The sequence below is a fragment of the Mastigoproctus giganteus genome, chromosome 10 (genome assembly GCF_048544385.1).
Source record: "Mastigoproctus giganteus isolate SK-2022 chromosome 10, ASM4854438v1, whole genome shotgun sequence".
Taxonomy (NCBI): Eukaryota; Metazoa; Arthropoda; class Arachnida; order Uropygi; family Thelyphonidae; genus Mastigoproctus; species Mastigoproctus giganteus.
Genome location: NC_143584.1, coordinates 169,595,492 through 169,839,284, shown reverse-complemented (window position 1 = coordinate 169,839,284; position 243,793 = coordinate 169,595,492). Strand labels below are relative to the sequence as shown.

Here is a 243,793-nt window from a genome sequence, read left to right as displayed (position 1 = left end):
GTATAATCAATCGGGCCCCCACCAAAAAAAGATGTAAACTACTAAATATCCGCCTCCGCTCTGGAGCGGTGTTTGGTGCATATACATTCATCAGTCTTATTGTGTGCGACCCTATTCTCCAGTCAATGCAGACTATTCTCCCTTCTATGTCCCTTTGAAGATTGCAAAATTTTCCTATGACCGGTGGTAAGACTATGATGCCTACCCCCTTGGAATTGCTTGAGCCAAAACTCCAGAAGCTTAGACATTTGTATCTGTTCTGGAATTTTCGCACTTGGACACTGTTAAAAAAATGACTTTCTTGGATGAATAAAATTTTTACCCCTAGTAACAACATGCTTCTCCATACATGATGCTGAGCATGCCCTTGAGCAAAACCCCTTATGTTCCAAGTACCTATGATTACCATGTAGAAATCTGATCTATTGTGTCAGAGATACGCTTAGAGCATACAAGGTTCTGCCTAACTCTTGCTCATGTCCTAATAACCATGAGATTCGGGAATTGTTTAGCTGCTGCACTACTCCCAGTACCGTCTGTCCTGCTAAGTTTCCAAAAAATATGTCTCTCCACATGAATTGGATGTTGTTTACTTTACCTCCTTGAGCATGCTCTACCACTATTCTCGGCTTTCCTAGCCGCTGTTCCCATTCTTCTAATTTAACAGTTAATGTTTCCGATCCTACTGGCACGTATTTTTTTAAATGCTCCACCCCCAGTAATTTGTCACTACCCTCGCCTAATGTCCCTTCTGTTTCGGAGTCATCTGAACTTAGTTCATTCAGATCTTGTATTGTGTCCTTCCCTTTTTCCTCTTTCCTCTTTCTTTTTCCTTCTACCTCTAGACTTTCTTCGTCTTTGTTGTCCCCCCTCTTCATACCTCTTGCTATTTCCACTATTTCCATTGAAGTGGGGGTATCTTGACTTATGTCTATAATCCCTTTTTCTTCCCCTGTTCCTGTAATTGGATTCACTGGTTCAGCTGACAGTATCTTTTTTATGACTCCCTGTGGCCTTAAAATGACCATATTTCCCTTTTCCGAATTTTCTTCGCCTACTTTTTCTTCCCCTCCTCTGATGGCATCTGCATATGATCTAATTGAGCAGCTTCCCGCTTTGTGGCTTGTCTCCCCACATTTGTTGCATGCTTTGGGGCAGTCACTGCTGATATGCCCCAGTTCTTTGCAATTGAAACAACGCCCATTTATACAATTCGCGCCTAAATGATCCAGGCTGCCACATTTTAAGCACCTCTTCTCTACCCCTCTGTAATTCAGAAGTAGTCGATTTCCCATTACATAGATGATGTTTGGAACTGGTTTTCTCATTTCCATTTGCACTGTTACTTTTCCCGTATACAGCTCTGGAAAGCCCTCCCATGCGTGCATTTCTATTCTCGAGACTCTTCCATATGCTTCTAATGAAGTTTTTAGATATGTGTTCGGCATTTCAATTGGGTAACGCTCTATGGTGATATATTTCCTGATACTACCCACCAAATGGGGGTGTATCACTTGGTTTTCAAAAGGGAAGCCCCTCAGCAATGTGTCTCTTGTCACGCAGTCTTTACAAACTACCTGGTATTTCCTCAAGGGTAGGAGGGTGAACCCCTGTAATCTAGATAAATTTACGCTTTTCGCTAAACCCTCAATTACTTGTCTCGGTTCATGCTCTGCATCCAGAGTGAATTCCAAGGTCCTCTCACGTATATAGAAACTCATTTTGTAGAGAAAAAAAAAAAAAAAAAAAAGTAACAATTGTCGTGCCCGCAGGCACTAATCCCACCCTGGAAACTTTCGCAGGGTCAGCAAAAAAAAACAACTTAATCTAAGAACTTACGATCTAGAAGGACCTTGAAGCAGCACAACCTCGTCAGGCGATTATACGAAAGAAGAACGTTATATCCGGCCTATCGTCAGTGGGTGGGCAGGTACCCTGGTAATGCAGACATGACGACCCAGTTGTGAAGTTAATCACACAATATGAGAGATGCCAAGAGGTGTAGATGTCAATATTTAAAATAAATAAATGCACAAGGCATAATACTTTAAGAGTTTGGTATCTATATAATATCGGTGTTTAAATACACCATAGATAACTCTAAGTACTCAACTGAGAATAAGTAACAATAGCCTTCTCTATTAGTGAAGAGTTACTTATTCGAAGTAGTGCAATATCATGGCAACTCGTCGTGAAGGCAGAGCACAATATGAGAAAGAGCAAATGATGCCTACCACAACTACTTTGTAGTTTATTAAGAGTTATCTATGGTTATTTAAACACCGATATTATATAGATACCAAACTCTTAAAGTATTATGCCTTGTGCATTTATTTATTTTAAATGTTAATATTTATATACAAACTCAGAAAATGATGTTCCTGGGGAAAAAAAAAAAATACTGATTAATTTGGTATTGGCCAACGGACTGTCAGATATTAAAAAAGAAAAAGAATCTATAAACACATTTCCTTTAAAATTCGATGTGGGGAGCGATAAACGCAGTGTATCAAATAGACAGACATTTAAAAAGTCACAATAAGTGTTGCTGGAAGAAGCTGCATTTAAGTGGTATTCACAGGAACCAGTGGTTTTCAACCGAGGTGCCGCGGCACCTTAGGGTGCTGCAACAACATTCCAGGGGTGCCACGTAATTTGGGCTTAAGTTACTTAAACTTATTATTTTTTAATTTGTATGTTTATTTCATTATAGAAAGGTCTACAATATCTTTTTAATTTTGTGGTGATCTATAATTGATGTTTACTTAGTACCTCTATATAAAGAATAAAATTATATATTGTATATATATAATTTGTATTATGAAATGTAATTTTTATATTTATATATACAGGGTGTCTCAAAAATATTGGTACAAACGTTTAGGGGAGGTAGGTAACATCTAAAGGAATGTGAATCGCATAGGAACCCATAAACGGAAACTTCACGGGAAAGTAGTAGTAGAGGCACAAGAAGCAGAAATGACACAAGACAGTAATTAGCGGCAAACATTTATTTGACATAATATTAACAATGGAGTACGAGATGGATGCATTTCATGATGTGACAACAGATGTTCGACGGTTCCACCATGACACGCGTGCATGCGTGACAACGACGCAGCATGGCTGACACGGTCGAACACACCTGGAGTTTCTTTGACAGTAGCAGCAGCGCAGCGAGTCTCGCCACGAGATCCATTTCCGTCTCCACAGGCGATTCACACACGATAGAAGAGATTGAGAGACCCCCCCCCCCACAGAAAGAAATCAAGGCTCGATAAATCAGGTGAGCGTGGGGGACAGGCAACAGGTCCACCACGGCCAATACGTCGACGCCCAAAACGCCTGTTCAAATGGTCACGAACACACCTTCCATAATGGGCAGGCGCCCTGTCATGTTGAAACCAAATGTTGCGTCTCACATTTGCTGGAACATCGTCAAGTAACCCTGGTAGAACTTGTTCAAGAAAGATCCGATATTTAGCGGAGTTCATGTGGGATGGTAACAGGTATAGGCCGACTAAGCAGTCGTCTACCTACTTATGGTGACGTTTCCGGTTATGGGTTCCTATGCGATTCACATTCCTTTAGATGCTACCTCCCCTAAACCTTTCTACCAATATTTTTGAGACACCCTGTATACACGGATATATGCAGAGACAGAATCGGATTTAACAGGCAGAAACTTGAGTAGGGGTGCCGAAAAATAAAATAAATTACTTAGGGGTGCCGTTATTAAAAAAATGTTGAAAACCACTGACAGGAACGATCAAGTGGCGTGGTGTGCGACGCCAGCGCCACCTGATATAAAAAGACAAAAGCCAATACATAATGTATTGTCTTTTTATAGTTTTTTTATAAAGCCGCTAGAGTGATATATTTTTTTATTTATTTTCATCAGCACTAAATTTTCCATTTATTTGTGTTCTCGGTTTTTTAGGGCTATCTTTTGCTTCGCTAATTCGGATTATCGCTTAATCAGGATGACCTCTCCCCCAATTACTCTGGATTAGCGAAGGTTTTTAGTGTATTAATACTAAATATTTAATATTATTATTATTATTATTATCTTATATATATGTTAATAAACAAAGTGGTGTACGCCGCTAGAGGGTATTATTATTGTTGTATACATGGTGCGTTTTTGACATGTGTATTTGTTGGCCTGAATGATTTTCTATATTTTATTTCAGAAGTTATTTAAAACAATCGACAAGACATTTTGTAATTATTTAAATCATGTAAGATATCTGTATCTCTTTAAAGTAAGCATGCAACTTCAAAATATTTCTGTCTGTGTCATCCATGATAGATACTTATGAACTGATGTGTTTATATTGAAGCTTATGGTTTCGTATTTTTTCAAATCGTTATGGATTGGGAAATCGAATGGCAAGTACACTGAATTTCTTTTTTACTTTTATTTAGGGATGCATGTTAAATTGTGCTTATAGATAATTTGAACAATGGAGAGTAATAACTATATAATTTAAATATTTTCTGCTTAGATGCCAACCTCCAATATGTGTTGGAAGACACTCTATAAAAATAACATTGGATTTGGGGGGGAAAATTATGTGGAATATGAAGCGCATGGATTTTAATGAGATCAGTAATCCTCTTTGGTACTCTTCAAGTTTTTGATATGTGGAGGCTAATCTTGCCTCATTCCTTGTAAGGCTGCAACTAGTTTCTGCATGAAATAGGTCTTGTTTGAGCTTTCAATTGTTCCAAAACAATAAAGATCTAGGCCAGGGGTGGCGAACCTTTTTAAGGGTGCGTGCAAAATTGGATAAATATTTTAAAAAACTACCCTTGCATTTCAGAACACAAAATGCATAATGCTTTATTATCCTTCCTAATCATACCAAATCTTTCACTCCAAGATTCTTGAAATTCTCTGCTACTCCCCTCTTCATTTGAACTTTTTTTTTTTTTTTTCTTTGCTCATTGAGCTGACATTCTAAACAATCCGTAAAGAGCAAATAGCAGTTAAAATATTTATGAGAATTAATGAAGAATATCTCCATGCTACGTACAAACCATAATTGACAATGAAGGCTACACTAAATACTTAATATGGATATTATATCTCACGCATAACTATACCAATAACTTATGTTCTGAATAAATGTGTGAAATATTACAATTTTTTTTTTTCTTAATTTCATTTCACAATTTCGTCAGTACGTCTCACCACTTGGACTTCAAATAAATCTCTGCATGAAGTTTGAAATTTTTTTTTCTCTCTCTCTGAAAAATTTCCACAATGCAGGTAAGGCACAATTATGTAGAATGTCACAACATACAGCCACAGTCATAGTTTCATTGATAACAACAAGTGGATCAGTTCAAAACAGATAAAACAGGCCCATAGAATCATATTTACTGCCACATCATTATTGGTGCAATACATCGTGGACAAAACTGTTCTTTTGGCATATGCCACAATGAGATATAGCTATCCAGTGTCAAGACTGTAGCATGATTCATTGCTCCACAATCCACACGTTCTGCCACTCCGTTAATATCCAGTGCTGTTCTCTGCATCAAGATGTGTCATAACATGTATTGCTTTGCCGACCATTGTGACTGCATTAACTCCAGTCATCTGTGAAGTGTTTTTGCAATGGTTATTTATCCTACACTTATCCCATTTCTGTTAACTGTCAGCTGACTGTTTGAGCTGGTAGCATGCTCTGCAGATTATTACTAATGATCTGCCTGGCTTAGATTGAACATGCTACTCAATCTTGGAATGGTCATGTTACTCCCTGTCTTTCATTGGCATGTGGTGTTTCAAACAGTTGATTTTTGGTGTTCCACCTTTTTAGGGAATGGACATGCCCAATCTGCAACATTATTGTTACACCTCTAGTGATCGGATCTAGGTCTTTTTCTAGTCTTGTTCGTTCCATCTACATGTGATTATGTATACATACATTTTATACGTTACTTTTAAATAATACTACCATCTACGTGTCATGTGACTTCTAGAATTAAACTTATTTTCTGAGAGGGTAAGACATTTCAGTAGATATGGAATGCTTCACCCTCTTGTTCTGTGGCAGATAACTTTTTATTGCCCATATTAAAAGTTTCAATGTGTCCCCCATATTATATACTCATGGAAAATGCAGGTCTTTAATAAATTGCAGTTAGTTGGTGAAATATAATTAGTTAGCTAAAGCATTATGGAATATACTCTACTTTTGATGTTAATATGAACTACATCAATGTGTGGTTCAGTGCAGTGCACATGCATGCATATACATACACAACACAAGATGTGAAACAATTTTTATGGAAAAATAGATCCATGAACTAGTTTTATGGATCTATTTTTAATTTATTTTTTTATATTTTTAAACAGTTTTGTTTTATTTTTATGTGTGTTTACACATGCTATATACATACATAATAACACAGATATAAGATTAAAATTATTTAAGTTGATATAGGGTTAACACTGAATGAAATATATAAATAATCTATAGTATGATAATGACACTGCTTTACTGGCTGAAAATAAAAAAGACCTGCACTTAATTGTAGATGTTTTAAATAAAAAGAGAAATGAACATGTGAAGAAAATGAAAGCAGTAGGCATCAAAAAAGGTGTCCTAAAAATAAATAAGGATAAATGGAAAAAGAATAGAACAAATGAATAAATGTATGTATTGTGATATACAGCAATCAGTGGCAGAAGAATTTAGTTGAAATGAAAAGAATTGCTATGGTGAAATGCACAATACCAACATGAAAAAATTGGTAACATCTTGAGATCTTAAAAAAAAAACCAAGCATTAGAATGTATAAATGCACCAATTATGCCATTGTGTTTTATGAAGCTGAAATGTGGACATTAAACAAAAATATTTAAAGTAAAATAAATGCTTCTGAAATGGGGAAAGATGATAAAAATATCACAGAAAATAAAATTAAGAAACAAAAACATACTGCAAATGGTAAATACTAAATGTATCTGCTGAACATGTTAAAGAGAAGGAAAAATAACATACACGGGGTACTTAATGAGAAAGGATGACATACCAAAACTATTAATGAAAGGAAATTAGAAGTTCAAAAGAAGAATAGGGTTGCCCAGATGATCATGGATAGTAAAGTGCCATATTACAACCACACAGAAACTAATTCATCTGCCCTGCGTATTATGGGGAGAATGGTGATTATAACTACTGTGCTGCCCGTACAGGTAGATGATCATGGATGAGTAATGTGGAGAATAGACTGGTTTAGAATATAAAGAATTTGCAAGATTGATTGAGAAAAGGGAAGACTGGACAGCTTTGGCAGCCAGCCTCCTGGAAGGAGATGGCACATGATGGATGGGGATACGATTTGATGCCACTGAATTTGTATTTTTGTGATAAAATTACTGTAATAGAAAGTGTCTTATACAGATAATTTAGAATAAATTTTAATAAACGAACAAACCTTTGTATCTTTAGTCGTCCCAGTTCATTTCTTTTAAAAAGAATCACAAATTTTCAACTATTGCACTAGTATAAGCCTCTTAAAAAATAAAAATTTGACATTTTATGATAAATGTCTGAAGATAAGTATGATGATTGTTAAATTGATACAGCAAACTTTATATAAAATCTAGTTTAACAAGTCACTCTCACATAACAGAACCAGGACTTGAGTATGGCAACCAAGGCACTTACCTCTGATACAAGGCTGGTTGAAGGGGGCATAAGAATTCAGGGATTCAGTGCTGTAAATGTATATAGTGTAGTTAGTGGTGGAGGCACATTTCTGAATAATTACCTTAGATGAAGAAATACTCCATCCCAGGCTGCATAATAGCAGCTTATTTCGGCCAAAGTAAATGCCTAATGCAAAGATATGTATTAGACCAAGCATTGGCTTCTTCCCTGGGATAACATATTGCAAGTAGAGAATATAAGAGAATAATCAAGCTAATATTGAAATTTGTCATTATTAAATTATACATTATTTATATAATACAATGAAGACAGAAATATAAAAGTAGTAGATACGAAAACATAAGTGTATGAATGGTAGGATGACTATAATGCAAAATTATATGTAGAGAAGGTAGGTGCTAAAAAAAAACAGGCATGGTGGAGACTATTGTATTAGTGTAGATGTGGAAGCTTATAGGACAGGTGGTTTCAACCCTTTTTGGGTAATGGAACACATTGAAATGGGTAAAAAATTGGTGGAACACCATATCTATGTAAACTATTTTGTTTTTAATCAGTACAAAAAAAAATTGTATTCATGAGAATAGAAATAAGAATAGCAATTAATAAAAAAAAGTTTTTGGTTTTTGATAAGTGAAGAAGAATATTATGTGGTAAATGATGGGAATTAGTTTAAGCAAAAGATTGATATGTCTAGTATTGAGTGTGATATGTTATGGCTCGCACAGATATGAACATTGAAAATGGAAGATATTAGATGATTGATAAGTTTTGATATGTGGATATAGAGGAGGATGGAAAAGATAAGATGGGTTGATAAAGTGAGAAATTGAAGAGGTTTCAACCTATCCTTCCTAAGCCTTCCACCCATTACTGTAAATTATTGAGATTTAACTGTGTTACTGATATTTCTTATTAGTTATATACTTTCAAGTGGATTAAAAAGAGGACATAAACTGAATCGAAAGAGGGATGGCTGCAGTATAGATGTGTGAAAATTTGCTTTCAGCCAAAGAGTTGTTGGAATAAACTATCATCTCTTGTCATGGAAGTGCATAGTTTGAATAAATTTAAGGAAGAATTAGACAAATTATAATTCTGCATATATATTAAGATGTGCATGTTGACTCCATAACCTTAATTCCCCCACCAATCACAACAATATATTTATGTATTTTTCCTGTAAAAATCGTATTAACAGTGATACAAGTATAAAGTAATATTAGTTTAATGCCATATCTTGTTTATTAGTTCAGTATTTTTTATTATCCTGGAAAGAGTAAAGAATACTGGACTAATGATGAAAAATATTAAGTTTTCATGACTTAAAAGCACAATAATAATTATTAAATTTACTATTTTAAATTAAAAACATTTTCATGAAGAAGATTATTGATACAGATGTACAGTATTTTAAAAAATACAGATGTATAATATTTAAAAAAAAAGAGTAAAGTTAAAAAAAGAGTAATGTAAATTTTTTAGATTACTCTTTGACAGGCACTGAGGAAAATTTTGATTTTCCCCTTTTCTTTTTCAGACCCTTTACACTGAAACTGTGCCATTTGAGCAGCAATTACTCATTTTAAGTAGCATATTTTCCTTGATTTCCTTGCTGTTACTAATTTTAAGAGTTGGTTTTCTTGGTTTCTCTGTTAAAAATTCAAAAACTTATTGAAAAGAGTAAAAATGATCTATATTTAACAAAGTGATTAAATATATATTAAAAATATATATTTGACCACTTGGTTAAATATATATTTTTGCAATGTTAAATATGCCAAATATTATTATTCTTACCCAGTTTATATATTTAACATTTCAGGAGAGATGTACCACAGAATGAGTCCCATCGTGCTTGTCCTAGATTTTTTTCTGAGGAAGAGTTCATTAGGTTTTCAGGTGTCTACAGGGAAAGACTGAAATTATTGGTGGAATGTTGTCAACGTCTGAGGGAAAAAAATGTAGATATAAAAGGTGATATAAACAAAAAAGAAACAGTAGAACCAGAAAAAGAATTACAAAATGGCAACGATGAGAAAGAGAAAACAGCTGTAGAACCAGGAAATGATATAAAGTATTTTTCACCACAAAGTCCAGATATGTATGTTTTAATTGACTATTTGTGGAAATTGATATTTAAGCATATAATCAGATTATGTATATATTGTAGGAAATGTGAAAAGTATTTTGTTACTTCTCCAATGCTGATATAAACAGTTAGATGTTTTCAATTAAATATCTCACATACTACTTTGTACATTTGCATTTAATTACCTTTTAGATAAGTACATCTGATTGAATTGGCTCAGACCTTGTGTATGGCACAGATTTAAACATGTGGTTTTACAAATATGCAGTCTGTGCTTTTAGTCAGCTATTACAGAGAATAGTATGTTTTTTAGGTGCCACTGCTGAGTTATCTTTCTTGTCATTGTCTTCAAATTAAAGATGATAAAACTTGAATTTTTAAAATTTCTGACCTAGTTACTCAATCAGTTGAACAGTGTAAAGTGTTGTTCAATTATAAACAACCAGATGTATTTTGAAATTCATAATGTAGACAAAACGTATTTCTTGAAAATGAATCATGTACTCATGGTGTGATTTTTTTTTTTTTTTTTTTTTGTCTGATGCTGCATAAGCTCATACACTTGCTTTCTTGCATCACATGCCAATACTACTACTACTACTCACAACATAGGTTTAAACTTAGGATTATTACTGCATTAACACACAAAGTTACATAGATATTTGTTAACTCTTTCACTCACTACGTTATCCATTGTTATCAGAGAAGCTATGCTTTTCTGATAATAATGGGGACTATGTAATGAATTATTCATGGAATTTTAAAATTTTGTAAAATGAAAACTTTATGTGTAAATGCTTTTACCATGTTAGTCAATACAATATATATAAAAACCAGATTCCTAGGGGCCTCCAGTTTTTTTTTTTTTTTTTTTAATTATAATTATATCATTGACAAACATGACCTGTTCAAAAGAAATTGAAGCTGAAATCATATTTGGATCTACCAGCCCATCTAAAATCATTTTGAATTAAAGAATATCCTGTCAAAAATGCTGTAGTAGAATCATTGTGCTCCAATGGTAATAGGAACTTCGATATAAATGTAAGCATTAGTAGAGGCATATGATATAAAAAAGCAAGCATATACAGCATCAGCCAAAAAAAAAAAAAAAAAAACCACCACTTCCCATTTCATACCCATCCATCCATTAGCTTCAAACGTTTGTCCAGTTCTTCCTTGAATTTATTTAAGCAATCAACCACCTGCTGACTAAAGGCAAATTTCTGCACATCTATTCTACAACTGTCTTTCCTCAATTTGAATTTATGCTCCCTCAGGTTCGAAATCTGAGCGAGAGGAAGAATCCCATCAGCATTAAGCTTGTTCAAACCATTCAAGGACTCCTTATACACCTCGATCAGGTACACACGTACCTAGTATCCAGACACTGCAGCTTGCAGAACTTAAGCCTTTCTTGGTAAGAGCAACTTTTGCAGGACTTTAGCCTTTCTTAGTAAGAGCAACCCTTTGTTATCCTTGCCAATCTTGTTGCCCTTCTCTGTACTCATTCTAGCAGCTCTACATCCTTCCTGAAATGAGGCCTCCAGATCTGTAGCTCAAGGTGTGGCCTGACCACTGCCAAGGAAATGATCACCTCCTTATCCCTCCTGGCAAAATTCCTGCATATCATTGACAAAATCCCTATGAGCTGCTCTGGCAGCCTGTCTGCACTGCTCAGAAAACTTCATATCTGACTGCACAATTATCCCCATTCTTTTTCGTTCTCCATTACCTTGCGTGTAGTACCACTCAGTTGGTATGTTACTCGGGGGTTGCTGCTATGCATATGCAGTACTTTACATTTGCCACCTCTCAGCCCATCTGCCCAACTTTTCTAGATCCTGTTGCAGTAGCGTGCTGTCATTACTGTCATTAACAATCCTTCCAACCTTTGTATCGTCTGCAAACTTTGACATTAAGCCTGATATGCCTTCTTAATATCTTTGATAAATATAGAAAACAACAATGGGCCCAACACCTAGCCCTGGGGGACACCACTAATAACATTAGTCTATGAAGAGCAATGTCTATTGATTACCACTCTTTCTTCTCCCACTCAATCATCCCTTTATTCATAGCAGCAACTTTCCCTTAATGCCATACTGCTCCAATTTGTACAGCAGTTTCCATGTGCAGCATTTTAGCTTTCCTAAAATCCAAGTATATGATATCAGAATTATTTTTTGCATCCAGTTCCTTTGTGACTGCATCGTAGTATCCAATCAAATTGTTCAGACAAGACTTCCCCCTAACAAACTCATGCTGTGTCTGAACTATAACTACAGTCTTGTCTAGATGATCTTGCAATGCTTCTTTAACAAGTGACTCCATTATTTTTCCTGGAATAAGTTAAACTGACAGGTCTAATTACTCGTGTCATCCTTAGATCCCCCCCCCCACTTTGTGAATTGGGAATGCATTTGTATATCTCCAGTCTGTGGGACCTCCCCTGGATCCAAAGATGCTCTCATAATTATGGCTAAGGGGATTGCTTCCTTTGCTGCCTCCTTTAATATAACTGGATAGATCCCATCACCCTCCCCCCCCAACCAGGTGCCTTTCTTATGTTTAACTTCAACAATTTCTTCTCCACTTTACTCTCAGTTATTACAAAATAATTTAGCTCCTGTTAAGAGTTTGATAAACGTCTGGTCTCTACTTCAACACAGATTTCCTCATGTGTGAACGTAGATGCAAAATACTCATTCAGCTTGTTCACTACCTGAGCAGGATCAAAAGTCGGGCGTCGATATCAATTAGACCAATCTGATTCATCCCTGCCCTTCTAGAGTTTACATAAGTAAAGAAGTCTTTGTTGTTTTTCTTTGTATCCTTTTCCAAGGATTTCTCATAATCTGCCTTCGTTTACCTAACTGCCTTTGTGACTTAATTACAAACTAACTTATATCTACCATAGGCTTCTGTGTTGCCCAATAATTTATATGCATCCCATGTATTTTTCTTTTCTGCCACAAGTTCCATTAGTTCATCTGACATCCATTTAGGCCTAAACCTTGAACAGCATTTCTTAGTTGGTCTTTGTGGAAGTTTTCTTTTAGCCAGCGAGTTGTTGATTACTGGAACATGTTGCTTCCACAGGTAGTTGAGTTTGAAGAAATATAAAGATTAACTAGACAGTTAACCTATGTGATGAGGGACATGTTTTTTTTTTTTTTTTTTTTGGTCAGTGGCTTCCTTGCACTGTTTGGCTAATACTAATAGCCTTCAGCATATACACTACTACTAATGTATATTGGAGCTCCTTATGCCTGGAAATAAATAGTTAAGTCCAGAGCCAACATGTGAGTTAAATGGTAGTACCAATTAAAAGTAGGGTATAAAGTCATACATAGTCAATGACAGAAGTTGGAAGAGAATGCAACAAGAAAGGGGCCTGAATCCCTTCACAAGAAGTGGGATAGTAAATTGTCACACAGTATGCAATCTACTATCACACTTCTGGTGAAGGGATCACAAAGGCATCCTTAATGAGCTGATTCGAGAGATTGATGACAGAACTGGGATAAATGTAGGGCTAACGGCCATCAGAAAATCACTTCATAGAATGGTTATTGTGATTGTGCCACTGCTTGCACACCAAAACTGTCTCCCAGCAACAGTTGTATCCTTGTGCAGCAAATGGAAGCATTGGGAATTACAGCAGTGGCAGAACCTGACATGGAGGGATGAGTTGTGCTGCACAATCTATGCATCAGATGGACAAACCTGGATGTGGTGGTGTGTTCTCAAAGAACGGTTTCACCTAGATTGTATTTGCATGAAGTTTAGTGGTGGCAGTATATTGTACAGTCCTGTTTACCATGGCTTTGCCTTGGCCCACTGGTTGTCATCACTAAAACCATGAACACTGCTGTTTTTTATGACATTTTGAACAGTTCTACCATGCATGCATTATTTCACTTCTTTGGAAACTGGTCGTATTTGTATCAGTATTACAATACCGATACAAATACTCTGTGTCATAAAACTTGGTCAGTACAACAGTGGTTTGAAGAGAATGTAGTAAACATGCCATTTGCAGCCCAAGTCTAAATGCAGTTGAATACCTTTAAATGTTTTGTAAACAACAATTGAAAGCTGGAACAAGCATCCTACTTCAAGTAGAGAACTGGTTGCAGCCTGATGGAAGGAGTGGATGAAGATTTCAGTCTTCGCATATCAGAAGTTGTAGAAAGTGTGTCCCAGAGAGGTTTGATGTTTGTTGAAACCCATGGTGGTTATACTTCATATTAAAAATTTCTTTTTTTCTGAGCAGACATTTTTGCATATAATGTTTCAATATGTTGAAGGTTAGTGTATATTAAAGTACACGATTTTATTGATACAGTGTTTTTTGTTTGTCTAATCAGTAACACAATATCCAAAAAAGATCACTCAGAAAATTATCCTTATGCTTTTACACAGACTTTCAGATGAAGATTATCATCATTGTAGCACGCACGCACGCACGCACACACACACACACGCGCGCGCACACACACACACACGTGCGCACACACACACACACATGCACAATATCCATGCTTTTCCTAGAAATCACCTGAGACCTTCAGTATTGCACTGAATCTGCCTATAATTTGTAATGTAATAGATTTAAATCTAGGTCCCCCAGATGGCTGGTCTAAGGCCTTTGATAAACTCAGAAATGTGGTGTATTATTGAATGGTTTTTGCCTTATGAGGAAGAAAATCTTTATTGAATGTTCAGCACTATCCATTGAAGATGTTTTTTCAATGCCTATTGCCCATTTTTTTCATTATAGACCTCCAGTGTCCCTCAGAGAGATATCTTTAGTATATGGCTTTATATCTCTGTGCTAATTTTGATCCTTATGTCTGATTTAATTAGCTGAGGTATGATGCTGTCAAATTACTCTCTTCAGCATCTACTTTCAGTGACAGATACTGGCTGGAGAGAAGGGTATATACTTCATAACTCGACAAAATTAGATTTTGTTGAGTTCTGCTACTCACCACTTTAATAGCCTGTGGCAAGTGGTGAATGTTTTCCAGCCTGGATGTTGTCAAAAATAGCTGAAACAGAAACATAGCAAATTTGTATGCCACAGAAATATGACCAACTAGTAGCAAACAGTCTTTATTGATATCATGAAAAGGTAATAACAATACTTGAAAGTTTTTAATGAGAATTTTATTGTATAATTTTGTGCACAGTTACACTTACTGTTTTCACTGCTAGTTGTGGCTGATAGATAAAAAATAAATAAATAAAATTGCATTCAAATAAAAGTTTCTTTTTTATAATATGAACTATTTATGTGCTATTTGCAAATTGATAAGTGCTGCTACCAAACAGATGAGCACATTATTAAAATATCTTCAAATGCCATACTGACTTTATACACTGAAGTGACAGGCATATGGTTCTCTTTGTTCCCTTCTCCCTCTTACCCTTCACTGCATGAAACATGACTGGCTGTGCATGCGAGCGCGCACACACACAGATTATAAGAAGGAGCTGGAACATTTGGGAAAAATGCTGTTTTGTCACTTTTTGCCTGAAAAGGTTTAAGAAATGTTATCACCAGTAGCTACCATGTGCCATTATATTTTGTACCTCTAGTGGCATATATACTATTTGCAAATTTATAAGTGCTACCAAATAGATGACTACATTAAAAAAATACAGTCGGGCCTCTATATAATGAAATCGATCGTTCCCTTGAAAAAATTCGTTATACAGAAATTTCGTTACAAAGAAATATGACCTTTTCAACAATGAAAAATACTGTAAATTCAGAAATATAGAAATATATTTCTATAGAAATATAGTAAATTCAGAAATATATAGTAAAATATAAATGGCAAAGAAGTGGTAATGAATAAATTTTTTAACGTTTTAAAACAATTTATTAATACATACATATTAAGAAATGACTACTTACATGATGCGCACAATATATTAGTACACAATTAAGAATTACAGCAGACTCTCGATTTATCGGGATCGGATTAATCGGGACACTTAAAGACTCCAAATAAAAAAAAAGATAAAAAATCAACCAGAAATCATAAAATTCAAGTAATAACTAGAATAGGTATAAACAGATGTTTTGCAAGTCGTAAATAAGCGACAAGAAGCGGCGTTATAAGTCGTCATTGGAAGATTAGTGTGCCTATTATGTTGCAACCCCCGCTGTCTTCACATCTGCCGCTCAAAAAAGAAAGACAGATGTTTAGTTTGTTTTAGTGCATGGTGTCGATTGTTGTGTTCTGTCGCACCGCAAAAGGACAAATTTTGTTTCGTTATTTATGTCAGGGATGTTGGATTTCTTTTTTTTTTTTTTTTTTTTTTGTTTAGAAATCACGAAAATGATGGGCAAATGCAAGAGTTGTGCTTTCAATTAAACAAAAACATGAAATTATTCAAAAGTTGCATCCGTTAAATCTCTAAAGTACCATTATAATGTTGGTGACCAAACAATACGCGACATTGTAAAAAATAAAGGGAAGTATCGTATTGGACACACGAGTAGTGCATGGTAAGTTTTTTTTTATCTATTGCCATACTTTTTACGTAGTTGCTGAACATTTTTCGATTATTCGATTTTTTTTTGGTAAGTCCAAAGCTACGTAAGTCCCTGACTTACGTTACATTATTTATATTTATTTTTTTATATGACTGAAGATTTCAGTGAAGGGGACACACATTTCACCATAATAATGTAAAAACCCACAGAATTCCAGCTATCGGTATTATCGCAAATGCAATGGGATCAAGTTTACTACCCATTTATAATTAGATGCACTAACTGAAAAGCCCAGTAACCTGGAAAGTGCAAATTGTTTTTGTTGTTTTATGGCAGTGACCTCCAGAAATGAGCTTTAGTAAAATGTGAGCTCACTCGTATGGGGCGATAATAATGAGTTTTTGCTTTAACCCTGTGAAGTTCTTTTCAGAAAATGTAATTTTGACTGTTACCATGGTGCCGACTAAGAGAATAAGAGCTGTTCAGAAATACATTAATCCTACATTTCCCCACTTTTTATTTGCCAGCACAATACACAAGTATTGTGCCATATAATTTATGACACAATACTTGTGTTTCACTTGTATTTATGGCACAACTAGGTATATTATACAGTCGATTTCAGTTATTTGGGACACATCGGGACTAGTTCATTTTGGCCCGATTAAGCGGCTGCCCCAGTTATCTGAAGTTTCACATAAATAGTTAAAAATACAACGGATCCCCGCTTTACAATTGGTTCACTGTACAATCAAATCACGTTACGATGGGCTCACCATAGTAAAGTACCATTCACTATACAATGTGAATGGTACTTTATTATGGTGATACAATGGATCCCCGCTATAAGCAGCTATAAAAACCATTAAAAATTGATTTTTATCTTTATTTTAACTATTTCTGTATGTTTAAATGCAGGGTCTATCAAAGTAGTAAGCGCTGGTCATTATGATCACGTTTGTGAATTGAATTTTAATTCTATAAAACAGTGATTCTAATTAGCGAAAATAGGAGGAATTACCCAGAGGCTATAAAAGTAAAGATATATTAAGCACAAATTTACACTTTATTAACTTATTAAAAAATTAAATGATACCTGAAAATCGGAAGAATATACGTGATAATCGGAATAATTAATACGTACTGTAATATGTACATACTAACTAGTTGACATTTCTGTTCACTGACATTTGTGGGCGGGGGTTGAAATTTAAAACAGCAAAAAGAGAAGCAATCAATAACAAAGAACACGGCACACAAAAATTGCAAGTAACATGATATGTGCAAGTGAGAACGGAGTAACAAGTTACGAAGCTTTAAAAATAGGAATGAAGAGAAGATTCTGAAAATTAATTTTTTTATATGATTGGAGATTCCATGGAAGTGTAAACATATTTCACCATATCATAAACGGATAGTAAGATCAAGTTTACTATCCATTTATGATAGATTGCACTAACAGAAAAGCCCAATAAACAGGTGACTGCTAATTGTTTTTATTGTTTTATGGTTGTGACCTCCAGAAATCCGAGCGAACCACGTAATATGGTTGGAGACAATCGTAGGGTAATCTCCATTGCTGCAGTCTCCTGCTCCGATTAAACGGCATGTTGTCCCAATTAAGCAAAGTAAATCCTGGCTATTTTCTTGATTGGGTTCTGTTTTTTAAGATTTGCCCCAATTAAATGGCTGCCGCGATTAACCGGTGGCCCAAATAACCAGAATCCACTGTATTTATATCCTTTCATTTATATCATAATGCTGTATTATTAAAATATTAATCTGTTTTTTCTTTTGATGGTCCTAATCATTTATTACTGTTTAGATCTGAACAGGGTGTTAAAGTTGTGACGCATGCTGAAGGAAAACCTGCTGAAAAATTTCCTAAATTTTCTACTCTTACTCCTGCAGAACATAACCAGTATATGTACCTGCTACGTAAATATTCTGTACAAGTCATATATCCTAATGAGAGGGAAAAACAGGAAATTAAACAATTGGGAGTAAGTTTTTATTACATACTAAATAATTACATAAGCAGCTATAAAAACCATTAAAAAATTGATTTATATCTTTATTTTAACTATTTCTGTTTTTCTGTATGTTTAAATGCAGGGTCTATCAAAGTAGAAAAACCATGAAATTGTTAATATCCCCAAATGCTTATAAATAGTGTTCAGAGTTATCTTTAAACTTTAAAAAATAATAAAATGGAATGAGAGGAAGAGAGAGTTTATTCATATAAGCAAAAAAAAACTTTAAAAAGTCTTTTTAATATAATTTTTGCTATCCATTTATGATAGAATTGGCATTTGGATCTCGTTATATAGAATGGACAGAATAGAATGACAGTGGAGAAATGAAGCCCAATGTGTGTCCTGATTAATTGAAGTGAAATGTATTACACAGGTTCAACCAAATTTCCAAAGGATGTATGGATGTGAGCTTTTATCATGACATATAGTTTATGAATAGCATCACAAATTTATGAAGATAGGCATATATATGAGGAAGACCTATAACATGTTGATGTGTTACACCAACATGTTGGTGTAACACATCAACACGTGATAGGTCTTCTGAGTACAAGTGCTTCTAATGCTCCTAAAAACCAAAAAAAAAAAACAAACAACAAACAAACAAGTGCTTTAACATTTCGCTGTAACTCAGAAATCTGCTTGAACAGCAGCCCTAGCATGATATACCATGGGCAATATGATTATTTAAAAAAAAAATAATAATAATAATTATTATTAGTGCCGCACTACTTTCAGTGATGCAATGTTGGATTGGACCTAGAATGAGATTTTATATTGTTTTAATGCACTACATCAGAAAATTGAAGCTCATGAAGAATTAAAGAAACTTTGAGACTTTTCAAACATATTAAATTTAATATAAACATATTAAATTGTGTTTATATTCCATTCTGTTTTCATTTTTATCCATTTTAAAGTTGTAAAGGTAATTTATGGTACTGCCTGTTTGAAGAAAACATGTTGAATATATCTCTGACTGTATGAAATAAACATAATTTATAAAAGATACTGAAAGTGTATGCTGCCAATATCTAGACACTGCTGGGCATGACGTTTCAAATTCTGGAGAACTCTGTGCTGACCAGTAAACCATTTTGGTTAACTCCAGGATTTAACTTCAAAAATAAGACCTTATATATGGCTCTGAAGCATAATTTCATGGAATATTGTTGCAGTCAATATGGCCATGTTGTTTTCAGATTGTTCCTAGCTATGAAAATCGTAATGTTGATTTCCTACTTTTGTGCCTGTCTCTAAAATATTGGCTTGAAATATATAAAAAATTATTTATTTGAAAAAGGATTAATTATTATTATACTTAGTACATTCAAAGGTTCCTAGAATCATACTGGTATTTAAATGGTTTGCACTATGGCCGTAAGGTTTTGTGCAGCGTTGATGTTGATCTTAGTGTGCACGCATACCAGGTGGGTACTGTCTCACCACTTTACTCATTTGTCACAGCTGATTGATTGCAGAATGTCACAATTTGAACACCATGCTAACATCAAGTTCTTCTTTAAACTTGGGCTACAAAGGTGCTGCAAACATTACAGAAAGTTTATGAAGATGATGCTTTAAGAAAACAGCAGTTTATGAGTGGTTTAATCAGTTTAAAAATGAACAGGAAACACTGGAAGATGAACCTTGTGGTGGATGCCCTTCAATGTCACAAAACAACAAAATATTTCAAAAAGAATGCATGTGAAATAATAAGCAAATGACTGTTGTTGAGATTGCTCATGAAGTTGGACTGTCTGTAGGCTCAGTATATGCAATCCTGATGCAAGATTTAGGGATGTGTCACATGTATGTACAAAGTTTGTTCCCAACTTACTGTTGGACAATCAAATGGACTGCAGGAAAGCCACCACAGGTGCTTTGTTCGAAAAATCTATGTAGGACTAAGCTTCCTTCCTAAGAAAAGTTATCACTGGGGGTGAGAGTCTGGTGTTTGCCTGTGACCTCGAGACCAAGGTGAAATCATCTGATTGGCACACAGCAATGCCCCCATGGCCCAAGAAGTTTGTGCAACAAAATCCAATATCAAAGTCGTGCTGGTCCTTTTTTTTTTTTTTTTTTTTGAAAATAAGGGCATAGTGTACCATGAATTTCTGATAGGGGAAGAAGTATTACTGCTGCTTACTCTGTTGAGGTTTGACACATTTAAGTGAGAATGTGAGATAAAGATGACTCAAAAATGGAAGTATGGCTGGATCCTGCACTGTGGCAATGCACCCAGTCACATGGCGAGGGCAGTTCAGCAGTTCTTGGCTGCAAAAAAATCAGTCATGCAGTAGCTTCCTTACTCCCCCCCCCCAACCTTGCACCGTCTGACTCCTGGCTGTTCCCTAAACTGAAAATGGGGCTTCGGGGTCATTGCTACAGTGGTGACATCAAAGTAATCACTGAAGCATCCTTCTGTTTGCTAAAAGAAATATGATTTTAAAGAATATTTCAAAGCTTGGGAAGACTGCTAGAGCAAGTGTATGTGTGTGCACAGAAGGAAAGTGCTCTGAAGTTGATTAGGTTAATAAGCCCAATTGTTCACCCAATAAATTTTTATAGTAAAATTCCAGGAAGTTTTTGAATGTACCATGTATGACTAGCACTCACTCTGTGCCACAATGATGCATAAGTGGAAGTCTATATAATAAAATTTTGTTTAATCTCATCCAAGTCATATATTTTGAATAGGATTCGTTATTTGATCATATCAAAATTTGTACCAGTGCAAAGGGTGTTAACTCTAACAACTATTTTTTGGAGTTTATACACAATACATTTATATGTATTCCTTAAATCTTGATTGTATTATATTATGTATAATTTTGAGTTTATATACCATTAGTGTAATTTTTACATTAATGTTTCTCTGGTTGTTACCTTTGTACATTACTAAATGTACAAAGCTGCGAGCTGAGCTGAGCTGTATAGAAGCATAAATTCACCGTAAGCCTCTTTTACCATTTCATATGCATCAGCTGATGTTTTATTGAGATGGTAACAGAATTTGAGAGCAGTATACTGTTCCTTGCATGACATGTCCATTGTTACGTAGGAGAAACTGAACAGGCATGAACTTCATTTCCATATCACTGCCGACTGCCATCACACCATGCACAGGAATCAACTGTGCAGTTGCTATATGATGCAGCTTGGTTTGGTCTTGAATTCCACAGCTCAGCTAGAAATCGCAAGCAGTATGGTTGTTTGTGAAAAATTATAATCATTCTTTATTGAACACCCCTTGTATACTATAAACGACTCGTATCTGTCTCTCTTCTGTTACTACAAGGGCTAGTGCTGACTGTTTTAACATAAGAAAGATACAGCAAAGTAATACTTAATTCATACTATAAACAGAGTATATATGAAAATTGACACTGGACCTTTTAGAACCAAACTACAGATTTATAAAAATATTTTAAGTAGAAAATTTAATAAGATTTTGTTTCAATTTTAAATTATAAAGAAAAGATACTTGCTTCAGAATTACATTGACAGTGATCTGTGAATTTTTGGAATAGTGTTATTTAAGTACATTTTGCACTCATTGTTGGGATTTTTCTTAGAAACACAATTCTTTTAGTGTTTGAATTGGTTTCCTTAGTTTAAACATGCGACTGTTTCATTAAGACCTCTGCGATAATGCTATACTACTACTACCCCTTGTTTGAGAAAACTTTTTTCACAATTTTTTACTCATTACTGCATGTCTCAGTCTTGGGCAGAGGTAATCAAGTTTTTTCTGTTAAGAAATTTAAGAGTCCTCCACCCTTCCATAAAACATATTTATTAACCTTATAGAACATACATTTTGCAACCATGATACCCAAAGCTATATAACAAATGTTATGTGAAATTCACATAATTACTTATTCCTGTTTATTTAACATAATTGCATTTTTTTCTTAAATAGATCTTGCATGGAAAAGTGGTATTAGAACAACAGGACTTTATGCGTTATGCAAAGAACATGGCCAGAACAAAGAGAAAAGACTACTTGTATATTCATCCTGAAGCCAAAAGATATGTACAGGTAAACTGATATAATCATTTTAAGCTTCCTATTAATAAATGTTTTGATCAAAAATTTTTTATAAACATTTGCAATTCATGTTAGTAATGCATAAATAAGAGACAAATAAGATGGAAATTTACTGCAACTGCTGTAGCCAGTGTCACTTACAAGTGTCATCAATTTCTTGATTGTATTAAAAAGCATGAAGTTGTTACCTTTTTTATATTGCTCTTTATGTTGTTAACACCTGAAAAGTTTTTAAGCTTTGAAATATCAAAAAGCCTACATAGAGAGTGATTTAAAAAGTTAGCATTTAGCACAGAATGCCATCTTGTTTTTGCATCATGAATTGAATCTGTGGATAGGCCATAATTTCTTTATTTATTTATTATACTAGGCACCAAGCAGTGGTATCTGCACAAGGTAGGCCATAGTTGTAGACAGTTCCTTTAAGACTACCACAGGTATCTTTAATATGTCTGTATTACAAATTACAGTAGTAGTCTTAAAGGAACTTAATAGCCATACTAATTTTCAAAATTTAAATTCTCTTTCCTACATCAGACATATTACTGACCTTCTGGCTGTTGTTTACTTGACATGATATCCTACTGCCCTGTGTGTGTGCGCGCCCAACATATTTCTGTTTGATATTTTAAGAAAGTTCTCCTATTTGCTATTTAAACTATTTCTATGCTGTCCTATTTTGTGCCAATTAAAATATTTAATTGTGTTTTGTCTCCATTTGCAATCCTTTTAAAATCCATCTCTTTAAAAATTGTCAGGCTTATTTAATGAAATATAATAAATTAAACTTTTGCTTTTAATCTTTACTCATCTTAGTTCTAGCTCCTCACTGAGCCTGTAACACTAACATTCAAGATAATACATCACCCTAACGGCGCCTCCATAGCCAGGTGGGAAGGAGCAGCAGTGCGTAGCACACGCTTCTTGATTAGACCGGGGTTCGAGCCCGACACCACCAAATACGGAGGATGCGGAAAGGTCAGGGAATGACCACCGCAATATCTTGGAGCAATATGGCCTTAGTTGCTGATGCTCCTAAAAACCAAATAACAAACAAACATCACCCTAAAATTTTGTTTGGCTTCTTCGTTCATCACTGCAAAACAATTGAAATGGCTGATAGTTTATTTTATCTGTAAATTATTGACTGAATTCCTATTTCTTTTACTTCAGGATACACACCCATTCTTTTTTATTTTATTTCCTCCATAATCAATCTATGTCCATAAAAATAAGCTCTTTCTCAGCATTAAATAAATACTAGCCATTAGCTTTAGCAGTGGCAAATGATGAAAGAAGCAAGCTTATAAAGCATCAGCCAAAAAATAAAAAGAAAAACAACACAACACCTCCTATTTCACTTATTCATTCCCTCCATTAGTTTTTCTAATTCTTCCTTGAATTTATTTAAGCTATATTTCCCTAACAACATGGAAGTTTGTTCCAGCAATCAACCACCTGCCGACTAAAGGCAAACCTCCACACATCTGTTCTGCAATCGTCCACCCTCAATTCCCTCGTGTGCAGTCTGAGCAAGACACCTTGCAGGTGCCTAGTTTCCAGATGCTGCAATTTGCAGAACTTAAGCCTTTCTTCTTAAGAGCACCCCTTTGTTCCCCTCACCAATCTCATTGCCCTTCTCTGTACTTGTTTCAGCAGCTCCACATCCTTCCGAAAATGAGACTTCCAGACCTGTGTGTAGTACTCAAGGTGTGTCCTGACCATTGCCTTATACAATAGGATAATCGCCTCGTTATCCCTGCTAGCAAAGTTCCTGTATATCATTGACAGAATCCCATGAGCTGTCCTGGCAGCCTGTCTGCACTGCTTAGAAATCTTCATATATGACCGCACAATTGCCCCCCCCAGTCTTTTTCATTTTCCACCACCCTGAGTGTAGTGGAAAATGAAATGAGCGTTACGCTGAAGTTACTGCTACTTTTATGTAGTACTTTGCATTTGTCAATGTTAAACTTCAATTGCCAGTTCTCATCCCATCTGCCTAACTTTTCTAGATCCTGTTGCAGTAGCATGCCATCATTCCTGTCATTAACCACCCTGCCAATCTTTGTATCATCTACAAACTTGGACATTAAGTGTGATATGTCTTTGTCAATATCATTGATAAATATACAAAACAACAATGGGCCCAACACCAAACCCTGGGTGCCTCTGCCAATAACATCAGTACACAAAGAGCAATGTCCATTGATTAGCACTCTCTGTCTTCTCCCACTCAACCATCCCTTTTTTCCATGACAGCAACTTTCCCTTAATGCCACACTATTTAATGCACTGCGATCTACAAGATACAAATAACGTTAAAAACTGAATAAATATAACATAAATTTAGAAGTACTACAAGAAGTAGTATTTATTAAGTTTTAATAATAGAACAAGCAATAAGGGAAATAAAAGGACTTAAATCAGCAGTCATGAGCAATAATACAGAAAGACAAATGATACTGAATCTGAAGAATAGTGATGTCGTACTTATAAATAGCAGAGAAGGCATAATTCAAATAGCAGAACACTACTATAAAGTATTATATAAGGAGCAAGGGAATGATGCCAGCAGTGGGGAAGATGGATCACAAATTTGCAACACATGCAACATACCCAATATCCTTCCTAATGACAAAAAATGCATTAAAGAAAATGAAGAATCAAAAAAAACCCCGGTGAAGGTGAAGTTACTGTAGAGTTGTTAAAATTGGGAGGAAGAGATGTGAAGTAGAGACTAGCAAGACTATTTGCAAAATACATTAGGAAAAGCGTGACCCCTAAGGGGTGGAATAATGCAATTATAATTTTGCTGCACAAGAAAGGAGAAACATCAGAAATTGGAAATTATAGATCAATTAGCTTGTTGTCCCACATCTACAAGGGTCATCACTAATAGATTAGAAATAATACTTGATGAGAATCAACCAAAAGAGCAAGCTGTCTTTAGGACAGGATTCTCAACTATGGATCACCTTCACATAATATCACAGTAATGGAGAAAGCAAATGAATATAAAACACCATTATGCCTGGTATTTGTGAATTATGAAAAGGCATTTGACTCCATACAGCATAAGGCAATGTTTCAGGCACTGGAAAGACAAAGCATATACACCACATACATTATGATTTTGAAGAAAATATATGAGAATGCTACCTCCTTTATTAGGCTAGACAAAGACAGTAGCAAATTTAAAATTGAGAAAGAAGTTCGACAAGGAGACATAATGTCTCTGAAGTTGTTTACTGCTGCCCTTGAGGAAGCTTTCAGAAGATTGGACTGGTCACAGAAAGGAGTCAATATGAATGGAGAGAGTACCTAAACCATTTACTATTTGCAGATGACATTGCAATCGTAAGCCATGATCCCAAAGAATTAGAGGAAAATCTTAATCAGTTATGCATAATTAGTAAGGATTTCGGATTAAAGATGAATATGGAAAAAACAAAAGTAATGATGAACAAGTATGCCACAAAAAGGAATATAATCATTGAAGGAGCAGTAATTGAAAAGTGGACTCATATATTTATCTGGGACAAGTCATTAGCTGAAATAATGATAAATGGCTGGAAGAAAAGAATAAATTTTGGATGGATAGCATTCAGGAAATATAGTCACATACTGAAGATCGATATCCCAATTTGTCTGAAACATAAAGTAATGAACCAATATATACTCCCCCCCATGACTTATGGAAGTGAAACTTGGGCACTCACAAAAAGAATGGAAGAGAAGCTGAAACTACACAGCGGAGAATGGAACGAATTATATTAGGAATCAGACTGTTGGATAAGAAGAGAAACACATGAATTAGGCAGCAAACTCAAGTAAAAGACATTCTTATCAAAACTAAAGAACTGAAGTGGACTTGGGCAGGAGTCCTAAGCTCAAAGACATGATGACAGATGTACTAAGAAAATAACAGAATGGTACTCAAGAGGAGCTAAAATAAAATGTGGAAGACAACAATGAAGATGGACAGATGAAATTCAAGAGTTTGTGAGTAGTAAATGGATGGCCATTGCATAAAATAGAAGGAACTGGGAAGTTGCTAGAAATGCCTTTGTCCTGCAATGGATTGAAAATGGCTGATGATGATGATGAAGTTTTAATAGGCTTAAGAGGATACAAGTGACATAAAAACTGAATAAATACTTATGAAATAAATACAATTCAGAAGTACCACATGTATTAGTATTGAGTTTTAATGTCATGTGTATCTTCAAGAAAGTTCATTAAATAATTAGTTTTTATTTTATGCGATGTGTGCTAATTCTTATAAATAATGTGATCCTGCTTTAGGATCATTTCTAATTTCCATAATCAAATTACAGTGAATCCTTGCTTTAATGGACTTCAGAAATAACAGACCACATCCAGTGGACCAACTGTTTTGTCCCTGTAGGAGCTAGTGACATAACTGCTTCCATCTGATAGTATTTGCCATCAGTTAAGATGTTTTCATGAAAAAAGTAGAGTACCAGAGAGCCAATATTTTCCTTACCATCACTAGTTATCAGCCTCTGAATGTGTCAGACATCAGTAGGAATTCGTTTGAACCTGCAGTGAGAATACTGAAAGCTCTTCAAACCCAAATAAACTTTAGTAAGAGTTTCCACTGCCACTGTACGACACTACACTGCAAAATTTCAAGCACCTCTATTCCACACAATAAGTGCTATAAAATATAATATTATAATGTGTAATGCGTTTTTATTTCCATAGTAAAACACTTTTTCCTAACGTTCTCTCAACTTCATTGATTGTATGTATTTTTTTTTATTTCGAGTCTAATGGGCATTCTGACAAGCCTTTCCCATACAGTCCATTAAATCAAGGTTTTATTGTATTTTGAAGTGTCTTTATGTAGCTCTTTTTCAGCATTCTGTAAATACAGCCACTCCCCAGCTTATGTAATACTTGACTTTCGGAAATTCGACTTTATGTAAGTTTTTTGCCGGCCGGTGTAAACATAAAAAAATCGTGGGAATGTATTTCGCATCCCATAGGAATAAATGGAGGTATCATGAAAATATTATAGTGTGAACCCAATAACAAACATTGTGGTTTTTTTTTTTTTTTTTTTTGGTAATTGGTTTTAAGACCTCGGAAGTTGAAATTTTCGCTATATAACTAAGCTGTTTATCTCTCTAAAAGGTCATTTTTATAATGGAAATTGCACTACACTCTCATCGTTATCATATGTTCCGTTATTAAGAATCAATTTTGAATGCCTTTGTGATATTTTTCTAAAACACGTTTCTGGAGGTCACTACCATAAAACAGTAAAAACAATTTGCACTTTCCAGTTTATTGGGCTTTTCTGTTAGCACAATTTATTATAAACGGGTAGTAAACTCAATCTTATTGCATTTGAGATAATACTAATAACTGAAATTCTGTGGGTTTTTACGTTACGGTATTATGATGAAATGAGTTCCCCCTTCACTGAAATCTTCAATCATATAAAAAACATAAATAAATTTTCAGAATCTTCTCTTCATTCCTATTTACTTATTACAGTGGTGAAGGGAAAGGTATCAACAGAAAGTGCAAGTGCTGGTAAACTAAGCAAAATTGATTTAGAAATGAATATGATTAATTAAGTACAAAGAAGGCCAATTTTTTCATCTATTGCACTGAATTAGGTCTCGCTGCTTCAACAGTGAATACTATTTTAAGGGACACTGCACGTATAAAAGAACATGTAAAAGGATCAATGCATTTAAGATCAACAGTGATCACAAAACAGCATTCAGGTGCTATATCGAAGATGGAAAAGCTATTAATAATATGGATGGAAAATCAGATTCAGAAGCGAGTGCTCCTGAGTCCAATGGCCATTCAAGCAAAAGCAAGAAGTATTTATGAAGATATTAAGGACAAGTACAGTGAACCCCAAGCCAGGTTCATGTCAAGGAACTGGTGGTTTAATAGGTTCAAGCGTTGCGCTGGTTTCCAAAACATAAAGTAAGCGGTGAAGTCTCCAGTGCCGATTCTGCAGTTGCAGAGAAATTTTGTGATGTGTTGGAAAAAACCACTTCTAAATCTCCACAGCTCTCAACTTCTGCAGCGGCATGCTTATCAGCTGGAGAGTTAATTCTGGCAATGATGCTCAAAAGGTAAAACTTGCTGATGTTATGCCTGTCTCCTCTCTTTTTGTAATTTTATAATTTTGAATTTTTGCAATTTTGTACACTTTTGTAATTTTTCCTGTGCAGGAGATAAAAAAATTGAATAAATAATTCTATTTACATGTTCATCGAACATTTCTTTTTTGCTTCAATCAAATTTGTGAGTGCTGAATAAGCATTTAAGTAAATTCCGACTTACGTAGATATCTGCGGAACACAACCCTTACGTAGGTCAGGGAGTGGCTGTGCCATTGCCTTTAACCTGTAATTGATGTTGATATACAGAACCTTTTCTTTCATTTCTTCATCACTAAGCTAATGCAATGTTAATGAAATTACCTTTATTTTGATATTTGATTAGTGATTATGAATTGATTTATTCCATCTTGTCAGTGGGCTCATGATAATAGTATATTTCATTTATTACTATTTATTACCCGAAAACGGAGTTGCGAATCATATGCTGATAGATTTTCATTACCTTTCAAGGATGGTATGGTGTTTTTTGGTGTGGTAATTTAAAATTATGTTTATAAATAAGATTATCAAGTAAATAAGTGACAAAGCATTTCGGGTGTCTTGTTATCCGGCATGTACTTTAATGTAACTTATATATATTTTTTCTGTTACGTTGATTTTTTCCTTCTAATTGATTTAACTTGAAGACTATTATGAGGGCCGCTCCAAAACTAATGCCTCAATTTTTTTTTGACTGCTCATATGATGTTGCATACAGAATGTAATGGTATCAGGTGAAAACTTAAATGCTTCTGCCAATATCCTGCAAGTTTCAACACTGAATGCAGGGCTTCAGTAATCTGCAAAAATGGAGGATGACTTTAGAGCATCAGTATGTTATTGAGTCCCCAAATGCAGTGAATATTGCATCCATTGAGATTCACCAACATTTGAAGAACATTTATATAATCATGAGAGTTGAAGTGATAGTGGTTTGAAGAACATGCCAAGGTCAGGTCATCCTTGCACTGCAGCAACTGTGGAGAATGGGGAGAAAGTGGATAAACTGGTGCATTAAACCTGGTAAATATGTGCAATAATGGGAATAGGCTTTAATGAATTGAAAACAATTCTGAACAATCTGGGATACTAGAAATTGTGTGCCAGGCATTCTACGAATGCTAATGCCAGATCACAAGGAGCAGAGAATGCAGATCTTCTTGGGTGGCACGAGAGACCACAGGTGATAATTTTCTTGACAACATCATCACTGGAGATGGAACCTGGGTACATCACTATGAACTGGAGTCAAAGGGGGTAGTCTGTGAAGTGACAACACAAGGATTCATTGATGAAGAAAGGCTCAGCTCAGCCATCTTCTGGAAAAAAATTTTCTTTTTTTTTTTTTTGAGACAAGAGAGGAGTTATTCTTCTTGATGTCCTGAACGCAGACACATGATCAATTCTATTTACTATATGGAGACACTGAAAAAGCTGAAGACATGAACAGCAAGAGTGACCAAAGAAGAAAGGAAAATTTTTTTACTTCAGCACAACTGCTAAATCCCATACCAGCATCCTGACAAGAGAGACTATTGTGGAATTTTGGTGGAATGTTTTGTCACATACTCCTTATATTTCCAATTTTGCACCATCAGACTTTCACTTGTTTTGTTCTATGAAGGATCCTTTGTGAGGACCACTTTGCAGATGATGATGCCATCATTTTGTCCATCAAGAAATGTCCCACTTTGGAGGCTTACAGCAACTTTTGTGTGAGTGAAATGTAGGCTCTGGTTCAACAGTGGAGAAATTAATAGCTGAGTGGTGTTTTTCCAGCAATATAGGACAAGTAGAATTTCACTCCCACAGCTATTATCTTATGTGAAGTATTCAATAACAACTGTCAAAAATTGCTACTTTTAGGTTGTAATTTTTTTATTATTTATTATTATTATTATTATTTTTTTTTTAATACAAATATTTGTAAACATCATTATTTTGGCATCTTTCATCCATGTGTATTTGATGAAAAGAGATAATTTCAGTATGAAATATTTATGTGCCCATATTATAAGCTTTTACAGGTTGGGGTACAAAAAACACATTATGAAAGTGTATTTAGGAATTGTTTGGTTTTATAGTACTTAATATATTTAGCTAAAAAAAAATCTCATTTTCAGAAATAAATTCTTAGCACATCATAGTTTATGTTAAGATATGCATCTATGATGTTGACATAAACATGTTACTTCTGAACAATTCTTTCTGCAAATGCAGTTATGAAATTTTAAAATTTATTTTAACATCATCCAGTATTCTTTCATAATGCTGGATCATAATATGACTTTCTGTTTCACACTTCAAAGAAGGCTAGTGGGAGATTTTTTGGATCCAGGTTTAAAAGCACTTGATTCAGATTTAAAAGCACTTGTGGCTCATCTAATTTTCAAAGAATCTTTCTCTAAATTTCACTATATATAGTTCATTTATAAGAAAGAGTTTGAAAGGGTAAATCATGTTTTAATGTTATGAACTGTGTGATTTTTCAAGTTTGTTTGTTTTTATGGCTCCTTTACAGGATTGTAATTTTTTTTTTTTTTTTTCAGTATCACTACATTATGTGTTGGGGATTTAAAAATAATGTATTTGGAAAACATTGTTGATATTTTGTTTTATTATAATGATAAACCTATGTCTTAACAACAGCTAATAAGTATGTAACTGTAAAATGATTTACATTTTGCCCTTATTCATAAAAGAAAAGTTATGATTTTGTTATAGGAGCTGTTGATAGAGCAACTCCAGTATGCTCTTTCTTATCCCAGGCATTTCTCCTTGCACTCTACTATAAACTACTTGGCCTCAGAGTTATCAGCAAAGAATATATTGAGTCTTAAACATGAATCAGTTGTACTGGAAATGGTAAATATATGTTCTGTATTTTAAATTTTGTAGGGCTGTTACTTTTCTAATGTACTATTTTATTTTTTTAATATTATATTGCAGTATTTTTATAATGTACTAATATCTCCTAATATTAAGTATATACTGTAAATCTCTCATATAGCAAAATTAAAGCATCATAACTTTGTTAATGTGGAATTTCCTTATAAATCTGCTTACTACTCAAGAAGATATTTATAATTAATACAAGGTGATTCTAAAAATCTCTTTTTTTTTTTTTTTTACTGTCATGCTTGTTTACCTTTGTTAAATATAGTAGCTAAATGCCCTTGGGTATATTCATGATTTTCTAAAATTTTGGCTTAGAGATTTTGGAACACTTGTCTTTTTTATTGTTTATATCATCTGATATGGCTCACATCTACCATGCAGTTTGTTTAATTTGTTAGAACGTCATGTGCATAGTACCATCATTACTCTCAGAACATTAGCTTAGCATTAGTAAAGGCATATGATGCAAGAAAGCAAGCTTATATAGCATCAGCCAAAAAAAAAAAAAAAAACCCTTCCCATTTCACTCATCCATTCACTCCAAAAGTTTGTCTAGTTCAGCCTTGAATTTATTTAATCTGGAAACTTCCACAATGACAGATGTAAATTTGTTCCAGAAATCAACCACCTCTTTCCTCAATATCAGTTTCAACCACTGTCTTTCCTCAATTTCAATTTATGCCCTCTCAGGTGTGGAATCTGAGCAGAAAGAAGAATCCCATCAGCATTAAGTTTGCTCAAACCATTCAAGGATTTTCTAAAATTTTGGCTTAAAGATTTTGGAACACCTGTCTTTTTTGTTGTTCATATCATCTTATGTGACTCACATCTACTATGCAGTTTGTTTAATTTCTCAGTACATCATGTGTGTAGTACCATCATTACTCTTCTCAAAACATCATTTGCATTGTTCAGTGTCATAATTCATGGCTTTTCCAAAACAAACTTCAACTTTCACCCACACTCCCCCCCAATTTTATTCTGTCACTTGTATTGCAGTCACCATTTAATGTGTAGGTTTCTTGTACATAAACTGCACTTATATCTTTAACAATGCTTAGAATAAAAAAAAAGTGGAATGAAATGGTAAAGGAAAAAGATAGTTAGCAGAGGAGGAAGTAGAAAGTTACCACAGGCCTGGGTGTTGAGGTATAAGGTTGACACAGAGTCAGAATATTCAGCAGAATTGTGGAACAAGCGTCGTGATCAGTACCTTCATTCATGGAATATCTTGGTTTGAGAAGCTGTTTCTTACATCGTGTGTTAGTTTATTTATGTGGAATCTGTGTCACAGCATTGTTGATTAATTGTCTGAGCTGGATAGCATGTTGCTTAATTTACAGGAAGTATTGAAGAAGCTGGGAATTCAGCAAGAATATTCATCTCATGTATATTTGTAAATATGTGCTTAGGATTGGGACTCATGTTGGCTGTGAAGAGAAGCATTGTTGCCTTTATCCTATTAAGTGCATGTTAGATTTTTTTTTGGAAATTACTTATATATGTCACTCAAGGATTTGTTCACATGAAAAGCTGATGCCAATGCATAAACTTACATTAAACAAATGAGTCATGAAGCATAGTGGATGATTTAGTATCTGTGAAATTGTACCCAGGTTATCATTGAAATAACTTAGCAGAGTGCTTGCATGTACTGACTACTGTGAACTGCTTAGGGAAGATTCCCTCCTCCAAGTTATACATCATTATGCTCCATATATTTTGAAATCATGCTTTTCTTGGGATATCAGGAAGAATTTATCACATATCCTTTCGTTGAGTTTAATATTTTATATTGTTTCTCAACTTTTTACATGTGAACAGTTTTGAATTTGATTTACTATGTTTTCTTTCTTTTTCAGTAGAATTTTACTGTGTGGAATTAAGTTTTCACATTACCATTATTCATGCAGACTTTCCAGTTAACTTAGAAGGTTTATTTTGTTCTTCAAGCCAGAAGAGGATTGAAATGTTTCACAGTTTTCAAAATATTACTTACCTACCATTTAATATGCTTTTAACCACTGATGCCTGTAACTAGAATATCTATTTCATCATTAAGGTAAGAAAACATCTGCTGCCTCTCTTTTTCCATTTATCAGCTTGCTCCACTAATTTTTAATTTTTTTGTGTTTTTTTTTTTTTTTTTTTTTTTTTTTTGCCTGCATTGCTTTCTGCTTCCAGGGAAGTTTTTTGCAACTGTACTCAAACACAATGGCACATAACATGTGACTGGACACCTTTTTTGCACAGTCATCTCCGTCAGTAGTGTGATGTGGGAATGGCAAACTGTGATAAATGTCATTTGTGAAATGAATTAATGAAAGTGATTAATGAAACATTATGCTGCCAAGTGAGTGTATTATACCAAAACTTTTATTAACTTATCCCCATTTTTTTTAAACTGATCAGAAGTAGCAGTTTCATTAAGATAGGTTAAGGAAGATAAGAAATGAGAGAAAACAGGTAACCATCAACATCATCAGTTACTCCAGCATATAGAATGAAAAAACTTTGTCAGAAATGTGATTAGTTGTGTGATATAACTGGTGTTAGCAGCCATTGACTTTCACTAATTGTGATTGACAGCTGGGCATTTCCTGTTTTAGTTAACACGAGGTCATTACTTTTTGCCTAGAATTGTAAGGGTGAAAATAAAGTTGATTGAGTAACAATTATAAATCAAAAAGAACTTGTATGAGGTTAAAATAACAATAAAAATGCCAAGCTCCATATGAAAATAAAAGTCTGGGCCAAGTTTACCAATAGCAATAGACGGCTTACTGTTACTCCCACTATAAGCAGTTAGAACAGGAGCAATAGCAAAACCCTTTGCCAAGAATAAGTATGCTTGTTGATACATTTTAATAACACACAAAAATAACTATAAAAATGCTGTTCTGTATTTCAGTAATGATCTGGGATTACCAAAAGACCTGGCTCCTAGCACATTCCATGTACGGTTACTACCAATGAATTTCCTATTTTCCCTTGTTTCTTACTTTCCCAAACCTAAAAAATATTATTGAAACTTACATCTGATTGGGTTAGAAAAACAAGGATAAGTTAATAAAATTTTCACTAGTTTAATACTTAATCAGTTACTTAGCAGTTTAATACTTATTATGAAGTGTCTGATTGCAGTTTGCTGTACTTGCATCACACTATCAATGGAGCTAACCACATGAAAATGCCACTAACTGACATACCATATGTAATGGTATCCTCACAAAACCTCCCTATATTTTTTGCAGTAAGATTTAGCACAAATGCTTACATTTTTTGAGTGCATTAATAGTTTTTCTTCAGAATATTCTGTTTGTTATTTAATTGCCTTACAAGTCATAATCCAGCTTCTTGTTTGCAAGGTTTTGTTATTGAAATTCTCTCTCTTATGTCTGTTTCCATTACTGGCAATATCACTGAATGTCATTTTTTGAGAAAACTGAGTTTGTCCTATACAAGCACTGACTGTTTTCCATGTGTTACTTCAGTCTCTTGCCCATAGGCCTCAGTCACATATAGCTATAGCATTGTCTGAAGAACCGAAGCTGACTAACTAGGAGACCTCCCCCACACCACATATCCTGAATTTGACTTGTGGAGAGCTGACTAGGATCCAGACCCAATTTCCATACCTCACCTTCTCGTAGTATAATCTGTTAGTGATGAGCCATCTATACAGCTACTGAATGAACAAGCCTAGGCTGCTACTATTAGTCTTAGCAATAGAGATAAAAATACTAATTCTACCTCGGTTTCAAAATCCTTAAAAAAATTATTTTGAAGACTAAATGCACACGGCATATAATATGTTATGGTTGAAATTAACTATATAATATTGGTGTAAATACACCATAGTTTACCTATAAATTTAACTATATAAGTAGTGTAATGGCATCGTTTGATCATCGAAACTATGGTGTATTTACACCGATATTATATAGCTCATTTCAATCCATAACATATTATGCTTTGTGCGTTTAGCCTTCAAAATATTATTATTATCTTCATCATTTGGCATCTCTCATATTGTGGAATTAACTTCACAACCATGATGGCATGTCTGCATTATCAGAGTACCTGCCTGCCCACCGATGAGTGAGCCAACAATCTCCGAAACACCTCTGTGTGGTGGTGCCCACTGAGAATAAATAACAATAGTCTCCTCTACTAGAAAAGCGTTATTTATTCGAAGTAGTGCAATACAGCTGTGAATTACAGGCTCCGAAAAAGTGATAAGTGTTTGCCTTTTTATTTACCTAATTGTTATTTTATATTGTACTTTATACGTAGTCTTATAGTTATAGTTATGCTGGTTATTTTTATTTTTAATTTAGATAAAGAGTTTTTGTAGATTACTACTTAATATACGTAAAACCGTTATTTCTTTCGAATCTTATAGCCATTGTTTTTGTATAGAGTAGTAGGGAATTCAAATTTTTAATTGTGGTAACTAGGTAGCTCTAATGTATAATTATATAGCATAATACGCATCACTGCATTTAGGATTCTATTAGATAGTGTAGTATTGACAATTAATTAATTAAATTTATTGATCTTATTAATTTAAAATATCATGCCCCAGACTAGAGCAGCAAAGCAACTGGCAAAAAGTGGCAGGAGTGCTGTGACTCGGGGGAGAACTGAGGGGGGTGATTCTCCAACACATTACAGCCTAAAAAAATGTGCAACTTGTGAAATGTTTGCCAAACTTTCTGGAACAAAACATGATCTAGCAAAGGAGGATGTATTTGTGTGTGTGCCAGGTGCAGAGTGTCTAGAAATTAGGCATCAACTCAGCGTTCTACTGGTCGTCTATGAGAGCTTGAAGTGTAGGGTAGATTCCCTTGAAGAAATTAATATGAGGGACCCGTCAAGCTCTCAGCTGCCCAACTGAACACCAGAGCTCACTCCTGGGCATCAGGCAACACAGCAGCAATCTCCAATGCAGAATGCGCTGGTACTAAAGGAACTAGTTATTGTTGGTTACTCTATTGTCAAGGAGACAGAGAATATATTGTGTAAAAAGGATAGATGGAACAGGACCAGGGTATGTCTGCCAGGGGCAAAAGTTGATGACGTTATAAAGACTATATCATCTTTTAAGGGCACAAAAGGTGATATTGTTGTACACGTTGGCACCAATGACATTAAGAGTAGGAGATCTGCAGATTTACTTAACAAGTACAGGTCAATGTTGCAAAAAAGTCGTGAGTCAGTGTTAAATTTGAAAGTGTCTGCAATTCTGCCCAGACACGATAGGAGGGAGTACATGATGAAAGCCTTGTCAATCAATTCGGCCCTGGAAGGAATGTGCAAGGCTCAAGGGGTAGAATTTTTTTCAGCATGGTCTGTGCTTGTTAACAGGAGAGACTGCTTCTACAGGGATGGAATACACTTAAATAGAAAGGGTGCAAGAATATTTGCTGATGCTATCGAGGCAGTGTTAGGTGGGTCGGAAAACTGCTAGCTTTGGGGGATTCACAGACTAAAAGGTTAAAAGTAGCCGCAGGCAGAGGTGAAGGTGATTCTTGCACAACTTCTATTAGAATAAGTAGCGACCTGGAGCGAGGGGTGTTGGGGGTTTCAGAGACTGATGGCAGTCATCGTGAAGCAGGTGGGTATATGGGATGTGTTAGGGTAACTAATAATAAGGATAGGTACATGTATACTTGCATGTATACCAATGCTAGAAGTATAGTAAATAAATTTGATGAATACGAAGTGTTGGTCAAGACCTCAAAGTCGGATATTGTTGGGATAGCAGAGATGTGTTGTCACACAGATATAAGAAATGCAGAACTGGAATTTGGGGAGTACAATGTGTACAGAAAGGATATGCAGGATAGGAAGGGAGGAGGTGTTATGCTGTTAATTAAGAAAAACATAAAATCAAAAGAAGTGCATCCAGTTGATACAGATGAACAGTGCACTGTTGAGTCAGTTTGGTGTGACATAAGCACTGCAAAAGCAAAAATAAGAGTAGGAGTGAGTTTATAGGCCTAATGACTCAAATGAGTACAATGAATTAATTGTACAGAGAAATAGAGTGGGCTAGTAAACCAGAATGTCTTATAATGGGGGATTTTAACTTCCCAGATATTGACTGGAACATGTGGGTTGGTCACTCACACACTAGTAAGACTTTTGTGGATTTATTGGATGATTGTTTTCTGCAGCAGCATGTTCAAGAGGCAACCGGAGAGGGTAATACTCTTGATCTGGTTATCAGCAGTGATCATTTGTGATATTAAGAATTTGCAGATAAAGGAACCACTAGGTGGCAGTGATCACAGTATACTGATGTGGGATTTACTTAAAGATATAATTACCATCAGGGGTAAAGGAAAGGGTTTTTGCTTTCATAAAGGCGAGTACAGTGGTCTCAGATAGTTTTTAAATTCTGTACAGTGGGATCAACTGATGATGTTACCAACAGTAAATTGTAAGTGGGAAGCATTCAAGGAATTAATCGTGGATGCTACTAAAAGCGGCGTCTCCGTAGCCAGGTGGGAAGGAGGAGCAGTGCGTAGCACGCGCTTCTTGATAAGACCAGTGTTCGAGCCCGTCACCACCAAATACGGAGGATGCGGTAAGGTCAGGGAATGACTACCACATATCTCGGAGCAATATGGCCTTAGTTGCTAATGCTCCTAAAAACCAAACAACAACAACAACAGCTACTAAAAGTTTCATACCTATTAAGAAATATTGTTCAAGGTTTAGGCCTAAATGGTTATCAAATGAACTAATGAGACTCGTGACAGAGAAGAAAAATGCATGGGATGCATATAAATTATCAAGCGACTCAGAAGCCTACGGCAGATATAAGCTAGTCTGTAATCAGGTCACAAAGAAGGTTAGGCAGGCGAAAGCAGATTACGAGAAATCTTTAGCAAAAGATGCTAAGAAAAACAGCAAGGATTTCTTTATTTATATAAACTCTAAAAGGAAGGGGATGAATCTGATTGGTCCACTTGATATCGATGGTTCGACTGTTGATGATCCTGCTCAGATAGCAAACAAACAAACTGAATGAGTATTTTGCATCTACATTTACACATGAGGAGTTAGTAAGGTTTTAAAATGGCAGAAGGTTATCAAATTGTCGCAGGGTGCTTAATGATTTTGTAATAACTGAGAGCAAAGTAGAGGATAAATTGTTGAAGTTAAACATAAGAAAGGCACCTGGGTAGATGGGATCTATCCAGTTATATTAAAGGAGGCAGCAAAGCAACTAAGCAAACCCTTAGCCATAATTATGAGGGCATCCTTGGACTCGAGAGGTCCCCACGGACTGGAGATGTGCAAATGTATCCCCAATTCAAAAAGGGGGATCGAAGGGTGACACGAGTAATTATAGACCAGTTAGTTTAACTTCTGTTCCGGGTAAAATAATGTAGTCACTGGTTAAAGATGCATTGCAGGATCATCTAGACAAGACTGCAGCAATAATTCAGACACAGCATTGGTTTGTTAAGGGAAAGTCTTGTTTGACAAATTTGATAGGATATTATGATGTGGTTACAAAGGAACTGGATGCAAAAAATAATTTTGATATCATATATTTGGATTTCAGGAAGGCTTTTGACACAGTTGCACATGGAAGACTGTTGTACAAATTGGAGCAGAATGGTATTAGGTGGTAGATGACTCTCATCGACCGGTGAAATACCACCATTTTGCTTATTGGAGGCTTGAAGTGGTGGAACCCATGTTTAGTCTCTAGAGTTAAGTTCCGGTTGACCCTTCCCTATCTCTTCCATCATGCAGTATGATTGATGAGTTTCGAGGTTATGATGAACGTCATGGCGAGATCCAATATTCCTTACATTTCGAGGGTACAGCTCTAAAACGGTGTTCGCAGGCAGGCCGCTAGTTAGTACACCGGACCGAACCTATTGGTAACTCTCTAGGAGGCTTCCGGATCAGCTAGTGTATAATCTTGCTACCTCTACTCTGCCAGATAGTGACTGGAGGGTGTCCGAGTAGTGTGTATGCGGGGAGCATTGTCGACGCCACGTTATGTCAAGGATCTGGGTATATTCTTACCACGTGTACGCCATATCCAAAAATTTCATTACTTCATATAGCATGTCCCACCCACTTTTCTTACTATTGAATACACCATGAATTGTCAAACTAATAGAGCAAGTTTATCTGTGAAAAGACCTAAACCTCCCAAGCACTTCCTAATACATTTCACAAATATACGTGGTCTCAATTCTAATCTCAACGATGTCCATTTCCACTTGCAGTCTGCCAAACCCCATGTACTTTTTCTGACAGAATCTCCGTTATCGGTTGATTCAACTAGTGCTCATCTCAGATGCCCAAAAAGAATCATATAACGAATAATTTGGGCATCTCAGATGCCCAAATTATTCGTTATATGATTCTTTTTTCCTCAAAGGTGGTACTTGTGCATATGTCCATTCTGATATTCCCTGTCAGAGACTTGGAAATTTGGAATGTCCTCTCTTTGATCTTCTCTGGCTTAAAATCTCTCTACCTCATTGTGTCAAATTCATCTGTTGTCTCTACCGTTCTCCCAACTCCACTAATCACTTGGAGCTCTTTGGCTTCCTCTCTTTGCAACTTGACTTTCTCCAGTCCAACTTTCCTAACAGTGAGGTAAATTTCCTTGGTGATTTTAATGTTCACAACTCCAGTTGGCTTCCGTTTTCTAGTCACACCGACCCAGCAGGTCGAGATGCTGAGGCGTTTGCAATTACTAATGACCTAGCACAGATTGTTCATTTACCTACAAGAATACCGGACAATCCTAATCGTACAGCCGATACGCTTGATCCTTTTCTCACAAACAACCCTTCTAAGTACACGGTCGAAGTGAGAGGTCCTTTAAGCACTTCAGATCACAACTTGGTGATTGTCTCTTCTCCAATGGAACCTTTATCTCACGGCTATTACCAACCTCGTGTTGTTTGGCATTACAAGAATGCAAAATGGGATGACCTGCGAGACTTTTTTCTTCTTTTCCTTCGTTGGATTACTGTTTCAAAACTTCTGATGTCAACGTTTGCTCAGATCGTGTCAGTGAAATTATTCTTGCAGGAATGGAATCCTTTATCCCACACTCCACTTTAAAATCTCGTCCTTTATCTAAACCTTGGTTTTCCAATAAATGTGCTAAGGCTGTTCAAGAGAAGAATGTTGCATATCGTAATTGGCTTGTTTCTTATTCTTCAGTTTCATTTTCTGCCTACACCAAAGCTTGCAACAATTGTAAAGCAGTTATTAATCAGTCCAAACTAGAGTTTGAACAGGCTAAGAGTAGAAAACTTGCTTCTTGCCCTAATGGTAGCCAAGCATTCTGGTCTCTTGCCAAAGCTATTGGCCGCAACTTTTGCCCATCTCTGCTCCCACCTCTGTCCAAACCAGATGGTTGTGTTGTCACTTCAGCCAAGGATAAAGCTGACCTGCTAGCATCCCATTTTTCTTCCAACTCATGTATTAATGATCTTGGTAAAACACCTCCCACCATTCCCAACATGCTCCATTCAATGCCTCCTGTGGTCTTCCGTCAAAAGGATATCAGAAGGATTTTGATGAATCTTGATGCTAAACAAGCTCCAGGTCCTGATGGTATTTCTCCACTTGTTCTCAAAACCTGTGCTCCTGAACTTACTCCTATTCTTTGCCGCCTTTTTTCACTTTCTTATTCCGAAGGTGCTTTTCCTTCTGCTTGGAAATTTGCTCTTATCCAGCCAGTTCCTAAAAAGGGTGACAAATTGCTCCCATCCAGTTATCGTCCCATTGCAATTACTTCACTCTTTCTAAAGTAAAGGAGAAATCAATTAACCGCCAACTCTTAAACTACCTAGAAACCTTCCGTCTGATCAACGATTGCCAGTATGGATTCCGTCAGTGTCGATCCACTGGTGATATTCTGGCTTATGTTACCCATTTATGGACTAATTCAGTGGAAAGGTTCAGCGAAACACAAGTAGTTGCTCTTGACATCTGAAAGGCTTTTGATTGTGTTTGGCATAAAGGTCTTCTAAACAAGCTTCCATCTTATGGTTTGCCAACTGTTTTTATTAATTGGTTATCCAGTTTTCTCTCTGATCACTCCCTGAGGGTGATGGTAGATGGCTCTCTGTCTTCTGACTTCTCCACTAATGCCAGTGTCCCCCAAGGTTTAGTTCTTTCCCCCACTCTTTTCCTCTTGTATATTAATGACCTTCTTCCATTGACTGGAAATCCTATCCATAGTTTTGCCGATGATAGCACATTGCATTCCACTTTCCATTTTGAGAAACCTTGTCCTACTCAATCGGCTTCAACTTCTCGAAAATCTGCTACCAATTCCTTAAATGCCGATCTTCAGGTAATTCTCCAGTGGGGCAAAGACAACTTAGTTGATTTCAACCCTTCTAAAACTCAGTCTTGTCTTATATCTCGCAAAAAGGATTCTTCTGCTCCTATGCTTATCTTTAGTGACATTCCGATTTCTAGGCAAAATGATATATCTCTATTGGGGTTTACCCTGACTTCTAATCTCTCTTGGCACAAGCACATTACAAATATTGCTTCCTCTGCATCAAAAAACTTGGTTTTCTCTTTTGCTCTCGGCGTTACTTTTCTTCCAAACAGCTGCTCACTCTGTATAAATTGCAAATCCGCCCTGCCATGGAATATTGTTCCCACATCTGGGGTGGTGCCCCCAAAACCTCCCTCAGGCTTCTTGATTCCATTCAGAAGAGGGCAGTTAGGTTAATTAATGATTCATTTCTAACAGAGTCTCTCCACTCGCTTTCTCATAGACATACTGTTTCTGCTGCATGCCTCTTCTGCAGATACATCCATGGACACTGTTCTTCTGAATTGGCTTCTATAATTCCCTCTCTCTCTTTCAAAACAGTCTGAACACATGCCGCCACCAGCCAACATCCATTTACTGTCCAACTTCAAACCCACAGAACCAACTTTTCATCTTTCTCATTTATTCATTCAACTACTGTTTTCTGGAACAACCTTCCTTCATATGTATTTCCTGAAAATTACAATCTACAGAAGTTCAAGTCCAATGTCAACAAATATCTTCTTTCATCGTCTCAACCTCCAATCCAAGCACGGTACTAAGTTTTTTTTTTTTTTTTTTTTTGATTTGGTAGTTGTTGGCGCATCGGCTTCTGTGGCCATATTGCACCTCCCAAGGTTTTTGCAGTACTTTGATCCAAGCCTGAGGCGGGAATCGAACCCGCGACCTTTGGGTTGCCGGGCAGGTACTTTACCCACTCGGCTAGCCCGGTCCGCTACGGTACTAAGTACTATAGGTTCTAACACCTCTTGTGTTTGGGATTTACATAAAAAAAAAAAATTAAAATTAAAAGTAAGTTGCTACAATGGATAAAAGGATGGTTGAGTGGGAGAAGACAGAGGGTGGTAATCAATGGGTGCTGCTCTTCGTGGACTAATGTTATTAGTGGAGTCCCACAGGGTTCGATATTGGATCCTCTGTTGTTTTTTATATTTATCAATGATATTGATGAAGGTATATCAGGCTTAGTGTCGAAGTTTGCGGATGATACCAAGGTTGGCAGGGTTGTTAATGACAGTAATGGCAGTGTGCTACTGGAACAGGATCTAGATAATTTGGGCAGATGGGCTGAGAAGTGGCAACTGAAGTTTAACTTTGACAAATGCAAAGTACTGGATATGGGTAGAAGTAACCCCAGAGAAACATACCAACTGTGTGGTACTACACTTAAGGTGGTAGAAAATGAAAAAGACCTGGGAGTAATTATACAGTCAGATATGAAGTTTTCTGAGCAGTGCAGACAGGCTGCTAGGGCGGGTCATGGGGTTTTGTCAATGAAATATAGGAATTTTGCCAGCAAAGAAAAGGAGGTGATTGTCCCTCTGTATAAGGCAATGGTCAGACCACGCCTTGAGTACTGCGTACAGTCCTGGAGGCCTCATTTTAGGAAGGATGTAGATGTAGAGTGTGTACAGAGAAGGGCAACAAGATTAACAAGAGGAATGAAGGGATCCTCTTACCAAGAGAGGCCTAAGTTCTGCAAATTGCATTGGCTGGAGACTAGGCACCTGCACGGTGATCTGATTGAAGTGTATAAGGCCTTGAATGGGTTGAGCACGCTGAATACTGTTGGGATCCTTCCACTTGTTCAGATTACGAACCTAAGGGGACATAAATTCAAATTAAGAAAAAAACAGATGTAGAATAGATGTGCGGAAATTTGCCCTTAGCCAGCGGGTGGTTAATTGCCGGAACAAACTTCCATCTGTCGTTGTGGAAGTTGATAGGTTAAATAAATTTAAGGAGGAACTGGACAGGCATTTGGAGGGAATGGTGTGATTTTTTTTTTTTTTTTTTTTGGCTGATGCTGCATTGAACTCATATACTTTCTTTCTTGCATCACATGCCTCTACTATTACTACCACTGCTACTACCTGGTATCTTGTTGTGAAGGTAGCCACATTTTTTTTTTTTTTTTTTTTTTTGGCTGATGCTGCATTGAACTCATATACTTTCTTTCTTGCATCACATGCCTCTACTATTACTACCACTGCTACTACCTGGTATCTTGTTGTGAAGGTAGCCACAATATGAGATAAAATCAAACTATACCATTACACTACTTATGTAGTTAAATTTATGGGTAAACTGTGGTATATTTACACCGATATTATATAGTTAAAAAATTATATAACATTATAGTACAGGTTAGGGCAAAAGACTCGGGTTTACTTGGCTGTGAGCAAACTTGGTTTGCTACAAATGCATCAATCTCGTATTGTGGAGGCACCTTCACCAAGTTACTCCCATATTGCACTATGCATTTTAAATAAAAAAAGCACTGCACCAGTGAAGAAGTATATAGCTATTTATTTAAAATGCATGCCATTACCCAGACTGCACTTTCGATCCTAGTTGGGGCCTTGTCAGTGGGCAAGTAGATCCATGTACTTATCCATGGATTGAAACCATGGTCTGTCATGCATTTTAAAAATAGCAATATGCTTCTTCACTGGAGCAGTGTTTTTTTTTTTTTTTTTTTTTTTTTTAAGTGTATAGTGCACTGTTGGGGCAACTCTTGGCAAAGGTGCTTCCACAATATGAAATTGATGCATTAGTATCAAGCCTGGTTTGTTTGCCTCAATGTACAATTGTGAGACTTTTGTCCTAAGCATTTATTTGATTTTAAAAAATTATATTTTAACATTAGTACCACTGTAGAACACCATTTTTTATTTGAATATAGAAGTCAGTTGTCTTCATATAAATGAGTTTATATACTGAACAGAAAATAATGCTTTGTGACTGGCTAACTATCATTAACAGGGAGCATATTTAAACATGGAGAATTTTGTTTATGATTTTTGTTCAACTCACTTCTTTCTTTATATTGTTATTTATCATATCTATAATTTTTTTTTATCACATATTCTTCAGCAAATTTTAGATATTATGTATGAATTGATAACAGTCCTTATTTATTCAGGGCAGAGTTCCGCGTTTGGTTAAACCATCTCTTGATTTACCATGTACAATGCCCTTAGATCATCAGAAAATGTGTAAAAGGTTTCCACCTGCTAGAGGAGCAAACAAAAGGGGACCACATCTTCATCCAGCAAAATTGGTAAGTTTTAACTTAAAATCAAATTGTTGGGTCGCTATACCGCTCTCCATTTCCATCATCACCACCACTGTGATATAAAAACTATTTACTGTTCATGAACAAAGTGGCCCAGTCTTTCCTTGCTGTTTCAAAATCCTTAAAATAAATCATATTATCGCTTTTTATTTACATATAATTAATTATTTTAATTATATGCAAAAAAAGCAAGATGTCCAGCTCCTCTAACAGTTTGTATAGTTCTTCTTTGAATTTATTCTAACTATCCACTTCCACAACACCAGATGTAAGTTTGTTCCAACAATCAACCACCTGCTGGCTGAAGGCAAATTTTCACACATCTGTCCTGCAACCATCTTTCTTTTATTTGACTTTATACTTCCTCATGTGTGTAATGTGCAATCTGCACAAGAGACAGGATGCCATCAGCATTGAGCTTACTCAATTCATCCAAATCCTTAAACCTCACTGAAGCCTTTGCCAGTAAGAGCACACTTTTTGTTCCACTCACTAATCTCATTGTTCTTCTCTGCACCCATTTCAATAGATCCACATTCTTCCTAAAATGAAGTCTCCAGACCTTTATGCAACACCCAAAATTTGGCAAGGCCACATTTTGGATATTCTTGGAATGCATATATTAAGAAAATGCTGCAGTTTGTTATTTATCAACTGATGCCAATCTAGAATGTCCAAGAAAGTTGCTTAATTACATAAAAGTTATATTTAGAAATGGGAACTACAATCCTGCATGAAAAATACAAAGATAAATTAATGACAATTGAGCAAATGACTATGGATATCTGTAAGGAAGAGAAAATTACATAACAGTGTGAGAAAATGAACAAATAGCCTTAGGGAGTAGTATAGTTGAAAAGGGAGTTCGACAAGGAGACACAATATCTCTGAAGTTGCATACTGCTGCCCTTGAAGAAGCTTTCAGAAGATTGGACTGGTCGCAGAAAGAGTCAGTGTGAATGGAGAGTGCCTAAACCATTTACAATTTGCAGTTGGCATTGTAATCATAAGCCACGATCCCAAAGAATTAGAGGAAAATCTTAATCAGTTATGCAGAGTTATAAGGATTTCGGATTAAAGATGAATATGGCAAAAACAAAAGTAATGATGAACAAGTATGCCACAAAAAGGAATATAATCATTTAAGGAGTGGTAATTGAAAAGTGGACTCATATACTTATCTGGGACAAGTCATTAGCTGTAATAATGATAAATGGTTGGAAGAGATGAATAAATTTTGGATGGATAGCATTCAGGAAATATAGTCACATACTGAGGAGCAATATCCCAATTTGTCTGAAACTTAAAATAATGAACCAATGTATACTCCCCACCATGAATTATGGAAGTGAAACTTGGGCACTCACCAAAAGAATGGAAGAGAAGCTGAAAACCACCCGGCGAAAAATGGAACAAATTATATTAGGAATCAGACTGTTAGATAAGAAGAGAAACATGTGGATTAGGCAGCAAATACAAGTAAAGGACATTCTTATAAAAACTAAAGAACTAAAGTGGACTTGGGCAGGACACATAAGCTCAAAGACATGATGATAGATGTACTAAGAAAATAACAGAATGGTACTCAAGAGCAGCTAAAAGAAAACCTGGAAGACAACAACGGAGATGGGCAGATGAAATTCAAGAGTTTGTGAGTAGTAAATGGATGGCCATTGCACAAAACAGAAGGAACTGGAAAGTTTCTGGAGAGGCCTTCATCTTGCAGTGGATTGAAAATGGCTGTGATGATGATGGTAGTTGAAAAGAACTGTTTTTTGGAATTGAATACTTTGGTAATACAAAAAGCATTTTTTGTATTGGAGATTGTAGATTATCCAAAGAGCTGTATCAGGAAGGAATTTGTATCACTGAAAAAGAACAACTAATGCAGAAATTAAATTTGGATAATAGATTTTCCATACATTTGTGTTAGAATTTCCATTACCTTTTTTTTGATTGGAGTATTATGAAAGCCAAAGGTACAGACAATTTTATCACATACAACAGAGTTAACAGATACAAACCCATCTGAGAGGAAGATGACAACTTTTCCCTTGACCATTCCTGCATATTCTCCAGAGACAGCCATGGCAGAAATTTGAAAATTTCTGGTGACATTTATCATGAAGAGGACTAAGGACAGTACGTATTTATTCGGTAATGATAAGCTGGTGATTTAATGTATTAATTTTTTATGTTAGTTTTTCATTGCATTGCATTGCATGTTGTCAAAATAGAAAAAAAAAAAAAATTTGAAGGACAAAACTTAAATTGAATATTATATAATTTTCTGACCATTTTTGCTATACGAATCATTCAAGGTTTATTTTTGTAGCAACACATATTAAGAAGAGGACTGGGATCTTTTGCCTGCAATATAATAAAGGAGAGGGATACTGTAGCCTCTATTATCAACTTTGTGTTTGAAGAGTGAACAGATGTGCACTCTGGTGAATCAGCACAGCAGTACCTTTTGAGTTTTTAATAGATAATGGATTTGTAGGTTGACTGTATGGACAAATGTAGTCATTTCTAAAGAGCATAAGGCCTAGTGCTGTCTCTGGAGGGATAATCACATCCCCAAGTGGTTGAAGGAAAAACCTAATGCAAAGTAGCTTTAGTTTATAAAACTGTGTCAACTTTTGTTTGTTAAATTCATGCCTTATAAAGTATTATTTTGAAAAATTATGCAGTTATTATTCTTTCATGAAATGACCTGTTATAAATATTCTCTTAAAAAAGTTGATTATAACAGGTTGTCAGTGTGCGAGTTGTGTAGCTTATCACATTAATATACTGCTTAATGAATGATTTATTTATTTACCTTAAATAAAGTATTTGTCAGTTTCAGAATGTCTTAATTCTGAATTGTTTTATTTGGATATTGTGTTTATCAGTTTTGCACAGTCTTCGATAGCAGTGTCGAATTTTTTATATATTCAGTATTTATATCTGATTACCACGATGTAATTTTGAGTAGGTTGCATCTCTTAACTTTTTATGTGCACTATCCTATCTTCATTCCTTAAAGGGATTGCACTTTCGAAACAGTGAGAAGGAATGCAATCTTTGCATTTGCATAACTTTTAAAAGATGAAAGAAATATTAAAGGTTTCCATTACTTGCTATTTAAATTACTTTATTATCTATTTCCTTTAGCCTCCTAGTAAAGATTCAATTGCTAAGCAACTTGCAGAAAAACATAATGCTGATATTATTCTGTCTCTAAGCGGCTTTAAAACTTTGCTGGACTACCAACAAGAAAAATCTTGGGAGCTTCCTGTATTTGTGGCAGTTATCACCAAGCACGATGGTAATAAACTACTTTGATTTTTTTGCTGTCATTGTTTATAATTTAGAATCTTTGGTACTAAACATGTTAAAAAAATAGCTTAAATCACTTTAAATCAATTTTCTTTGTATCTTCAAAAATTCTTCAGAAGTGGTAATGCTGTTTTCTCTCTCATAGTACCTTATAATATTATTATGATAATTCTAATTATGATATAATTAGAACTATTCAGAATATATTGTTGTGAATATTGTTATGATACCGGATTAAGATGAGGGACAAGATGAACTTGATTTAGTCTATCAGCTTGAGACATATTTAAATATGCAGCATTTAGAAAACAACCTTGACCAATTGACAACAACTTATTTCAGTAAATTTGTTCCATTGTTAATTTGGCTTTTTAGAGAACCAAATGTCCTGAGGGCATAAAGCACTTTATATTTGAATAATGCATCCTTAATTTTTAAGCTTAGCCATGTAATTAACACTAATTAACACTTCGTTTTAATATTAGAATTATTGTCTATTTTCAAGAAGGAAAAAACTTTATTCTGAAAGGATTTTTTAAAATTATTTTCTTTTAATTATTATAGCATTAGACTCATTTCTGTTTCTGCAACCATTTTATAAAATAAGAAAACAAACTGAACAGAATCCATATAAAAAGTTTATTTCTCCTTATACAGGAGAATTTTGTTAATTTTTATATACTGTAAACAGTTTTTGGAAGAAAACAAAAAACAGTTTTCACTTGAAAAGATTTTACTGCAAGCTTAACCATCCCATACCTTATAGGCAGCATAAGATACCATAAAGTTCCCTGCAAGACATTTGTCTTATATTCTGTGATTCTGTGATTACTAGAAGTGAAAATACACATTACCACAGAAATGTGTATTTTCACTTCTGTAACAAAGCTGCTTAATGGAAAACAATATCATGAAGAAAGATCATTAAGCAACCATGAGTGTTGTTACAAGATCCTAGTTGTCTGAATCATCAGTGAAAAATGCTGTTAATTATCCAAAACAGTATCAGTAATGTGCCCATCGAAGTTATTGATTTACGTAATAATAAAATGTAACAGACAGTTCGGAATCCATCAACTTGCAGAACTTGACACTTGTATGGTCCTGTTTTTTTTTTCTTTTTTCTTTTTATGAAAACCCCAAGCACGATAGGTATTAGAGCCTGTAGTACTTAGTACCATGCACTGGTTGAAGGTTGAAAGAAGATACTTGTTGACATTAGAACACTGTTCATGAGCATTTGTGGTACAGGAGAGTGTCAGTAAGATGCATCCAAAAAAACTTGACAGTTGAAAACAATTTCAACTTTATACACAAAAAAACAATGTGCATTCATTTTTGCTGCAAGAAACCTTCGTGCAAATCCAGCACTCCAACTTAACAGCTAACAATGCCAGTATATACTATATGGATCTTAGAAATCATAATGATATTATGGATTACAGATATTACTGGATATTATTATTATTATTATTATTATTAGCCATATGGTACAAGGAAGCCTGAGGCTTATGCTGCACCAGCCAAAAAAAAAAGAAAAAAAATTTCCCCGAGTTACCCTGAGAGAGAGAGAGAAGTAGAAAGGAATCACCAAGAAAGAGAAGAATGATGATATCTAGCTCAGGACCCTGGGTTTGCCAAGCCCATACTCACCAGATGTGAACCCCCTGGTTAAGCATATGAATCTTTGAAATCTACATTCTAATATGATTTCTATATTTAGAAGCCAACTAAACATCACAACTTCTTTCAACTAAAACTAAACTGGATTCTTCCAAGCATCTAGAGCAGATCAACCTACTTTGCATCAGTTATTTAGACCCTTATAAAAAATCCTTTGAATCTTACAAGGCTGCTGGCTCGATCACATTCATTATAGAGCAGTATGCATTGCCCTAGAGGTACACTGTGCATCCTCATTAGTTTATTTGCTGAAGCATGTCAATAACTGTTCTTTATCAGAAGACAACTAATATCATGTTACTCATAAAATTAGGCGCCTCCGTAGCCAGGTGGGAAGGAGCAGCAGTGCATAGCACACGCTTCTTGATTAGACCAGGGTTCGAGCCCATCACCACCAAATATGGAGGATGCGGAAAGGTCAGAGAATGACCACCGCATATCCCGGAGCAATATGGCCTTAATTGCTAATGCTCCTAAAAACCAAACAAACAAACAAACTCATAAAATTAGATCCATATCTGATCACTTAAGCTGGCTGATAGTTATCTCTTGTCATTGAAATTTTCACCTAAAAAATAAAACCCAGTTGCATTACCCAAAGAAAAGATCCTGCATCTGTACTATATCTTAGAGTGGTGGTTGGCAACCTAGTGGGTTTGATTTCCACCTTCATAATGCTAGACAACATCGCTAGCAGATTAAAAAAAAAGTGGAAAATTGCATTTGAGTACATTTATTATATAGTCATAATTTTTATATTTTGTTTGAGCATAGAATATTAATGGCATAACATTTTTAAAAGGCAATATAGAAAAACAAAGAAAATATTATCTGCTATATAATACTATTAAGAAACATGTAAAAGTAATAAAAATAAAATCCATTTTGATTTTCAGTTTATTTTTTTAAGAAAAACATTGCTCATCTTGCTGCTTTGTTTTTCTGTGTTTTTGCATTTTTGGTTTATCAAAATTCACAGACAATTAGCCTTTTAATCTCATCAGTCAGACTCTGTGGGCCAGACAAAAAGGACCTGTAGGCCACCAATTGCCAACCCCTACCCTAGAGGATCAGTTTCACAACCTGTATTTCAGTAAATGCACAGGGTAGAGAGCAAAATGTACGTTAGAATGGCTATGGTTTTTCCTTGACTAAACAAACACATTCACAGTTGAACAGCAATTCAAAAAGCCTTAAAGTTATTGAAACCTATCTAACTAGTGAAATTTTCTCACACTTTTAAGTGTGTTCAAATTCTGAAATATCCCATGAACATCCCTCACTCAGTAATAAGGTAGCTAATCACCTCCTTGGCTTTAACTGAGCTTGAGAGAAGCATACATTTTTGCACTGCCTGAAAACTGGAAAGTTCATATAACAAGCCCTCCAGTAATATATTAAAAATGCCATTAAGCCAGAAAAACCCACAGAATTTCAGCTATCAGTATCATCGCGAATGCAATAAGATTGAGTTTACTACACGTTTATAATAGATGCACTAGTAACGAATGGGCCTGGTGTACTGGGGTTCATGGTTTTTTAATAACATACACGTATAAGTTATAAATCCAGTTTATAAGTTATAAACTGGATTTATAACTTATACGTGTATGTTATTAATAGATGCACTAATAGAAAAGCCCAATAAACCAGAAACTGTAAATTTTTTTTATTGTTTTATGGTAGTGACCTCCGAAAATGTGCTTTAAAAAAATATCACAAAGGTGTTCAAAATTGATTCTTATAACTGAACATGTGATAACGATGAAAGTGTACTGCATTTTAATGATTTGAATTGGTTTTCTGAAATTTGATTCTATAAAGTGGCTGATTCTACTAACTAGTGATCAGTGGCAGACTGGTTCTAAAAATATTGGTTGCCAGGAGACAAAGGGGTCCACCCACAACTATAAGGCAATCATTTAATTTTTATAAGAAATAAATAAAATTTTCAAAAAATACATAACTGGAAAAAAGGTACAATTAAAATTTTTACGAAATAAATGTATATTTTTTAGTAATTACAGTGTACATATATTGTACATATTACTGGCAGTATACAGTAGATACTAAATGTAAATACAGATTGTTATAATTTATAACAATCTGTATTTGTTATTGAATTATAACATTCTTGCTGTGAATGTTATCAAATGTTCTTATCTGTTCCTTCAACTTTGTTGTAGCTGAATCTACTAAACTCCATGCAGTAAACATACCTAAAAATTCAATTATAACATTGAATTAAAAAAATTTTTTTTTTTTTTAAATTTTAGATAAATGGTGGATATTTTTAAATAGTTTGCTTGTACTGAACATTTTACACATTAACAGGTAATTCAAAAGCATATTTCATGCAGTCCACTATATTAAGAGCAATCGTTTGAATTCACTAGATGATTGTGCGAATCTGTCAATAATTGCTTCTGCATCCAATTCATCTAACAGTTCCTTTGCAATGGATAGCAACATGTATGATTCCAAGTTCTCCTCAGACAATGAATTTCTTAGCCTTGTCTTTATGATCTTTAGCTTTGAAAATGTCCTCTCACATTGGACTTGAGTAACTGATGGTGTGACTTTATAAAGTTCATAAAGGTTATCATATGCCTTTTCATGAAGTCTGTTGGATGCCAGAATTTTTAGTACACATGATGGGCAAGTGCTACAATTTTTGCAACTGGAATCCATATTCTCACCATCGTTAAACAATAGCTTTAATACATCAAAGTTCGAAGCAAAAGAAAACAATTACAATATTACTTGATCTTTGTTGATTTGTGAAGACAGCTTAATAATACCTTCCAATGCTTCATCTTCAAGGCCCTTCTCTGCAATAGTTTTAAACTTTGCTGGGTCCAAGCAGGATAAATCTTTATACGACTTTTTGTGTTGTACAAAGTGTGAATCTAGAGACTGGACAATGCAGTCCATTATTAGGTTAAACACATTTACTTGAAAATCAGCTAGAGAATCTGAGGAATCTCTAGCTGAATCTCCTCCATCATTGATAAGCTCATCTGCCATTCTTTTCTTCTTCCTCTGCCTCTTAACTGGCAATGCTATTTCCAAAGAGTCAATTTCCAATGTTTGATTTTCATCCATATTCAATTGTGAAATCTTGTCATTACATTTATTTACAAATTCCATTGCCTTGCTGTGAACGTTATCAAATGTTCTTGTCTGTTCCTTCAACTTTGTTGTAGCTGAATCTACTAAACTCCATGCAGTAAACATACCTAAACCACTTGTCTGTAAATAACTTGATAACGGGGCTGTAGTTTCAAATATATATGAGTAAGTAAATGCTGTCAATATTGTTTCAAACTTTACAAGACTTTGAAGTAAAACATTTGCTTCTTGTTTTGTTTTTGCATCAAACTTGCCTGACTCTTGTATCATTGATAAGCATGTCAATAGATTTACAAAAGTACTGACAGCGGCGTCATCAAAACATCCAAATATAGTTGTTGCTGCATTGGATTTTCCTGACCATCTTGTCTCACCAATTAGCTTTAATCATTTCATTTTTTCTTGTCCTAGATGTTTTCCAACAACTTCTATCCATACAGCCATTCTCTTGTATGATGTTTTCACAAAAGTTGCTAAATTCTGGAGCAAACTGAAAAAAGAAACTGCAAGCACGCAACATTTTGTTGTTTCAATTATCACCAAATTCAAGACATGGGCATAGCACCATATATGAACATGTTGATCAGCCACATCAGTAATTTTACTTTGTAAACCATTATACTGGCCATGGTAGCTTGCAGCTCCATCTGTACTATCAGATAAACATTTTTTGGGGTCAATTTTAAAATGCTGTAATGTTTCAGTCAATAGATCACAGATAACACCTTTAAGCACATTCCGAATAATAATGCTAAACTGATTGGTGGATGAATTATCTTGTGTTGAATTAACTTGAATAGAATAATATTTTTCTTGAGAAACTTCATGACTAATTCTTTCTTGTATCATATTCTTCATAATTTGGATTAACATGTTAATAGTTGTTTTACTCAGGTATGTAACAAGTCCACCACGGCCTTTACTTTGAGCCTTTCCTTGTTGTTCTAATCGTTTGATTCTTTGTGTAGACTTGTTTTATACTGCAGAAATGTGAGCTGCCATAATGGGGGTCATATTTTGCCATCAACTGCACTGTAGCTAAAAAATTGCCATGATCCAGAACTTTATTATCCAGATTGTAGGCCGATTCATTTCTGTGACCTCAAAAAGGAAGTGCTTGCTTGTCTAACATCCTTATGATGTCTATAATCCTCATGACAATACTCCTCTGCTTCAACACTTTTCTTTTTAATTAGTGAAGATGCAAAAAAATTATCTAAGGTGCCATCATTAACCACACTGATAAATTGCTGAACATTTCTGACATGTGTTGTCGATTCGTGCAAAGCCAAGCTCTGGCTAATATGCCTGTAGTCACTAAAGCCACATACAAAGGGTGATGGATTACAAGCGTTGGGAGATTCAAAGACCAAGCAGTATGAACAGTATAAGCACCTATTTTCTTTGTTATATGTTAGCCATTCTTGGGACCGAGTCATTCATAATTTTCCTCTCATACAAACAAGCATCAAATGGCAGATCATCAAGTGGCTGAAATGGATGTTCAGCAAAAAACTGTTTCATATTTGCTCATGATGGATATCGGAAGATTCCAGCAGTTGATCTTTCATTTTCTTGTGTAGGTTCATTTATAGGATGTGCTTCAGAAACCAAGTCATTTATGCTTGAAAGTATATCTGATTCCCTGTAACTAATTGTGAAGCTCTGTGTTCAGATGTTGCAACTACAGGTAGTACAGATACCGGAACAATGAAGCCAGAAGTAGTACTGGGCCTGGGTTGGTGAGTAAAGGATGCTATTGTATTTGTCTCTACATTCAAAGTAGCTCTTTCCTGTTCTTGTAACTCACAATACATCATCACCATGAGTATTGTTTCTTGCTTCTTGATATTTGTTGCAGAACTGTACATTGATGTGGATGGCGGCTGTGGTATTATAAAATCTGTAATAGACCTGCATCGCTTGGCTGATTCCTGCCTTTCTGCTTCTTGTCGCTCTTTGCATTTCAGTGATCCAAATTTATGCTTTTTCTTTTCCACTTTTCCATGCTGGTAGGGGTAATATTCCTGAAATTAAAACTTAATTAAAAATACTCCACGTTGGGAAAAATTAACACCTACAATTAAATGTTGAATCCAACATTTGCCATGAGTTGGCTATTTGTACGTTTGCATTTGATAATAATGAGATTTTATTATTATTGTGTTGCTGTATTCTGCATTTTGTTTGTAAACTGTTGTAGCGTATTGTAGAAAATTTCTAAGTACGGTAGCGAGGTCCATTATGTATTTCTGCTAGAAATACATAATGGACCTCATAATGGACCTGCACATAATGGACCTCACTGCAAGAACACATCAATGGAAATATGTTTTATAGATGCATCTATAAAACATAACAACAATTTTAACAATCATAGTAATTTTAACTGTAGAGTAAATAAAAGGTATCATTATTTATTGAACTTGCATTATGCATATATATTATTATTTGAGACTGCAGCTTAAATATATTTACTACCTAGTATTTTTATACTAATTTTATACAATGAAAGAAAATACATTATATTTAAATTAAAGGCATAGGGCCACAGTATACAAAAAAATATTAATTAAATACATACCTTTTATAAAACACAAAACACAGCAAGCACAAGGTGAAGAGCTGATGAAGCACACTCAAACTGAGGCTGACGCAATGAAAAATATTTGCTGTCTTTGCAATGTATGCAATAGCTAGATACAAAGTTGACTCCGGTTGCACGTCATGATCCCAGGCTGGGGGATTCCCAGCTAAGTTTCATTGTGCAGTCGCAGCAGTAAAGATCCGAGCCTATATAACATATGCGTTGGCCTCACATAACCCGAATCAGAATTATTTTTTCAGAGTTATTTATTATATTCTTAAATATAAAGTATCCTCAAAAAATGATTTTATTAAAATAGTAATACAAAGTAAATTTTAGTTGCATACAGTAATAATATTGGAACTATTATTATATTTTCAAGCTACTAAAAGGTCATTAACATTTTTAACATATTGTCTAATGTTATTGCAAGGGGGCCCACTTGCCATCAGGCAAGCTCACACCCTGACCAGTCCGTCACTGCTAGTGATCATGTTAATCAGCATATAATTATTTCACTTTAAGTTGGGCCTACGATTGTCTCCGACCAGACTACATGGTCCTTTGTTGAAGTGATTTTTTGTGTTGTATGTATTTGACATAAATTTACTGTATTGAATTCGTGTATGTACAACGTTGTGTAAACTGATAAATCACCTTTTAGAGAGATAAATAGCTTAGTTATATAGCGAAAATTTCAACTTCAGAGATCCTGGAAGAAATGCAATGGTGTCTCTGGAATGGATTAATGTCATAAAGCAGGGGTCCACTATATTACAAAAGGACATGTCTTGCTATCATTGACATATTATATAATTATTATATTATCATTAATATCGTGTGGCGCCTCCGTAGCCAGTGCATAGCACACACTTCTTAATTAGACTGGGGTTCGAGCCCGTGACCACCAAATACAGAGGATCCGGAAAGGTCAGGGAATGACCATTGCATATCCCCGGAGCAATATGGCCTTAGTTGCTAATGCTTCTAAAAACCTAATAACAAACAACATTAATATCATGTCATCAGTGCTTTCATTTAGTGTTGAAGAAGACAATTTTTTTTTTTTAATTATCTGGTTGTTTTTTTAATTTTTCCTCTTCTTTACATGTATACAGGGTGTCCCAAAAAAACCTGGACAACTTCATAAATTCTTTGCAAGTTTATTACAAAACAATTTATAGTCCTCGATAGAACAATTCAAGTTTTTTTACCTACCATATTAATAAATTTTCATTTGAGACACCATTGTACATGACAGAATGCCTGGATCAGTAGTCACTATAGCAGCTTTAATTCTCATTTGCAGTTCCACAACATTGTGCACCTTCGTTCTGTACACCATATTTTTTCATATAGGCCCACAGAAAAAAATCTAGTGGGGGTAATGGCCCGTGAACATGCTGGTAATGGTATTGGACTACCACAGCCAATCCAACTGCCAACTCCTCGGCTTATGTAATACTCGACTTACAGAAATTCGACTTTACGTAAGTTTTCGGGCTTTACACACTGTCAAAACCCAATGTGGAGGCATGCCATCTTGCTAGAAAAAGACAGTAGGTTGAAGTTCATCCAGCTGTGGGAAGGTGTAACTCTCAAACACATCCAAGTATGTGTTTGCATTCACAGTATGTTCATGAAAAAAGAAAGAGCCAATTACACGATCGTGAAGAAGTCTACACCAAACATTTAACTTTTTGCTGCCCCATACAACATTCAGGTTTTCCAAGCCCCAAATTCAAACATTATGCCTATTTACCATTCCCAAAACATGGAATGTGGACTTATAAGAAAACACAACCGGCTTAAGAAATTTTCGTCACTATCCATATCGTGAAGCATATTCAATGCGGGCACCTCCGTAGCCAGGTGGGAAGGAGCAGTAGTGCGTATCACATGCTTCTTGATTAGACCGGGGTTCGAGCCCGTCGCCACCAAATACGGAAGATGCGGAAAGGTCAGGGAATGACCACCGCATATCCCACAGCAATATGGCCTTATTTGCTAATGCTCCTAAAAAAAAACCAAAACAACAACAACAACAAACAACAATATTCAATGCAAATTTAAAACACTTCAGTTAGTTCATTTTCAGATTTCAAGGCCAGCATGAGCTGTAAGCTTTAAATATTTGTGCATGACTCTGTATACAGTTGATCTTGATACCTGAAGTTCCCTGGAGGCAGTTCGGATTTATTTGTAAGGACTCCTACAGACCAGTTAGTTTAACTTCTATTCGGGGTAAAATAATGGAGTCACTGGTTAAAGATGCATTGCAGGATCATCTAGACAAGACTGCAGAAATAATTCAGATACAGCATGGGTTTGTTAAGGGAAAGTCTTGTCTGACAAATTTGATAGGATATTATGATGTTGTTACAAAGGAACTGGATGCAAAAAATTAATTTTGATATCATATACTTGGATTTCAGGAAAGTTTTTGACGTTGTTGCACATGGAAGACTACTGTAGAAATTGGAGCAGAATGGTATTAAGGGTAAATTGCTACAATGGATAAAAGGATGGTTGAGTGGGAGAAGACAGAGGGTGGTAATCAATAGGTGCTGCTCTTCGTGGACTAATGTTATTAGTGGAGTCCCACAGGGTTCAGTGTTGGGTCCACTGTTGTTTTCTATATTTATCAATGATATTGATGAAGGTAATCAAGCTTAGTGTCGAAGTTTGCAGATGATACAAAGATTGGCAGGGTTGTTAATGACAGTAATGGCAGTGTGCTACTGCAACAGGATCTAGAAAATTTGGGCAGATGGGCTGAGAAGTGGCAACTGAAGTTTAAACTTGACAAATGCAAAGTACTGCATATGGGTAGAAGTAACCCCAGAGAAATGTACCAACTGTGTGGTACTGCACTTAAGGTGGTAGAAAATGAAAAGACCTGGGAGTAATTGTGCAGTCAGATATGAAGTTTTCTGAGCAATGCAGACAGGCTGCCAGGGCAAGTCATGGGGTTTTGTCAATGATATATAGGAATTTTGCTAGCAGGTAAAAGGAGGTGATTGTCCCTCTGTATAAGGCAATGGTCAGACCACGCCTTGAGTACTGCGTACAGTCCTGGAGGCCTCATTTTAGGAAGGATGTAGATTTGCTTGAGCATGTACAGAGAAGGGCAACAAGATTGGTGAGGGGAATGAAGGGATCCTCTTACCAAGAGAGGCTTAAGTTCTGCAAATTGCAGTGGCTGGAGACTAGGCACCTGCATAGTGCCTAGTCTCCAGCCACACAGGGTTGAGCACGCTGAATTCTGATGGGATTCTTCCACTTGTTCAGATTACGAACCTAAGGGGGCATAAATTCAAATTAAGGAAAGACAGATGTAGAATAGATGTGCGGAAATTTGCCTTTAGCCAGCGGGTGGTTAATTGCTGGAACAAACTTCCATGGCGCCTCCGTAGCAGGTGGGAAGGAGCAGCAGTGCGTAGCACACGCTTCTTGATTAGACTGGGGTTCGAGCCCGTCACCACCAAATACGGAGGATGCGGAAAGGTCGGGGAATGACCACCGCATATCCCTGAGCAATATGGCCTCCTAAAAACCAAATAACAACAACAAACAAACTTCCATCTGTCGTCGTAGAAGTTGATAGGTTAAATAAATTTAAGGAGGAACTGGACAAATATTTAGAGGAAATTATTGTGTGAATTTTTTTGGCTCATACACTTGCTTTCTTGCATCACATGCCACTACTACTACATTCCCTGCACTTGTTCCACATCTTCGGCACTTGTGCAAGGATATCCATACTCTTTTTTTTGTGATTGACATTTCTCATTTCATAAGCTTTTGATGCCTCTCACAAATGCTGGTATGAGATAGTGGTTGTTGTCGGTATTTTGTTCAATAATTACTTTGAGTTTGAATGTCAGATTTTGTCTCGATAAACAATGTTGCACATTGAAGCTTATATTGAGGAGACGCCATTTTCATTTATGCTACTCTAACATGACACAAGCACCACCTGTAATCACTTATAATATAAAAAAAAAAAAAACTTTTTTAATTTGTTCTATTGGTGGCTGTAAATTGTTTTTTAATAAAACTTATTTTTCTTTTTGTAATGAATTTATGAAGTTGTCCAAGTCTTTTTGGGACACCCAGTATTTTCTAAAGACTAATGAATTTTATTGAAATTTTAATTCTGAATTTAATTCTATAGTAATTTAAATGTTCACTAATAGTTCTGACATATACAGCCATTTACATAATACTTGACTTACAGAAATGCAACTTTATATACGTTTTTGCCAGCCAGTGCAAACTTTAAAAAAATCGTGGAAATGTATTTTGCATCCATAGGAATAAATGGAGGTATCATGAAAATATCATAATTTGAACCTAATAACACATAGTTTTTTTTGGTAATTGATTCCAAGACCTTGGAAGTTGAAATTTTCGCTATATAAGTAAGCTATTTATCTCTCTAAAAGGTCATTTTTATAATGGAAATTGCACTACACTTTCATCGTTATCATATGTTCCGTTATAAGAATCAATTTTGAATGCCTTTGTGATATTTTTCTAAAACACGTTTCTGGGGGTCACTACCATAAAACAATAAAAACAATTTGCGTTTTCCGGTTTATTGGGCTTTTCTGTTAGCACAATCTATTATAAACGGGTAGTAAACTCGATCTTATTGCATTTGCGATAATACTGATAACTGGAATTCTGTGGGATTTTACGTTACGGTATTATGGTGAAATGAGTTCCCCTTCATTGAAATCTTCAGTCATATAAAAAACATAAATAAATTTTTAGAATCTTCTCTTCATTCCCTTTTTTTTTTTTTTCTGTTGTTGCCGCATTGGCTTCTGTGGCCATAATGCACCTCCCAAGGTTTTTGCAGTACTCTGATCCAAGCCCAAGGCTGGATTCGAACCCCGCGACCTTTGGGTTGCTAGGCAGGCACATTATCCATCCGGCTAGCCTGGTCGACATTCCCTATTTACTTATTACAATGGTGAAGGAAAAGGGATCAACAGAAAGTGCAAGATGGCAGTGTTGGGAAACTAAACAAAATTGATTTAGAAATGAAAATGATTAATTAAGAAGTACAAAGCAGGACGAAGTTTGTCATCTATTGCATGGAATTAGGTCTCGCTGCTTCAACAGTGAATACTATTTTAAGGGACACTGCATGTATAAAAGAACATGTAAAAGGATCAATGCATTTAAGATCAACAGTGGTCACAAAACAGTATTTAGGTGCTATATTGAAGATGGAAAAGCTATTAATAATATGGATGGAAAATCAGATTCAGAAGCGAGTGCCCCTGAGTCCAATGCCCATTCAAGCAAAAGCAAGAAGTATATATGAAGATATTAAGGATAAGGACGGTGAACCCCAAGCCAAATTCAGTGTCAAGCAACTGGTGGTTTAATAGGTTCAAGCATCGCACTAGTTTCCAAAACATTAAAGTAAGCGGTGAAGTTGCCAATGCCAATTCTGCAGCTGCAGAGAAATTTTGTGATGTGTTGGAAAAAACCACTTCTAAATCTCCACGGTCCTCAACTTCCACAGCGGTTTGCTTATCAGGGGGAGAGTTTATTCTGACAACGATACTCGAAAGGTAAAACTTGCTGACGTTATGCCTGTCTCTTCTCTTTTCGTAATTTTGAAATTTTTGTAATTTGGTACACTTTTGTAATTTTTCCTGTGCATGAGATAAAAAAAATTGAATAAATAATTCAATTTACATTTTTGTTAAAATTTTTTTTTTGCTTCAATCAAATTCAACATGCATAGTTGCAAGTGCTGCATAAGCATTTAGGGAAATTCCAACACGTAAAATTCTACTTATGTAACGTTCTGTGTAATGCAAGCCTTACGTAAGTCGGAGGGTGGCTGTAGTTATGAGTTTAATGAATCTCACCATTTTTTATGATTTTCTTTAAAAATTTGAAATATTTTGATAAATATTTAGTTTTTTTATGCTTTATAACAAGAGAATTTATTCAGTTGTAAATTTCTTTGTGCAGACAATGGAAAAGAAATCTTCTTGAAACAGATATTTATAGATAAACCTATTCCTCCTGGAAATCTGACAACCAGACAGAAAAATGCTCTTTACCACAAGTATGCAGTGAAATTGAAGTTTGGGCATTTTACTCCTTCCAAGTTGATGAGACTGAAGACACCTATTGAAGATGAATGTAATGCTCTCAGTGTAAGTGAACGTGAAAAGGATTGTCATGAGTCCCGAGAATTGCCTGTTCTAGATGATGACCTCTTCGGCAAAAATGATGAAACTGTGTGTGATATGGAAACTTTTGGCATGTCTTTTAAAACAAAAGAAAAGGTTCCAAGCCTTCATTCTGGTGTTGTACTGCCCCCTAAAAATGGCAACAGTCAAAAAATTACAGATGGAAATTTGCCAAATGCTCTTCCCTTCAAAGTAGATCAGGAAGAAAAATGCAAAATGGATGATGCTAATTCTTCCCTGCTAGAGCAAGATCTGAACTTATCAGAAACTTCATCCTCTGTTTTTGATACATCAACTGCAACAGTCGAAGATATAGAAGAAAAGAAAATAAAAACTGAAACTCTGAATACAAAAGAGAAATCTTATGTGGCTTTTGAGGATGAGAAGGAAGATCAGAAGAATGTTGATGTAAAAAATGAAGCTAGTAAGACAAAAATAAAATCAGATCTGTGTGAGACAAGTTTATCACCACTTGACAAGAATTCAGATGATGGTAATTTAAATACTGTTTTTGAACATGATATGAGTGAAGACGAGAAGAGTGGTCTGAAGGTCAAGCAGAAAGAAAATCCCATTTGTAAGGAAATAAAAATAGAACAAAGGTAATGAATATTTTCTATAATTTCAGTTAGTCTTATATGTCTACATTAAAATTCTTTCCGGTGATATTTATTCTTTAAAAGTTACTTGCTGGAATGCATTTATTTTGATTCCTAAAATCATTTTATTTTTTAAATCTCAGCTATTTCAGAAGCTATCTTGTAGTTAAAGTAAACTCCCAGTTATCTGGGGGGGGATTAACTGGGTTGCATGGTTTTATCTCTTGGAAGCTCTGGTTTTCCCTCCAACAAAGCAGACAGGCAGTATACTGATGCCTCATAGCTTTAGCTGCTTTGAAACTTACAACACATCATCACCACCACCACCACACAATACTCATAAATTTCTCAGAAACCTTACATCCATCTTTGCATCCTGCTTACTAGCTTGCTCTAGTCATATTTCCTACAATAGTCCTTCACTTTTGCTATTGTACGGTTAATTTTAACATTCTTTTCACTTTTTTTTTTTAAATTTGTGTCTATGTGCAGCCATCATGTTAAAATTGAAAAGAGCTATTCACACATAATACCATTGCAGGAAGGCCAACTAAAGGAAAAGGCAAATTTTATTGTTTTCTTTTTTTCAAAAAATAATATGTATTGTTACGTTTTTGTCACATTTACTAATTTATCTTTTGTTTTGAGGATTATCCAGAGTTTTGATTATACAGGAAAATTTATTTCCCAATCACCTGGATAGTCATGAGTCTGCTCATCTGTGAGGCTGCATGGCACAAATTTTGTGCCATGCAGCACAAATTTTGTGCCATGCAGCCTCATGGATGAGCAAAAGCAACAAAGAATGTCACCATGCAAAGAATTCATCCAGACTTGCCAAGACAATCCTAATTTCCTTGACTGTATTGTCATTGGAAATGATTGTTGGTTGTTTCAGTACAACCCAGAAATGAAGCATCAAAACATGCAATGTACTTCGAAATCATCATCAAGGCTCAAAAAAGTTTTGTTTACAGAATCTCAGGTTTAAGAGACGATGCTGATCATGTTTTTCGACAAAACTGTGATTCACAAGGAATTTGTACCTGAAGGGGAGAGTGAGGCAGTGCTGCATTCTATATACAAGTGCATTTCCTGAGTGAGGCTGCAATTTTGAGAGAAAGGCAGCTGGTTCTTGTTGCGTGACAATGCCTCTGTCCATTCCACACTTGTTGTGAAGATATTTTTGACAAAACTTGGCATTATACAGACCAACCATCAACTGTACTCTCCCATTGTAGCACCAGCAGACTTCTTCCTCTTTCCAAAAGTGAATACTGCCCTCGAAGAAAGAGATTTCGGGATGTTGAGGACAAAGAAAAATGTAATCGCTGAACTGAACATCATCTCTTTAGACACTTTTGCTTACTCTTTTCAGAAACTTCTAGGCTGTGAAAGTGCATTTAATCAGGGTGATTATTTTGAATAAAAATAAAACTATTTTTGAGCTCCACTTTTTGTTCTTTTTATTCCACCAGTCTGGGAACTTTATTGCCACACCTGATGTACAATAAAATCCCATTACAATTAATGAAGTTTTAACAAAATTCCAGATTAATTTAATTTCAATGAATAATGATTGTTTGTTTGTTTGTTTGTTTAGATTTTATTGGCGCATTAGCATCTAAGGCTATAATGCGCCAAGACCAGGTAATATATAAAAAATTTAAACATTTATCCTTTCAGTGACCTAAGTAATTAGGTCACCATGTTCAAATATATAATAAAAGCTTATCAATAAAAGAAATAACAATAACGTATAAATTTTAAATACGTGTAAAAACCTTTATTGATTTAAAAAAGCTAAAAACAGCAGACACATTGTCATTGTCAGATAAAATCTGACTGAGTGTATACGGCTCAGTCAGATGGTTAAAAGCGGTAGAATGGATATTGGTAAAATCTGGACAGTCAATTAAAAGGTGTCTGATAGTTAAAACTATGCCACAGGACTCACACATAGGAGGGTCATCAGCCCTCAAATGAATAATGAGATCCTAGATGACTTGCCTTGTTATTATGCTTTGTAATTATCATTGAATGAAATAGTTTGGCAAAAATTCAGTACAATGAATTATTGTCAAAGTTCCCCTATGCCTAAATGTGCTGGTTTACAACAAAAGGAATTTTTTTTTTTTTTTTTTTTTTTGGAACATTATGAATGGCACTGGGTAGTCCAAACTGTAAAGTAAATATGGTTTTGTGAGCCTTTGCTTTAAAAAAAATATGTAAGTTTTAAAAAATATGCCAAAGGAATTGAATATTACGCCATCTGTTTTCCACATTTTTGAATAACTCATATATACAGCATTCCAGCAACATTTCACAAAAAAATAAAAAAAAAATGTTTGATTAAGAATTTTTGTACCTGTAGTTAAATTAAAAAAAAAAAAAAAAATTGCTCAAATGGAAGGAAACATGAAAAACAAATTGCAGGCAGTAACTAAACAATCCTTGTATTATCATGATTTCAAGCAGCAAAAAAAGTTATCAGAATTAGTAATCAAATTCAACTTGGTTTAAGTTTAGCCTTCATATTTTCGACTGCACTCTTTCAATTCTCATATTAATGTAGATACAATATATAGTATGTTAATACAAGTTCTATCTACTTTAGTATATTTCTGAATTTGTGGTATTTCTAATAAATAAAATATGGTTTTAATGATACTCTCTGAACAAAATTTTTTTGCTTTTGTAGTACGTGGTTTATTATTATTATTGATTTTAAAGTTGATATTTAAGTAAAATAAAACAAAAATTAATAATTCCACACATTATAAAAGTGCAACAAAGCATGGCAGAATTTATTCAAACAAATAATAGTTCTTTTGAAATAATTTTCATGTTATTCATTAGAAGGAAATTTGGTATAATGAAATAATTCTGCCCCCCCCCCCCAACCATGAAGTTTCATGTAACAGGATTTTACTTCATATCAATATCAATTTATAGTGATATTGGTATTTATATTATCCCTCATTTTTCTCTAGCTTCTCTTGGCTTTTAAATTCAAATTTTAAGTTAATACGCTACCCCTATGGCATCACTATTAATGTCTAAAATTTATTTCTAATTTATTTTCTTATTAATTATCCTACGTAATTATTGGTGGTGTTTTATTTTCATTTTAAATACTTAGTTTGACACTTTCTTTAAACTTTAATTTTTCTTTTCTTATTTTTACTTACATTTCATAAGACTGGCAGTCTATACCTTGATCATTTACACTTAACTGTATAATATTATCAGAAGCCCTCAATTTGCTTCAGTTTATCATTTTAAATGAAAAACAAAATGAAAAGTTTCCTAAGTGCAAACTAATATATAGTTGAACCGTCTCTAGCCCTGATGACAGCAGCACACTGTTGAGGCATTGACAAGATCAATTTCTGAAGATAATCAGCTGATAGTTCGTGGTTCCAAACATGAATTATGGCTTCCTAAAGTTCACAAAGGGTCTTCGGTTTCTTTCTGGCAACTGCAGATTCCACATGATGCCAACAGTTCTCGATAACGGAGCAATATGGCCTTAGTTGCTAATGCTCCTAAAAACCAAATAACAAACAAACAACAGTTCTCTATAGGATTCAGGTCCGGGCTAAAGTTACTTTAGCTTCATTTCTGCATTAGAGGTTCGACAGTAATGTGTTTACATTTGTTACAGGTGAAAAAATAGTTGGAAGAATGGGCCATTACCTACAGAAGTGCCTACTTACACTTTTCGCCTGATGACAAGGAGCAGAGTCGTCCTGAAAGATGCAGTTACTTGGCAGGTTGAAATGGTCTCTAATGGTTGGCAGCAATTTGCCTTCCAATATAGCCAGGTATCCATTGGAATTTACGGAACCTTTTGTAAACTGCAGCTGACCTACTCCGCAATATGAAATGCACCCCCATATCATTTGGCTGGTAGGGAATGGTAGGGAATTTCGCTGTAGACACCATACAGTCTGGATGGTATTCTTCACCATGTCTACAGGAATCGTTTGTCTCCCATCAGAGCCATGCAAGTTGAATTTCTTCTCATCCGAGAAAATAACTGACTTTCACTGCTCATTTGACATGCTCCTTACACCAAATTAATCAGGCCTTTTTTCATTTTTTGTATGAAGAGGGGCTTCTTAGGATGACGGGCTACAAGTCCATTTTTGAAGAGGCATCTTCTGACTGTTACTATACTTGCTACCACCCCTGTATGTTTTTCCCATTCTCTTTTCAGCTCAGATGAAGAAGCTTTATGGTTTTCAAGGCATAAGCGCTTCAAAACACGGTCCTGTTTTGGCGTAGAGACTCGTTTGCATCCAGTTCCTTTTTTCCTATCAGCAGAACTAGTATTCTTGAGTTTGGAAAGAAATCTACTCACTTTTGACTGATTACAAGACACTCTATAAGCAATATGACAGGAAGAACTTCCTCACGTAAAGCAACAGTAGCACTCTTTCTTCGTGGCTTCAATTGCGTGTAACTTGCCATCCTGATACAAGCAAGGAATGACTGCAACCCTTGCAGAGCGTGCTTATATAGCTGAAAGTAATGGCTGATGCAATATTATGTCATCACCTACGCATGTCAGATGAGGGTGCCTCCGTAGCCAGGTGGGAAGGAGCAGCAGTGCATAGCACACGCTTCTTGATTAGACCGGGGTTCGAGCCCGTCACCACCAAATATGGAGGATGCGGAAAGGTCAAGGGAATGACCACTGCATATTCCCGGAGCAATATGGCCTTAGTTGCTAATGCTCCTAAAAACCAAACAACAAACAAACAAACAAGCATGTCAGATGCAATCTGTAAGAAATATTGCCATACACTTATGTTATTTGGATGAAAATTATAATTTTAAGGGATGATGTGCTTTCTTTGAACACCAGTGTATATGTGTGTGTGTGTGTGTGTGTGTGTGTGTGTATATATATATATACTATTTTTTTTTTTTTTTTTTTTTTTATTATTAAACTGTCTTGGCCTTTAAAAAATAAAGATGTAACTATCCAAATTAGAATGTTTTCAGTGGAAATAAAATTTAATAACAAACTGTAAATTTTACCAGTATTTTTGTTTCATATTATCTTCCTTATTTAATGTGAAATAATTAAAAGGGCTTTGAAGATGTAGTTGAAAGATTTGTAGAACTTTTAATCCATCAGAGAAACTGACCTTCCAAACACTGTAAAAGTCCAGAAACTGACACTTATGACTGTTTCCTAGGTTCTATGATGAAGCCTCTAACTTATTGGGGTGGAGACTTTTCTGTGTGATGTGTTCTAACTACTGCTGTTATTGTGGCATAATAGCACCAGTTAGTACATGTCACCCAAAAAACTGAATTAAGCTCCTAAGGCTTAAACAATGGATGAACATATCCAAATATATGGATATGAAAATGCAATTTTTGAAAAGGTGGGGGGGGGGGGGATTTGTGATTTCCTGTTTAGACACTGTAGATCTTTGAACTTACCTTTATTTTTGCAACACTGGTAGAAATTTTTTTAAATAATTATTAAAATCTATATTTGAAAGTGTATCAGGATTTTTTCTTAAAAAAAGAAAATTGTCATTTGGTGTGGTGTGTATATATTCACTCATATACACACCGACTGAACATATACTGTTCGGTTTCCTTACCACAGACATGCTGTCACTTGTTTCTGTGACTATATATGCCGACAACAAACAGCTCAAATAAAAAAAAAAATTGTGCTAATTTGATTAATAAAAGGGATCTTTCTGAATGTACGTGTAAAAGTGTATAAAGTAGTGACAACAGTGTTTAAATACCGTTGTAGCTGCTTTTAATTCTTCAAGTATTTTTTAAATGATATTTCTGTAAATGTGTTATTACAGTTGAACTTGATTATAATTAATATGGATATAATAAAAGCACAGATTTTTCTGAGAAGAAAAATTTGTCAGAAAAATGTATTTTAATAGTAAAATTTCATTTTTCGATGAATATGGTAATTGTGTTTCTCAGAAATAACAAGCAAAAACGAAACAACTTGAAGTATTTATGCAAGCGTAAGCATTTCTTTTTTTTTAAGAAAAAAGTCGGGGTTAATGGAAAAAGGCACTCAAATTTGTTTTCCACTGTGTGCTCATTGGACTGAATCACCTTTGGTTGCAACACCCACCTACCATTAAATCATTTCTGGTTTAGTTTTATCAGGATACTTATTCAGTAATGATGCATGATTTTATTGTATGCAGGCATCAGTATGCTTTTTTATCTTGTAAATTTCCAAAACAAACTGAATTTTATTTTACATCAGAAGCCTTCACAATGCCCTCAATTGCCTTCTACACTGGAGATGATAAATTCAGTCAATGTTCCTACAGTCAGGTTTTGCTGAATGGGAATTGGTGCTGTCAGCAGGGAAAACCAAACTGGTTCTCCTTGTTGACTGCATGAAAGATTTCAGCCAATGCTGAAAAGGCACCCTCCATATTTAGGAACAAAAATTAAATTCTTAAATTTATTTGAGATTAACTTTTATTTCTTAATCCATTGGCCAAAATCTAGCTTGCATTGCATTAGAATAATACGACTGCAATCAAGAAATGCACACACATGCACAAAGAAGTTTGTGAAGAAATTACTGGTATTACATTCTAAACTTTAAGTTAGAAAAAAAATCAATTTCTTACTTTTCAAGTTTATATTGCATATAGTTTGAATGACAGTCATTATTAGAGCAATTGTTAGTGATGTACTTCACAGAGTTAGACTGGCAATGAATCTTTCAATCATATAGTGAGGTTGATTAATATCAAGGAACTCACTGCTTCAGTAAGCTCTGACATAGTTTGCCATCTGTATAACCAAAACTGCATGACAGAAATTGAAAATTTTTAAATGAGCTCTATATAAATATGCTAAACGGTTACACTGAACACTAAATTTAATAAACATTTTTCACCAGACCCTCAATCTCATTATAACCAAGTTCGACTGTCATTTTATTTGGACTTTCTGTATGCATATTTCATAGAATATATGTTATTTTGCAGAATGACAAGAAGTAAGACTAAATTGTTACGAGCATCCCAGTCATCGTCATCACCTGAGCATTCTGCAGATCCTTCAGCAAAAAAACAAAGTACTCCTAAACATGAAAAGCAGTCTAAAGGAAACAAGCAACCAGCCCAGGGGCTGCTTTGTCATCAGTCATTTTCTCTTTCACTATCCTCAAGTGAAGAGTCAAAGGATGAAGACGAAACCAGTCAGCTGCCAAATACTTATGACCTTCGTCAAACTAATAAAAGAAAATCAGTTTGCACAACAAAGGGAGAGAAAAGAGAAGATGATCCAAAAAAGAAATGTTTGAAAATGAAGTCACCTAAAAAGACATTTCATAGCCTGCCATTAAAAGCTTGTAGAAAATCTCCCAGAAAAGTTGATTATTCTAGTGATGACAGTGACAATAATTTGGTTATTGATGAAAGCATAATTTCCAGTGAAAACCTCAAGAATCCTTCAGATGGGAATATTAATTTGGATGTTAATACCAAAACAACATTGATAAATGATGGTCTGCTTAACTATTTTTTTTTTTTACTTAAGTTTGATATGTTAAAAAAAATTACAAAAATAGATTAAAATTGTTTAGAAAAATTGCATGATAGATCAGATTAGTGTTTAAATATACAATATACACCCAAACTCACATAACAAATATGATTTTCTGGTTTTAAAAAAGTGTTTGATATTTAAACTTCGATTGGATTTCTTTTTTTATCTTTTTGATATTTGTATAAAAAATATAAATAATAAGGTTTGGGGGAGAAGTCTCAAATAATATAATAATTAATCAAATATGTTTTAATTTTTTATTGTAGGTATTGCTTTAATTTTAATAGTAAAGTGTAAAAATGCCCTTCCTGCACTATCGAAACATAAATAATGTGATAGTCACTTTTCTATAATGATATGGTTATTATGATTATGTTTTTCTTATATCTGTTATGGTTATGATATTCTCCACATTTATGCTTGTGGCTATGCTGAAATACTTATTTGTAATGAAGGGTACATAGCTTGTCCAAATTTTTAATAGTCTTAAAAAACATGTACCAACACTGACATGAGGAATTAGTTGATTCCTCAGTTGTGATTAACCAGTGCAGCAGAATATACTAGCAGTATCAATATGGTGTTTACTTGATATTCAGATTTCACAACTACTGCTTCACTTTTTACCTTATGGCATTTGTTAAACTGATATTTATGAGGAATACTACAAATCTGGTTACTTTTGCTCAGTTAAATGATATTATTTTAATTTATACTGAGGTTTATAAGAACTTCATGGCCGCTCTTCACAGAAATGTCAAACAGTTTCCAGCTCATTGCATACAAAACTGTAACACTGAAGCTATGGAGAATCAACTTTAAGAAATAAGCATTCTAAAACCATTACAAATAATTGCTGGGTAGAGGGAGATTTCAACAAACTGAAAAAGTTGAAGAGCAAATACTTCATACTGTGCAAATATCTTGTACTGCAAGTACCAGAAGATTGTCAGGTCATGTAAATGTTTCATCTGCAAGCTTATATAGGCATATAGATGAGAACAGCAACCCATATCATGTAACAACAAAGACTGTTGTCACAAGATATGAATAAATGAAACTTATTTATTCTGGTTGCAGGAAACACTTTTGCCTGGATCAAAGGAACCACTTATGATTGTCAGTATTCATTGTCAACATACAATAGTGCTCAAAAAAATTGCAACACCTTGTTTTTTTTTAGGTTATTTAGCCTTATATTGGCAGCTAATCTTTTAGAAATAGCTGAAGAAACATAAATAACAATACATAAACGAAACTATTAATTGCAAAAAAGAGTTTATTTATTTTATGCCTTGTGGGCAAATATACAATGAAATAAGTATTTTCTCCAAAATAAGAGCACATTACTTATGGTTCGTATGATAACAAAAATTCTATGAAAGCAGCATTTTTTTTTTTTTTTTTTTTCATTACTTTGCTTGTACTAGAAGAACAGGCAGCTATATAACCAAAAAAGGCAACAAAATGCACAATAATGTTTCATTGGCCTGCTCCTTGTTTTAATGACTGCTGCATATCGTAGTGGCATCGATTGGATAAGGTTCTGAATCTATTCCTGGGAAATCTCATGGTACCAAACATGGATTAATGTCTCCTGCATCTCTTCAAGTGTTTTGATTTCTTCTGCATTACTGAAACACCCATTGTTCTCTTCCAACAATTTTTAATTGGATCGAGGTCTGAACTGTTCCCATGTTAAAAAAGCACTGCAGGATTTTCTGGACAAGACTGCAGTTATAGTTCAGACACAGCATGGGTTTGTTAAGGGGAAGTCTTGTCTGACCAATTTGATTGGATACTATGATGTAGTTACAAAGGAACTAGATGCAAAAAATAATCTTGATATCATATACAGTCAGTCCTCATATAGCATGATAGTTGTGTTCCTAGAAACCCTCGTGCAATATAAACAACAGGCTCTATGGGAAAAATAGGGTTACGTGCCGACGACCCAAGATTGAACACACATTTGTAACCAAAACATTACCAAACACAATAAATAATCGTAATAAAATACGTAAGTATTTTATTACGACTATTACGTAATAAAATATTGCTAATGCGTTTGCTTCTATCGTAAGCAAACTTGTTTTTTGTTTGATTTTCTACCCAAACAGATGACAGCCGTTCCATCTCTTCCAATTCTTTGTGTCTTAATCTAATGGATTTTAATTACACTTTGAGTTGTTCCTGCTATAAAAGTTGTTTTTATTTTCTCTGCATTCTTTGTATTTCTCAGCGTTGCCTCATTTAGGTCTGTAGCACGTGCAATATCACATGGTCTTTCATTTTGCTCAAAGCGTTTCACGATTTCATATTTTTTCTCTATCGAAAGAGGCGGACTGGCCATAAGCCTTACTGGGGAAACCCTGGTGGGCCGGAAGCCGGTGTAATTTTGGCAATAAACCATAGTATGAGGCCACTATAAATTTTCCCGGGTAGAAATTTTTGACCCAGTCTGCCTCTGTTTATCAGTACTGCTTTTCTTTTTCTCTCTGAATCTGCAGTGCCTTCGCCAGGATGCTTCTTTTTCACACCTTTTAAGTATTTCATTCATTTTGAGGGAATAAAGCACAATTACAAAACGAGGAGGCACGCTTGATACACATAAACAAAGCTGTGCGCGTGTAGCAACTGAATAAACAACACTGTAAAGGCAGAGATACACTATTAACACCTCACATTTCTAGGGTTTACTACCATAAAACAATAAAAACAATTTCCAGTTGCATTTCTGCTAGTGGAATCTGTTATAAACTGGTAGTAAACTCTATCTAATTGCATTTGCGATTATACCGATAGCCGGAGTTGTGTTGGTTTTTACGTTATTATGGTGAAATGTGTTTCCCCTTCACTGATATAAAAAAAACATAAATACATTTTCAGAATCTTCTCTTCATACCTATCGTGTTGCGTTCGGTTGGGGTGATTCTGCGTTCGACTGCTATTTCTTGTAAAAACAAAGGCGAATCGTGCATAAACGAATTCGGTTCATGTTATATAAGATATCGTTCCCCTATTTATAAATCGTGTATGATTGAATTCGTGTAGTGTAAACACGTATTATACGAGGACTGACTGTACTTGGATTTTAGGAAAGCTTTTGATACTGTTGCACATGGAAGACCACTGTGCAAGTTGGAGCAGTATGGCATAAAAGGCAAGTTGCTACAATGGATAAAAGGATGGTTGAGAAGGAGAAGACAGAGAGTGGTATTCAATGGACACTGCTCTTCGTGGACTAATGTTATTAGTGGAGTTCCCCGTGGGTCCGTGTTGGGCCCATTGTTGTTTTCTGTATTTATCAATGATATTGATGAAGGTATATATTAGGCTTAATGTCCAAGTTTGCAGATGTAGTGGCATCGATTGGATAAGCAGTTACAGTAGCATACTATTCTTAAGGACAGTAAGAATGATATGCTACTTAAGCCTGATGTAGCCGAGTGGTCAGGAGCGAGAGTGCATAGCACGCGTTCCTTGAGTGGACCGGGGTTCAAGTCCGTGACCACTAAATACGATAAATATTTGTATTGACGATTTATTGTAAACTCTACTGACTTGGTTGTCATACCGGAGCATAAACAGAATTTTATTTATTATTTATTACTGCAACAGGATCTAGAAAACTTGAGCAAATGGGCTGAGAGGTGGCAACTGAAGTTTAACATTGACAAATGCAAAGTACTGCATATGGGTAGCAGTAATCCCAAAGTAGTGTACCACCTGTGTGGTACTACACTCAGTGTAGTGGACAATAAAAAAGACCCAGGAGTAATTGTGCAGTCAGGTATGAAGTTTTCTGAGCAGTGCAGACAGGCTGAAAGAGTAGCCCATGCGGTCTTGTCAATGAAATAATAGGAATATTGCTAGCAGAGATAAGGAGGTGATTATCCCCTGTATGTATGTATAAGGCAATGGTCAGGCCACACTTTGATACTGTATACAGGTCTGGAGGTCTCATTTTAGGAAGGATGCAGATCTGCTGGAACGACCACAGAGAAAGGGAACAAGGTTAGTGAATGGAACAAAGGGTTGCTTTCACGAAGAAGGGCTTAAGATTTGCAAATTGCAGTGTCTGGTGACTAGGCACCTGCGAGGTGATCTGATTGAGGTGTAAAAGACCTTGAATGGTTCAAACAAGCTCTGTGCTGATGGGATTCTTGAGGAAAGACATTGTAGAATAGATGTGTGGAAATTTGCTTTAGCCAGCGAGCGGTTGATTTCTGGAACAAACTTTCATCTGTCGTTGTGGAAGTTGACGAGCTTAAATAAATTCAAGGCTGAATTAGACAAACTTTTGGAGTAAATGGATGGGTGAAATGGGAAGGGTGTATTTTTTTTTTTTTTTTTTTTGGCCGATGCTATATAAGCTAACTTTCTTCCATGATATGCCTCTTCTTTCATGCAGCTTCTACATCAGCACTAGCTGCTTCACCTTGCACTTTTATGTTGTGGATATGGCTTCTTTCCTTAAACTTCATGAACCAACCTTTGCTAGCTTCAAACCTCTCTTCTGCAGCTGCCCCGCCTCTCTCTCTCTCTCTCTCTCTCTCTCTCTCTCTCTCTCTCTCTCTCAGCCTTCATAGAACTCAAGAGAGTTAGGGCCTTGCTCTGGATTAGGCCTTGGCTTAAAGGAATGTTGTGGCTGGTTTAATCTTCTATCCAGACCACTAAAACTGTCTCCATATTGCAATAAGGCTGTCTTGCTTTCTTATCACTTTCATGTTCACTGGAGTAGCACTTTTAATTTCTTTCAAGAACTTCTCCTTTGAGTTCACTACTGTGCTAAATGTTTGGCATGCCAAACCTAGACATGCCTTTCTCGCTAAGCTTAATCATTTCTAGCTTCTGATTTAAAGTAAGAAGCTTGTGACTCTTCTTTTCACTAGCACTGCACTTAAGGGCCATTGTACTGTAATAACAATAATAACACAAGTAAAAAGTTTGAAAACTGCCAGAATACTACACTGAGACACGGTGTACAAATGCTATAAACAGACTGAGTGCGGGTAACAAAAAATGTCACCGGTCGACTCACTCAATTCAGCTGATGTGCACGTCACCGCCGAAACCCCCCCCCCCACCAAGAGCAAGGCAAACACCAAATATAATAAACATGAATATAATTGAAAAGCACCGTATTAGTGAAGTGCCTTAAAGTGAGGTATGCTTATATTTATCCAACAAATCTTCAGATCATGTTTGTTTAATAACCTTAGTACCCACATGAATAATGATGCTCTCTTTATCCCCCTTAAAATCTGACAATCTGTTGGTAATGGTATTGATTGTTGCTCCCTGCAAAAAACCCAGGTTTTGATCCACCTATCTTTATTACAAAAAATGTTACCCATTTCGCTGACAATAGAGTCTCTGAATAAAACTAAATGTCTTTCAATCAGAGCAGTATGCACTTGACTCTTCTGTTCTTCCGGAACCCGAATTGGGGGATGCATCACTTAGCAGTTCACGAGATACTTGAGTCCCTACAAGTTCCCAGTTACATTTGTAGTAGTGGTGGTAGTAGTAGTGGCATGTGATGCAAGAAAGAAAGTGTATGAGCTTATGCAGCATCAGCCAAAAAAAAAAATCACACCATTCCCTCCAAATGCCTGTCCAGTTCCTCCTTAAATTTATTTAACCTATCAACTTCCACAACGACAGATGGAAGTTTGTTCCAGCAATTAATCACCCGCTGCCTAAAGGCAAATTTCTGCACATCTATTCTACAACTGTCTTTTCTTAATTTGAATTTATGTCCCCTTAGGTTCGTAATCTGAACAAGTGGAAGGATCCCATCAGAATTCAGCGTGCTCAACCCATTCAAGGCCTTATACACCTCAATCAGATCACCGTGCAGGTGCCTAGTCTCCAACCACTGCAATTTGCAGGACTTAAGCCTCTCTTGGTAAGAGGATCCCTTCATTCTCCTCACCAATCTTGTTGCCCTTCTCTGTACACGCTCAAGCAAATCGACATCCTTCCTAAAATGAGGCCTCCAGACCTGTACACAGTACTCAAGGTGTGGCCTGACCATTGCCTTGTACAAAGGGACAATCACCTCCTTTTCCCTGTTAGCAAAATTCCTATATATCATTGACAAAACCGCATGACCTGCCTTGGCAGCCTGTCTGCATTGCTCAGAAAACTTCATATCTGACTACACAATTACCCCCAGGTCTTTTTCATTTTCTACCACCTTAAGTGTAGTACCAAACAGTTGGTACGTTTCTCTGGGGTCACTTCTACCCATATGCAGTACTTTGCATTTGTCAAGGTTAAACTTTAGTTGCCGCTTCTTAGCCCATCTGCCCAAATTTTCTAGATGTTCTTGCAGTAGCACACTGCTATTACTGTCATTAACAACCCTGCCAACCTTTGTATCATCTGCAAACTTCGACACTAAGCCTGATATACCATCCTCAATATCATTGATAAATATACAAAACAACAGTGGACCCAACACCGAACCCTGTGGGACTACACTAATAACATTAGTCCACGAAGAGCAGCACGCATTGATTACCACCCTCTTGTCTTCTCCCACTCAACCATCCTTTTATCCATTGTAGCAACTTACCCTTAATACCATTCTGCTCCAATTTGTACAATTGTCTTCCATGCACCACAGTATCAAAAGCTTGCCTGAAATCCAAATATACGATATCAAAATTATTTTTTTGCATCCAGTTCCTTTGTAACCACATCATAATATCCTATCAAATTTGTCAGACAAGACTTTCCCTTAACAAACCCATGCTGTGTCTGAATTATTGCTGCAGTCTTGTCTAGATGATCCTGCAATGCATCTTTAACCAGTGACTCCATTATTTTACCCGGAACAGAAGTTAAAATAACTGGTCTGTAATTACTCGTGTCATCCTTCGATCCCCCTTTGTGAATTGGGGATACATTTGCACATCTCCAGTCCGTACTGACTTCCCCTGAATCCAAGGATGCTCTCATAATTATGGCTAAGGGTTTGCTTAGTTGCTTTGCCACCTCCTTTAATATAACTCGATAGATCCCACCCACCCCAGGTGCCTTTCTTATGTTTAACTTCAACAATTTCTCCTCCACTTTGCTCTCGGTTATTATAAAATTATTGTTTCTAGGCCAAGCACTTATTTCTTCAGTGACTCAAATTCTTTTAGTAATGTATTAAGTTTTAATTTAAGATTGGTACACTCCTTACATTGAGTGCAAAGAATGGTCAGTTAAGCTTGGTTTGTCTACTAGACTAACACTTGAATACATGCTACAGGCTATACAAGTGATGAATTCATGACTTACACCAGACATGCCCGCAGGTATTTCCTTCTGGGTCACAATGCCCTTGGACTTTGTATTCAAAGTGATTCTTGTAACAACCATTATTTATGTAAAATTTGAACTTAAGAAAATTGCAAAATTTAAATTTACAGTAAATTACAGAATTTAACAAAGTATTACAGAAATTGTACTGTTAACAAAACTTATCCACTAGTGCAGTTAAATTTAAGCTGCTGAAGTTATCGAAAAGAATACTTTAGAAAAGTTAAAGATTAAATTTACAAAATATTGTAAAAATTAATTTCACGAAATTACTGAAATAAGATTTAAAAATTACAGAAATTGAATTTAAACAAATTTTAAAGAAAATTTTTATTTACCAGATGCCCGATGTTAATCCCTTTCAGGAGCCAAATAGAAATGCATTTGCTTCGAACATCTACATCAGAAATGAGGACAGAGTTGCAAAAGTTCAGGAAACTGTAGCAAGAGATTAACATTTGACCCACATAATGATGGCTGATGATTTGTCAAATCCTGCATGAAAATTTAGGGGAAAAGGACTGTCTGTGCAAAATTTGTGCTGACCAGCCTCACAAATGACCAGAAGCAATGAAGAGTATCATCATTTGAAGATTTCAGTCAGACTTGTTAAGACAGTCCTAATTTCTCAACTGCATTGTCACTGGAGATGAGTGTTGGGTGTCTCAGTATGACCCAGAGATGAAGCATCAGAGCATGCAACAGACTTCAAAATCACCAGCAAGGCCCAAAAATTTTGTTTACAGCAGTCCATAATCAAGGTGATGCTGATCATGTTTTTCAACAAACAAGGTGTAATTTACAAGGAATTTGTAATTGAGGGAGAGAGAATTAATGCTGCATCCTATGTATATATCTTTTTTTTTTTTTTTTTTTTTTACCAATGTACAGTTGCCTCAAAGGCTATTGAAGTGCATTTTCCAAATGAGGTCCCAATTTCAAATGAAAAGCAGTTGGTTCACGTTGCACAGCAATGCCCCTGCCCATTCCACACTCATTGTGAAGACATTTTAGGAACTTGGCATTGTACAGATCAACCATCCACCAACAGCTCTCCTGATCTAGCACCAGAGGACTTTTTCCTCTTTCCCAAAGTGAAAACTGCCCTTAAAGGAAAGAAATTTCAGGATGTTGAGGACATAACAAAAAATGTAACCACCGAACTAAACATCATCTTTTTGGATGCCTTTGCTGACTCTTTTCAGAAATTTTAGAATGGTTTAATAAGTGCTTTCAGTCAGGTTGTGATTGCTCTGAATAAAAATAAAATCAATTTTGATTGGGGAATTCGCTTTGTTCTTTTTACTTTGTTCTTTTTATTCTACTTTGTTTTGTTCTTTTTATTACACATTTATTCCACTTCGCTTTGTTCTTTTTATTACACAGGTCTAGGAAATTGTATTTTTAATAGTTTAAACCAGTTTATTTTAGTTTAATAAACTAAAATTTTATTTTTAATAGTTTAAACCAGTTTATTTTAGTTTGATAAACTAAAATTTTATTTTTAATAGTTTAAACCAGTTTATTGATATTACATATATTATTATTTTAATTATTTTTATCTACATTTAACATTATTTATTGTGACCTGTACATTTTGTAGTAATAAATTTCATCATAAGTTTTCATTATTTGTCAGCACATGCAAGGACTCATACTTGTGAATATATGTGTACTATGCCGGGTCTTTACATAATCAAAATCATATTTTCATTCGACTGACCCTTTTCACATGTGGTGACAAAAATGAATTGCATGTGTATAGGTTGCTTTAGATTTCTGCTAGCTGATAAAAATCAGTGTTATATACAGCCATAGTCATCATTTCAAGGATCTCTGTGTGTCTAGGTTCTAAACATTAGCATGTGGAATTTGTATATATACAATATTATCAATTTGAAATACAGATTTGACGTTAGCATCTTTTTTTTCTTTTCTTTTTTTTTTTTTTTTTTTTTTCCTTTTTAAGCTCTTTCTCTTGGTTTATTTGTTATGTTGAAACAGTGCTGATAGACTATAAACTTCTTTATGTTTTCTGTAAGTCCTAAACGTTTTATAATCTGTTATATAATCTATAATATGAATATGCTCAAATGATACCTAATATATTATCTTTGGAAAGTGAACCTGTAGTTCCCCAAACTTCCCTATCTTTGAGATATCCCCACTATGGATGGATTGTTAATCTGATCCTTCTCCTGTTACTGTTAACATTTAATCAAATAGTAAAAAAAAAAAAAAAAATAGAAAGTAATTTCACTTGAACTCCATCTTTTCACTTGCTTTCCAGAAGTTTCATGTGATCAGATTTCACATGCTATTTGAATGTTTTTCATTGATAGACTGATCCTTGTTTAATAGATAACCAATTCTCAGATTGTCTTTGAAAATTAAAGAATGATTGGCAGCTGTCTTAATTTTTATACCAAAATTAAGTTAATGTTTTTATACCAAAGGAGGTTCCATCATTGATTGATATAGTCATAAATCAGTGAATAGAAATTATGCATTTAGAGTTATACTTTGTTTTTGTTTATATTTTTAGATGCTGTTCCAAGTCAGCAATCTAACAAAGAAAATTTTGTGAAAGGAAAAGATAAAAACATATTGTCCAAAGTAGAAAAAAATATTAAATCTGAAAGTAAGTAATAAACAATTTTTTCCTTTACTGATTTATGCATATGTTGTACATATTCTGACCAAAATATTAAAAACTAAATTTAGCATTGTGTAGGACCTCCATGAGTTGAACTCAGTTTGCCATAGATCCAACTGGCAGCTGGATGTATCTAATGTAATTTTAAGTCATTACTCTACCAATAATTTCTCTACTTCCTTCATTGATGAGGTTAATGGGCTGAACACGTGTATACCAAATTATAATATGTTCCATAGGATTTCAGTCACCCCACCCTTCCTGTCTCCAGATTCACATCTGGAGATAGGAAGGGTGGGGTGACTGAAATTAACATCAGTTCCTTGAACTACTCATGAACAATTCTAGAATATTGTATAGTGGTATTATGCTCTTAGGAATGGTCATTTCCTTTGGGATAAAAATGAAGCAGTTGCACAGTGTATACAGTCTGATAAATTCTTAAATATCCACATCTTTTTGTCATCCTTGTATTTGTAGATCCAATCCTTACCATTATTCTACTTCCTGCAGTTGTCTTCGCACTCTACCACTCCGGTCTCAACAAAAAAGTGTAAATTGAAATTTATCAGTCCACAACATCCATTTCCAGTCATGCTAACCTAATCCATTAGTAGTTTCACCTAGTTTTATAACATGAGTGATATAACTCATTTTATACCAGAGGGGTTGCCATCATCTGACCGATCCAAAACTTTAATCTTAATATTTGAAAAAAGTGACTGATTGTTTTAAATTGTGCTTATATTACACTAATGCTTGATCTTTTATCATTGATTTTACCAGTGGATTGCAAATCTAGTAGTAAAAGATCGGATTAAATTTTTAATTGTTTTTTAATAATAATTCAAATTTTTGTATATGGTATGCTTTTTTGTCTACTATAAATATTCATTAATTTTATTGACACAAAAAGTTTATTAATTTTTCTTAAATTTTAAAAAATATATTAGTACCATAAAACAGAAAGATGAAACTATTAAACACTGCTGATTTTACATTGAAGATATTAACTATATAGTATCGGTGTAAATACACCATAGTTAACCTATATATTTGAACTACATACGTAGCGTAGAGGGCATCGTTTTAATTGTATCTCATAATGTGGTTGCCTTCACAACGAGATAGGCCGACCGGGCTAGCCGAGTGGGTAAAGTACCTGCCCAGCAACCCAAAGGTCGCGGGTTCGATTCCGCCTCGGGCTTGGATCAAAGTACTGCAAAAACCTTGGGAGGTGCAATATGGCCACAGAAGCCGATGCGCCAACAACTACCAAATCAAAAAAAAAAAAAAAAAAAAAACAACAAGATAGCTACTATTGCATTACTTCAAATAAATAATGCTTCTCTAGTAGAGAAGACTACTGTTATTTATTTTCAGCGGTACCACCCAGATGATTGTTTCGATCAGCTGTGCGGCTTCATCATCAGTGGGTGGGCAGGTACCCAGGTAATACAACAAGCCATCACAGTTGTGAAGTTATATCCACATTATGAGAGATGCCAAAAGGGTGTGGTGGTATTGTATTTGGAAAATTAAGTGCACGGGGCATAATCCTTATGAGTTTTAATAATTAACTATATAGTATCGGTGTAAATACACCATAGTTAACCCATATATTTGAACTACATATGTAGCGTAGAGGGCATCATTTTAATTGTATCTCAATGTGGTTGCCTTCACAACGAGATAGCTACTATTGCATTACTTCAAATAAATAACACTTTTCTAGTAGAGAAGACTACTGTTATTTATTTTCAGCGGTACCACCACCCATCTTGGAGGAAATAAGAGTAATGTGGCAAGAAAATTGGGAGAGGTCTGATAAAGGAAGGCAGACATTTTTATTTTTACCAAGAATTGACATAGTTGAACCAAGAAAGAAAGTATGGTTACAATTTGGATTAGATGCTATGTTCTTAATGACTGGGCATGGTTTAGCATCGAAATTGTGTCAACTTGGTCTTAGAGATAGTGGACTGTGCTTATGCGGGGAAATGGAGACTTCCGAGCATGTGATGTTAAAATGTGTATATATATATGATGATATAAGAAATGAGTTAGAACTTTCTATTGGCTTCCTGGAGAGAGAGATCCTCCATATCACGTTCAGTGATAAGTGCTTTTTTACTTACTTTAATAATTTTGTTAAAAGGGTTTTCACAAGAAGGAAAGAAATGCTAGATAGTGGTGGCACGCCTCCCAGTGGCAGGGATGGAAACTCGCGCCATTAAGATCGATAGAATTGATTCTATATGAATTTTTCTTTCACGAAGTTAAGTGTCAATGTGTTATTAGTTTGTTTTTTGTTGTTTTTAATTAATTAATTAACAATGAGAATTCAAGTTAAGACTTAATATCCCATTTTAGAAATTAGCCACGGATGGGCTTCGGCCCAGGTAGTGGGTTCTATCATGGAGGTCATAATGGAATGGTACCACCACCCAGACGATCGTTTCGATCGTCTGGGTGGTGCCTTTTGGCATCTCTCATAATGTGGCTATAACTTCGCAACTGTGATGGCTTGTTGTATTACCTGGGTACCTGCCCGCCCACTGATGATGAAGCCGCACAGCTTCGAAACGATCGTCTGGGTGGTGGTACCGCTGAAAATAAATAACAGTAGTCTTCTCTACTAGAGAAGCGTTATTTATTTGAAGTAATGCAATAATAGCTATCTCGTTGTGAAGGCAACCACATTATGAGTACAATTAAAACGATGCCCTCTATGCTACATACGTAGTTCAAATATATGGGTTAACTATGGTGTATTTACACCGATACTATATAGTTAATTATCAAAACCCATAAGGATTATGCCCTGTGCATTTCATTTTCCAAATACATTACCACCACACCCTTTTGGCATCTCTCATAATGTGGATATAACTTCACAACTGTGATGGCTTGTTGTATTACCTGGGTACCTGCCCGCCCACTGATGATGAAGCCGCACAGCCTCGAAACAATCGTCTGGGTGGTGGTACCGCTGAAAATAAATAACAGTAGTCTTCTCTACTAGAGAAGCGTTATTTATTTGAAGTAATGCAATAGTAGCTATCTCGTTGTGAAGGCAACCACATTATGAGATACAATTAAAATGATTCCCTCTACGCTACATATGTAGTTCAAATATATGGTGTATTTACACTGATAATATATAGTTAATTATCAAAACCCATAAGGATTATGCCCTGTGCATTTAATTTTCCAAATTGAAGATATTGCACAAAACTTTGACATTATTTCATAACAACAGATTTATACAATATTTAAGAAAACACTTAAATTAACACTTTTCAGTTAAAAAATAATAATAAAAATATTATTATTTCTAACCATATATGTAATAAATAATGTAAATATGGCCTAATAACATAACTGTACTCATCTTTTTGTCACAGCTCTTATGACATTCTCTGCATGGTTGACATCATGCATAGAATGTATTAATACACTAATATACTAATAAATAATAACTTACTTTCATTTGTGATAAATAATAATAATAAGGACGTGGATCTTGTTGGAATAGGTGATTAGGAATTAAAGGATACTCTTAATGGCAAAAGCTTCAATTCAGCAAACTGCAGCATCTGGAGACTAAGTACCTGCAAGGACCTGATTGAGGTATTTAAAGCTTTGAATGGATTGAGTAAGCTCAAAGCTGATAGAATCCTTTCTCTTGCTCAGGGAGCATAAATTCAATTCAAACTGAGAAAAGATGGTTGCAGGGTAGATGTATGGAAATTTGCCTTCATCAGCGGGTGGTTGATTGTAAGAACAGACTTCCATCTGGTGTTGTACAGGTGGGTAGTTTGAATAAATTCAGAGGAGAACTAGACAAACTCTTAGAAAGAATAGACAGGTGATATGGGAAGCATTGGCTCTTTTTTTTTTTTTTTTTCATTTGCTAATACTAGTGCTTTTTTTGTGACGGTACGCAAAGGTACGGTGTACTGGCACCTTTATTAACAGTGTGTGACATTTGCACGCAGTACATTTCAAAATTTGAAATATTCAGTAATTTTTTTTTCACATGTTTAACCATTATTCAAATACATACGCTTAAAGTTATTTAACTAAATTTGCATTTTTCACTGTCTATTGTTAAGATATTTTCTATATAAAACTTTATAACCATTTTTGGAATTTTAAATTATTCAGTCAGACCTCTGTTTAACGAACTTGAAAGAGTTTCGATTGAGTGAAAAAAATTTTCATAAAACGAACAGATTAGGGAGACTCGGTATGCACTGTTCACACTTCTGGCCTTCAGGCAATTTAGACAATTAGTGCTGCTGCACAAATTAAGAGAGCTAAAGGGGTTATTCCACTTAGTGATACTCATAAATCCTATCAGACCACCTGTTTCACATACTGAGAACTTGCGCTGGTCAAAGGGTATTCCCGATGCGAACAATGGGCCGTGCTCAACCTTCTACTGTAAGTGCCCTCTTCGGGAATTAGGAGAGAGAGAGTGGTTTTCTTTACAAATAATCAACTGTTGTTTCGCAGAAGTGTGTTTTTTTCTGTAAATTTTTCATATCTCTATTTACATGGTTACAGTACCTCAATGACTTCCACATTTTGGACAGTTTCAAGAAAAAAAAAATTCAAATTTAAGAACTAGTTCAAAGAGCTAATGACAGTATCAATGACAAGAAATGAAAAATGAGGATAACGAAGGTATTAAACCTTCTAAACATGAAATGTTGGCAGATTTTGGAAACTTCGTCGTGGCCTACAGTGTGAAGATGTTCCTGAGAATACAAAAGGTATGTTAAAACAAATGCGAAAATTTTTTAAATGATCGATGTACAGTAAATACAGTGTACAACAAAAGATAACCAAATATTTTGAAAAATAATTCTTAAGTGTACTAATATTGTGCACATAATGTCATATGAAAAAAAAAAAATTGTATCTTAATTTGTTTTGAAATGTTAGAAAATATATTTACCACCTTTTACTGTATTAATGAAATTTATAACGAAATATATAACGAAAATTTTGTTTAACAAATTTTTGCAAGGAACAATCAACTTAGTTATATAGAGGTCCAACTGTAGATTTACTTTATTGGGGATTATCTCACTTTTGCATGTGTTCTGTTCATCTAAGAAGTACCACCCACTTTGGGAAACTCATGTATCTCTTTCTTGACTCCCCCCCCCCTTGGAAATGCCATTTCCTAAGGACTCGTATTGGTTCCCCACTAATTTTTCTGTGACTTTTGTTACAATGTAAAAGTTTGTTCAATACAACTTTGTATTTGTGCAATTTCAATTCAGACACAACAGTTTTATTTATTTGCCTGTGCAGTAACGAGATTGTAAGTGAATTAATATTAAAAAAAAAAAAAAAAAAAAAAAAAAAAAACTATCTTGAACCGTAAAGTACAAAATGAAAAGTATTACTAGTTTCTTCTCACACTCCATAGTTAAGGAATTAAAAACAAGTAAAAAATGTTAGTGAAGACCTAATGGTATCCGTGTCCAACAGCAAGGGATGACTGACATAAATGACTGGCCAAGTTGCTGGACTGTTGATCAAAAAAATGACTTCTGTGTGAAGTATAATTGGCTAAATTATCAAAATAAGAGACTTGGCTGTGCATTATGTAAACAAATTGGAACTCTTGGAGTGGAAAAGAAGATGGGCATGAAGATTTCTGAGGAATGGGCAAATAATGAAGTTACCTATTTTGGCGAAAGCAGACAGCAACAGCTATTGTCTTTAAGAAAGAAAATTTTCTATTGCAAGGAAACAGCAGGACATAAAGCTGCTATAAAACTGCTTGCGGAAGCTGAGAAAGGGCCCCTTGAAAATCTGTGTTTAAAGAGTTCATTGCACGAAAAATTAATAACAACAAAAAAATTTTGTGCCACATATAAGTTGGCCAAACAAAATCAGTCTTTTCATAATTTTGAATCAGAGATTGACCTACAGGAATTAAATGGGATTGACATGGGTCATATTCTTCATTGAACAAACGCTTGATTTAACATCTTGAACCACATTAGTGATGAAATGAGAAAAAATTTTGTTAATAAAATGGTTATGTCGAACAGTAAAATTTCACTGATAATTGACGAATTGACCACGGTAAGTAGGAAATCCACTTTGATCATTTACGTTCAAACTTGTATATTTGACTGGAATGAGATCTCCCGTAAATTTGTTTCTGGACTTGATTGAACTCGAAAGTGTAACTGCAAAAGGGATATTTGATTCTCTGCTTGATTGTCTTCAGTCATACAGTATGACGGAAAACTATTTAAAAACTCACTTAGTTTGTGTCACATGTGATGGTGCAGCTGTTATGATGGGTAGTAAAAGTGGCTTTTCGAAACTAATGAAACAAAAGTTCCCTTCTTTAATAGTGTGGCATTGTGCTAATCACCGATTAGAACTGTCATTTGGTGATACTGTGAAATCCGTTGCAGGTATTGATAGATTTAAAGCATTTATTGATAAACTTTGTGTCATGTATAACGCGTCGCCAAAAATGCCAGAGAATTGAAGGTGTGCGCGCCAAATCGGTGGATATTGAACTATTAAAAATTGGCAAAATTTTAAGCACACGATGGGTGACATCGAACTTCCGGTCTGTTTCGGCTGTTTGGAATAACTATGAGGCATTAGTTAATCATTTTCAAGGAGCAAAGAATGACTTGATGCGGGACCAAAAAGAAAGATGTACATATGAAGGATTGCAGAAGAAAATTACGACTACAAACTTTATATTAGACTTGGGTTTAATGTGTGATACTCTTCAAGAATTATCAGACTTGAGCTTGGACTTGCAGGAGTGTGATATAGATTTGTACAGGGCAAATAAAAAAATAGAAATTATTGGACAACACTTTCTTGAAAAACAAACAGTTCTGGGACAGTATTACAGAAATGCCGCCAAAGCTGCCGAAAATCTACAATTTCAAGGAGTTTCACTTCATGGGACAGACTACAGAAATAATTCTCCAATCGATCCAGAGGCTTTCTACAGAACTTTGAAACAATCAGTAGAAAGCTGGCTGCTTGATAGTAAAAGTGCTTTTTTTTTTTCTTTTTTTTTGATTTGGTAGTTGTTGGCGCATCGGCTTCTGTGGCCATATTGCACCTCCCAAGGTTTTTGCAGTACTTTGATCCAAGCCCGAGGCGGGAATCGAACCCGCGACCTTCGGGTTGCCGGGCAGGTACTTTACCCACTCGGCTAGCCCGGTCGGCAGTAAAAGTGCTGATTTGGCAGTGTTGGCCCGAGTACTTGATAAGAAACATTGGCCTGAAGATACTAACTCTCAAGTGACATTTGGTGACAATGAAATTAGAAAATTATCAATTAGGTTTCAGTTAAATGAAAGAGATACAATTTGTGGGTTTTGGGAATACCTAATTGAAAAGATGATTTCGGAAGAATTGAAGAATTTAATGAACGCCTAGTCCTTTTAACACTTCGGTCGTTTTATTTTATTTTTTTTATTTTTTATTTTTTTCCTGAAAGGCTTCAGTGGACTGAAAATAAGTTCCCTTAAGTATACTTTTCAGTTTAGGGAGAAACCTGAACTGTGGAAGACTGGTTGGATGCTCTATCAAGACAATGCCCCAGCACTCTCTGGTCACTAGTTCCCAGCCAAAAAAATGCAAATACCTGTGTGCAAACACACACCCTACTTGTCAGGCCTACCCCTTTTTTTCTCTTCCCTAAACTGAAACGTATACTTAAGGAAACTTATTTTCAGTCCATTGAAGCCTTTCAGGGAAAAAAAAAAAAAAAAAAAACGACCGAAGTGTTAAAAGGGCTAGGCGTTCATTAAATTCTTCAATTCTTCTGAAATCATCTTTTCAATTAGGTATTCTCAAAACCCACAAATTGTATCTCTTTCATTTAACTGAAACCTAATTGATAATTTTCTAATTTCATTGTCACCAAATGTCACTTGAGAGTTAGTATCAATTAGGTTTCAGTTAAATGAAAGAGATACAATTCGTGGATTTTGGGAATTCCTAATTGAAAAGATGATTTCGGAAGAATTTAAGAATTTAATGAACGCCTAGTCCTTTTAACACTTCGGTCGTTTTATTTTATTTTCTTTATTTTTTATTTTTTTTCTGAAAGGCTTCAATGGACTGAAAATAAGTTCCCTTAAGTATACTTTTCAGTTTAGGGAAGAAAAAAAAAGGGCTAGGTCTGACAAGTAGGGTGTAGGGTGTGTGTGTTTGCACACAGATATTTGCATTTTTTTGGCCGGGAACTAGTGACCAGAGAGTGCTGGGGCATTGTCTTGATAGAGCATCCAACCATGTCAGAACTTCAGTGTAGTATGTTCAGTTGACTGATTTGGCCAGATGTATTTAGCTATAATAGTTTCTTTAATATCGAAGAAAACATGAAGCATAGCGTTCATATTTGATTTTGACATTCTTTTTTCTTTTCTTGGTCCAAGGGAATGTTTTGTCTTTTAGTTTCTGGGTCGTACCGGAGCAGCAAACTTTCATCACAAGTAATTACAATACTCAGAACATCTGGATCTTTTTTTTTTTTTTTTTTTCAAAACATCTTCGCAAACTTAGAATCTTCTCATTTTTTGACTTTCATTCAAACTTTTTGGTATCATCTTGGCACCCACTTTTCTCGTGCCTAAATTTTCAGTTAAAATTTGTCTAACTGTTTCTTTGTCCATATTGAGTTCTGATGCAACCATTCTAATGCTCAAACGATGATCACTTCTAATAAATGTCCTTACCAGGTCCACATTTTCATTGGTTTTCATGGATACTGTATGGCCTGGTTTTTCATCATCTTCCACATTCTCTCTTTCTTCTAAAAATCCTTTATGCCATTCAAACACACAAGATCTTGACATGGTATCTTCCTCATAAACTTGACATAACAACTCATAACCTTCGGTTAGTTTTGTTAAAAATTTGAGGTTGATTCATTGTTCGATTCATTTTTCTGGCAAACTGCAAAAACACAAGGTAATGAAAATCTGTTTTACTGCAAAGTGAATGAGCACGTTGGAATGTGACTTGGCAGAGAATTAGGGAAATGTACAAAGTCAACTGCAGTGCCTTTGTTTCATAGGTGACACTTGGTGTGTAGTGGCAGCAATGATAAATTGTTTTTGTTTGATGCAACTTCTTTGTACACAAACATTATTGTTCAGTGCGCACTTGATGGAATTTGGGATCTATTAAATAATAACATCATTGGGATAAATCATAATAAACTACCAAAAAAAGAAATTTTCTATTTGATTAAACTTCTGACTGAAGCTAATTATATTACCTTTCGGGACAAGATATATAAACAAATTTTCGGTTTACCAATGTGAATAAACCTGAGTGGCCTAATTATTTGGCTAACATCGAACATATACACTTAATGTCATTTCTTCCCCAGATTACCTATTATGGGAGATATCTTGACGATGTGCTTATTATTACCGATGATAAATGACCAAGACATTTTGCAGACATATAATAATGTTCATATGAGATTACATTTTACATTGGAAAGGGAATTTTTAAATTTTACACTCACACGGGATACTAACAAAATACAATTCAGCATTTACCATAAGCCTACCAATACTGGTGTTTCTCCACTATAAGAGTTATCACCCATTCCCTTACAAAAGATCCATCACATTTAACCAATTCCTCAATGCATATAAATATTCCAAAACTGAAGCCCACCTTACACTTAGACATTGAGGTATTAACCAACAGGTTTTTAAGCAGAGGTTATCCTCTCACTACCATTAGTCAAATAAAATTGCAAGCAAAAGACAGGTCACAATCATATCACACAAAGCAATAAAATTAGTAATAAGAAATACTTTATTTCCATACCATACATAGAACAATGACACATGCAACTTTAAAGACTCTTTAAAGATACAGACTTTAAAATTGTAGCAAAACCTATGCAGAAACTACATTCTGTACTAAAAAAAAATCTCACTGGTCTTTCTTCTTTTATGGTACAAGTAAATGGGGCACCTCCGTAGCCAGATGGGCAGGAGCAGCAGTGCATAGCACACATTTCTTGATTAGACCGGGGTTCGAGCCCGTGACCACCAAATACAGAGGATGCGGAAAGGTCAGGGAATGACCACCGCATATCCCGGGAGCAATATGGCCTTACTTGCTAATGCTCCTAAAAAAAAAAAAACAAATAAATGACCTCAAATGATTGAAGCAACGTACCACGTCTGTCCGTGCTTCACGTGCTACTGCATCAGAATTGGCTTTTCATGCCGTGAATTAAAGTCATACATTTCTATTTAATGAGGCAAAAATCCTGAACATCCACCACAACTATACAAAGTTATTATTTGCAGAAACCTTGGAAATGAAGCTTCACAAAAATTCTATCAACGTTCAGTGTCCCTACCTCATTTCGGATTTATCAGCGTTTATACACGTGCACCAGAACAAATAATCTCCTATTAATATCTTGACACACACACACTTTGTGCCATTTCCTTCCAACTTGTGATTAAGACAGTCAGTTGAAAAGCCTAGTCCGCTTAAGGAAGGAAAAGTTTCATAAAAATAGTTTTAATTTATTTCATTGCCATGTTTTTATTTTATATCATCACCACAATCAATTCTTTCGTTTTGGTTAAATTTTAATTATTGTGACACAATGTCTTGTCACCCAGAGTTTCATGGGGATTGTTTGATATGTTTTGGGGTCGGGTTGAGGTCCTTCACCTTTGATCCTGGGTTATGTCAAATCATTCGTGGGCTGTGAGTGCAAGAATTCATTAAAATGATTTTAGCCTTTTATATTTGGAAAGCATTGCCTTGAAGTTATTCTATGGACCTGATTGAGATAATCTCTTTATTCTTTTAAAATTGTTTCAAAAGTGAGGGGGGGGGGGTGTTTAAGTGGACAAACGGAAGAGGAGGATAGAAGGAAGTTCCCACCCCCCTCGTATTTCACTAATAGGGAATTTGAAAATTTAGAGATTTAGAACAGCTTAAAGGTTTTTATGGAGGAAAGGATATAAAAGTTTCCACTCGGAAATCCAGGTGTATGACTACCCACCCCCATTAGTAGAGGTCCTGGATGGAGGAGGGTTGTTATTTTGTTGTTAAATCTAAACTTGTAGGATATTTGTTTAAGATCCCACTCCTCAGAAATTATTATAGGTCTATGTATGTTTATTGACTTGTTTGTTGATCTTATTGCTAGAGTCTCACTGTTTCTAGCTTAAATTTTCAAAGGATGGGTAATGCCCTGTGTCTAAGTGGTGAGCTAACTAATTTTTTCTGTCTGATCTGTTTTTTTTTCTTTATTTTTTGAAGCTACTTTTAAACTACTTTTGTGGTGCTTTTGGATTCTCGCTTGCAATCTTAGATTGTTTTTAAAAATAATTAATTTAAAATGTCACAGATCCTATACAACAGCAAATCACAATAAGTTAGCATTTGTCTGATTTTGCAGATATTTGAAGGTCTCGATTACGAAAGTTGTCTTGTCCAACATGCCATTCTGTCCTACCTTGACATTGAGTTTTAATTGTTGACATGACCATATATATTTGCCTGATTTCAGTCATGTTCAGTCATGTGCTTTTCTAATTTCGATATATAGTACAATCTCGTAAATTCAGCAACATTGGGACTTAACTCTTCTTAGATTTTTGAAACCTAATACTGTGGCAACCCATTTGGTAAAATGCCCAGATCATTAATTACTGTAAATTGATGTTGTTGTTGTTGGTTTAGGGATTTGTTAGGCACGTCGGCAACTATAGCCATAGTGCCGCATGTAAACTGATGACATGCTCTGGCAGAATGATAGCAATTAGCATTAGTATTAGTAGAGGCATTTGATGCAAGAAAGCAAGCTTATGCAGCATCAGCAAAAAAAAAAAAGAAACCACTTCCACTTCACCAATCTGTTCGTTCAAAATACCTGTCCAGCTGAGCCTTAAACTTATTTAGGCTATCAACTTCCACGACAAGGGGTGGAAATCTGTTCCACCAACCAACCACCCGCTGGCTAAAGGCAAATTTCCGCACATCTATCCTACATCTGTCTTTCCTCAATTTGAATTTGTGCCCTCTCAGGTGATTATTCTGGACGAGAGGAAGAATCCCATCAACATTGAGCATGCTCAAACCATTCAAGGCTTTATACACCTCTATCAGATCACCTCGCTGGTGCCTAGTCTACAGACACTGTAATTTGCAAAACTTAAGCCTTTCTTCGTAACAGCACCCCTTTGTTCCATTCACTAATCTTGTTGCCCTTCTCTGTACTCGTTCCAGCAGCTCTACATCCTTCTTGAAATGAGGCCTCCAGACCTGTATACAGTACTCTAGGTGTGGCCTGACCATTGCCTTATACAAGGGAATAATCACCTCCTTATCCCTGCTAGAAAAATTCCTATATATCATTGACAATACACCATGAGCTACTCTTGCAGCCCGTCTGCACTGCTCAGAGAACTTCATATCTGCCTGCACAACCACCCCCCCAGGGCCCTTTCATTCTCTACCACTGTCAGTGTAGTACCACAGAGTTGATACATTGCTCTGGGGTTGCTGTTTCCCATGTGTAGTACTTTACATTTGTCAATGTTAAACTTCATTTGCCACCTCTCAGCCCATCTGCTCAACCTTTCCAGATCCTGTTGCAGCAGCATAGTGTCAGTAGTGTCCTTGACAACCCTGCATACCTTTGTATCGTCTGCAAACTTTGACATTAAGCTTGATATACCATCATCAATATCATTTATGAATACAGAAAACAATAATGGACCCAACACTGAACCCTGTGGGACTCCACTAATAACATTAGTCCACGACGAGCAGTGTCCATTGATTACCACTCTCTGTCTTCTCCCCCTCAGCCACCCCTTTATCCACAGCAGCAATTTGCCTCCAATGTCACACTGCTCCAATTTGTGCAGCAGTCTTCCATGTGCAACAGTGTCAAAAGCCTTTCTAAGATCCAAGTATATAATATCAAAGTTATTCCCTGCATCCAGTTCCTTTGTGACTGCATCATAGTATCCAATCAAATTGGTCAGGCAAGACTTCCCCTTAACAAAACCATGCTGTGTCCGAGCTATAACTGAAGTCTTGTCTAAATGATCCTGCAGTGCTTCTTTAACTAGTGCCTCCATTAATTTTCCTGGAACAGAAGTTAAGCTGACAGGTCTATAATTACTTGTGTCAGCCTTTGCTCCTCCTCCTTTGTGAATTGGGGTCACATTTGCACATCTCCAGTCTGTGGGTACCTCCCCTGAGTCCAAGGAAGCTCTCATAATTATGGCTAAGGGTTTGCTTACTTCCTCTGCTGCCTCCTTTAATATAACTGGATAGATCCCATCCACCCCGGGTGCCTTTCTTGTGTTTATTTTCAACAATTTCTTCTCCACTTTACTCTCAGTTATTACAAGATTCTCTAGTTTACTGCTAGAGTTGAATACACCTCTGGCTTTCCCCTCGCTAAATAATTCCTCATGTCTGAATGTCAATGCAAAATATTCATTTAGTTTGTTAGCTACCTGAGCAGGATCATCAACAGTTGACCCATCGATATCAAGTGGTCCAATCTGATTCATCCCCTTCCTTCTAGAGTTTACATAAGTAAAGAACTCTTTGCTGTTTTTCTTTGCATCCCTTGGCAAAGATTTTTCGTAATCTGCCTTCGCCTGCCTAACCTCCTTTGTAACTAGGTTACAGATCAACTTGTATCTATCATAGGCTTCTGTGTCATGTGTTAATTTGTATGTATCCCATGCATGTTTCTTCTCTGCCATATGCCTCATCAGTTCATCTGACATCCATTTAGGCCTAAACCTTGAACAATATTTCTTGGTTGGTATGTAAAGCCTAGTAGCTTCCAAGATAAGTTCTTTGAATGCTTCCCATTTTGCATTTGCTGTTGGTAACATCACCAGTTGGTCCCACTGTATAGAATTTAAATACTGTCTCAGTCCATCGTAGCCGCCTTTACAAAAACAATAACCCTTCCCTTTACCCCTAATGGTAGTTACCTCTTTGAGTAAATCCCACTTCAGCACACTGTGATCACCGCCACCTAGTGGTTCATTTATCTGCAGATTCTTAATGCATGAAGAATCACTGCTGATAATCCAATCAAGAGTATTCCTCCCTCTAGTTGCCTCCCGAACATGCTGATGTAGAAAGCAATCATCCAATAAATCCACAAAAGCCTTGCTAGTGTGTGAGTGACCAGCCCCCAAACTCTAGTCAATATCTGGGAAATTGAAATCTCCCATTATAAGATTCTCTGATTTACTGGCCCACTCTATTTCCCTGTACAGTTTCTTATTATACTCATCAGAGTCATTAGGCCTATAGCACACTCCTACTCTCAATTTTGATCTCCCAATGCTTATGTCACACCAAACTGACTCGACACTGCACTGTCCAGCGATGTCCACTGGCTTCACTTCCTTGGATTTTATGTATTTCTTAACTAATAGCATAACCCATCCTCCCTTCCTATCCAGTCTATCCTTTCTGTAGACGTTGTACTCCCCAAATTCCAGTTCTGCATTCCTTATATCTGTGTGACACCAAGTCTCTGATATCCCAACAATATCTGCCTTTGATGTTTTGAGCAATACCTCAAATTCATCAAATTTATTTACTAAACTCATAGCATTGGTATACACGCAAGTATACATGCACCTATTTCTATTCTTAGCTACCCTAACACAACCCATGTGTTTACTTGTACCGCAATGACTCCCAGCAGTCTCTGAAATATCCTGAATCTTGTTTTTCAGGCTTCTGCTCATTCCAATAGAAGCAGTGCAAGAATCTCTTTTACCTCTGCCAGTGGCTGCTGTTAATCTATTCGTCTTTGTATCCCCCCAAACTAGCAGTTTTCCGACCCACCTAACACTGCCTCGATAGCATCAGCAAATATTTTTGCCCCCTTTCTATTTAAGTGTATCCCATCCCTGTAGAAGCAGTCTCTCCTGTTAACAAGTACAGTCCAGGCTGAAAAAAATTCTACCCCTTGAGCCTTGCACAATCTTTCCAGGGCCGAATTGATCGACAAGGCTCTCATCATATACTCCCTCCTATCGTGTCTGGGCAGAATTGCAGACACTTTCAAATTCAACCCTATTTCACGGCTTTTTTTCAACAGTGACCTGTACTTGTTAAGCAATTGTGCCGGTCTCCTACTCTTGATATCATTAGTGTCAACGTGTACAACTATATCACCTTTTGTGCCCTTAAAAGATGATATCTGCTCTACAACGTCATCAACCTTTGCCCCTGGCAGACATACCCTGGTCCTGTTCCACCTATTCTTTTTACAAAGCATGTTTCCCTGACAATAGAGTCACTAACAACTACTAGTTCCTTTGGGACCAGCGCATTCTGCGTTGGGGGTTGCTGCTGTGTTGCATGATGACCAAGTGCAAGCTCTGGCATTGATGTGGGCAGCTGAGAGCTTGATGGGCCCCTCAATTTAGTTCCTTCGAGGGCATCCACCCTGTCCTTCAAGCTCTCGTATAGGCCCATAAGAACGCTGAGTTGTTGCCTGATTTCGATACACTCCTTGCATCGCGCACACACAAAGACATCCCTCATGGCAATATCATGTCCCGTACCTGAATGCTCCACAAACATCATGCAAGCTGTGCATTTTAGAAGGCTGTGATTCAGAAGGCAACTGCCCCCCTCAGTTCTCCTCTGAGCCACAGCACTTCCATTAGCTTGAGCATTTTGTTTTGCTGCTCTGGTCTGAGTCATGATTTCTTTTAATTTAAATAAAATTTCGGTTTCAGTTTATAACCCTAACTTATCTCCCAACACAGTTATAACGGAATATATATTTTTTAGTGTCAAGTATTAATTATCTCCGAGTTCCCTTTTTATAACTTCCGTATCAGTTATGTATTAATTAATTATGTTACGTTTGTAATCTAAGTCGGTATATGTATTTAGTTAAAAGTACAATTTAAATGCCAACGAAGTTCAACAAGTTTAATAGATTTTACCGATCACTGAAAATATTATAACCTATACTATACTAACGTTATCTAGGTTCGATATATAACGATCGTATGGCAAAGACAAGGGCGGGAAATTACGATAAATCTATGGACACTTAAGTATTAATTAACTTTCAAATCTCGCTGTCTCAATTCAGAATAAACTAACGATCCTTACTAGGTCTGTAAGCTACTTACAAAAAATAATTTGATGTAAAAATATTCAATAAGCGGCTAAATATGGCTAAAAAACTTCTCGTTCAACGGAGTTGCGACTTGTAACACGTGGATACCCTTACCAATACTTTTATGCAATTGCAAGGCCGAGTAAAGAATAAATACACCAAATTAATCAGAAAATCACAAGATAATGCTATACTACTAAATTTAAATCAAAAGTTTTAGAAAAACAATAATTTCAAATCAATAAATAAGAAAAATCCACTTAGCGGCTTTGAACACATCTGGCCCCTACTAGCCTCGTCAGCAGACTCGATAGTAATGTTGCCACCACAGTGGTGGCAGCATTGCTATCTACTAAAAAAATCCAAATAAGCTTCCTCAGCCATTATCAGTTTGTTTAGGATGTTTGGGTATTGGTTGTTCAACTCCAAAATTGTCTGCAGAATTATATGTGTGATTCTATTTGTCATGTTCTGATGTTTCTTGCACAATGCTGATCATGTGTGAATAAACTTACTCTGGTGTTATATTCATCTAACACTTCTGTCTAGGGTTTTAAGTTCTACAGCATGCCATTTAACTGATCTGCATGGCTACGAATTATTGCATCAGTAACTTGTCTTATGTTTTTTGGAGATGCCACAGGACACCCACATGGAGTGTAATATGTTTTTCACCATATGGTAATAATGTTACTGTGGTTAATGTGGAATGATGAGGAGTATTAGATTTGAAACTGATAACAGAACCATTGAGTTCCCATTATGGAATCTGTTTTCACAAATAATTCAACACGTGCAATGTGGAACTGCACAGGCTGAGTTCCATCCTGGATTAGTACAAAGTGGTGGGAAACAAAAAACTCTAAGAATCCCACCTTACAGTGCAATGTGAAAATTAAATGTTTCTATATTTTATGCTGCACCCTGTAATGCAGCAATGGCCAACATTTTCTGCAGAGAGCCACATATTACATTAGAAATGCATTGCATGTTAGCAAATGTTTTTGCTATATATTTAAAGGAATTGTATGCTAAGTGCTTCTAATAAAAAAAAAAATTATATTTAAAAATAAATTTAATATAGGTTGACAAATAATGTTTGTCTTTACAGAATGAATGTTATAACAAGCTCACTAACATCCCTCCTTACCTGTATTAAATAAATTAATGCTAAAAATAAACTGACAATTGTATTAATACAATTAATCATATCAACAGTAATTAATACAATTGTACAAATACAACCACAGAAATCTTTGCTGGTATATGACGTTTTACTGTATATCCTTTGCAACTCAGTGCGATTGGAATGGAAGTTATAATCTTTTGGCCAGTGGTGTAGAGATCTCAGTAAATATTAATAAAACTATACATTATTTTTCCATCTTGGAGACCTAACAGTAGTATGTCATAATTAAACTATTTAAGTTCATGTTTTTATGTTTAAGCTCCGTAATATGTGAAAACCAATATATGATATTTACCTCAATCAAACTATGGAGTTAGATCCTGATATGAAGAATGGACAGTAATGTATGTGATAACACAGTTGTAAGGCAGAGGGTATTGTCCAAACTGTGCATATTGGATTAGGTTACTGTCTGTCATAGACAGTGGTGGGAGATGATCACAATGTTGCAGTCAGTGTTTCAAGGTCACGGTCTTCACTGCTGCTAGAATAGCTGAAAAACATACTCCGTGTACAGAAATCAGGACCCTCTAACATCTCTCCAGCTTCAATGTGACCCTGAACTGTACAATTGCCATATAATCATTCCCCACTGCTGTCAAGGACAGACAAGTTGCCTATTCCAGTAAGCACCCTATGCAGACAATTCCCTTTGTTTTACACCCTCAAATCAGTGTTGTTCACTCTTAATGTCAGGATGTAACTCCACGGTTCTGTAATTGATGTAAATATCTCATAAAATTTTTGTCGACCTTACAGGTTACATATCTTAAACATTAAAATGTAACTAGAAAATAAGTTAATTGTGACATAAAATTCTGTTGTTTTAAATTTTTTTTTTCTCTTGGTCAGTAATACTCCCTAGTTTATAATGCATTTGTTCCTTGCAGTGGGGCTCATTGGATATTTAAAAAAAAAAAAAATGCCCTTGGAAGTTTACTTTTGAATAACAACATATGTATAAATAGTTGTCCCTGTGTTCTTATGCTGTTGGCCAGATGCTATGCAAACAGTAGCTCGAATTGCATGTAAACAGTGGATTGAGGATGCCATATGATATGCACTGCCCTCCTTCAGAGGTACTACAAGGAGGCAGTACACTTGCAATACAAATGCATTTGTTTTTAAATTGATGTTTTGCTGAAACTTCTGGTCATATATTTCAGCAGTTTACGCAGTAACCGATTGAGAGTTTTTAAATTTTCAATAAAGAAATCAAAATGTACACTCATCTTTAATATTTTCATCATTAAATTTAGATTTCATATCTAAAACACAAAATCTTAAAATACCTTGAAAGAGATTTTTAATTTTATTTGGACAGATAGAGTAGATCAGAAGAGCTAAAGAAGTAGCCTGCATGTAAATTAATATTCCAGAAGTTATTCCAGAAATTTCTGATACTTACTGCACAAACTGATGGTAAACCATCAGTTTGTGCAGTAAGTATCAGAAATCATTCAGACAATCAACATGATTAGATAAAATAAATAAATAAAAAATTCTATATCTATTAATCATTTATTTATTGCTAAGTTCGTCCTTAAGAACAACCATTGAATTTACAAATTTCTTTAAATGTATTTATAATATATATATATATACATATATGTATATGTTCTTAATTTTATAATCACTCTTCAGCTCCAGCAAATCCATTAGATACCATCCTTCAGCTTCAAGAAGAAATGCTAAAGCCTAAAGGGCATGTTCCCACTGCTAATAATCCTCCACCACTTAAGCAACAAGGTAAATATGATTTGTTACTTGCATAGTTATGAGGTCTGTTTAAAACCTATTTGGATTATTCTTGTTACTCAAGGTTGAGACAGAGTGCACTGCAACAAAGCATAACTTGTTTACACCTGTCTCATCCATACCTCTGCACAGTAAGCTTACACCACTCTGTTATTATCAGCTAATAATAAAGATGTATTTTCACATTTCATCATATTTTCAAATGTCAGTGATGCATTAAACGTGTTAAATTTTGCTTTGAGATTGGGAAAAGTTCAAGTAAAATATTTGATCTTCTTAAAATAGCATATGGGGATTCTACAATGGGCCATACGTAAGTTTTTGACTGGCATCATTATTTCAAAGGGTGTAGAGAATCTGTTGAAAGTTATTCGTGATTTGGATAGCTCTCCATTTCAACAAATAATGAAATCATGTCTCAGATGTGAAATTTGGTCCGAAATGACCGAAAATTAACTGTTTGTGAAATCACTAAAGAATCTTTGTATTGTTTGTCATCATGACATTTTAATGAAAACTTTGACCACGAGGCATATTTCTGCAAAGTTTATGCTGTGGCTGTTAACTGAGGAAAATGTAAATACCATTATCAATTTATTTGCACATGTAACCAATGACAAGACGTTTTTGAAATGTATCATAACTGAAGATGAAACATTGGTTTACAGGTATGATCCTAAACCAAACAGTAGTCATCCCAGTGGAAGCTCCACCCCCCCCTCCAATCCCAGATCCAAAAAAGTGGCAAATCTGTAGCAAACAGAAGACCATGTTCTTGCATTTTTTGACTCTGAGGGTATTGTCCACCATGTATATGCTCCAGTGGGACAAGGAGGAATAACAAAAAAGAATTCTGCATTAAAGTTCTGAAATGCCTTTATAATGCTGTTCGAAGAAAAAGACCAGAAAAGTCAAACCCAAAGATTGGTTGCTTCACTGTGATAATGTACGATCACTACTTGTACAGTTTTTGGGTCAAATGCAGAATTGCTCAAGTCCAGCAACTCCCATATTCACCAGATAGGGTGCCATATGACTTTTTTTTTTTTATTTTTTCAGACTGAAAAAATAAAACCTGAAAGGAATTGTATAATATAATATACAAACAATAAAAAGAGTAATATGACAGCTCAGCTTTCAGCAGTTTCAAAATTAACTTTCTAGAATTCTTCCAAGGGTGAGAAAACCATTAATCTAAGTGCATCACCTAAGCAGGGCACTATTTCAAAGGTGAACAAGTCACCCGCCCCATAAGTATGCTTATTGTTACTATGTCATAGCAGTCTGGATAATTTTGGAACAGACCTCTTATTAATTCTATTATGACCTTTAAATGCATTATGAAGGCATTTCAGAACTTTAATGCAGAATTCTTTATTATTTGTCCTTATCCCACTGGAGCATATACATGGTGGACAATACCCTCAGAGTCAAAAAATGCAAGAAAATGGTCTTCCGTTTGCTGCAGATTTGCTACTTTTTTGGATCTGGGATTGGGGGGGGGTCGTAAAAAATTTACTACTACTAGATCCTTTAGCATAGCTCCCAACCATTATAATTTATTCATTTAGTGTATATAAATTTATAGATTTGCTAATTTGAAATTGTATTATTTAGATAATATTTTACTTTTAAAAATATATATTCACATTCAAAATTTTAAGCAAAAAAAAAAAAAAGAACTATTGTAGGATTGAAGCTATCTTTATTGGTCAGTAGTCTTGTAAGCTCATAAAATCAAGGCTTTTTTGGGATAACTACGAGCTTTTTTGCTTAACTTGGTATTGTTTGTTCCCTGTGATGACAAAAATGTTTTCACTGCATCTGTCAGATGCTCGACTTTCTTATTTCTAAAAAAGGTTTTTGCTTTTTTGAATTGTGCTTAGATAATACTAAACTTTGACCTTTTACAAATGGATTGTAATTCCTTTTTTTTAAATAAAAATATGTCATTTTATGCATGTTGTGTTCAGTGAAATGAAACTGTTGGTGTCTTCCATTTTCCAGTTTTTAAAACTTAAATGTGCATTTTTGAAATTTCAAAAATGCACATTTTTTGCTTATTTTTATATAAATATATATTTAAAATATTCAAGCCATTATTGCTTGAACTGTGAGTGTGCAATGTATGCAGAGTTCACTGTTGCTGGACATAATCATTCATGGCAGCTTAATCAGCATGACACATCCTCATCTGCTATTCCTTTAGAGAGGTCTGTATCATTTTCTACTGGAGAAGTTTCTAAAGTTCTCTTCAGTTAAGGCTGTAGTTAACTGATCTCAGGCGTAGGATTCCCTCCCCCATGGATTCAAGTTTTTCAGTCCACACAACCTGCAAATTAGTCCGTGAATACACACTTCTACAGACAAATACATCAAAACGAATATGAGTTATAAGTTAAAAATGTTAAAATAATAATTTGGAGCTGGATGTAACGTCTCAGGAGATGCTTTTATGTGTGTTAAGCACGCAAGTGCTTAACACACATAAAAGAGAGAGAGAGAGAATTAAGCAGAAATTTAATGTTTTGATGGATGAATTAGAATGCTTGGAAAAAAGAGCATTGCTCTCACAGGAATTAAATTAGGATATTCACCAAGTACTCAGCTCATCTATGGTGTTTTTCAACTAATCCAAGAAATTTACATAGGTCTCCTTGAGTTCAAGGTGACCTGTATAAATTATCTAAGTTAATGGGCCCTGAGTACTGTCACTAACCACCCTGTCTATCTTTGTATCATCATCATCAGATTTAGGCATTAACACATTCACTGCATCTGATGCATATAAGCATTCAATGATGCCTCAAGCACTGTACTGCACAGCAGTCAATGTGTGTGCAGTAACATAAAAGTAAAGGCACATAAAATGAAAACTGAGCAGTTCATTTCATGAACTGCTCAGTTTTCATTTTATTTTCAATCAGTGTACTGAAAGAACTAAGCAGTTCATTTCATGAACTGCTTAGTTCTTTCAGTACACTGATTGAAATTTTGGCTATTAGTATTAACAGTACAAGTTTTGTTTATATCTTGGTACACATTTTTTGCTTGTGTTGAGGTTAGTTTAGGTACATAGAATAAACTTTTGATAAAATTTTGAGTTTTGTTCTAAGTGTTTGTACAAAGGGTACTAGGAAAGTTTTGCAATATGACGCAACAATGAATCACAGGAAGCTGCTTGTTGCTGCATGTTGAGACATGTTCATACGTGCATAGTAGCCGCCGCGCCAAGTCGATGGGCTCAGTTATTCATTAGTAGTGAGAGTGTAAAGTGCTTGCGATGGCATCGTGGTCACGAAATGAGATAAGGACAGTTTTGCGGTATAATTTCGTGCGTGGTTTAACCATAGACCAGTGCTTAGAAGAAATGACTCTTGCACTAGATGATGATTGTCCACATCGTACAACGATATTCAGGTGGTATAGAGAATTCCAAAGGGGAAATTTCACTCTGGAGGATTCTGAGAGGCCGGGAAGGCCACGAACGTCAGTTACTGAGGAAAACGTTACTGCTGTGAGGAAAATGCTTGACGAAAACAGGCGAGTGACCTACCAACAGATAGAGGATACTTTGGGCCTAAATGCACCAGCAATTCGTTCGATTCTGCAAGATCATTTGCACGTGAAGAAACTTTGTTCTCTCTGGGTGCCGCATCAACTGACTGAAGAGCAGATGACACGACGTGTGACTTGGTGCCGGGAGATGTTAAAAAAGTTTGATAAGGGACAATCTCGGTATGTGAACAACATCGTGACAGGTGACGAGACTTGGCTGTACTATTACGATCTGCCGACCAAGGCTCAAAACAAAGTTTGGGTCTTTGATGATGACGACACACCCGTAATTGTCAGAAAATCCCGATCTGTAAAGAAGAAAATGATAGCTGTATTTTTCAAATCGAGTGGAATTGTGGAACGTGTCGTTTTGGACACGCAGAAGACAGTCACAGCTAAGTGGTATACTGAACAATGCCTGCCTAAAGTCATTGGATCTATGAAGAACCTGTGGCTAAAGTCAAGAATGGACACCTGGTACCTCCATCACGATAATGCTGCAGCTCACCGCGCCAAAGCCTGCACCGAATATTTGACCACGACAGGACTGAAACTTCTCGAGCACCCTCCCTACAGGCCAGACCTTGCTCCCTGCGACTTTGCACTGTTCCCGCATGTGAAAATGAAGCTAAAAGGGAGGCGGTTTTCCAGTAATGAGGACCTTCTACGGGCTTGGGACAATGAGTGTGCTTTAATCCCTAGTGAAACTTGGCAGAACTGGTTTAAAGATTGGTTTCGGAGGATGGAGAGGTGTATTGAATGTAGAGGAAATTACTTTGAAAAAATTAAATAAACAAAGTTGTATTGCAAAACTTTCCTAGTACCCTTTGTATAAGTAAGTGTTTGCTTTTATCTATGAATACCAGACTTTTACTTTTCAACCATTATTTATAAATTTTCCGAAATTTGATGATTTCAGAATGTTGTTATTTCTCAACATGCCAAAAATTACAGCATATTGAATGCAGTCTCTCTCTCTCTCTCTCTCTCTCTCTCTCTCAAAACCTATCATTCATTAAAGAGGCCTCTGGAGTCAGGAATTCAATAATTCATTTTTAATGTCACTAACCACTGACTCAAAACTGCATATATAATTTTATTTACAATAAAAGCATACTATAAAATAAAATAAAATAAAATAAAATCTTCAAAACTGCATTATACTATAATTAAAGCAAAAACCAAAATAAAGTAAAATAAAAGTGTATATTACGATAATATAAAATCACTGATTAAAAATTTTAAATTTAAAGGTTGAAATCACTTAAAACCACTATACAATAGCTTTCGGCAGCAACAGCTGCCTTAATCAGCTGAAACGGTTACAGGTTATCCACAATATATATATATACCTACATATATCGCAGCAGGTCCACGGCGTCCACTGCAACGCATCAGCACTGCTAACTTCCCGTACGTTGGAACCGGAAACGGCTCGGGTACGCATCATTCTAAATCGCTCATCGCTCCCTAAAATGACAAAACAAAACTTGTCCTTTAGCAGTGCGACCGAACACAACAATCAACGCAATGCACTAAAACAAACTAAACATTTGGTCTCTTTTTTTTTTTTTTTTTGAGCTGCAGGTGTGAAGATAGCTGGGGTTGCAAGATAATAATCCCCCAATGATGACTTTAACGCTACTTCTTGTTACTTATTTATGACTAGAAAACATCTGTTTATACCTATTCTAGTTATTACTTGAATTTTATGATTTCTGGTTGATTTTTTTTTTTTTTTTTAATTTGGAGTTGAAGTGTCTCGGTTAATCTGCTTCCTGGTTAATGTGATCCCGGTAAATCAAGAGTCTGCTGTATTCCTTTTGATAATTGTTATTTCTTTTATTTCCATATTTCCTTATTACTATCTACAAATGTTATTTATATTTCTTTATTATTATAATCCAGTTTTTGGTCTGTTACATACAATCCTTTAACCCCTTATAGTTATACCAGGATCCCTTATTAAAGGGTCGGGCAGTTACACTCCCGGTATATCCTAAGTACCATTATAAAAAGCTATTTTCTTTGCTTTTCACTTTTTACGTTCTAACCTTAAATTTTATACCTCAAGATCTATTAGAGTAATTCAAGGGAAATTGAGATACTATTACTATACTTATCCTTACCTCCTTTCTTCTTATGTTAGTTAGCATAAGCTTTCTTTTGCACATGTATAAAATAAATAAAAAACACCACAACTGAAGTGAAAATTATGGTTGGCACTCTTTTTCTGTATTATTTGTTTCAAAGCTATCTGTCGGGCTAGCTGTTATCTTGCCTGTTTGCTGTTAAATTTAAAGTTTAGCATAGATTGCCTTTGTTTACAATTTGAACCTAGTTAAACAGGCAGATAACAATCAGAAACAGATAGCCTTGCTAATTATTGGTGGGATATATTTGAATGGTGTTAGCCCTAGAAAAATTTCCATTCAATGTATCAGATTAAAAATAATTAGCTACATAATCATTATTTTATTCTATTTTATATTTTTAAATTTATTTTATTGCTAATTAAAATATAAAATATGTTTATTATAGAACTAAAATATGTTTATTTGAGTTATAGAACCTATAAAGCCTATATTAGTCTTTATAGGTTCTTTTGGCCTTATGGCCCGCTTAGTACTTTTATACCAATGTTTTAATACTCTGACTACCTATGTAGTACCAATTATACTCCTATAGTAGTAATTAGATTACAGACTAATGTAATGTTTAATCTACAATTGATGGCATTAATCTGATAATATATAGGGTTGTTAAAATTAAAGTATCCCTATATAGAGGTGCAATAAAGAATGCACTTGTCATTTATTGGAAAAAAAATTAGCTACAAAATTTGTCACTGTATGGCACGTAACTATCTTAGTTATGATTAGGCTTACACTGTTTGCATAATCGTAAATTATTGCCACAGCGCCACTACTCAGCTCTACTGTACTGTATGAAAGCAAAGCAGTCTCTTCAAAATCGTACATTAGATGTTTGCCTGCACTACAGCAGCAATGTCAACAACATTGCAGGAAAAGGCGCTATTGGTGAAGCTGTACTATCAGAACAGCAACAATGCAGCTGCAGCTATCAGAGAATTCCGGCATCAGAAGCGCATAAGGCGTGGACCTATGGCTATTTGTGCTGTCTGCAAAATGATTGCGAAATTTGAAGCGACAGGACATCTTGGTGTTCAACAAGGTAGAGGTAGAAAACGAGTGGACTCCTCTCGTGTTGAAGATGTGGCTATGGCTGTTGTGGATTTATCATATGATAGCGCAAGTGTGGCAGCTGTTTCTCGTGAAGTGAACATACCCTATTCCACTGTAAGGCACTGCACATGCTACAGCAGCTAAAGCATGGTGATGCAGATATTAGTTTCACATACACACTCAGTTTCTGGTGCGAATGACAGTGGATATCACTTGGCCACGGAACATACTTTGGAGTGATGAAGCCCACTTTTGCTTAAATGGACAAATGAATACGCACAACTGTCGCATTTGGGCAACAGAAAACCCTTGAGTTATCCAAGAGGTCCCGTTGCATTTTCCAAAAGTGACAGTGTGGTGTGGATTTACAGCCACATTCATGATTGGGCCATATTTTTTTGAACAGGTAACACTGACTTCACCCTGCACCTGTTCCGTCACTGGACAGTGATATTATGAAATGTTGGCAAATTTCGCAATACCAGAGCTGCAACAACGTGAGTGCCTTCAGGATACCATATTCGTGCAAGATGGTGCACCACCCTACATCCACCCTTGTGTCCAAAGATTGCTAAGGCAACACTTTAAAGACGAACGGATCATTGGCCGTTGTTTCCAGACATCTTGGCCACCCCGATTGCCGGACCTCACCCTGTGCGACTTCTGGTTGTGGGGTTTTTTGAAGAACCAGGTGTATCGGGAAGGATGTCAAACTCTGGCAGACCTGAAGGACAACATTAGACATCATGTGCTAGCTCTTTCAGTTGACATGTTACATTCTGCTATAGAAAATGCTGTTCTTCGAATGGAAACTGTTGTTGACCAAAATGGAGGACACATTGAACAATTATAGTACTGTTCAGGTGATTTGTATTGCCACAGCACCATATAGTGACAAATTTTGTAACGGATTTTTTTTTTTTTTTTTTCCCCAATAAATAGGGAGCGTTCTTTATTGTACCTGCTGTCCAAATTTCTCTTCGGTACGAACCTTAGAACTCACTCCGGAGCCCTGTACATAGGGATACTTTAATTTTAACAACCCTGTACATTTTACATCTATTCTTATATTTCATAATGGATTAAATATATATATATATATATATATATATATTTTTTTTTTTTTTTTTTTTTTTTTTTATCATCAGTGATATAATATTTGCAGAAAAGCTTCTTCAAAGACCTTGTTGGGAGTTTCTTGATTGCATTTGTCATAGCTGTCTTAGCCAAATGCTCAGGAGTGGGAGTGCAGTAGCATACACTCTTTGAGTGGACAGTGGTTCAAGCTGATGTGACTGCTGAATACGATTAACAGTGTATTCACAATTTATTGTAAACTCTTCTGACTTAGTGATCATACTTTAATGCAAACAAGAATTTTTTTTTATTATTATTATTCCTTTATCCATAGTAGTAACTTATCCTTAATATCACATTGCTCCAACTTATACATTTGCACAAAGCTGTCCTTTCCATACATATTATATTTACCATATTGAAATTCTGCATGCTGCATATCAGAATGACACTGTTTCTGATATTCTTGTTATGTCTTCATTTACTGAATTGACCAGCACTTTGAATTCAACAAATTTATTAACTAGTATTAGTATGCAAAAACATGATAATCTGTCTTTTTGAAGTAATTTATGAAGTAATTCCCCATTACTCACAGTCCCATGGCCTTGCAGCCAGTTCCAGTTTTAACTGTATTAGTGATATAAGAACTTCCAATAGGCCCTGTACTTCCCTATTGGTTTCCAGGCCAGTATATGTCTCAATAGGAAGTAGGACAGTACAAAGTAGTGTAAAAATCTGATTTGCCTCTGCTCTTAACTCCAAGAGGTACAACAATATTTAATGATGCTATTAAGGTAGAACACTTAACTCTACCTTAATAGCATCATTAAATATTGTTGTACCTCTTTTTTTCATATGTGTTCTGCCCTTATGAAAGAAGTCCTTGCTATCAAAAAGTGCAGTCTATGCTGAAAAAAAATTTCCCCCACAAATCCTACACAGTTTCTTTAGGCTTTAATTAACTGACAAAAGCTCCCTCATTAAATTAAATCTTGAACTTGTGTCTTTTTCTTAATATCAGTATTAAGATTGTATATGGTTAATATCATTAATACCTACCTCCATTTAAAAATATCATCCTTTGCTTCCTTAAAAGATGATAATTGCTCTGTGATATCATAAACCTTGCACTCTGGCAGACATACCATCCTGCTATTCCACCTGTCTTTATTACATGATATATTCCCTGCATCTCTTAACAGTTGAATCACTTAGAATTATGGCTTCTGAGATCATCACCTACTGCTCCTGGAGTTATCCCTCTGTAATCAAATGTGCAAGAAAGAAAAATATATAGCTCCAGGTTACTAGAATTGGATTGGTTACCACAACCCAAAACCTAATTCTCATCTTCGGTATACTTAAACCACCTACCACCTCCATCAGTCCAAGCCAGATGTCCAAATTTTAACATATCATTTGTTATAAACACCCTCCATTGCTTGAATTACCAAAAAATGGCTATTCATAAACAGCAAGTCATGGAACTACTGCCTCTGCCAATTCGGAACCTTTCATTGCACACCAGTGAAAGTTGTGTAGGCTCTAAGTTCCCAGGAGTTGTTCACAATTTCATCACTCCCAGATAACCAAACTAATGCCAAGAAAGTCTTCTTTTTCCTAAAAAGAATTGGCTTATACAACCATATCACCAAAGAGTGACTGAATCAGACCACTTGTATTTACTGCACATCTTTCACTCCCTTGTACCATAGCATGGTTAACCATGGCATACTCTAATCGTAGCTGTTGATGGACTGGTCAACTCTGAAATAAACAAATAAACAACTGTACATTCCAAACCCCTAAATCTCCAAACTGTAAAAGTCATTCCACCTATTTAAAATGTAAAGGCTGAAAGATATTATTTTGAATGTAGGGAACAAACAAATGACACTGCACTGCATTGGAACAGCATAATTTAGATATTTTCTAATTATACAAAAATATCCTGTGTTTTGGAGTTCTGTGGCTCCTTTTTCTGAGGTAAATACATCACTACTAACAAAAATGAAATCACTAATATATCTAATGTATCTAATTACTAATATGTTACTATATTTTGGTGTTTGCTAATATATCAACTATAATGTGCACAGTCAGTAACACAATGAGCTGAAGCCAAGTAAAGACAAAGAAGATATTTATTTTGGTGTTTACTAATATATCAACTACAATGTGCACAGTCAGTAACACAATGAACTGAAGCCAAATAAAGACAAAGAAGATATTTAGGGAGAACTGTACCTGGGATCTTTCTAGAGCTCTGCAGGGTTGTGTGCACAGATTAGCTTGAGGGTTATCTGGTGGAGGAGCCATTTTTGCCACTGTCATGGGTGCCCACTCCAGCTATAAGTTGCTGGTTTGGAGACATCACCTTTCTGTTGGAAGGCGATGTCAAGATGAAACTTGATTTCACTTATGGTATATTACAGTCATTAGGGAAATTCTGTGATGGAGGTGCAAATTTTGTTCTGGGCAGGTCTTATACATCTTAGAATAAAATTATACAGGTTGGAAGAACCGTCGTCCTACCTAGACTTCTATTAACTGTCCTGCTTCAGCTCATTATGCTGCTGACTGTGCACCAAAATGCAGTTGATATATTAGCAATTTCATTTTCATTAGTACATTCAGATGTGCTTACCTAAGAGTTCCAAAACACAGGGCATTTTTATGTAATTAGTTAGTATCTATTAAATATCTAAATTACGCTGTTCCAGCATGTGCAATGTTGTCATTACTAAATCATTCCACCTACTCAAAAAATTGGACATTAGAAGACAGAATAACTTATGCTTTGGCATAAAACAGAATATGATGTTGTATACCAAAATGCCAGAATGTCCCTGACTACTATGAACAAACCTTCTGTCGCACATATCACAAGAAAAATGGTGCACTGTTTTCTTATGATATGTACATAAGAACAAAAAAGAGCACTATAAATAAACAGAAACTGCCATTGCAGTCCCATACCCCCAATGGGGGAAAGAAATTTATATTGGGCCCAAGAATTCTTTGTACAAGAATAAATTGTGAATATGCATTCCTCTCAACATGGAGAATCCATAGCAGAAGTTGAATAAAGAAAAAACGTTATGACCCATGGACTATGCATATAGACAGATATCAAAATGCAATCAGAAGATGATTGCCTGAATTAAAATAAGAAAACAATACAAATGCTCTTCCAAAACCATATAATGAAAAGAAAACAGTACAATTCACTGAAATTGTAGAGGCTTGTAGTGCCAATGTAAGTGACAATACAACCTCATTACACAGCATGTTCTGCCATTTTTATTCATACAGGAAACCTATCTCAGATTTCAAGTTATATCATCAATTAGAAACCATACCATATTTGGTGGCTTGTGGCCAGATTGCAGGTTTGCAGTCAGCCAGTAATAAGTCTGGAAATCTATGTTCAGTAGTATTTCCGTGTGTGTGTGTGTACAGGATTCCAGGGACAGACATAGTGATACAATTTGGTTTGGGTTGGAAAGCAGTTGCAACTCAGTAGCTCAGTGAATGCTTGCTAGACTCATCCCATTTTCTTGTGCTATTGCATAAATGAGACAAATGCAGAATTATAAATATAGTTTAGTTTAAATTTAAAAACTTTATCTATAATAATAATTATAGGTAGTGATTTTTGCAACTAGAAAATTTCAAACATCAACGTTGCAACCACCACTTTATTATACCAGAAAGCCATATACCCTATATCACATAGTAACAGATAGCATGACCAGTAATGGAGTACTAGTAAACGTTCAAATATTAATTCCCAATTAGCCTCATTAAATACAATTCTCAAAGTACCTACAGTAGATGAGTGCTAAATTTATATCTCAACAAGTTAAGAATTACAAGATTTAGAAGATCCAAATATATTCTTCCTCCTGTGTTTTGGAAGACTTAAATGGTAGCCACCATTTGTAGGGAAACATAACTGCAGACTGCAAAGGACATAAAATGGATAGATGTAAACAACTGTGCTCTTCTGAATGATGGCCTTAAACTTATTTAGCTGAGCCTTAAACTTATTTAGGCTATCAACCTCCACCACAAGGGATGGAAGTCTGTTCCACCAACCAACCACCCGCTGGCTAAAGGCAAATTTCCGCACGTCTATCCTACATCTGTCTTTCCTCAATTTGAATTTATGCCCTCTCAGGTGATTTTTCTGAGCTAGAGGAAGAATCCCATCAGCATTGAGCATGCTTCAAGGCTTTATACACCTCTATCATATCACCTCGCTGGTGCCTAGTCTCCAGACACTGTAATTTGCAAAACTTAAGCCTTTCTTCGTAAGAGCACCCCTTTGTTCTATTCACTAATCTTGTTGCCCTTCTCTGTACTCGTTCCAGCAGCTCTACATCCTTCTTGAAATGAGGCCTCCAGACCTGTATACAGTACTCTAGGTGTGGCCTGACCATTGCCTTATACAATGGAATAATCACCTCCTTATCCCTGCTAGAAAAATTCCTGTAGCTCATGGAGTATTGTCAATGATATACAGGAATTTTTCCAGCAGGGATAAGGAGGTGATTATTCCATTGTATAAGGCAATGGTCAGGCCACACCTAGAGTACTGTATACAGGTCTGGAGGCCTCATTTCAAGAAGGATGTAGAGCTACTGGAACGAGTACAGAGAAGGGCAACAAGATTAGTGAATGGAACAAAGGGGTGCTCTTACAAAGAAAGGCTTAAGTTTTGCAAATTACAGTGTCTGGAGACTAGGCACCAGCGAGGTGATATGATAGAGGTGTATAAAGCCTTGAAGCATGCTCAATGCTGATGGGATTCTTCCTCTAGCTCAGAAAAATCACCTGAGAGGGCATAAATTCAAATTGAGGAAAGACAGATGTAGGATAGACGTGCGGAAATTTGCCTTTAGCCAGCGGGTGGTTGGTTGGTGGAACAGACTTCTATCCCTTGTGGTGGAGGTTGATAGCCTAAATAAGTTTAAGGCTCAGCCGGACAGGTATTTTGAACGAACAGAGGGGTGAAGTGGAAGTGGGTTTTTTTTTTTTTTTTTTTTTTTGGCTGATGCTGCATAAGCTTGCTTTCTTGCATCAAATGCCTCTACTAATACTAATACTAATGGTTTCCATATACCCACACATTTATATCAAGAAATTCTGACTGGGCTAGCCAGGTGGGTAAAGTGCCTACCTGGCAATCTAAAGGTCGCGGGTTTGAATCCCGCCTCGGGCTTGGATCACAGTAAAATGCAAAAACTTTGGGAGATGCATTATGGCCACAGAAGCTGATGCACCAACAACTAACAAAAAAAAAAAAAAATATCAAGAAATAGCACAGAAATCGACCTCTCCATATGTTCCCCCATTCTATTTCCAATCTTCAATTGATTACTATATAATGGATTAAATAGCAACCATTACCTGATATTTATTATCATAAATATAATGAATCCATGCTATTCACATAAAAATTCTAATGGAAAATAGACCAATAAAAAATATAAAGAATATTGCAAACTAAATGCACAAGTCATAAAAAAAAAAAAAAAACACCACTAGATGCAGCAGTAACATAGGTAAAAAATAAACTAATTTTGGTTGTTGAACAGATTACACATCTCTCAACCCATCCCAAATTGGAAGGGGAAGAAAATATGAACACTTTCTGAAAATACCAAAATATAGACAACCTAGCACAATTCTGCATGAATGAGAGCACAAATACAGACAACCTTATAGCTCAGTAGAACATGAGCTAGAGCTAGGTATGGCAAAGAAGTGAGCAAAAAAAAGCCCTGGATGAAATTTTCAAAAATAAACCAAATGAATGACAGATGCCAAATAGCTCTTCTTCAGTTAAAGAAGGGTATCTGTCATCATTTTGCAGCAGTGCCTTCATTGCACTAGCCACATATCTTGCATTGTCAAGATATGTGGTTGACATTGTCAAGATATGTGGTTGACAATATGATTGACATTGGACATTGTTTTCAAAAAATGGTGGGCTTTTATTGTATTGCTGGTTACAGTGCCTCTCCAGTGTTCAAAGCATTGCTGTTTTTTGGGATAGCACTAATCCTCCTGCATATCAGTACAGTATCCCACAGCTGGTGCTGTGAAGGCTGCAGCAGTAGCAGTGGAGAATCCTGCAACATAAATCTTGTGACTTTGATTTGTTCCACAAGATGAAGTGGTCATTTAAGCTAAGCATGTTCAGAAAACAAGACAGTTACATGTGGTGCATCACACTCTCTTGCCACTTTTAAACAAAACCAAACTGCTTGTGGTATCAGATACAATCCCACCCTAAGCATATTTAGGGATTCAGTTGTACAGGAGGCCGCAGGAATTACTTTGAGAAAATATAGTTATTTTGGTAATAGTTGTGTTGTGGCTATCTTTTAAACAACCCATGTATGTAAATATAATATAATTAATTATGTTACATTTTACTTCTGTTTAATACATATTATATTGTATTATTTATCTGGGCCATCTTTCGTACGTAATTTAAAATAATTTAACTTGTTCTTTAATAATTAAAAATAGTAATAATTATTATATACTTAATAGTCAACCTATAAATGTAAAATTATAAATATACATGGAAATTTTTAACAGTGTATAAAGAGGTTTATCGTTAAAACAAACAAAATAAAAAGATGTGTAATCTTGTATCAACAAAAGTTCTAATTAGTTTCAGTTCATATGACCCTCTCAAGTAAAAGCATCAGTCTTTTAGAATAAATATCGCATGTAATGTTGGAGATGCAAAAAGTATCAATTTTGTTGAATATCTCCAGAAGTGTGTTAGGAAAAGATGCACATACTGAGTACTAAACAAAACATCAAAAACCTATGTGGGTTTCACCTGGAAAGTTGGGCATCCTTTCTGGAATTATAAATTCCAGAAAGGATGCTACATTGTAAGTGTATATTTTGACAATATTGCCATACCAGTTCTGGGTGTGAGTTAGAGTTAGATTTTATCACTTTCTACATAGTATAGCCCCTCCTGTTGACACAGTCAAATCTCAAATAAAAATAATTCATATGGATAATTAAAATGGCCCATGCTAAACTCCCAAGCTTCTTCTCTCAATCCACAAGAAGCATGATAAATGCTTCTGGTGATTAATATCTAACCTCTGGATGAGAGATGATATATTGACTTACAAAATGACCAAAATTTGGTTATACAAAGGACAGCCCTGATATTCACTGCTTGAATTGCAAATTGTAATGCACAAGGTAGATGATAGTTATCCTTTGGTCAGTACCTGTAAAAATTATTTAAAGTTAACAGAAAATGCAAGACAATTGAGAGAAAGGTTATCAGTAGTTACTAAGAAAAAAGGAACTTCGTTTGAACTGAAAAACATGCTGCTTAGTTTATTGTGTCAAAGTACACATCTTAGTAAACTGTACCAGTGTTTCTATAACTCTGGGGTGGGGGGGGAGAAGAAGAAACAAAATAGATCTTAGTTCTACAGCCAATGTTGTTGCACTTGAAGGAACAGTAAGTCTGTCAAGCCCAGGGAGATATGACTGTATTTGTGTTATTTAAATGGCCCTCATCTTAAAATCTTAGATAATTGTTGAATATTTTAACTAGATGAGTTGTGTTCCATAAAATTGAAAGACACTTTGGTCCACTACAGCATTAGGGAATCTTCTATCATGGGATTAATAAAGACTTGTTCCCCATAAAGGACCTCCTATAATTCCAGCTAGCTAGTGTGATATATAACAATTGAGAGCACTTAGAAATCATACTTAGTGTGAGTTACTCTGCACCTTCTAAAATTTATGTAAATACAGTCAGTCCTCGTATAACACGTGTTTACACTACACGAATTCGATCATACACGATTTATAAATAGGGGAACGTTATCTTATATAACACGAACCAAATTCGCTTATGCACGATTCGCCTTTATGTTTACAAGAAATGGCAGTCGAACGCAGAATCACCCCCAACTGAATGCAACACGATAGGAATGAAGAGAATATTCTGAAAATGTATTTATGTGTTTTATATCAGTGAAGGGGAAACACATTTCACCATAATAACGTAAAAACCAACACAATTCCAGCTATTGGTATAATCGCAAATGCAATTAGATCGAGTTTACTACCAGTTTATAACAGATTCCACTAGCAGAAACACAACTGGAAATTGTTTTTATTGTTTTATGGTAGTAACCCCTAGAAATGTGCTTTAGTAAAATGTGAGGTGTTAATCTCTGCCTTTACGGTGTTGTTTATTCAGTTGATACATGCGCGCAGCTTTGTTTATGTGTATCAAGTGTGCCTCCTCGTTTTGTAATTGTGCTTTATTCCCTAAAAATGAGTAAAATACTTAATTAAAAGGTGTGAAAAGGAAGTGTCCTGGTGAAGACACTGCAGATTCAGAGAGAAAAAAAAAAGCAATATCAGTAAACAGAGGCAGACTGGGTCAAAAGTCTTACCCGGGAAAATTTGTAGTGGCCTCATACTATGGTTTATGGCCAAAATCATCGGCCTCTGGCCCACCGGGGTTTCCCCGCTAAGGCTTATGGCCAGTCCGCCTCTGTCGATAGAAAAAAAATATGAAATTGTGAAGCGCTTTGAGCAAAATGAAAGACCATGTGATATTGCACGTGCTACAGACCTAAATGAGGCAACGTCGAGAATTACAAAGAATGCAGAGAAAATAAAAACAACTCAAAGTGTAATTAAAATTCATTAGATTAAGACACAAGGAATTGGAAGAGATGGAACGGCTGTCATCTGTTTGGATAGAAAATCAAACAAAAAACAAGTTTGCTTGCGATAGAAGCAAAAGCATTAGCAATATTTTATTACGTAATAGTCGTAATAAAATACGTAAATATTTTATTACGATTATTTATTGTGTTTGGTAATGTTTTGGTTATAAATGTATGTTCAATCTTGGGTGGTCAGCACCTAACCTTATTTTTCCCATAGGGCCTGTTGTTTATATTGCACGATTTTGCATTGCATGAGGGTTTCTAGGAACACAACTATCGTGCTATATGAGGACTGGCTGTATGTGAGTTATCCCTCCTTTTTAGCCTAATATAATAATTCATAATGTATATATATATATATATATATATATATAGGGTGTTTCAGTTAAACGTTTCAGAACTTCTAAGAGGGGTAGGGTACATCCTGACAACTCGAAATCATATAGCAATGTGGGGTCGGAAATGCTTTCCTAAGGCGGTGTTGTACACAGAAGCACCATAAAGAAAAGAGACCGTAAGTGAGAAATCGTTTTAATAATACATGAAAAGAAGCAAAAGGTACATGGATTAAACTAAGTGTTCGAAGTTTCTTCCACAGGCTACAATGCACGCCTCACATCTCCGACGCATGGACATCCGAACATTCTGGAATACTCCAGGCGAATTTCGAATTTCTTGAACAAGAACGCCAAGTTAGTGGGATGGATGATTACACGAACGCAGAGTTAGCCGATATGCATTTGGCGTACGGGGCTGCAAATTGTAGTGGGCCAGCCGCACAGCGTTTGTACGCGGAACGATATCCGACAAGGCGTATTCCCAGTCATAATTTCTTTGCAAGACTGCACCAGAGGTTAGCTGAGAGAGGTTCATTTGAAAGAGCTGACAGGGACAGGGTAAGAACAGCACGAACTCCAGCCGTCGAACAGAATGTGCTGCAGCATGTACAGGGGAATCCAAGAACGAGTACACGAAGTCTAGCAAACGCAGTCGGGGTTTCCTTTTGCAGCGTCTGGAGGATTCTCCGAGAACAAGACATGCATCCGTTTCACGTGCAGCGTGTCCAGACACAGCAACCGGAGGATTATGCACCTCGTATTGCTTTCGCACAGTGGTACCTTGGAAAATGTGCTACAAATCCCCTTTTTCCTGCTGAAGTGTTCTTTTCCGATGAGGCATCCTTCACAAGGGAAGGAATTTTCAACACGCATAACGACCATATCTGGGCAGTCGAGAACCCGCATGCAATACGACATCGTGCAGCACAGATTCGATTTTCGGTCAATGTATGGGCCGGTATTATGGGAGATCACCTCATCGGACCTTACCTGTTACCGTGTCGTCTAACCGGACCTATCTACTTGACCTTTCTGCAGCAAGTATTGCCACAACTTTTGAGAGATGAACAGATTTCTGCATCGACGCAACAGACAATGTGGTTCCAACACGATGGAGCCCCTGCCCATTATAGCGGAGATGTTCGTAACTACCTGGATGTCACATTTGGTCAACAGTGGATCGGACGTGGTGGTCCCGTGCGTTGGCCTGCTCGGTCACCCGACCTATCATGTCTTGATTTTTATTTCTGGGGTCATATGAAATCGCTAGTTTATGACACCCCTGTTGACAATGCTGAGGAGCTGGTTGCAAGAATCGCAGTAGCTGCCGAAGAAATTCGAAATTCACCTGGAGTATTCCAGAATGTTCGGATGTCCATGCGTCGGAGATGTGAGGCATGCACTGTAGCCCGTGGAAGAAACTTCGAACACTTACTTTAATCCATGTACCTTTTGCTTCTTTTCATGTATTATTAAAACGATTTCTCACTTACGGTCTCTTTTCTTTATGGTGCTTCTGTGTACAACACCGCTTCAGGAAAGCATTTCCGACCCCACATTGCTATATGATTTCGAGTTGTTAGGATGTACCCTACCCCTCTTAGAAGTTCTGAAACGTTTAACTGAAACACCTTGTATATATGGTAAGCCAAGATTATTCAGCAGTACATACATAATGCTCAACATATATTATATAATCTACTTTTCTTTAGGACCTAAAGAAAACAAAAGTGGATCCCCAAAGTATCCTCCGCTTCGTCCAGCTGATAACGTTACATATAGCTTATGGACCCTTGGAAAGTTTAAAATATTGTTACGGACAAAAATGGATTGTCAGCAGCCTCCTGGAAATATTCCTGTAAGTTGCAGGTATTCCTACAAATAAATGTTTAAAATAATTTTTAAAAAAAGTTTTTTGTTTATTAAACTTAATTTATAAAAATGCACACGTTTACCACATGTGCATTTGTGTAAGTTTTTTATTGAAATGTTATCTTAGTACATACTCAATACAAAATGTTTTGGCAGTGTTTCGGCATTTTGTTGAAACCCATCTTCAGGTCTAATAATGTTCTTGTGAAGAAACTGGGGTACAGTAGGTACTTATTGTCTGTACTTCAGTACCTGTACTGTGAAACATCTTTCCTCTGTGAGAGAACTACATACCTTGTATTACCTGAATTTTCAAATCTTAAGATATGTTGCAACCAAGTTGATTCAAATATATCTTGTGAAGGTTTGATCATTAGTTAAATAGAAAAGATTCACAGTGAGGAAGTTTGACAAAAATTCGTTCACCTTTTGAAGTGCATAAGGAAATAAAAGAAGTGAATACTTTTTTTTTGTTTTTTTTACCTTAATGTATATCACAGACTGTCCATCTACTCTGTTGTTCTCTTTTTGAAATGTTTTTTGCTCTGCATTTCACATGCTGTTTATTACAGAGTATTGCAAAATATAAAGCTTCAAAATGCAGATTATTGGAAAAAGCATAATTCCTCAAATTGAAGCACATCTTGTTCCTCTCTTGCAAGTCTTCATTAGAACAAAATTTATAATTGTTGAATTTGGTAATGGTGAGCTGTTTCTGTACATCACTGAATCAAGTTTGTGACAAACTACATCAAAAAAGTGTTCAGGAAAAATGCTATGAAAGCCATAAAACTTATTGACTAGGCTTTGCACATTCTGATAATAAAACATCACATCTTTAAAATGAACCAAAGGAATTTTACATAATATGATAGACTGTATATATGCCACTTCTGTGGATTGATACATTATGACAGTGGGAGTGTTCATGAGTCAGTGAAGCTGAAAACTGTGCCACTGGGTGCATATACTCCTAGCAGGGTCACCCATGATGGACAGATCAAAGCTTAGACACCAGACTAAATCTGCCAGTCCACACTGGACCAGCATGCCAGATTATGATCCATTCCCTCAACATGGCTTCACAACAAAAATAAACGGCCCTCATTCCTCAGAGGCCTGTGAGCTACTACCTATGGGAAGACCAGCTTAATGACAGAGGGTGCTAAGTATCACCATGCTCAATCATGCTGCCTTTGGTCTTTAGACATTGGAATGCTTAACATTCAGTCTATGGGTACAACCCCATGCCTAGAACTAGAACTATTACAAGAAATGAAAAAGATCAATTGGAATATCATCAGTTTATGTGACATCTGAAGAAAAGGTGAAGATTTGGTCAAACTAGAAGATGAACATTGGCTGTACTACAAAGGAACAAATAATAGATGGTGCAGTGGAATTGCATTCCTGATCAGCAAAAAATTAACAGATTCAACTATAAAAGTAGAAAGTATTACAGAAAGAATTGCTTGCTATTCTGTTAAACTTAATAGTCTCTTCAAATTATTCAAGCTTATGCTCCTACAAGTAGTCATAGTAATGATGAAGTTGAAGAATTTTATGAAGATGTGTGCCTTTGCAAGCAGAACGACTACCACTATAAAATTGTAATGGGAGATTTCATTGCGAGAATTGGTAAGATCCAAAATGGGGAAAGATCTATCAGCCCATATGGAACTGGAAAAAGAGATGATAGAGACAATCTACTAATTAAATTTTCAGAGGAACAAAATCTGTTCATCATGAACTCATTCTTCAAGAAAATGGCCCAACAAAAATGGATGTGGAAGAGCCCTCTTGGAAATACTAGTCAATTTGACTTCATACTGACAAACAATAAAACAATATTTACTGACTGCTCAGTCTTGAACTGTTTGAATGTTGGAAACAACCATTGGTTACTGAGAGCAAAATTTTGATTGCAAAAAAGAATGAAAGAAATTGGTCAAGTCAACTAAAGTGAAGAAGATCGATACTAACCTACTAATGAAAAATCATTTTCATGTGCTGCAAGACCTTGACACAGATATTTTAACCAATAATGACAAAGTCATTGAGACTATTGTAGACACAGCCTATGCCCTTGCACCTACTGTGAAACAAGAAAAGCCAACCAGAATATCAAAAGAAACAATTGCCATGATCAAAAAGCGATGAGAAATGAAGAAAAGCGGTAACATAAGAAACAAGGTAGAATATGTATAAATGTGCAAGACCACAAGAAAGTACACGAAGAAATTTGCAAGTTCAATGTTTATCTCATTGAAAAGAAATCAAGGGCTAGAGAAAGCAGAACAAAAAATGGTTACACACAAAAGCCAAATGTTTGCTTTGAAGCTTGAGGATGGTGCAACAACCAAAACCCAACAACAAATACTAAAATGAATGGAAAAATTTTATTCAAATCTTTATAAGGATAAAGGACAACAACTGGATCTAACACCTGATGCAGAAGCTGTACCAGAAATTTGGGTAGAAGTAGAAGATGCTATAAAATCAATGAAAAATGGCAAAGCAGCAGGACCCAATAAATGTTTAAATGTTGATAACTGGAGGCCAGGTATGTTAAGCTCTAGCCAAACTATTTTCAAAATGCCTTCTACTTAACAAATTACCTTTAGCATGGAAAAATGCAGAAGACATCCCACTGCACAAAAAAAAAGGTGACAAGGCAGATTTAAAAAACTACTAACCAATGAGCCTATTGCCCGTTGTTTACAAGGTTTCGCAAAAAATACTTTCAAGAAGAATAGGCACAATACTTGATGCAGCACAATCCAAAGAACAAGCAGGTTTCAGAAGCAGCTTCAGTATGATGAATCACATCCAAACAGTGCAGCAAGTTATAGAGCAGCACAATGAATACAACCGTCCATTATGTATAACCTTCATCGACTATGAAAAAGCATTCGACTTAATCACAAAAGAAACAATAATCACTGCTCTAATCAACCAAAGTGTAGACAGAGCTTATGTCATTATTTTCCAATCAGTATGTGAAAAGATGACTGCATCAGTACTGGTCAACAATGATAATGTTCAGATCAACATAAAAAAAGGCATCCAACAAGGAGATACAATCTCCCCAAAACTACTTTCTGCCTATTTAGAAGAAATGTGTTGCAAGCTAAATTGGTATAATAAAGGACTCGAGATAAATGGATTGAATCATTTAAAATTTGCAGATGATATCATTCTCTTTGCCAGTAGTCTGGAAGAATTTCAGCAAAACATTGAAGAACTGCATCGTGAAAGTAAAAAGTTTGGTTTAAAGATGAATATCAAAAAAACATAGGTTGTCCTCAACAAATTTAGCAGACCAAAGAAAATCATGGCCGATGGACAAGAACTAGAAGAAGTGGAAAGGAACCTTGGACAAGAAATTTCAACAGATGGAAACATTATGATCTAAATTGAATGACACATAAAATTGGGATGGCAAGCATTTGGAAGGCTTAATATAGTCTTCAAGACAACTTTGCCACTCTGCCTCAAACAAAAAGTTTTTGATCAATGTATCCTCCGTCTCCTAACATGTACTGAAGCATGGACATTGATTGCCCAAACTCTACAAAGACTGAGGAAGATTTTACAAACATACTAGTCAAAGAAGTATGGCATGCTGAATTTTGAATATAACCAAAAGAGACCAAAAAACATGCATGAATTCACCAATAAACCAAGGTCTGTGACATTATCGAAAGAACAAAATTCTTAAAATGGAAATGGGCTGGGCAGGTCACATATCAAGGAGACTGGTGATAGATGGACTAAACAAATTTGGAATGAATACTGCTTGACTCTAAATGCCTAAGAAAAAGACCAAAGATGAGGTGAATTGATGAAAATGTGAAATTTGCTGGTGTACACTGCAACAGAAAGTACAAAACCACAGTTGCTGGAAACTTTTTGACGAGGTCTTCATCTTGCAGTGGATCAATAATAGCTGAAGATGATGATATATACTGTATGTGCTGGCAAAAATTATCATCCTCTTATCATATGGTGTTGGTGTATACATGGATGTGATTCTCACAGGAATGGGCATGGCAGTTACTTTTATATGTATTTTGTATAAATCATATTTATATAAAAGGTATATATAAATATAGATGTAGTTAAACAAATGTAATTTGTATGAATAAATAAAAAATATAAATTGTATATAAAATTATACGTTTTATATTTTAGGCAGAGTTATGATCTGATTTCTGTAGGATGAAGGAATCAGTTGCTTTTATTATTCCTGATCTTCAAACTGTAAAAATATCTAGATCTCCTTCTACCCATGAGATCTTTAATTAGCTTTACAAGAACTCTCTTCCAAACCAGTCTGAACACATGCTGCAACTAGTCAGTATGTTTTCACTGTCTACAGAACTAACTTTTCTTCTTCCTCATTTATTCTTTCAGCTTCAGTTTTCTGGAACACCTTCCCTTCACAATGAAAATTAAAATCTATAGAAATTCAAGTCGAATGTCAACAGGTATCCTCTTTCATCTTTTCAAACTTCAACCCATGTACGATACTAAGTACTATAAGTTCTAATATCTTTTTTGTTTGTGATTTTCATTAAAAAAAAAAAAAAAAAAACTGATCTCTTGAATAGGAGAATGGCATAGTGCACAAAATAAGAAGAGCCAAATTTAGACATGAGGCAATTATGGTTGCATTATACTTCTGTAGAGAAATTTTACACCACTATGGGAAAAACCTAGCCCAGATTCACTTTTGCAGAATTAAGCTTAGCTTATCAGCAAGTAATGTGAAAACTGAATACAGTAACATTGTGTACTTGCATAATGCCTTTAGGAGAAAAACCTTTTCAGGAACTTTGATTAACATTAATATCTTCCAGTAAACATTAAAAATTATAAAGTATAACTCTAAAAACTTTCTGCATTAACATCTGGTACACAGAAATTTACCTTCTGACAGCATGTTATTGTTGATTATTGGAATACATTGCCAGCCACAGTAATGGAGATGGTTCATTTGGTAATATTCAAAGTTCAAAGTGCAATTGGATAGCCATTGAATGTGTGACCTACAAGCTTGTCAGTAAAATGAATTAGCAAGAAAACTCAGGGTCACAAATACAAAATTTTTGATGACAGTTGTCATCAACAGATATTTAAAGATTTGCAAACTGATTTTTTTTTTTTTTTTTCCAGTGGATATTGCATGCAAAGTTGGAATACCAGTCTCAATATGGAGCAGAAATCACAACCAATAGTGAGCTGGTACATCAGTGGGTTTCTCTTGTCACTCACCCAGGAAGCCGTTTACTTAAAGGTAAATTTGAAATGCATAATCTTTCTTCTAGAAAATCTAAATGCACATAAAAATATTTATACAATTAATGTTACAGATTTTTTGGATAATATTTGAAGTAAAAAAGCACAAGGTGAATTAATGTTCTTAACATTAACACCTTAAATGCTCGTAAAATCTGTTATAAAGGTATATGGTATGTTTTTAGACAGTAGAATGAACCAGTTACTGCTTGAATTAACTTGAAAATGTTTTAACTAAAGCAAGTAAGAGATTCTTAATCATTGGGAACAGATTCTGAAAGATTAGTTTATTTTTAAGATATGCTGCTTCGAAATTGTAACAATTGATGTTAGATATCCACACAATGTTTGGATGTCAGTGTTAGACTTAATAGCAAATGGAGTTAATGTATGTGCACAGCCATCAACTTTTCCAGTTTCCTTGGTACATTTCTGCAAACCAAATGTTTTTAACAGGTTTATAAAAAGATTACTTTTCTTTCAGACCTCAGTGAAGTTTTTATGTTTTCAAATGTAGACTTACAAGTTTTATTCATATGGGCTCAAAGTAGCATCGGGTGGCTATGGCTCCAGTCGCATATAGTGCAGGGAACAGCATATAACAAGGCATGATCTTAATAGAACAGGTGCTTAGAAACACTTTTTTTTTTTTTCCCCTTCAATATTATCATGTGTGCTGTGTAAATTTTTCATTTGTGTGTGTGTGTGTGTGTGTGTGTGTGTGAGAGAGAGAGAGAGAGAGAGAGAGAGAGAGAGAGAGATTATTATTGCCTTGCTGTGTTACATAGCTGTATGTGTTACATGGATTTATTTTAATTTTATTGTTTGTTTTTGTAAGTAGCATTAATTAATCATTTTGGCCTTTCACATGGTAATATGTGAAGGATGATCAAAAAAAAATTAAGATATACATTTAAACTTATACATTTAAACTGATAGGTTTAAATGTATATTTTAAATCTAAAAAAATATGTCATGTCTGACATTTTTTGTTCTCTGCAAGTCCGCATTAAAAAATCAGTATCAAACTTCAACAAGGATAACATAAATGGTAAGCCAATTTGAAATTCTATGAACAAAAACGTGAACAGAAACATTAGAAGTTTTGAAGAAAACTTATGGGAAATCTGCTGCACCCAGGTCCACTGTATTTAGAAGGCATAAGTAGTGGTACAAAAATTGAAGAACCAACACAGACAATGCTCCTATCCCAGGACAGCCATCAACATAACTATAGATGTTGTGACTGTTGGTAAATCATTTACTATTTTCCTTGAAGATAAGAAAATCACAGTCAAATAACTTGCAGAGACCTTGTGTATTAGTTAGGAGAGTGCACACAAAGCATTTTGAAAGAATGTTTAGGAATGACTTGTGAACACAGCCTCAAAGACAAGCAGTAGCAAAGAAGAATGTCACCATACAAAGACTTCATCTAGACTTGTCAAGACAATCCTAATTTCCTCAACTGTATTGTCATTGGAGATGAGTGGTGGGTGTTTCAGTACAACCCAGAAGTGTACCTCAGAATCATCACAAAGTCTCAAAAAGTTTCATTTACAGAAATCCAGGATCAAAACTATGCTGATCATAGAATTATACTTTTAGTAATGACCACTCTCATACTACATGAATATTAAGATAGTTTATTCAGTTAATAACTAAATTTCTATACATTAAGGTGACGTTTCAGGAACCTTGATAATGGGTGCTAGCAAGGTTCCTGATGTTTCAGGAACCTTGCTAGTACCCATTATCAAACCATTTTGTTGGCTGTTCTCAGCCCACTCCTTGCTGAGTGTCTCGATCCCTATGCATTATGCTGCTCATGTTTTTCGACAAACAGGGTAGGTTTCATATAAGGAATATGTACCTGAAGGGGAGATAGTCTATGCTACTTTCTTTGTACAGGTGCTTCAAAGACTATTGAAGTGCATTTCCTGGATGAGGCCACAATTTAGAAAGGCAACTGGTTCTTGTTGCATGACATTGTCCCTGCCCATTCTGCACTTTTTGTGAAGACATTTCTAACAAAATATGGCATTGTACAGAACAACCATCTGCCCTGTTCTCTCAATCCAGCAGCCTTTTTCCTCTTTCTCAAGGTGAAAACTGCTCTCAAAGGAAAGAGATTTGAGGACAAAGAAAAACAACTGCTGAACTGAACATAATCTCTTTGGATCCCTGCCTCAAATTGTCTCAAAAAAATGCTCCTCTGAAGTATTTAGTTAACAAGTGGAGAGATGGGACAGGTGTATACTGTGGCCTATTATTAGAATTTTAACAGGAGAAAATAAGTACAGTTATGTGAACAATTGTTCTAATGTTATGCAGTCGTTAAACTGTACATTATTATAAACTGTTAACATTACACATGGGCCTTTCCCTATTAATCAGTGTAGCTAAAGCACAAACCATATGCTTTGTTTATAAATTACATAAACTTACTCACTTACCTTTGTGTTATCCTGCACATTCTTTGCTGATTTGTGAATTATATCCATAATGTAGTTTTTATTAGTTAAACAAACTCTTTGCTTGTAGAAGGTTGTAAAAGTAAGCCCTCATTAGTGCTATTGTTTCAACTTACTTGCACATGATTTGTGACTGATTCAGTTTTCTCCTGCACATTGTTGGTAGTGCTGTTCACTTAGCAATGATCTATAATATTACAAAAATGAAGTAAAGTAACTTTGGAATGGAAGTTGATTAGCCTATTTAAAGAGTTTTGATGGAACGTAAAAGTGGAATCGAGTTAAATGTTACTCTGTGCTTTATTGAAATTCTTACGGGAAGTTAACTAAAGTGTTTTTTTTTTTTTTTATTATTTATTTAAGAAAGGTGGATTTAATGCAAACAAGTTTTGTTCTTTCTAATTGCTACATATCATTTACTTAACATTTTTTAAATGGAACATAGTATTTATTGTCAATTACTAAAGATAAACCGGAATTATGGATCATTGTTTAGATGCTTTAATAAAGTCTTCTTTAAAAATAATTCTTTCTAGATGGAAGAACAAGCAACTTGAATCTGAAAATAGAAGTAAGAGAATTTTATCCACTTTGAACTTGGAAGTAGTGAATAACTGTTCAAAAGCAATAACTTAAACTGAACACCAGTGGATTTCTTAAAGAAGCAGTTAGAAGTATCTTTAAACCACTATTATTTGGCTAGAATAAAAAAATTAACTTTTTTGACCACACTAGATGAGGAATGCTCATAAATTTAAAGAAAGCAGTAACATGTAATCTTACTGAAAATGTTTGTGTCAAAAACTTTAATATTCCATGTAGGTTACAGTTAGAGTTAATATTCAGTGCCTACTTAGTCTTAATTTAGGAAAGATTTCTACTATTTACGTCTAAGAAACTAACATAACCATTTCAGTTTACTAACTGTAAATTAAAAATGGTAATAACAAAAGAGATAGTATTACAGGTGACCCCTGCTTAACGCTGATAATTCGTTCCAGAAAAACAGCGCTAAGTGAATCTGCGCTAAGCGAGCACCGCATTCCCATAAGGTAACATATGTATTTGTAAGTTGCGGTCGGTGCCATAGGATATTTCCTAATCAATAATAAACAGTAGTGAAAAGGTGCACAAATGTCGGTAAAAATATTTGTACATATAAAATATTCTGCATTACATACGTATATAATTATGTGGTAATTACTTACTTATCAAAATTAAACTTAAAATTCCAATTAAAATCATGAATTTAATTGATCTAAATTGATTTTAATTGATGAATTTAATCATGAAAAATGTGTCGATTTTGGGTTGGCCCTCTTCTAAATAAACTAAAAGGGGTATTAATTTTAAATCCCCTGCAGCGTTACCACCCAACAATAAAGTCACCCGATCCTTTGTCGCTTTGAAACCGGGCATGTTTTTTTTTCTTCTTTCAATATGAAACTTCTTTTAGACATTCGTTTCCACAAAAGTCCTGCTTCATCTATTTATAAACTTGTTGAGAAGTATAACACACAATACCCCTCTTCAATAATTTTAACAAGTTCTTTATTGAAAATTTCGGTTCCTTAATCTGCACTTGCGGCTTCTCCCTAGATTTTAAATCTATTCAACCAGCCCTTACCAGTTTTAAATGGTTCCACATTTTTTTTTTTTTTTAGGTGAGTTTTCTTCAGATCATCATATTGGCTAATCTCTCTCTCTCTCTCTTTTTTTTTTTTTTTTTTTGTAATATTTAACTTAACTGAATTCTGCATTGGATATTATCTTCAATAAAATTAGTTAACATCTTTCCATTTCAATCCTAATAGTCGGCCTAGCCCTAGTTGCTTGCAGTGGAACAATTATAAAAAAATAAAGAATTAATTCTTTATTTTTTTATAATTGTTCTTACAGTTAAACTTGCAAGTCCTAAATTATGGTACACATCCACTTGCCGTTGACCGGAATCGATTCGCTTCAAAACGTCTAATTTAATTTTCAAATTTAGTCTTTTTCTTACATTTATAGTCTTTGTACTGCACCCAGACGTTGTTACTTTTTCATTCTTATTGGCCATTATTAACTCTTCGAAAATGTAACTGCGTTGGTTGCATTAATTATGATACAATGTTCAAGTAAACTGTCTGTTGTTTGTTTGGTTTTTTTAAGGAGCATTAGCAACTAAGGCCATATTGCTCCGGGATATGCGGTGGTCATTCCCTGACCTTTCTGCATCCTCCGTATTTGGTGGTCATGGGCTCGAACCCCGGTCTAATCAAGAAGCATGCACTACGCACTGCTGCTCCAGCCCACCTGGCTACGGAGGCGCCACTCTTTTTCGTAGTATTCATTTTAAATCAAAGGGTATTAAATTAACATATAAGTACTGTCCAGTTATTAATATTAAGTAAGCTTACTCATTCTAGCTGCTCTACATCCTAAAATTAGGTCTCGAGACCTGTATGCAGTATTCAAGGTATGGCAGTACATGTGACAAGGGAATAATCACCTTATCCCTGCTAGCAAAATTCCTGTTTTTCATTGACAAGACCCTAGCTGCTCTGGCAGCCTGTCTGCACTTTTAGCCTTTACTTTGATTGGCAGAAAGGTAAGCAGTAAGCATTATTGAATTGAAATTACAAGAGTACATCTACAGGGGTAGAAACACTGTTTCTCCTGAGGAAAGAAAATAGCTGACTGCAACAGCATGAGCTTCCTACATGCTCAGAGGGCTTCACTCATAAAATTTTATTTTTTGGAATGGATTTTTTAAAATTGTTTTTCAGTCTTATGTAAAGTCAGCGAGAGTACATAAATTGGGGATTGTCTGTATACAGGTGCCATTTGGCATGCATTGCGATTGTGAGATTGTACAGATATTCCTTAATTCTTTTGAATTAAAAATTATTTAAAATTTAAACCATAATTTCAAAAGTTATGAAAAATGTAAAAATATTTGTAGTTAATAATATGCATTGATATTTTGTATATATATAAGAATGAAATAAAAATACCTTTACACTTTCTTCAATGTTTATATAGTGAGAGTAAATGCTTTAACATCAGAACTAATTATGATGGAAGAAATGGCTTTATCTCATCTACTGAAACATGCTGGAAGATTTCAGTAAGTATCCAGAAATTTGTATATTAGTTATATATACTGTGTGAGCTTGGGAAAAAAAAAAAAAAAGGTTCACAAATGAAGTAACCTCTAATTATCCTGCAGAATTTTAGTGGGGTTCAGAAATTTCTTATTGTTCTCACACTAAATTTATTCCAAAATGTTAAGAAAGAAATCAGATCTTAAAGGGGTTCCATTATGATTTCAAATAAGTAAATAAAATATTTGGTTTATATAGAAAAAATTTTTGCTGATAATAAGGGGCTAAATCAATTTATATAAATGTGTTGTTAGACATGCAAAACAAAACTATATGAAACAGTATGAAATAGATCCCTTTATTTCATCTTGAGTGCAAATTGCCATCTCTGTCACATAAACATGATACCAATACAAGGTCATGGTGAATGTCAACTCATATCCTTCTTATCAACTGTAGTGTGATAAGAAGGATATGAAACGTTTCCAAGGAAATATATTTTATGAAGGCCTGTTCAAGGCTGTATTAAGGTTATGCTGAAAAATATTAAATTGTCACATTGCCGGAGAGCCTATACTGCACATAAGCTTGGATATCAGTTCAGTTCAGCTACCAAATACACCAGAAAAGTTTGAGATAAACTGTTTATGGGTGAGTTCTGGAAAGTAATAATAATAATCATAGAGTGCAAGGAAGCCACTGGCCAGGAAAAAAAAAAAAAAAACACGAGTAGATAAGAAAATCAAATTATTTTATTCCCTCCTCATAGGGGCATTTACTCATAAGAAGAGTTGCAGTTTGAAATCCCTTTAACGGAAGCAGTAGCACCTGATCTATAAATGAGAGAAAATTGTGTTTTCCATAGGTGAATAAATTCAGTTTACCTACATTCTTGATAGATCCAGTTTGGAAAGAATGGAGTTGTTGTAACTTGTATAATATCATGGAAAAGATTGGTTTGGGTATACAACATCATTAATGATCATACCAGTCTTATCCTTGTGATTGGGAATTTAACAGTGTTTAATAAATTTGGATGAAATTCTTTAATCTTGCCTTACCTTTTGTATGTACTGTGCATCAGCACTTTATTTTATGTAATAAATGGTAATACCACACACTACATAGTGCTTATTTGATAGACTAATACTAAGAGAATACGATTATAGCATCTGTGGATTGGCTTACATAGGCCACCTAGTTGTAATCCTACAGGGCAGTGGTTCTTCAACTTTCTAATTCCACTATACCCCCATCCAGTGCTGTGGTCGTAAAATTAGCAGAAGGTATACTCTATGAATGTTACCAAAGGTAGAGAGTATACTGTGCATATCAGGCTTATTAATGGAAGTCGCATAAAATTATTAATAAGTATTACCCAAGAATCAAATTCTAATTTTTTTTTTCTTTTTTTTTTTTTTTTTCAAGTCTTTCAAAAACCAGAAGGTATATACTATTCCCCTAAAAAAAAATCCAGAGAATATATGTGTATTGCCCTGCCCCCATCCTCTCAAAAAATTCACTCTATTCTTGCAGTCTCATTCCTCTTAATTTCAAGATTAAAAAAAAAAAACCCTAACAATTCTCACAATTTTATTTTGTGACAATCTTCACAGCTACCACCTCACAAGCTACAACCCACAGCTTGAGAGCTGCTATAGAAACACACTTGTGATTCTTTAGGAAGCTCACCCTCTGGTAACATATATAAGGAAGATCTTGTCTGTGTCACCAAAGAAAGAGAAAAAATAAACCTTGGTACTTTGTGTTTAGTTTAATTAACCTTTTATCCCCTTTAAAATCTTACATACAGAGACAAACTATAATTCTGCTCTCCATCTTCCTCCCTCTGCAATTGCAAACTTGGCAGTATCTGATATAAACATTTATTATAATTCTTAACCAAAAAGATCCAGGATATACATGCTCAGAAATTTAATGATGGTACTGCATTAGTTCTCATAGACAACAAGGACTGTTTATCACAGTTTTAACATTCTTTTTTATAAATATAAAATTATTTGATAGAGACTGAATTTTTACATTCAGAATTAGATAGAATTTGATTTCATATTACCCGTGTTTTACCTTATTCTGATAAATCTGCTTTATGGTATTTTTTTATTAAAATATTTTTGTAGTGCTTTTTTTTTTTTTTTTTTTTTTTTTTTTCATAATCTAAAGTAGACTTGAATTTCATCTTTAATCTTTTATAGTAGTAGTAGTAGTTGTTTCAATTTGAATATTTTATTCTATACTTCACTGAGAATTCATATGGTTACAAGATCTTAACAGTTTAAGTATATCCCATTTAGTAGAGTATTAAACACCATTTAATACTGTACTGAAAAGCAATAGCAAGGTTAACAGAAGCATAACTTCACTAAAATTAATCAATTATCTCACATTTTAGGTAAAAAAGAAGAATTGCATTATTAAACAAAAAAAATTTAACTGTTTCTTTGATTTAATTTTACAGTCCTGATCATGCTCTGTATCAAGTTTATTCTGTCTTGGAAAAGTTGAAAGAGTAAGTATGAGATTTTTTTTATTATTATTTATTTTATGTGTATCTTATGAGGTAAACTAAAGCTACACTATGCTCCAAAAAATTATTTGACCAGACGTTACTACCACTCACTTCAGTAGCTTGTTAAACTCCTTTGACAGCTATGACACAGTCAATCCTCTTGGATAGACTTTCCATCCAACATATAATAGACTGCAATGGGTATAGTCCTCCATTCCTCCTGCAGAACAGTGATAAGTATGAATCATACATTCATAGTGTATGATTCATATAGGATGAATGTATGGGCATATTAGTATGGCCTCACCCACCATTCTAGTTCATCCCATAGTGTACTGTGGGATTTTCAAATCAGTGCCCTCTGCCGGCCAGACAAACTTTTGTACATTCATTTCCATGAACCATTCTTAAACAGTAGTGGCAACATGGCATGGGACATTATCTCGTGGAAACAAATGTGAGTTACCAAAGAAGTGACAGATCATAGGGAGCATGGAATTGTCCAAAATGTTACTGTAAACATTGGCATTTGTGGTTCCCTGCACAACCAACAAAACTCATAGGCCACACCATTTCATATCCTCCAAAGTTGGTTGTTGGTACATGCACTCTGGCAGCAAATGTTCTCCAGGATTCCTTCTCATCCACATCTGGCCATCTGATTAGAATAGGGTGCAGCAAGATTCGCCACTCCATACAACCAATTTCCACTGCTCTTACAGCATTCATTGCATCTTGCAAAGTGAGAGATGGCTGATTGCTATTGGCTTTTTGCTACCACCCTCCTGTGAAAACCAGATTGTGGAACTCCATATGTGGTGGGTTCATACAGACCTTAACTTCTGTTGAAACTAAAAATTCCTTGTTGATGTTTTACAGGGATATCTGACAAGATTGTCATACTGCCCTTCTGAGTACTCTCTGGTCACCTAGCATGAGCTTCTGTGATCTTTCTGTGTTTTGCTTAACGGTGGCCATTATACTTCCATTTCATGATAATATCACAGACAGTCAACTTTGGATAGTGTGGGCCATTGGCAGTTTGCACAAATCAACATGTCAGCAGTGTGACATCTGACAATAACACTCTTCTCAAAAAATCATTCGACTCAGCTCTATGTGCCATGATGAGAACAACTAGGTGTACGAGCAATACTACTTAGTTGTTCTCAGCTCTATGTGCCATGATGAGAACAACTAAGTAGTATTGCTCGTACACCTTCCTTATGTATTGATCTGAGTCGCTTGTTATCCAGGAAGGTCCAGTGGAAGGGAAACTTTTTGTATGCTTTCAGTCGTGAAGACTTTAAACAGATCTTTAAATCTCAAAAGTAAAAAATCTGTAAAGCAGTCAGATTTTGGGATTAAAACTTTTTAAATCTTGAAGTCTTATTATAGCATTGAATCCCAAAACCAGATTTTTTACAATACAAATATACTTTTTCTCCACTATTAAATAACGCTGAACTCTATTTCCTTAAGGCTGACAAAAAGTTCATTATTATAACCTACCTCCCTTTATTAGTGAAACAGTAGCCATCTATTTCTATTAAACATGTTTTAAAAAATTCATTATAGTGTTTGCAATATAATAAAAATCATCACCTAGTATCTTTTTCTGAAATACTAAGTGGTATCTAAAGTAATTTGCCTTTTTATAAGGTTTTTTTTTTTTTTTTTTTCGTAGTATGGAGCCATTCCAACCCAAGAAATTAAAAGTAAAATTGATCTCTCAAAATTAAAAATTAATGCCATTTTTTATAAGCAATTAATCAATGTGGCTTTTGAAGAAGAATGAAGATATTATTATTGAAAAAATGATGCAAGGAAACAAGCTTATAATGTTCAGCCAAAAAGGAAAAAAAGAGTACACCCTTCATTTTCCCATTCCTTTTAATAGTTTGTTCAATCCTTTTTTATTCAAATTACCCACTTCCACAACACTAGCTGCAACGTCTATTCCAACATTAATTATTCCCTGACTGAAGCAAGTTTCTATATGTCTTTTTATTTTATTTTTTTTATTTATTTATTTTATTTATTTATTTTATTTATTTATTTTATTTATTTATTTTATTTATTTATTTATTTTTTTTTTCATATTTAAATTTATGTACCCTTGTGGCTGTTAATCTGAGAAAGGATAAAGACACTATGAACATTTAATTTATTCAACCCTTTTAATGGCTCAAGAGTAAATGATGATGACATTTTTAGTTCACCATATAGATGCCTAGCTACTACTAGTCACTAAAATTTGCAGAACTTGTCTTTCTTGGTAAGGGTATCCTTTTATGCTCTCACTAATCTTCTGTGCTTTTCTCTGCACCTTTTTTAGAAGATCTGCATCCTTACTTCTCTTTTTTTTTTTTTCTTTTTTTTTTCCTTCAAACAGGCCTCTGAGGTTGGGTATATTCGTATTGTAGTTTTAAATGTTTTTCACCAACCTTATGTAGAAATAAAACACAACGAAAACGAAAACTGGAATCTTGATAACTATGTATTTATAATAAATTATTTGCCTGTATTTACAATAAATTATATTTAACTTTGCAACTAAAATATATGAAATATACATTAAAATATACTTGGAAAATTAAATGCACAGGGCATAATCCTTACGGGCTTTAATAATTAACTATATAGTATCAGTGTAAATACACCATAGTTAACCCATATATTTGAATTACGTATGTAGCATAGAGGGCATCGTTTTAATTGTATCTCATAATGTGGTTGCCTTCACAACGAGATAGCTACTATTGCATTACTTCAAATAAATAACGCTTCTCTAGTAGAGAAGACTACTGTTATTTATTTTCAGCGGTACCACCACCCAGACGATCGTTTCAAAGCTGTGCGGCTTCATCATCAGTGGGTGGGCAGGAACCCAGGTAATACAACAAGCCATCACAGTTGCAAAGTTATATCCACATTATGAGAGATGCCAAAAGGGTGTGGTGGTAATGTATTTGGAAAATTAAATGCACAGGGCATAATCCTTATAGGATATGACCACCTCAAATGTCGATGCAGGCTTTGCACCGCCTGCATACTTAGAACAATGTTGTTGATAAGTTCTTGCAGTAACATCATCCATTCCTCTGTCAGCGCCATTTTCTGATCAGTGTGGACATGCCGCTAGGCGACTCCCCAGACCATCCCATATGTGTTCGATAGGATTTAGATCGGGGAAACAGGCAGGCCAATCCATACGAATAATTTCCTCACTTTCCAAAAGCATATCACAGCTGCAGTGCAATGGGGTGTGGCATTATCATCCATAAACATGAACTCGGGGCCAATGGCACCTCGGAACAGATGGGGAAAGATTACCTCGGTACAGTAGCATGCACCGGTTACAGTACCACCTTCCAGTTTCTGGAGTTGTATACGTCCATCCAAGATAACGCCTCCCCAGACGAGAACACCTTGACCGTCATATTGATCCCTTTCAGTGATGTTTGCAGGGTGATACCATGTGCCAACCTCTCTCCAGATTAGCTGACATCCAGAATCGCTGCTGCTGAGACTAAATCTACTCTCATCAGTAAAGAATACCTCAAGTAAAGATTTTGTGGTTGTAATAACCTTTAGAAATAGTGTTGGTCCTTAAGTTTTGCACACCAGTGTATGTTTGAAAACTTTCGACAGCCATTGTTATGTGGGGGTATATTTATGCCAGCTGTGAGTGTTACTGGGTAACTGCTGCTATCTTTCGGCAACAATAGAAACTATACTTCATGCTTTCGGCTGTATGGCAGCACTGAACAGAACAGAAAATAAAGAAATTTGGTTCAGAGTAGTTTAATCGTGATGGAATCAAAGCCATTTAATGGATGTATAAATTGAACAATTTAATCTTGATGGCACTGTTGCAGGAAAGCCTGCAATAGTGTCATAACAAAACCTGCATCAAATAGATCAGATTTTGATGTTTCCTCAATAATTGTAATTCCTCAATCTCTGCATCAAATAGATGAAGAGTTTGAAAAATTACTGACAACTTATGAGCTTGAAAATGAAACTAGAAAGTGCTACATCAGAAGTACATCATCAGTAGGCTAGAATCCAAATGAGAGGGCCTCATAAAAATCTGAGAACACACACACACACAAACAGTTCTGCTGACAGTGGGTTCAAGTGGGTTGAACTTTCACATCTAGTGATGTGCTCTTCTCCTAGAATATATGTATATCTAATGAATAGAAGTATTTATTTTAAGAGAAAACCTCTGTCTACTTGTTATTTACATATCATGTCACTATAACATTTCCTCTTGCACTGATCCATGTTTGTTAATCGTAATTTCTGCTAATCAGGATGCTGAGTGCTGAGCCTTTTTATAATTTCAAAGTAAAGATACTTAATACACTTCTTCAAATTTCGTCAATGTTCTCCCCAGTACCTATCAAATGGGCACACCACCCAGTGAATTTAACTGACCGCCCAGCTAAAATTTCAGCGATTCTCATGGTACCGTATGGTACTGCTCACTGATCTCGATCAATATTAATTCGAACATACTATGTGATCGAGGTCAATGCGACAGGAGTATATAATGTTAAAGTATGCAATTAATTTTTGCTCTTGATTCTTAAGTCACATTTATAAATAAGAGAAAATTTTATAATATTGCCAAGTATTACACTTCCCCACCCGGCTGGCAAAATTTTCCTGAGAGAGCAATTCGTATAATAGGAAGTTTTTCTTAATTTTAGAATGGATTAGTGTGTAAACTGAAATAAGTAAGAGTTGGTTAAATTAGTTGAAAACTTGATTGAGAAAATAAAACACATAAGTAGATGATAGTTTTATGAACAAAAAATTACTAGAAATTGTGGATTAACCATATGAGTGGAAACTGTGATTATGTATTTATCTCTGTGCTGAACAGTCTGTTTCTTTTGGTTTTTTTTTTTTTTTAGACTACCAGAAGGGCAGTATCTTCTAATCCGCAAGGGTGCAGATGGTTTTCTTAATGTGTATCGAGAAGTTGATATGAATAATAGGTAAGACCTACTGATATGACTCTGAGATGTGTTTTTTATCTGTATAAGCTGAATGCTAAAAAATTGCAATTCTTAGGTTGCCTTTTAGCAGTGGTGCCCTGAACGTGCATGGGCTCACTACAGTCAGTTATCTGCTATATGCTTCGTTGGGTGAATTTTTTCCATGGAATTTTGAAGTTTTCTAAAAATTAAAAATTACACATTCTTTTGAATATTAATTTTTTTCTTATTTTGACTTGATTGTTCAACTTTGTGAAATTATTGTAATTACAGTAAACCCCCGCTATTCGCGGGGGTTACGTTCCTGAGAAATGCCGCGAATACTGAAAACGTGAATACTGAGTTATGGCTCCCATAGTAATAAAGGGGTTCCGTTCCAAAGTATGAAATATATAAGAAAAACTAGTCTAAAATTTTGTCTATGTATGTATTATATGTACCTTCATAATATGACTATGCACATAGCGAAAGCACAAATATGGGCACAAAGTGCCCATAGCAAGCATATGGCATCCAAATGAAAATAAGAAACAATTTAATATTAAATGTAATATTTATTAGAAATTTCGAACAAATCTTTCAAACCAGCGCCTTTGTAGAAAAAAAAAAAAAACTTATCCCGCCAGTGCTATCACCAGTTTCGCTAAAGTGTTGATAAAGGAGTTTTGCCTTTTCACGAATGATGAGTGAACTTAACGGAATTTTATTTTTTGAGTTCGGTCTTCTATCCACAGATTTAAAGCCTTTACCATTTTTTATAATTTAACATCACGAGCTACAGAGCAAATTTTTGAAGCAACTAGCGCGTTTTCACGGACACTACGGCGGATTTTTTGATTGATCGTACCGTTGACTGATTTTATAATGTTTTGCCACTGAGGAGACACTTTCACCTTTAGAAATTTTGTCTATTAACTCAATTTTATTCGCTAATGTCATCACCTTCTTTGATATTTTCACATTTCTCTTGTTATTCGTAACCATATTTTTGTACGGGTTAGAAAGAACTTGTCCACAATAAAGTCACTTTCGTCCGTTAACACACTCGAAAAAGTCTGTTTTACACTGCAAAACGGTAGATTTATCACTTTTATAAGCATATCAATTTATAAATTGATAAATTTATTCAATTTATAAGCATATAAATTAAAAGCAAACGACAAAAACTTCCATTGCAAGCGCATAACACATACTGAACAAGGATTAGCGAAAAACATCCACGCTGGCGATTTTGTCACCCCTCTCCCCCCACCCACTGAGCGCTGTTTTGACCAGGAAAGATAATTTTAGCCACGCCCATGTTTTTTTATGGCGGATAATATTCACGGTGCTTTAAAATTCACATTTTTTTAGGTTTCATTTTATATTAAATTTGCAATCGCGAATACGCGAAACCGCGAATACAGATACCGCGAATAGCGAGGGTTTACTGTATTGTTGTTAACTTTTTTATTTTTATTTATTTATTTTATTTTTTTTTGTCCAAAAAATATTTTCAGTTTCAGATCAAAATGAGGCAACTGAGGATAAAAATTGTGATCTTCTACTCCTCTTCCTCCTCTGATTTTTGAAGATATTTTCTTTCTGTTTTATATTAAAATTGTATCTGTTATTAGTTGGAAACACAGTTAAGAGATGGCAGCACATGTTCAAAGTTTCAAGATAGTTTATACAGTAGACTCGATTTTCCAGGATAGATGGTAAAAAAAAAAATTCCCAGATAATTGATTTCCCAGTTAATCCAAAAATACAGTAAGTCCTCGACATAAGAGATATGTTCCAGGACTCTTACGTAAGTCGGGTTTTACATAACTCAGGAATGACTAATAAAATATTGCTACTATCCCTAATATGTAAAAATTACAAACACCAATAATATCCTCAGAAGAATGAATCAAAATAGTTATATATTTTTAATTAATTCAATGAAAAACTTTATCTGGGGATGGCAGTGAAGTAGCCAGAGTGGCACATAAGAAAAGAAAACATAAAATATTGCTAATATCCCTAATATGCCAAAATTACAAAAACCAATAATATCCTCAGAAGAATGAATCAAAATAGTTATATATTTTTAATTAGTTCAATTAAAAACTTTATCTGGGGATGGCAGTGAAGTAGCTAGAGTGGCACATAAGAAAAGAAAACATAAAAGGAAGAAAAAAATGCATGTTATTGTACTATAAAAACTGATTTGTATTTTGTAGCCTTGGTTATTATAGTTGATTTCATTGGTGCCAATCGCTTCTCGTATTTTCTCTTTCTGTCTTTCTCTTTTATTGTGTTCATCGTCACCACTGACAAATCTGAATTCTGCGCGATACTTGTTGATGTTTGGCCATTTTCATACATTTTTATTATTTTAAATTTCTGATCCAACTCAATTGCTTTCCTTTTCTTAATAGATTTACTAGTACCACTGTCACTTATTCTCTTAGTTGGCACCATGATAACAATCACAATTAAATTTTCTGAAAAGAACTTCAGAGGGTTAAGACAAAAAATCACTGTTATCACCCAATGTGACCTCGAATTTTACAAAAGCACGTCTGGAGGTCACTGCCATAAAGCAATAAAAAAATTTTCCACTTTCCAGTTTATTGGACTTTTTTGTTAGTGCGTCTAGTTATAAACAGGTAGTAAGCTCGTTCTTATTGCATTTGCAATAATGCCGATAGCTGGAATTCTGTGGGTTTTTATGTTATTATGGTGAAATGTAGTAGTTAGTAGTAGTAGTGGCATGTGATGCAAGAAAGCAAGTGTAAGAGCCTATGCAGTATCAGCCAAAAAAAAAAAAAAAAAAAAATCACGCAATTCCCTCCAAATGCAGTCCAGTTCCTCCTTAAATTTATTTAACCTATCAACTTCCACAACGACAGATGGAAGTTTGTTCCAGCAATTAACCACTCACTGGCTAAAGGCAAATTTCCACACATCTATTCTACATCTGTCTTTTCTTAATTTGAATTTATTCCCCCTTAGGTTCGTAATCTGAACAAGTGGAAGGATCCCATCAGAATTCAGCGTGCTCAACCCATTCAAGGCCTTACACACCTCAATCAGATCACCGCGCAGGTGCCTAGTCTCCAGCCACTGCAATTTGCAGAACTTAAGCCTCTCTTGGTAAGAGGATCCCTTCATTCCTGTTACCAATCTTGTTGCCCTTCTCTGTACACGCTCAAGCAAATCTACATCCTTCCTAAAATAAGGCCTCCAGGCCTGTATGCAGTACTCAAGGCATGGCCTGATCATTGCCTTATACAGAGGGACAATCACCTCCTTTTCCCTGCTAGCAAAATTCTCTTACATATCATTGACAAAACCCAATGACCTGCCCTGGCAGCCTGTCTGCATTGCTCAGAAAACTTCATATCTGACTGCACAATTACTCCCAGGTATTTTTCATTTTCTACCACCTTAAGTGCAGTACCACACAGTTAGCATTAGCATTAGCAGAGGCATATGATGCAAGAAAGCAAGCTTATTCAGCATCAGCCAAAAAAAAAAAAAAAAAAAACCCACTCCCATTTCACCCCTCCGTTCGTTCGAAATACCTGTCCAGTTGAGCTTTAAATTTGTTTAGGCTATCAACTTCAACAACAAGTGATGGAAGTCGGTTCCACCAACCAACCACCCGCTGGCCAAAGGCAAATTTCCGCACATCTATCCGACATCCGTCCTTCCTCAATTTGAATTTATGCCCTCTGAGGTGATTATTCTGAGAAAGATGAAGAATCCCATTGGCATTGAGCATGCTCAAACCATTCAAAGCCTTATACACCTCTATCAGATCACCTCGCCGGTGCCTAGTCTCCAAACTCTGTAATTTGCAAAACTTAAGCCTTTCTTCGTAAGAGCAACCCTTTGTTCCATTTACTAATCTTGTTGCCCTTCTCTGTACCCGTTCCAGCAGCTCTACATCCTTCTTGAAATGAGGCCTCCAGACCTGTATACAGTACTCAAGATGTGGCCTTACCATTGCCTTATACAAGGGAATAATCACCGCCTTATCCCTGCTAGAAAAATTCCTGTATATCATTGACAAGACACCATGAGCTACTCTTGCAGCTCGTCTGCACTGCTCAGAGAACTTCATATCTGCCTGCACAATTACCCCCAGGTCCTTTTCATTCTCCACCACTGTCAGTGTAGTACCGCAGAGTTGATACGTTGCTCTGGGGTTACTGTTTCCCATATGCAGCACTTTACATTTGTCGATGTTAAACCTCATTTGCCACCTCTCAGCCCATCTGTTCAACCTTTCCAGATCCTGTTGCAGCAGCATAGCGTCAGTATTGTCCTTAACGACCCTGCCAACCTTTGTATCATCTGCAAACTTGGACATTAAACTTGATATCCCATCATCAATATCATTCATAAACACCGAAAACAACAACGGACCCAACACTGAACCTTGAGGAACTCCACTAATAACATTAGTCCACGTTGAGCAGTGTCCATTGATTACCACTCTCTCTCTTCTGCCACTCAACCATCCCCTTATCCATAGCAGCAATTTGCCTCCAATGCCACACTGCTCCAATTTGTGCAGCAGTCTTCCATGTGCAACAGTATCAAAAGCCTTTCTAAGATCCAAATATATAATATCAAAGTTATTCCCTGCATCCAGTTCTTTTGTGACTACATCATAGTATCCAATCAAATTGGTCAGGCAAGACCTGCCCTTAACAAAACCATGCTGCGTCTGAGCTATAACTGAATTCTTGTCTAGATGATCCTGCAGTGCTTCTTTAACCAGTGCCTCCATTAATTTACCTGGAACAGAAGTTAAACTAACAGGTCTATAATTACTTGTGTCAGCCATTGATCCTCCTTTGTGAATTGGGGTTACATTTGCACATCTCCAGTCTATGGGTACCTCCCCTGAGTCCAAAGAAGCTCTCATAATTATGGCTAGGGGTTTGCATACTTCCTTTGCTGCCTCCTTTAATATAACTGGATAGATCCCATCCACCCCAGGTGCCTTTTTTATGTTTATCCTCAACAATCTCTCCTCCACTTTCCTCTCAGTTATTACAAAATCATCCAGCTCACTGCCAATGTTTACTTTACCTACATCATTCTCCTTCCTGAATAACTCCTCATGCGTGAATGTAGATGCAAAATACTCGTTCAGATTGTTAGCCACCTGAGCAGGATCCTCAACTGTTGAACCATCAATATCCAGTGGACCAATCTGATTCATCCCTTTCCTTTTCGAGTTCAAGTATGTAAAGAACTCTTTTCTGTTTTTCTTTGCATCCTTTGCCAAGGATTTTTCATAGTCTGCCTTTGCCTGCCTAATCTCCTTTGTGACTTGGTTACAGACCAACTTATATCTATCATAGGCTTCCATGTCACCCATTAATTTGTATGTATCCCATGCATTTTTCTTCTCTGCCACATGTCTCATTAGTTCATCTGACAACCATTTAGGCCTAAACCTTGAACAATATTTCTTAGTTGGTATGTAAAGCCTGGTAGCCTCCAAGATTAGTTCCTTGAATGCTTCCCATTTTGAGAAACGTACCAGTTGGTACGTTTCTCTGGGGTTACTTCTACCCATATGCAGTACTTTGCATTTGTCAAGGTTAAACTTCAGTTGTCACTTCTTAGCCCATCTGCCCAAATTATCTAGATCCTGTTGCAGTAGCACACTGCCATTACTGTCATTAACAACCCTGCCAACCTTTGTATCATCTGCAAACTTCGACACTAAGCCTGATATACCTTCATCAATATCATTGATAAATATACAAAACAACAAGAGGACCCAACACCGAACCCTGTGGGACTCCACTAATAACATTAGTCCATAAAGAGCAACACCCATTAATTACCACCTTCTGTCTTCTCCCACTCAACCATCCTTTTATCCATTGTAGCAACTTACCCTTAATACCATTCTGCTCAAATTTGTACAGTAGTCTTCCATGCGCAACAGTGTCAAAAGCTTTCCTGAAATCCAAGTATATGATATCAAAATTATTTTTTGAATCCAGTTCCTTTGTAACCACATCATAATATCCTATCAAATTTGTCAGACAAGACTTTCCCTTAACAAACCAATGCTGTTCTGAATTATTGCTGCAGTCTTGTCTAGGTGATCCTGCAATGCATCTTTAAACAGTGACTCCATTATTTACCTGGAACAGAAGTTAAACTAACTGGTCTGTAATTACTCGTGTCACCCATTGATCCCCCCTTTGTGAATTGGGGATACATTTGCACATCTCCAGTACGTGGAGACCTCCCCTGAGTCCAAGAATGCTCTCATAATTATGGCTAAGGGTTTGCTTAGTTGCTTTGCCGCCTCCTTTAATATAACTGGATAGATCCTATCCACCCCAGGTGCTTTCCTTATGTTTAACTTCAACAATTTCTCCTACACTTTGCTCTCAGTTATTTCAAAATCATTAAGCACCCTGCTACAATTTGAAAACCTTCTGCATTTTCAAATCTTAATAACTCCTCATATGTGAATGTAGATGCAAAATACTCATTCAGTTTGTTTGCTATCTGAGCAGGATCATCAACAGTAGAACCATCAATATCAAGTGGACCAATCAGATTCATCCCCTTCCTTTTAGAGTTTATATAAGTAAAGAAATCCTTGCTGTTTTTCTTAGCATCTTATGCCAAAGATTTCTCATAATCTGCCTTCGCCTGCCTAACCTCCTTTGTGACCTGATTACAGACTAGCTTATATCTGCCATAGGCTTCTGAGTCGCTTGATAATTTATATGCATCCCATGCATTTTTCTTCTCTGTCACGAGTCTCATTAGTTCATTGATAACCATTTAGGCCTAAACCTTGAACAATATTTGTTAATAGGTATGAAACTTTTAGTAACATCCACAATTAATTCCTTGAATGCTTCTCACTTAGAATTTACTGTTGGTAACATCATCAGTTGATCCCACTGTACAGAATTTAAAAACTGTCTGAGACCACTGTACTCACCTTTATGGAAGCAGAAACCCTTTCTTTTTACCCCTGATGGTAATTATATCTTTAAGTAAATCCCACAACAGTACACTGTGATCACTGCCACCTAGTGGTTCCTTTATCTGCAAATTCTTAATACACGAATGATCACTGCTGATAACCAGATCAAGAGTATTACCCTCTCTGGTTGCCTCTCGAACATGCTGCAGCAGAAAATAATCATCCAATAAATCCACAAAAGTCTTACTAGTGTGTGATTGGCCAATCCACAAGTTCCAGTTAAAATCTGGGAAGTTAAAATCCCCCATTATAAGACATTCTGATTTGCTAGCCCACTCTACTTCTCTGTACAATTGTTCATTGTACTCATTTGAGTAATTAGGCCTATAACACACTCCTACTCTTATTTTTGCTTTCGCAGTGCTTATGTCACACCAAACTGACTCAACAGTGCACTGTTCATCTGTATCAACTGGATGCACTTCTTTTGATTTTATGTTTTTCTTAATTAACAGCATAGCACCTCCTCCCTTCCTATCCTGTCTATCCTTTCTGTACACATTGTACTCCCCAAATTCCAGTTCTTCAGTTCTTATATCTGTGTGACACCAAGTCTCTGCTATCCCAACAATATCCGCCTTTGATGTCTTGACCAACACTTCAAATTCATCAGATTTATTTAATATACTTCTAGCATTGGTATACATGCAAGTATACATGTACCTATCCTTATTATTAGTTACCCTAACACATCCCATATACCCACCTGTTTCTCGATGACTGCCATCAGTCCCTGAAACCCCCAGCACCCCTCGCTCCAGGTCACTACTTATTCTAATAGAAGTTGTGCAAGAATCACTTCACCTCTGCCTGCGGCTACTTTTAACCTTTTAGTCTGTGAATCCCCCCAAGCTAGCAGTTTTCCGATCCACCTATCACTGCCTTGATAGCATCAGCAAATATTCTTGCACCCTTTCTATTTAAGTGTACCCCATCCTTGTAGAAGCAGTCTCTCTTGTTAACAAGCACAGAACACGCTGAAAAAAATTCTACCCCTTGAGCCTTGCACATTCCCTCCAGGGCCAAATTGATTGACAAGGCTCTCATCACGTATTCCCTCCTATCGTGTCTGGGCAGAATTGCAGACACTTTCAAATTTAACCCTGACTCTCGACTTTTTTGCAACAGTGACCTGTACTTGTTAAGTAAATCTGCAGATCTCCTACTCTTAATGTCATTGGTGCCAATGTGTAGAACAGTATTACCTTTTGTGTCCTTAAAAGATGATATATGCGTTACAACGTCATCAACTTTTGCCCCTGGCAGACATACCCTGGTCCTGTTCTATCTATCCTTTTTACACAATATATTCCCCGTCTCCCTGACAATAGAGTCACCAACAATAACTAGTTCCTTTGGGACCAGCACATTCTGCCTTGGAGATTGCCACTGTGTTGCCTGATCTCTGTGATCAACGCCAGAGATCCACTGTGATCTCTGGCATTGATTTGGGCAGCTGAGAGCTTGACGGGCCCCTCATATTAATTTCTTCGAGGGCATCTACCCTACACCTCAAGCTCTCATAGATGCCCAGTAGAACGCTGAGTTGATGCCTAATTTCTAGACACTCTGCACCTGGCACACACACACAGCGCCCCCCCCCCCCCCCGAGTTCTTTGAGGTACAATATCTTTAAAAGTAGCTTCTACATCAAAAGCATTTGCAAGTTTGCTATAAATTTTTATCAGTTCTTCAAACCCTGCATCAGAATGTTTTCCTACTAAAAAATCTTTAGCTTCTTTAAGGAGTCTATAAGATTTAAACATGGGTTCTACAAAATGTTGCAAACCACATTAAGTTTTTTTAGGCTACTATACCATATCACAACTGAACATGTAAATTTGAAATTTATTATTTTTCTTGCTAGTGACTCTGCTAAATGACGAGACATAGTATCTTTTTTCATTATTTTCTGACAACTCCAACAGCACATCATATATACCATCTAAATGATATCGTAGTGGTTCAAGAGCAACTTGACCATGTTTCAGACAGAGATTTTAAAGTTACTGATGGAACATGTTTTAGTAATGTAGCCCACCTAGAATTAGAACCAGAAAAATATACATAAAACTCTTGGATGATATTAAATAAAGCTATTCCTTCTATTAAGGCCAATACAGAATCATTAATCAATAAATTTAATGAATGATTTGTGCAAGGAATGAAAAATGCATGTGGATTTTAAATTTAATATTTGCTACTATACACCTAAAATTTTACCTTTCATGTTTGCCCCATTATCATATCCTTGCCTGCATAGATCATAAGGTAAACCAAAACTTTCTGATTGTTTTAATATCGCTCCCACTAGTCCCAAACCGTGGTATCGGATACTGATATAAAACCCAAAAAAATGCTCCCTAATTCCAAATTTAATGCTTTCTTTATTTAAAATAACAAATCTAATAATAGTCATCTGTTTGGTATGACTTTTATCGGGTGTGCTCTAAAATAGTTGAGAAATATTTGGCTTCTAATACCATTTTTAAGATTTTAGTCTGCACCGATTTAGACAGTAAATTAATTCATTTTTAACAAATAGATATTTATTTACAGTATACCCAGTATAAAATAAAATATAAGTACAATTTCAGTAGCTTTCGGAACTCGTGTCCCTTTATCAACTGACAAATTTGAATACATTACAAGCAAAGTGTGGCACGTTACTCATTCGTCATTGTTGTAGCACGGACGTGTGCTGCCTTGCGCCAGTGATCATCCATCAATAAAACGGTTGTCTCCAGGATTGGATGTATACGCATGCCTTTCTGGCGATTTAATGCCTTAGGGTTGTTCATTATGTTTAGTGACTCTAGCCATAGGCGGTGGCGAAAGTGTCGCGCGTGGTCCACTATCTCAAAGTCGCGCTTGGGGTCAAGATCGTGGTTGGTAGCCCAAAAATGTTCTGCAAGCGCGGACTGGTCAGTTTCGGCAAGCCGGATTGCTCTGTCGTGTTCCGTGAGGCGATCCTGGAGACGTCTCGATGTCTCACTTACGTAGCAACTGTTACAGGCCCTACAGGTGATACGGTACACTACATTGCTGCGTAAGACAGGTGTGACAGGGGTCTTCACACTGGAGACAAGTGAACGTAGGTTCCTACCTGGTAATTGTACACATTTGATGTTGTAACTTCTCAGAAAGGCATGCGTATACATCCAATCCTGGAGACAACCGTTTTATTGATGGATGATCACTGGCGCAAGGCAGCACACGTCCGTGCTACAACAATGACGAATGAGTAACGTGCCACACTTTGCTTGTAATGTATTCAAATTTGTCAGTTGATAAAGGGACACGAGTTCCGAAAGCTACTGAAATTGTACTTATATTTTATTTTATACTGGGTATACTGTAAATAAATATCTATTTGTTAAACTATGGACCCCAGTACTCCAGGCCCATTTGTCACTAATTCATTTTTATGTCTTTACTAAGATAATGAGTATGTTTGGTATCTTTTTGGTAATCAACATACTCATTATCTTTACTAAGATAATGAGTATGTTGTCTTTTATTTTTAGTAAATGTTCTGACATCACGCTATCAAATTTTCCCTTAATTTCCGCTAATTTTAAAAAATTCCCATTATTATGATGGAAAATAATTTATCCAATTTTCCTCGAAATGCTAGTGATTGACCTGCCAAAAATTGCACAACACTAATTAGTCTCTCTCTAAAACACCACACCAGTGTCTTTTTTCAGCATTGATTAATCTTTGGTTTTCACAATCTATAGTTTTTTCTGTTCTAAGATGCAACGTTAACTCTTTCCAAATTTTAAAAGATATGCTATGTCCTTCATTTTTTTCGTGCATTTCTAATGTGCGACCTAGATTTTTCCACATTGAAAACCCTTTGCTTAGCCAAGTGCACCTGTCAGAGGAAAATAGTTTATAACAAAATTAATAAACTGCATGGTTTTTTTATGGAGCAAACAAGTCGAGATCTCTCAATCACTTCATTATTACTTAAGACTGTTACAAAAATTTGTTGAAACTGCCGACCATAGCTTTGATGGAACTTAAAACCTGAACCAGACACTTTCACAGATCCTTTTTTTCCAATAAGTTATCTAATATTATCATTTAAAACATTTTGCCACAAAAATTAATCATAAATTTGAGTAGTAACACTATTAATAATTACTGATTCATCTTTTTCTACATCTTGCACACAACATATTGGAGATTTGTTTTCTTTATTCTCACAAGTATGCAACGGAGAAGTTGAAGATGAATGGAGAATGTCAGTTTCACAAGTTTTATTTGTTGTAGGAATTTTCCTCAACATAAAACTGTCCATAGCTTTAAACTGTTTTTCATTCTGCTCGTTTTTGAATTTTTCCTTTTTGATGTTCTCCCAGTCACTAAGTTTTCTTTTCATGCTTCCACCCATTATTTCAGGGAAGGTACTTTTTGAAAAGTTTCAACCAACTAACAAAAACAGAGACATATTGTAAAATGCATTTTGACAAAATTACACAAAAATAATATTGAAATTAATTAATTATTGTATGACAATTTCAAATTTATTAAATAAATCCACAGAAAAATTCCGTACAGTAACAAAATAAAAGTTAATAAATTTAAATGAAGATTCTTTAATAAACAAACAAACTAATATGTAATATAATTTAGCACTTAATTTTTACAAACATATGCAAATACTATATGTAAGTAAGAAGCAGTAATCTAAAATGTCCTCTGAACACGTTTAAAATTATTTAAGATTTTTCACTATTACAACATAAAAAAGTAAAGACCTTAACTTTAAATCAAAGAAGCCAGTTAATCACACTTTGCACATTGATAAAAAGATATTCACTTATTTGCAGTCCGACAGATGCACTTAAGTGAGATGAAAGGAATAAATAATTTTCTTAAGATTATTACTATAATTAATACCACTCATATACCATGTGAAATTAATATAGTTTATTAAGCCAGTCACCTGAACCGCTATATATTTAGGGTGATGTTTCAGGCATCTTACCGATACCATCATCAGACCGTGCTGTGTGTGTGTGGGGGGGGGGGATATAAAGGGTTACAAATTTGAATATATTACAATTACAATTAATATTAAAATTACATAAGTTAATTAATTGTGAATTATAAGTCTAAAGTATTAAGTTTGAATTACCGTTACAATAGAAAACAGATATTAAATTAAGTGAAACCAAATACATAAAGATTACATTCTTACCCTGACAAACTCCTCTTGTTGATGCTCTCAGAAACCTGATGTGCATACAAGCAAGGGGTGCTGTCAGCAGTTAATTTATAGGTGAGGGATTAAGACCATTAGCCAATAGAATGGTTCCAAGTTTTCTACCCTGGATCCAGTAGTTGTGTAGTGGAAGCCTGGGGTGACCTTTGCTCCCATACTCCAAACATCAGGGTTGGTGTGCAGGCTGGTTCTGGTGGTCTGGAGGGGGTTGTGTATGGGTTGCTCCTCTGGATATTTGGACTATTTCTGTCCCCCTCCCAACAGTATGGTCTGGTGGTGGGTATTGTTAAGATGCCTGAAACGTCACCTAAAATGTGTAGTGGTTTAGGTGATTAGCTTAATAAACTATATTATTAATTTCAAGTGGTATTAATTATAGTAATAATCTTTATGAAAAACAACCACAATGTCCTTCCCTAACTATATTTCTTTCTTAAATAATTATCTTTAAATGCAAGAGAGTCAGGTGTGAGTGTTTACCGTAATTAAATTTTAAGCCTTCATACCTATACTTTTGATTGAATCATCAACGCCTACACTCAGCATTACAAGGGTGATTACCAGAATTTTAGGTATGACACAGTACACCAGCATATATTTCCACACTCAACGTCATTAAGGGATTAATGGATTACTGTATCTACCACTGTGGTATATTTGTATAATTGTAAATAGTGAAAACCTAACAGTACAATAAACAAGAAAAAATATTTTGTATTTGGGATAGAAAGAAAGTAGAAATTTGATATTGAGTGTTAAACGTAAAACATTTTATTAATGGCACAGTGCCTATTTTAGGCAGTGCCTGTGGCAAGTGCCTCACTTGCACACCCCTAGTGCTGCCCCTTCTACTCACACTGGGTGGAAAAGACCTGAGTTCCAAATCCCTTTGATGACAGGAGAAATTTTTATGGGCCTTTTTTACATGGCTTTGTTAGTCAGTCTCAGAAGAGAGTAGCATGGTTTTTTCTCCTGGAAACTCAGGTTTTTCGTCCAGCAAACAGAAAATCAACCTCAGAACATGCAGTTTACAGACAGTATACACGGAGCAATATGGCCTTAGTTGCTGATGCTCCTAAAACCCTACTACAACAACAACAACAACAACAGCCTTATATTGAATTATCACAGAACTCAAAGGAATTTGATACTGTACATTGTGTTCTATAAAGGAGTTACTACCTTACCACATTTGAGAAGAATTTTTCCATTAGAATTGTAGCAATTGTGATTCTAATGTTGGTTTGTATTAAATCAAATTTTAGCATATATCAAATTGCTCTCTCCAAAATTCAGTGGCGTTTTTTTTTTTTTGGTTTTTTTTTTTATTAAAATATCCAATTTCATTTCTAAGGTCAAGCCTTTTGGACAGAGTTTCACTTCTTAGAGTCACTAGCACTTGCTGATTTTACTATAGTTGAAACAGTTTTAGATTAAAAACATCTGTTAACTTAAATGTGTAAAGGAAAATCAATCACTAGTATGTACACTGTGCTGCCATTTTATTAGGTACACCTACCTAGTAGTGTGCTGACCCACCTTTAGCCTTCAAAACAGCCTGAATTTGTCTAGGCATGGATTGAACAAGATGTAGAAAAATGTTGTGCAGGAATGGAGTACCATGCAGACATGAGTGTGTCACGCAGTTCCTTGAGATTCGACGGAGGTGTAGGCCTGCAGTGAACAGCCCTTTCCAGCTTATCCCAAAGATGTTCGATAGGATTGAGATCCATGGACTGAGCGGGCCACTGCAGCAAAGAAAAGTCATTGTCATGTTCCTGGAACCATTCTATAGTGATTTGGGCTTTGTGCACCGCTGCATTATCCTGCTGGAAGTAACCATCTGACTGAGGTTAAACTGTCAACATGAATGGATGCACTTGGTCAGCAATGATGTTTAGGTACGATGTGGCAATTAGATGTGAATCTATGGGTATCAATGGACCCGTCGTGTGCCAAGAAAACATTCCCCACACCATAACACTTACCCCACCACCTTGCACAGTAGTCGTCAGACATGACAGATCCATGGATGCATGTTGTTTTCGCCAAATTCTGAGCCTTCCATCAACATGATGCACCAGGAACTTCAACTCGTCCGACCAAGCAACTGTTTTCAAATTCTCAATAGTCCAGTGCTGGTGTTGCTGTGCCCACAGGAGGCATACTCTCTAGTGCTTCATTGATAACAAAGGTACGCGATGTGGCCATCAACTGTTGTAGCCCATTCTACTATTAATAATTTTTTGCCAAAGGCAAAAAATTATTAATAGTAGAGCCAGAATTTGAGGTAGACAATATGGAAATGAAAGGTATGTCAAAAATTACTTTCAAAAATTGACATTGAGGCAGAATTGGTGCTGCACAATGGGGTTCATTAAAAGCTATACATGGAGTTGATCACAGAGCAGACATAGATGTTTGTCATGGCACCTTGAATGAGAAAATGTGAAGATTAGTGTTCACAAAATGATGCAAGGAAGCAAGCTTATGCAATATCAGCCAAAAAAAATGTGAAAATACAGTCAGTCCTCATATAGCACGATAGTTCCTAGAAACCCTCGTGCAATATAAACAACAGGCTCTATGGAATATAAACAACAGGTGCCGACCACCCAAGATTGAACACGCATTTGTAACCAAAACATTACCAAACACAATAAATAATCGTAATAAAATACGTAAGTATTTTATTACGATTATTTATTATTATCGCAGGCCGGCCGCTAGTTAGTACACCGGACCGAACCTATTGGTAACTCTCTAGGAGGCTTCCGGATCAGCTAGTGTATAATCTTGCTACCTCTACTCTGCCAGATAGTGACTGGAGGGAGTCCGAGTAGTGTGTATGCGGGGAGCATTGCCGAGGCCACGTTATGTCAAGGATCTGGGTATATTCTTACCACGTGTACGCCATATCCAAAAATTTCATTACTTCATACAGCATGTCCCACCCACTTTTTCTTACTATTGAATACACCATGAATTGTCAAACTAATAGAGCAAGCTTATCTGCGAAAAGATCTAAACCTCCCAAGGACTTCCTAATTCATTTCACAAATATACGTGGTCTTCATTCTAATCTCAACGATGTCCATTTCCACTTGCAGTCTGCCAAACCCCATGTACTTTTTCTGACAGAATCTCAGTTATCGGTCGATTCAACTACTGCTCATCTCAGATGCCCAAATTATTCGCTGTATGATTCCTTTCGCCTCAAAGATGGTACTTGTGCATATGTCCATTCTGATATTCCCTGTCAGAGACTTGGAAATTTGGAATGTCCTCTCTTTGATCTTCTCTGGCTTAAAATCTCTCTACCTCATTGTGTCAAATTCATCTGTTGTCTCTACCGTTCTCCCAACTCCACTAATCACTTGGAGCTCTATGACTTCCTCTCTTTGCAACTTGACTTTCTCCAGTCCAACTTTCCTAACAGTGAGGTAATTTTCCTTGGTGATTTTAATGTTCACAACTCCAGCTGGCTTCCGTTTTCGAGTCACACCGACCCAGCAGGTCGAGATGCTGAGGCTTTTACAATTACTAATGACCTAGCACAGATTGTTCATTTACCTACAAGAATACCGGACAATCCTAATCATACAGCCAATACGCTTGATCTTTTTCTCACAAACAACCCTTCTAGTACACGGTTGAAGTGAGAGGTCTTTTAGGCACTTCAGATCACAGCTTGGTGATTGTCTCTTCTCCAATGGAACCTTTATCTCATGGCTATTCCCAACCTCGTGTTGTTTGGCATTACAAGAATGCAAAATGGGATGACCTGCAAGACTTCTTTTCTTCTTTTCCTTGGTCGGATTACTGTTTCAAAACTTCTGATGTCAATGTTTGCTCAGATCGTGTCAGTGAAATTATTCTTGCAGGAATGGAATCCTTTATCCCACACTCCACTTTAAAATCTCGTCCCTTATCTAAACCTTGGTTTTCCAATAAATGTGCTAAGGCTGTTCAAGAGAAGAATGTTGCATATCGTAATTGGCTTGTTTCTAATTCTTCAGTTTCATTTTCTGCCTACACCAAAGCTCGCAACAATTGTAAAGCAGTTATTAATCAGTCCAAACTAGAGTTTGAACAGGCTAAGAGTAGAAAACTTGCTTCTTGCCCTAATGGTAGCCGAGCATTCTGGTCTCTTGCCAAAGCTATTGGCCGCAACTTTTGCCCATCTCTGCTCCCACCTCTGTCCAAACCAGATGGTTCTGTTGTCACTTCAGCCAAGGATAAAGCTGACCTGCTAGCATCCCATTTTTCTTTCAGCTCATGTATTTATGATCTTGGTAAAACACCTCCCACCATTCCCAACACGCTCCATTCAATGCCTCCTGTGGTCTTCCGTCAAAAGGATATCAGAAGGATTTTGATGAATCTTGATGCTAAGAAAGCTCCAGGTCTTGATGGTATTTCTCCACTTGTTCTCAAAACTTGTGCTCCTGAACTTACTTCTATTCTTTGCTGCCTTTTTTCCTTTCTTATTCCAAAAGTGTTTTTCCTTCTGCTTGGAAATTTGCTCATATCCAGCCAGTTCCCAAAAAGGGTGACAAATCCCTCCCATCCAATTATCATCCCATTGCAGTTACTTCTACTCTCTCTAAAGTAATGGAGAAATCAATTAACCGCCAACTCTTAAACTACCTAGAAACCTTCCGGCTGATCAACGATCGCCAGTATGGATTCTGTCAGTGTCGATCCACTGGTGATATTCTGGCTTATGTTACCCATTTATGGACTAATTCAATGGAAAGGTTCGGTGAAACACAAGTATTTGCTCTTGACATCTCAAAGGCTTTTGATTGTGTTTGGCATAAAGGTCTTCTAAACAAGCTTCCATCTTATGGCTTGCCAACTGTTTTTAGTAATTGGTTATCCAGTTTTCTCTCCGATCGCTCACTGAAGGTGATGGTAGATGGCTCTCTGTCTTCTAACTTCTCCACTAATGCCGGTGTCCCCCAAGGTTCAGTTCTTTCCCCCACTCTATTCCTTTTGTATATCAATGACCTTCTTCCATTGACTGGAAATCCTATCCATAGTTTTGCCGATGATAGCACATTGCATTCAACTTTCCATTTTGAGAAACCTTGTTCTGCTCAATCAGCTTCAACTTCTCGAAAATCTGCTGCCAATTCCTTAAATGCCGATCTTCGGATAATTCTCCAGTGGGGCAAAGACAACTTAGTTGATTTCAACCCTTCTAAAACTCAGTCTTGTCTTATATCTCGCAAAAAGGATTCTTCTGCTCCTATGCTTATCTTTAGTGACATTCCGATTTCTAGACAAAATGATATATCTCTTTTGGGGATTACCCTGACTTCTAATCTCTCTTGGCACAAGCACATTACAAATATTGCTTCCTCTGCATCTAAAAAAATTGGTTTTCTCTTTCCCTCTCGGCGTTACTTTTCTTCCAAACAGCTGCTCACTCTGTATAAATCGCAAATCTGCCCTGCTATGGAATATTGTTCCCACATCTGGGGTGGTGCCCCCAAAACATCTCTCAGGCTTCTTGATTCCATTCAGAAGAGGGCAGTTAGGTTAATTAATGATTCATCTCTAACAGTGTCTCTCCACTCGCTTTCTCATAGAAGTACTGTTTCTGCTGCATGCCTCTTCTACAGATACTTCCATGGGCACTGTTCTTCTGAACTGGCTTCTATAATTCCCGCCCTCTCTTTCAAAACAGTCCAAACATGTGCCGCCACCAGCCAACATCCATTTACTGTCCAACTTCAAACTCACAGGACCAACTTTTTATCTTCCTCGTTTATTCATTCAACTGCCATTTTCTGGAACAACCTTCCTTCATACGTATTTCCTGAAAATTACAATCTACAGAAGTTCAAGTCCAATGTCAACAAATATCTTCTTTCGTCTTCTCAACCTCCAACCCAAGCACGGTACTAAGTACTATAGGTTCTAATACCTCTCGTGTTTGGGGTTCACGTAAAAAAAAAAAAAAAAAAATTATACGTAAAAAAATCATAGTACATAAGCATTTTAATTACTTAAGTATTTTAAGTAATACATAAGTATTTTATTATGACTATTACGTAATAAAATATTGCTAATGCTTTTGCTTCTACCGTAAGCAAACTTTTTTGTTTGATTTTCTATCCAAACAGATGACAACCGTTCCATCTCTTCCAATTCTTTGTGTCTTAATCTAATGGATTTTAATTACACTTTGAGTTGTTCCTGCTATGAAAGTTGTTTTTATTTTCTCTGCATTCTTTGTAATTCTCAGCGTTGCCTCATTTAGGTCTGTAGCACGTGCAATATCGCATGGTCTTTCATTTCGCTCAAAGCGTTTCACAATATCATATTTTTTCTCTATCGACAGAAGCGGACTGGCCATAAGCCTTACCGGGGAAACCCCGGTGGGCCGGAGGCCAGTGTGATTTTGGCCATAAACGCTATGGAGTCACTACAGATTTTTATAAAAATTATTATGAGGTCACTACAAATTTGACCCAGTCCACCTCTGTTTATCGATATTGCTTTTGTTTTTCTCTGTGAATCTGCAGTGTCTTCACCGGGATGCTTCCTTTTCAGACCTTTTAAGTATTTTACTTGTTTTTAGGAAATAAAGCACAATTACAAAACGAGGAGGCACTGCTTGATACACATAAACAAAGCTGCGCGTGTAGCAACTGAATAAACAACAGAGATACACTATTAACACCTCACATTTTACTAAAGCACATTTCTAGAGGTTACTTCCATAAAACAATTTCAAGTTGCGTTTCTGTGAGTGGAATCTGTTATAAACTGGTAGTAAACTCGATCTAATTGCATTTTCGATTATACCGATAGCTGGAATTGTGTTGGTTTTTGCGTTATGGTGAAATGTGTTTCCCCTTCACTGATATAAAAAACAAATACATTTTCAGAATCTTCTCTTCATTCCTATCATGTTGCGTTCAGTTGGGGTGATTCCACGTTCGACTGCCATTTCTTGTAAACACAAAGGCGAATCGTGCATAAGCGAATTCGGTTCGTGTTATATAAGATATCGTTCCCCTATTTATGAATCGTGTATGATCGAATTCATGTAGTGTAAACACGTGTTATACGAGGACTGACTGTATTAAAAAAAAAATTAAAGTGATAATGTATTTAAAGACAAAATGCACAAGGCATAATTTCATATGGGTTTTGGGTTTACTGTATATAATATTGGTGTAGATAGACCATATTTAACCCATAAAATTAAACTACATACATAGTGTAAAGACATCATTAATTTAATTTTATAGTCATGTTTGCATTACCAGGGTACCTGCCCACCTACCAATAAGTAAGCCAACAAGCTTCGAAACGGTGCTGTCAGGGTGGTGGGGCCATCTGAGAATAAGTAACAGTAGTCTTCTCTACTAGAGAAGCGTTGCTTATTTGAAATAGTGCAGTACCTGGTATCTCGTTGTGAAGATAGCCACAATGTGAGATAAATTTAAAACGATGCCTTTACACTACGTATGTAGTTTAATTTTATGGGTTAAGTTTGGAGGTAGTGGTTGGGGACCTCATATGTGCATAATTGTTTTGCTGTGCAAATAACTTGCAAAGTAAAGGCCATTTAAGTCCTTATCTAAGGCTGTATATTCTCTCAGCTGTCATTGCTATTGCAACAAGCACCCTCCCATTCTAGTATTACCCCTCAACGTGGGCACCTGTACGTGGTGAGGGGACCTCCCAGTGACGCTGCTGGGTTTCCAGATTAGCATCACTGGGATCTAACGCCCATACCTTGGTTTCAGGGTTACATCTTTGAAATCCGGCGTGTGCAGCCGTGCGCCGCGACCCGTGGAAGCGGAAAGGGGGATCCTGGTGGTTGAGGGGCCCAGCTTCAATACACCACTTTGGCCCCTGCTTCGACGAGACGGGTGGTCCCGGACCGGCTCGACTGGGATCAATCGGCGGGTGGTATTATACTGCTAGGGTCAACTGCGTTCCAATAAGTCTCCCTCCCTATGGTCCTGGGATGGGATAAAGACTTATTGGTAACGTGGGTATGGTGCTCTAAGCGAACTCGGCGTCCCATTCGTGTACGCAGTACCTGCTAGTTCACGAGTGGGCGTCCCCTCGTAGGGCTCCGTGGTGGGTGAGGTACTTAGGCATCAGACATTTTCTCTTTACTCATATGAGTAATTTAAATCTTTCTTCTGGGGCCCCAACAAGGCCCTTACCTAATCGAAATGATGACGCAGAAAACACCTCTGCAAAAAGAGCCAGGACTGAGGATACACCATCATCAGTGACACCGCTTTTCCTCATTCTCCATTCCACCGGAGAGCAGTCCATTGGGAAGATGTCACCCTTCTTTATCCAGAAAGGATTAGAAGGGTTGGCAGGTTCACCTAAAACTGTAAAAAGACTGCGTTCTGGCGACCTTTTGGTCGAAGCTTCTACCACCAAGCAAGCGGAAAAAATCATAAAGTCTACATCCATAGGGGGAATACCTATCGTCGTAACCCCTCACAAAACTTTAAATTCTTCACGTGGTGTCATATCAGAGTGGGACCTTCTTCATGTTTCTGAAGAAGAGATCTGCTCTGAATTAAAAGAACAAGGAGTGACAGCTGTCAAAAGAATATCAATGAGAAAGGATGGGAATCTCGTCCCTACCCGAGTTCTCATCCTAACGTTTAACACCCCACGGCCTCCAAGTTCCATCAAAGCAGGCTATCTAAACTGCCCAGTGAGGATTTATATCCCAAACCCACTGCGGTGTTTTAGATGCCAAAAATATGGCCACTCACAAACATCTTGTCGTGGTAACCCTGCCTGTGCTCGATGTGGTGTGAAAGACCACGAGAGCAAGGAATGTACAGCTCCAAAACCCACCTGTGTCAACTGCCAAGGTGAGCACCCCGCCTACTCAAGAGCATGCCAGCGGTGGAAGGACGAAAAAGAAATCCAAAAATTGAAAACAGAGCTGAATATTTCCTACCCAGAGGCCAGAAAACGTATCCAACCAGTAAATAGCGGGAAACCTTCATATGCCGAGAAGGTTTCTGCTAAGAGCACTATCGGGACACAAACTGAGATGACTATACCACCAAGAGAGTCATTCACCCCGATTGCACGCTATTTATTGAGTTCTCAAAAGCCCACCAAAAAAACACAGTCAGTTGCCACTCCTATATCCGTACCTCCTAGTGCTCCACCACTACCAAAACCAAGTGGTAAAGAGCCTCAAGTAACAACAGAAAGAATGGATGTAGAGAACAAGGAGGTACAGGATGAATCAGTCTTGGAACTCTTTGCGGAGGAGGAAATGGACACGGGACAGCGTCCATTCTTCCCCAAAAAAGACAAATCCAAGACTGATAAAACTAAGCCCTCAGCACCTCGGAAGCCGCCTGATGGACCCACCAAGCCAAAATAATGGCTAAATTCCTACAATGGAATTGTCGTGGATTCCGACGAAATACAGATGACATCAAGGCCCTCCTGCAAAAGCACGAGCCAGTTTGCTTTTGCTTGCAGGAGACTTATTTAAAGGCAAATGATGATCCCACCATGCATAACATCACAATCTTTCGTAAGGATAGAATTGCGGATGGTCCTGCCCATGGAGGAGTGGCTATCCTTGTGAATAATCAGACCGCAGTTCAGCCCTTGCTAATTACAACCAGCATAGAGGCTGTTGCAATTCGCCTTACAGTGGGATTCCTATTAACGGTCTGCTCTATTTATTTGCCACCTGGGACTGACATCTCCCAGGAAGACCTTGATGATCTTGTAACGCAGTTGCCTCCCCCTTTCTTACTTCTTGGGGATTTTAATGGACATAACACCCTGTGGGGTAGTGTTAACATCAACGGAAGGGGACGAGTCATAGAGCGTATGCTCAATGACAATGACCTTTCCCTTCTGAATACTGGAAAAAACACCTTCTTCCACATGCCTACCCGTACTTTTTCTGCCATTGATCTCTCTATCTGCTCCCCTTCTCTACTCCCTTCACTCACTTGGGAAGTGGAGGAGACTCCATACGGAAGTGATCACTTCCCTGTGATAACCTTGTTACACAGTGGGAGACCATGTCTTCCTTTCAGGTTACCACGGTGGAAGATTGATCAGGCTGACTGGTTTGCCTTCCAAAATCAGGCAAATTTTGATCTCAGTACCGTCAGCCAAGAGCCTATCAATGAAGCAGTAACGTACATCACAGAAGCTATCATCCAAGCAGCTGCGAATGCAGTTCCAAAAACATCTGCCCGGTTTCCACCATTTCCCAAACCTTGGTGGAATTCCCAATGCACAACAGCAAAAAGGGCCCAAAACAAAGCGTGGGGGATATTCCGCCGATATCCTACCACGACAAACCTTATGGCCTTTAAACGCGCACGAGCTAAAGCACGCTATACCCGCCGTCAGAGTCAAAAGGAATCGTGGATCCGTTTTACATCATCTATTAACCAGTCTACCAACTCCAAGGTAGTCTGGGATAAAATCCGGAAAATGAAGGGAAAATATACATCCCACCCTTCTTCAATCCTAGATTATAATGGATGCACTATTGCAGATCCAACTGCAATAGCCAATGCTCTTGGGGAAACATTCTCTAACATCTCCGCAACATCTTCCTATTCCCCAGAGTTCCTGGTCCTGAAATATAAAATCCAAAAACAGACACTTGACTTCAAGTCCAAGGGCCTCTATCCCTACAACGGGGAATTCACTAGAGAGGAACTGAAAAGAGCTCTCACTCTTTCCAAAGCAAGTGCTGTTGGACCAGATGGCATCCATTATGAAATGATTAAACATCTTTCATCAAAATCTATGGATTATCTGCTCCTTCTATATAACAGAATCTTTATTGAAGGGCAGTTTCCGGATTCCTGGTGCAAGGCAATCGTTCTTGCCTTTCCTAAGCCAGGAAAGGATCCAAAAATCACCACCAATTATCGTCCTATTGCTCTGACTAGCTGTCTGTGCAAAGTCCTGGAGAGAATGGTCAATTCTCGTTTAATATGGTATTTAGAATCAAATGACCTTCTCTCCAATATCCAGTGCGGCTTCCGAAGGAACCGGTCCACTCTGGACCATCTTATTAGACTGGAAACATCCATCCGGGATGCTTTCCTAAAACGCGAACACTTGGTGTCAGTGTTTTTTGACATGGAGAAAGCGTATGACACAGCTTGGAGATTTGGCATCTTAAAAGATCTGCATAGCCTGGGTCTCAGGGGACGACTCCCCATTTTTATTAAAAACTTTTTGGCCAACCGATCTTTCCAAGTTCGTGTGGGATCCTCACTCTCTTGTTCCTTTAGTCAAGAGGAGGGAGTACCACAGGGATCAGTTTTAAGTGTCACGCTTTTCGCCATCAAAATAAATTCCATCACAGGACAACTTCCTCCTACCGTAAACAGTGCCCTCTATGTTGATGACTTTAGCATATTTTGTCAGTCATGCAACATGAGGGTTATTGAAAGACAACTGCAAAAATCCATTGATCGCCTCAACTCCTGGGCACTTGCAAATGGCTTCAGGTTCTCGCCGGAGAAGACCGTTTGCGTACACTTTTGTCGCAAGCGTAATCTTCATCCTGAACCTGAATTAAGGCTCGGACAAAATGCTATTCCAGTAGCAGCGGACACAAAATTCTTGGGACTCGTATTTGATCAAAAGCTGACCTTTCTGCACCACATCCGTCAACTTCGCACAAAGTGCACACGCGGGCTTAATATTCTCCGCTCGCTCTCCTCTACATCTTGGGGAGCAGACCGTTGTACGCTTCTTCGGCTTTACCGTGCACTTGTGCGATCCAAACTTGATTATGGGTCCCAGGTATATTCTTCAGCCAGAGACAGTGCCCTTCGATGGCTGGATCCTGTCCATCACCAGGCTCTTCGTGTCGCTACTGGAGCATATCGCACATCTCCTGTCCAGAGTTTATACGTCGAAGCAAACGAACCACCGTTATCGCTTCGACGTAAGCAGTTGTCTTTAAACTATGCTCTAAAGCTGAAATCCCTGCCAGACCATCCTACGTGGACATCCGTTTTTGATCCACGTTGGGAAAACTTATATAATACCCGTCAGACTGCCAACCGACCTTTTGGCATTCGTGTCCAAGAGCTACTCAGAGAGTTTAACATCATGCTAGACAAGGTTGCACAAACACCAAAAGAAACTCTTCCACCCTGGCATGCTCATACTCCATCGTGCGACTTTTCCCTTAAGAAATGGGTAAAGTCTGAGACCTCATCATCTGTCTACCAGCAGCTCTTTTCTGCACATCGAGCTGAGAACTCCGACTTCCTGCCCGTCTACACAGACGGCTCGAAGTCTGAATCGTTCGTTGGATCTGCTGTTGTGTTCCCGGACACTATAATATCTCAGCAGATTCTTCCCGAATCCAGCATATACACTGCAGAGCTGCATGCTATAGAGTTAGCCTTGGATCACATTCGAATTTCTCAGTGCCAAAGGTCAATAATATACTCTGATTCTTTGAGTGTATTACAGGCTTTATTATCTTTGAGACGCAGCTGTCATCCAGTTCTCTCTCGGGTTCAGCAGAAGATATATTCTCTTCATAAATATAAATTTGATATTCGCTTCTGCTGGATTCCTAGCCATATTGGGATAAAGGGAAATGATTTGGCTGACACTGCAGCCAAATCAGCAGCTCCCACTAACAATCGTTGCCTGTCAGTCCCCTATACAGACTACAGGCAAATAATACGAGAAAATATATATTCCCAATGGCAAGAACTATGGCATAGAGAGAGAACAAATAAATTATACCAAATAAAGCCTCTAATACAAACATGGCAGTCCAGTCTGCGCAGGAATCGGAGCGAGGAAGTTGTTCTTGCCCGACTCCGCATAGGACACAGTCATCTGACACATTCGTTTCTGCTGAGGGCGGATGATCCTCCTATGTGCGAGCAATGCGACACCATTTTATCCGTTAAACATATTTTATGTGACTGTCCCAGTTTTAGTAATGCTCGTTTTATCGCTTTTAACCATCTGACTGAGCCTTATACACTCAGTCAGATTTTATCCGACAATGACCAAGTGTCTGCTATTTTTAGTTTCTTGAAATCAGTAAACCTTTTTAACCATATTTAAAAAATCTTTTTATTTTTACCTTGTTTACTGCTATTCGTCTTTTAAAATATATACGTGGCTTTTATACCCTGACTTAGTGACCTAATTCGTTAGGTCACTGAAAGCTTTTTATCACTTTCATGACAAGGTTTTGGCGCATTATAGCCTTAGTCGCTGATGCGCCAATAAAACTAAACTAAACTAAACCAAATTCTAGTATTACACCACAAACAAGTAACATTAATGCATTGATGGCATACCTCTTGTGATTTTAATTACCATGGGATTGTCATGGTCACACTGATGAGGCACCTGCCCACCCTCCATTGTGATTAAAATAACTATTGAATACCATAAGGATCTGGTACCATGTCACAAATAAATAACAGTATTATATATAGTAATGTTTATTTGTTCTGCACTCGGGTAACCTCTTGCAATAGCATCACAGATTAAGAGATCACAAACTTGATATCAGATCTTAAATGCTTTAACATCTTTTCATCTCCTACTGTTACCTGCTTAGTACTGCAAGCAGTACTTAGCAGGTAACTGTAGCTGAAAAAGGCTGTTTTTATGAATCTGAAAAGGTCTGTTTTTTGTAATAAACTAATTTGGTTTTCAAAATATGAAGGAAGAAAACTACTGTAGAAAAAAACTTTTTACTGATAGAAAAAATAAATTAATTAAAATTTTAATGTTTTAATAAAAAATGCAACTTTAGTTCTTTGTAATTATATGTAATATTATTTGCAATTGTATGTAATTTCAATTCTCTACTTGCAGAGGAGCACTAGATCTGCATACATGCATTAACCAAAGAATGGTTCAAATAGAGGAACCTAGCATGGTTTGGACTCAACAAAATGAAGCACCATGGTTGCCTTTGGATCCTGAAATAATTTTGCCATTGTTTTCTAAGCAGAACAGGATTCCCTTAACATTTCCTCCAAAACGTAAGTAGCATCCATTTTACATATCTGTGTTATATTAAAATGTAAAATTTCCCTCACTTCCACCTTGACAGTAATAAATTACAGCACTAATAAAATTTATCATATTTTAAAAAAAAATCTCTTGAAGGCACTAACATATTTTAAATAAAAGGCATAAAATTTATTAGCTTTGCAAATTTGTGAAAAAGGATGCATCAAAGGTTGATTTAAACTGCTAAGCCAAATAAAAGTGAAAAGATTCTGAAAATTATAATTCTTAAAGATTCAGTACACTTGCTGTAATAAGTATTAATCACCAGAAAATTATTTCCAATGAGTATTGTTTTGTGCAACATTTCTCAACCTATGGGTTGCAACCCACCAGTGAGTCAGAAATTTTGTTAAAGCACAAAAATTGCTTTATCAAATACAATATGTAATAGTAGATAAATATTTTTTGTAAATTATATTTAAAATTTGGATATGAAAAGTTGAGTGATTAAATAAAATATAAGATTTATTAATGGATAAATACTTTTTAAATACTTAATACCATACTTTGTTAATTATATTTATATATCAGATGTGAAATTTTGAGAAAATCTAAAACTGTGAATTCTGTGTCTGTAATTACAGCTTTTTAAATGATTGGTCACTTTTTTTTTTTTTTTTTTTTTTTTTTTCAGTTTAAAGTGCATCTAAATGCTGGTCTAGTGAATTTGATATTTTCCCGATTAACGTTGAAATTTGATGCCTGTCAATTTAGCATAATTATGCTACTGGTAATGAATCAAAAAAGAAGTATTAAAATTAACTCTTTACAAAAGACTAAGTCATTTCATATTTTAATATTTAACATTTATGTCTGTGATTTTATATTTTTCAAATATGAGCTAAGAAAGCAGTTAGTCTTTCTGTAAATAATACAGTATAGCTGTATTAGTTACAATAAGCATTAAAATAAGTACAAAGTTTTTAGCTTCTAGCCTTTATGACACTAAGTTCATATGACATTTACTGTGAATTGATATCAGTAAATACAAACAGTGAGATAGTAGTTGCTTGAGTGATTATATTCCAGTTACAAAAAATACAAAAAAAGAGATCATCTTGGATTTAAATAAATAACTGTGTTTTGCAATGAACATATATGAGGGATTTTTTAAAATTTCCAGCTTATCACAGAAAGAATGAAGCAACCAATAAATTCATCAACACTTGCCTTTTCTTGACCTATGGACCTAGAACTTACTATCTTGGCCCTCTCTGTCTACTCCTTTACCCCTTAAATAACATCATTATTATTATTATTATTACTAGCCATATAGTGCAAGGAAGCCTGAGGCTTATGCTGCACCAGCCAAAAAAAATTTCCGAGTTACCCTGAAAAAGAGAGAGAGAGAATCAGAAGTAGAAGGGAATCACCAAGAAAGAGAAGAATGATGATATCCAGCTCAGGAACCTGGGTGTGCCAAGCCCATACTCACCAGATGTGAGCCCCTGGGGTTGTCCCAAAACATCACCCTTTCAAATGTTTTTTCACCGCAGGAAAGTGGTAATAATTGAAAGACCATATCTAAAGGATGCGACATGCATGACAATATTTTATAAGCTAAATCACAGATTGACTCCATGGTTACCCAAGCCTTTGACTAGGAGCATTGTCATGCAAGAAGTGGATTCATCTGGAAAGGTTTTCTCATTAAATTTCAGTAGCAAGGAAGAATAATATTCACTTTTAATAGATTTACTCTTCTGAAGGTAATCAGTAAATATCGTGCCTTTGGCCCAAGAAACTGATGCCATTAACTTGGTTGCTCATGTGCCCTTCAAAATTTCTTCTGGCAAGCTGATTCTTCATCCCACTCTATAAACTCTTGTTTGGCCTCTGAATCATAATAATGAATCCAGATATCATCCGTGATCATTAATTGGCTGACAAACTTCTTTTAGTAGGAAAATTTTACAAGAATTATCTCTGCACAATTCCCCTTTGCCCTCTTGTCATTGGCCTTCCAGTATTTTGTTACTCATTCATTTAGTGTCTTTTCTATGAATTGTAATCCAATCTGACAAGCTGTATTTTCTGTGGTTGACAGGAAAAAAGCAAAGCCTGTTTGTAAGTTGTTCAAACCTGACTTCATCTTTGATGACCCTGCAACCCCTTTTCAGTTCAGCAAGCCAGTTCTTGATGGTATATGCCAGTGGCTCTTGTATGGATATGTTCTTATCTTCCATATGATTGTTGGACAGTCATTGTGTAATGTTTGCCTCATATTATCATTGATTTGCTTCCTGATGGTCCTTTCAAAAAAAAGTATTTTGTTACTGCATGGCTCTCTTCTTTCATGAAATTATTAATTTCAGTGAACATTGCCATTTTCTTTTAACCATAAAACAATAATAAAAAAGAGGTAAACTGCAGCCATTATCAACCCACTGCAGGGTGGAAGCCTCCTCGATAATTCAGGTTGACGGAAATGGACAATAATCTGCCACGCTGGTCCAGTGCGGGTTGGCAGATCGACCGTATTCGGCAGTCAGGGGCTTGAACCCTGGTCTATTCAAGGAGCATGTGCTACTGCACTCCCACTTCTGACCACTTGGCTACGGGGGCCTAATAGTATTTAAAGTATTGCTGTTCCAAATATTTAAGATATTTTTATATAAATGCCAATAATAAAATAATTTTAGTTATTTTATGACTGGCACAAAACTAATTGTATTCTTGTAGAAAATACCATACTAAATAAGCAGCAGTTATGATTCTATTTGCTCCCGTTTTTTTTTTGTTTTTTTTTTTGTTTTGTTTTTTTTTTTGTTACTATATATACTCACTGATCACTGAATTGTGACCACCTAGCTAATACAGTGTTGGGCCACCATTTGCACAGATAACAGCCACTATTCATCTGGGCATTGACTGCACTAGATGTCTGAAGACGTTCATAGGGATTGCAGCCATGCTGCCTGCAATGATTTCCACAAAATAGATGGGTGCTTATCCATATGCCTCACTTCCTATTCCAAAACATCCCACAAGTGTTCAGTTTGATTGAGTTCAGGAGAATTTGGAAGCTAATCAAGATGGGTGATATATTCACAGTATTCCTAGAACCACTCGTGCCCAATGCGGGCCAGTTGACACGGTGCAGTGTTACTTTGGAAGATCCCATTTCTGTCTGTGATAAAATGCAACATTGTCTCCTAAGAACTACCAGTAGACCTCACCAGTGAAACATTGGTTCATATGCACCAGGGATCCTAGTTCTTGCCAGCAAAACGTGCCCATGTTTAAACAACCATTGCCTGTGAACAATGCAGCATAGTCCATTATGGTTGGAGCAGCCACGATTCAGTGATCACTGAGTGTATATTCAACATAATATTATCCCTGATGTTCATTCTTTTCCTCTCCAGCCATGTTCAAGCAATTTGGAAAAAGCTTTCAAAAAGGGAAGAAGAAGAAGAAGAAAAAATCCCATGTAGTACCATTGTGAAGTTGTTGACTTCTATTTTTGAACATTGTAAATATCGTGACAGAGTGTATTTTTAAAAGCAAAGCGTGTTGATTAAAAGTTTGTTGAAATTTTTTTTATCACTTCCACACTGCATGTAGAATGGAATTTTACAGAAAAAATAATATATATATATATCCAGCAGATTTAATATATATGCAGTATCTGTGGTGTGGAAGTGGAAGGCTCCTGCAGAACCTGCAATATGGGGGAAAGGGTAAAATAGTTTCATTAATATCAGAAATAGGTAAATAGATAAAGGTAAGAATATACATCTATTTTTCTGGGGAGGGGACCCAATTTGTTAGGGGTGACCTGACTAGTTTTTATAATAGAAATAAAATTAGAATAATCATTATAAAGCCAAACTGAAGAATACTTCTCACTTTGAATACTCTAATAATTTAGAGCCAATAGAAAGTAGTAAGGCTAAAAAGTAGCACCCCAGTATGTCACTCTGGTCCCAAGGGCCTGGAGTGAAAAGGAGATATCAGGCTTAGCAGAATAAAAGAAATGGTGAGGAGGAGGAATGTTATTACTGGGGTTAAAAAAAGGAAGTTATATCAGTATAACAGTATATTGGTATACAGTCGAACTTGGTTATAACAAGCATCAAGGAACCGACAAAATGTCCTCGTTATAACCATTACTCACTATATCAGTGATGAGTTAAATCTACCTCCTATTTTTTTTTTTTTTAATTCTCAATTACTTGATAAAAAGGTAGATTCAAAAAACAAAAGAAATATTAGAAAGAAAAAATAATAGGATATTATTTTTTATTAGTATGTTATATTAATACAAATAATAGCATATTTGTGTTAATATGCTTGTATAAACTACAATACACTTAATACTAAACACGATTTCCTATTTCATCGGTGTTGTAGATGTCTTCATCATTGAAATCTTTCCTGATTTCTGCCCAAACACTGTCAATCCATTCATTTGCCATTATTGGATCTGCAGATCAAGATTCTCCATTAATTTTTGCATAAACGATGTTATCATAACAACGACGTTTATTTGCATAAATCGATCCAGCCAACCATTGTTGCATACAAAATTGTCATGTCTAAATTGTTTTGCAAATTTTGCCGCTTGAGCCTTCAAGATTGGACCACCTATTGAAAATGCAGCTCTTCTTTGTGTAGTGAACCATTGAAGCAATGCTTCATAGACGTTTGTAACCTCGCACTTTCTAATTTTTTTATTTATTTATTTATTTTATTTATTTATTTTTTTATTTTTTGGTTCTATTCTTTTCCAGTGCCAATATGTAAACATGTTTATTCTATCAAAGTGTCGATACTGTTTAAGAGGACAAAGAAAACTCTTTACACACTTCAACATTTTTTGCACCATGTTCTAACTCATGAATAATTTCGACTTTTTTTTGCAAATCGAGAGGCACTTTCTTTTGTTAGTGGACATGTTTCCGAAGGAAAGGTTCATTTCTAACTGATTTTACTTTAAAGTGACAGTAAAGTGATCTGCATACAAACAATTATCGTTTCCAAAATTCTTAGAAGTCCCGAAATAAAGTTATGGTTCAGTGAATACAAAACAATGTGTAAATAGGGTAATGTGACCATAGAAATTACAAGTGGAATAACAATGCAGTATTGTCATTAAAACCCCCGTCCCCTAATTACAAGGTTAGATCATAAACTGGCCCCTGATCCAATGCGGGTGATCATAAAAGCTAAGTTGCCCCTTTCATTTTTGTCTATTCCAAGAATTGGGATTTTTCAACTACCCGAGCAATTAAGAATGCTTGCATAGTTACCAAAATTTGTACATTATATCCATGTAGTACGCTCATTATAATAGTGAGCGATTGTATGGGAATACACGTAAATTAAAATCATTATGCCGTTTTGAGATCATTACAGCCATGATCTCGTTATTTCCGTGCTCATTATAACCAAATTTGACTGCATATCCTTTAGGCTTTGGGATTTAATAAAGTAAACTTATCAACCAGAACAGTGTTCCAGCTCATTTTGAGCACCGGTAATCATGCTGTTACTGAAGTTGGGGTCTATAAAGGACATAACACTTGGAGATACTTAAAATAAAGTTGTTCTGTTATAGTGGCATTCAGTATGGTAATTTAATACCACATAGTGACATTCTATATGGTAATTTTATTTGTTTTAATTGTATTCGGGTTAATTTATTAGTTGTCATTGGTATTATAAACAGCTGTCTCCAAATATATTTGGGGAACTTAAATTTTGTAATAAAAAAATAACAGGAAGTACAAATATGCTTTGTGAACAAAATAAAAGGCTGAAATGAAAACTTTTGGCCAAACATTGTTTATAAATCGAATAACTAACATCATTACTGACAGTTTGGTATGCATACAACTGTTTATTTCCTTTACTCAAAAACATTGAATTGGGCACGAAGTACACTTGCACATATTCATGTAACTTTTTAACCACGAATGTCGGACCGATAAAGGGACTGTTCAACATGACTGTCACCAGCTTTGGTTTGTATTATAAATGGTATCTATCTGATAAATAATAACAATGTACTACTGTCACATAACAAATCCTGGGAATAGTGCAACATTTTTTTATTGTTCTTATGTATCTCTTAGTTTAGTGTAGTATTTTTAATTTAAGCTAAAATCATGCCTAAGACCAAAGCAGAAACTCAAAAGTAATGGAAATGCTTTGGCTAAAGAGAGGGCTGAGAAGGAAAGTTCTACGAATTTCACTGCTTCAGAGGTTGAAGAACAGGGTAGATGTCCTCAGTGGAATTAAAAACAAGGAATCTATCAATGACTAAGCTGCTCGGCTCAGTTCTGAAACCTACACTGTTGCATGAGACAGTACAGCAGAAAGCACTGTTTGAACAGGAAGTAACTGAAGGGCAATCAAAAGAACAAATGAGTAATTATAGACCTGTGAGCTTGACTTCTCTTCCCAGAAAAATAATGGAATCAATGGTTTAAGAAGTAATGCAGGATCATCTTGACAGGAATGCAGTTATACTACAATCAGCATGGATTTGTTAAGGGGGCGATCTTGTCTGACCAGTCTGATTAGCTACTGTGATGCAATAACAAAGGAACTGGATACAAAAAAATAGTTTCCATATCATATATACAGTGAAAACTCTGTAGCTGACACCACTGGAGCAGAAGAAAGTGTCCACTGTAGGGAGGTGTCTGCCTTGCTGAGCTCAGTTTACGTGTGTTCAGTTTCAATAATTCAGGAAAATGAAATTCACTGTAACTGGTTGTTTAACACAGACTTTTTTATTGCTTATCATTATACATTTGTGTTTAAATTAACTTTTAATAAATAACAAACTTATTTGGGTTATTTATTATTTATTATAAAACATCATTAACTTTTAGCAAAATATTAATATAAATTGCTTTGTTTAGAGTACAGGCTGGCCTCAATTAATGCGATTAATTCATCCCATGAGCGCATCGCGCGAAACGGAAACGCGTTAATCGAATATAATAATCAATAGGAAAAATTAAAATTGGTCCTTGACCTTCTGCAATGTCTATAAGGAATTTTAAAAATACCTTTTAAATAACTTTTCAACTGTATAATGTAAAATATAATGAAAATAATTATGGAATTAAATGTTTATTGCATAAAATAGAGGTTCCCAAACTGTGCGCTGCAGAATATTTTAAATTTTCAAGGGAAACACAGCGATACTCGACATCTGTCGGACACCCCACGAACTACTAACTGAAGGTAGTTCACAGTTTCAACATTTCTTATTAAGTTGTTTGGACCTAACTACTAAACGGAACTGTTGGGTATTTCTTTTGGTCTGGGTGCACCGTGAAAAAATTACTGAGACACTAAGGGCACCATGAACCGAGAAAGTTTGGGAACCTCTGACATAAAATACACAATGAATAAATGACTGTTGCGGAAATATTTGAACAGTGTTTGTTGACTTTCTCTTTTCGTCAATCAATTTCCGATAGCCGACAACAATCTTCACTAGGCCCTGGCCAAATAAATATCGCAGAGAACCTCAAACCTTTTGTTTGAGGTTCTCTGTGATCCAAAAAATTTCATCTAGTTCTTTTACCGTTATCTCCTTCTTGGTAACATTTTCATCTGGCTCATTTAAAAATTTGAATTTTTAAATGCAAGTCTGCATTGACTATTAGTGGGAGACAAACAAGTAACACGTTTTCTTCCGATGGTTGATGGAACACACCGAGGCAGGCAGCAGGCAAACATTTGTTTATTGCCCATCCAACGCGTGGTAAGCTTAATACACAATTCAATTCTTTTTAAACTATTGCATAAAAAAAAGATCGCGTTAACTGGAAAAGCGGAAATTTGCATTGTGTAAAGTGAAATGTGGTATAATTTTTTCAAATAGCGGTAACTGAAACACGCGTTAATCGAACTCGCATTATTATTATTAGCTATATGGTGCAAGGAAGCCTGAGGCTTATGGTGCACCAGCCCAAAAAATAAAAAAATCCCGAATTACCCTGAGAGAGAGCGAGAAAAGTAGAAGGGAATCACCAAGAAAGAGAAGAATGATGATATCCAACTCAGGACCCTGGGTGTGCCAAGCCCATACTCACCAGATGTGAGCCCCCGGTTATATGCAAGGCCTGGCTGTATTTTATTTTGACAATTTCATTTTCATTGTGGATAATAAGATCACTCACTAGTTTTACTCCATAGTCATTGTTTTTGCTCACAAAAAATTCTTTTATTGTGTTTAGGTAATTAATATTTTTCACCTCACATTCTTTTAATTTGGGGTCACACTGTTCATGCTTTTCAGGTTCTTCATCTTCCTCTTCCTCCATAAGTTCTTCATTGTTCATAAATTCATTTACAATGTCTTTTACTTCTGCATTTATGCCTTCCACCACTACATTAGAGTTTATAGAACGTATTCATCACTGCTCAGTGAAGAATTTCCTAGTATCCATAGAGCCATTAGGTACAGATGCATCAGCTACAATCTGAAGTCACCAGCACACTGACTAACACTCAAATCAAATCCTGCTTTGTGGAAGCAGTTTTTAATTGTAGAGTGGCTCACTGCATTCCATGTTGTACTAATCCAGGTTATAGCTTGTAGTACAACTGTATGTTTGCAAAATTTCGAACAACTTTTTTCTTCATCCAGTTTTGAAATCAAGTGTTTAAGTGAGTATGAAATCAAGTGAGTATGAAACATTTGTCGATATTTCACCTTAAAATTTGCAATTATTTCTTGATCTATTGGTTGAGAAGTGGGTGTGGCGTGGGAGGAGAGCACTCTGTTCCAACATTATTCAATTTAATGTGTGGGTGAGATGTGGTATTATTAAGAAATAAAATAACTTATTTATTATGGCAAATCATTCTTTTATCCAACGATAAGCCATTCTGTCATTATCTCCATATTCATCCAAGCATTATTGTTTGATTTCCAATGTACATTGAGTTTGCTTAATCCAAACCTTTAAAACACCTTGCTTTCATAGATTTGCCTATTTAAAAAAAAAAAAAAAAAAAAAAAGAGATATTTCATCAGTGTTCTGTCATGCTTGTAAACACGAAGTGGCAAAGGAGTGTCTAACTTTAAAAGTACAGTTAGACACTCCTTTGCCACTTTACCTCCAGCATGTTTCCCCTCTAAACATGCTGGTTGTTTTATCTGGAACTGCACAAAAAGAAAGATCCCATTTTCATCAGCATTCAGTATGTTTTCCGGTGAGTATGCAACAAGTATTAACAGTAGCCTTTTTTTTTTTCAACTCGGCGTCGGTTTCCAAATTTAACATCAGTAGACTCCCCACAAATTGCTTTGAAGGAAATATTTTCACGTTTGTGGAGCTTACCAGCCATTAGATGCTTTAAAATCAATGGTGCCAATTTTTTTAGTAATTTCTAAAGCTTTGGTTTGAATTATAGGCCCAGAGATGGGAACATTTTGACTGCATACCTGACTAAACCACTCAAAAGTCAATTTATCTGTCAAAGCACCTTTTGCCATGAGAAAATGTATGGTATACTGCTTTCCATTTTCCTTCCACTATTTTAACAAAATTCCTTCATTTTTAATAATTGCTGTTGCTGAAGTCTTTCCAGTTTTAAAATTATCAGCTAACTTACAAACTCCACACTTTTCATTTCTACATTTTCTTTCAGAGTTAACTGTTTTTGAGACATATTGTAGTACAGTACGAGAATATAAATTCTTACTTGGGCCTGAAACTGCACAGTTTCACAATTGTCCAGATTCTGTCCACTTGAAATTTACTACTACAGTACTGTAAACAACCACACACCCTAAATAAACAAAACTGAACCTTAAAGAAGAGATAGATGGTAGTGCTAGATATGCAAGTCGGTTTATTTTAATTTTGAAGATCTAGACATATGTTTAGTGGCGATAGACTACAGAGCAGTTTCAATCAAAATGTCCAATTAAGTTGGATTGACAGTTTTATTAACATAGCATGCATTTGTAGAGGACTCTAATACATTTGCTATTAGAGTCTGTTTGTAGGGTGTTGATTTTTTTTAAAGAAATTTATTGTACAGTACTGTATTGTAACTGTATTCACACTGAAACACTCCCCATCCTCTCTCAGGTTTACAATTATATTTCTAAGTGAGATGCGTGCCAGTGGAACTGCTTCAAACATTCAAAATGAAGTTTGTAAATTCTATATCAGCCGTGGTGAGCATATTAACAACATATTCTGCAATCTACTCCCGAAATAATTTGTGGCTATCAGAAGTTTAATTAGTGTCACTTTTTACTATAATGACCTTGACATTCACTTGCCTTCGTGGGTAAATGAAGACCTATGAAAACTTGTATGCGTGTGTTGCCAGCAGCGAACATGTTCATCCAAAACATTACCTTTGAAAAAATCCGTCTTCCCGAGGGACGTTGAAAAATCAAAAGGAACAGCTATCGAAGTGTCCACTTTAGAGAGGTCGCTTAAAATGAATTTCAAATACTTATGGCTGGGACCCAAGACAGTGTACACAACAAGTGGTGTCTACTTTAGAGAAGTAGGTGTCTGTTAAAGGAGGTTTCACTTCAGTACAGCTTTTGATACTGTTCCACATGAAAGGATTGATTGCTTCTGCAGGGATGGGATACACTTAAATAGAAAGGGGTGCAAGAATATTTGCTGATGCTATCGAGGCAGTGTTAGGTTGGTCGGAAAACTGCTAGCTTGGGGGGATACAAAGACGAATAGATTAACAGTAGCCACTGGCAGAGGTGAAAGAGATTCTTGCACTGCTTCTATTGGAATGAGCAGAAGCCTGAAAAACAAGATTCAGGATATTTCAGAGACTGCTGGGAGTCATTGCGGTACAAGTAAACACATGGGTTGTGTTAGGGTAGCTAAGAATAGAAATAGGTGCATGTATACTTGCGTGTACACCAATGCTAGGAGTTTAGTAAATAAATTTGATGAATTTGAGGTATTGCTCAAAACATCAAAGGCAGATATTGTTGGGATATCAGAGACTTGGTGTCACACAGATATAAGGAATGCAGAACTGGAATTTGGGGAGTACAACGTCTACAGAAAGGATAGACTGGATAGGAAGGGAGGATGGGTTATGCTATTAGTTAAGAAATACATAAAATCCAAGGAAGTGAAGCCAGTGGACATCGCTGGACAGTGCAGTGTCGAGTCAGTTTGGTGTGACATAAGCATTGGGAGATCAAAATTGAGAGTAGGAGTGTACTATAGGCCTAATGACTCTGATGAGTATAATAAGAAACTGTACAGGGAAATAGAGTGGGCCAGTAAATCAGAGAGTCTTATAATGGGAGATTTCAATTTCCCAGATATTGACTGGAGTTTGGGGGCTGGTCACTCACACACTAGCAAGGCTTTTGTGGATTTATTGGATGATTGCTTTCTACATCAGCATGTTCGGAAGGCAACTAGAGGGAGGAATACTCTTGATTGGATTATCAGCAGTGATTCTTCATGCATTAAGAATCTGCAGATAAATGAACCACTAGGTGGCAGTGATCACAGTGTGCTGAAGTGGGATTTACTGAGAGAGGTAACTACCATTAGGGGTAAAGGGAAGGGTTATTGCTTCCGTAAAGGCGACTACGATGGATTGAGACAGTATTTAAATTCTATACAGTGGGACCAACTGATGATGTTACCAATAGCAAATTCAAAATGGGAAGCATTCAAAGAACTTACCTTGGAAGCTACTAGGCTTTACATACCAACTAAGAAATATTGTTCAAGGTTTAGGACTAAATGGATGTCAGATGAACTGATGAGGCATATGGCAGAGAAGAAACATGCATGGGATACATACAAATTAACACATGACACAGAAGCCTATGATAGATACAAGTTGATCTGTAACCAAGTTACAAAGGAGGTTAGGCAGGCAAAGGCAGAGTACGAGAAATCTTTGGCAAGGGATGCAAAGAAAAACAGCAAAGAGTTCTTTACTTATGTAAACTCTAGAAGTAAGGGGATGAATCAGATTGGTCCACTTGATATCGATGGGTCAACTGTTGATGATCCTGCTCAGGTAGCTAACAAACTAAATGAATATTTTGCATCAACATTCACACATGAGGAGTTATTTAGCGAGGGGAAAGCCAGAGGTGTATGCAACTCTAGCAGTAAGCCAGAGAATCTTGAAATAACTGCGAGTAAAGTGGAGGAGAAACTGTTGAAGATAAACACAAGAAAGGCACCCGGGGTGGATGGGATCTATCCAGTTATATTAAAGGAGGCAGCAGAGGAAGTAAGCAAACCATTAGCCATAATTATGAGAGCTTCCTTGGACTCAGGGGAGGTACCCGCAGACTGGAGATGTGCAAATGTGACCCCAATTCACAAAGGAGGATCAAAGGCTGACACAAGCAATTATAGACCTGTGAGTTTAACTTCTGTTCCAGGAAAATTAATGGAGGCACTGGTTAAAGAAGCACTGCAGGATCATTTAGACAAGACTTCAGTTATAGCTCGGACACAGCATGGTTTTGTTAAGGGGAAGTCTTGCCTGACCAATTTGATTGGATACTATGATGCAGTCACAAAAGAACTGGATGCAGGGAATAACTTTGATATTATATACTTGGATCTTAGAAAGGCTTTTGATACTGTTGCACATGGAAGACTGCTGCACAAATTGGAGCAGGAGGCAAATTGCTGCTGTCGATAAAGGGGTGGCTGAGGGGGAGAAGACAGAGAGTGGTAATCAATGGACACTGCCATCGTGGACTAATGTTATTAGTGGAGTCCCTCAGGGCTCAGTGTTGGGTCCATTATTGTTTTCTGTATTCATAAATGATATTGATGATGGTATATCAAGCTTAATGTCAAAGTTTGCAGACGATACAAAGGTATGCAGGGTTGTCAAGGACACTACTGACACTATGCTGCTGCAACAGGATCTAGAAAGGTTGAGCAGATGGGCTGAGAGGTGGCAAATGAAGTTTAACATTGACAAATGTAAAGTACTACACATGGAAACAGCAACCCCAGAGCAACGTATCAACTCTGTGGTACTACACTGACAGTGGTAGAGAAAGGGACCTGGGGGTGGTTGTGCAGGCAGATATGAAGTTCTCTGAGCAGTGCAGGCGGGCTGCAAGAGTAGCTCATGTTGTCTTGTCAATGATATACAGTTATTTTTCTTGCAGGGATAGGGATGTGATTATAAACTTTTATAAGGCATTGGTCAGGCCACACCTTGAGTACTGTATACAGGTCTGGAGGCCTCATTTTAAGAAAGATGTAGAGCTGCTGGAACAAGTACAGAGAAGGGCAGCAAGATTAGTAAATGGAACAAAGGGGGGCTCTTACAAAGAAAGGCTTAAGTTTTGCAAATTACAGTGTCTGGAGACTAGGCACCAGCGAGGTGATCTGATAGAGGTATATAAAGCATTGAATGGTTTGAGCATGCTCAATGCTGATGGGATTCTTCCTCTCGCTCAGAATAATCACCTGAGAGGGCATAAATTCAAATTGAGGAAAGACAGATGTAGGATAGAGGTGCGGAAATTTGCCTTTAGCCAGCGATGGTTGGTTGGTGGAACAGACTTTTATCCCTTGTCGTGGAAGTTGATAGCCTAAATAAGTTTAAGGCTCAGCTGGACAGGTATTTTGAACGAACAGAGGGGTGAAGTGGAAGTGGTTGTTTTTTTTTTTTTTTTTTTTGGCTGATGCTGCATAAGCTTGCTTTCTTGCATCAAATGCCTCTGCTAATGCTAATGCTAAAGACTGCTGTACAAATTTTAGCAGTGGAGATTTCAGGAAAGTTACTGCTGTGGCCAAAGGAGTGCTTGAGTTGTCCATGAACAGAACATTAATAACCAGAAGATGGTTATTAATGGGCTCTACTCTTGGACTACAACTATGAACACAGTAAACCATGAAAGACTCCTCTAAGGTTAGTGGAGCCACTTGAGGTTCAGTGTTGCACCTTCATATTGTTTTCAATATTTCTTAACAATACTGATGAAGACATAATTGTTGTTCTTGTTATTCGGTTTAATGACACAAGGGCTGCTAAGGCCAAATTGTGTCTGTTCATCGTTAATTCACAAAAAGCATATTGTTAGAGAGTTTAAATTATATGCTTCTGTACAAGCCAATATGGTTTAGATATAAAAGTTCTTCAATGTTTGCTTCATTTCCTAAGAAATGACATAAATCAGGTGATATATTCAACGTGGAGAGTGACTGAAAAGTGTTTGACCGGATGGTTGAATGTAAAGGACAATCAACCAGAAAATGACGGACCATAAATTGCTTCTCATAGGATGAGCACTGTGGTGGGTTTCCTCCCAATAATAGAAAGAGATGAGTGTGTCCAACTCTGAATCTTGACAGTACCAATTCCTCTCTTCTGTTTTGTCGGAAGCCAGAGGATGAAGGCATAACAAGTTTAACATTTAAGTTTGCTAGTGATACAAAGGTCAACCAGGGTGGTTAATGATGGGAATCAGGGTATGCTACTGCAAAAAACTGAGAGAAATTAGACAGATGGGTTTAATGTTGATAAATGCAAGGTACTGCATATGAATAGCAGTTATCCAAAAGTAGCATATTAGTTAAATAATAATGAAGAAGACCTAGCAATAATTGAACAGTCTCACATGAAGCTTTCTGGGCAATACAGATGGGTAGCTTGGAGAGCTCATGAAGAGTTCTGTCAATGATATACAAGAATTTTTCCAATAGGGACAAGGAGGTGATTATCCTGTTGTATAAGAAAATGGTTAGGCTCTAGCTTGAGCACTGCACACTGCTCTGGAAGCCTCATTTTAGGAAGGATATAGGTATGTTGGAATGGGTGCAGAGAAGACCAACAATATAAGTCAGAGATACAAGGAGGTACTCTTACCAAAAAAGACTTCAGTTCTCAAATTGCACTGTCTGAAAACTAGGCACCAGTGAGAGGACTGGATTGAAGTGTTTAAGGCTTTAAATTAGTTGACTAAACTAAATTTTGACGTTGTAGAGCGGATATCATCTTTTAAGGGCACAAAAGGTGATATAGTTTTGGCACTAATGATATTAAGAGTAGGAGACCGGCGGAATTACTTAGCAAGTACAGGTCACTGTTGAAAAAAAGCCGTGAATTAGGGTTGAATTTGAAAGTGTCTGCAATTCTGCCCAGATAGGAGGGAGTATATGATGAGAGCCTTGTCGATCAATTCGGCCCTGGAGGGATTGTGCAAGACTCAAGGGGTAGAATTTTTTTCAGCCTGGACTGTACTTGTTAACAGGAGAGATTGCTTCTACAGGGATGGGATACACTTAAATAGAAAGGGTGCAAGAATTTTTGCTGATGCCGTCGAGGCAGTGTTAGGTGGGTCGGAAAACTGCTAGTTGGGGGGGGATACAAGGACTAACAGATTAACAGTAGCCACTGGCAGAGGTGGAAGTGATTCTTGCACTGCTTCTATTGAAATGAGCAGAAGCCTGAAAAACAAGATGCAGGATATTTCAGAGACTGCTGGGAGTCATTGCAGTACAAGTAAACACATGGGTTGTGTTAGGGTAGCTAAGAATAAAAACAGGTGCATGTATACCTGCGTGTACACCAGTGCTAGGAGTTTGGTAAATAAATTTGATGAATTTGAGGTATTGCTCAAAACATCAAAGGCAGATATTGTTGGGATATCAGAGACGTGGTGTCACACAGATATAAGTAATGCGGAACTGGAATTTGGGGAATACAATGTGTATAGAAAGGATAGACAGGACAGGAGGGGAGGAGGGGTTATGCTATTAGTTAAGAAACACATAAAGTCCAAGGAAGTGAAGCCAGTCGACATCGATGGACAGGGCAGTGTCGAGTCAGTTTGGTGTGACATAAGCATAAGGAAATCAAAATTGAGAGTAGGAGTGTGCTATAGGCTTAATGACTCTGATGAGTATAATAAGATATTGTACAGGGAAATAGAGTGGGCCAGTAAATCAGAGAGTCTTATAATGGGAGATTTCAATTTCCCAGATATTGACTGGAGTTTTGGGGCTGGTCACTCACACACTAGCAAGGCTTTTGTGGATTTATTGGATGATTGCTTTCTACATCAGCATGTTCGGAAGGCAACTAGAGGGAGGAATACTCTTGATTGGATTATCAGCAGTGATTCTTCATGCATTAAGAATCTGCAGATAAATGAACCACTAGGTGGCAGTGATCACAGTGTGCTGAAGTGGGATTTACTGAGAGAGGTAACTACCATTAGGGGTAAAGGGAAGGGTTATTGCTTCCGTAAAGGCGACTACGATGGATTGAGACAGTATTTAAATTCTATACAGTGGGACCAACTGATGATGTTACCAACAGCAAATTCAAAATGGGAAGCATTCAAAGAACTTACCTTGGAAGCTACTAGGCTTTACATACCAACTAAGAAATATTGTTCAAGGTTTAGGACTAAATGGATGTCAGATGAACTGATGAGGCATATGGCAGAGAAGAAACATGCATGGGATACATACAAATTAACACATGACACAGAAGCCTATGATAGATACAAGTTGATCTGTAACCAAGTTACAAAGGAGGTTAGGCAGGCGAAGGCAGAGTACGAGAAATCTTTGGCAAGGGATGCAAAGAAAAACAGCAAAGAGTTCTTTACTTATGTAAACTCTAGAAGTAAGGGGATGAATCAGATTGGTCCACTTGATATCGATGGGTCAACTGTTGATGATCCTGCTCAGGTAGCTAACAAACTAAATGAATATTTTGCATCAACATTCACACATGAGGAGTTATTTAGCGAGGGGAAAGCCAGAGGTGTATGCAACTCTAGCAGTAAGCCAGAGAATCTTGAAATAACTGCGAGTAAAGTGGAGGAGAAACTGTTGAAGATAAACACAAGAAAGGCACCCGGGGTGGATGGGATCTATCCAGTTATATTAAAGGAGGCAGCAGAGGAAGTAAGCAAACCATTAGCCATAATTATGAGAGCTTCCTTGGACTCAGGGGAGGTACCCGCAGACTGGAGATGTGCAAATGTGACCCCAATTCACAAAGGAGGATCAAAGGCTGACACAAGCAATTATAGACCTGTGAGTTTAACTTCTGTTCCAGGAAAATTAATGGAGGCACTGGTTAAAGAAGCACTGCAGGATCATCTAGACAAGAATTCAGTTATAGCTCAGACGCAGCATGGTTTTGTTAAGGGCAGGTCTTGCCTGACCAATTTGATTGGATACTATGATGTAGTCACAAAAGAACTGGATGCAGGGAATAACTTTGATATTATATATTTGGATCTTAGAAAGGCTTTTGATACTGTTGCACATGGAAGACTGCTGCACAAATTGGAGCAGTGTGGCATTGGAGGCAAATTGCTGCTATGGATAAGGGGATGGTTGAGTGGCAGAAGACAGAGAGTGGTAATCAATGGACACTGCTCAACGTGGACTAATGTTATTAGTGGAGTTCCTCAGGGTTCAGTGTTGGGTCCGTTGTTGTTTTCGGTGTTTATGAATGATATTGATGATGGGATATCAAGTTTAATGTCCAAGTTTGCAGATGATACAAAGGTTGGCAGGGTTGTTAAGGACACTACTGACGCTATGCTGCTGCAACAGGATCTGGAAAGGTTGAACAGATGGGCTGAGAGGTGGCAAATAAAGTTTAACATTGACAAATGTAAAGTACTACGTATGGGAAACAGTAACCCCAGAGCAATGTATCAACTCTGCGTTACTACACTGACAGTTTTTTTTTTTTTTTTTTTTTTTTTTTGATTTGGTAGTTGTTGGCGCATCGGCTTCTGTGGCCATATTGCACCTCCCAAAGTTTTTGCAGTACTTTGATCCAAGCCCGAGGCGGGAATCGAACCCGCGACCTTTGGGTTGCCGGGCAGGTACTTTACCCACTCGGCTAGCCCGGTCGGCTACACACTGACAGTGGTGGAGAATGAAAAGGAGCTGGGGGTAATTGTGCAGGCAGATATGAAGTTCTCTGAGCAGTGCAGACGAGCTGAAAGAGTAGCTCATGGTGTCTTGTCAATGATATACAGGAATTTTTCTAGCAGGGATAAGGAGGTGATTATTCCCTTGTATAAGGCAATGGTTAGGCCACATCTTGAGTACTGTATACAGGTCTGAGGCCTCATTTCAAGAAGGATGTAGAGCTGCTGGAACGGGTACAGAGAAGGGCAACAAGATTAGTGAATGGAACAAAGGGTTGCTCTTATGAAGAAAGGCTTAAGTTTTGCAAATTACAGAGTCTGGAGACTAGGCACCGGCGAGGTGATCTGATAGAGGTGTATAAGGCTTTGAATGGTTTGAGCATGCTCAATGCCAATGGGATTCTTCATCTTGCTCAGAATAATCAGCTCAGAGGGCATAAATTCAAATTCAGGAAGGACGGATGTCGGATAGATGTGCGGCAATTTGCCTTTGGCCAGCGGGTGGTTGGTTGGTGGAACCGACTTCCATCACTTGTTGTTGAAGTTGATAGCCTAAACAAATTTAAAGCTCAACTGGACAGGTATTTCGAACGAACGGAGGGGTAAAATGGGAGTGGTGTGTGTTTTTTTTTTTTTTTTTTTTTTGGCTGATGCTGAATAAGCTGGCTTTCTTGCATCATATGCCTCTACTAATGCTAATGCTAATAAATGCCGGTGGCAATCTTACTCTTTCTTGAATGACACACAGGAGATTTAAATTAAAAAGGTATAGTCATGGGCATGGGTGCCAGCAGGATATTTTGCAAGTTGAGAATACATTTTTTGTTCACCAAATTTTCAAATACATGCAATATCTTGATTAAGTAAAGTTTAACTGATTTATATGTACAGCCGAGCAAAGTACTGCGCATCAGACAGAGTGAGAGAGAAAAAAGGCACGAAATTTCATCATTGGCAATGAAGATTTAATGACGTAACTATATCAGAATTCGCTGAGAAGATTGCAATTTTTATTAAAGATAATGGCGAAAATTAACTGGACCTAATTCTGTTTTGCAAGAGTTATTTTAATTTTGTTCTTGTTTTGATAAATTATTTGAATTAATACTTTTTTGTAGAATTTGTATTGTTTTAATATTTCAATAAATTAATGAAAATATTAAAAATTGTGTATTATTTCGAAAACCGTGCTTCCAGAGCTACTGGTCATGGAATAGATGTGCAAAAATTCTTCAGACAGAAGGTAATTGATTGTTGAACATTTACCATCTGATGATGTGGATAGTTTAAATAAATTAAGAAAGTATTACACAAAATTGAGGGATCCAACAGTCACTCCACAGTTATTGAGGAGATGGGCAAATGATACGGGTGCGTTTTTTTTTTTTTTTTTTTTTCTCTCATAAAGTTGCATCATTTTCTAAAGAATAGCTGAAGAGTACTAAAGAATAACGAATGTCATTCAATTTCATTCAGGAATTGACACACGCTAACAGATGGATCCGTACAATTTTGATGGCATGGAATTTATTTCTGCCTATTTTCAATTAGCATTAGTAGAGGCATTTGATGCAAGAAAGCAAGCTTATGCAGCATCAGGCAAAAAAAAAAAAAAAAAAAACCCACTTCCACTTCACCCCTCTGTTCGTTCAAAATACCTGTCCAGCTGAGCCTTAAACTTATTTAGGCTATCAACCTCCACTACAAGGGATGGAAGTCTGTTCCACCAACCAACCACCCGCTGGCTAAAGGCAAATTTCCGCACGTCTATCCTACATCTGTCTTTCCTCAGTTTGAATTTATGCCCTCTCAGGTGATTATTCTGAGCTAGAGGAAGAATCCCATCAGCATTGAGCATGCTCAAACCATTCAAGGCTTTATACACCTCTATCTGACAAAGACCAATAGAGAAGACCAACTGACAAAGACCAATAGATTGACAGTAGCCACTGGCAGAGGTGAAAGAGATTCTTGCACTGCTTCTATTAGAATGAGCAGAAGCCTGAAAAACAAGATGCATGGTATTTCAGAGACTGCTGGGAGCCATTGCGGTACAAGTAAACACATGGGTCGTGTTAGGGTAGCTAAGAATAGAAACAAGTGCAGGTATACTTGCGTGTACACCAATGCTAAGAGTTTAGTAAATAAATTTGATGAATTTGAGGTATTGCTCAAAACATCAAAGGCAGATATTGTTGGGATATCAGAGACGTGGTGTCACACAGATATAAGGGATGCAGAACTGCAATTTGGGGAGTACAACGTCTACAGAAAGGATAGACAGGATAGGAAGGGGGGAGGGATTATGCTATTAGTTAAGAAACACATAAAAACCAAGGAAGTGAAGCCAGTCGACATCGCTGGACAGTGCAGTGTTGAGTCAGTTTGGTGTGACATAAGCATTGGGAGATAAAAATTGAGAGTAGGAGTGTGCTATAGGCCTAATGACTCTGATGAGTATAATAAGAAACTGTACAGGGAAATAGAGTGGGCCAGTAAATCAGAGACATGTGGACATGTGTATATGTAATGGGCGGCACCTAGAACGTCTGTTCAACTCCGCCTCGTGTCTCTGTGAAGAACAGTATCACTACAAATGGGCCAGATATGTGTGTGACGTACGTTTGTGTGTTTTATGTGTGTGTTCTGTTGTTATGTTCTGGCCACTTGGCTACCCAGAAGCATCAGTCGCCTGGACAGATGATTCTGGGTACTCGTCCACACCACGGGAAGGTGGGCCAGTTCCAGTAGAGCACGTAACGCCTCAAAAGAGACTCTGACCCACCTGATGTTGCCAAAAGGTGGGCCAGATTCCTCCGGGGGCCCATTCCAGAGGAAAAAGAAAGGAGCGAGAGAGGGGAAAAAAATAATAATAATATTAATAAAATAAAATGAAAAAAAAAAATAAAATAATAATAAAATTTAAAAAATAATAATAAATAATAAAAAATAAATAAATTTTAATTGTAATAAAGAAGGAGAGAAAAAAAAAAAAAAAAGAGAGAAGAAAGAAGAAAGAAAAAAAAAAAGAGAGAAGAAAGAAAAAAAAAAAGAAGAAAAAAAAAAGAAAAAGAGAGAAGAAAGAAGAAAGAAAAAAAAAAAAGAGAGAAGAAAGAAAAAAAAAAGAAGAAAAAAAAAAGAAAAAGAAAATAATAATGATAATAATAAAGTAAACACAACCCGTGGTGCTGGTAAAAAAAAAAAAAAAAAAAGGACACGTGATAATAAAAAAAATAATAATAATAAATAAATAAAAGAATAAAATAAAATAATAATAAACTAATAGTAAAAAAAAAAAAAAAAAAACAGACACACACAGACTGGTGCTGGTGAGAGAAGAAAAAAAAAAAAAAAAAAAAGGTAGTCTTCAATAAATACTCTTGTATCCAGAATAATTCAGATGTGGAATGATGACCTTTAGGATCGGTGCAGTGACAATTCATGCAGACATGAACCATAGAAGAAAACTATTGTCCCGCTTGCTTACACAGTTGTATTTGGTGGATTGTTCTGGTGCGCTGATCTGGCGTTGATTCTTTTTCTGCGAGCAAACACCTCGGAGGCAAAGTTCTGAAGTGCTGAGAGATTATTCTTATTATGCAGAAGCATTTCCTCATTCCCCGGAGAGAGATCTGGAACGTCAGTTCGGAGCTTCACCCTAAGATCGTCGTAGATTGCACAGTTATAGAGCAGGTGACTCCAATCTTCTGTATTCCCGCAGCTGCAGAGATCAGTGTGATGCAAGCGAAACTGAAAGAGTTTTTGATTGAGAGAGCCATGTCCTGTTATCAGAAAGGAAGTTTGCATAGTTAAAGAGCACCAAGTTTTAACTGATTTAGAGAGTAAGAAGGTCACATCAGGCAGAAATTTTCTTGTCGTCATTCCAAGTGTGGTGGTGTCCCATCTGGTCTGCCAGATGCTAATCAGCTCGTTAAACCATCTGGATTTCTCTTTTTTAGGATCTTCATTTAAATTTAGCTGGATTCCAAGTAATTCTGAAGGTATTTGTTTTTTGTGTCGAAAGCAGAGGCCACGGTAGATGACAAATAGATCCAATGGGAGGGACCCCGCAATAACTTGCACTGCAGCGGTGGAAACTGTTCTACAGACTGTGAGAATAGAGAGGAGCATGCTCCGCTGGATGGAATTCAGTTTTAACCTCATTTTGGAATTAGTGGCACGATGAAACCAAGCTCCTGCTGCATAAGTGACTATGGGCAGGAAAACAGCATTATAGTAGAGAAAGAGTGACTTCCTAGAGAGACTCCACTCCCCTCTGGAAATTCGAATAATTGACCCTGTGAACTTTTTGATTTTGGTACATAAATGAATCAGATGAGGATAGAAGGAAAGCTTATGGTCAATAATGACCCCAAGGAGTTTTGCTTCAGTGACTATAGGAAGCCGCTTGCCAAAAATTTTGACTTGGGGAGGCCGCCTGAGATCTAACTTGGATTTAAAAAGCATCATTTTTGTTTTCGATGGATTAATTTTAAGTTTGTTAGCCAATGACCAGGTGGAAAGGTCAGTTAAAATCTGGTTTGCATTCACCTCCAACACTGCACGAGAACTGCCTGAGACCACAATTGTCAGATCATCGGCGAAAGCAAAAATTTTGCAATTCTGGAGAGAGTGGCCCAGCCAGTCTTGAAGCACAATGTTCCAGATAAGGGGCCCCAGGACTGAACCTTGGGGACACCCTCGAAAAACCTTCCTAGAGACTTGGAGGAATTTGGATTTGACAATTATTGAGCGGTCAGAGAAATAGTTTTGAAATAATTTGTACATATGAAAGGAGCATCTGGCAGACCGGAGACGTTCAAGAGCGCTGTCCCACCAGACAGTGTCAAAGGCACCCTCGAAGTCGACCATAATAAAAATAAAATAAATTTTCTGTTTATACTCCGGCACGACAACCAAGTCAGTAGAGTTTACAATAAATCGTCAATACAAATATTTATCGTATTTAGTAGTCACGGGCTTGAACCCCGGTCACTCAAGGAACGCGTGCTATGCACTCTCGCTCCTGACCACTGGGCTACGTCAGGCCTAATAGCTAGTTCAAACTTGGATTTAGAATTTATAATGTGCCAGACAAAGTCAGACAAGGCCTCCTCGCAAGAATGACCTGGGGTGAAGCCATATTGACAGGGAGAAAAGAGATTTTGTTCTTGAAACAGAGCTGTTAGTTGAAGAGCCATAAGCCGCTCCAAGATCTTCCCTAGGTTACCAAGCAGCGCAATTGGTCTGTAGGCACGTGGATTTGAGGCAGGCTTATCTGGCTTTTTGATAAGACGGAGCAAAGAAACCTTCCAAACAGAAGGAAAGATGCCTTCCATGAGGCATTTATTGAAGAGCAAGAGCAAGTAGAGAGGTCTTAATTTTAACAGCCGGAGAATGAACACATACTCAATCATATCCATTCCCGGACACTTCTTCACATTGATCGTCTTGACTACCGAGGTAAGTTCCTCTAAAGTAAATGGCTCGGTACGTTCCTCAATGGTGTACTTGTTATTTGCCTCACGAATTGCCATATGCTCTGGAGAATCTTCAGAAGGATTATCCATAGGGAATAAGTTATCAAGAATTTGGTTGATAGAGTCTGTCCAGCCAGAGGTTTCATGAGTCTCAGTGGTAACAGTACCAAGGACATCAGAGGTAAATGTTCTCTCCCGAGCTATCTTGTACATGAGGCCCCATGGGTTTTTGCTGTTGGATTCTTTTACAAAGGTGGTCCAGGTTTCTCTTTTTCTCGTTGCAATTGCTTTACAGAAGGCATTTTTTTTTTTTAAATGTAGTCATTATGTAATAGCATAACATCATCAGCAGGCCAGTTACGGTGTCGCTGATATAACCGTCGAGCTCGGTGAACTGATTTGCGAAGAATAGTAAGGTCCTGGGACCACCAGGAGTGGACTTTAGAGCGGATGGTCTTCTTCTTTGCTGATTTATAGGAGGCTTTTATAAGAGATTGTTGGATAAGTTGGGCTAGATTTTCTGCAGAAGTTTAAGCTGAAGCTGTCTGGAGGGTTTGATGGAAAGTCATTAGTGATGGAGGCATCAAAAGAGTCCCAGTCAACAGTTTTTGTGCAGAATCTGACGAAATCTGGTGTTCTAGGTGAGTTGCGGCTGTTAGGCACATCGACAGAGATGTGGAACACAATGGCTCTGTGATCACTGAGTGTCCAATCTGGAATTGTAACCCAGTCACTGATTCGTGAATTTAAGTCACTGGTGGTGAGTGTAACGTCAATGTTCGACTCCCCAGTTGAGCTGCAATAGGTGGAGAGCTGGCCTGGTCGATTATGGACTGCTAGGTTGTGACTTATAATAAAGTCCTCAAGAAGAAGACCTCGGGCGTCAGAAACAGCACTGAACCAGAAATGGGACTTTGCATTGACATCCGAAGTGATCAGGATGTTCCTAGAGCCAAGGAAGTTGAGCGCAAACTCCAAGAAGTTTAATGAATCGTTGAAGTCTGCAGAAGGGGGACAGTAGATTGACAGAAGATAGAAGGAGAGAGATGAGAATGTGATTTGCACACAAGTTGCCAGTTTGTTACAGAGACCATGAACAACAACAACATCTAAATCTCTGTTTAAAATGATGATGCATGTTTTAGGGTCTTGGGGCACAGGTTGTACCACTCGAGCATAAATGGAATAGCCCATAATCTTGGAGATATGCCCAAACTGACCCTTTGAGAAGTATGGCTCCTGGATAGAGATCACATCCACGGCGTTTTGCTCTGCAGCCAGCCGGATCTCATCCGCGACGATTCGCGACCTATGTCCATTGATTTGAAGAACTTTAAGTTTAAGGTTTTGTGGAGTGCTGGGGAAAGAATGAGAGTGAACGTCATCAGGAGATGTTTTATTTTGATTCATCTGAAACGCAGTGTTGTTCGGTTTACTCTCCATCAGCAGTTCTGAGCCGTATCATTTCCAGGGCACGTTGGTATTCAGGGCAGGTTGTATCTCTTACCGAGTGTTGTGAAGGCCTCTTGCGCCTCTTACAGTTAATGCAGACAGGCTGTTCCTCTTTGTGTGGACACTCTGCAATGACGTGCCCACTACGGGCACAGTGACTACAGGTTGGAGAGCTGTGAGTGCAATGTTCTGTGGTGTGCCCGTAGCCTAGGCAAAGAAAGCATTTGGTTACTATCGTAAATGCTTTAAACTTATGGGAGCCGCAGCCAAGGAACACCCATTCACGGGATAGTACTGCTTTATAAATCTTTGGTGCAAAGCTGATCACCATATGATTAGTCGAGGATGAGTTTGATTTGGTGTTGAACCGGAACGTAGTGCCCTCCTTTATTTCCTCGTATGAGAACCCTAAATCAATAAGATTTTTAAAGTAAAGGTCCTCTAAGAAGTCCTCATTTGCGTAGTTTTTGGGAACGCCGTAGAATATAATGGCAGGATCTGATCTTTTTGGAGCAGAAGTGGCGACGCCAGCAGCAGAGAGTGACTCAGAGGAGGAGATAATATTGAGATCTTGCTTGGACGCGGTTTCCACGATGACTCCGCGATTTCTTATCGCTCTGAGGGACTTTATTTTAACCATCTTGAAATCGCTTTTGAGCGTTTTGGATACAAATTCCTTTACCTCATGGCTAGTTTTCAGTTCGCTAGTGTCATTGGCTCTCAGGAGAAGGACATTCTGTGGTGGTTGGGTTTTGGGACCAAGTTGTAGACTGTTTGGAGCCGAGGATGTGGAAGGTTTGTTGGAACCACAAGAAAGTGGGGAGATGCCCATCTTCAGAGCTTCTGCAAATGGAGTGGGATCTGGGATATATGAAGGTGTAGGTGGGTTTACAGTGAAAGTGTCAAAGACTTTTTTGAGGATGATCGCTCTGGATCGTAGCTCATCGTTGACGGCGCGAAGCTTCTCGTCAATTAGCAGCTCCGTGGCAATTATCTCCAGGCTTGACCACAGGTCATGGATGCAGTTCGCTGCTGTTTCTGTGAATCCGTTTGCATTGCAATTAATAAAAGATATCAGTTCTTTATGCAGCTTAGAGATGATTTGGTGACGCTGTGGAGCATCATCAAGACTCTTATTTTCTGCAATTCCAGAATAGGAAGGAGTCCCCAGCCTGGAGGAAGAACTGAGGCCAGAAGCATATGTGCGGTCCAAAACAGATGCCGTAACAGGAGCAGCTGGAGGGGTATCCTTGGAAGCAACAAGGTTAATACCAGGAGAGTCAGCATCAGGGCGTCCAGGAGGACTTTCCACTGCATCTAAAGACTTTAGCTTAACTTGTTCATCTGCGGAAGCAGCAGTCTCAGACCGAGACAAAAGGAGCTTCAGTTTCTTCTTGCTCTTATTCTTTTTTTTTCTTATGTGAGGGGTGGGGAGTCCGCCGTGGCGCCTTAGGCGGAAGAGAAGGAAAATTTTCAGGTCCATCCTCACCGGATGAAGAAGAGCTGTCATTAGACGTCATTATTTGCACAAACAATATAAATCAAACTGAATCAATAATAATTCTGTAAGTCTAGTTCTGGGCTGTACCGTGTCTAAAAAACTCCACACATATTCCGGAGAATCGTTTGCTTATTTTCTGTAAACACTCAGTTAATGGCACACACAAGTTATTTTATTTTATTTTCCTCTTTTTTGCGTCGAGAAATCAGAATCCGGTGAAGAGAAGAAGGAAGGAGTAACAGTCTTGAAGCAAATTGTCATGTTAGTAGCATGATGGGCAGGCCAGTCTGGTAAGCCAAACTGATCCAGAAATAGGTCAGAACAGTATTGTAAAATTTGCACATTTGAAGTGATTAACTGACGGCAAACACACAACGTGGTGGGACTGCTTGACCTTGTGATATAGCCCGAAGGCAGTGGGGAAGTTGGCGAGCAGTGAAGGTCAACAAATGCGAAAGTATAGATTCAGGCCTTCAAACAAGCAAAGACGGTAAATATGAATACTGTATATGTAAGACACAGATCATGAAAAAAAAAAATCATAATTACCTAAAAGTTTAGGGACACAATCTTCCACAGGAGGTGCACAGTATAATCAGCCAGGTCACTATACAAAAAAGTTGGTCTAACTCGCATAATAAACACATGAAAACACTATAAACTTAGGGAGCACAAGATAAGGCAGCCTCTGTTTACATACAGTAAATCAGAGAGTCTTATAATGGGAGATTGCCGACCGGGCTAGCCAGGTGGGTAAAGTGCCTGCCTGGCAACCAAAAGGTCACGGGTTCGAATCCCGCCTCGGGCTTGGATCAAAGTACAGCAAAAACCTTGGGAGGTGCATTATCGCCATAGAAGCCAATGCACCAACAACTACCTAAAAAACAAAAAAAAAAAAAAAAAAAAACAATGGGAGATTTTAATTTCCCAGATATTGACTGGAATTTGGGGGCTGGTTACTCACACACTAGCAGGGCTTTTGTGGATTTATTGGATGATTGTTTTCTACATCAGCATGTTCGGGAGGCAACTAGAGGGAGTAATACTCTTGATTTGATTATCATCAGTGATTCTTCATGCATTAAGAATCTGCAGATAAATGAACCACTAGGTGGCAGTGATCACAGTGTGCTGAAGTGGGATTTACTCAAAGAGGTAACTACCATTAGGGGTAAAGGGAAGGGTTATTGCTTCCGTAAAGGCGACTACGATGGACTGAGACATTATTTAAATTCTATACAGTGGGACCAACTGATGATGTTACCAACAGCAAATTCACAATGGGAAGCATTCAAAGAACTTATCTTGGAAGCTACTAGGCTTTACATACCAACTAAGAAATATTGTTCAAGGTTTAGGCCAAAATGGATGTCAGATGAACTAATGAGGCATATGGTAGAGAAGAAAAATGCATGGGATACTTACAAATTAACACATGACACAGAAGCCTATGATAGATACAAGTTGATATGCAACCAAGTTACAAAGGAGGTTAGGCAGGCGAAAGCAGATTACGAGAAATCCTTGGCAAGGGATGCAAAGAAAAACAGCAAAGAGTTCTTTACTTATGTAAACTCTAGAAGGAAGGGGATGAATCAGATTGGTCCACTTGATATTGATGGGTCAACTGTTGATGATCCTGCTCAGGTAGCTAACAAACTAAATGAATATTTTGCATCGACATTCACACATGAGGAGTTATTCAGGGAAGGGAATGCCAGATGTGTATTCAACTCTAGCAGTAAGCTAAAGAATCTTGAAATAACTGGGAGTAAAGTGGAGGAGAAACTGTTGAAGATAAACACAAGAAAGGCACCCGGGGTGGATGGGATCTATCCAGTTATATTAAAGGAGGCAGCAAAGGAAGTAAGCAAACCCTTAGCCATAATTATGAGAGTTTCCATGGACTCAGGGGAGGTACCCATTGACTGGAAAAGTGCAAATGTGACCCCAATTCACAAAGGAGGATCAAAGGCTGACACAAGTAATTATAGATCTGTGAGCTTAACTTCTGTTCCAGGAAAATTAATGGAGGCACTGGTTAAAGAAGCACTGCAGGATCATTTAGACAAGACTTCAGTTATAGCTCAGACACAGCATGGTTTTGTTAAGGGGAAGTCTTGCCTGACCAATTTGATTGGATACTATGATCCAGTCACAAAAGAACTGGATGCAGGGAATAACTTTGATATTATATACTTGGATCTTAGAAAGGCTTTTGATACTGTTGCCCATGGAACACTGCTACACAAATTGGAGCAGTGTGACATTGGAGGCAAATTGCTGCTATGGATAAAGGGGTGGTTGAGGGGGAGAAGACAGAGAGTGGTAATCAATGGACACTGCTCATCGTGGACTACTGTTATTAGTGGAGTCCCTCAGGGCTCAGTGTTGGGTCCATTATTGTTTTCTGTATTTATAAATGATATTGATGATGGTATATCAAGCTTAATGTCCAAGTTGCAGACGATACAAAGGTTGGCAGGGTTGTCAAGGACACTACTGACACTATGCTGCTGCAACAGGATCTGGAAAGTTTGAGCAGATGGGCTGCGAGGTGGCAAATGTAGTTTAACATTGACAAATGTAAAGTACTACACATGGGAAACAGCAACCCCAGAGCAACGTATCAACTCTGTGGTACTACACTGACAGTGGTAGAGAATGAAAGGGACTTGGGGGTGGTTGTGCAGGCAGATATGAAGTTCTCTGAGCAGTGCAGACGGGCTGCAAGAGTAGCTCATGGTGTATTGTCAATGATATACAGGAAGTTTTGCAGCAGGGATAAGGAGGTGATTATTCCATTGTATAAGGCAATGGTCAGGCCACACCTAGAGTACTGTATACAGGTCTGTAGGCCTCATTTCAAGAAGGATGTAGAGCTGCTGGAACGAGTACAGAGAAGGGCAACAAGATTAGTGAATGGAACAAATTGGTGCTCTTACGAAGAAAGGCTTAAATTTTGCAAATTACAGTGTCTGGAGACTAGGCACCATCGAGGTGATCTGATAGAGGTGTATAAAGCCTTGAATGGTTTAAGTATGCTCAATGCTGATGGGATTCTTCCTCTAGCTCAGAAAAATCACCTGAGAGGGCATAAATTCAAATTAAGGAAAGACGTGTGGAAGTTTGCCTTTAGCCAGCGGGTGGTTGGTTGGTGGAACAGACTTCCATCCCTTGTAGTGGAGGTTGATAGCCTAAATAAGTTTAAGGCTCAGTTGGACAGGTATTTTGAACGAACAGAGGGGTGAAGTGGAAGTGGGTTTTTTTTTTTTTTTGGCTGATGTTGCATAAGCTTGCTTTCTTGCATCAAATGCGTCTACTGATGCTAATGCTAATGCTATCAGATCACCTTGCTGGTGCCTAGTCTCCAGACACTGTAATTTGCAAAACCTAAGCCTTTCTTCGTAACAGCACCCCTTTGTTCCATTCACTAATCTTGTTGCCCTTCTCTGTACTCTTTCCAGCAGCTCTACATCCTTCTTGAAATGAGGCCTCCAGACCTGTATACAGTACTCTAGGTGTGGCCTGACCATTGCCTTATACAAGGGAATAATCACCTCTTTATCCCTGCTGGAACAATTCCTGTATATCATTGACAATACTCCATGAGCTACTCTTGCAGCCCGTCTGCACTGCTCAGAGAACTTCATATCTGCCTGCACAACCACCCCCAAGTCACTTTCATTCTCTACCACTGTCAGTGTAGTACCACAGAGTTGATGCGTTGCTCTTGCGTTGCTGTTTCCCATGTGTAGTACTTTACATTTGTCAATGTTAAACTGCATTTGCCACCTCTCAGCCCATCTGCTCAACCTTTCCAGATCCTGTTGCAGCAGCATAGTATCAGTAGTGTCCTTGACAACCCTGCCAACCTTTGTATCGTCTGCAACTTGGACATTAAGCTTGATATACCATCATCAATATCATTTATAAATACAGAAAACAATAATGGACCCAACACTGAGCCCTGAGGGACTCCACTAATAACAGTAGTCCAAGATGAGCAGTGTCCATTGATTACCACTCTCTGTCTTCTCCCCCTCAACCACCCCTTTATCCATAGCAGCAATTTGCCTCCAATGTCACACTGCTCCAATTTGTGTAGCACCATGTGCAACAGTATCAAAGGCCTTTCTAAGATCCAAGTATATAATATCAAAGCTATTCCCTGCATCCAGTTCTTTTGTGACTGCATCATAGTATCCACTCAAATTGGTTAGGCAAGACTTCCCCTTAACAAAACCATGCTGTGTCCGAGCTATAACTGAAGTCTTGTCTAAATGATCCTGCAGTGCTTCTTTAACCAGTGCCTACATTAATTTTCCTGGAACAGAAGTTAACCTCACAGGTCTATAATTACTTGTGTCAGCCTTTGATCCTCCTTTGTGAATTGGGGTCACATTTGCACATTTCCAGTCTATGGGTACCTCCCCTGAGTCCAAGGAAGCTCTCATAATTATGGCTAAGGGTTTGCTTACTTCCTTTGCTGCTTCCTTTAATATAACTGGATAGATCCCATCCACCCCGGGTGCCTTTCTTGTGTTTATTCTTCAACAGTTTCTCCTCCACTTTACTCCCAGTTATTTCAAGATTCTGTAGCTTACTGCTAGAGTTGAATACACCTCTGGCATTCCCCTCGCTGAATAACTCCTCATGTGTGAATGTCGATGCAAAATATTCATTTAGTTTGTTAGCTAACTGAGCAGGATCATCAACAGTTGACCCATCAATATCAAGTGGACCAATCTGATTCATCCTCTTCCTTCTAGAGTTTACATAAGTAAAGAACTCTTTGCTGTTTTTCTTTGCATCCCTTGCCAAGGATTTCTCTTAATCTGCCTTCGCCTGCCTAACCTGCTTTGTAACTTGGTTACAGATCAACTTGTATCTATCATAGGCTTCTGTGTCATGTGTGAATTTGTAAGTATCCCATGCATTTTTCTTCTCTGCCATATGCCTCATTAGTTCATCTGACATCCATTTTGGCCTAAACCTTGAACAATATTCCTTAGTTGGTATGTAAAGCCTAGTACCTTCCAAGATAAGTTCTTTGAATGCTTCCCATTTTGAATTTGCTGTTGGTAACGTCATCAGTTGGTCCCACTGTATAGAATTTAAATACTGTCTCAGTCCATCGTAGTCGCCTTTACGGAAGCAGTAACCCTTCCCTTTACCCCTAATGGTAGTTACCTCTTTGAGTAAATCCCACTTCAGCACACTGTGATCACTGCCACCTAGTGGTTCATTTATCTGCAGATTCTTAATGCATGAAGAATCACTGTTGATAATCAAATCAAGAGTATTACTCCCTCTACTTGTCTCCCGAACATGCTGATGTAGAAAGCAATCATCCAATAAATCCACAAAAGCCTTGCTAGTGTGTGAGTGACCAGCCCCCAAACTCCAGTCAATATCTGGGAAATTAAAATCTCCCATTATAAGACTCTCTGATTTACTGGCCCACTCTAATTCCCTGTACAGTTTCTTATTATGCTCATCAGAGTCATTAGGCCTATAGCACACTCCTACTCTCAATTTTGATCTCCCAATGCTTATGTGACACCAAACTGACTCAACACTGCACTGTCCAGCGATGTCGACTGGCTTCACTTCCTTGGTTTTTATGTGTTTCTTAACTAATAGCATAACCCCTCCCCCCTTCCTATCCTGTCTATCCTTTCTGTAGACGTTGTACTCCCCAAATTCCAGTTCTGCATCCCTTATATCTGTGTGACACCACGTCTCTGATATGCCAACAATATCTGCCTTTGATGTTTTGAGCAATACCTCAAATTCATCAAATTTTATTTGATGAATTTGATGAAAATTATTTTTCAAATGCGAAGTTTTTTCTTACTATAAAGAACTTCTCTTAGGTGTATGCTGCTAGGCTTAGCAAATAAATAGCTAATAAAGTGATTATTTATTTTTTCTTTTCCTTTTTCTTTTTTTTTTTTTTTTTTTTTTTCAGATCGATAGCTTTGATCATGGTTTAATGTGATGTTGGATGCTGCTTTTTTTTTTTTTTCTTTTTCTTTTTTTTTTTTTTTGCTGGATTTAATGGTGAATTATGTCTAAATAAATGCCATTCAGGAGTCTATACAAATTTTTGTATAGTAATTTCTGTATAATAATATACAAATTTTTGTATAATAATAATACAAATTTGTATTATTATTATTATTATTATTAGTCATATGGTGCAAGGAAGCCCAAGGCTTATGCTGCACCAGCCAAAAAAAAAAAAAATTCCAATTACCCTGAGAAGGAGAAGGAAATCACCAAGAAAAATTATATATCCAGCTCAGGACCCTGGGTGTGCCAAGCCCATCTCACCAGATGTGAGCCCCTGGGGTTGTATCATTTGTTGCAACTCAAAAGCTCAGGGCTCACTTGGAAAAACCCTACCACCTTCGTCTGGGATCGGCAAAATCGAGCCATAGCTTCCACTGAAGATGCCTTTAAGAATTCCCCTCCTTCAGTAGGATTTGAAACCGGATCTGTTCAAACGAGTTAGAAATGTAAGTGACGGACCCAGTCTGTTGAGGTCATATTCTTTTCAAATTACCGTATATTCTAGGCGTATAAGTTCTTATTTATTTTTATTTTTTTGCTGTGAAAATTCGTACTTTTAATCTTAATTCGCCGTATAAATCGACTCTCGTTATTTTCTTATTTCGTCTATCGCCCCTCCGCAGTGGCTAGTACAGTAAAATCTGCAATAAAAACCAATCTACTTTAATTTAGTTATTTCTGTTTTTTTTTTTTTTTTTTTTTGACAGCCAAACGCCAATACGGTTAAGTTTACTTGGTTACATTTGATCACATTGCACAGTACACCGTGTGAATCTAAATCCTAAAGCTGAGTTTAGACGGTGTATGAACAGCGACAGTGATTCACAAATTCGTGATTCCATTTTGAGGCGAATATTTGCAATAGAGGTAGCGGAGCAGCACGACGACGACTAAACAACAGCATGATAATTTCGCATTTCACGCTAAAATCAGAAGCGAATTGACATCCAATCAAGCAATCAGAAACGCAAAATGAGGTAAATTACGCATTCCCATGGCTAGAGAAACTAAATTTTTTGCTATGATTTTACTATAATCACTTTTGATTTTTCTAAATCAAAGCCTTAAAAATAACGTCTTATAAGTTTTTGTTCGATTATAATTTGGCAATAATATTTTGGCAACAATAATAATTATGGCAATTATAATTTGGATATTTCAAATAAAATTAATCCGGTAAGTAAAATTCTCAAAAAGAAGAAGGAAAAAAAAGGTTTCTGATACCTATGAAGCTCTTGAATGTATACAAAATATCAGGAATATTTTAAAGAAAACATAAGAGAGGAAGCAGTCCAAACAATTCTCGATTCTGCTAATAATATGGCTACTATTATTGGCATTGAAGCTTCGTTTCCAGAAGGAAACACTGGAAAAGATAGAAAAAACGTCATTTCGATTATGAAAGTAAAGATGTTATGAGGATCCTCTATAAAATTTCAAAATTAATTTTTTTCTTTAAAATTATACACAATAATTTTCTCGTTAACTTTTTAAGGTTTACAAATATAAAAGAACATGCAGAAATATTTACAATGTTTTTTAACACATCTGAATTTTTTAAAAAATGGTCAGATGACGATTTATTAAATAATTGCAAAGATTTACATATTAATTTAAGTGACATTCATGTAATGAGTCCGATATTGATGGTTTAGCAGTATCTGAAGACTTAAGAGTACTTCAAAGTTTATATTAAATACAATATTACTCCCATTTGGAGTTTTACAATATATGTCTTAAAACGATTTTACAGATACTTTTCCGTAACCCCAAGGGTTTACATCTGGTGAGTATGGGCTTGGCACACCCAGAGTCCTGAGCTGGATATCATTCTCTCTCTCCCTCTCTCACAGGGTTACTCAGAAGTTTTTTTGGCTGGTGCAGCATAAGCCTCAGGCTTCCTTGGTACCACATGGCTCATAATAATAGGGGCTCGATGGCCCAGTGGTTACGACACTGGACTACCAGGATAATCGACCGGGTTAGAGTACCGCCTTGGCGGAAGCGAACGCGGCTCCATCATGCTTGGAGACCGGTATAATAATTGTAATAAAATAGAATAATAAATTAATTAATAGTAATAAATTTTTTTTTTTTTTTTTTTCCCACGCCTTTTCCCATTATATATGTAAGGTCAGCGTTTTTACTGTTTTGCATGAAGATTTTTACGGCCGGATGCCCTTCCTAACGCTAACCCTCACCCCGACTGGAATATAATAGTAATAAAAATTAATAAATAAACATCGTCAAAGTTGCTCCAATGGACTACCTACCCCAAGGTCGAAGTGGTGGCTATGGAAGATTGTGGCGCCATCTTGCGTCACTCCCGGGAACTACCACTCGACATAAGCCGAAGCTAAACAGGTCCACCTCCATAGATGGATAATGTTCAGTGGCAGATTTCCGCACAGGCGCGCGCCTGGGGCCTCTTAAATCGAGGGGGGGGGGGGAACCTCAAATCTCAGGTCTAAAAAAAAAAAAATTGTTTCATTTTAAATTTTTACACTCATCTTTATTACCGTTACTGAATAAAACTATAATTTAATATGAGAAGTTAGTAAACTCTTATGCGAAAATCCCTACATATTACATGAAATATCTATGCGAATTAAGTGAATCTAAAGTAGAATACATAGTCATTAATGCTTAAATTAAACACTTTCAGTTTTTTCCTAGTGGAGGTAATGTCCACGAGTGAAGAACCCTGTGACGATATTGCTCAAGAAACGATATTAGATTTGTTCGTGAGGCAGTTCAAAACTATTCGCAACTAATTGGAACCAAAAGGCCTCCGTAGCCGAGTGGTCATGAGTGGGAGTGCAGTAGCCACACGCTCTTTGAGTAGACCGGGGTTCAAGACCCTGACTGCTAAATACGGTCGATCTGCCAACCCGCACTGGACCAGCGTAGTAGATTATGGTCCATGTCCCTCAGCATGAATTGTTGAGGAGGCTTTCCATCCTGCAGTGGGTTGATAATGGCTGCAGTTTACAAGCAAGCGCAGTAGTCTTTTAAAGCGTCTGAAATCACTACTGCACTGGCTCACATGTAACGGAGCATCGTCTTTTTTTAATAGCTTTCGGAACTAACATATCACTCACGAATCTGTTACAAATACTAGAGTTTGGTGTGGTTGGTGTTTTAGTGTAGGAGTATTTTTTGTTTTGTTATCAAGTAAGTATCTGTAATATCTTATGTATTGTTTATGTATTTATCAAAACTGAATTGTTTGACGAGGCGTATCATTTATAGCAAGTGATAATTGGGAATTAATTTTTTTTCTCGCGTTATTTGAAAACCATTTTATCAGCCGCGTTTCAAAAATGAGTCAAATTTCCACTAGATCCCTGTTCTTTGTTGAGTCCATTGGCCTCTGGTGATCATGCAGGGGCACCTGTCCCCTGCTACTTTAACTCCCACTCCCAGACCCCTATTTTCACACCTCACAAAGAACGGACTGCTCCTTAAGTTCAGTCCGTCCTCCTTTCCTCTTTCTGTTCCTTCTAACTCGTACTCCTGCTCTGTTTTCTCCCCCCCCCCACACTTTTTTATTTTTTATTTTATTTTTTTTTTTTTTTCACTTGACCTTTGTCAGGAAGCTTAGGCAACCCTGGAAAAGGCCAGCCAGAGTATAATGGGCAGCCTGGCTCACCTCCCAGTGGTGTGGCGGGCAACGTGGGGTCCCACTAGGGGCTCTGCGGCTAAGCAGCCAGAGACAACAACAAAACATAACCCTACTCTGACAGAAACCAGACATTACACTTTTTCTGGCTTTTACAGGGATTCTGTACTTCTTCACAAAGTACCATGGTGCAGATGTGGGAAACCACAGGTGGTGCCTTTCACAAAACACTATGCCACCATGTTGTCTACGACATTATTATAATTAATAACATAAAAATAATAATTTTTTAAATTTTTTTTTTAAATTTTATTTTTTTTTATTTATTTATTTTTTTTTTTTGCCCTGATATTAAAATAAATTTTCTGTTTATACTCCGGGACGACCAAACGGTCAGAGGAGTTCACAAGATAGACAGAATACAAGAAACAGCACCGTATTCAGCAGTCACGGGCTTGAACCCCAGTCACTCAAGGCACGTGTACTTATGTACCCCGCACGCCTGACCACTAGGCTACGGCGGCCTTTAGGGCAGTAAGAGGTGGCAAACCAGAGCGTTCGGAGGGTGGTCGCGATACATGCGTAGTTGTGGCCAACCTCCCCGTGGTGTAGACGGACACTGGGCAGGCTTTCCAGGTGATCGCCTGCCTGGTGACAAAACGGCCAGAAACAACAGAACACACACACTGCACGAACATAATTTTACACACATTTCTGGCCTTTTACAGTGCTGTAATCATCACAGTGTACGAAGGCGGAGATGAATTGACATTCAGTGCCGTCCTACATATGATACTATACATGTTGTCTACGACAACCGCCTGTGTAGTTGTCTCATTCTGTGTTGACGTGATGTTTAGTTCTCTGGGTTTTATCTTTAAATTTGTGATTTCTAGACCACCCCCCTTTAGTGAAAATACGTCCCTTAGTTAGAAGAAGTGGTGGTGAGTGTGTTGACACCTTTTTTTGGGACTGTCTCACAAGGAATAGCGCAATGCTAAATTAAAATCTCATTTTTATGACTAGCGATTATTTTCGATGCCATTAACGTTAAAAAAATGGCCGTTACTTATTATTGATTTCCTTCTGGGACAGTTGTATTTTTGAGTTTTTACCTTTGACCTCCTGTGCTGGGGTGTCCAAGGCTTCACTTGCTATTCTTGTACTCTAGGGTGGCTGTTTGTGACACTGGGGTTCTTGTATATATACTTTTGTGTGTCAATACCCAGCCATTGGAAAAATATGCTTAGGTTTGGCTTTGCCCTCAAATATTAACTTTGATTTTGCTGGAGACGCCATACTGTCTTCTCCAATATACCAACCAATCAGGTATCTCGGCGGCAAATTTTGGCGGACTAAGTAAATTTGGGCGCTGCCATCTTATATTTTAATGGCAATCTACAGTGTGGGCTGCCATTTTGTTTGTGTTGCTGAGGTGTCTGGGTAGCTTTCTTGTGCCTAAACGGTTATTATATGTGTATATAAGTTATAAAAATTGTTTCTATGGTAACTGGTTGTCGCCATTGGTCTCAGTATATACACCAGAGTGCAAAAAGTTCAGGTATCGGAAGTAAGTACACATTTGTGTCACTCACAATTCCAGAAAGGACCACTCACAATTGTTTCACATATTACTGGAATTGGGGGTTTCCTGCCAAGAAGAAACTTACACCTGCAGGACAAATGGTGTTCCTATTATTTGCCTATTGGCCTATAGTATCCTCTTGCCCTAGGGCCCCCCACCAAGAAGTTTGGTGCTTTAGCGACTGAGTTAGAGCCGTTTCTTATTGTGGAACTCAAACTGCCCTTCCATTTCCTTTGTGGGCTGGTTTGGGCTGAAACTTTTCTGGCTTTAAACGCCCAAATCGCCGTTCGTTTTAGGCGGATTAAGCTCAGTCTTCGGGAGAATACTTAAAATTCAATTACTTAATTTCTGGAATTTTTACAACGCCCTCTAGTGGTAACGTTTTCAGTTGTCCATAACTCCTGTTCTATTGGGCGAATGTGACTGAATTTGTTGTGAGGACTGTTCTCTACCATATCTTTCAGTGTACCAGCTTTGGTTATTATAGTGTCGTTCGTCATTGAGTTATTAATAAAATGGACTCTTCAAGTGCACAAGAATATGACTCTACCTCTACTTTGTCCTCTCCTCGTAACCTGTCTATTGGCCCTATGGAGCTGAGAGCTGATATGAATCCCATAGTTATGGTCAGTGACATTGATAAAGATTTCCCTGATATGTTTTCTAATGAGAGGAGTTCTACTCCCTCTCACCCTACTGTGAAGGCTTCTGTGGACACGGTTTTTGTTTTGAGGAACCGGCTGACTCGCGTCTTGGAGTCAGATCGTAATATTTCTGCAACCACTGTGATTGAAGTTACTATGATCTTTAACGTTTTGGAACACAAGTACCTGGATGTTTGTGCCTTGAGGTTAGCTCCTTCTGTCAGTGCACCTTTGGCTTCTCTTCCATTGACTTGCAATACCTATGCCAGCGTGGCATCTAGGGCCCCGGCCCAATCTTCTCAGTGTCCAATTCAGCCGCAACACAATCATCGTTCGAGCTTCTGAATCTTCGGATTTAAAAACTAGTGAGGAAGTAAAGAAAGAAATTACTACTCAATTCAGGGACGAATTTAGAAAGATTAAAATTAAGGCGGTCCGGGACCGTGGTATTGTGATCGAAACAGCTTCTAAAGCCGACCTTGTTTCCCTGCAATCGTGTCAAAAGTTCAAAGACTTAAAATTTTTTCTCTTGACACTCCAAAGGAATTAAATCCTACGGTAGTGATCTACGACATTGGTAAAGACACTTCTGAAGATGATTTCATCCATGATAAGAACTTCATTGGCACAGATTAATTCCAAGCAGGACTGCTGGCACTGGGCAATTGAAGTCCCTGGCCCTATCAGGCATATTTTGTTACAAAATAATAATAGAATTTATATTGGGTGGTTAGTCCACGGTATTAAGGATTTCATAATATCTTCTAGATGTTTCAAATGCCTGGGCTATGGCCACTCATCTAAAAATTGTAGGTCACCTGAACACACCTGTGGGCACTGCGGTTGTCAGGGCCATCAAATTTCTGATTGCCCCAGTAAATCTTCCCCCATAGTTTGTCCCAACTGTAAAATTAGTAAACACAAAGCTGGCCATTCTTACAAGGACATTTCCTGTCCCGAATATCTCAGGGCCCAAGACCAGGTGAGGTTCAGGACATCTTATGAATAGTACCCATACTACAGTTGTAAATATAAGTGTAAAATTTCTTCAATTAAATTGTCAACGAAGTTTATCTGTTATTAATGATGTATCTAGTTTAATTTATTCACATAAATTTTCTGTTTTGGCTCTCCAGGAGCCATATTCCTATAAAGGTGTGATTAAGGGCTTGCCCTCTCAATCTCAGTTAGTTCAATCTATCCCTGATACTGCTGGGGTTGGAGGCAACGCGGTGACTAGGGTTTGGGCTGCGCTGGTCATCGTGGACCCTCTGATCACGGTTACTAAAATCAATAGTCTCTGCTCCAAGTTTGCTGCTTGCGCCTGTCTTGAGGGTTCCTTCGGTAGGATTTATGCCATCTCTTTGTACATGCTATGTTCGCAGTATGCACTGCCTATTGAGCCGTTCTTAAATTACCTGGAACTCTTGTTAACCAGACTTTCTGGTCTTCCGTTAATCATTATGACGGATTCTAATGCTTCTTCTCCCCTTTGGGGAAGCCTTACTTCTAGCCCCAATGGTGATCTCCCTGAGGATTTCATCGTTGCAAAAAACTTAATTCTCCATAATGTCTGGGGTCATCCCCCAACTTTTTCCAGTTCGCAGGGTCAATCTTACATTGACATCACACTTTCAAATCGGTCTTTTCCTTTCGGTATAAATAATTGGTCGGTTCGTACTTCTTGGTCGAGCAGTGACCATCACCCTATCACTTTTGACCTGGTCACCACTGTTAGGCCTTCCTGTCGAGTTAATCATGATTTCCCTCGCTATAAAACTAAGGGTTCTGACTGGAGCATTTTCGCCTCTAATCTTTTGAGTTTGGTTAATGAGGATTTCATCTCTAATCTTTCTGAATTGGATCCAAATTCCCTGGAAGAAAAAGATAACTGGAATTATTACCGAGGTCTCTGACCTTAGTTTTCTTAAAAAATCTCGTCGAATCAATTCTGTTCCTTGGTGGTCTGATGGTCTTTCCTATCTTAGAAGAGATCTTAGGACCACCAGGCGAAACCTTAATAGAGCTAAAAGGAATAACAGGCCACCAATTGAAGTAAACTGGCTTGCTGACTTGTATAAGGCAGCTCGCAACAGATATTTTAACAGTATTAGAGAGAAGGCCCAGGCTTGGGCTCGTCTCATGGAAAGAACTATTAAATCATAAGGTTTACCCTATAAAGCCATTGCCTCTAAACTTCATCCACATATTCCTCAGACCTCGATCCATGTTCCAAATTCCAGTGAAACTTTAACTTGGTCGCCATCTGTTGATGCCATCTTGGATTAATTGCTTCCCTGGGACATCTCGGTTCCTGAGAGCAATGAACAAACTCTTTTTAGATTACAGCATCTTGTCTTTGAAGGCTCTTCTTCTGAGGATCCCTTCACAAATATAGAAATTGATTCTGCCATTAATACCCTTACTATTGGCAAAAGTCCAGGTCTGGACCTCATGGAGGTTTCTGTGATTAAAAGAATCTGGAAAATCAAACCTATCCTTATTTCTATCCTTATGAATTCTTGCCTTAGATTTGGTGTTTTCCCTGATCGCTGGAAAATTGCTAACTTAAAAATCCTTCTCAAGAGTCCTGGCAATCCAGTTGACTCTCCTTCTTCCTATCGTCCAATTTCCCTTCTTCCTTATCTCGGCAAGTTGTTGGAAAAACTTCTGGTTTCACGTTTCAAGGGTTACTATAACTCAAAAAATCTTTGTGCTTCTTCTCAGTTTGGTTTCACGCAAGGAAAATCAACTACAGATGCAATTAATCTTTTCCTGGTCACTCTTCGAGCATCTCCTTCTAAATACGTTCTCGGTCTCTTTGTAGACGTCAAAGGGGCCTTTGACACCTTATGGTGGCAGAGTGTCCTGGCGAGGTTTCTGGAGGCCGAGGTCTCCTATCCTATCTACAAACTAATTTCTAGTTATTTTGATAATAGAAGCCTTGTGGTCTCCTCGGGTTTTTGCTTGGTTACGAGGCCGGTTTCTAGCGGTTGTCCTCAGGGATCCTTTCTTGGCCCTGTTTGCTGGAACGTGGTCCTTGATGGATGGCTAAATGCCTCTCATGATGATATTGTCAACATTGCCTACGCCGACGATCTTGCCTTGCTTGGCCCTGCGAATTCTCGTCTTGAATTGGAAATTAAAGCAAACCGCATCTTGGATGATCTTCACATGTGGTGTTCCCTCCATAAACTCTCCATTTCAGTCCCTAAAACTAAACAGGTTCTTCTGAAAGGCCTACTGAATCGTAATTGTCCCCCTGTGGTTAAAATTCTTGACCAGGCTATTAAATTGGAAAGTGAATATAAATACCTTTGGGTGGTGATTGATGATCGTTTATCTTTCATTCCCCATTGTAAGTACCTTCAGCAGAAAATCCGTTCTCTTACCTGCTGGCTGTTGCGTCTTGCCCATTCCCTCTGGAATCTTAAGTCATCTTCTCTTGGTCTTTGCTACAAGTGTTTCTTCATCCCCATCGTCTGCTATGGTGCCGGCGCTTGGGGCTTCAGAATTCTTAATTCACTGGTCCAAAAATACCTTCTGCAGGCGCAGCGGTCCTTCCTTCTGTATACTTGCAGGGCATGTAGAACTGTTTCTACTGATGCCCTGCTTGTTATTAATGGTCGTCTACCTGGAAATTATATTGCATTTCTTGTCTTACCATAGGAAAGCCCTCTCTCCTGCCTCGGTGGGAGATTTTGCTAGTAGGTGGTAGATGACTTTCATCAACCTGTGAAATACCACAACTTTGCTTATTGGAGGCTTGAAGTGGTGAAACCCATGTTTAGTCTCAAGAGCAAAGTTTCCGGCATCCCCCCCCCCCGATACTTCTCCTTCAACCCATGCACGGTACTAAGTACTATAGGTTTTGATACCTTTCGTGTTTGGGGTTTTCATAAAAAAAAAAAAAATTATGAGAACTCTACAAATGTTGATCTGACCAGGCTTTCCAATCTTGCTTTGGAAGAGTGGCAACACTCTTGGGATGATTCCTCTCTCGGCAGAGTCACATACTCTTTCTTTCCTCGTGTTTTTATTAAAGATAAAAATTTTAACTGGCTTCAACTTGGGTTATTTCCCACTTTCTTAATAACGGGACATGGATTTAATTCTCGTTTGTATAGTTTTGGACTTGGCCTCTCTCCTCCCTGCTCTTGTGGCTTTGAGGAGACGGTTGAACATATTGTCCTACATTGTAATTTATATGTGGATTTAAGACAACAATTGTCTATCTGTACAAATGTATATAATTTAGATGATTTTTGGCGCCTGGTTGGGTCTGCGGACTCTCTTTCTGCCTTCTCTTCTTTTGCTAATAGTGTCTTCCAGAGAAGAGCGGCTTTATCAAGGAATAACCCTTGATTTCGTTATTTGTTATTTATATACATTTCTGTATTCATTTTTTTTTTTTTTTTCCTGAAAGTTTCTTCCTTGCCTAAATTACCTTGTGTTTTGGATGCAGAGTTTTTGCGTCTTTTCCTGGAGACTTGTTTCAGGTTTCGCATGGTCTAGTGGGAGAGATGGACCTCCCCTCTCCCACTTCGAACTCTGTCCGGGCTGCCTGAAATGATTTTCTGTGAATTGTATGTATTTTGTAAATACTGTAATTATCTTGTTAATATCATGGTGCTTTTGTTTGATTTGCTGTTTGCTCTCAGAATTGAGAGTAACTGATTTTATTGTATTTTTGAATCAGCAGTTGTTAATCTTAAATGTTTGTATTGTACATTACTTGTGTAGTTAGCTCATTATTATGTTGAAGAGACAGTTTTTCTCTTCTTGCGTTGCCTGTTTGGCTCTGAAGAGTGGGATAGACCTCTCCCTGCTCCCTCAGATCCAACCTTCAGTTGGCTATTCTGGTTGAGTGAGATGATTTTCCTCTCTAGACTGTTTTACTGCTGGGGCTGCTGGCTGCTTCTCTTGCTGCTTGTGTTTTGATTTAATTTTCTTTTCCTGCGGGACTGATTATTTGTTGTATTTTTCTTTCCTGCCTGATTGCAGCTGCAATCGGTTGGGTTTTTGCTAGTACCATATAGTTCTTGGTCTAGCATTTTTAGTTGTAAATGGGTTTTGGTTCTGAGGGATGGGATGGAACTCTCCTTGCCCTCTCAGATTCAGATCCAATTGCTTTGTTGGCTGACTGGTTGGAGGCGTTGTTCTCCTCCCCCAGTCTTGCCATTATTTTCTTTGCTGCTGCCAGTTGCAGTGGAAATGTATAGTTTTAGCTTTTGTTCAGCCCCAGGTTGAGGTTTTTTTTTTTTTTTTTTTTTTAATGCTTATCTATGCATTATTGTTAATACTACGTGTCTTGTTATTTGAAACAAGTTTGTTTTTAGCAGCTTTGCACTTGCTGGTTATGTACATATGTATATAAATTAGATTACTTGTGCAGAGACATTTTCTCGGCATATTCATTAATTATTGTTTAATACTTAACTTATTATTTTGATTTGTTATACTTAGATTTAAATTTAGAATTGCTTTTGATTTGGTTAACTAATTTATTTGTACAATATTTATTGGTTTTGCCTTTGGCATATCTTTGCCTTGGGTGAGTTCTGTTTGTCTCTTTGTGTTTTGTATATATGTTTCTGCATTTCTTCTGGTTGACTATTTCTGTTAATTTCTTGGTTGACTGGTTTTTCAGCTAAGATTTTAATTACGTATTTTGTAAATATTGTGTATTTTACTCTTTGCTTATGCAGTATAATTTGTTAATATGTTTACTGCTATGTTTCATATCGGTGACATAAGTATTTATTATGTATCTTAATTTATTTTTTTAAGTGGCTATCTAATAGCCACTTGTACATTACCTATGTTCTTTCCTTGAGACTTTTCTTTTTCCCCTTGTCGATGCAGGTTGGGCTTCCTTCCCGGCTAGGAGAATCTTTCTTTCAAAATTACAAGCCTTCGGGCTTCAAAAATTTCCTCTTCAAGTTCTCTCGCTTGTTAGATTTTCCAACTTGTGTTTTCCTCTTTCCTATTTCTTCTTTTTCCTGAGAGAGTGTTTTGCTCTCTTTTCTTCTTCTACTTTCTTTTCTCCCACTTTCTCCTCCCTATTCCTTATTTATTATAACCGGGATTCCACTTGTTGGAATCCCACTTAGTGTAATTTAGATAGTTCCTGGAGCGCCTCCACGTGACTAGGGACGGGAGTCGGGACCCAGGTAGCTTGCTCCCTGCCTCCCGGCTGCTAAGACTCCAGGACTGGCAAACACACACACACACACACACACACACACACACACACACACACACTTGCCGGCTATAAATAACCTACAAATGCTACAGCGGTATATAGGGGTAACCCTGGAGGCCGCAATCAATACAAGAATACCTTGTCCCTTGTTGTCTACGACAGTGCTTCCCAAACTGGTGGCCGTCAACATGGTTGACGGCCACCTAATATATTTATATTTACAGTATAAGGAATAGAAAGTAGATAATGTGCCATGCCAAATAATGTGTATGTAGAACGCTAACTTAATTTGTGTGGGTACACCAGATGACTACATTTATGTAGTCGATCTGCCAGTTCCCCAGTAGTAATAATTATAAAATCAATAAATTTCTTTTAATTATGCACATGAACATTGGTGTGGAGATTTTTTGTTTTCGTGTATTAATGTTAGATTTGGGAGGGATGATAGTTGTGTCATTTTTTTCATTTAAACATTAGTTAAAATATGTATGAAAGAATTGCGCAACCAAAATGATTAAAACCGCTACACCAAATCTAGAGCGCGTGATATAGTAAAAACGTGCGCGTAGAATGCACACTGTAGTGGTACCGAAAATATTTAGAGGGGGGCCTCAGAATTGAATTGCGCCTGGGGCCTCTCAAGTGCTAAATCCGCCACTGATGATGTTGCAGAAAAATATTAATCATACTGCATTGCAGGGATAAATGCCAGGGATAATGCCTGTGACTTTATCCCTGCGGTGCAGGGATAAAGTCACAGGCATTCAGGCCTTAGACAGAAAACGGAGCAAGCTGCACTTTTCCCCCGTTTGGCTGCCACAAGAGAAGGGCAAGACAATCCAGCCCACCAACTGGAAGTGCTTCCTGCGCTAGTGACCACCCAGGAAGGGAGAAAACGCCAATGCATTAAGTGGTGCATCGAAATGAATACGTACATCATGCAAGCATACTGCGAAATAACGAAACTGGAGACCGATATGACAACTTACGGGGCGAGACTACATACCAAGTGGCTGGAACGACTCCTGGATATTCAGGACAGCGAATAGCGGAGCAGACAAGGACCATCATCACGAAGAACCTGATAGCTCCTGCAATCTAGAAAAAAATCAAGCACGACGTGAGCGATCAACTACAAAGAATAAAGAACACTAAACCAGAGGAAAAGCAAGAAGAAATACAACCCACAACAGCTGAAGTGGAAAGAGACGAGGTCATGATATCCAGAATACAGGACGAGTGGAAGAAGGCCCTAACAATTCGAAGGAATGGACCCCACAAAGACACGTGATACCAAAGCAGAGGCCGAATAGAACCTTGTGGAGAGTCACAGACCACCTCAATCGACACGTAATACCCCATTACCTCAACAGCAATGGTGCAACACTGGAGGCCATCCACACAGCCGTGTATTGTGCTGCAATAGCAGCCACGAGGATTAATGGAAGAGAAAAACGAGAGACCAGCAGCAGCAGAAGATAGAAGAATTAAGAGTCAAGATAGGCAAATTGATCCAGTACCAACGGGGCAATAGGAGTAAGAAATTAATTGGAATTATCAGAGAATAGCAGAGTACTGTACTTGGAAACATTGAAGCAGAACATCCTTGCACTCACAAGAGACTATGCCGATACAAAGAGAGCTCCCATAGGAAAATAACTGAATCTTCAATGAGGACCAAGGAGGCTTCTGCAGGAGTCTTGGAGAAGAAGGGCATGGACCACCTAAGCAGAAGACATTTGAGGAGTTCTGGGGAAACGTGGAGCAGGGAAGTAAGACATAACAGCCGAGCCCCCTGGATAGAACTAGAACGCAAGAAAACCAAGGACATACAAGAAATGAGAGGGAGGGAGATTCGGGAAGAAGTAAAACAGACGATCAAAAACTGGCGAACTCCAGGAATAAATAACGTCCACAACTACTGGTACAAGAAGCTCACTTGCACACACAAGCAACTGGCGGAGCAGTTCACCCGAATGATAAGGCACCCAGAGACAATCCCGACGTTTGTCACCCAAAGAATTGCATATCTGAAGCCTAAAGATGAAGATACAAGAAACACGGCGAAATATATGCCAATCACCTGCCTCCCAACGATATGCAAGATCCTCACCAGCTGCATAACCAGGAAGATATTGGACCACTTGGAGAGGTAGAACATAATGGCCGAACAGCAGAAAGGATGCAAGGAGCAATTAACCATAAATGCCGTGGTTATGGAGCAAGCCTATAAGAAGCGTCGCAACATGTACACAGCCTACATCGATTACCGCTAGTCTTTCGACTCCGTGCTTCAAAGCTGGCTAATAGAGGTGCTGAACATCTACAAAGTCAATCTGATAGTGACAAACATCCTAGGAGAAACGATGGCGAAATGGAGTACCACCATTAAGGTCAAAAACATCACAACCAGACCAATCCCCATCAGGAGAGGAATCTTTTAGGGAGATGTCCTAAGCCCATTGTGGGTCTGTCTAGCACTTAACCCACTAGTCACCATGCTCAACAATAGCAAGTACAGGTATAACCTCAAAGAAGGAAGGAAGAACCTGTACACCCTCACCCACCTGATGTACATGGATGACATCAAGCCCTACGGCGGACCCGAGAAGCACCTCCAGCAACTACTCCAGATCACCAAAGAATTCAGCAATAATATTAGGATGGAATTTGGTCTAGACAAATGCAAGACCTACGGATTGCACCAGGGAAAATTAGTCAACGAAATTACCAGCTGCAGACTTGTAAAGAGATCGAACCCATGGCAGAGGGAGAGGCCTACAAATACTTGGGGATGATGCAGGCTCAGCAGTTAGAGCACAAGGAAGTTAAGGCTGCCTGACCGAAAAATACCACCAGAGACTCAAAAGCCTGCTGAAAGCAAAGCTAAATGGAGGGAACACAGTTAAAGCCATAAACACCACCTATGCAGTCCCAGTGATAACATACTTCTTCGGGATCATAGATTGGACTAACACCGAGCTGGAGGATATCATGAGAAAGACAAGGACAATGATGACCAAAAGCCGCCAACGCCACCCGAAATCTGCCGTGGAAAGACTGACAATTGCCCGGAAAGAAGGAGGAAAGTCTGATAGACCTCATTGAGCAACAGAAGACAGTGATAGTTAACCTGAAGGATTACTTTCAGAAACACAGCAGGCCACTCAACCTAAGCGAGGAGTCCACCCCAACCAGGAAGCACAAACGAAGCTAGAAAGATTGGCAGAGAAGACACTTCATGGCAGACACTACAATGATCTCCATCAAGATCACGTAGATAAAATTGCTTCCAATGCATGGCTCATGAGCGGACGCTCTTCCCCGAGCCTGAAGGACTCGTGCTGGCCATCCAAGATCAGGTAATCGACACCAGGAACTATGTGGATATGTGTTGTGTCTTACACAAGGCACCCCTAAACGTTAGTTTATCTCCGCCATGGTTCTCTGTGATGATATACAAGACTTATAGAATGGCCAGAAATGAGTGTATGTTATGTTTGCGTACCGTGTGTGTGTTGTTTAGCTGTTTCTGGCCGCTTGGAACTATATACACCAGGAACTATAGAAAATACATCGCCAAGGAGCCCCTCCGAGTGTTCGATGACATTTCGACGATGCCACCTGGCCTCAGAAACGATCCAACACATCACCGCGGGATGCAAGATGATCACCCAGACTGAGTACACTCATGGATACGACCAGGTAGCCAGGATAATGCATCAGAAGCTAGCAAGGAAATACCAGTTGATCGAAGAAAGTGTACAGTACTACAAGTATGAACCTCAGGCAGTACTGGAGACCTCAACCCACAAGCCATACTTGGACAGCGCCGTTATAACGAATAGGACAATCCCGCACAACTGACCGGACATAACGTTTATGGAAAAGAAGGAAAAAGCTACCTATCTGACTGACATAGCGGTACCCAACACCGGCAACCTGCAGAAAACCCATGGGGAAAAAATCAGGAAGTACACGAACCTAAGACAGGAGAGCAAAGAGATGTGGCATATGCAATAAGTAACAACCATCCCGATCATCGTGTCAACCGAAGGTATGGTGCCAAAGACCCTACATAACAGCCTATTAGCAATAGGTCTCCCAGCGAACACCTACAAGGAATTCCAGAAATTCACAATCCTGAACACCTGTAGGATAGTCAGAGGGTTCCTCCACCAACAGTAACACCAAACATAACGACCACCCTGTGTACTTGGTAGCAATAGGCGTCACGAGGTGGAACCCCTAATCAGGGAGAAATAATATAAGAGCAATAATAATAATAATAAATGTAGCAGATGCCTTAACAATTTTTCTAACTTTACCAGTTTCAGTTGCTTAGGTGAATGGAGTTCGTTTTTCAAATTAAAATTAATAAAAAATTATTTACGATCGACGATGTCTCAACAATAAATCTGTAATTTGGCAATAATTTCAATATTCGCACATCTCGAAGAAAGAAAACATAAATTTGTAAAATATTTTAGCATTATAATTTTCCTTTTATTTTATTATTTTGGGTACGATTAACTGAATTATAATTTAATGATTTTTTTTTTATTTTTGTTGGTTTCATTATATTACATGTGAGATACGCTGTAATTCTTTTATTTTTCAATAAATTAATAATAATTATTTACGCATTTTTTTATTTTTAATCCAAATATTTTGGAGCGGCAAATTTGATTTCACTTACCGGCGACACATAGGGTCGCAGTCGCCCTGCATACATATGTAGTGTCTGTAAATTGCGTGTTTCTCTGGTCGATTTGCATGTTTTGCTGGAAGAAAAAAATCCAGTTTCTGGAGAGAAAACATTGCTATCTACGCCTGAGATAAACTCAACCATAAAGTGTAAAAAGCCCGTTAAAGTTACACGCGTCATCGACGAGATTCGAACTCGGGCCTTTTCCACCCGGCGTTGGGGAGGATGGTCCCGATACCACTGTGGTCTACCCGCGCAGACATACAAAGGGTTTATTGCTTTTATTGCGCCCCTAGGCCATATTGACTGATTACAACTCCCTCCCGCCGATGCAAAGATTTTCATTTTTAGAGTGATTAATTTTACCAATTTGCGCGAAGATTTAGGGGGCGTTGGCGCCCCTAGGCCACTGGCTACTCTGCCTTACCATAAAGCCTGCCCTGAAAACGTACAGTTAATGTTGACAACCTAGCATTGCCCCTATTGCTACATGTGTACACAGGTGGCTTTCATGATGTGACTAAGCCATTCCTTGTTACCTATTTAGTGGTGCACCATACATAGGTGCCACAATACGGAAGGTTCGTTTGCTATAAGATATTGAAAATTTACTTTTCGAGTATTTGAAAAGTAAATCCGAAATCATAACCCTCAGAGAAATCCATTAACTGTTTTTGTCATTGAAGAAGATGAGCCATCGCCGGTAGCACAGTGCATATAAGCACCGTCCTCCCCCACACCGAGTGGAAAAGGCCCAGGTTCGAATCCCATCAGTGACGCTTTTTCACAACAATGCTGAGTTAGTCGATTTCAGCGAGGACTGCATAGTTTTTCGTCCAGCAAACAGGAAAATCGACCACAGAACACACGTAATTTACAGAGATAACATATACGACGCAGTATGGTCTAAGTCGCTGATGCGCCTGACCCATACAACTTCGGGGTTGAAAAATGGGCAACAATGTATATTTGTATAAAAATATATATGCAATAAGTTTTAAATATATTAGTATTAATATATATCTTTCTAAGCACATGCCTGTGATTTCAGCTTGGGATTTTATACTCAGCTTATAATTCGACCCATAAATCTCTGGCGATGTTGTAGTGCTGCAGTTTTAATATAATCAGTTTTAATCTAACTTTACTAAAAGCATCTCGAACATACGAGTCCTTGATGATTCTCTTGATGATTTTAACGTTCACGATTCCAGCTGGTCGAGATGCTTTTACGAATATTAATGGCTTTTGTTAGGAGCGGCAAATGATGCAAGAAAGCAAGCTTATACAGCATCAGCCCAATAAACTACCCAGTCATCTGTCCCTCTAATAATTTGTCTAATTCCTGAATTTATTCAATCTACGCACCTATCAACACCAGATGGAAATATGTTCAAATAATTAAATTATCAGTCACTCTCTGACTGAAAGCCAATTTCGTAAATCTATCCTACAACCATGCCTTTTCAATTTAAATTTACGATCAAGGATTAGGATGCAATCCGTATTTAATTCACTCAGTCCATTTTAGACCTTAAACACTTTAATAAGGTCTCTGCAGGTGCCTAATTTCCTGATGCTGCAAATTGAAGTCTTTCTTGGTAAGAGCACCCTTTTGTGTCCCTGACTAATCTTGTTGCTCTTCTCTGCACCCGCTCTCACATCTGCATCCTTCCCAAAATGAAGCTTCTATACTGTATGCAGTACTCATGACGATACCTGACCATTGTCTTATACAACAGGACAGTCATTTATTTCCTAGCAGGCTGTCTACACTGCTCAGGGAGCTTCATATCAAACTGTGGGGTTCCCCCACAAGCCTCTTTCTCTACTACTGTCAGTGCTCTCTCGCGGGTAGCACTATCGATATAATTACCGCCCTCCCCACACCTGCTGGGAAAGACCCAAGTTCGAAGCCCTTCAATTGTGCAAGGAAATTTATGGACATTTTTCGCAACGTCGCTGAGTAAATAGGTCTCGGGCGAGGATGTCGTTTTTTTACCCCAAAAACCGAATGCAAAAACCGTTTTTTTACCCCGAATGCAAGAAAGAGAATTTGCATTTGTGGGCCAACAAACGCAAATCGACCATTTACAAACATAATACATAATACGCAATATGGTCTGTCGCTGATGCCCATTAAAACTCTACTACTACAACTATAACTACCTTCAGTGTGTTCCACCAGTTGAGATGTTATTCCTGGATTACTGCTTCCCATATGCTGTAAAACCCTACTACTACAACTATAATTACCTTCGGTGTGTTCCAATCCAATTGGAATGTTATTCTGAGATTACTGCTTCCCATATGCAATAAATCTCTCTGTCTCTCTCTCTCTATTAGCACATTCCCTATTTCTTTTTTTACTCTCTGGGTGGCTTCACCAAAACGTCTCAATCTTCTTGACTATATTCAAAAGTGGAAAATCAGGTTAATTACTGATCCATCTCTTAGGAAGTCTCATCACTCTCTCTCTATATCTCAGATGTTTAGTTTCAGGTATCTCTGTCATTCTACTGCTCTCTTCCAAACTAGTCCGAACACGTATGCCAACGAGCCAGCATCCATTCACAGTTGGTATAAGCCAATCTTTCCACACCGGGTGGAAAAGACCACAATTCTAATTCTGTCGATGACATGAAGAATTTTTATGGGTTTTTTCAATGCTTGGGTAGCATTGTTTATACCCCGGGACGACCTCACGGTTAGAGGAGTTCACAAGATAGAGAGAATACAAGAAACAGCACTGTATTTAGCAGTCACGGGCTTGAACCCCGGTCACTCAAAGCACGTGTAATAATGCACACTCGGCTACGGCGGCCCAAAATTTTCTGTTTATACTCCTCTGACCGTGTGGTTGTCCAGGACAACCACACGGTCAGAGGCGTTCACAAGATCGAGAGAATGCAAGAAACATTACCGTATTTAGCAGTCACAGGTTGAGCTCCGGTCACTCAAAACACGTGTACTTATGTACCCTCTCGCCGCTGATCCACCTAAAATTCAGAAAAACAACAGCATCCATCCGTTCAGAAATTATAATCTACAGAAATTGAAGACTAACAAGTATCTTTTTGAAATACGAGTATAACTGATGGATAAAATGGCTTGAAATCTACCATAAACCATAAATGTACTTTATTGGGTTCGTCAAAAAAAAAAAAAAAAAATACAGATCTTAATAATAAAAGTACTAATCGATAAACTGATGGAGTAGAAAATATAAACGCAAAGAATTTGATATAAGAACAGACGGAGGGAGAATGGAGAAATCGAAAGACGTGCTTGTAAGTCGCCCTGGCGAGTAGCAGTCTAGTTATAATCGCCGATTTCCCACATCTGACGGAAAAGACCTGAGTTCGAATCGCGTCAATAACGCGAGGAATTTTCATGGGCTTTATTCACAATGGGGCTGAGTTAGTCAGTCTCAGGCGAGGGTTGCTCTTTTGTTTCTTCTTTTCTTTATTTGTGTGTAGACACAAATACTACATAGGTTTTTATATTTATATTGTGAATAGTAATTCTTTGATAAAAATGTAAAGTAAGAGTTCAAAAATGTTTTATGTTCTTTGACTTGAAAAATAAAGTAACAATAAAAACAATTTTAATAGAAACTTTTAACTTATTTATTGTACAATAAAAATGTATAATAAAATTTAAACACTTAACAAGTTAAGTTTAAGTATGCTTTTATATTACACGCTTTCTTGGTTTATTATTATTATTATTAGACATTTTTAGCTTTATTATTATTATAATTAAAATTTTTGGTTTATTATTATTATTATAAATTTTTAAACTTTAGAAAATGTTTACACTGAAAATGAGGCCCCCGGCAATGGCCTGTTTTGCCGTAGCGTTAACGCGGCCTGGTTACAGGATGCACTTCTTTTGCTTATTACTCTCATAGAAAGCCTGATGACTCTTGCAAGAATGTGGAATGAAACAGTATTTCCAGTTGGCCTTCACCTGAGGTGTGTCCAAATAATAAATATACAAGCTTAACGTTCAAGGTTATAATAACCGACGACCAAACATCTGCTTGTTAGCCTACAGCTGCGGGGTGATAGCGGTGTTAGGGAAACTTTCCCTGCACTGGGTCATTCCGGTGAGGGAGGGTTGATCATGCGACGGGGTATTGGACAAAAAGGCTTGCATTTCTTTTCAACCTACAATTTAAGAAAGTAGTGTTATGTAGCTTCCAAGCAGTGCCATAATTTCCCCTTCCACTCCTTGGTTTCATAATCGAAACCGGACTTCACGCCAACATTTTTATCGTTTCCTTTTAGTGGGTAGACCTGATTAGAGCAAGAATCTCTTTCAGTAATGTATACTGTACTGATAGCAATGCGTATATCGTTTGCTATATTAGGCCTACAGACCAAAGTTTGCATTAGAAGAAAACAGAATTTCGCTGCTCTTCCATTCATAATGACAATCTCTCATATGAAACTTCTTCACAAGGCTACTCGATCTCTCCAATAGTTCCGTGGACGTACACTCATTTCTATACCTCGGCCCACTTGCCAGATCAGTGCACCAATGTAGAGAGATGCCTTAACAGCAGAGGTTTCCGAAGTACAATTTGTAGAACCTGAGATTCTCCCTAATTTTTATTGTGGATTTTTTATTGGTCTCCACAGGTATATATATATATATATATAATATATACTGTGTATTACTGTTATTAAATATATTTCAGTTCTGCAGTGCAAAAATGATTGAAAAAACAAACACAGTAACGGTTTCGGGGAGTGCCCGAATGTCCTGTATTACTGTCTTCGAATTCCATAGTCAATATTCATTCTTGGTGAGCCAGTTTCAATGGTTACGGTTGTAAATTTGTTCTTTGACTTAATTTTAAATGGTCCTCGCGGTATTGCAGTGTTTATCATCATAGTCTCCAACACCGTGTGGAAAAGGTCTCAGTTCGAATCCCGTCAATGAAACGAGTAGCGCTGATCTGGTGAGTGGACCAAGGTATAGAAATAAATATACGTCCACGGACACTATTGGAGAGATCGAGTAGCCTTGTAAAGATGTTTCACACCGAGTTAGTCAGATTCGGTTGATGGTAACAAGATTTCCCTCTCTACCCGAGACTTGGGTATTTTCGCCCAGCAACAGGGAAACAAACCTACCAGAAATTGCTTACCCATTAGATGGATCGCGCAAAAGGATTTTTCAATCAGATACAATCAGATGGGGGCTTCGCACCCATGCCTGAAAAAGGGACACTTTAAATTATTTTTTATTTATTATTATTTTTTTTTTTTTTTTTGGAATTTGATATAACAAAAATTAAGAATGTCAAAACCAACCGAGCAATCAAGTTCCAACATACCATTGCACGGATCTGACCACTAAAACAAAGTAGTTTGCGTAGGATTACAATATTTTGAGAGAAGGTCAAAAAACTAAATAAAGTATTCGTGCAACTGCATAATTAAATAAACTTCATTTCATTTTGCAGTATGAAATGAAGAATCTAGGTTAGAAGAAGGTGTTGCCTGTTGTTTGTCCAAGCACTAGTATCAGAGCTCCGTTTAGGGACGTATTATTCCGTGTTACCATTTTTAACTCACTTCTGGGGTTACTATTCAGGTGCTTTGCCTCTTGCGTCGTCACTGGTATAGATCTACTTGGAATACACATGAAAAATAATTACTGTAAGAACTCCTCGCCAAACTTTGACCTTAAGAAACTTGTTGCTGCATTTGTTACACTGGAAGAATAGAAAATAAAAAACTCGGAATTATATTCTTGTTCAATTTCAGTTTGTTTTTGTTTAAAGCAAATCTATAAATAAATTCAGAATTTTTATTCTTGCTAATACACAGTATTAATTTTAGAAAGTTAATTGGGGTAATTAGGTATTAGGCAAGTTAATCACATACTGAATGTTCCTCTAGTCTAGGGGGAGTATTATATGTGACTGAATATTCTCTGGGGCGCCTAATGCCCTACTAACGATCCTGACTATACTAATTTAAATAACTATCAAATAATATCCCAGCATTTCCCAGGAAACAGCCGATATTCAGTATAATGTCTTAGTAGCCAAGAGTAGTCTGCTGATCACTAGCCCACCACTTCCGCTACAAGGCGCACGCTGTTGTCTTAGTATGCACACAGTTTCAAGTCTCTTGATTTGGAGCTATGGCGCTGACAGAAAGACACACCACAGGCTCTTTCATTATTATAAATTTAACAGTTCAACTTTCACGGTTGTGCAAAGAGGGGTGTAAGTATAGGAGTATACTGGATGGGCTTCTGGGTGGGGGAAGTTTCGCGCGAACCCCTTATTAAATTTTTGGGATCATTCTGAGCTCCATGTTTTTTTTTTTTGTTTTTTTTAAAGGTTTGATAATATATATTAACAGATTGTTTTAACCGGGAATGACCCTTAGCTCAATCATTCTCAACCGAAGCCCTTGTTAAATTGACAGCATACCTATCCTGAGTAAGTGAATTCCTAGCAACTAGGAGTCTCGGCACAAGAGAGTACCTTGAACTTTTATTAGATTGTTATAGCATAATAATGACAAAAGATAGAGGTCCCTTCCCCCTCCCAAAAAAAAAAGGAAAATGTTCCGGAGTCGCAGGATACGTAACACAGCCCTTGGGGCATCACGAGCCAGAATTGACACCCTGGGGGAAAACATCATCACTTAGCCATCTCGCTTTGCTCCGTGTAAGGTGGGTGGAAATGGATTAACAATTCTTAACAATTCCGAACTCAGAGATGCTGACTTGAACTTGTCTGCCCCCACCCGCTTTAGCTTCTCCTACGCTGTCCTGCAATTAAAAAAAAAAAGAAAAAAAAAAAAAAGGAGCGTATTTGGTATCCGTCATTTTTGTTGGTTGCTATATTTTCCTATTTTTCCAGTAGATGGCAGCAGCAGTCATAATACAAAATTGTTTTGAAAATTTTGTTTCTGACAAGCAGATCAAATAACAGTAAGACAGAAAGAAGCGAAGACAAGAGGCGAGACCGGATGAATTTATGCTCTGCTGCCCCTGCGCAAAACAAAAGTAGTTAAGCTCTCACAGTTTACCTTTTAAATGATATACTTTGCATAAGCTACAAATAATATGATGTGTGCGCCATAAAAACGTCCTTGTTTTTTTTGTTGTCGTTTCGATGTAGACGATCTTATCGTAAATTATCGATTCGTGTAAAACCGAGGAAATGAAGTCATTAAATGTCAGCTTTACGTCCATCAGTTTGTGATGAATCACCACCGGAAGGTTACGTATCTCTGATAAGATTCTATAAACTGGTGCCGAAAGCAACTAACTCGACAAATTATTTAATTAGTTAGTTTCTGCCTGACCTTCGATAAATTATAGGGAAAAAAAAAAAAACGATGGGCGATTCATCATCCGTGCATTGTTCGGAACAAGCTACAACTGCTTATTTGCATCGTTCATAACGTCACAAGTTGAGTGGATTTCTGTTTAAAACTATCAGACACACGCATGTCTTACGTACGCATGCGCATATATTCACTTACTATCATCTTGCGAAGTAGAACCATAAAGTAATAAGAATGAATTTATTGTGCTGGTTTTCCTAATGCCCTTCCAACGATCCTGTCCATGAAAATGGATCGTGCGTTATCAATATTTATGTAAAAATTGGTTGTAAGCTGAGTTAACCCAAAGGAACCATTGGCATTAAAAAGAACACGCAGATCGCCGGCAGCAATATTCTGGTTGGAACAGTTCGTTAAAATTTAATGTCGTCTTACAGCCATTAATATCATGGTTTGAGTAGATTTTTATGGTCTTTTGTAAGCCAGGATGCCTTTCAAAGATGAATTTTAATGATATATAAGCAACATAAATACGGATAGAATAACTATGGAAGTGAGCTTACAGAAGCATAAGCTTCCCAAGTAAATTTAGGAAACCATCTCATGTTACTAGAATTATAAAAAGTTGTACATCTAGGGAATAGTCTTATTCTGCACGTAGCAATGAACAAAATAGGTTTGCTACTGAGCGCATCTCTCCGAAACAGCAAACCAACCAAAGAACACAAGCCGTTATAGATACAATACACTGACACCTCATAGCCTTAGTTGCTTTCATGCTTAACACATACCTAACCGCTTGCAGTGATGTAAATAACGAAATTATTAACGTCACTGATTGACATTTTGCAAGTATTTACAGGGCCAGTCCGGGAGGTTTTATGCAAAAATTAATATTGAGTAATAAATACCCAGCCTTTCTTACTAGGACTGAGAGGGAGCTCTTTATTTGGATTGGGGTCCTTATCAGTGATGGGCCCAGGTTCGTTGCACCGCTCTAAATTCTCCAAGGATTGGTCCTCAGTATTTAGATCTGGTTTAAACTGTTAACTGACAGAAATTGAAATGCGTTTTAGGTGTGCAAAAACACAAAAATCCGAATCCGCCACAGCATCGATAGGAAGAGTCCCCGACATCTTTTGATTAGACGTTGGCGGTTTACTGGCCCGTGATTTAGACAATGAGTAGTGGTTGCTACAATGTTAGGTGTGTACGTATTAAGATCCAAGGTAGCTAAGGTTCTGAGGTTTAAGGATATTGTGTCTGTAATTGTATACTTCGGGCAAGGAAAATATCTAATTTTCCTACATTTCTTCCAGCCGTTGGCCTTGCGATGACCAATCTGCAAGGCTATTCACTTCCTGAAAGTCATTACCAAGCTTTTCAGAAGGTTGTAGAGGGGGCCCCTGGTGCACTGTTCTGTAACCAGTGTGCTAGAAGACATTCTCTCCCTATTATTGAATCAACATACGAATTATCCAATTATAGATCGTGTCATTTGTTAATTGTTCTTGTCTGTGTTGCTACACTTTTTCAGCAGAAGATTGATATAAGGTCATTTGCAAATAGCCATTATGTTTTCACTGAATTCGGTCAAACCTTTACGAAAATACATTATTTTCGTCATCATACTTCCTTCTGCATGTCTCTTTCCCTCATATCTGACCTTGTATAGTCTACTTCCAAGTGCAGCAAATATAGTGGGCCGTAGGCTTAAAACAAGTTGCAGAATATTGTCCTAGTGACCACACCTCAAGTAATTGTAGTTAAAGTAACGTAGCAACTGGAAAACGGTTTTCTGTGCAACAAGACCCTAGTCCTTGTTGTTATTTTTTTTTTTTTGTTGTTATTTTTCTTCAAAATCAATATTACGGTGTGTGGTATAAGAAAGATGCTGGTAAATAACATATACAGTAAGTAACTGATTACTGATACAGTTATTGAAGAACTCTCTTTATGTGGATTCATTGTATCTAACATACAGCACCAATGCTGCCTAGCACTTTAAGAGAGGGTATCAAAACATTTTCCCCCGACCTTCTGTGCTTATTGACTGTATTGCTTGTTTATCTAGTAATATATCCCAGAAGTTTCATTGCTCTAACTCTTATGTTTCTTTTGTTAAAGCTGAATGTGAAACAGGGTGTCGTCATGGATAAAGTTACTGATCCAATACAGTCAATCAATATCGATTCATTACCAAATTATTGTTTTTATAAAGCAATCAGCCAAGGATTATCCATTAAGAGATATTTACAGTGTATGGAGATATCTCTCCATCGTATGACGTTGTAAAACATTGGAAGAGACAATTAAAGTACGACCATGATGAGGAATGGTGCGGGTGGCCATCCACATATCACACTACTGAATGGAGAAAATTTGAACAGCTGATCCTGAACGATCGCAGATAACAATTAAACAGATAGTCGCTGAGACTGGGATCAGCTATGGATCAGTGGAGAACATTTGAATATGAATAAGGTCTCAGCACGATGGATTCTCCTTGCTTGATCACATGTCTTCAGAAAGAAAATGGGCAAGCCTGCCTGCTCTGCTGAATTAATCGCCATGTGTGACAGCGTTCCTGGCCAGTTTTTTCTCGATTGGTGCCTACGGCTGAATCGTTGATACATCACTTTGATCCAGAAACATAACAGGTTTCGAAACAATGGAAGCATCCATCATAATCAACTCCCAAAAAAAGTCAGGATGCAACCATCTGCACGAAAGGTGTTGCTGTCGTTTTCTGAGTTGAGATGGACATTATTCTCACCGATACCTTGTGAAGGGTACCATCATCAATGCACATTACTGAAGCAAGTTACCGAAGAAATTACACGTGGGAATTAAGGAAAAGCGACGTGGAATGTTCAGCAAAATACTTATCTCCAGTCCATAGGGCCTTCCACTGAATCCAAAGATGCTCTCGTAATTATGGCTAAGCGTTTGCTTTCCTCCTTTACTGCCTCTCTATAATTGGGTAGATTCCGTTTATCCCAGTCTCCTTTTTTATGTTTAGCCTCGACAATTTCTCTTCCACTTTCCTTTCAGTTATCACAAAATCATTTAGCTCCCCGTTACATTTTGATAAACTTTTCCCTTCCCTAAAGAGTTCCTCATGTGTGAATGTAGATGCAAAATACCCATTCAGTTTGTCAGCAACCTGAGCAGAGTTATCAACAGTTAAATTATTGACATCAAGTGACCCAGTCCGATTCAAACCCTTCCTTCTACTGTTAATATAAGCATAGAAGTCTGCTGCTGGTCTTTGCATTCTTTGCCAAAGACTTCTCGTAATCTACCTTGGATTGCCTAACCTCCTTTGTGACTTGATTGGAGACTGGTTTATATTTACCATACGCTTCTGGATTAACCCGATAATTTATGTGCATCCCACGTATTTTTCTTCTCTGCTACAAATCTCATCAGTTTGTGTGACATCCATTTAGGTGCCTTGTTTATCATCCAACCACCATTTGTTCAGATTTGTCCGATTTCTCTTTCTAGGCACGTTAATATTCTGAATTTTATTAACATTAAAATTCACCATCGCTGGTTATTACCCTGCAGCAACCTTCCGGATAACGTGGTGGATAGTGTCGCTGTTCACATTGTAAAAATTATGTACCATCTAACAGTGTATTGAACAGTGATTCGGCTGACTGTTCCTCAGAAGAGCAAGTGAAAGCGAAAAGTCATTTTCTACTTGTGCGTTGGATATCGTATAACGGAAAAAGAACAATTGAGAAAGATTACTGATGTCAGTTGACGTGTCTAGCATTACGGAAATGAGATTAGTTCGACCTACTTGTTTCTTGATTTCAGCAAGTAATAATTGAACGTGAAATTTGATATTGTAAATGGGAATAGACAATGCAGTAAACACAAATGAATGTGTTCTAAACGATGATTCACTTTATTATTATTATACGGACTAACGAGCTAACAAGCACATAAAAATTTAACGTAATTTTGTTTTTTCTATTGAATCATTGTCTTGGAATTTTATATTTTTCTTATCTTTATTTTACATCGTTGTACTGTGAGCTGCGTGTTTTTCACTTATTTGTTATTTTTATTTATTTTGGCTGACACGAAATCACTTTCAGACTTAACTAAACATTTCCGTAAAGGTGAGTACAGTGCTCTCCGACAGTTTTTAAATTCTGTACAGTGGGATCAACTGACGATGTTACCAACAGTAAATTCTAAGTGGGAAGCGTTCAAGGAATTAATCGTGGAAGCTACTAAAAGTTTCATACCTATTAAGAAATATTGTTCAAGGTTTAGGCCTAAATGGTTATCTAATGAACTAATGAGACTCGTAATAGAGAAGAAAAATGCATGGGATGCATATAAATTATCAAGCAACTCAGAAGCCTATGGCAGATATAAGCTAGTCTGTAATCAGGTGACAAAGGAGGTTAGGCAGGCGAAGGCAGATTACGAGAAATCCTTGGCAAAAGATGCTAAGAAAAACAGCAAGGATTTCTTTACTTATATAAACTCTAAAAGGAAGGGGATGAATCTGATTGGTCCACTTGACATCGATGGTTCGACTGTTGATGATCCTGCTCAGATAACAAACAAACTGAATGAGTATTTTGCAGCTACATTCACACGTGAGGAATTATTAAGGTTTGAAAATGGCAGAAGGTTATCAAATTGTAGCAGGATACTTAATGATTTTGGAATAACTGAAAGCAAAGTGGAGGAGAAACTGTTGAAGTTAAACATAAGAAAAGCACCTGGGGTGGATGGCATCTATCCAGTTATATTAAAGGAGGCGGCAAAGCAACTAAGCAAACCCTTAGCCATAATTATGAGAGCGTCCTTGAACTCAGGGGAGGTTCCCACGGACTGGAGATGTACAAATGTATCCCCAATTCACAAAGGGGGATCGAAGGGTGACACGAGTAATTACAGACCAGTTAGTTTAACTTCTGTTCCGGGTAAAATAATGGAGTCACTGGTTAAAGATTCATTGCAGGATCATCTAGACAAGACTGCAGCAATAATTCAGACACAGCATGGGTTTGTTAAGGGAAAGTCTTGTCTGCTGACAAATTTGATAGGATTAATATTATGATGTGGTTACAAAGGAACTGGATACAAAAAATAATTTTGATATCATATATTTGGATTTCAGGAAAGCTTTTGACACTGTTGCGCATGGAAGACTATTGTACAAATTGGAGCAGAATGGTATTAAGGGTAAGTTGCTACAATGGATAAAAGGATGGTTAAGTGGGAGAAGACAGAGGGCGGTAATCAATGGGTGTTGCTCTTCGTGGACTAATGTTATTAGTGGAGTCCCACAGGGTTCGGTGTTAGGTCCACTGTTGTTTTGTATATTTATCAATGATATTGATGAAGGTATATCAGGCTTAATGTCAAAGTTTGCAGATGATACAAAGGTTGGCAGGGTTGTTAATGACAGTGATGGCAGTGTGCTACTGCAACAGGATCTAGATAATTTGGGCAGATGGGCTAAGAAGTGGCAACTGAAGTTTAACCTTGACAAATGCAAAGTACTGCATATGAGTAGAAGTAACCCCAGAGAAACGTACCAATTGTGTGGTACTACACTTAAGGTGGTAGAAAATGAAAAAGACCTGGGAGTAATTGTGCAGTCAGATATGGAGTTTTCTGAGCAATGCAGACAGGTGGCAGGGCAGGTCATGGGGTTTTGTCAATGATATATAGGAATTTTGCTAGCAGGGAAAAGGAGGTGATTATCCCTCTGTATAAGGCAATGGTCAGGCCACGCCTTGAGTACTGTGTACAGGTCTGAAGGCCTCATTTTAGGAAGGATGTAGATTTACTTGAGCGTGTACAGAGAAGGGCAACAAGATTGGTGAGGGGAATGAAGGGATCCTCTTACCAAGAGAGGCTTAAGTTCTGCAAATTGCAGTGGCTGGAGACTAGGCACCTGCGCGGTGATCTGATTGAGGTGTATAAGGCCTTGAATGGGTTGAGCACGCTGAATTCTGATGGGATCCTTCCACTTGTTCAGATTACGAACGTAAGGGGGCATAAATTCAAATTAAGAAAAGACAGATGTAGAATAGATGTGCGGAAATTTGCCTTTAGCCAGCGGGTGGTTAATCGCTGGAACAAACTTCCATCTGTCGTTGTGGAAGTTGATAGGTTGGATAAATTTAAGGAGGAACTGGACAGGCATTTGGCGGCAATGGTGTGATTTTTTTTTTTTTTGGCTGATGCTGCATAAGCTCGTGCACTTGCTTTCTTGCATCACATACCACTACTACTACTACTACTGCTATTTCACAAAAAGTTATGGTTTTAACATGATTTTGGGAAAACTGTAGGTTTTAATTTTCTTACGAACGTTGCCTGTAATTTGCTATCCTATAATGATTTAATTAATAAATAAAGTTAAAACTGAATTTTATATTGCCCGATAGATACAAAATCATCAGTTTTGAAATATAAACGTTCATTGCGGTTTCAAAGGGTTGCCTCAATCTTTTGGAAATCGCGGATCTTTCACTGCAACAGCATTGCATCGTTGGACTTTTTCTCACCACCCTCACTCTGAATAGTGGAGAAACCTGTATACAGTACATCAATGGTAAATAATAAAATTTGTTTGAAACAGGTGAACCTATGTCTGAGGTTCTTCGAATAGCAGTAATCTGCAGTCGCAAAGACCGTAGCTACATCGTTACGAAACAGAAACGGGCTCCAAGTTTTTACGAGGAATATAGTTGGTATAATGAGTACCGCTTTTGAAATGTGTGTGTTTTTTTAGAGATTAAATGATCTTGTTGTTTGCAATGTGATAAACTTAGCACTCTCAATCATTAGCAGCTTTTACAATCGTCAACACGCGGCACTTTAATTATATAATATAAAACAAAATATTTTGGGGGCTTTATCCCCTTTAGTCTTCATCCCTCCCCGTAGATCCCCCTATCTCCATCTGCTCTGTAACGACTATAACAAATAATCCTCGAGGATTAGTATATGGTAGTTTCGCTGCTTCCTTAAAATTATATTCTTCAGAAATTCTGTGATCGATTTGTTCGTTTTGCCAGATTAAAAATCCAGTTACCGTGAGAAAAAGCGAGCAATCCTCTTCCGAGACCAGGTAACTTGGACTCGGTCTACACCTTTACCATGTGGTGTAGGAAAACAGCTATTATATTCACTGCGTAGAATACATTGATGCTAAATATTAAACAGCGCACAAGACACGTGAAATCAATGGTTACTAATAATAATCACCACATACGTATTATCAGGGGCGTCGAGAGCCGAGGAGAAACTGACCCGTCTGTTCTCCCACCTCATTCGATTCCCCTGCGTATTATTACTAACATTAAAGTAATATTTGTTAGTAATAATGAGAGAGAGAGAGAGAGAGAGAGAGAGAGAGAGGATTTGAGATTTAGGCTATCCCGCCTACCCTAGAACGGCGGAATTGGCACACTAGGCACTGTTTTTAAACTTTTAAGGAATTTTTAACTTAAATTATTTAAATTACATGCCCACCAATTATTATTATTTTTTTTAAAATTAGAATAAGCCTGAATTTCGAAGGCCAATAGACAGTGGGAAAAGAAAACTATCCTTATCTGTTGGGTCAGGGTAGACGAGACTTGATTTTCATTACCAGGGCGTTCCTTCAGCTAGAGCAGGTGAAATACATTTATCACGTGAGAATTTCTCTTTTCTGAGGCCGGAAATGATGACGACACCCTAATGAGTTATTTGCTAGACCTAATTCAACGCATAATACATACACGAACATAGCTGGTCAAGGATGTCCAGATCAGAGAATACTAAAATGTCATAATGCAGGTTGAAGGTTAGATGATTAAATGACTTAGCAACATCTGGCGACTGTTTATCTTTTTCAAGTGTAAATGACATACTATTAGAAGATTAGCTATGGCAATTTAACCTTCACCTGCAATGGAATTCAAATGCAAAATCAATATTGAATCCAGAGCAGAAGCACATTCACCTCTAGACTATATCCTATCCTCTCAGTGAGATTAACCAATTTACATTTAAATTTTGCATATTAAAAAACAACTATACTCCCACCCATTCGGAGGTTTTTAAATCTTCCCTCAGTGTAATAAATCTGAATGTAGTTTCCTTTTCTGTGTAAAATTATTTTCATTTTTTTTTTTTTTTTTTTTTTTTTCATATTTGAATCAGTAAAATTAGTCCCTATTTAATGGAAAATATAAATACTGAGCCAACGGTGCATACCCATCACCTCTCAAGTTGGTTGCGAATGGTCTTAATTTGGCCAGTTGCTCTTATAACGTACCTAAAAGAGTTGGAGTTTCGTGTATGTCACCACAGGGCTCGTAACTCACCAGGTAAAAAGAAACGAAATAAAGTATAGGAATTGTTCAAATTTATTCAAATAGCACGCTTGCTTCTGTGATAAATTGCTTCCTTATGGACACTACTCTCATATAAATCAAATTTAGTTTACATTTTCGTTGTCTCTGTTGGTAGACAGTCTTTCAAGGTAAACTAGTGGATATTATAAGGCTGGAAGCCTCCGCTCAATAAAATAAAGAAATAAGTTGGAACCTACTGACTTAAAGAGTGTTTTGAATCTCCAACATACCTGGTACAAGCAGGCTATGTTGAAGTATATGAAAGGCTTCGATCTGACTGTGGAAGTTCAAAAACTGCTGAACATCTATCTCTGTGTGTGGTGTTTAATATGCATCTAGCACAACATGTACCATAACAGAACAAATTTACATATTAACAGTGTGCCAGCATGACGGACTAGGACAAACCCATACATTATGAAAAATGTAACCAAGGGCTCTACAGTTCGCTTCGAAATTTCACTAAAAGTTATGGAAGCAATTTTAAGTGGAGGGAAATAAAGGAGAGAGAGTTGGTTTAAGATGGTAAATGAATAGACCGAAAGAACATAGCAAAATAATTAACTTCAAATATCCCATCAGGACAATCCGGAAAACAGTGTTTTTGATTACAGGTGAACCGCAATATTCTTTAGAAAGTTCCACAAAGGTTTTATTCTCTTTTGTCTAGAGTGCTGTTTGCAGTAAGATCAGTGTGATTCTTATGGCCTTTGTGAAGGAGCTTTTTTATTTTGCTGTTGTTGTAGTTTTTTACTTTAAGTTTTAAACCAAAGAAGGTGACACGCAGAACGAACCAGAATTTTTGAAATTACTGTGCTTTTATTTTAGCTCCAGTCGGTTTTCTGGGTCTGTTCATCAAGACGCTAAACCCTGTCTGAATTACTTAACACCTTTAAAGGAACTTGTGCGTACACTATAAAATTAATAACATTAAAAGATTAAATATAGTAGAGTTGGAATTATTATCAGTTTCAATTAGATCAGTCAAGCTGAGCATTCTAATCAGCACTGCAATTCATCAGAATGTCACATGAGTATAAATGACCTAACAGAAGGATAATGAAGATATAACAAATATGCATTGAAAGGGCTTTAACTTGAACTTCTTCAATATATAAGGTTACCCTCACAGATTTAAGGGGGGGATTAAATTTGGTTGTTTAAGTCGAACGCGCAAAGTCATTCTTCACAGCTAATTCACTTTTGATAACAGAAACTCCAATTATTTCTTGGTGACCTTCGTCTTCCGAGAATTCATTCTCGGAAGACGAAGTTTATATATAGTTGAACGAATAATCAAAAGTATTCTGCTTGAATTATTGAAAGCTGAAAATTAATCGAGAGATTTCTGTTTTGTTTGACTGATCGAAAAGTTGCGAGTTAAAGCTTTATAACGAACAGTAGCGGCTCGTGACTCTAATGTATGGGGGTACAGTACTGCTTCTTAAAGTTACATTAAATTGCCTTGGTTATAAGACATGTAGACAGAGATGGTAATAAGAATAATAAGCAAGTTAAAAATACTACAAAATATTAACTGGACACTTACTATTAACAGACTTGCGTAATCTACAAAATATTAACTGGACACTTAGCATTAACAGACTTGTGTAACCTCGAAATTTTATATAAAAATAAAATCCATTCTTCGGTTTTTATTTGTTGAAAATAAATTAATAACTTTTTTATTCAAGTTTGGTGCACTGTTCAAATCGGCACTGTCGCTCCACAGTTCCTTTGATTCGTTTTGTCACCTCTAACAAATGCGTATTGGCAAGTTGCCAACTAAGCATTGACTCAACCACTGGGGCGAGATGTGGAACTGCGTAGCGCACAGTTCCACCTACGGTTAAACTTCAAAATTGACAACGATTTCGTGTTTTTATTCGTTTATTATTGAACTGATTATTGGAAATAGAGGATATGCGGGACTTGTTAATAAAAATATTCATTGCGTTGCATTGTTCTTCATAAATTTTCATATAACTCCGTTGACTGTATATTTAGATTTAAAAAACTGGGGGTGCTGCAGTTCCGTAGTGCCTACCAACGAGCCGCCCCTGATAACGAATATCTGGAAATGGACTATAGATCCTGACTGTAAATGCAGAAATCATCTCATAACGTCACTGATTATTAAAAACATGCAAAAAATCTTTCTATTTATTATTCGAAATAAATAAAAAGAAATAAAAAAGCTATTCGAATTAATGTTAGGATCTAGTGATTATTATTATTATTATTATTATTATTAGCCATATGGAGCAGAGAGAGAGAATCACCAAGAAAGAGAAGAATGATGATATCTAACTCAGGACTCTGGGTGTGCTAAGCCCATACTCACCAGATGTGAGCTCCTGGGGTAAATCACATATGACAAGACAGATTGAATGATTCAATTTCTTTCCATGTAGAAATTCCTCCTGCGAACGAGTCCAGTTCTTTCTTGTCTCAAACATTACTATCGTAAATATATTTAATTCCATCCTCATTTCTGATATACCAGAAGGATCGTATGGATGAACAGCTAAATTTTGACGTATAGTATAAAGAATGAACACCATTTTATCATTTTAAGTTATACTGTAATGGAAAATAAATAAAAAAAAAAGATAAAGGGAAAAAAATGCGAAAATAACACAGTTCAGTTATTTGTGGCCCTAATTTAGATCATATATTTAAATAATATGCTGTATACGTGAACAATGCCATTTATTTGTTTTGATACGGAAATTACCAACTGGAAGATTACATTTCGAAATTTCCCGACAGGTGGCGCAGTCAAGATGAATTGTTGACCTAACGTCACAGCATGACCTAACTTGACAGATGGGCTTGTCTTTAAAGAATGAAAAGCTAAAAAGTATCAGCTACTGTTTAAGCTAACAACGAAAGAGGCACTGCTGTATGTAGAGTGAGCATGTGTAATAAATTAAGAAGGCATGTAAATGATGAATGGGTGATTCGACGTATTATTTGAAGTGTCGATTTAACATTCATATTTTCTGTGTTCAGTGAAAGAAGAAATGAATTTAAGAATTATTAACTCAAAATATAGTTCTAGTTTTATTAATGATTAAAGCTAATCATTGATATGCGTTAAACATATACGAACTATTCAACTTGTGGGATACATTTATTATAATACTGTATTATAATAAATTTATAGTAATATATTTATTTTAAAGCCGAATGAGCTAGGATATTAACCATGTCCTCCCTGTGCTTTCTTGCAATTGCAGTTTAGATTTTACTAAAACTTTAAGGGCAGGTAAAATTCTGCTACTTTTTTCACTAACAGTCACATTATAACTAAAAATGTTTAAAACTATAAATATTTATGAACATTTGCATTTGTAAATGTAAATATAAATTTTATTTTGTTATGCACAATAAACAACACAATTTAATTATTGTTAGCAGAGGCATATGATGCTTATACAGTATCAGCCAAAAAAAAAAAGTTCACCCACCATTCGATCCATACTTTGTCTAGTTCTTGATTGAATTTATTTAAGCTATCAACTTCCACAACAACAGATGAAATTTTTTCCGACAATCAACCACCCGCCGGCTAAAGGAAAATTTCCGCACATCTAGTCTGCAACTGTCCTTCCTCAATTTGAATCAATGCCCACGCAGGTGCATAATCTGTGCAAGAGGAAGAATCCCATCAACACTGAGTTGCTCAAACCTTCAAGGCCTTATATACCTCAATCAGGTCGCCTCGTAATTGCCTCATCTGCAGACTCTGCAATTTGCAGAACTTAAGCCTTTCTCTGTATATCATTGACAAAACCCCATGGGTTGTTCTGGCAGCCTGCCTGCACTGCTCAGAAAACTTCATATCTGGTTGCACAATAACCCCCAAGTTTTTCATTCTCCACTACCCTGAGTATAGTACTACACACTTGGTATGTTAATCTGGGGTTACTGCTACCCATATGCAGTACTTTGCATTTGTCAACATTAAACTTCAGGCTCCAACTCTCAGCCCATCTGCTCACCTTTTTTAGATCCTGTGCAGCAGTGTACTGTCATTACTGTCATTAACAACCTTGCCGTATTGCCTTCAAACTTGGACATTAGGCCTGATATACCTTCATCAAAATCATTGATAAATACAGAAAACAACAACGGGCCCAACACCGAACCTTGGGGGACTCAACTAATAACATTAGTCCACAAAGAGCAGTGTCCATTGATTACCAATCTCTGTCTTCCACTCAACCATCCCTTTATCCATAGTAGAAACTTGCCCTTAATACCATTCTGCTCCAATTTGTACAGTAGTCTTCCATGCGCAACCGTGTCAAAAGCTTTCCTGAAATCCAAGTATATGATAATTTACTGATAAGTTAGAAGTACTGTATTTCTATTTTTTTTGTTTTAAATGAAATGCTAATATGATGAACTATTTTTATTTTAATAGTTCACGCTTCTCTAAATAACTGTTCACACTCCCAAGGGAGGTGTGGCCCGCAGTTTGGAAAATGCTGCCCTAATTCACCTAACGACCTTAAAACGCTACAATATAACTCATTGTGAAATATAGGCCTAAATATTTAATCCTCAACCTACATCCATTTACTACACATATCTGTTGTGTATTTCTCAGAGGGATATTATTTTAGACTTTCTGTTTTGGTACTACTAGGAGGCGCAAGCCTACTACTCGTCATAGACTTGGAATTTTTCGCAATCATTTTCTCACATCTTTTTTTTTTTTTTTTTTTTTACTTAGATGAACTAAAACTATCATAACATCTGATTGTCCCCGGGTATTGTTTCTAGATTGTTATTGATTGTTATTGTTTGTTATTTGGTTTTTAGGAGCATTAGCAACTAAGGCCATATTGCTCTGGGATATGCGGTGGTCATTCTCTGACCTTTCCGCATCCTCCGTATTTGGTGGTGACGGGCTCAAACCCCGGTCTAATCAAGAAGCGTGTGCTACGCACTGCTGCTCCTTCCCACCTGGCTACGGAGGCGCCTAAGTTTCTAGAAATGAAGGCCCTCTTGTTTTTTTTTTTTTTTGTTTTTTTTTGTTTTTTTTATTCCTTCTAACCAGACCGATTTAGTCGGTCTTGGGACAATTTACAGGTTTGTTTTTTTTTTTTTTTTTCCTCACCGGAAAAGTCTGATTTTTCATCCCACAAAATAGCAAAACCAGTAATTATATACACGCATTTTGCAAACACAAAATACTGGCGCTTTATGACTTTATTTGACTAGGCACAAATAAAAAAAAAATTATAAAATAAGTGAAAACGATTTGAAGTTTTCAAACATAATTAACCCCAACCAAAATGCCCAATGCAGGGACGGAATACCATGGTTTATTTGGCACTGGCTCAGGTTGAATTAGGTTAAATTACCATAACATTGAAGCACTCGCAACCGTAAAAGCAAATGGAAATCCTACTTGAAATTTAAGATGAAACATCTACAAGTTCAAGTCTTTAAAATGTTTAAAAATATTTTTCAGCCAACACAGTCGACGTAGTGAACCCCTTAAACAAATCTAGAACAATTTTACACCAACAAAACGTACAACGCAAGTTCTCTCAAATACATATATAAATCCTTCGACTACACACCTCAATTAAGAGGAAAGTCAGGTAGATAGGATGAATCTCGTGTACCCGGAACTTTAAACACCTACTACAGACCAAACAAACCTTACGAAGTAAGCCGGTTACCTAACTAAGCTTTGCGAACTCTAATTTCCTTCTACAAAATCGACTAAAATTTACGTGTGACAGAATCAACTTATTTATAGAGGAAAAGATTCACATATTGTCCATACATTGTATGAATTTTGAATTCTGTTGATTTTTAACCTGCTTCACAAGCTGTTGGCATTCTCTGACTGTGAATAAAGTTTCCTAGTATAATATAAAACATGTTTGCTTGTTTTGAATGCTAAATTTGAAGTGTTATATTCGAATTTGGAAACTGCGCCTAAATAAAAGATAGAACATCGGTAAAGAGTCCAAAGAAGGGCGACCAAATTAGTGATGATTGCAAATCGATGCACATATGAAGAAACGGTTTAGGAGATGTGGACGGCAAAGTTTGACTCTGATTGAGATGCATATGGTGCTTAGTAAAATGAATGAGGAAAATCTGTTCTCCCTCGTAGTTTAGATAAGAATCAGAGGGCACAAATATAAAATCTAGACAATAACAGAATAATGGAGCCCTCGTGGTAACACGGTTGGTGTAATCATCATTCCCCCCCCCACACACACACACCGGGTGGAAAGACCTGAGTTCGAATTCCGTCAATGACGCGAGGAATTTTTATAGGTCTTTTTCAAAACGTGGTGTAGTTAGCCGGTCTAACGCGAGGGTAGCATGGTTTTTCTTCCGGAAACTCGGGTTTTTCGTCCAGCAAACAGCAAATCAACCACAGAACACACACAATTTACAAACACATTATATACGGTGCAATATGTCCTAAAGGACTGGATCTTGTGAAACTCACCTATGGACAGCGGGTTGTCGAACACTGCAACAAGCCCAACGTAGTAGAGGCAGTGTGTCTGGCCAAATTCCAAGCAGAATTGGATAGTTGCCTTGTAGAAATTGAAATAATGTGTGAATATGCTGTTATGTTTTATTATTTTGTACTTTGTTTATTTTATCTTATTTTTGGCTTATGAAGAAAAAGTCCACTTCCTTGCATCCTTTAATGCTAATACTAAATTATTTAATTTCATGAAAACTGATTTAGTAGTATGATGCGACCTTTCTCAAAATAAACACCAACATGCATAACAAATACTAGCTACTTGTGTCCTGTGCAATAATGTTTTTGTACCTGTCATTTTCATGAAAATAAGACAACGAATCAAATATCAGATCATTTTATTAATACTGAAAATACAAAAAAAAAAGGGAAGAAACATATACTAAATAATCGGATTAATTATAATTTATTATTAAAAATAATTTAATGGTATAAAATATTACACTTGACTAGTTTCAGCATCTTGCTGTCCACCTTAATAAAATTTAACAAATCGGATATAATTGTTACAGTGAAGACTTAGATTAAGCTGTGTGCATTTTAATTCCCAGATGATTGGTGCATTTACTTGATATACTTACATAAGCGTGATACAAAGGACTGAAAATGCGCTTCATTAAAATATCAAGCTAATGGAAAGTGCTTCTAGACAGTTTCAAGGTAAAGATAACCGCTGTGCACAAAGTCGAATTTCCTCTGACTGTTATGAAATGAAAAGCTGTGTCACCTTCGCATCTTTTAATATTTTGGAAAATCCCTTTAATAAATTGGTAGCTTTTTTGTGCTCCTCCCTTCCTTTGTATCAAGCCATTTGCTTTTAGTGTTGCTCCGAACTTTATTTAGTTAGGTTCAAAAGATTATAATATCTAAGGGCAATAAGTCAAGGATTACTGCCTTCCTGTAAGGAAATGGGGGGAAATTCCGTGGGCACTTATCAAGCAATTACCTCAACGGAAAAAGTATTTTGTAACGCCTCTTTGCCCGAAGGCGAAAATCAGAATAAAACTATAATACATTTTGAAAGTGAAAGGGATTTTTAATGAATTATAACTAGTAAAGACCACTGATTTCAGTAGGAAACTTTGAATATTGCATTCAAATGGACTTTGCGTATTTCATCAAAAAATAAAAAATCATCTGCAGAATATTAGTTGTAATGGATCAATGAAAATAGATCATTGCAATAAATGGGAATAGTAACTGTCATGGTGGTCATGGCGGAGAGTTTGGTAACGTTCAAAGCGGAATTGTATAGTCACTTTTTAGCAATGGGAAAATTACGAGTAATTGGGGAAATTTTTTTTACTTTTTTTTGGTTCGCCATATCATCGATAATATCGTTAAAAATAGAATATGTTATTAGCGAGCATTCCGTTTCGTAAAATTTTCCATTTCGGCTCCCTGACCAAAAATCTTAGTCTGCTTGCCCGTGACAGAGTACATATACAACTGTGTACATCAAAGAGTGTGTACAATTAAACAAATAGATACATTTTCTGTTTATAAAGGGACAGCAGCACAGGGTCGGAGGAGTTCACAATATAGAGAGAATACAAGAACATCACCGTGGACTTAAACCACTGGCAAATGAAACGCGTGTCCTACTGTACCATCGCATTCGACCATCTAGCTACTCTCCAAAAAAATCCTTAATGCAAAGCTATAATTTGACCAGCTGAAGTTAACACAGCTAACGACATAGCTTATATTGTTGGAATCGAAGTAAAAATTGCAGCAATAGAATAGAATCTTTAATTGCAGCAATGATAGACATACAATTAGTCCCGTCACGGCATGGTGGTGCCAGGGGTTGAAATCCGGAATAATACACAGAACTTAATCATATATTGGCGATATGGCTTAGTGTACAAGTTCTAGTAAGTGTACCGTTGAAGAAAACCGGCCCGGGGACTTCGTCGGGTGAATTTCAGAATCTTTTTTAGTTTGAACATGAAGATTTTCAGCACAAGTTCCTTGTTATGGTGATTCTTGGGTAATTTTAATTTCAATGAAAGTGTCAAAATTCTTGTCCTAAATAACTGTACTGTTCTAATCCCTGTATCCATTTCATACGAAAAGGAATATAAAAAAAAAAAAAGTGTGCTGTTTGCCAGAGTGTACCATTTCATTGACATGCAGGTCAATCACTACTTTCTATATACAGTACATGTATTCGTGACCCACTGAGTATTCGTCTGTTAAGAGATGAAACAGTTACCTTGATAACCAGGGATGACACACGTGCACTATTATTACTTCTTCATCCTACTGAACCCCTTCCCAAATAAAATTCTTGCTACATCACCGACCGCGTGCAGCATTTCTTCTGTTAATTTAAACAGCCGATACTTCTAGTTGAGACACTCATTTCTCTGGCCTACTGCTGTTTCCTCTGAATTCTGCTAGTCATCGCTTTTAGAGCCTGTGCCCTCAGTATGCAGACGACCAGTTCTTTCACGGTCAGCATCATTAGGTATCCTTGTAAAGGTCAATAACCTGAGAAACAACTGATACCCAACGCTTACGATGCTTTAAAAAAATATTCCCAGGACTTATGCCGACTTTATGTATAATGATTAAGCCTAAGCTAAAACTTGTTCATTTTTTAATATCGTTAGAATGTAGGGTGGCTCATGTAGATTAGCATTAATCAGCACAAGACATTTTTTTCCCAGCAAAGGCACTCAAATCGTACATTTTTAAATAACACACACACACAGTTGGAAATCTTTATTCAATATCTAGTAGGCCACCATTTTGTCCTAATTACAAACAGTACACGTTGTGGCATGATTCCACTGGGTGTGTGAGGGAGTCTAGCTCCAGATTTGACCATTATTCCATCAGAATATTTGTCAGCTGGTGTACTGTGGTCGGTAAAGAACTACGAAGCCGAAATATCCTTTCCAACGTAGACCAGACATTTTCAATTAGATTCATATCTGAAGATTTAGGCGGGTAGATGTTGAAAACCTCGAAACAAGATACGTATATTTTTTTAGATATGTACTGTGGATAGTTGCTTTATCGTTTTGAAAGATGCATCGCAATTTGGATAAAAATGAAGCATTGCAGGGTACATTGTTGGTCCAGAAAGAAATTCATTGGAGGTAACACAACCTCCAATGAATATCTAGCAGTGTGAGCGGAACTAGCCCGTAGCAACAGAACATACCCTATACCCCATTGCATATATCACTTCCAGCCTCTTGAGTGGCGCACACGAGGCAGTCTGATCGCGTGGCTTCAAGTGGTTAACTACACTTTCAGCCTACCACTAGTGCAAAAAAAGCGTAAATCGAGACTCGTCAGACCACATCAACTTTTTCCACTGTTCCACAGTCTGATCTTGGCATTGGCGGCATCATTGTAACATTTGAGATGGTTGCTTTCGACACACCAGTGATTTCCTTTGTTTTCTGATTTGTGGCTTCTGCCCCATCAATAACTCCTTTCTGAAAATCTTCATCATCCTGTGATGCCACAACTTGGTCGTCTGCAAACAGTTGATTGTAAAGGTACTTATTTTTACCAGGGGGAATATACCCATTGAATTGCACTTCTGTGACCATGGTCTTAGAATAACTTCCAGGTATAGCTTAAACGAAGTACGTGACAAACAGCATCCCTGAAATAGTCCTTTGGAAGTTTTAAATTTTCTTGATAGTTTTGAGCCAGTTCTTTTGGAAAGACAATTTTTTATAAAAATTGTCTAAGTATTTATGTGATACCAAAAAAGAAATTATGGTACCATGTGACAACTTATATTTGCATACCGTTCGATTTTAATTATCTGTTAACGCCAGTTGCAAAAGGTTTAAATTTTTTTTGGTCAGCAAGCGTATATAAGGCTATTCTCAGACATCATATATACTGCATATAATTTAATTTAATATTTTTAATTATAATAATTTACGAAGTAACATAAATAATGTTGGACCATCCACCATACTTTCCACACAGTTCTTTAGGAAAGATAATTTTTGATAAAAATCGTCTTTCTAAAATAGCTCTGTGGAATGCGCATCTTGTCACGCTCTAAAACTTCTATGTAGAATGCTTGCTGGCTGTTTTATGTAGAAAAACAAATCCACAATGGATGATTCGTTTAATATCGAAAAGGGAGATCAGCAGGAATTTTGTGTTCTTTTTTAAGGAATTAGTCTGGTTACTTTGTTTGAAGGACCTTGTACAATTTTAGTTCGCTTTATATTAATTACTTCTAAATTTATATTAAGTATAAGTGCTATGTCCAGTTTGGCTTGAGAATAAATTTTATTTATGGTCTCCCTTTCTTATTTCTCTTTCATGTATATTTTGTGATGCTTTAATTATTAAAGTCAATTCAAAGTATTGAAGTCAGTTGACTTCAGTTATTACCCTTATTTACTTATAAGTCTTTATAAGTCAACAAATTCCCGCGATTGTCATATCAATGGCGTACAGCACCACTGAAATTTAAATTAAGATGAATCTTGAACAAGGAATACATGTCTAGATTTTCTACATGACAATCCACTAAGATAAGTTCACTGAACTATAGATACGTAAGATGATGAAGTGTGTCCCTTTTAACTTTATAAAAATACAACATTAAGTATGGCATCGTTCTTTCTCCAATAGAGAAAGAATTTAATCCCCATATTAAATTTTTTACCACAGTATGTGTGTGTGTGTAAAGCTTTGTGCCCAGCGTTTACTACGTGCATCAATTTAGTATATCACTTTCATTATCTGATAAATAATTAGAACAAGAAGAATAAATACTTCCTTACTTGCTTCTACTGGAACATTTCTCCAGCTGGAATGAACAAGTTCTTGGATTTTATCAACGCACTCAATCTTTAGACGTCACTGTTTCTCATCACGAAATCTTAGATTTTCGAAACCATCCTCGACCTAATCATTAAGAGAAGAACTACCTGGCAATTATTTCTATTGTTTCGTTTATCCGAATAATTAAGATGTTGGCCTCAGAAGAGTGCCGAACAAACACACTTTTCCATTTGGAACTTTTGAAATGCTTTCTTTCATCATAACGCAGCTATGGCTACTTTTATTCGCTTAAGTATGTGTGTGTGTGTGTGTGTGGTCAAGGATATATCATCCTGGAACACGTTCATGTTCGGATCTAATGAATGACTCCTACTTTCAGGTGGAGGTGAGCAAGAATATTTATTTCATTTGCCTCAAGAAATCGGTAGGAGTCACGTCCTTTATCTTTGTTTACTTTCTTAAAGAAGACTGTTCGAGCAGACAAAGGATTAGTTTTCAAATCACCAGATTAGATCAGTTTATATAATGCATGGCAAAAGTTGGTTGCCCTCAGGAAATGGAGTTAGATAATGGGTCAAATATAGGCGTAATCCACTTACGGTGCAATTTTTTGTCATTATACTAATTGTAGTGTTGATAAATCTTGACAGTCAGAAAACTGAAGAAAAGATCCTTATAAAATCATAAGTTGTGAAAAACATGATTTACAGAAAATAAATTTAATAAGGTTCGAGAAATAACATACACTTGAAATGCAAAATCTAAAATCAATCTATAGATTAACCCTAATATTCTAATTAAAGTTAGAATTAAGAAATATTACAAAAATCTTACAAGAAATATTACAAAATATCAGGTCATCCCATAAGCAATGTGATTTTATTGCATTGTCAAACTTGAATCTTATTTATACGTGTTTTTGAAGGCCTCAAATAGAATATTTCTATTTCTATGCTAATTTGTGTGGACGTTTGTCATCAGTTTGCGTTTAGGTTTTAACGAACAAAGCTCAATTGTTTTCAGACTTTAATAACAAAGATGGAGATATCAGGAGGTGTATCATGCATTCGGGATTTTTCCACTATACAATGTATTAAGAAAGACAATAAACACGATTTCATCCATGAAAAACATTTAAGATGCACATACGGAAAAAGTCCTAGATGTGAATAATGCCAAAGGTGGTCTAGAAATTCAGTGGCAGTGACGACAGCTTAGTTGTTGATGTTCGTTCAAATCAACCTATTTTAAGTTCGTTGATGATCTGCTGGTAGCCATACATGAAGATCCTGCTGAAATTGTTGAAGGACTTTCCCAGAAACTCAGTTTCACCCATTCATCACTACTTGCAGCTGCTGAAGGATGGGAGGTTGTTGAAAGGTTTTAGGTGCATCAACCACTTAGACCATATTGCGCCGTGTATAATAATATGTCTGTAATTTGCGTGTATTCTGCGGTCAATTTGCTGTTTGCTGGAGGAAAAACTCAAGTTTCCGGGAGGAAAAAAAAACCATGTTTCCCTGACCTGAGACCGACTAACACAGCCATGTTGTACAAAAAATCCATGAAAATTCCTTACTTCATTGGGAAGATTTGAACTCTGGTCTTTTCCACCCGATGTGGGGAAAAAGATAATTATACCAACTATGCTATTCATGAGGGAATTACTCAAGGAAGTATCAAAAGTGGAAACGTGGTATCTATACGTGTTTTCAACGGACAATCTTGGAAAGGCTAAATAATAAATAAAAAACATTTTACAAATTAATGATACTACCCAAACACAAAAAAATAGGTATTTGGGGCCCCTGCACTCGAGGGGGTTAAGAGCTCAAGCCCTATTAGCTGTACCTGGATCCACCCCTGACTGTACCATTCAATTAATGATATAATTGATCATTTTAAAATATTCATGGGGGAAATATATATTTTTCAATCATAAATTAAACAACTTATACGAATTAGAGGCAATTTCAAGAGAATTAGAAATACAAAGAATTAAAATTGGACATGTTCTTGGACTAGGATGGACAACGTTCAGTTTATACAAAATTATTATTATTATTTGCTATATGGTGCAAGGAAGCCTGAGGCTTATGCCGCGCCAGCCAAAAAAATTCCCAATTTACCCTGAGAGAGAGAGAGAGAGAGAGAGAGATAAAGGAAATCACCAAGAAAGAGAAGAATGATGATATCCAGCTCAGGACCCTGGGTGTTCCAAGCCCATACTCACCAGATGTGAACCCCTGGGGTAAATAAATGAATAAATATATATATGTATTAATAATAAGAGGTTGTAGAAAATGGTTACAGTAATATTAAGAATGATATTTAGACATTAAAATTGGTTATGGACCCAGGATACTGCTAAAAATATCAGAAAGTACTGAACGACCATAATGGAATACTGTATAGGCAAGTAGAATGTGACGAAGAGAGAAGGAACAAGCAAACAAAACCGGAAATCGATACTACGAAAAGATCCGTGGGCACCTGAAAAATAAAAATATATTAAAAGAACTACTTAATGCTGTAGATCCAATGATTTCAACATCTTCTTCAAGGGGCAACTGCGAAATCAAAGTAAAGACAGCAAGAAGTAAGGCCTCTGTTTCTGATATGAAATATACGTAGCACGTGGTTAAAGCAAAGAAGCCACGTTGAAATATGAATTAAAAGCATGCGAACTGGAAATAGTTCGTATGGGAGGCTGTAACCTCAACGTTATTCAGACTGGAATCATTTGATGCTGATTTGCTCTGTGTAGTGTGTGTCAAATGTGAATGTTACGCACGCTAATTCATATTTCAACATGGCTTCTTTGCTTTAACCACGTGCTACGTATATTTCATGTCAGAAACAGAGACCTTACTTCTTGCTGTCTTTTCATTGATTTTGCTCTTTACCCTTGACGAAGGCGTTGAAATCATCGGATCTACAACATTAAGTACTTTTAATATATTTTTATTTTTCAGTTACTCACGGACTTTCCTTATTACAGTTTGTCAGATGCTTGAAAATCAAGATCACAAAACATGCAACAACTGACAAACGAATTAAAAGAACTATATCAGCTTTCCAACAAATAAAAGTGTTTAGGTTATTAAGAATTATGCACTATAATTAATAATATTCAGTTAATATACGGTGTCGTAATATTCTGTATCCAGTTCATTAATTCTACCGATTAATTCCTGATTAATTGTATCCATTAAATTTCTATTAATTTGCAACCTGTGAACAATATTATACGTTACCCAACAACAGTAATTATTCTTGCATTTTAACTGCGCGTGAAGAATGGATACACACACACGATATTTATGTTTTTGTTTATTTATTTGTTACGTGTACAGGAATCGGAATGGCTTTCCCGTCCATAACATATATGAATAAATGTTAGTACAGTACTTCCCCTATGGCCAATGTGTCATTTAGGCCTTGTCCTTTCGTTATCATGTTTATAAAATTCCCGCTACCATCAATCACAGGGGCAGGTTACGATTGCGTACGAAGCAGAAATATATTACAGTATGTTGAATGAAGGCTAATCGTGTGCTGTAATTGCAGGCCCTGAACTGAGGGGGAGCACCTTTTGTGGCACGTGTTAACATTGGGAAATTTCAACATTTAAACGAAGCTACTTTAAATTGCAGATTTATTGAAAGGTGCAGCTACCAGTGACTGTGCCCTTGTGTGACACCCTCTCCTAGTAACACACACAAATATATTTAAAATCATTATTGCCCTACATTATTGCAGAAACGGAAACTTTCTTAATATTTAATAGCTGCAGGAATTGAAAAGTAGCGTAAATTTATAAGCAATCCAATAAACGCGCTATACAATATGATGCTACTGGTGGTATTTTTTGAGCGTGGTAGATTCTTATTTTTTTCAGGGCTTTTTATATGATTTTATAAAGATTTTATGTATATGTGGTTTTATAAAGAGATTATTATTATTATTTCAGTTTCATGAAAAACTTTATATGTAGAGTTAAGTAAATAAATAGAGGCAACTTTGATTGTCTTCCTCGGTAGTATAGTGGTAAGTATCCCCGCCTGTCACGCGGGAGACCGGGGTTCGATTCCCCGCCGGGGAGTATTTTTTTTTTTTTTTTTTTTTCTTTTTTTCTTCGTCGTCTTCTTTCTTGGGGGTTGTTGCGAATTCCTAAATGTGGTAAAAGTAATCTGTTATATCGATGAAATCTGTGTAGCATACTTAAATTCTCCTTTTCACATTTACAAAATAAAGTTATATTTCAGAGATATTAAATTATAAAGCAAAGAGATATATTCAAAAAAAAAATGCACGATATCAAAATAATCAACTGATTCGAAAAAGTGGACTTTCTCAGCATTCCTCCCCCCCCCCCAATCAAAATTAAAAATGTGAAAATGTGATATTACTTTTATTTTTATTTTAATTAATTAATTATTTATTTATTTTTGTAAATTATTATAGAAAATTTAACATGTTATCATGGACATCCCCAAATAGATTGCACCCCAATCAAATTGGCTACATCATGTGCAGTCAAAGATGGAAAAGCTCTGTTTTTTCAATGAAAACGTTACCTGGTGCAGACTGCGGATGGGACCACCATCTCTTAGTAGCCAAAATCAGGCTCAAATTCAACATCAAAACGAATGCTGCACCACGGAAATATGACAGATAAAATTTCACCATTGTACGTGGTCGAGATAAAAAAAAAAACAGATTCAACTCGTTTAACTACATGAAAAGGCAACCAGACGTACTTTG

General features: G+C 36.8%; 1 protein-coding gene and 1 non-coding gene across 2 annotated transcripts; both read left to right on the top strand.

Annotated features, from left to right (window-relative positions):
• The first annotated feature begins 4,283 nt into the window (after positions 1 to 4,283).
• On the top strand, positions 4,284 to 166,336 carry LOC150079474 (little elongation complex subunit 2-like). The gene is made up of 18 exons (XM_090382392.1): positions 4,284 to 4,392; positions 9,520 to 9,798; positions 18,126 to 18,303; positions 22,262 to 22,381; positions 31,273 to 31,413; positions 44,940 to 45,077; positions 48,252 to 48,405; positions 61,819 to 62,644; positions 69,652 to 70,172; positions 80,079 to 80,174; positions 99,218 to 99,322; positions 117,973 to 118,118; positions 123,311 to 123,431; positions 128,935 to 129,019; positions 131,476 to 131,526; positions 136,455 to 136,538; positions 162,653 to 162,822; positions 166,222 to 166,336. Exons 1-18 carry the CDS (start codon positions 4,373 to 4,375, stop codon positions 166,299 to 166,301), a joined length of 3,315 nt encoding a protein of 1,104 aa, XP_090238518.1. The 5' UTR covers positions 4,284 to 4,372; the 3' UTR covers positions 166,302 to 166,336.
• Positions 166,337 to 243,059: 76,723 nt separating this feature from the next.
• TRNAD-GUC (transfer RNA aspartic acid (anticodon GUC)) lies at positions 243,060 to 243,131 on the top strand. Its single transcript has one exon. It is a non-coding gene; the product is annotated as a tRNA-Asp (tRNA).
• The last annotated feature ends 662 nt before the right edge of the window (positions 243,132 to 243,793 follow it).

Excerpts from the sequence above, each read along its gene's own strand:
- LOC150079474 (XM_090382392.1), top strand. The coding sequence starts at position 4,373 with ATGGATTGGGAAATCGAATG. Across the intron at positions 4,393-9,519 it reads ATGGATTGGGAAATCGAATG|GAGAGATGTACCACAGAATG; the intron begins GCAAGTACACTG and ends TTAACATTTCAG. Across the intron at positions 31,414-44,939 it reads AATCAGTTGTACTGGAAATG|GGCAGAGTTCCGCGTTTGGT; the intron begins GTAAATATATGT and ends TTATTTATTCAG.